The sequence below is a fragment of the Stenella coeruleoalba genome (assembly GCF_951394435.1).
Source record: "Stenella coeruleoalba genome assembly, chromosome: 13".
In the NCBI taxonomy this organism is placed as follows: domain Eukaryota; kingdom Metazoa; phylum Chordata; class Mammalia; order Artiodactyla; family Delphinidae; genus Stenella; species Stenella coeruleoalba.
This window is the reverse complement of record NC_137159.1, coordinates 79453385-79741742: the sequence shown is the minus strand read 5'-3', so window position 1 is coordinate 79741742 and position 288358 is coordinate 79453385. Positions and strand designations below refer to the sequence as shown.

General features: G+C 40.4%; 2 protein-coding genes, 1 long non-coding RNA gene and 1 pseudogene across 8 annotated transcripts; 3 read left to right on the top strand and 1 right to left on the bottom strand.

Annotated features, from left to right (window-relative positions):
- The first annotated feature begins 45376 nt into the window (after positions 1-45376).
- Positions 45377-121966, top strand: LOC307196392. The gene is made up of 3 exons (XR_013831125.1): positions 45377-45614; positions 109422-109878; positions 119993-121966. It is a non-coding gene; the product is annotated as an uncharacterized lncRNA (long non-coding RNA).
- Positions 88610-224702, bottom strand: LOC307196391 (uncharacterized protein; the record flags this gene model as incomplete). Of its 5 annotated transcripts, none has more annotated exons than XM_079941283.1 (5): positions 88610-89926; positions 90073-91402; positions 145708-145811; positions 221852-221952; positions 223116-224702. In XM_079941283.1, the coding sequence occupies one exon, from the start codon at positions 224700-224702 to the stop codon at positions 224085-224087; it is 618 nt and encodes a 205-aa protein (XP_079797409.1). In that variant the 3' UTR covers positions 88610-89926; positions 90073-91402; positions 145708-145811; positions 221852-221952; positions 223116-224084. The 5 variants fall into 5 exon arrangements, with proteins under 5 accessions (XP_079797409.1, XP_079797411.1, XP_079797412.1 ...); XM_079941285.1 differs by having other exon boundaries at positions 89917-90429; positions 90789-91402; XM_079941286.1 differs by having other exon boundaries at positions 89917-90292; positions 91296-91402.
- Positions 185918-186160, top strand: LOC307196252 (cytochrome c oxidase subunit 7B, mitochondrial-like; annotated as a pseudogene). The gene has a single exon. The product of its transcript is annotated as a cytochrome c oxidase subunit 7B, mitochondrial-like (transcript).
- Positions 224618-230621, top strand: LRATD1 (LRAT domain containing 1). The gene is made up of 2 exons (XM_079941281.1): positions 224618-224860; positions 225825-230621. The coding sequence occupies exon 2, from the start codon at positions 225861-225863 to the stop codon at positions 226740-226742; it is 882 nt and encodes a 293-aa protein (XP_079797407.1). The 5' UTR covers positions 224618-224860; positions 225825-225860; the 3' UTR covers positions 226743-230621.
- Positions 230622-288358: the final 57737 nt, after the last annotated feature.

Below are 288358 nucleotides of genomic sequence, written 5' to 3'. Positions count from 1 at the left end.
ACAGGGACTGAAAACCGTTGATCAGTTTTGAATAAGCAAATCTATAGATACAGAATGCAAATTAGTGATTGCCTTGAGAAGGGGTGATTTCAGGGGGAAGATGAAAATGTTATGAAATCAATTTTGGTGGTGGTTGCATCTGAATATATCAATACTAAAAATCCATTGAATTATAAACTTTAAGTAGGTGAATTGTATGGTATGTAAATTATATCTCAATAAAGCTGTTATTAAAAAAGAGAGAACCTCTTTACAACAGACAAATGTCTGAGAAATAGATGTATAAATATAGTAATAAATCAGAATTGAGAAAATGTAACAGTAAAGATATAACCTCAGAAAAACTATTTGAACAATTACCCCATAAGTTTTCCTTTGCAGATAATAAAGATAAACTGTAATGTGCAATGCCACTGCAAAAGAAAAAAAAAACCTAGTATCAAAATTCATTTGCTGAATTTAAGTAAACATTTGGAGTCAAAAGACTAACATATAAACTCCAACTTCCCCATTTGCTAATATACAATTTTAAGTAATTGATTTAAGCTCATTCCGTTGCAAAATTTTCATCTGCAGCTTTATAGGACTGGCACTTAATATATTTATAAGTAAAGGGAAAAAGATTAAGTGCAAGAAAGTATTTTAAAAACTGAAAAATGATTTTCAAATGCCCATGATATCTCTGATGGTTATTTTCAAAGGAATTTTCAATCACAAAATTCTCTAGCATCTTTCTGCAAGAGTGTATCACAAGTTATTTGTTTAAAAATAAAGTTTCAGCTAACATTAGCAAAGAGATTTTTCCTGTGATAGTTTTTACCAGAAACATATGTAACTGTGTATTATTGAGTTCTTAATTATAGATAGCAAAATTCCCTCTATCCATTTCAAATGAAATAACAAAGAGTATTAATCATTACATTTCCAGGAGGGCCAGGGAAGTAGGCTTGTATGCTACATAATCAGCATAATATAGGCAGAAACAATATATTCAGAGAAATGTCAATCGTACCCCAGGACTGTTTAGCAGACACATCATTTTTTTTTTTGACAGTAGAACAAGTCTTTATTTATTTTTATTATTTTTAACATCTTTATTGGAGTATAATTGCTTTACAATGGTGTGTTAGTTTCTGCTTTATAACAAAGTGAATCAGCTATACATATACATATATCTCCATATCTCTTCCCTCTTGCGTCTCCCTCCCACCCCTCTAGGTGGTCACAAAGCACCGAGCTGATCTCCCTGTGCTATGTGGCTGCTTCCCACTAGCTATCTATTTTACATTTGGTAGTGTATATATAAGTCCATGCCACTCTCACTTCATCCCAGCTTACACTTCCCCCTCCCCATGTCCTCAAGTCCATTCTCTATGTCTGTGTCTTTATTCCTGTCCTGCCCCTAGGTTCTTCAGAACCATTTTTTTTTTTTTTAGATTTCATATATATGCAGATACATCATTTTTGCCATAACCTCTTTTTGGCACCAAGGATGCTAGGGCCTGGACCACAGAAGCAGTGGTCAGCTGGAGTAGTGCTGTCATCTTACATGGCTCAATTATTTCTACCTCCATGATTTCTGTAGGTATAGCTCCTTGAGAAAACCACAGTCATAAATATAAGCTTAGCTGCAAGAGAGTCTAGAAAATGTAGATTTTAGCTTTCCAGCATGTCCAGTATAGGCAAGCTATCAAGAAAAAGTTTGGAGTGGGAGCTAATTTATAGTATTTACAAATGAAAAGTGAGCAAATGTGACAATGGCAAACATAGAGACTGGGTTTCCTCTAACCCTTTTGCTCCTTCACCCTCCCGAGACTGAGAGAATAGTTTTAGCATTTTAACTCTGGAAACACAGCTTTCTTTTTTCCCCATGCACTGGCCATTCCTATTTACATTGATTGCATGCCCGGAATAATAGTCATCAACTGAAAGTGAGAACAGTCCACAACTATCTAAGGTTTCAGGTCACCTCTGAGAGAAGCTGTCTGAGGGGAATATGCTGGCAGAATTGTACAATGTGCTCCCTGAATGCCCAAAGCAAAATCTTTATGCATGTGAATTCCAATCAAAGTGTAAGTTATTAAAGAGGAGGAACCAAGTAAATATAAGGTACGACATTAGGGAATGATGAAAAGAGAACAGCTCTTGGCCTGTGCTGAGACTGAGAGACAGTTGGCAAGAAACAAAAGCACGAGAGCTGGGGCTTCCCTGGTGGCGCAGTGGTTGAGAGTTCGCCTGCCGATGCAGAGGACACAGGTTCCTGCCCCGGTCCGGAAAGATCCCACGTGCCGCGAAGTGGCTGGGCCCGTGAGCCATGGCCGCTGAGCCTGCGCATCCGGAGCCTGTGCTCCGCAACGGGAGAGGCCACAACAGTGAGAGGCCCGCATACCGCAAAAAAAAAAGAAAGAAAAAGCACAAGAGCTAGACAGAGCCCTGCCAGTCACTGAGCATGGACTTTGGGCAATCATAGCACTTCAAGGAGCTTTTAGATCCTTATTTACGAAAAAAAGCTCTATCTCTCCTGTCTTAGTCATCTAGATTAAAGGAAAGTAAATGGAAGTGACATTTATTGAGGTCATTTTGTGCAAGGGGCTGAGATAGATGCACAATTATAAGAAAAGAAAATTGGTTCAAAATCCAAATCATTTCAAATAGATCTTACTTCAAAATGAGTTCATAGGGTATTCAAGGAGTCAGAAAGTTATATAAATTAATACAATAGTCATTTTCATAAAAAATTAGAAATAATTTAGAAATTTCTGATTTACATGACATTTATTATGAAATTAACGTAAACATCAATCTATACTAAAATCTCTAGTTGATATAAAATGGGATATCTTCTAGTATATGTTCACCAAAGATTTAGCAAAAAAGTTTATCAATGTTGGCAAATAATAACAACAGCAACAATCAAGTCTCTCCTGATACATTCTAAATTCCTCTTCTTCCACTTTGCAAACCCAAGGAAATTCTTCAAAATATACACCATATTTCTCTTGCCCCATATTGATATATGCCAAAATTCCAATTCATGAGTGTATTCATTCACACATTCATTAGACAAAACTTTATTTTATGACTCCTACGTGCGAGAGACTGGGACAGGCCCTGGTAAAACATCAGTGAACATCAGAGATATGGTCCCTGTTCTAATGGGGTTTATACTGCAGCAGACAGGAGAGGCAGTGGTCAAGTTGTTTTTTTTTTAAACATCTTTATTGGAGTAAAATGCTTTACAATGGTGTGTTAGTTTCTGCTTTGTAACAAAATGAATCAGTTATACATATACATATGTCTCCATATTTCTACCCTCTTGCGTCTCCCCCCCTCCCACCCTCCCTATCCCACCCCTCTAGGTGGTCACAAAGCACCGAGCTGATCTCCCTGTGCTATGCGGCTGCTTCCCACTAGCTATCTATTTTACGTTTGATAGCGTATATATGTCCATGCCTCTCTCTCACTTTGTCACAGCTTACCCTTCCCCCTCCCCATGTCCTCAAGTCCATGCTCTAGTAGATCTGTGTCTTTATTCCCGTCTTGCCCCTAGGGTCTTCATGACCATTTTTTTTTTTTTTTTTTTAGATTCCATATATATGTGTCAGCATACGGTATTTGTTTTTCTCTTTCTGACTTACTTCACTCTGTATGACAGACTCTAGGTCCATCCACCTCACTACAAATAACTCAATTTCATTTCTTTTAATGGCTGAGTAATATTTCATTGTATATATGTGCCACATCTTCTCTATCCATTCATCTGTCGATGGACACTTAGGTTGCTTCCATGTCCTGGCTATTGTAAATAGAGCTGCAATGAACATTGTGGTACATGACTCTGTTTGAATTATGGTTTTCTCAGGGTAGATGCCCAGTAGTGGGATTGCTGGGTCATATGGTAGTTCTATTTGTAGTTTTTTAAGGAGCCTCAAGTTTTAAACAGGCTTATTCTGTCTGCATAACCTCCGAACTACATTTAAAGTCAAGTGGGAGGAGATAGGAATGAACACGATCAATTATGTGATAATTGTTATAAGATGTAATCTTACAACTGTGTAAACAAACTACTATTGGCCAATAAAATGAGGAAAACTAAATTCCAAATAAAGAGACTGGGACAAACTTATGGAAAAGGTGACAGTTTAACTGGCTCTTAAAGAGTAGGTTGAATCTTCATACAGAATTCTAGACACAGAGCGGATTCTTAATAAATACGTATTGGATAAATTAATGAATAATGGGACAGACATTCTAGGAGCAAAACAGTGCAAACACAAAGAGCTGAGATAGGAATATACAGCCTACATTTGAAGTTTTTTTTTTATTTTGTTAAGTGCCCCTCATGATACCCACTGTCAGCCAATATAGGAGAATTTTGAGAAGAAAATAAGACCAAGGCACTATTGGAAAATATACTTGAAGGTAACAAGTAGGCTCTATCTTAACCTGGAGAGATTAGAGAAATATCATTCATAATTGAAGATTACACAAAGAAAAAATATTCTGTTTCCAAAGAGTGTGGAGCAGCTCACCTGTTTTTCACATATATAATTTGAATTAATGGAAAATTAAGTCATTATTTTCACTACCAATGACTTTGAACAAACTCAATATCTAATTTCAGCAGTGTGTGGTAGGTAAAAAAATTGATAGAAACCTCATACTTTCCTATGTTTCCTCGAAAGCAATTCTAAATATATTTAGGAGGAATAAGCATGAGAAAATAATTTATAGTTACCTGCCTATCTCAGCTGTAGTAGGTGTGTCATGTGAGAAAAATATAGAATCAATAAGAAGAGGTCAAATGTAAGGTAAAGAAATCCTGATGCTTATCTTCAAGTACACATCCTTTCACTCTTTCTTTCAAATCATGGTCACTTGGGCCCTTAAAAAAGGAGATCACTAACTTGGAGAGGGAAGAATTTCATGCTGAGATACTAAATCCATTGTGCAAATCCAGATGAAGGACTCCTGTGTGAACTGTATTATCCATGCACCATATGGGAAGGAGAGGCCTGATTTCTTTGTAAAAAGAGATGTCCCTCCTTGGGAGGTAGATGTCTTATGAATTTAGAGACAAGTATCAAAATGTAATGTGTAATTCTATATGGCCTGCAACACTGTCACACTCATTTTCAGGGCAGAAAGGGCCATTCGAATTGGGTCTGGAAAGCAAGCCTCTATGGAGGACATGATGAAAGGTTAATGTTCAAGCTGTCTGCATGGGGTTTAACAGGGTTATCTCTTTGAAGCAAAGCCATGGTCTCACATAACATCGAAGCTCTTTGCAAATGGAGTTTACCATTTTTCCAGAATTGAAGATGAATTATCATTATACCTCTTCTGTTGTTAAAAAGCCAGTGTTAGGGATGATAAAGTTTTTAGAGTCAGTCAGTGCATCAGATAAGATGTAGCCTGCTTTGACCAAGTGATTCCGCTACTTGTAAAAATCTGAAAATGAATAAAAGCTTCATGTTCAAAGGTGTTCATCACAGCCTTTTTGTAATCATGAAATATTTGCTAGCAACCAAAGCCAAAAAATATGAAAATGGTTAATGAAACTATGGCAAAGTTATTGTAGGAAGCTACTGTGTAGCTCATACTTCAGAATTTAGAGAACTGTCCAAGACATTATAGGCCAGGTACCCAGGGAGTAACAAAGATACTGGAGAGCACAAGCTCAAAGAAGGACAAGAGTTCCTTTGGTTAAGGTATTTGGGGCTTCCTACTGGGCCTTGAAAGTTGAGTTCTATTTATCAGTGGTAAAGTTCAGAGGGATGGAAATCTAGCCTATAACAAAATGCACAATGATCTAGAATAGAAGGTGGAAGGAATACTTTCTTCCACAATTCCCTCCTTGAAAATCATTAATTAAAAAAAAAGTGTAAAATAGAAAATGAATCTCCATCTAAAATGAAACTAGGGTGAAATGGTAATCAACTCTTGTTGCCTCATTCAGATATTAAAACAAATAAACTAAAAAAAATTGGGGTAAACACTTACTCAATAAAGTATGCTAAGATCTGAGATGTAATGAGAAATAGGGAAGACCTCTAATTTCATTTGGTTTATTTTGAAACAGTAAGTTCAGAAATTAATAAATGAATTGTAACTGATGTCATAATAGGAATCAGTGTCATAGGAAGACAAAGGAATGGTTGAATTAAGAATGATTGTGGGGAGAGGGCAATATTTTGAATAAACTAATCCAGGAAATACTATCAGAGGAAGTGATATTTAGGCAGGAATTTGAGAATAAGAATGCAGAAGAGTTTTGTGTAATTTACTTCTGACTTTTTGTGTGACTTAAATTCTCAGAATTTCAGAGAGAAAAGATAACTGTCTAAAGCAGTAAACAAATGGGTATGTTGGAGGTATGAAAGAAGGCTAATAAGATTGGAATTAGCAGGAATGAGTTACTGAGGATAAGGTGCAGTCCATGACTTTAAGGAACTCACAATCTGGATTCCCTGTCCCTCCAATGACCGTGAGTAGATAAGAATGGAAGAAAGAGTGCTCATCAAGTACTTCAAATGTTTTCTCATTTCTCACTGTGAACTCTCTGCAGGCAAGGACTGAGTCTTATCCTTATAAATGGCACATTATTGGTACCCAGTGAATAAATAAAAGAATCAGGATTAGATTTTGAAAGGAATTTTAGTATTTGTGTGCTATTTAAAAATAGAATATTTGCTATTTTCTTTGTTTTATTTTTTTTCTAATCTGATTAACTGTGATTTCAAGGAGATGAACTTATATTTGTGGTCTGGAATTGAATATTTTCAAATATGTTGAATCCATGCTATGTGAAAAGTAATGTCCTCTAAACAGAGACCTCAGATATCTTTCCCCCATTAGAAACCATGAGGAAATTGAAGCTTGGGAAATTTAGGTGAATTTCATAAAATCATATGAGGGATTTGCTAAGACTAGAAACCAGTTGTTCTACTGCTGAGCCATTGCCTGTTCTATAACATGACATACTTGTGCTAAGAGATCAGACCATGGCTGAGTTTAAGATGAGGCACTATAGTTCAGATTCAGGTTCCAAAAACAACGGAATCCACTAAGATATCATCAACTAGGATTTAGAAAAAAATGGAGAGTGCTAAAAGTCTGTTTTATTTATGCATACCCTAGGTATGATTTCTCCACCTGACTCCAAATCATTAATGATCAATAGAATGATATCAATGTAGGTAAACAAAGGAATTCCCTACTATGTTAACATCTAGATTATGTCCAGTCCATAAATGCAACAGTTCCATTTACTGTTGACCTATGTTTGTGAGAAAATGTACCCTAACTTATGAAGTATTGACTTAAAAATAAGTTTCAGAAGTAAGATCCAAATATATTAATTTGTTTGACAAAAACTATGTGAAAGTTATCTTGGAAAGATTGGCATCCTGATTATTATTTTTTGACTTGTGCCAGATACTTTATTAAATTTAATTATTAATTTTCATGGTTTTTCTTTAAATTGTTTTGAATTTTCTACAAACACAATCATGTCATCTGTGACTATCAATTGTTCCATTTTTCCCTTTTTCAATCCTTGTAAATTATACTTCCTTTTCTTGACTTATTGCAATGGTTATGACCTTTGGTAGAATGTTGAATAGAAATGGTTATAGAAATCATGATTATCTCTTTGCCAGTCTGTGGAAGAAAGCATTCAACATTTTACCAAGATTATGTCCAGTCCATAAATGCAACAGTTCCATTTTACCAATAAGTCTAATGTTAACTGTACACTTTTTGTAGATAGTCTATTAGAATAAAAATAATCCCTTCTATTCCTAGTTTACTAAGGGTTTTTATCGTGGTGGATGTTGAATTCCATTTAATGCTTTCTCTGTAGCCATTGATTAATCATATGATTTCTCTTTCTTTCTTTTTTTGTTTATATAGTGTATTACATTGATTTCCAAGTTTTAAGCTAACCTTGCATATCTATAATATTGGCTTTGGTGTATTGTTATTGTTGTATACTACTGGATTTTTTTGCTAATGTATAGTGTAGGATTGTTTTACATCTGTTTTTTGTTGTTGTTGTTGTTGTTGTTGTTGTTTGCGGTATGCGGGCCTCTCACTGTTGTGGCCTCTCCCATTGCGGAGCACAGGCTCTGGACGCGCAGGCTCAGCAGCCATGGCTCATGGGCCCAGCCACTCCACGGCACGTGGGATCTTCCTGGACCGGGGCACGAACTCGTGTCCCTTGCATTGGCAGGCAGACTCTCAACCACTGCTCCACCAGGGAAGCCTCCACTCTTCTTTTTATCTCTCTCTGTCTCCTCTCTCTCTGCACTCTTCCTTCTGCTTCCTGATGTTGTTCTGTTACTCCCTCCCTCATTGAGCTATCACCTGAGGATCATGACTGTTGTTTGAATAGGGACAGTAAGGGTTTATAGTACACTTCATCCTCTTAAATGTCTTTTTTCCCTCTCCACATTCAATACCTTTATTAGATCTTATCTGTCTTCTTTTATCTTGTTTTTTATGTGGCATTAAATACTGTTATTATTTCATTAAATGTTGTTGATGTGCCATGTAGTTTAAGTACATTTTCTCATTTAACTTTCATAACATTCCAATATAGTAAGTTTATCTCTATTTTAAAATGAAATACCTTGAGAACAGAGGAGTTAAGAAAAGAACCAAAGATCACACAATTTAGGAAAGGCAAGATCCATGATTTGAACCTAGTCTGTCTGATTGCAAAGACCATCTTTTTCCCCTTCACGATAATGATTCAACCCACGTTGTCATCTTGTGCTTTTAAGAAGCAAATATCCATTGTATGCGTGCTATAGAATAGGTACTGTGCTGTGTGCTAGGTATATACAGATAGACAAAATAGACCTGGTGAGCCTTGTCCTAATGAATTTGCATTATCACGGAAGGACACGGAAAGGGATTTTTAAAAGTAGAGAGGTGTCAGTTGTAATCCATGCAGTGAAGGAAAAGTTCAGGGTGCAGGGAGTGAAATAAAAACGGGAATCTATTTACTGTTGGATAGCCAAAGCGCTTCCCACTGTTCCCATAAGGGGTGACAGTGTTAGAGGAGGCTGAATGAAAGAACACAGAGTAGAATATAGGGAGATTGAGTTGACCACTCCAACATCATTTCTTCTGTGCTAACCACCTTTGCTCTCTACTTGTTCTTAACCTGGCTCCTTTAATATGGCTCTGCTCAGATCCTGTTGATTATTTAAAGACCATGCTAAATTTGCACCTTTGACAGGAGGCATTCCATACCACCCCTAGTTAGAACTACTTCCTCTGCCCTATATTTTGAATCTATTCTGTTTTCCCATTTGAGTATTTATCACAGTTTATCTTGTCTTAAGGTTAATTGTGTGTTTGTTTCCTTCACTAGATTTTAAGTTGTTGAAAACTAGAGACTTAATTACTTTTGCATCTGTTGGAATTTATCATAATATGTAGAACACAGTGACTTTTAAAAATTATCAAAATGGTTCTGAGTAAAGTATTACACATTTTGTAGTTTGGAGGCAGAATTGGAAGAACAGATGTAAGACATACTCTAAATGGCAAAAAAAAAAAAAAAAAAAAGTTGAAATATAAGGTCTTGGTGTACTACTAACGTTCAACGGCTGTTCTCCAACTTGAGTGTGCATCAGAATTACATTGAGGTCTTATTAAAACAGATTTCCTGGCATCCATCCCCTAAATTCTGATTTAGTAGATTTGTGGGTGGAGAATGTGAATTAGTATTTCTAGCAAATTCCCACTTGATGCTGATGGTCCTTGACCCCCAACCACATATGAGAACCACTTCTATAGAAGATCTTCCATCCAGAAGGGCCACATTTTTTCCTTTCAGGAATGACGGAGCTATTTGTAAGCCTTTGGACCATTACATGTACTTGTAAAAACAGTAGTTGAAAGAAAATAAGCAGAAGTTACTTGAAATTCTGCCCCTCTCATTATTCATGGTTTTGGACAAAACTCACTAACCTTTAGAATCCTCTCCTTTTAAAAACTGAATCAGTAAACCTATCTAGTGGGTACATTATGAAGATCTTGGAGACTGAAAATATAAGCTAAATAAATATTACAATATCAGGCATGTTATAAATTCTGAGTAAACTGTAGCATTGCCCAGTGAAATTGGAGCCAAGGCGACCCTATTCAGGAAATCTCTGCTGTTTCCACATTGCATCTCATCTTTTTTTATTTCCATACTGTCTTATTTTCAGTTGTCTCAGCTTCTATCCCAGAATTTTGAATTTCCAATTTTACTCTGTGATTTGTCTTCTTTTTCTTTTCTTTTTTTCCCTTCTTTCTTTAACTCTTTTCTGTTCTCCCTTCCTTTCCTTCTTTCTTTTTTAAAAAATGTCTCACACTCATCATTGGAGTCCGCATTCTTTGAGATCATTACTGGTGAATACTATACAACTAAGTAATTATATAATAATTAATTATAAGTAATTATAAAGTAAATAAGTAATTATATAATAATTAGGAGAAATCCTCATATAGCTTTTCAGAAAAGAACCATATATATTACACATACATATCAATCCAACCATATACAGTTTACCCTTGAGCAACACAGGGGTTAAGGGCACTGACGCTCCACCCACCAAGTATAACTTATAGTTGGCCCTCTGTATCTGCCATTCCACATCCATCGATTCAGCCAACTATAGATCATGTGGCACTGTATTATTTCTTATTGTAAGAAATTTGCCTATAAGTTGACCCACACAATTCAAAGCCCTGTGTTTCAAGGGTCAACCATATCCCAAATCTTAAATCACTCATGATTAAATATTTGTCATTTTCAGTAGGCTTGACATTTTTAGATCATTAAAAGTCTGACTGAGAGGTATCATAATAGCTGCCTATTTCCTTTCTATGTTTCTCAGAACTGTTCCTGTTTCATTTTCTGACTTAAAAGCTTATGAATCTGTCTGATGTCCAATGAGGTATATCTCAAAGGTTTTTTAGATTAGAAGTAGGTGTTTATTCTTTTCAATTCCATGTGATTATTGCATCAGTGAACATGGTGTACATATAAGTAAAGCCCAGAGTGGACATTTTCTAGAGAAAAATTAAAGTTTGTGGTATGAAATATAAAATATGACGCAAATGAACTTAGTTATAAAGCAGAAATAGACTCACAGACATAGAAAACAAACTATGGTTACCAAAAAGGAAAGGGGAGAGAAGGATAAATTAGGAGTTTGGGATTAACAGATACACACTACTATATATAAAATAGATAAACAACAAGGACCCACTATATAGCACAGGGAACTATAATCAATATCTTGTAATAAACTGTAATGGAAAAGAATCTGAAAAAATATATATGTATGTGTATATATATGTATATACATTTATATGAATAACTTTGCTGTACAGTTGAAACTAACACAGCATTGTAAATCAACTATACTTCAATAAAAAAAATAAGTCATTTGAAAAAGAATAGACAATGTATATGTATAACTGAATCACTTTGCTGTACACCTGAAACTAACACAACATTGTTAATCAACTATGCTCCAATATAAAATAAAAATTAATAAAAACTAAAACAGAAGAATATCTTTAAAGTAGCAATAACGAAAATACTAAAACTATGGGATAATAAAGCTTTTTAGACATAGGCAAATGGGCACCTTAAACAATTTGACTGATAGTTTAGGAAAGGTGAATATAAAATAGTTACGCATTCAAAGAAAAACTTATAAAAAGAAAAACAAAATAAAGCAACCTATAAGAAGAAAATCCTTTAAAAACAAAAACTGGTGAACAATTAAAATAATAAAATTGATACAGCAACAGCTCTTTCAAAATTTATTTATTCAGATGATTTTTTCATTTATCCCCTCTATAGAACAAATAAAATAGTTAAAAAAAATAGTAAGTGGTACGAGTGTCCTTGTTTCATAGAATATTAAACCAAAAGAATTCTTAGATGTTGCCTTCTTCAACCCCTAATTTATTTATCTTGGAAGATCAAAGCCTAGATAGAGATTATAAATTATACAAGGTCAAATAAATTTAGGCTTCTATTTTGTTCAGTTGGTCACCAACAGCTTTGAAATATTAACATGTTATGATTTTAACCCTGAAAGTGGGGACTTGATGTTCTGGACACAACATTTGGAAGAACAGCTTGGGTCAAGAGCCAACCCTCGGATCATTCAATTGTGGCTAGCGTAGGGCTTACATTGGATACAATGGAGGAAGGGACAGTTCCCAGAAGATCCATTCTGTCCTTGGAGAAGGGAGAAGGTGTTGGAAAGAGAAAACAATAGATGATCTCTCTGGTTAGTGATAAGCTTTGGCAAATGTGATTTCCTTAGTTGGCACCAGATGGTAGTGATTAAAAGCTTACATTCCTGGGCTTTCCTGGTGGCGCAGTGGTTGAGAGTCCGCCTGCCGATGCAGGGGACACGGGTTCGTACCCCGGTCCGGGAAGATCCCACATGCCATGGAGCGGCTGGGCCCGTGAGCCATGGCCGCTGAGCCTGAGCGTCCGGAGCCTGTGCTCTGCAATGGAAGAGGCCACAACAGTGAGAGGCCCACGAACCGCAAAAAAAAAAAAAAAAAAAAAAAACAGCTTACATTCCTTTAATTACCCTGTGAACTCTTGTAGTGGTAAAACTCAAGTTGTCTATACATTAGTACTCAGCTTGGGCTGTAAGGGTAATAAAATTCAGTGTTCTTTCATTTTAGCAGGACCTCAAAAGATTTTATCCTTTGAACTTAAAGACCAAATAACCCTAGAACTGGTGTTAGGTAAAGGATGATATACATACAACACACATCTATATCTACATCTGTATCATCTATATCTATACTTATCTATGAAATTATGAATAAGACCTTTTAGAGGTAACTGCTTTTATACTCTGTCTCATAAGGGCCCCATAAGCTTTATCTGCATACTTCACTTTGAGGATTTAAAAAACATACCTAGATGTATTGTTTTAATTAAAGAGTTTAGAAAGACAATGAAAGATTTATTTTGAAAATCAGTGTCCAAATTACAGTAGAAATTAAATATAGCTCACTAAGTTATATGTGTGGACATGCACACACAGGTACAAACAGATATAACTATATGCTTGCAATGTTTAATGACCAATTTTTCCTCAATAGATATTGTTTATGTTTACTTCCTTCCTTGTTTGGTTTTGGGTGTTTCTATACCATCTTTCTATTTGTTTCAGATCCCCTTTTGTCCACAATGAACTATTCTTTTCTTCCATAGCTCATGTATTAATTGTAGAGAATGCAAAGTTTCTCTTTTCCTCATTCAAAACCTCTGTCAGCTATATGTGAATACTAAAAGTGGGAATGACCCCTGATCCTGAATAGGATGTGTTGGTGGGCACATGCGCACATGGGAGTATAGCTGAGCTGTCAGGAGGGTGCTGGGAGTAAATGGCTTCCAGGCTCAATGACAGGTCATATTCAGCAGATAAAAAGAGCAAGGAATCGTGCACCAGGTAGCAGAAATAACACACACCAACATCCTGGGTAAGAAGGGGCATGTCCAGTAAGTAGTAGGTGGTCAAACATGTGATTCCAAACATCATGAGATAAATCTTGGTTACGTATAAGTATTTTGGATTCATCTAGATTTGAAGAGTTATCTAAACTAAGGTGAAATGAAGAGGACTTGGAATAGAATTCTGAGAACATAAGAATTTAAAGGATAGTCAAAGAAAGAAAGTAGAAATTCATAAAACTCTGATCTGAGGATGTCTAAGGAAAGATCTATTTCCAGAAGAAGGGAGTCGTCAGCAGGGTCATATTCACCAAGAGGTAAAAGGTCGGGATTGAGAAACTTCCAATTTAGCACAAAAGACCTTGGCTATTTCGTCTCCTCCTGTTTCTCATTCTCCTGGCTTAGCAGGAATATTTAAAAATGGACTGCTCTTGCCATATTGGTTTTATAATCTGATCCTCTGCAAATATAAATTACATTGTCAAGGGAGGCCTTGGAAACTACTTTGTTGGCTATTTTTAATCACACGTACTAATAATTATAGTAATAAGAGAACAAATAGCTTCTACTTAATGAGCATTTACCATGAGGCACATATTGTGCTTAGTGTCTAAAAGAGCATGGTCAGAAATCCTTACAACCATGCTGTGTTTTACAGATCAAGAAACTGTAATGAATTTCTAAAGTTCATGTGATTGTAGATTTAGGGATCTATGATTTGAATTCAGGTCTTTTTGATTCTCAAGGGCTTAGTCCTTGGAGCTTCTCACTTTGTTTTTTTTTCTTTTTTCTTTTTTTATCTACTCTCATTAGTGTTCTTCACCTTTCTCTCTGCTTTCATTACCACCTAAACAACTTCCAGATTTATATCTCTAGCCCAGACTCTTCTCTTGAGCTACCTACATGTTTATTCAGTTGCTCACTTGATGTCTCTAGTTGAATGTCTTAAAGAGATTAAAAATACTTAACATAACTAAAGCTGAACTTCTGACCTTGCTCCCTTTAAATCTACTCACAATCTTCTCCACTTAAGTTATTGGCAACTTCCTTGTTCTATACATCATGATGAAAACCTTGAAGTCAGTTTTACTCCCCTTTCTTTCATACCCAAAATAAAATCCATCAGTAAATTCTTCCCTGAAAACATACTCAGAATTCAACTACCTCTCCCCACCTCCACTGTTCTCATCTAAACCACCACCATCATTTCTTACCTGAAAACATAGTAGAAACATAGTAGTCTCATATTTTCACCCTTTTAGCTCTACACCATGTTCTCAACTCAGTCACCATAGGGTCTTTTTAAAATATATATTTAAGCATGCCATCCCTCTATTCAAAGCCTTCCAGGAGTTTTTGATATCTCTGAGAATAAAAGCCAAAGTCCTTAATATCATCTATAAGGCCTCATATGCTATGTGTCTTCCAACTTCCTTTCTTACCTCATCTTATCTCATGTTACTCTCACCCTGGTTCACTATTTGCTGCCCCAGTGACCTGTTTGCTCTTCTTGGACAACAAGCATGCTTCTACTTCAAGGCCTTTGCACTGGCTGTTCCCTCTGCCTGGAAAGCTCTTCTCACGATATGCATAACTAACTTTCTCAATATCTTTAAGTTTTAGTTTAAGATTCTCCTATCCAGGGAAAGGAGAGCCAAAAACAAAAATATGGAGACTTGAGAATGTGTCTTATGTTCAGATAGTATAATTAAGTTCACAACTTATCCTCCTCCCTCCCCCATAATAAAATATAACTGAACATTTAAGTGATCCTCCACTGACCAATTTTACAAATTTTTAATGATTAACGACAGTCTCAAGTCATTTATAGAATTTTCAAAAGGAAGTTGGACACATACACAGTCTTCACCACAAGCATTACTGTTCTGCATGGTGTCCTCACACTACATAATAACATCATGGTAGTTTCCCTAATCATGAATATCTCTGAGGTCTTAATGAAAGCAAGATCTAATCCCTTCATTATGGTTGCTGTATACAGGATGGCAAGGAAAGCTCAACATTGCTCCTCAAAGAGTGGGAAGCCATAAACTAACATTAAAACCTGTGAATTTCTTGGTCTAGATTCCAGTGGTCTTCCCAAGGGATCTTAGCGTACAGTAATTCATGGTTCACATTGCTCTTTATTTATCTGGGTGAACTACATTTTATATATTTTTAAATGCTGTATCCCCCTGTTTGGAAAGAAGAACACCAAGGCTATTATTTACGTGAAAGAAAACAATCCTTGGATTTCTTGTGGCTTTCCTCATCCCATTAGTCATGCAGAGCAAGTCCATATTGACTGGGGATTGGTGTGAGCAGCCTAAATCTGTTTGAAGCTGTATGGCCTATGTCTCCAAATCCCTAGGCCTCAAGTTGAAAGTTCATTATGCTTTTTCTCCCTTCCCTTACTTTTCTAAACAAAACTTTATTTTTTTTTCTTTCCTGAATTGTTTGTACTCAGACTACTCAATACTTGAAATACTATATAAGGCTGAGCAGATATGATAGCCAAACCGGAAGATGACATTTACTCTGATTTATCTGTCATTTGGAATGTCAACACAGATATTAATTTAAAAGCACCACCACAACCCCACTGCAGGGAAAAAAAAGAAAAAGCCTGTTGAAACTCAAGGACAATAAAGACCAGAAGTAGAGAAGATCTAGCTATGGTGAAGTAGAAATAGAAAGGACTGCCTTTGGAATCAGAAGATGTAGTTGGTCTCTTAGGATTCTTGCCCTTTTCTGAGCACATTGAAAGTCTTCAACCTCAGTTTTCCAAAACAAGAAATATGTCTGATTATCTCTCATCTATTCCTTACACCCATGAAATAAGCTAAAATATTATGAAAGAAACAATGGCCTTTGATGTGATAGTGGGAATTTGATATATTTCAGTTTTACTTTTTAAATGGTCTCATCATAAGATCTCTAGATAGGAAAATGCAAAATCTTTTATAAATTCTCATCTCTCTCTTTGATGAATTTTATCCTTTAGCATATACATTGGGTAGTTAAAATGCCTTTTCATAAATAATTGCTTTTTTATGATGTCCACTGGTCCTACTTCTGTGTAGGCTTCTATATAGTTGTTGTGAAATTGTTTTCCTTCCTAATTTATGCTGTGCTTTAGGCTTGGAAAAAAAGCAGAATTATTTTAATACCAAAAGACCAGTCAGACAGGAGAGAAACCAGATAAAAAGTTAAGAGAATTTTATTTATGAATAGCAACATCTAAAGTAATTGGAAGTAGGTACTATAAAAAGAGTAAGCTTAGTGCTAATGAAGTTAATTTTCACTTGAATATGAAAAATAATGAAGAGTGAGTAGAGTGTGACCTATTAGGCTGTGTATAAGAAGCATTTTTTAATCCACTTTGTTGTATCCTCTGTTCTTAGAATAATGCCTATGACGAAGTAAGTACTCAATAAATATTTGTTGGACAACTTAATAAAAGAAAAACATTTGAAGTGCAAAATTATAAATGCAAAAAATTTTTTTATAATTACAAAAGCAATATTTTCATTATAAAATGTTTGCATGTACAGCAAATATAAGTAAATGAATAAAATTACCATTGGTCTTATGTGTATTTGAATTTTATATCAATAGATTACAGGCTATTATCCATATTATCAATGAGTAATAAACAATTGATCATACACAAAGCCATTACTAATATAGGCTGTAAAATTTCATATGATTATTGTATTATCATGATTATTGCTAATTGTAATGATTGTGTTTTCTTGAAAGTTGAGATTTTGTGTTAAACAAAAATTTGGTCACAATAAAACATGTGCTATATGAATCCATTCACATTCTTTAAATACAGTTAAAAGTTTAGAAACTTCTGGAAGATTTTAATCCAAAAAGTTAATCATAGTTTTCACTGGAGAGAAGAGGGGCATTGGAAAGCAAATAGAATGAAATGATGGTCCACTTTATATTCTCTGGTATAAGATTAACTTTTACACTCTTGCAATTACAGTTCCATATAAAATTTAGGCTTATAAATAAAAATCAAGGGCTGGTCATTTGCAAAGAGTCATTAAACAGACAATTCTTTTGCCTGTCGGATGAAAGGGAAAGAAAGAGGAAAACAGAGTGAAAATTGTTAGTAAGAAATAATGAATGTAATCACAGGAACATAATGTGTTTTACAATTTTGTGATAGAATATTTTGTGCCATGTATGTAAATACTTTTTAAAATCGTAATAAAATGTAATATTGTCATGAAAAATATACATTATAAAATTTAATTCAAGAAGAGGTAAAAAACTAAATAGACCAATAACAATTTAGAAAATGAAAAAATAAAGGTAGGCAAAAACTTGACACACAAAGAAAACTAGGCTCAAATTATTTCACTAGCAATGTTTATCAACTTATTTATTAACAGATAACTTCTAAGTTATTTTCATTGTTAACCAGCATAGGAGACATGAATCTATTTTTCAGTGGAGCTTTTTCATTTATTCTATGAAGCTGGCAAGATTATTATTCTAAAAAATCAAGTCAATCACATATAGAAAAATAAAAGCAAATTTTATTCAAGATAGATATAAAGGTCCAAAAATAGTATCAAGAATTACATATTTAAAGTGTACCATGATTAAGTAGATTTATTCAAGATGATATGAAGTAGGAAAATTGTTGATGTAATTCTCTATTTCAAAAATGGGAAAGCAGTGAATATATGATATATGTAAAACAGGCATTTCATAAAATCCAACACTGATTTAAAAAAAATTTTTTAAACCATTGGCAAACTGAAAATAAGAGAAACTGCCTCACCTGATAAAGAACATCTATTATAAAACTATAGGGATTTATAATTAAGAATAAAATTTGATTGCTATATCTGCTACTAGTTATTCAATATTGCACGAGAGGACCTAATTAACATACAGGTAAGAAAAATAAATAGGAAGTATAAGTAATGGAAAGGATTTGAGACCTTTCAGTGAATTGCAGGCAATGTGATTTTCTACACCAAAAATTCAAAAGAATCAAAACCTTTTAGAACTAATAATCTAGTTTCCTTGTTTGGCAAAATCAAATCAATATAAACAAATCAATATACACAAATCAATAGTCTTCTTTAATACCATAACATCCAATTCAAAAATATAAATGAAAGATGGTTATAGGCATAATAGCAGCAAAAGCTGTAAAATACCTAGGAATAAACCTAATAAGAAATAAAGAAGGGTTTTAAATTACTTATAAATCTTTACCTTAGGTGATCAAAGAACAATATATAAAAGGAGAAACATAATATGCTCCTGGATGAGAATACTCAATATATTAAATGAGTCTTCTTGAAATGATCCTACAAACTCTAATATAATCCCAATTAAAATAAAATGGATTTCTAATAGTTTGATAAGCTGTTTTAAAGATTATCTGAAAAATTAACATATCATAAATGCAAAGAAAATTTTTGAAAAAAATGAAAAGGAATTTGCTTTTCCAATATTTTAAATGCAACAAAAATTTGGCTAATTAAAACTAAATATATATAGGTTCCTTCTTTTATTATATATGTATATACTATTATACACATAAGAATAGACAGATGACAGATAATTATGTATGTAAGATAAAGCTGACATTTCAAATCTGTGGGGGAAGATGACCTGTTTGGTAAATTACTTCTAGATATTTGCTATCATTTAGAAAATCATAAAGATATATCTTTACTTCATACCAAAAGCTAAATAGTATCCAATAGATTGAAGAACTATATGTGAACATAAACAAGTAAACAGATCCCTTGGAATTATAAAAAGAACATATATAATATTAGTTTTATAATTTTGGAATGGAAAAGGTTTTTCTATGTAGGACCTAAGTCCATTATCTCTAAAAGAAAATGCTTATGTGAAGTTATAAAAACATAAAAGCTTTTATACAACAGAGACATTATAATGAAAGTTAAAATACAAATGAAAAACTGAACAAAAATATTTAACAAAGAAATGATTGATATCTGGAATAAAAACTTAAACAAGTTGATGTGTTTATAAAAACTAATAGAAACATGGACAAAAATCATGAACATCAATTCTAAGATAGAAAACTACAAACATGAAAAACAGTCAATTCCTGTGGTAAAAAAAATAAATGTAAGTTAAATAACAGTGAAATATTCATGGGATATCATATTTTGTTCACCTGATTCCTAAGAAAAAAAGCTTAAAAAAATCAAGTTTAGATAAAGGTATGAAAAATGTGACTTATTATCAACTGTTTGTAATAGTTTGAATGAGTGAATTTTATTTGGAAGTTCAGTTGTTATTATGTACAATAATTTAAAATACATATATTTTAAAATATTGTCATATATTTTTGGTTTTTACTGCAGCATCATTTATAATAACAGACATTGGAAACAATCCACTTGTCCTTCAATAGAAGTTGTTTAAATTAATTATAATATATCCTTATTTAGGAAAACTCTGCAAGGATTGAGAAAAAGAAAATAGAACTGTATGTACTGACAGAAAGCCCACCAAATACACTGGTCTGGGAAAATTACTCTGTTTTGAATCCTATTCCTAGTTAACTTTTGTTTTACACGGCATTTTAATTGAGCTTATTGTACTCTTATTACACCCAGTTTGTGATAACATCAATTGGTTTTCATATGTTAGTTGAGGAATTAACTTTTCCTTCACCCTCTTTCATTTTTCACCCATTTTCCACACTTATGCAGAATTTTGTTGATATAACCTGGGATCTGAGAGCCATATTATTAATATTAGGTACCAATACTTTTAAACCATATTTCCAATAATTGTTTATAATTAACTCTGCTCAATCATTTCAATATTATCTTTCCACCAGTCCTTTCTGTTTCTTATCTTTTAACCCCACATTTTCCATTATTTAATTTTTTTATTCAGCATCCAGTTAGCCAACTTCATTTTCATTTAATAGTTTGTGAACTGATTCTTAGAGGTATAATGACTGAGTATTTGCATATCTGTGGCATTTTGTTCTATTTCTTTTTTTGCAATATGGAATTTTTAGTGTACAAACTTTTTTTTCTTAACAAGCTCTGTAGATGTTTTTTCTTTGTTTCATGTTTACGAAGGGAAGTCTGGAGCTAACTTCATTTCTGATATTTTTTCTTTCTTTTGTATTCAGTTGATTTTTAAGTCATCAGAATATTTATTTCTCGATCACTTTTCATTAATTTATTAAACATTTTATATTCATGGAATGAAATATTATATTACTCAGCAATAATAATAATGAACTATTGCCGTACGTACTAACATGGATGGCTGTTATAGGATATAACAGTCATTAATAATAACATTAATAATATTAATATAACATTGTTATATAACATTGTTATATAACAATGTTATACTTAATGTAACATTAAGTAACACAATATAACATTAATATCAAGTGAAAGAAGCCAAATAGGTTTCCATTTAAATAAAATTCAGGAACAGACAAAACTACTTTATGTTGATGATGTTGACTTGAGGGCACCTTCTGGGGAGATGTAACTATTGTATATCTTGATCTGGATGGTATTTACATGGATGTACACGAATGTAGCAAATTATCAGCCTGTACACTTAAGATTTGGGAAAATGACTGTATAAACTACATCTGCTTTTCCAGATGCCTTTTGGATTTTGGAAACAAGGCATAAATTTGGTTGTGATTTGCCCACCAATTTACTGGGGGAACCAAAAGAATGCCAGGTTTTAAGAGCAGCTCATCGGAGGTATTTGCCCTCCAGCTGATTCCAGCTGCAGCAAACCCTCTCAACAACTTTTGCTCTTCTAAACTTACATACCCAATATTTCTCCAAGTGTCAACAGCAGAATAGTATGCTGTATGCATCGTATGACAAGTTTTTGAAGCAAAATTTCCTAGAGTTTTGAAGCAAATGTATGACCTCTTGGACAAGTAACTGTTGTCCTTTTCAAAGTAGTTCTTGGATTCCTATTGGGTTTTGGTAGAGCCTAAATTAGGTTCAGACAAACAATTCCCCACCCCACCCCCTCAGCCTCCCAAACAAATCTGACCTGTTTGTGAAGGGCCCAGGAGCTGAGAATAATTTTTAAAGGATTGAAAAAAATTTTAAAGCAGAATAATATTTTATGATGTGTTTAAATTACATGAAATTCAAATCTCAATGTCTGTAAATAAAGTTTTATTAGAACACAGTCACACTCATTGGTTTACCTATTGTCTGTGGCTGCTTTCACACTGCCACAGCAGATGTGAGTTGAGGCTACAGCTGGTATGGCCCATAAAACCTAAAATATATACTACTGATATGTGGCCCCTTATGAAAGAAGTTTGCCAACCCCTTGACTAAATGCTTGGTTATGGGTCACCAGGTAACTATGCTCACTAGGCACATCTTGGGGGTTATCTGATTCACCTGGGTGTACACTTGAGCATTCCTAGGAGCACTCCATTATCAGTCGGAAGTGTGTTTACAGGACTGGGATCATGCAGTTCTGATTTTGCAAGTAAGTTGCATGAGCTGTTTCACATTTCCAGTGTTGTACTTATCTGCAGAGTGTCTCCCTCCAACTCCCATTTATGGCCTTCTGGCAAGTTAGCCCTAAGTCGTTAATTCAGGACAAAAATAAATCAAGTCTGGTTTACACATGGCTCTGTGGACTGTTACAGCCTTACTCAGGGGAGATAGAGAAGAGTGGAGAGGGAAATGCTCCCCACTGAATAGAACATTTGAAGTATAGCTCAATATTCACATTTCTTTGAGAAGAGATGGATTGAAGTAATAACCTACAGCCATTCCTTGGTAGTGGCTAATCATCTGGCCAGAAGATATGTGGACAAAGCTCTTCCAGTAGGCTTAAAATGTAAGAATATTTATGTCCAATATGATTGCTGATCAAAAACAAAATAAAACAAACCAACTAACAGAAAGAAAAATATTCTGGAAAGGGAATTACTACTCAAATGGAATGGATGTGGGTCAGCCCTGTTCTCTAACCTCCCAACTTGTTTCCCAATAAGTTCAACTAAGTGGCTCTAGCAGCAGGGACTGAGGCTCTTTATGTGTCCACAAGTTTACCTCTTAAAAAATGACCTATCTTTTTCCACTGCCAAGTGCACAATCTTTCATTTCAGCAACCAATCCTGAGCCCAAGGTAGTCTACTATGTTCTTGCAGGACCAGTCAGCTACCTAGCAGTAGATTGATTATATTTGACCCCAGTCATGGAAGAGGTAGTTCTCACTGGAAGAAGCATTTAACTGTCTTTTCATTTGCATTCCCTATCCCTTATATTTCTAACAATACTATAATTCAAGGACCTACTGGATGCCTTTTATACCATCATGGTCTCTCATACATGGTGAATTATACAATATTTATTTTTTTCAATATACTCACTGAATAGTTTAAAAAAAGATATTGAATGAAAGCATTTTATAACCCATCATCCTGAAAGAGCTGGCATTGTATAATAGCAGGATGGGATATTAAAGATCAGTTATGGTGCTAGCTGGAAAAACCCCTTCTTTCCTTCTAGTCACAGTGTTTGTGGTGCTAATTCTCCCATAACTATGAATTATGGGACAGGTGAGTGAGAGGTAGAATTGGGAATGGCATCTGTCATCACTCCTTCTAATTAACTACTTGCATACTTTGTGCTTTTCATCCCTGCTTACACTTGTTTCTACTGGTTTACAGATTTTAGTGCCAAGGGAAGAATGCACACACCAGGGGATCCAATAACAGTTCCATCGGTCCTGATAGACTACGTCAGGCTCCTCTTATCACTAAGAAAGCAAACTAAAACAGGGATTATGATATTGACTAGGGTGATTGAGTCCTGCTCTCCAGGGAAAATGGAGTTGTCGCTAACTCATGGGGGTAACAAAGAGTATGAATGGTATATAGAGAATCCCCTGGAACACAGATCAACTCCTAGTATTACTCGTGTTAAAGTTAACGGTAAACAACTTCAGTCCTATGTGATTAGGACCCCCAAGGATTCAGACTCATTAGGCATAAAGATTTTAGTCACTAAACCACAGGTTTTCTCTGAAGAACCATAGTCCTGGCTGAACTTGAAGAATATAAGGGGAAAGTATATGAAGAGAAATGTCATAAATATCAATTACAATATAGTGGACATTTGCACATTTGAATACTATAGCATTACCTATCTTTCCTTCCTTTATGGGTTAATTACATAGCTATATAATTTAACAAATGTATTCTTTTGCTTTCAACACCTTCCAACTATCTGTTAAAGTATATGACAGTGTTAGTTACAGGATATTATGGTAAAATCCCAAAGAACTACCTATAGGAGAAATAGATATTGCCAGGATGTGCTGAACTTGTAGGTAGGTGGAATAACTGATGATAATTTTGAAATGTCTTGCCTTGTGGAGCAATTTTGTCAGGGGTAAAAGCATTTTTTTTAAATTGCAGATTGGAAGGAAATGTGTGTTTGGACGCTTTTCACTAAAGGAGTGAAGAGTATTGACATTTGTCAATTTAATTGCTCAGCATCAAACATCCTCTCTATCTCAGCTGAAGCTCTAACTAGATGGGAGTCAGAAGCTAAAAGAGGAAACATATTTACTCTCCCTTCCTCCTGACAGGCCATGGGTCCGTCACTAACCTACAGTCAGTCACTTGCTTCCACCCGGGAAGTTGAACCTGGTGAGAATGACAGAGGTGTAGAGACTGTCAGAGGTTCTCTTCAGCAGCTGTGGTGGAGTCAAGAATCCAGCCATGAGCAGGTGAGTGGCGAGGAGCAGCAACGGCATTCCAAAAGATGTTATTTGGGGTATGATCTTAGCTCTGCTTTTCCTCCCTGTTTCATGCTTGAAACTGGCATGCCAGTCTGCTGCTCGGTTTGGTGAGCTACCTAGTTCCTTTTCAATCAATTCCTGTTTTGCTTATATTAGCCACCATATTCTTTCATTTGCCATCAAGATTTCTGCCTCATTCAGTGGATCTGAAGGACAAGAGTCTGACAGTGACGAGCATATAGACAACCAGGGCCGCTCTCAGTAGCTTGCAAAGAGCCTGGGTCTGGAGTTCAAGAGGAGATGGTTTATTCTCAGAACTAAGAACAAAGAACAACTTTATAAACTGAGGATGGGGCCACTGGTTTCTAGGCCAAGGACTTATGCAGCAAGATAGGAAAGGGTAAAACATGAAATGACTAGACTGTATCCAGCATTTTATGTTATACGAAGCATCTTCTCATTGATCACATTTGATCACTCCTTTAATCTAGTGGTTTTCAAAGTACGGTCCCTGGGGATCCATTTTCAATGGGTGTGTAAGATCAAAACTTTTTGTATAACAACACTGAGAAATTATTTGCCTTTTTCTCCATGTTGACATTTACTCGTGGAGCAAAAGCAATTGTGGGTAAAAATATTGTCACCTTAGCAAGAATCAAGGCAGTGACACCAAACTATTCAGTAGTTGTTATAGTGTTCACCACCATGCACTCTCAGGAAAAAAAGAAAATTTGCTTAAGACTGTCTTTGATGAAGCGGTAAAAATAGTGTGTTTATTAAATATCTAACCTTTGAGTATGTAGCTGTTTAATATTCTGTGTGATCAAATGAGAAGTACACTTAAAGCTTGGGTTTCTAAGCTTTCTGCATTAGTATCTCAGTGATTTATTTTATAATAACCCCTAGATCAAAACAGACAAGCAAACAAAAAGAATCTACCAGTTCCATTTTTAAGTAGTTAAGTCCAAACAATTTAGTAGGCATTCGAAAAATTATATACATATAAACAATAATATTGTTATGTCATTTATAGATGACAAATGCTTACCAATGGGATGTGCCTATTGGTCACTGCATCCATTTTTCAAACCTTGGAATCAGATTGGATGCCACTCTCCTTTCGTGTTGCAAGTGCATTTTTCCCCAGTGTCCAACAGATGTTGTGGTGTCTTCCTTGAAAATATAAAATAGCCTTTGGCATTCCTGTGAGTTCTTGGTGGTGCTTTAGGGGTGCTTCAGCATGCAGTTTGGGAAATGTGGGCATAAAAATATTTCCGCTACCTATCAGCGAACAATGGTCAGCTCAAGGAAAAGCACTTGTATAATTGCTTGAACTGCTGGTTAAACTAGACGCTTTTTTCATGGAACACCATTTTTACTTGAAAAAACAACTGAGAGAGAATGGTATTCAGTTCTGAATATTTGGCAGTTGTTTTCTCCAAAACGAATGAAGTGAGCTTGTTACATCAAGGACAACAATTGATTGCATTCTTGGCCAACGATAAAATTCAAGTTTTCAGATAAATATCAGAATTTGTAAAACTTGTATATACCACCATGAGTTTGACAGTTTTTCAATATTAAAAGACTTCTCTAATGAGATCTGTAGTGATATTAATAAATGTGATTTTTAAAGTATTGTGTATTGAAATAGGTCAACATTTTAAAAATCTGCATAACTCAGTGAACTGGTATTTTCCAAACAACCAATGTAACAAAAAGATATGTGAATAAAAAATCCATCCCAGGAGCAAATAGAGAAGTAGATTTTAATTCACCAGATTATAAAAAGTTCATTGACGTGGTTTTAGATTCTAACCTTAAAGAAGCTACTACTTAAAGAAGATAACTAACCTTAAAGAAGCTACTACTTCTTCAGTTTTAGTGTAGTATCAAAGCAGAATGTCCATAATTATCTGAAAAGGTTATTCAGTTAATCCACTCTTTTCCAACTATATGTCTGGAGAGGCCAAGTTTTCTTCGTGTATTTCAACCAAAAAAGAAGAACGAACGTAGAAGCAGATATGAGAATTAGTTGTCTTCTGTTAAACCAGACATTAAAAAGACGTTACAGGGCTTCCCTGGTGGCGCAGTGGTTGAGAGTCCGCCTGCCGATGCAGGGGACACGGGTTCGTGCCCCGTCCGGGAAGATCCCACATGTCACGGAGCGGCTAGGCCCATGAGACATGGCCGCTAAGCCTGCGCGTCCGGAGCCTGAGCTCCGCAACGGAAGAGGCCACAACAGTGAGAGGCCCGCGTACCGCAAAAGAAAAAAAAACAAAAGACGTTACAAAATGTAAAATAATGCCACTTTACTCATTAATTTTTTTTGAAAAATAGTAATTTTCATAAATATTGTTTATGTTAACATGTAATGAAGCTCTTATGTTTAAATGAATTAATATATATTTTTAAATTTCTCTAGTTTTGACTTCTAGCTAAATATTAGTAGGTGAAATTCACATTTAAAGGAAAAAAGAAAAGCTCTTTGTGGTCACCAATAGTTGTTAAGATTTTAAAGGGTTCCTAAGTACAAATATTTGAGAACCACTGCTTTGACCTTTTGGATTAGGCAGAGAAAGGTTCACTACAGATGAGGAAACTATGCTCATCAAGGTTAAAAGAACATGCCCAAGGTCACAGAATGTAAACAGAAGAAGTGTCAGAATCTGGATTTATGTTGTTTCCCTGTGTTTTATGTTTTTTGTATGGTTTAGGAAAAAGTAAAAACTTAATCATACAAAACTAGGACAAGAGTGCACTTAGAGAAACACAGAACAAGGCCAGCATGGATGTAGCAGCAAGAGCTACGTATTACTGAGTCATTGACCTTGAGCTCATAACATCTTATTTATCTAAACATTCTAAAATGGAAGTCAGAAAGCTTGAGTTGTGTGAACATAGTGCTATGGGAGAATAGAGCTAAGCAGGCTTTTCAAGGGTAGGTAAAATCCTTTCAGAACAAGGATATGACCTGGGACTCTGAAATGAGGGTCATACTCTCAGCAGAGAGGCATACCCTCCAAAAACTTATTGGAAATAGCCAAGTGGAGGAAGTATGTACTTGTCTTAAAGGCTGCCCTTTGGCAATATGAATGTTGAAGCCCTAGTCTGTCTTCGTGCTTTCTTAACCCCTGGAAGTCTCTGGGTCATTCCAGCAAGGTCTTGGGCTTGTGTTAAAAGGTGATGAATCATTTCAGGACATCATTCCCAGCTAGAGTGGTCAACTGTGATAGCCTATTGCTTTTTAGGGCTTCCTCACTGTTAGCTGCTAAGTAGTAAAACACCCCTCTTAACATTGTTTTTAAAGTTGTTTTTATTTTTGAGGAGGTGGAAAAAGGAAGAGGTGCAGGAAACATTATCAAGGGAGTTCAAAAGCCTGAGTCCTTTTAGCTTTCAGAATAGAAGACATTTCTCTAGGCTGGTTTCCTATAAAAGAGACCTGTTTTTTTGTTTGTTTGTTTTTAACATCTTTATTGGGGTATAATTGCTTTACAATGGTGTGTTAGTTTCTGCTTTATAACAAAGTGAATCAGTTATACATATACATATGTTCCCATATGTCTTCCCTCCCTCCCACCCTTCTATCCCACCCCTCCAGGCTGTCACAGAGCACCGAGCCAATATCCCTGTGCCATGCAGCTGCTTCCCACTAGCTATCTACCTTACTACGTTTGTTAGTGTGTATATGTCCATGACTCTCTCTCGCCCTGTCACAGCTCACCCTTCCCCCTCCCCATATCCTCAAGTCCGTTCTCCAGTAGGTCTGCATCTTTATTCCTGTCTTACCCCTAGGTTCTTCATGACATTTTTTTTCTTAAATTCCATATATATGTGTTAGCATACGGTATTTGTCTTTTTCTTTCTGACTTACTTCACTCTGTATGACAGACTCTAGGTCTATCCACCTCATTACAAATAGCTCAATTTCGTTTCTTTTAATGGCTGAGTAATATTCCATTGTATATATGTGCCACATCTTCTTTATCCATTCATCCGATGATGGGCACTTAGGTTGTTTCCATCTCTGGGCTATTGTAAATAGAGCTGCAATGAACATTTTGGTACATGACTCTTTTTGAATGTTGGTTTTCTCAGGGTATATGCCCAGTAGTGGGATTGCTGGGTCATATGGTAGTTCTATTTGTAGTTTTTTAAGGAACCTCCATACTGTTCTCCATAGTGGCTGAACCAATTCACATTCCCACCAGCAGTGCAAGAGTGTTCCCTTTTCTCCACACCATCTCCAGCATTTATTGTTTCTAGATTTTTTGATGATGGCCATTCTGACTGGTGTGAGATGGTATCTCATTGTAGTTTTGATTTGCATTTCTCTAATGATTAGTGATGTTGAGCATTCTTTCATGTGTTTGTTGGCAGTCTGTATATCTTCTTTGGAGAAATGTCTATTCAGGTCTTCTGCCCATTTTTGGATTGGGTTTTTTGTTTTTTTGTTATTGAGCTGCATGAGCTGGTTGTAAATTTTGGAGATTAATCCTTTGTCAGTTGCTTCATTTGCAAATATTTTCTCCCATTCTGAGGGTTGTCTTTTGGTCTTGTTTATGGTTTCCTTTGCTGTGCAAAAGCTCTGAAGTTTCATTAGGTCCCATTTGTTTATTTTTGCTTTTATTTCCATTACTCTAGGAGGTGGGTCAGAAAGGATCTTGCTGTGATTTATGTCATAGAGTGTTCTGTCTGTGTTTTCCTCTAAGAGTTTGATAGTTTCTGGCCTTACATTTAGGTGTTTAATCCATTTTGAGCTTATTTTTGTGTATGGTGTTAGGGAGTGATCTAATCTCATACTTTTACATGTACCTGTCCAGTTTTCCCAGCACCACTTATTGAAGAGGCTGTCCTTTCTCCACTGTACGTTCCTGCCACCTTTATCAAAGATAAGGTGTCCATATGTGCGTGGGTTTATCTCTGGGCTTTCTATCCTGTTCCATTGATCTATCTTTCTGTTTTTGTGCAGTACCATACTGTCTTGATTACTGTAGCTGTGTAGTATAGTCTGAAGTCAGGGAGCCTGATTCCTCCAGCTCCATTTTTCGTTCTCAAGATTGCTTTGGCTATTCGGGGTCTTTTATGTTTCCATACAAACTGTGAAATTTTTTGTTCTAGTTCTGTGAAAAATGCCAGTGGTAGTTTGATAGGGATTGCATTGAATCTGTAGATTGCTTTGGGTAGTAGAGTCATTTTCACAATGTTGATTCTTCCAATCCAAGAACATGGTATATCTCTCCATCTATTTGTATCATCTTTAATTTCTTTCATCAGTGTCTTATAATTTTCTGCATACAGGTCTTTTGTCTCCTTAGGTAGGTTTATTCCTAGATATTTTATTCTTTTTGTTGCAATGGTAAATGGGAGTGTTTTCTTGATTTCGCTTTCGGATATTTCATCCTTAATATATAGGAATGCCAGAGATTTCTGTGCATTAATTTTGTATCCTGCTACTTTACCAAATTCATTGATTAGCTCTAGTAGTTTTCTGGTAGCATCTTTAGGATTCTCTATGTATAGTAAAAGAGACCTGTTTTTGTTCTTTGCTGGATGTAACAGGGAAAACTTAGTCCTGAAAGGTTTTCTGGGGCTGTCCTATTATTAAAAAAATCAATAACTACACAAGATAGGGCATTAGGCCATATTATGGGACCTAAATTACCCATACCCTTTAATGTCTATGGAATCACATCTATTACTAGGCTATCGATCTTGGCTTTATTACCTCTTTCACTCCATTATACATAAACATAGCAGCTCTGGGTACATTCAGAAAGATGGGTTTCAAAACAAATGTCAACATTCAGAGAAAATCTGAATAGCCAAGAACATAGGATTTGTATTACTGGGCCCATATTCTAGTGGGGAAAACTAAATTGTGCAGGGATGCCCAAGTTAATGCCATTCATATTTTCAAACAAGGGTTTGCTGCTTTTAGTTATCAGAGAAGACTCTCTGTACATAAACAACTAAACGTTCTAAGAATAACTAAAGATCAAGGTAATGCGAGGCAAAAATTCCCTTTTCTAACAATTCTGCCTCTAGTGATTTCTTACAGAAGTTTACCATGGTCCCTAAAATTTCACCATTGTTCAATGTAGGCTAAAAATGAAAGGTTCCTGTTAAATACCAGCATGTTCCTAGTAAAATGCTTACATGTTAGCTGGGAGAGAGAATATGAAAGCAAGATGAGGGAGGAGGTAGGGAGATTGATGTTGTGGGAAGATAAATCTTACTGTCTATAGGAAGTATTGGGAGTTAGGGAGAGATGGAAACTACATTAATGAACTACTGTATAGTTTCTCCATGGCTATGATTTGAAATCAATTGCGGTGAACATTTGCTCCATGTGGGAAGAAGGCATATTTTTTACGTTTACGTGGGGAAAAAACATATTTATCTCTGTCCAGATGTAGATATGAACAAAGGGAAACTTAAGCAACAGAATTAGCCTTGAGGTTTTTCTATTATTAAAGCTTCTATATAGCCAACATTTGGATCAAAACATACATATCAGTAGAAGAGTCTTTAGCTCCCAACTCTGTGAATGCTGACTAGGGAACACACATCTAGTCAGAGGGGGTTCCTCCTTCTCCAAAGTGTCTGCTGCAAACTATAACTGACTCAAAACATATCTAAAGTATTCAACTGGCCTTGCATCAATGACATCTCTATATTTACTTACTTATTCATTCATTTGTTATTCATTCAACAAATATTTGCCGAGTATACCTACTTAATATCAGGCTCTGATTAGTGAGTAAAGTTTCCACATGGGCATATGGCTGGGAAGGGCCAGATCATAGAGGGCTTTTCAAGCCTGAAGAGCTTGGATGTTAGCCTAGACACAATGGGAAGCCACTGGAGGATGTTAATGAGAAGAATGACATGGTCATATTTTAGTTTTAGGCAGATCGTGGTTACCACATGGAATGAGATTGTGGGGAAAAGCTTGGAAGGAAGGAACATTAAGAGGCTGTTGCCAATATTCCATGTAAGAGGTGATAAGGTTTCTGAAGAGGACAGAAACAGGAGGCATAGAGAGAGGGTCCTGAGCTGAAAAATAGGGTCAATAAGATTTGGTGCTGGATTGCCAATTCAGGACCTGATAACCCTTGGGGGCCATTGCCCTGTTGTACCTATGCTAACAGACTATAGCTGTAATAATGCATCTTACTTAATTCTAGACCAGAGTTTGGCAATCTAAGGTATGTGGTCAAAAATGGAAGTGGGACTTGAAGGACACAGAGCCGTTCCTTACTGCTCCCCACTCTGAGATGCTATGCCTTCCTGTTCACACTCTTGCACACTTCACCTTTCAATAACCATCCACAGCTCAGCAGTTCTTTCCCATTAGCAAGTATGTGGGAGATCAGGTTTCTTTCTTCCTCCCTTTCTCTTTCTCTCTCCCTCCACAGCTTAAAACAGAACAAATAACAGTCAGAGAACATTGACCTCAAGCATAAGAAGCTGTTGAATGTCATTCTAGACTTTATTCTAAAACTCCCAAGGCTACAGGTTATCGGGCAGTAGATAGTCTGGCATCATAAGCATATCACATCCTCTCTAGGATCCCTTCCATTCTAACAACGATTTTAGCCCTTTGTTATCTAAACATCTGGCCTAGTCAAATAATAGGTGCAAGGGATTCTGAGAGATAAAAGATGGTCTTCTGAGATTTTCTGATGTCTTGCATATGATTGGGGTAACTAAAGTGGACATTGCTGCAAGGAACACTAGGATGTCAATTAATAGTGTGATGAAGAATAGGAAGAGGCTGTGTCTGAGTGGGTTGGGCTTTAGAAAACTTGCTTGTGGAATCTACCCTCAAAAGCCAGGTCCTGACAATGTTCTAATACATGTTATCCAGGGGTGAGTTTTTTTAGGTCAGGGTTATTGTCCAAAGAACTCCAACCTATTTTGCGATCAGACCAGCAGAACAGGAAACAGGGCTTACCAGATGTGTGAGGGAGGAGGAGAGTTGTTGTTTCAGGGGATTATATATCAATTTAAAGCATGACATTAGTATACAGGAAGATAGGGGAGGGAACTTTTTTCCCAAGAGGAGGCAGTGGTAGATGCTGGTCTGGTTTCGGGGCTCCAACCAAGCAGACTCTCATCCTAGATGAGAAGTAGGTACAATTCCAGTGGGTTGCACAGGGCCAGGAGGTGCATGGGAAATGTAAGATTCATCCCAAGCCCTCCAGATGTTAGGTTCAGGGCAGCACAGGTAACTCCTAACCCAAATGTTGCTGGAGACTCTTAATGCACACCCTGTTTGGGGCAGAATTAACTAGAGATATTAGCAGGAAAGAGCTTGAAGGTAAAAGGTGCATTGAATTCTCCAACTCTTGAGATACCAATTTTTACTGAAGTCCAAGCTTTATGAGATCTCTGTTCAGCTTTGTTTCTGCTACCTTTTTAAATAGACATATTCTGACTCTGAGGTTAGCAATAAACTAACTCATTCTCATTTTCTTTGTTGTCATGCATGACACATATAAATGCAGATTATCCAACAAAGATGATAGATCGTGCCAACCAGATGTGACTGAATTTTCTACATTTTATGGGGACTAGATTTTATTTATATGACCTTTTGAGGAGGTATGGAGGGACATGGAGGGAATTAAGTATGATCAAAGCCATAGCAGAGACTTTTTCTAAACCCCAAATTGTTTCCAGTTAACCAGTAGCCCTTAAAATAGGTGGCCTATGACCATATATAATTGCTGTTGAGATACGTGTACTGATTTTTTAGTGTACAGCTCAATGAATTTTTATAAATATGAAACTCTCTATATCAAGATAACACACATCTTCATCACCCCAGCAGTGTTCCACAGTCCCCCTCCAAGTTAAGCTCCCCTTAGAGGTAAGGCTTATTCTACCTTCTATTCTTATATACCAGTTTTGCTTATTCTTGAACTTCTTATAAATGGAATAACAGTGTGTAATCTTTTGTGTCTGGCTTCTTTCACTCATTGTGATATCTTTGTGTTTAATCTGTGTTTTTGTGTATATCAGTAGTTCTTTTTTTGTTCATTTTAAATGATTATACCACAATTTATTTATTGTTTTTTATGTTGATGGACATTTGGATTATTTATGATTTTTGGAGAATATGAATAAAGCTACTATAAACATTCTTGTATGTGTCTTTTGGTGGATGTGTGCGCTCATTGATCTTGGGTATATTCCTAAAAATAGAATTGCTATGTCGTAGTAGAGATGGATGTCTATAGCTTTGTTAGATAATGCAAAAGTATTTCCAAAAGGGGTGGACAAATTTACACTCCCATCAGAAATGTGTGCAAGTTCCAAAGCTTTACATCTTTAGTAACATTCAATATTATCAGTCTTTGGTATTTATCCATTCTTGTGGCTGTGTAGTGATATACTATAGTTGTGCTTTTAATTTGCATTTCCCTGATAACTAATGAGCTCTGGCCATTTGGATATTTCTAATTATTCTATAATAATTTGAAGTACTTACTCAAATTATTCTCAATTTAATAAAATTGGACTGTCTTCCTTTTTGTTATTGATTTGTAGGAGTTCTTTATATATTCTGGATATGAGTTTTGTGTTGGATATATATTATGACTCTCTTATCCTTATCAATACAGTGGCTATGTACTTTCTTGATGTATTTTGATAAACAATTTATTTTTTTATTTATTAAATAAATAAATTAAATAAATATAATTTTTTATTTATTTATAAATGAAATAAATAAAAAATATTTTTTATTTATTAATAATAAAATTTTCATTTTATTATTAATGCTTTTTGGGTCCTATTTAAGAAATCTTTGCTTAACGTGGTCTTCTGATAGACGGCTGAATTAAGATACACTTTCTGGATTAGTTCCTTAATCATTTCTTGTCTTTCATGATAATATTTTGAAGAATAGAGGCAAATTGTTTGGTAGACTGTTCCTCCTTTTTGGATTTGTCTGGTATTTCCTTATAATTAGATGGAGGTTATGCATTTTTGGCAAGAATATCCCAGAAGTGATACTGTATCTTTGTGCATCATATCAAGAAGAACATTAATTTTTTTTAATTGAAGTATAATTGATTTACAATATCGTGTTAGTTTCAGGTGTACAGCACAGTGCTTCAGTTTTATATATTTTTATATATTTCTTTTCAGAGTTTTTTCCCTTATAGGTTATTACAAAATATTGAGCACAGTTCCCTGTGCTATACAGTAGATCCTTGTTGGTTATCTATTTTATATATAGTAGTGTGTATATGTTAATCTCAAACTCCTAGTTTATCCTTCCCTCACCCCCTTTTCCCTTTTGGTAACCATAAGTTTGTTTTCTATGTCTGTGAGTCTTTCTGTTTTGTAAATAAGTTCATCTGTATCATTTTTTTAGATTCCACATATGAGCGATATCATATAATATTTGTCTTTCTCTGTCTAACTTACTTCACTTAGTACGATAATCTCAAGGTTCATCCATGTTGCTGCAAATGACAATCTTTCATTCTTTTTTTTATGGCTGAGTAATATTCATTTGTGTATATATACCACGTCTTCTTTATCCATTTATCTGTCAATGGACATTTAGATTTCTTCCATGTCTTGGCTATTGCAAATAGTGCTGCAATGAACATTGGGGTGAATGATCTTTTTGAATTATGGTTTTCTCCAGACATATGCCCAGGAGTGAGATTGCTGGATCACATGGTAGTTCTATTTGTAGTTTTATAAGGAACCTCCATACTGTTCTCCATAGTGGCTGTATCAATTTACATTCCTACCAACAGTGTAGGAGGGTTCCCTTTTCTCCACACCCTCTCTAGCATTTATTGTTTGTAGATTTTTTTGAAGATGGCCATTCTGACTGGTGTGAGGTGATATCTCATTGTAGTTTTGATTTGCATTTCTCTAATAATTAGTGATGTTGAACATCTTTTTATGAGGAGGCACATGATGTCGACTTGCCCCTTTGCTGGTCACTCTCTTGGTCTCCATCACCTCTTTGGCCTGGGTCTCCTCTCCATCCCTGGCTGCCTCTTTGGCCCTGGCCTAGCCAAGCGTAGCAACCCTGACTTCTTGATGGAAAGGGAAGGAATTGGAACCAACTTATAATTCATAAAGAAAATAGAAAGAAAAAAAAGAGGAAGAAATATTTCTATATCATTTGAGCTTAATTTTGTTATTTTTTATATAGCCTCTAACCAAAATAATTTTATGATTGGTTAAATAATCAGCTTTAAGGAGGGATGGGTACTAATCATTGCATTGGATTCGAGATAGAAACATGGAAGAGCTGGCCGAAGATGTGCTCAGCATAAGTAAAGGGGAAGGAGGTAATATTTAGTGACCATCTATTCAAGACCAAGTACTTTTCATAATGTTTTCAGTAATTATCAATCCTGATAAAATGCTCTAAGGTAACTAGCATTATTTTCATTTTAGTGATGAGCAAACCGAGCTCCATTACCTGCTCTTAAGCTCACAGAGCAAATGTGTGTCAAAGCCTGGATTTGAACCTAATTTGTCTGACTTCAAATGTTGGCCTTTTCCCCCTGTTCCTAACACTCTTACTCTAAAGGATTGTGTGTTTAACTGATAAGTATAGATAAAAGTTGAAGCATTAATAATTCTGCTTGTATTGAAGATTGACAGAACCTCAATGTCTAGAGAAGGTCAGAACATAGGAAGGGGTCCTGATAGAAAGAATGTACTGAGCTTTTAAGTTTCTCAGAGGTGTTGGGGGTCACCTTTGAAAAGATTTAGGGACTGCATTTCCTGGCAGGCAGGGAAAGAAGAGTTATTCCTAGCTTTGTTCTGCCAAAGGCAGAATCTTTGCCTGTGGAGATAAGGATTTTTTCCCCTTAACTGTATATTCTTTATAGTAGGCTAGATTTTAATGCTGGAGCAATTTCCGGTATCTGAGAAAGAATTGCTTGCTCTAAGCTAGCTGGATTCTACTACCTGTGGTGTTTTTCCCATTAAAAATTATTTTATATGTAGCCCAATTGCCCTGTTCCCCAAAACTGTCCATAAAATAAGAGTACATATCATATTTAATACCAAAATGATGATAATGTGATAACTCTGGCCTAATTGTCCTTCTTTATACTATCCTTCTTACTCTTTCTAAGGGTTCCCCAGAATTCTAACTCATGTGTGTTCAGAAAGGGGTCTCACGTGTTTTTCTGCTCAGGACTTATTTTCTTCTCACCACTGCCAAATAAAAAACAAATGCAGGCTTAGTAAAAAGAGACTTTATTAGAAAGGATTATTTCAAGGATTACTTCTCTGATTATGTGGTCAGTGTTATATACTATTACAATAAGTAGAGCTCTCTGATCACATGATCAGCAAGGCTTATGATCAAGGTTAGGCAAAAAGAGTTTTTACTTTTATGGGAAATCAACAAGGCTAGATAAAACCAGGTGTGTGGAAGTGGGATGAAAGGGTGGCTCGATCAGATAGCAGACTGTAGAATGTTTTACTCTGAGATCAGCCTGTTCTTGAGGGGGTGGGTTTAAGAACAGGCTGTGTGCTGGCTCAGGACAAGGTCGGAATTCAGGGGCTTGTGGGGAGGAGAGAAACTTAATCAAAATCGGGTTAACAAGCATTTTGTTCTAATTGATGGGGGAGGAAAGCGTCATAGCCAATCATTTATGAGACAAAGAGTGAGAATTGAGAGGTTTGTGTTTGGTCTTGTGATATGTATACAAGCGTCTTATATCTGTGCTTCTTACTGGAGTCATTTGGGGAAGGATGTTTCTTTGCAGTAAGCTGTTTCCCAGAACACAAAAGAATGGGTGGGAGGTTTCTTAGCCAGGGCTGTTTTACAGGACGGTAGTGCTAGCGTAAAATTTAACATTGTCACCACATTTCTGACACAATTGCTGGACATAATTGTCTTCTGTGCATGATGCTGCTGCTGCCACCATTGCTCTAGGCTCCAGAAGGGGACTCTTTCCTTGGCCACACCTTCCCAAGTATAGAGGAGAAGTTCTACTGATTCAACAGAGCACAGCTGAGACCAGGCTTTGGCTTCTAGCAAGAAGGTATTAAAAGATGGGAGAAGAAAGAAGTAAAGCACATCACAGAGAACATAGCAACCATGTCTGGTCATGGTTATTTTTAGGTTTGGTTTCAAGCCCAGGGCACCCTTCAGTTCAAGGTGCAAAAGTGAGTCTTCATTTCCTGTCCCAGGATGAACCTCTGCATGGGATGATACAGTGGGATTATCCACTTAAATAAGGTGCAAATCCAGCCTCACTCAGAGAGTGACCTTACTTTTGGGTGCCAAGTGAAGCTAGTAAGATAATCAAACCAACAAGACCACATTCCATAACGTCCAATATCTGATATCCAGTCACTACTGAGCTCAGTCTTGTTCCTTGCACATCACCCCCTCCAAGACAAGACAGAAAATATGCTGCATATCCTTGCCCTTACAGAGCCCTTTTCATTTTGCCTTGCTTCTCTTGATAACATCTATCCAGAGAAGAACACAGAGAAATTGCTAAGAATAAGCAATTATATATAGACACAGTAATCTAAATTTACCCAGAGGGGGGACAAAAAAACATTTATCTTCAAAGAAACTACAAAGAAACATTTCCTGGAACTTTCTGTCCTCACCTGGCATCTCCCACTGGGGTAACTCCTGTTCATCTTTCAAAGTTCAGCTTAAATATTCCTTTCCTAGGAAAACCTCCCCACTTCCACCTTTAGTGGTCCTCTGCTTATAGATTCTCAAAGCACTTTTCACTTCCTCACTGTCTTTAGGACATTTGTATTTCTAAGTTATTTGTGTAATTTTTGCTTATTTTTTTTTTCTGGCTCCTAATATAGCCTGTGGACACCATTAGGAACATATATGAGCTGTCAACAGTCTAACCTGCCTGGCACAGAGTTACTGTCATTAAATATTTGAGTGAAAATTTCTAGAGAAAAACTCTGATAGAAGATACATCTGATTAATTTAGGGAACAAACAGTGAAATACTGGGTCTGAGACATCAGCATTCAAGTTGAGGCTGACCTCACTAAAAACAGTAGGTGAGACCTGATTTATATTTGCATAAATATGTCTGGCCCAGTGCTGTGTTTTTTGTTTTGATTTTTCTTTTTTTCAGAACAAAGCCACTACCTGCCTTAAAGATAAATTGGAGTCTCCACTCTTGAGTAGAAGAAAAAACATGCAAAAACTTTTGAAATGGCAGTTTTCCCAGCTTCTACACCCATCATGATGTTTAAAATAATAGCTTAGCCTCAGCCAGGGTTTGAGGTTACATATGTTATTTTCAGAACTAATGATGTATAGTGTAATTTCAGCTGTGGAAATGATAACACCTGTATTCATTCCATGATTTACCATTTCCAAAGCAATTTCATGTTGGCTTATTTAATCCTCGTGAGTACTTTTTGAGAAAAAAAAAAAATTACACCCATTTTGCAAGTGAAGAAACTGCAAGCTGTATCAATCACTTGACCGGCCCAAGACCGCACAGCTGAGAACAGTTTGGGGACTGTAGCCCAGGTCTCCTGAATTTAAATCCAATGCACTCACCACGACTCTCCAGCTGCTGAGTCAACAAGGGTGACGTGGCCTATTTCTATCTTAGTTTTAAATAGATTGTCTTTGGCCTCCTTTTCCAGATGAGAGTCAGTTGGGTTTATCTCAAAGCGGATTCTTTTCTTTGGCTGTGAGCCTTCTTTTTCAAAGGATAATCAGGGTTGGAAAAGATCTCAGCAGTTATTCAGTCCAATGCAACATCCCCACCATGTGGCCGCCCAGCCTAAACTTGAATATCTGAACTGACGGAGAACTCACTCTTGTATGTAGATACATTGGCTTAAGATTTATGACAACTACGAAAAGACTACTATAATCCTCCTTGCTTTACAAGAGGAGGAACTGAGGCATACAAAGTGTAAGCAGTTTGCTCAGGGTTACATATCTGTAAATTATAGACTCAAGATTTGACCCTAGAGCCTTCTTGCTAACTAACTTGTTATGCTGCCTCCATACCTAAACAGTATATCCCCATTGCTGCAAATGAGGGCTATAAATCTTCCAAGTATTTTGATGCCAATTTTAATGCACATGGGTACATGTCCACATAGATGAGGATTAAGGAAAGGAACACATTATTTAGAGATTTAGGTTTTGGCTTTGTTGGCAGGACCTGGCTGTTGGCAGGGCAGGATTCAACACATCCAGAGGAAATGTGTTGGCAAAAATGCTTCCTTCTTTAAATGCTCCAGATCAACCCCTGGTGGTTCTAGAAATTATCTTTTCTGGTGTAAGGCAATGATTAAAATCAGGATAGAGATCTGGCTTCATCACAAACCCTATTTAGATTCTAAGGCAGCCCTGCCTTGCCCCCGCCCACCCCAGTTTTCAACGTACCTAACTTTAACTTCGGGTGTGAAGGGGGTGCCTAGTTGTACAAGCTGGAGCAGACAAAGCACACCTTTATGTTTGTCAATATCCGAATTCCTCTTAGTTCGTGAGCCACCTATGTTCTTCTGATACAAAAATTTAAATCTTGCAAATTAAGGTACGTCAGTCATTTTAATTTAAAATCCAACCTCATTTAGGTAACTACTACATTAATTCCATTTCTCCCAGTAGCTCTCCTTTCCTTCCCTTCCCCTGGGGTGGTATCAGGGTGCAGCTGTCTATGTTAGCTACTGGCTCAGGTGGGGCTGGGGTGTGGAGGGAGGTGGGCATAGTGCCTCAGCCCATTGTGTATTCTTATCAGCCACCACTGGGGTGCATTTCATCCTTCCAGGTCTTGGTCACAACCCCATCCCTGCTGGGTCTGTATCATCTGCTTGCCGACTCACCATGGCCTCCAATTGTACACACTGTCTCCTTCTTGTCCCAGCTGGAGGGGTCTTTGTACTTGCTAGCTCTTTCAGACACCTTTGAATGCTCCCCTGTGACAGGGCTGCAGAAGACCCCAAGGAGCTTTCTCTGGGTCTCCTTGGAGCTGCTGCTGCTCCACCCTTTGGCTCCTTGCAAAGCACAGGGATCCCCTAAATATGACACACACCAAGGCAAGGGATATATCTTCTCAGCTTTGAGATCCTCCAAAATTATTTGAGGTTTTCTACCATCCTTTCCTCCCAAAGTTTTGGCCCCGGGAGTAGAACATGAAGTAGTCCCCTTGACCAACCTCACACACACAGACATACTTACATCTCTTCCCTAAGCTTTCCCCATCACCCATGTCTAATGCAGAACTTTATCTTATCATTTCCATGTATAGCTCCTACACAGAACTTAGGTCAGCATTTCGTGTTCACTACCCCATGGTTGATAGCTCAACTCTATATTCTGAGAACTAGAGTTCTTGAAGAGCTAAAATCAACAACAATGACAATGACAAGAGTCCTTTGCAATTTTCAAAGCTGTTAAAATAAGATATTGAATGAGGCTTTTCCTTTTGTCTTGGAATTTTGGTTGAAGCCCAAAACCTGAAAGAGTAAGTACGGTGACATTCTAAATAGAGCACCAAGTTGTTGCCAGTTTGCTCTCCCAGTGCTCCTGAGGATGTTGCCAGAACAGTCTTGCAATCCCCCATCCTCCCATCCCCAAACAACCTGTGCAAATAGGAGACTAGAAATTCCGAGGGAACTGGTTAGAGGACAAGAAAACTTTTCAGTGGTAGTCACACCTGAGACTTTTTCCTTTTCTTGCCCAGGGAAGGGTTCTCCAAGAGAATGATCCAGAGAGTTTTAGGGGGTCAGCAAGAAAGGAACTGGGACCACCCTCCCCAGGTAGATGTTACTGAGCTACAAATTCACACGTCACTGGAGGGCAGCCCATCAGAGTTTAGTGCTCTGAGGTCATTCTTATGGGAGGTGAATACAGATGGCCTGGTGACCATAGAATCGGTTGCCTGCTTCTAGCCCAGAAGCAGCAAGCGGTTGGAGCTACCTGAAAGCATGGCAAGGGAACGGGGAAGCCAAGGGCAGACTACCCTCCCGCTGTTTGGTGCAATGGGATATTTGAGAATGGCCCCCAAAGGATGCTGTGAAAAGCAGCTAGACTTGAACCACCTTTTAGATATCTAATATGGTGTCTTTCAGGGACAAGGGGAAGCCAGCAGCCTGTGGGATGAATTCCCAGGGGCAGAAATTGAGGAGGGAATGATTGACTAATGGTCCAATTGTCAAGGTCAGGAATTTGTGCAGCGATGAGGTTAGATGAGATAGAGTTAGAGGAAGGCAACAGAGCTGATTTCTGGCCACAACTTTCTTCTGTTCCCATACTGCGTGACTGACAAGGACAAGATGTACAGCTGTGTCTCTTCCTCCAAAGCCTGTTTGGAAACCATCCTCATACTGAAGAAGCTTCAGGAAGAGAAGTTACAGCCCCCATCTTCCAGAAGCTCTGTTGGAAAGTTACCTCTGCACCCAAGGACCCAGACAGTAGTCAAGACCTGATGGGCTGCAGCTTCTGAGACCTGGAGTGAGGTGCTGACTGCCGTGCAGATGAGCCAGAAGCCTTCCTGGAGGAGGGGCTGTAGCCAAGAGAAAAAGCAAGGTCGTTCGGTGGAGTGGAAGCAGGCTGGTAACCAAGGGAAACCACCATAAGACTGTGGTTTGCTGCTGATCTTAGAGTTGGAAGCAGCTCATAGAACTTAGCAGAGTGAGTGAATCCTTTCACTCTGCTTACGCCAGCTTCCCTGTATTTGCATCCGGCCAGAAGAGCACAGCATGGATCTCTCTCCTCTGTACCTTACCGTTTTGGGTCTCTGGCAGGTCTAATTCTGGTTTCACATCTCTTCATTTCCTCTCCCAGAACATGGCTTTCACAAAATTGACTTTTGCTGACTAACAATTCTCTAAGGCCTGATTTCACTATCATCTAAATAAGAACACTTGGTCTGATTCATCCTGGGATTCAGGCTTTAAATATGCCTTTAGAAAAACTGACATTTATTCTGAGCTGACGGATGTGGGAATTTGGCCTTTTGCCTTTTTATTCCCGCGATCGGTATTAGCTTCAGTCCCTGATTTACAAATATTTGGGTCCTGTTAGGCAACACAAACATTTCAACAGCAAACGACTTCTGGCCTTGATATTTGGCCCTTCCAACTGGCAGCAACTACTCAGAGGCAGTGCTTTTAAAATGTCATTATATATATATTCCCCCACCCCCCGGAAGACTGATAACACTTCCTGTACCAGGAATTGCTTGTTTCCATGCAGTTTGGAATGTAGGCTGCAGCAGCATTGGAGCGGGATTGCGGCAGGGGTGTATGGGCCTTGGAAGTTGTCTTCACAGTAAAGGTAGCAGAGAGAGATAGGTAATTCCCAGAAGAGATTCATAGGGTGACAGTGGAGGAGGGCGGAGCCGGAGGATTCAAAGAGCTTTCATCAACATTCTGTGAAGACAGACGCTGTTTTGATTTGATAGCGTGTATTCAGTCCTGGAGACTTCAAACCCAGGCTCTCTTTATGAAGAAAGAAGAATAGTTCAAGTTCCAGAGAAGGAGGCAAGGAAGCGCTAAATGCCCCCATCACTAGCCGTCGGATTCATTCCTTAGAGTTGTTCTAAGAAATTGCCACAAACTGGGTGGCTTAAAGCAACAGAAATTGATTCTCTCACAGTTCTGGAGGCTGGAAGACCAAAGTCAAACAGTCAGCAGGGCCTGCTCGCTAGGTGAGTCCGGGTAGAACCCTTCCTTGCCTCTTCCCGGCTTCTGATGGTGGCCAGCCATCCTCAGGGGCCTTGACCTGCAGCTGCATCCCAGCAGTCTCTGCTTCTGTCCTCACAGGATGTTCTCCTTGCGTGTTTGTCTTCTATGGTCTTCCCTCTTCTTATAAGGACAGGGGTCAGATTGGATTAAGGGCCACTCTACTCCAGTATGACCTCATCTTACGAATTACTCCTGCGATGACCTTATTTCCAAATAAGGTTACTCTCTGAGGTTCTGCTGGTTAGAAACCAACATACCATTTAGGGACCCACAGTTCAACCCATCATAGCTACTTGAGAGGTTTGGCTCATAAAAATCAAAGAAACAGGTGGCTGGGCCTTCAGAGATCAGCAAATCAAGCTACCTCCTTCCACCCACCTCTCCTGCAGTGGTCCACCCGCAGACATCTGAGGAGTGTGGGCATTCATCTCAGGCTGGTTGCATCTTCTCCAAGGCACACATGCTTCTGAAGGCCCCCGGTTTTGTTGTTCAAGTTACAGAAGCAACATGGGATAGATGAGTGGTCCTCAGAAACATACTGTGCATAACACAGAGTAGCTCAGAGAGGGTGATGCAAGTTCTGGTTACTGGGGCTCAAGCTCTAGAGATGCTGGAGGTCATTCGCTTCAGTTGCAGGCGTTCAAGGGGCCACATTTTGAGAAACACTTGAACAGAGAAAAGACTGAATAAACTTAATTTGAATTTTGGGTTAAGTCCTAACTGCTATGTGGCTGTAGACAGTAATAAAGCTGTCTAAACTTTGGCTTTTAATTTTTTTTTTCTTTCCTTAATGTGGAAAAGCGACTAACAACACATAATATATGGGAGAATTTTAAGAATTAGAGAGACTTCAGCCTTACAACGTTGTAGGGTAAAAAAGGCTCTTGCCCTTCCTCATTCAGAAGCACCCTCCTTCTTTCTGAAGTCCCTCTGGGAATCCTGGGGCTGTTTCCCATGTGACCAGGTTCTTATGGGGATCTCTGCAGTGCCACCTCCGCTGTGGTACAATGTCAATAGCCTTCCCCATCCGTGTTTGTTGTCAATTGGTTTGGGCAGAAACCCCTATAGATGCCATCAGGCTGGCTGGAGGGACCAGCCTTTGGCCCACCCGGGGATCCTGGTCAAGTGTAAATCCCTGATGACACTTGGGCATCTGTTCTTGACACTGACTCTGCCAGGATGACGCTCCTGGGCTTTGATTGTCACCCCTCAGGGTCTCCTCTCTCCTGCTGTGGCTCCCAGCTCCAGACTTTCCTTGCCAAGTCTAGTTCTGGACTTTGCCCTGGAGCTGCCGTCCACCACTGTTACTTGTTGGAATCTAAGTCTTTGATCCCTGGATGCTTTCAAACTGCTCTTCTAGGTGGACCATCCCCTTTTCACTCCATTGTTCTACCATTTGGGGGCCCGTGAAGAGTTTTGCTTCATCCCTGAGAATTTTAGTTCTCCTTAGTCTCAGAGCAATCATGTTCTTCTCTAGGAGGAGCAGCTGCTGCCCCGGAGCAAGATGAAATCTGTTGTAGAACCAGAAGCATTACTTCCCTTCAGCTCTCAGGTCTGCAGGCTGAGCTTGGCTAATGGGGTCAGGTTATTTCTGCTCCATAGTTCATTTCTTCTCTAAGGCCATGCACATCAGCCCCGTGGTTCAATACCATGACTTTCTTTGAGACTGAAGACATGCACATATATTTCTGCGCCCCAAATGTGATATAGTTCATATTCTTTGCAAATTTCTCTGCTTGTTCAAAACTAGTTGCTGTTGTTTTTTTAATTGGATGCCAGAGTCTGACACCTACTTTAAAATTAGGCAAATTCATGCCTTTCTCTGACCCATCGAGGCATTAATTTCTATGCATCATCTAGTTTAAGAGCTTGACACACAGTAGGTGATAAATACATGTTAGTTTCAATGATTTTATTATATATTAGTTGCCTCACTTTTTAAAGTCGTTCTTATATAAAGCCTACGTTTTATCCCTTAGCCTTCATTCTATTTCCTAGGCTAGACAGAATAGATTCATTCCCTCTTACCAATAAAGTTTCGGTTCTTAAATCTGACTGAATTCTATAACCACATTTGTTATGGAGGAAATCCAGAAATTCACCAGCATTGAATATACTCAATGTTATAGTGACAGATCCTTTCCTCTACTTTCCTTTCTTGCCATGTCAGGTCAAGGTCTCAGACTTTCTTCTTTAAACAGCTACTTGAGCACTACATTGTCTGATTCCCAGGGGAAAGGGGATCTGAGAGACCCTAGGACGGGATCCTGTAGTTCAGTGCTTCTCCAGTTTTACAGTCGTCCAAGTGACCTTGAGGGCATGCCCAGATCTGCTCCCTGAGTTTCAGATTCCGTCCGAGTGAGGCCTAAGAGCATGCATGTCTAGGATATTCCCGGTGGGAGGCTCCTTGAAACCCACGCTATCGCGGGATCTCTCCGGGCCTATCCTATCTTTCACTGGAAGCTCCACCCACCGCCCGGCTACTGACCACGACTCGCAGCTGACGCTGCGTGGATTCTTCCCTCAGTCAGGAGCTGCGCGTTCCCCTGCTGCAACAGTTGAAGGAAAAACGGGAGAACGTTCGTTTTCAAATCTGGCTTTGCTTCTACCAGGTCGAGTGACGCCGGGTAAGTTACTTTCTGGCTTGAATGTACTTAATTCTGGAGGTGGGAGCAGGGAATATCGTTCAGAGTGGTCTGAAGAACCAAAATGGGAGAGCGTGTGTGAAAATGCCTCCCAGGAAGCAGGCTTTCGATAGTGGGTGCTACGTGAGTCAATGATTGATAAATGCCGTTGCCCATGCAAAAGATGGGCCCTGAAATAAGTGCACAGCAATGGAAATAGAAAGGGGAAGGTAGATTTCACTGATACTGTCAGTGAAAATATGTTCATTTCGCTCAAAATATGTGTTAAGTGAATAAGATACATTCAGACCTGGAAAGTACTTAGAAACGTGCCTAAGCACTAATTTCTCCATCTTTTTAATGAAGTCGACTAATGCACAAACGGTTCAAAAGCTTTGTACTCTTGACTTGGTCTAGTCTTCCACATAGCACGCTCCTGCTAAGCAGATTGGAGCAGTAAATGTTCAGGTGCTTTCAATCACAGCTTGTAATTAATTTGCCTAAGAAGAAAAATGTGCTCTGGTCTTGAAAGCTGGGTTATAAATCCTGGAGTGGGCGGGAGGGAAGTTTTTCCATGGAAACTGCGTTTTTAAAAAACAATTCAGTTGAAATGAATCATGTTAGTGATTGTGATTTTGAAAGAGTGAAGAATAAAGGCTGGCATTGACATTGGTTGTAGGAAGATGGCAGAAGGCAAGGGAAGAAACATATGGTTTGGGCTGGGAACAGTCTGGGTTTGATTTCTGATTTTGCTACTGATTGGTTGTGCAAAACTGGGTAAGTGATTTCATTTTCCTGAAACTTGGTTGTCTTATGTAAAGATTGAGATTGTCACTGTTTAAAAATTTTGTATTAAGTGTTTCATATCCACTACAATAATACCTTCCACACGTTGTAGATATTATATATAGGGGATCCAAAGAGCTGATTGGACGGTAAAACCAACTAAAGACATCCAGCTTAAATATTGACTGTAGGAAATTTTAATTTCCCTGATCTCTCAAATTCTGGCAAATTGTAAAGGACCCTATTGCAGTGAATCCATTAAATGAGGTAAAGGGAAAGATACCTCTAGATTGAATATTGGATGCAGGCGCTGCTAGTCTTTAAACAAGGACCCATTATGTTGGCGTGGCTCTAACGTCTTGGTAGATTATGTAAACCCAAACCTAAGCCAGAGTCCATCCTCTCGATCATGATAAAGAAACTTTAAGCCCGAGTCCATCCCCTCGATCATGATAAAGAAACTTAAGAACAAGCAATCACAAATAGCCAACTAGGCTTTCCCAAATAATATGGCTACTTAAACTATAACCAATCAAATCATTTATCTGCTTTGCGTTCATGTCTTCTCCATAAAAACCTTGCCCCTAGCTCCTGCTGATGAAGAACTCCTAACCACTTCTGGTTTGGCATTGCCTGATTTGAATCAATGTATATTCAAATAAACTCTTTTGGTGACGTGCAGTGAAAGGCGTGGGGAGGGCATGAGGATTTTGGTTTATCGCTTTGGCATATTGAAGATATTTGGCGTATCTCCCCAAGACATGATCCCAACATTACATCATATTGTTGGGGAGGAAGAAGTTTTCCTCTCCCCTTCTAGGTTCTTCTGCCTGGCCTGGGTATTAAATTGACATGAGACAGATTAACAGGAGAAAATTGAGCAAAGTTTTAATAACATGTGTACATGGGGGAGACCCAGGAAAACTGAGTAACTTTCCGAAATGTCTGAAACCCTCACCTTAAATAACATCCTCAGCTAAAGACAAAAGAGGGTGTTGGGGGTTATGGTTTGGGAGTTCAAAGGGGAGGAAGGCAGTTGGCATGGAGATGGAGAAGCAAATGTTTGCTTTAAAAAAAAAAAAAAGGCTTCCCTGGTGGCGCAGTGGTTGAGAGTCCGCCTGCCGATGCAGGGGACGCGGTTTCGTGCCCCGGTCCGGGAAGATCCCACATGCCGCGGAGCGGCTGTTCCCGTGGGCCATGGCCGCTGAGCCTGCGCGTCCGGAGCCTGTGCTCCGCAAGGGGAGAGGCCACAGCAGTGAGAGGCCCGCGTACCGCAAAAAAAAAAAGGCTTGAAGACAGTAAGCTTTAAATTTTGTTGGGAGTATTGGGTGATTCTGTGGGAGAAATAAAGGGTGAGGCTGAAAATGTCTTTTGGATTAGATCCTGGGTGTGCATGTGTCTTATGATGAGACACACCTGGGGGCCAGGGAAACATTCTAGGCAGGTATCTGGTTGGTGATTAATGCTTAAGGCCTCCTTCCTTGCCCTGAGGCCAAAGCTGACTCCCGTTCTTAGGCCTCTGACAGCAGAAAGCTCTCTGGCTTTTCCCTCCTCTTCACAGCTGTAACCCTAACTTGTTTGCTAAACTGCACCTTTTAGAATTTCTCTGGTTCCTAAAGTGGTTGGAGGGACGCACCGAAAGAAATCCTGCTACACAGAAGTTTTCTGAAAAGCTGTAGGAAACAGGCTCCTGGGGTACTAACGACAGCAACAACAGTAGGGAATAAATAAAAGGGGGAATTGGAGGATATTCAGGAGAATATCTATCTTCTATCATAACTGTTAGAAAATTGTAACTGGATGTGGGTAGTAAGGAAGATGGACATATATGACTTGTATGCCTGGGTTCAAATGATGACACAAACTAAGGGAATTAATATACCTGGTTTATTTTTCTTAATTGTGATTTATTTTACCAGCTTTCTCAGGGGAATTGTTCTCATCTGTTTTCCCTTAAGTCCCTGAAACCAGTGAATGGGAAAAAAAGAAAATTGCAGCCGCACTTTCCAATGGATCCTGCTATATACAGGGCAGGACCTCTAAACTCTGGCAAAGGTGCCTCCTTTCACTTGGTGCACTTGGGCAGGTGAGGGGAGGATGTCTGGGAAAGTGGGAAGCAGCGGTCTGATTGATTTTGCCTCCCAACGTATCTGGCAGTAGCTCACCATCTGCCACCACGTGGCATGTCACAGCTGCTACTGCCTTATAATTAGGTTTACTCAAGCCTTGGAGGGGGTCCTGCAGTCGAGTGTGACTGCCAAGTGCTTCCTGCCTCAGGCCTCTTTACCTGTGAGGTGGGTGGAACTGCTGTCAGGTGCCCTTACAAACCAGTTGTAAATTACTTTCACTGAGCTAAGGTCAAAGGCATGGGAAGAATAGAAAGTGATAACACTGAGGATTTATGTAGCCCCTCTCCTACAAGTACTTCACATATATGATCTAATTTGCCCTCCTGTGATGCCTGGGGAACGGAGGGCTTGCGGGGGAGGCCGAGATTAGAGGCAGGTGTGAAGGCTTTGGTTAACAGCCTTGAATTCTCAATAAGGCAGCATGGTTTCCTTCTCTCATTTTTCTTTGGGGGTTGTTTTTATTTGCTTGTTTCTGAAGCTGACTGGTTTTTTGTTTCCCTCTTTCGGTTTGATGGTGAGAATGATTCCACATTTGGTGGGGTGCCTTTGATTCCATTCCTTGAGGAAGTAACACACTGATAGGATACCAAATGTCCATTAATGATGAAGTTACCTAAACAAGCAAACTCTGATATGGAGAACTCTAGGATGAGGTTATTTCTGAAAGGAAAATTAAATATTGCAGATAAATAATTACGGCTGGAAGAAGTTCTCAAGATTGATTTTCATGCATTTGCACTCCCCCGCTTGTTATGTGAAGCTCTCCAGTGAATGCAAATTCTATTCCATGCTTCTTCAAAGACATATGGAGGTTTTAAGGGAATCTTTGCTGCTGGTACCCATCTGACTTGTCTAGGGTCACACAGGAAGTTGGTGGTAACTCAGACCGTATCCTAGGTTTCCTGACTTTCTGTAAGACGTTACGGAAAAACGCAGAACTTTTTGGCCAACCCTGTACTTGGGTGTCTTTCTCTGCACTTATGTGTGAGGCTACTTCTGCCTCGCCTGAATCTGGCTTTTGTTGCCATTTCCCAGACAAAGAAAAGGAAGTTGATGATGGTGGAAATAAATACCACCAAGGCAAAGGAGACCCATGAAAGGATTAAAGGAATGACACAGGGGAAGAGATGATACGAATTTAATCTGTTACATGCAGCTTTGGGCAAAGCAGAGAAAGGGAGGGCGACTATCTACAAATCGTACAGCGCTGGAAAGGGAGGGTTTGGGGAGCCCAGACCTGGCAATGGGTAAATGAGTCTAGTCAGGACATGGGCTCTCAGAAACATCACCTGGGAGAGGAGCGGGCTAAAGACAAGGCAAGCATCATACAGCAGCAGTAACCAGGAGTAAGAGAGAGCCCTTAAGGCCGTGGTTAAGGCCACCCTAGAGACTTGATGAGCAACATGTGCGTGATTTCCAATTGCAAAACCCTTGGAACAGAGTTGAGTGGAAGGAACTGCCCCAGGGAAGATCATAAACTACCCATGGTGCCGTGAGGGAAGGTAGTTCTTGTAGCTGTCGGTATCCAGCTGATGGAGGTCAGAGGGCCTTTCCTGTTTTCAGGGCTGCACTAATGGAGCTCACTTGTCTCCCCATTGTAGACAGGTATTCTGGAAGCTTGATCCTGCAGGCAGGTAGAGAGTGTGCTATCAAACAACTGCGTGGAGCCCTAGTATTTTCAGAGACAGGCTTGACATAAAAAGCTGATATATATTATTTGATAAACCTAATCTAGTCTAAATTTCCATCACGTTCTTAAGTCACAACTTCAGAATACAAAATGCGGCATACTGTTTATGCCTAGCAATGGATACGTATGTGACTACCATGGTTCCTCCCTGGGACATCTAAATTTCCTGAAATGGACTTCATTTTAAAGATAAAAATTGTAAAATGTCAGTGAGTTGCATAAAATGCTACAAGCAGAAGAAGTTTGGGGCATCACCTGGAGCAAAGCCATCACGCAGGTAAGGCTCAGAGAGTTCCGTCCTTTACACCAGACTGCGCAGCAAGGGAGGCGAAGCTGAGTTTGGGTAGTATTCTTCTCACCAATTCACGGTGCCTTCTTCTGCTTCACTTGTTCTAGCACGGGCTTCCCTTGTTTGACAGACCCAGGGGAAGTAATAACTAAAACAATGCTGTTTTAGTTAAACACCATAGATTCATATTTTGTCACTATCGTTCTTTTCGTCTCTGTTAGTTCTTAGTGAAAATTGTAATAATTCAGTTTGAAATTGAAACTACCCAATTATACCTACAGTACTGTCGATGTAATTGTTCAATAGTAGTGTGATTACTGGAGGAATATGGAGCTGTTCTTATTAACTGGATGCAAAAGATAGAGTGTGAACACAAAGCATTCCCTGGAGTGAGCTGCATTGATTTGAGAGCTCTGTTGAATGGTACTTCTTTTAGAAATAGCCATGAGAATCGAACAACTGTGTACAAAAAGTAAATGTAACCCTACCTAGTTTTTTGCAATTACACAAAACCTTGATTTTTTTTAAAAAAAAACCCAGATGATTTAAAAACATTTCTAAAGCATAGCTCCAGTGAAACAGTTTAAACTAGTAGTAACCTTTAATGAAATGAATTAAGCTGCAATCTGATGGAGTATAATTCCAGCAGAAATTAAGCTATGGGGATCAAAATGTTTTCTAAAACCAGCTGAACCAGTTTGTTGGTGAGGAGTAAAAGGGTGTTAGAACTTGACCTTATAAAACAAACTTATAAGAAACAAAGCATTTACCAAGTAAAGTTTGTAGCCTGTTGTAAGCACTGTTGGATTTGGGGTGGGACAAGTCACTTCTGAAGTATAGTAGACTTATTGAAGAAAAAAAAGTGAAGAAAAAGAAAAAGCAGACCAGGTAGCTATAATGCATTCCTCAATGAGTCACATGTAAAAAAACAAAACGAAAACCACCAACAGAGAACAGCATGCCTGAAAGTTTTCCTCCTTTAATATTCAGTGTTTAAACTCATGACATATATATTTAACATCTTTATTGGAGTATAATTGCTTTACAATGGTGTGTTAGTTTCTGCTGTATAACAAAGTGAATCAGCTATACGTATACTTATATCCCCATATCCCCTCCCTCTTGTGTCTCCCTCCCTATCCCACCCCTCTAGGTGATGACATGTATTTTTAGGGCTGTTCCAAACAGAGCAAGCAAGGAGGCCTTATTCTTCTTCAGTTTTTTAAGAGGGATTTCTTACTGGTGAACTCATTTTGGACCAACAAGAGCTGGTGATCCTACAGTATGTGGATTTTTTTTTTTTAACTGAAGGCTTTAAGGTCAATTAAAGATTAGTGTGGAAGGAGCTCATGCTCAGAAATGAGCTCTGTTTAGCCTGTTAGCACAGACATATGATATTCCACAATACAGAAGAATGTCTCTGACGTGTCCAAATTAGAGTTTTGGCGAAACATTTAGCTGAGCACAGTTGGTGAGTCTTCCTCTGTTCTGACTTGAATGTTCTTCTGTTGTCATTTGGACTCCATGGTTGACTGGTCTATTTCTGTGTCCCTACATCAGCCCATGTTGGACCTTGTTCATGATATCAGTATGGACTGTAAAAGCTTTTGTCCTTCAACTGCAAAGGCTCAAACTTTATTATTTTTATGTATTCATTTTACTTTTGTTAGCAGAATTTTTTCTGGCAGGTTTATTGAGATATAATTGACGTACAGCACTGTAATGTTTAAGGTGTACCACATACTGATTTGACTTACATACATCATGAAATGATCACAGTAAGTTGAGTGAACATCATCTCATATAGACACAAAATTAAAGAAATAGGGAAAAATAACATTTTTTCCTTGTGATGAGAACCCTTAGGATTTACTCTCTTTAGAAGGTGCATATATAACATAGAGCAATGTTAATTATATTTCACATGTAGTACATTACATCCCTAGTACTTATTTATCTTGTAACTGAAAGTTTGTACCTTTTGACTGCGTTCATCCAAGACTCAAACTTTGAAATAGAGTTTTCCTGTAGCAGCTTACTTATATGTGGAGTCTGAAAAATACAAGCTCATAGAAACATTGTAGAATGGTAGTTGTCAAGGGCTGAGAGGCAGGAAAAATGAGGAAGATGTTGGTAAAAGGTACAAACTCCCAGCTGTAAGACGAATAAGTTCTGGGGAATCTAATGTATAGCATAATGACTATAGTCTATAATACTGTATTATATATTATATACTGAAAATTAGAAAGAAAATTACAGTAGATCTTAAGTGTTCTCACCACACACAAAAAATGGTGATTATGAGAAGTGATAGATGCATTAACTAACTTTATTGTGATAATTTCACAATATATATGTCATATTCTCACATTGTATACCTTAAACTTACACAATGTTATGTCAATTATATCTCAATAAAGCTGGAATAAAAAAGAGACAAAAATAGAGTTTTCTTTAACTGCATATTGACTGCTATAGCTATTTGATTTCATCACCCTTCTTCACATTCTTGCAAATACAGAAAATAACTGGGCGTAGCTCTTTCTCTTTCTGTGGGGATGTTATGTGGTGGCTGTAAAGAGCCAACCTTTCAGTTCCATTTTTTTAAATAAGTTTATTTATTTGTTTTTATTTTTGGCTGTGTTGGGTCTTCGTTGCTGTACATGGGCTTTCTCTAGTTGCTGCGAGCGGGGGCTACTCTTCATTGTGGTGCGCAGGCTTCTCATGTTGGTGGCTTCTCTTGTTGTGGAGGACGGGCTCTAGGTGTGCGGGCTTCAGTAGTTGTGGCACGTGGGCTCAGCAGTTGTGGCACGCGGGCTCAGTAGTTGTGGCACACGGGCTTAGTTGCTCCGCAGCATGTGGGATCTTCCCGGAGCAGGGAACGAACCCGTGTCCCCTGCATTGGCAGGCAGATTCTTAACCACTGCCACCACCAGGGAAGCCCTCAGTTCCATTTTGATGAAAAGAAATTTATAAAACTTCTTGATTTAGGTAGGAGAAAGTGACTTCTTGGCTTCATGTCGATGTTTTATGGCTCATTTCTTTATCCCATAAAAAATTAACAGTGACATTATCTAGTATGTTCCAGGTACTGATAGGTGTTTGATATAGCGAACTGGTCCTGAAATAGCAGAAATTCAATAAACATTTGCTGAGATAATGAATAATAACCACCTCTTTACAACAGTGACAACCATCTGAATGAGTAGCTCTCAGCCTCCTTTTCAGCCTGAGTAGAGAATTAGGAGAAGATAGACAAGTTACTGGAGTTTACAACCATAGAAAATTATAGCAATACAATGAAACTTGGCTGTTTAAAATATCTTTAACCACTTATTTGTGGTTACATTATTTAGAATTCCTAACCACTAGTAATCAGCTCAGCAGACATGGGCCATTCATCAAGATGCCATTTGAAATCTTTGAATGCTTACCTTGAAAGTAATCACAAATACTATGAAACCATCTGTATTTCTACTCCACTTAGTCAAAACCCATGCAGATTACACTTAGGAAGACTCACTTTTTTCTTTTTTTGAACAAATTAGTAGCATAACATTTGCATAGGAGAGTGAAGAGTTAGTAGAAGCTATTTCTAAGCTCCTGTAGTAAACAAAAGTAATAATTACAAGTGAATCTTATTTATTCATTAAAGAATTCCATGAATATTATCAGTTGATAGGTACCTGAATTGATAAATATATATATTCCTTAAATATATATTCCTTTATGTCTTTTTTCTTTTCCAGTAAAAAAAAAAAAGTGAAAGAGAGGATGAGAGAATGAAATTTGAGTGTAGAAGTAATTAATCTGTTCTGAACTTACAATGATAAGTAGGGCTACTTTTGCCCTTCTAGGAAAATGTTTTTAACGTGGAGGAGTTGCAAAGAGATCAGTCTGAATTCTTGAAAAGTAAAAAGCATTTTCATAGCAAAATAGGAAGTGTTTGTTTCTTCAAGTGATTCTCTTTATTGAAAGATGTTCCCACCACCTCATTCTCCTTGCTGGCTCCTTTTTCCCTCCCAAAAAAGCTGTTTCCTAGTGACAGTGGACCCACTGTTGCCTACAGCTATAAAAGCAGCCTCTTATTAGCTAATCAGTTATTAGAATTGATCGATAAATAAGTGTTCTCTATAACCAGGAGGAGGAAATGAGATTCCATAGATTTCTCTCCTTCCTCATTATGTTTGTAAAGTAATTTGGGTTTGACTCCTGCCTGGATATACAGTGTTGCTCATCTTGCATTTTTCTCACCTGACAGCCTTACAAGGACAGAAGCTTCCCATTCTCTCATCATGGTACTGATGCAGAGGATTCTGACTTAAGCTTGGGCTTCTTCTAATGACTGATTACTAGTTTTTCAGTCTCTCTTGCTTTCTCTCTCCTGTTTCAAAGAAGTCTTACTCAAGAAGTTGACCCCCCCCAAGTTGAGCCTTAAATGATGGGTAGGAGATAACCAGGGAAAGGAGTGGGGGAAGCTGGGGGCTGGGCTGCATTATGACTTTTGTGGACCCTAAACGTTTTAGTCTTCTTCCATCAATTTCTCTCTTCTCCCCTCCCTCTTCCCCTCCCCCATCTTCTCTCTGTCTCCGTCTCTCTCTCTCTTTTAATGTGATGGTATAAAGATGAATATAATCCAGACTCATTACATTAACTTTTCTGATATTAAATCATTTTCATGCTCACCTAAATGTATTGCGGACCCTGTGTACCGTGGCCACTGTGTGTAAGGGATAGGTCAGCCCTGAGCGCAAAGAGCCACGAGGGCTTTTTTTTTTTTTTTTTTTTTTGCGGTACGCGGGCCTCTCACCGTTGTGGCTTCTCCCGTTGCGGAGCACAGGCTCCGGACGCACAGGCTCAGCGGCCATGGCTCACGGGCCCAGCAGCTCCACGGCACGTGGGATCTTCCCAGACCGGGGCACGAACCCGTGTCCCCTGCATCGGCAGGCGGACTCTCAACCACTGCGCCACCAGGGAAGACCCTGAATGAACTTTTCATTCTCTTGGCTTCAAGCCTTTCATGGAATGGATGTGACACGTAAATAAACAGTTATCGACATACATGTATAACTAAATGTATAAATTTATATATAGTACAGATGAATAGTGATGACCCTCTCTCTCCCCGCCTTTCCTCTCTCTGCCTCTCTTTCTCAAGAGAGAAATCTTCCTTACATTGGCAGGTTTTGGACAGGCACCAAGCCTACCAAGCCATACTGCGTTGAGAGATCTTCCTTGATCAGCTGTGAAAAGGGCTTTGACCAAGGAAGGGATTCAACCTGGTTTTTGGTATTTAGTTTGGAAACAGGTTCCCATTTTAGCTTAGTGAGTCCAGTGCGGTTGCTCTTAATTAACCAACAGGGAAGAATAGTAACATTTTAACAATTCAGATTGTTACGTATATGCCCTGAGGACTCTGTTTTATCACTGAACTGTTGTTTAAGCTGTCATTACTTTTCTCTCCACTGCTTTTGTCTCTGCATTCCCCCACTTCCCTAATTAGTAACTGCTTGAGTCTGCTGTTTGCACTCAGGAAGGTCAAGGAAACGACAGCTTTTTTCAACAAACAAGAAGGGGGGACATGGAGGGGCTTTTGTACCCAAGAGGGCTCCACAGGGTCCTGCTCAGTTTCGCTCCTTGCTTAACGTCAGAGTTTAATGTCACCAGCCAGGACTAGAAGCTGGTTGCCTTGATCGTCACAGACATGGTTGTGGTTGGGGGCGTGGTTTGCAGTGGGGACAACAGGACCTTCCGAATAGCTGCGCTTCCAAGGCCCAGCCTGGAGTTCACTTCCGGCTTCTCCTTCCCTGTCTCTCCAACTCACAGGACGTTATCAGGAAGTTGAGGAACACGTAAGGCTTGCCCCCATCTGCTTCTGCTTTACCCCATTCACAACTCCAGGTTTTAACCCGCTCCTTCTGCTGGGCTGTCACTCCACATAGCCGGCATCTCCAGCCAGCTCCAGGGCCCCTGCAGTCTCTGACCCTCCCACAGAGATCACCTCGACAGGTTGGGAAAACTGTAACTAAGACTATAGGAAGTAGTCTTAGCACTATTAGGAAACTAGCTTAGCGCTATAGGAAATGATACCCGTTTAAAGCTCCCCAGGGGCTAATTCTCCTTCCCGGGGAAGAAATGGGCTAATGGCATTTTAATGCTTTTTTGTTTTTCAAGAAATAATTTTGCTTCATTTAAACAACAGAGGAACTTGAAAACTTTGTCGGTTTGGTCACAGTGTTTGAAAGGTATATTAGAAACAGTTTTAGCTCTGGGCAGGAAAACATGTTTCGACAGTTCAGAACTGAGTCAGACCTGCATTTGGGTACATAGTGAACCTTTAGTTCAAAAAAATGATTCACTTTTCAGTGGCAAAAAGTAGAAATATTCCAATATTTTTTCCTTCTCATTTTTGCTTTTTTTTTTAAAAAGTTTTTTTTTTTTAAATTCGGCTGTGATTTTTCAATTAATTTATTTTATTTATTTTTGGCTGTGTTATGTCTTCGTTTCTGTGTGAGGGCTTTCTCCAGTTGCGGCAAGCGGGGGTCACTCTTCATCGCAGTGCACAGGCCTCTCACTATCACGGCCTCTCTTGCAGAGCTCAGGCTCCAGACGCACAGGCTCAGCAGTTGTGGCTCACGGGCCTAGTTGCTCCGCGGCATGTGGGATCTCCCCAGACCAGGGATTGAACCTGTGTCCCCTGCATTGGCAGGCAGATTCTCAACCACTGCGCCACCAGGGAAGCCCTCATGTTTGCTTTTATAAAATGAAAAGCTGGAACTTTAGGGACCCATAACAAATAATTAACTTCAGACTATTCAGAAATGTCATATTCCGAATAGATCTAGTGATGTCTTTGAGGGTAAATGTTGAATTTTAATTCATTGGGTGAAAATGAATTCTACTGATTGTTACTCTAAAGAAAATGTGTGCATGTGTAAAGAACATGAGATTTGGAATGGCAAGGCAAGGATTTTGGTCCTGGCTTTGCCACCTACTAGCCGTGTCCCCTCTGGGCAAACTCATTTATACTTTCTGGGTCTTAATAATGTTAATTGGGAACATTAATGTCTATTTCAAAGACTGGTGGAGATTTAATAACAGAATATATGTGGATTATATAAACTGTAGAACATTATAAAAATATTAGTTGATATTTACCTTTGCTCTCCCCAAAGCAGGAACAATTTGTGGTGTAAAAGTCTGTATTCTGAGTTTGACACTTCTCTAATTCTCAGTGAATTGGCTCAAAGGTTATTGAGAAAATAACACATCACCGCTAATTCATTTCCATTCATTAATTATTGAATAAGGCAATTTAATATTTTATGTCAACCTATAGTGTTGTTATAACCATCTGAGGATGATAAACTCAGAGGGTATTAGAACTATGGAGGCTTGCAGATATCTTGTTCAAAGCCCCCCCTTTATGGATGTGTAAATTGAGGCCCAGAGAGGGTAAGCAGTTGCTTGGAGTCACCAGCTTGCTGTTGGCTGAATGAGGGCACCGATGCTGAGGCCCCTGCCCGTCTGCCTCGCAACTCACCAGACCTGTGTCCACGGTGGTTTTAGAAAGGGGAAGAGGACAGCGGAGGCGGGTGTGGGTGTAGGACTGCACTTCCTTAGGGGCTGAATGGGATATCCTACCCTTCTCAGTGTTGCCGAAACCCGGCCTCTGTACATTGGCATCAATTTGAATCTCAGGAGTTTTGGGTGAAGTGGAAAAGAATAGCTTTATTGCAGGGCGCCAAGGAAGGAGGCCAGGGCAGCTGGTGCTTAAAAGACCTGAACTCCCCGAAAGCTTTCAGGGAAAGGTTTATAAAGACAGGGTGAGGGAGGGCAGTTGTGGGGTGTGTGATCAGCTCGTGGACATTCTTCTGATTGGTTGGTGGTGAGGTGATCAGGAGTCAACACTATTAACGTTCTGGTTCCAACTGGTCTGGGGTCTGCGTGCTTGTGGGCAGCACACAGTTCACTTCTCCCACCTCGGGGGTGGGGAGTGGGGGTTCAGCATCTGCAAAACAGCTCAAAGGACATGGCTCAGAATATTATCTGTAGCCCTTGAGGAGGAACTAAAGGTCCTGACTTTGTTTAGTGGCTAAAGTATTATTATTTTGTCTTGCTCGACTGTTTTACTTTCTTTTTGCATTTTCTCATTTCTCTTATTAAGTTTATTCTTTGACTAAAGTTTTTCTGCAGGCAAAAGGCAGGTGGAGGACATGGGTGGGGGTGTTTTCTGGGAAGGCCTCATAGGGTCCTGCTAGGTTACATCAGGTTCCCTGACACTTCCTGCCTACTTGTCTGTGTTTTGTTCTTAAACTCTCTGTAGGAGGTTTTCTGGGATGGAACTTGGTACCATAGAAAGAGAGCTCGCCCCCAACTAGCAGCTGATGCTAGGACAAGCCTTTTAAACTATTTACATGCGCAGAAACCCAGGATCCTCACCTGTGCTTTTCCATAGGCTTAAATGCAATAATTTATATAAAGCATATGGGATAATATCCGATAATGGTTGATTCCAACATTGTTTAGTTGACTGAAGGCTTTCAACTTTCTCTGAGTCTCCTATGGAGAAATGACTTGCCCTTAAAATAAAGGTTTGCTTTTGTAGCTGAAAGTGAAAATGTTAAGTATTCTCAAAGGCAATGGAGAGGGGAAGGACCTTAGTGGTTTCCTTGTTAAATTCTTACCATGGCTGGTCACGTCGATGCTGACAAAGGTCAGACGGACAGGCAGCGGCCCCCGAGCTGTGCTAGGCTGTCTCCCGATCTTGTGGAATCAGGAGGAGCCCCTGACATTCTGCTCCTGATTGAGGGAAATTTTCCATTGGTCTGTGTGGCATTTTAGCAGGCAGGTGAGTTCCTTAAGTGCTTGCTGACAGTCCTTTGATAACAGAGACAAGGTCCTCATTGTATTGTGAAGGTCACTGAAAGAGAATTTCTGAAAGGTGTCCCAAAACATCTTGTTTTTATGGCTAATGGGCCCCATTCAGGGTTTCTTCCAGATGATTGATGGCCTTCAGTAGCTCTGCCTCTCTTCATTCTGATGCTGACAGAGAGGAAGTGTCTTAGAGCCAGATGTGGCCACTAATGCAGTGTGACTTTGTTCTTATTCTTTGAAAGGAGAAAAAATGCTGTGAAAAACAGGCCCAGCATTTGGAGGGTTTGACTCTTAGGTTGGATTCTTGTCAGCTGTGAGATCGTAGTATCGGTCTATTATTTGATATCTTTGAGATTCATTTTTCTTTCCTCTTAACTTGCGGTAATTATACAGTTTGGGGTGATAGCCTCGAGTCGGTCTGGTTCAAGTCCTGCCCACAAGCCATACAGCTGGAGTTTTGAGGCAGGCAACTCAGTTTGATGAGTCATTGTTTATCCATAAAGGTACATCACAGTACTGTTAGGGAGGATCAGATGAGATCATGTAATTAAATGGCATTAAATAGATGCATCAATAAGTGTCAGTTTTTCCCCTCTATTAAATAGTGATATAGCAGATGGTTAAAATAAGTGGTGAGTGACAGCACAGCACACAACAATAAGCAGAGAGTACCATTTTGATAAATTACTATCTTTTCAGAAGACAGGAAAAACAAAGTTTCTATTCTTAGTGTAACCAGCTGCTTTACCAAAGGGTTTCCCTGGAGGTGGTCAACATTTTAGTTTCCTTTCTGTGGCAGCAAAACGCTTTTCTTCTTAGTATGAGCCAGAGTGGAGAGTCACCCTGAAATTCCTGAGGATACTTTCTTAGAATAACAAATCATCTTCGCATTATTGAGTGTAGGCGCCCTGACAAAGTTGGATGGAGAAAAAATATCTTTAATTTTCCAGGAATAGGATTTAATGAGGCTTTTCTTATTTTTTTTTAGAAAATTCATAAAGAAGGTGACCCAGTGTTTTTGGGGAGTTGATAATGGGGTGGGGGAGGCATAGTAAGTCTAGATTCTTTATTTGAGGCTTCTGGGCTGCTTTCCTTCTCAGACGCGTATGCTAAGATTGCTAAGTGCTATCAGCTGAATCCCACGTTCAGAAAAGTGGAGTCATTCTTTCGTCATGAACCTGGGATTCAACAAGCAGAAATATCATTATTAGAGTAGATGAACATCACCAATCAGATTGTGTAGGGTAAACTTCAGTAAAGATACGGTGTGACCGTAGGAATCTATGACAATAACAGACTAGTTGGAGTCCAGTTTATTCCGTGCTTGGCATTAACAGAGGATTCAGCTCTGGGTGAAGCATGAAACTGGGGTTCTTGAATAATTTAAGGGATGGGGTACACATATTAATATTTAGAGTGGAGTACTGGATTTCCTGCTAATAAGGAAATGGGGTTCCAGTGATTTGTAGGGAAAAATAAAAATACCATGACTTCATTTGTATTCTCAGCTTGTGGAGACTATTACATTGGTTATGTTAGGCTCTATTCTTTTATATTTCTGTTTTCAGTGACATGTCTTATTTCCAGTATACTACTTATCCTCCATCCAAACTTTGAAAATTATACATTGCCTTGCAAATGGACCAGGTACCTCATGCTGTGTTAAGAGAGCCTGTCATGCAGAATGTCCCTACAGAGCAGCGGTGGGAGGGCTGTGAGGGAGACAGGTGTTCATTTTGAAGACTGCGCATGTGAGTTACTATCATTAGGAAGAAGGAAAGTGAAAATAAGACGAAACTCCTTTCCGCTGACATTGATCTGACCTTCACTTGGGTGTCCTGAGCACAATTTTCTAAGCAATATGGTGTTTATTATATTAAACAAATTACAAAAATAATACCTTTCACTATAATTGAGACTGATTCTGCTTTCATTCTCTTTGTAATTGTGGTACTTTATTTATATATTTAAAATTATGAAAAAAAAATTAAGTGTACCCTGAAATCAGAGAATACTCAATTTACTTTATTATACTTTGATTAATTCAATTCTGAGTTGCTTTACTAATTATTTGAACTTGTAAGTAGAGAAAAAGTTTCACATTCAGAAAAAATGGATTTTCTCCCAATTTTGGAGTAATTGTTTGCTTGAGTTGGCATGGGGTAAATTGCTGTAAGCCTTTGAAGTAAATCTTCAGAGTGATGAGTAGAGTTTTGCTTGTCAGTTCTCTCCAAAAATTAAATAAATAAATAAAAGTGAAATAAGTAGTTGGAGAATGGACATGAAGTGAAGGAAGATTCTTCCCAATAAAGATGCTTTGGATTTAGGGATTTGGTACATACTGGTCTGGCCATATAACTATTTTGAACTGGAACGTAAACAAGAGTTTTATTTTTTTAACCGTAATTTTGTGTGATTAACTCTTTTTCAAGTCATGACTGAGTTATCTGATGGGGAAGACTTCTTTTTAATCGACTATTTTTTAAAGCAGTTTTAATAAGTTCCCAGCAAAATTGAGTAAAAGGTACAGAGATTTCTCGTATACCTCCTGTCCCTACAAACGCACAGGCTCGCCCATCATCAATATCCCCCATCAGAGTAGTACCTTTGATGAAACTACATGACACATCATAATCAACCAGATTTCCTAGTTTACATCAGGGTTCACTATTGCTTTTGTACATTCTGTGGGTTAGACAAATAATATAACATTTATTCACCATTATAATATCATACAAGGTAATTTCACTGCCCTAAAAGTCCTCAGTGTTCCACCTGTACATTCCTCTCCCCACTCCGCCCCCCTCCAACCTCTGACGATCTCTGATCCTTTTATTGTCTCTGGTTTGTTTTGTTTTCCAGAAGGTCATATAGTTGGAATGATACAGTATCCTTTTCGGATTGGCTTCTTTCACTTAGTAATAAGCATCTAAGTTTCCTCCGTGTTTTTTCATAGCTTGATTGTTCATTTCTTTTGAGTATCAAATAATACTTCATTGTCTGGTGTACCACAGTTTATCCATTAAATGACTGAAAGACACCTTGGTTGCTTCCAAGTTTTGGCAATTATGAATAAAGCTGCTATAAACATTAGTGTGCAGGTTTTTGGTGGACTTAAGTTTTCAATCCATTTGGGTAAATACCAGGGAGACCAATTGTTGGATTGTATGGTAAGAGTATGTTTAGTTTTGTAAAAAAACTGAAAAACTGTCTTCCAAAGTGGCTGTACCATTTTGCATTCCCACCAGCAATGAGAGAGGGTTCCTGCTGCTACAGGTCTTTGCCCACATTTGACATTGTCAGTGTTTCAGATTTTGGCCGTTTTAATAGGTATGTAGTGCTCTCTCATTGTTTTAATTTGCATTTCCCTGATGACAAATGATATGGGGCATCTTTTTATATGCTTATTTGTCATCTGTGTGTCTTTTCTGATGAGGTGTTTGTTAAGATCATTGGACCGTTTTTAATTGGGCTGTTTGCTTTCATATTGTTGAGTTTTAAGAGGTCTTTGTGTAATTTAGACAGCAGTTTTTATCAGATGTCTTTTGGAAATATTTTCTCCCTGTCCTGTGGCTTGTCTTCTCATTCTTTTGACAGTACTTTTGCATTGCAGAAGATTTTAATTTCAGGGAAGTCCATATTATCAATCATTTTCTTCCTGGATTATGCCTTTTGTGTTGTATCTAAAAAGTCATTTTCATATCCAAGGCCATCTAGATTTTCTCTAGTGTTGTATTCTAGGAGTTTTATAGTTTTATGTTTTTTGTTTAGGTCTGTGACCCATTTTGAGTTAATTTTTATGAAGGGTATAAAGTTCTGTCTTTAGATTTTTTTTTTTTTGCACGTGGATATCAACTTGTTCCAGCACCACTTATTGAAAAGATTATCTTGCTGTATTGTATTGCCTCTGCTCCTTTGTCAGAGATCAGCTAACTGTATTTATGTATGTCTATTTCTGAACTCTCTATTCTGTTCCATTAATTTGTCTGTTCTTTCACCAATACCACACTCTTGATTGTTGTAGCTTTGAAATAGGCTTGAAATGGGGTAGTGTCAGTCCTTCAACTTCGTTCTTCAATATTGTGCTGGCTATTCTGTTTTGTTTTTGTTTTTTGGGTGTTTTTTGTGTGTGTGTGCTTACATATAAACTTTAGAGTCAGTTTGTCAATATCCACAAAATAACTTACTGAGTTTTTGACTGGGTTTGTGTTGAGTCTATAGATTAAGTTAGAAAAAAAAAATACTATCTTGAGCATATTGTCTTCCTATCCATGAAAATGGAACATCTCTCCATTCATTCAGTTCTTCTTTGATTCCTTTAATCAGAGACTTGTAGTTTACTTAAAATATTTGTGGTACATATTTTGTTATGTTTGGGTTTACCTAAATATTTCATTTTTTGGTGTGTTAATGTAAATGGTATTGTGTTTTTAATTTCAAATTCCACTTGCTCATTGCTGGTGTATAGGAAAGCAATTAACTTTCGTATATTAACCTTGTATCCTGCAACCTTTTTATAATTGCTTATTTCAGGAGGGTTTTTTTGCTGATTCTTTTGGATTTTCTATATAGAGTCATGCCGTTTGTGAACAAAGACAGTTTTATTTCTTCCTACCCAGTCTGTGTACCTCTCATTTCCTTTCCTTGTCTCATTGTATTAGCTAGGACATTTGGTATAATGTTGAAAAAGAGTGGTGAGAAGAGACATTCTTTCCTTGTTCCTTATCTTAGTGGGAAACCTTCTAGTTTCTCACCATTAAGTGTGATTTAGCTGTAGGTTTTCTATAGATTTTCTTTTCAAGTTGATGATGGGGAGGACTTTTAATGTAATTTTTTAAATATGCTAAGTTAGATAAAGTATTAGTGTTCTATTTTAAATCTATAAAGATTTTTTCTCTTATAATGAAAGAAATAGGTGCTTATTATACCACTTTACAACAATAGAAAGACTTAAAAGGAAAATCCCCATAAATCATACCTAATTTTTGGATCCAGAATGTTTTCGGTTGATGTTCATGTATGCATATCTATTGGATTATCCATTCACCCACTCACCCATCAATTCATCCATCCATCATCTTTAAAGTGTCTGGTTCTCCCTCTCTTCTTTATAAAAGCGTGCCTCTCTTTCATTGGAATAAACTAATGTTATGGTTTTGCTGTCTCTCTCGAGCTCTTTGTATTTGCTTCCATTTTTGGAACAGTTCTTCATTCTCTTTTCAGCTCCATGAGGTGCTACCCTTCCCTTCTGCCAGTTACTGCCTTAAGCTAGTCACCCTGAGCGTGACCTCAATCCCGTGGAGCTATCAGGTTGATGGGATAGAGGAATCTTACTTTCCCTTTCCCCTCCGTCCTTGCAGTCTTCCCCAAGACTGCTAAACTGGACTACAGCTACATATATTATTGATTTTTCTACTCAGGTACTAACATGAAACAAAATTTTTCAGAAAGATTTGTGAATATATTCTTCTGAGGTTTTACATGTCTTTAAATTTTTTTTCCTTAATAATAATAATTTAGTTTACAATAAAATTTTTGACTCACAATCCTCCCCCTTCCCCCAGAATTCAGAGTTGTTTTCAATTTTTTTTTCTGGTTATATCTCCCATAAGTTTTATTTCTCTATCTTTGTTCTTTGAATTTGGGGAGAATTTTGGCTCTCTTTTCATTAATTCAGTATGCAATTCTGTCCATTATGATATTCACTACTTAATTTTTTTAATTTTAATTTTTGATATACTTTTTAATTTCTCCTTTGCCAAAAGAAGCCAGTTTTATTAATACTTTATTAGCACCTCAAATCCATTTGTCTGTGTGTCTGTCTATCTATCTGTCTATCTCCCATTGTGATTTCCCTGTATCTCAAATTCTTGTTTATTAGACAGTATTTACTATGATTTCTCAGTTAGGTAATCTTCTTTAGAGTGGCCAATTTTCTTCATATATCTGGTGGTTTTTGCTTGTCTGCTCACCTTTACAAATAGAAATCTATGTTGATCATGTTGATAGCTTCCATGATTCCCCTCAGTACATACATAAATCGTCATTGAATCCCTCAGCAGGTGTCTCAGGATGGGAGTTCTGTTGTAATGAGGTGAAGTCCTGCACTTTTTAGCACGCAGTCATGAGAAACACAGCAGACTCCTGCAGAAATAGATTTCTTCACACAAACTAAAATAATTTTGTCATGGTGCTGCTTCCTTGGTTTGCTTATTCTGCAGCTATTATGTAGGATCTGCCCAGGCAAGTTATTTGTATATAGTAATGAACTCAGTGAAATTATTCCAGTTTTACTCTTACATGATTAAAAATGAAACCATTTAAAGCTTCATTTTTTTCTTGTTTTTTTTTTTTCCCTAGAACATTCTTAGCTTTATCTCATAGCTTAGATATTCAGTGCTGATACGATCTCTACAATTTGAACTACAGTGATATCATTGACATTATTTACTAGATATCCTGCACTAGATACATGAACTTGCTTGGTTCAAGAGTGGTCAAGAGAAAGCTTTTTAAAAATAATTGGTTGCTTTTTAAAATTTATACTTTTGCTATTTGTGTGGTTATTAAATTGTGCTGAACAAATCTGATCCTTTCTAAACAATTATTGTTCTTTAAAATGCGGTAGGTGAATGATAGTGTTTGAAAAGAGGATGCAGTCTCGATGTAAAGGGTATAGAGTTATATGTGTGTGCACGTGTATAAAAACAAATAGGCATACTTGAGATGGGTATTTTTATTGTTATTCAGATAGTTTATACCAGGGGTTGGCAAAGTACTGCCGCTGGCCAAATGCAGCTGGCAGCTGTGTTATAAATAGTTTCTTAGATCACAGTCATGCCAATTTGTTTACACATTGTCTATGGGTGCCTTCATACAACAGCAGGAGAGCTGAGCAGTTTCAGTAGAGACCATATAGCCACAAAGTCTAAAGTATTTACTATCTGGCCCTTTACAGAAAATATTTTCCAACCTCTACTCTGTATCTATGCATGATTGATCTATTTAATCTGTAAACAATGAAAAAAGTGTTAAATATTCCCATTCATGTTGTATTTTTATCATATTTTTGCTTAATACATTATTACCCTTTATTGCTTAACATACGCAAACATGAAGTCATAATTTCTGATTGTCCCATTAATAATTATAAAGTGGAGATTTATTTTTCATGATTCCTAATATTAGTGTTGAAACTGCTGCTCCTTTTTTCTTTGCATTTGCATGCTATCTTTTTGTTGTTGCTGTAGGTCTTGTTTCCCGCCAAGCTCCAAACATTTTAACATACTTTGTTTAGGTATGTATCTATCACCCGGTGTGGTTAACCAGTTGTGGTTACCTCTCATATGAATATGTGTAATGTTTAGATCAGTTTTCTTCCAGCCTGTAGCTTGTCTTTTCATTCTATTAACAGTGTTTTTTGCAGATCAGATCCAACTTACCATTCTCTTCTTTTACTTATCATGTTTTTGTTGTATCTAGGAAGTCACTGCCAATGCCAAGGTCATCTGGATTTTCTCCTATATTATCTTCTAGGAGTTGTATAGTTTTACATTTTACATGCCAAGTCTGTGATCCATTTTGAGTACATTTTTGTGAAAGATGTAAGATCTGTGTATACATTCACTTTTTTGCATGTGGATGTCCAGTTCCAGTGTCATTTGGAGACTGTCTTTTCTCCACTGAATTGCCTTTGCTCCTCTGTCAAAGGTCGGTTGACTATAGTTGTGAACGTCTATTTCTGGGCTATTTTGTTCCATTTATCTGTTCGTTTATTCTTTCACCAATACCGCACTCTTGATTACTGTAGCTTTATAATAAGGCTATAGTACTTGGGTAGTGTCAGCCCTCCAACTTTGTTCTTCTCCTTCAATCTTGTGTTGGTTAGGCTGGGTCTTCTGCCTCTCCATATAAACTTTAGAGACAGTTTGTCAATATCCACACAGTAACTTACTGGGATTTTGATTGTGTTTGTGTTGAAGTCCTTGCCCCTAGGCAGCAATTAGTACCTTTGCCCTCCTCCCCTACTGCCCTGTATACATCCCCTCATCTGATGTAATTTTCCACTCTTTTCTTCCCTCTCCAAATCTTCCATCGGGCACTCTGCAACTTCTGGACTGTTCTCTGTCAGTGTTCTTATACTCAGAACCTCTTTTTCTGAACATTCCTTCTACTACTTTGACTGAAGTAAACTAAGGCTGCCCATGAGGACATTACTTTCTTTGCGGCTCTTTCAAAATTAAGCGGATTGTGGGATTTTGTGGTCTTGTTCACTTCTCATCTGAGGGCCAGGGGTTTGGTTAGGTGTCCACTTGCTCCTCTTTGCTAGTTTCAGATCATTTACATCCTTCCTTCTCTTGGGGGGTGTGGACATATCTCCTCCTCTTTTGAAGCTCTTATCATCAAGGTAGGACCTCTTCTTTCCCCCTGGTTTCTGTCTTCTATGAAGGAACTTGTCTTGTCTTCATTTCTTTTTACTTCTAGGACCATAGTCTTTCTGTCTCAATTCCTGTTGTCAGGGACCTCGGCATCTACATGAATTAATCATCCAACAGTCTCTCAGTTTATCTCTTCAACTCCAGTAATTTATTTGCACACGAGTCAGAAGTTTTATTCCAGAATTTATCATCATCTAAGACTAGATAACTTCCAAAATTATAACAGTAAACATCTTTTTTTTTTTTTTTTTTTTTTTTTTTTTGTGGTACGCAGGCCTCTCACTGTTGTGGCCTCTCCCGTTGCGGAGCACAGGCTCCAGACGCGCAGGCTCAGTGGCCATGGCTCACGGGCCCAGCCACTCCGCAGCATGTGGGATCCTCCCGGACCGGGGCACGAACCCGCGTCCCCTGCATTGGCAGGCGGACTCTCAACCACTGCGCCACCAGGGAAACCCAACAGTAAACATCCTAATTTCCATCTATAAATTCCTATTATTCTTGCCTTTAAGAACCCCCATTTATCCCTGTGCTTTTTTTTTTTTTTTAACCTCATCAGGGATTCAAGCCCATGACGCCATCACTTTCTCACTGCTGATGAATCTCCCACTTTTCAGCTGTTTGGTCATGAATTGCTTGATTCATTCTCATTATTATTAATCTCTTAAAAATTCTGTCATTTTCTTGGTCTTTATCTTCCTCTCTTTTACTCATCCTAGATGAAAATTTTGATCCATATCTTCGAGATCTGCACCTGAGCAGCTGACTCTGGCTGAGGAAAATCACACACATGTGCTAACAAGTTTTATTTTCCCTACATGATCATTAAGTTGAAAGGAGAGTTGCCTAGGAGTCCTTCTACGTGTCTCTAGTATTTCTTTTTGTCATGGTCCAAAACGACTATCTCAAAGCTAATTCTCTTCTCAAACCATCTCTTCCTCACTCTCAGCTGATGACCTAGCTTCACATTTCAAACCGAAACTTAAAGTCATCAGATGTGAATCGCTTTATCTGTTTTGGTATGGGTGCCCTCTTAATATATACTAGGTGACACCTAGTATTCCTCTCTCAGGTGTAGGTGTCTAGGATCAAAAATTTTAAAACTAAGACATGCCTCCATTCACTACTTCCAAGCTGCTTATGTGTTCCATTAACATTCTTTTTGAAATAAGTTTGTGAGAAAGGGGAAAGGAAGTTGCACTTTCCTTGTACCAATGGTTGCTGCAAATGTTCCAAACTCTCCGTTTAGGAATCTTTTGCCAAAGGAACAGATTTGGACATGGGAGTAATTACAACACAAGAAGCCAAAAAGCACCTGCACGCATGGATAAAACCTGACCCCTGGGGTAGGATGCGGCTTAAGTTCTGCACTATCTTTGTGTGAAGCTTCCTTCTTTACCCACCACAATATACTACACATCAACCCAGTGTCTTTGCAGACTCATATCTCCTACCAAGACTGGCCTTCAGTCATAATGACAGCAGAACTGGGCAACTTCTGGCCTCCAGTGGTGATTAGAAGACACTACTCCAGCTGACTTCCCCAAATCTATCGGGAGAAACAGCCACCCGGACTGGGGAAGACTAATGGTCTTCACACCACCAGTCCTGTATAAACTTGCACCATCGTTTTTTTCTATTTTCAATGGAGAAAACATCTCTCTACCTTTTAATGACTCCACAATACATATATATATAAAACGGAATCACTTTGCTGTACACCTAAAACTAACACAACATTGTAAATCAACTATATTTCAATTAAAAGAAAGAAGTCTTAGCTTCTCTAGTGAATCTTTCCCAATGTCTTAGGAGCATCCTTTAGCCTTTTCTATCTGAAAAACAAAAAGAAAAATTATCCCTTGACTCTGTCTCCCACAGGTTTACTCCATTAACTGTTCCATTTCTTGGTTCTCTGTTAATAAACTTTTCAAGAGCCATTTTCTCCATTTTTCTTCCATTCTTTAGTGGCCACTGAGAGCTCTGTGTGTGTTTTAATTTTGAAGAGTTAAAAAAAAAATTCAGAAGGAAATGCCAATACCCAACAACAAGAATTAATAAAAATATTTTATCATGTAAGCTCCAGTCATACAATGCCTTGGGGGGGGAACTTCCTTTGTTACCAAATTGGATTATTAAGTCTCCCTCTCCAAAGGAAGCTTCTATCTTGATTTGGGTGTACCCTTCCGCACCACTTTTTAGGTATGCTTTTTATCCCCTCTTAACTTGCCTTAATGCTGTCATGTTGTATGTCACTCCACAGTTAATTATTTGATTTAGCACATCCATCGCCTCGTATAATTATTTATTCTTTCGGTGGTGTAAATGCTAAAGTTCTACTCTCTTAGTATGTGAATTTTTCTATGGCGTAAACCAAGGAGCAGGATTGCTATGTAGCAGGATATGTTCATTTCAATGTCACTAGGTTTCTAATTGCTCTCTCAATTCATTTTATAAATTAGTATTCACACTACAGAGAGTACGAAAGCTTTGATTTGCCCTCATCTTGGCTAACACTTTGTAATATCAGACTTACCGAGTTTTGCCAATCATCCGATACCTGTGCATAAGCCTCTCCTTGTTTCACTTTCCTGCGAGGTTACATGTTTTTATATATTTATTGGCTGCGCCTCTGGGATTGTCTGTTCATTCAATTAACTCTTGTTCATTTTTTTCTGTTGAATTATTTTTCTTTTAAATATTGATTTTTATGTTTAATGGAAATATTCTCTCCAAATGTGGCCCTTTTCAAACTTTGTATATGGTATCTTTATATTACAGAAATTTAAAATTCTGATATAATGAGAATTATTGATCTTTTCTGTTTTTTAATCTGTCTTATTTAAGAAATGCTTACATTTTTAGATGTCTTAAAGACATTTCTTCTACATTTTTTAAGTGTATTACAAGTTTTATTTTATTTATTTATTTTCCACAATTTATTTTTTTAATTTTTTCATTTTCTTTTTGGCTATGCCACATGGCTGTAGGATCTTAGTTCCCTGAGCAGGGATTGAACCCGTGACCCCTGCAGTGGAAGTGCAGAGTCCTAACCACTGGACCACCAGGGAATTCCCTACAAGTTTGATTTTATAAATTAGATATTTTATGCACTTGCAATTTATTTTTTGTATGATGTGAAGTATTGCTTTAGATTGTATTTTCCATAAGGAAAGCTAACTGCGTCACTATACCTTTTATTGAAGAGTCCGTCATTGCACAGGATTTGTATGCCATGCACACCAGGTACTGATTTCCGCATGTTCCTGAATGACTTTCTTGTCTCTCTAATTGATTCCCTTTACCTGTCAACTTCTAAGCCTCTGCCTTAACGTTTTAATTACCATAGTTTATAAAGTCTTAAGTCTAATAGGGCAAGCTATCTTGGTTCTTTTTTATTTTTTATAATCATTTTGGAAAATATTAGATAATTGCTTTTTCCAAAAATTTCAGAAGTGGTTTACTTAGTGACATGAAAAATCACGTTGAGATTTTGATTTAAATAGTCTTGAATATATGGATTATTTTGGGGTAGAACTGACCACTTTAGGATAGTGAGATTTCCTATCCATAAACAAATTATACATGCTCGTCTGCTTGTTTAGATAAATCTTTTTTTATCTCCTTCAACAGCATTTTATAACTTTCTTAATGTGGATATTATACATCTCTATTAGGTTTCTTTCCATATGCCTTATAATTTAACTTGCTGTTGCAAATAATATCTTTCTCTATAAAATAAATTGTTGGTGTATAGGATTGACATTTATCTTTGAATATGGATCTTGAATTCAAGTTTTATCAGTTTTTGGATTTTCTATGTAAATTATCAAAATATTCTGCAGTAATTAATATCTTTCTTTTCTGGTTCTGCAGAACTCTTTGTAAGATGGTTATCATGCTTCTACTTAACAGCATGCAATGTTGTTGTTTCATGAAATGTCCAAGTGTGCAGAAGGATGTTTATTTGTGCTGAGTAGCCTGAGGATGGACTCTTAGAATGGGCACGAAGTGTGAAGATATTTGTTTCTTGTCACTGCTTAACCCAGGGCATCTACTGCAAAAGAAGTGGGCAAGGTGACCCTTTGTGTGAATGTTGGTTGCTCTCTTGTCCCAGCCACGTTAGTACTTGCTCACTGGGCCTGGAAGTCAATGATTGTTGGTATTTTCTGTCCCCTTTATGGGGGGAGGGTGAGAGTGTATTTGTTTCTTTGAAGGATAGTTTTATAGGAAAAAGTATAAAATCGTTATGGATATTACATGGAAGTTCAAATATGTGTATAAAGGTATGTATGGAAATTGACTAGACTCCCAGCTTTGCCTCCCATACTCATAATGCTGTAGGAACAGTCTTTAGATATAGACCCTGTCATTCCTATGCAGAACATCTTCCACCAGTGACTTTCCATTGTTGTTCAGTAAATCCAAATGCTTGACCAAGGGACTACAAGGCTCTGCCTGATCTGATCCCCACTACTCTGCTCCGTACCCACCTTAGCACAATGCCTGGTTTACCTTGGGTGTGTTTGTGTGTACACAGTGGTCATGGAGCCGTAGATGGAGGCTGTGCATGAGCTCAACAGCATGCATTTCCCCTCTCCAAGGATGTCACGGCTACTTCCAGTGCTGATGGCCTTACTTTCCAACAGCAGAGACCAATAACGAGCCCGGATAAGCGACACCATTCCCTAGGAGAGCCAGCCAGCCACCTGGCAACAGCTTGATGATAATGGACTTCATCCAGCAGGGAGTGGCTATTATTTTTCATCCCTGGAATAATCATATACTTTGGATATGGAGTTGCCTCCCCTGCCCCACCTGACTGCTATTGGTATGCCAGCCTAACCAACCCTGAACTCACAGAAAGCCTTCTTCTCTGACATGGTATTCCATACAGTATTGCTTGTGACCAAGGTACTCACTTAAAGCATAAAAAAATCTATCGGTGGGCTCTCACAAAATTCTCTGCTTTTTCCATATATCCTACCACCCCAAAATCATCTGGCCTGACACACATGTAATGGACCATTAAATCTACAGTTCCACTGGTAATTGTGACACATTCCCAAGGATGCAGTATATGGTTTGAATCAGCCATCAGTCTATGGCTTTACTTTTCCAACAGCAAGAAACATGGACCTAGGAATGAAGTGGGAGAAGGGGGGGGTGATCCCTTTCTCTATTTGCTGTATTTGTGATACCACTTCTTAACAGTTTTGAACTCTTCTGAAAATGCTTCCAACAAGGAACTAGTTTGGAAGTTGAGATTGCCCCCGGCCATTTTATTTATTTATTTATCTTTTAACTTTTTTTTTTAAACCATCTTTAATGCTCTTTTATTTATATCCTCCCAGTAACTCAAATATATCATGCCACATAGTGTCATACTGAACCATGTGTTTTAAGTTACAATGCTGTCCTGAGCTTCAGAAATGTCCATTTCTTTTTTGCCCCTTGGCAAAATGGGCTTCAAAGCATACAAATTTAGGTGATACTTTATGACAGCATCATTTGAACACAGTACTGGCTACCTGGAAAGAAAACTCTTCAACCTCCTCCCCACGGAGCCTCAGGGATTTGTGAGGGCACCCAATATCAAAACAGAGTCTCTAAGCACTTGGTGGAGGTTTGCTTAGCTGTTCCTTTTCATTAACCCCCTGGCCATTTTAAACTCCAGATGTCAGCAAACCAGTGGATCAAGAACTGGCTGGGAATGATTGATTTTGTTTACCAAGGAAGGATTGATTATTTGTGATCTAATTAGGTTAAGAAGGACTTTGGTTAGAACTGGAGGCTTCCTTGGTGTACCTATTAGTACTCTCATATATAATGATAAAATTAATGAAAAATTACAGATAACCCCAAATCAGGACCATTGTTTCTTATTTTTTGTTTTTCAGGGGTTTTGGGGGATCATTTCTGCTGCCTGGCTTTTTTTTTTTTCCTGAAGTATAGTTGATTTACAACAGAGCATTAATTTCTGCTGTACAGCAAAGTGATTCAGTTATACATACATATATATATATATATATATATATATATATATATGTTCTTAATATTCTTTTTCATTATGGTTTATCATAGGATACTGAATAGAGTTCTCTGTGCTATACAGGAGGACCTTGTTGTTTATCCATTCTATATATACTAGCTTACATCTGCTAACCCCAGCCTCTCACTCCATCCCTCCCTCAACTCCCTCCCCCTTGGCAACCACATATCTGTTCTCTGTGTCTGTGAGTCTGCTTCTGTTTTGTAGATAGGTTCATTTGTGTCACATATTAGATTCCACATATAAGTGATATCATATGGCATTTGTCTTTCTGATTTACTTTACATAGTATCATAATCTCTAGTTGCATCCATGTTGCTGCAAATGGCATTATTTCATTATTTTTCATGGCTGAGTAGTATTCCGTTGCATATATATACCACATCTTCATTATCCCTTCATCTGTTGATGGACACTTATGTTGTTTCCAATGTCTTGGCTATTGTGAATAGTACTGCTGTGAACATAGGGGTGCATGTATCTTTTTGAATTACAGTTTTGTCTGGATATATGCCCAGGATTGGGATCACTGGATCATATGGTAATTTTATTTTAAGTTTTCTGAGGAATCTCCATACTGTTCTCCATAGTGGCTGTACCAACTTGCATTCCCACCCACGGTGTAGGAGTGTTCCCTTTTCTCCATATCCTCTTCAGCATTTGTTATTTGTAGACTTTTTAATGATGGCCATTCTGACTGGTGTGAGGTGGTACCTCATTGTAGTTTTGATTTGCATTTCTCTAATGATTAGAGATGTTGAGCATCTTTTCATGTGCCTATTGGGCATTTGTATTTCTTCTTTGGAGAAATGTCTAGTTAGGTCTTATACCTATTTTAGGGGGGTTGTTTGTTTTTTTGTTGTTGAGGACCATTGTGATTTAAGATCTTTCAGGTAACCAGGTGAGGAGCTAGGTGAGGACAAAGGGTACGTGGAATTGACAGTGAAAGAAAGAAATTACAGACATCAACTAAGATTTCATGACTAGTTACGATGAAGAGAACTGCAGCAACTTTGCATATTTTCTTTCTTGCTCATTGTATAGGTATGTGTAATATATAGCTGTGTATACTCCCTTACATGTAAATATAGACACATTTATAAATATTAATCACTTTCCTCTCTCTTCCTTTCCCCCTGTTGTGTTTTATTAAGATTTTTGGTGATGCAATGTTCATTTCAGCTCTATTTACAATAGCCAGGACATGGAAGCAACCTAAGTGTCCATCGACAGATGAATGGATAAAGAAGATGTGGCACATATATACAGTGGAATATTAGCCATAAAAAGAAACGAAATTGAGTTATTTGTAGTGAGGTGGATGGACCTAGAGTCTGTCATACAGAGTGAAGTAAGTCAGAAAGAGAAAAACAAATACCGTAGGCTAACACATATATATGGAATCTAAAACAAACAAAAAAATGGTTCTGAAGAACCTAGGGGCAGGACAGGAATAAAGATGCAGACGTAGAGAATGGACTTGAGGACATGGGTTTCAGCAAAGCATTTTTAAAGGTAGGGTGAAGGAGGGGCGTCCCAGGGGATGTGATCACCTCGTGTACAATTCTCTGATTGGTTGATGGTGATCAATCCTTAGGCGCCAGAAGGTCTGGGGGCTACTTACGATCATCAAGTAGTTAATTTCTTCCATTTACTCGTGGTTTTGGCATCTGTAAAACTAAGGAAATATGCATCAGATACTATTATCTAGGTACTTCAGAGGGGAGCTAAAGCAAAGGATTGTTCTGGGAAGGCCACACAGGGTCCTGCTTGGATACTGGTTCTTTTTCAACTGGAGAAAAGGATGGTGTAGTGATGTCCTGGAATTTTTCTCATCAGAGTGAAATACAATCAAAACAGTTTGACACTTCAGCAGTAAATGATGTCCAAGTTCCTACGGTTCCCTTCAGGGATATTGCTCAGGGCACTCTGTTTTGGATAAGATACTAAAACATCATTCTTTCAATGGTCTCCAGCTAAACCCCACAAAATCCTGCTTTACTACCTGCCTAAATCTACTAATTTGTATCCAAAGTTCCCTCCATAAATTTAATTAATTCAGCATAGCCATCACGTGGCCCTATGCCAGCAACTGAACTTCTCAGACTCCCCCTTAAGCCTGCACCACCTCCCTCTCTCCAGGACCAAGCTGGGCTTTTGTTTCCTGCTGGGTATTTTAGCTAAAGCCTCCCTGCATGTTTTCTGGGCAGTGAATACAATTCCAGTATAGGCAAGCCAGCTCCTGGTTGAGCAAATATGAGTTGAACAGCATGGGAACAGGCTTTATAATCATTACATTCATTGGTCTGAGCTGAACCTCTTATGGGAAATTGTAATGAGGCTGTCTGAGTCACTGCTACTCTCCAAATAACAGATACATCTTACACATGAAGAGAAGAGAGGTGTTTCCAAAACCACCCCATTGTTTTGGGTATGAGTATGTGTGTTTCAATTCCCAGAATCCGTTTGTATTGACGTAGGTGTCATCCCAGGGAAAGAGCACAAGATTTTAGGCTGGTCATACCTGCTTTCTATCAGGGATCCAACTCCTCCTGGCTGTTTAATGGGAGGCATTTTTTTTACTCCATCTTCTTTGTCATGTGTAAAGTGAGAAAACTTATGCCTATGTTGTAGATTTTAAAGTTAAAATCTACAACAGAGACATATATGTAGACATATAAACTAGTAAGATTACTAGCACTGAATTGGCACTTAGTAGATACTCAAAACATATATTAAGTATCCAGTAAGGAGTAGTGTTCTGCCCCTTCATTCCTGAATTTGAGGAAGCTTTGAATCAGTCCCAGTTATCATGGAGCAGCATTTAAATATGTCTTTGATTGTGTGTGTATTTATGACAGATCCGGCAGTGAGAAATGGAAGGACCCTCACGGATTAGCCAGTCTCACGGTTTAATTTGTTTAATGTACAAAATATTTTCTTTAAATAAAAGCTCATTTGGTATCCCTAATATGAATAGATGAAAGAGGAACTTTGCTAGCTGTAACAGGAGAGAAAGCCTGGAATTCCGTCTCCCCTCAGATTTGAGCCAGAAGGTCTTCAGTGAACTTGACTCCATGAAGTCTAACTTGAAAGCTTCTAACCACACTGTCGATTGTAGACAAAAGACTTTCCCAAGATCACCAGCTAGGATTAGAATCTAGGTGGGCAACTCTGGGCCAAAGTTTTTATGTCCTGCTTATCTATTTCATTCAATGAATAAACATTTATTAAGGACAGACCATCACGTGAGGCACTGTGCCACGTTTTACAATAGTTAAAGGTAATAAAGTCTCAGGCCTGCTCTTGAGCCCATGAACTAAAAGGGAAGTAGTTGACCACACCCTCAAATAAATTCAAGGTGGAATCCAAGACATTCTGATAGAGGGAGCACAAAATACCATGGAGAAGTGAAAAGGGGAGGGATTTGTGATTGCTGACCCATGAAGTTGTGGAGGCCAAGAGTAATTGCTTCTAAAGAGAGCCTTTAAAGAATGGAATAATCACCAGGCAGAAATACAGAGAGAACGTGCCAAGAGAAAGATAGAGGAGGCACAAAGGCATAGAATCAGGAAAGCATCTTCCAGGAATAATGAATGTTTCTAGTTTGCTGGACCATAATTACACAAGGGGAAGTGGCGAGGCCTAAGAATTTTATTTTAATTTTGTTCGATGTTATGTAGGGTCTTGAGTGCCCAGCTAAGAGGCTTGGACTTGATCCTGCAGGCAGTGAAGAGCCGTTGAGAGATTGTGAGGATTTGAAGGAAATATTTGGAGCTGTGTTTCAGGAAGATTGTTCTGATGCTAATTTGGAGGAAAATCTGCATTTAACAACCTAGAAATAATTTTGATGACTCTGTTATTTTCATGCATCTATCCTAAGGAGTTAAATTCTCAGCAGTTCATATTTCCTGTTCTCTCTTCCACCTAATCACTAAGGATGTATTTTTTTTAAAAGTCTGGGGAGAAGAGAAATACACTACAATTTATTGAGTACTTCCTACCTAATAAATATTATTCATTCTTCATATCTGTGATCGCTCAATGTGGGACTTATACCCCTGGTGTTCACACAAGGAAACTAGCAATGAAATACCTTGTCCAAGTCACACAGTTAGTAAGGGATAAAGGTGAGAGCCTGACTCAGGTCTGTAGGCTCTAAAACGTGTGCTTCTGCTCTCTATGAGTCTCTAGAACAGAATTAAGCAATCAGAATCACAGCTGTCTCAAGCAGTGTCTGGAAGCTAAGAGTGACTTAGAGGCAGGGCACAGATTTTCTCTTAATAAGGAAAGTGTTTCTTTAACAGAATTCCCAACAGCGTTAGTCACTGAAGATTCACTCCCTTCAAATCCTGTTGTGAGGCTGCATTAAGACCTGGGAACTTGTGCAAGGCCCTGAGGATAACAAGCAAAATAAATGGAGCTAAAATCAGGGGAGGCTTGGGGAAAAAGACAAAAGAACCTTCTGGGAAATGGCATGCCTGAAGAATAGCACCCTAACCAGTGAATGCTTTGAAAAACCATTTGCTGTTACTTGAGTCTGGGCCACATGGTCTTCTGCTAACACGGTCTGAATGTGTCTGTTCAGGGAAGGGTTCACCCATGTGCAGGGAGGAAGTTCGCTTGGACTTACATCCAGGAAAAGAGAAACATACAAGCTCATGATCCATTGTCACTTCTTCCTCATCTTATTCACCTCTCTTGCAAACAAAATTTCATCTGTATAGATGACTCGAAACACTGAAATGGAAAATTCTTCACCCCGTATAGAATACTCTCACTATATTAGCGTGGGATAGTCATGAGACCAGGAGCTATCTATTTTGATTGCCTGAGTTCAAACATTGATTCTCATACTTACTTGTTAGATGATTTGGGGCTTATTCATAAACTTCGTTAGTCCTCAGTTTCCTCATCTGTGAAATGGAATGCTAAAACTGTTTACCTCGTAGAGTAGGATAAGTTAATACATGTAAAAGCACTTAAAACAATGGCGGGCACCTAGTATGCACTACATAATAAAAGCTTTGCTATTGTTTTAATATTATTATTGCCCCTAATGACGTTATGATAATGATGATATATTCTCTTGCCTAGAACACTACTGTACAAAATAGATACTAAATGATACTTGTTGGGTGAATAAATGGAGTAATGAAAATTCTACCGAAGTAATTTCTACCAGAAATTTAATTATTATCAAAATAATATCAAGCCACAAAGATCTCAGGATTGACTGAGGCAAAGGTAAGTATTCAGTATATTAGGATTCTTGGTACTCAAGAGGACAGGTGATTAGGGATTCATATTCTTTAGACCTTTAAAGTATAGAGGACCTAAATAAAAAGTGATGTTTGGGGTAAACACCGCAAATAATGTTGCATTCTGTACAATACCTGAATATTTCCTATGATGACCCCCAAAATAAAATATATATATATATACCCATATTAAAAAATATATATGATATATATAAATATATATATATAAAAAACACTGATTTAGTAGTTAGTTAGCAACAAAATTCTTTATGGTACAAAATTTTATTTTTTTAATTTTTTTATTGGAGTATAGTTGATTTACGATGTTGTGTTACTTTGTGCTGCTGTACAGCAAAGTGAATCAGTTATACATATACACACATCCACACTTTTTTAGATTCTTTTCCCATATAGCTCATTACAGAGTGTTGAGTAGAGTTCCCTGTACTATACAGTAGATACTTATTAGTTATCTATTTTATATATAGTAGTGTGTATATGTCAATCCCAATCGCCCAATTTATCCCTCCCCCCTGCTTTCCCCCGGTAACCATAAGATTGTTTTCTGCATCTTTAACTCTATTTCTATTTTGTAAATAAGTTCATTTGTACCATTTTTTAGATTCCACATATAAGCAATATCATACGATATTTGTCCTTCTCTGTCTGACTTCCTTCACTCAGTATGACAATCTCTAGGTCCATCCATGTTGCTGCAGATGGTATTATTTTGTTCTTTTTTATGGCTGAGTAATATTCCATTGCATATATGAACCACATCTTGTTTATCCATTCCTATGTTGATGGACATTTAGGTTGCTTCTGTGCCCTGGCTATTGTAAACAGTGCTGCAGTGAATATTGGGGTGCATGTATATTTTGAATTATGGTTTTCTCTGGGTATATGCCCAGGAGTGGGATTGCTGGATCATATGGTAGCTCTCATTTTTAGTGTTTTGAGGAACCTCCATACTGTTCTCCATAGTGGCTGTACCAATTTACATTCCCACCGGCAGTGTAGAAGGGTTCCCTTTTCTCCACACCCTTTCCAGCATTTATTGTTTATAGATTTTTTGATGATGGCCATTCTGACCAGCGTGAGGTGATACCTCATTGTACTTTTGATTTGCATTTCTCTAACAGTTAGCAATGTTGAGCATCTTTTTGGCCATCTGTATGTCTTCTTTGGAGAAATGTCTATTTAGGTCTTCCACCCATTTTTTGATTGGGTTGTTTATTTTTTTATTATTGAGCTGCATGAGCTGTTTGTATATTTTGGAGATCAATCCCTTGTCAGTCACATTGTTTGTAAATATTTTCTCCCATTCTGTGGGTTGTCTTTTCATTTTGTTTATGGTTTCCTTTGCTGTGCAGAAGCTTTTAAGTTTCATTAGGTCCCATTTGCTTATTTTTGTTTTTATTTCCATTACTCTAGGAGGTGGGTCAAAAAAGATCTTGCTACAATTTATGTCAGAGAGAGAATGTTCTGCCTATGTTTTCCTCTAAGAGTTTTATAGTATCTGGCCTTATATTTAGGTCTGTAATCCATTTTGAATTTCATTTTTTTAACATCGTTATTGGAGTATAATTGCTTTACATTGTTGTGTTAGTTTCTGCTGTATAACAAAGTGAATCAGCTATACTTATGCATATATCCCCATATCCCCTCCCTCTTGCGTCTTCCTCCCACCCTCCCTATCCCACCCTTCTAGGTGGTCACAAAGCACTGAGCTGATCTCTCTGTGCTATGAGGCTGCTTCCCACTAGCTATCTATTTTACATTTGGAGATGAATATATGTCAATGCCACTCTCTCACTTTGTCCCAGCTTACCCTTCCCCCTCCCTGTGTCCTCAAGTCCATTCTCTATTTTTGGTGTTAGGGAGTGTTCTAATTTCATTCTTTTACAGGTAGCTATTCAGTTTTCTGAGCACCATTTATTGAATAGACTGTCTTTTCTCAACATTATATTCTTGCCTTCTTTGTCATAGATTAGTTGACCATGGGTACATGGGTTTATCTCTGGACTTTCTATCCTGTTCCATTGATCTATATTTCTGATTTTGTGCCAGTATCATACTGTTTTGAGTACTGTAGCTTTGTAGCAATAGTATAGTCTGAAGTCAGGGACCCTGATTCCTCCAGCTCCATTTTTCTTTCTCAAGATTGCTTTGGCTATTCAGGGACTTTTGTGTTTCCATACAAATTGTAAACATTTTTGTTCTAAATCTGTGAAAAATGCCATTGGTAATTGCATAGGGATTGCATTGAATCTGTAGATTGCTTTGCGTAGTATAGTCATCTTGATAATACTGATTCTTCCAATCCAAGAACATGGTATATCTCTCCATCTGTTTATGTCATCTTTGATTTCTTTCATCAGTATCTTACAGTTTTCTGAGTACAGGTCTCTTGCCTCCTAAGGTAGGTTTATTCCTAGGTATTTTATTGTTTCTGATGTGATGGTAAATGGGATTGTTTCTTTAATTTTTTCTGATCTTTTGTTGTTAGTGTTTAGGAATGCAAGAGATTTCTGTGCATTAATTTTGTATCCTGCAACTTTAACAAATTCATTGATAAGATCTAGTAGTTTTCTGGCAGCATCTTTAGGATTTCCTATGTATAGTATCATGTCATCTGCAAACAGTGACAGCTTTACTTCTTCTTTTCCAATTTGTATTCCTTTTATTTCTTTTTCTTCTCTGATTGCTGTGGCTAGAACTTCCAAAACTGTGTTGAATAACAGTGGCGACAGTGGACATCCTTGTCTTGTTCCTGATCTTAGAGGAAATGCTTTCAGTTTTTCACCATTGAGAATGATGTTTGCTGTGGGTTTGTCATATATGACCTTTATTATGTTGTAGGTTCCCTCTGTGCCCTCTTTCTGGAGAGTTTTGATCATAAGTAGGTGTTGAATTTTGTCAAAAGCTTTTTCTGCATCTATTGAAATGATCATATGGTTTTTATCCTTCAATTTGTTAATATGATTTATCACATTGATTGATTTGCATATATTGAAGAATCCTTGCATCCCTGGGATAAATCCCACTTGATCATGGTATTTGATCCTTTTAATGTGTTGTTGGATTCAGTTTGCTAGTATTTTTGTTGAGGATTTTTGCATCTATGTTCATCAGTGATGTTGGCCTGAAATTTTCTTTTTTTGTGATATCTTTGTCTGGTTTTGGTTATCAAGGTAATGGTGGCCTTGTAGAATGAAACTGGGAGTGTTCCTTCCTCTGCAGTTTTTTGAAAGAGTTTCAGAAGGATAGGTGTTAACCCTTCTTTAAAAGTTTGATGGAATTTGCCCGTGAAGCCATCTGGTTCTGGACTTTCATTTGTTGGAAGTTTTTAAATCACAGTTTCAATTTCAGTAGTTGTGATTGGTCTGTCCGTATTTTCTATTTCTTCCTTGTTCAGTCTTGGAAGTTTGTACCTTTCTAAGGATTTGTTCATTTCTTCTAGGTTGTCCATTTTATTGACATATAGTTACTTGTAGTAGTCTCTTATGATCCTTTGTATTTCTGTGGTATCAGTTTTAACTTCCTTTTCATTTCTAATTTTATTGATATGAGTCCTCTCCCCTTTTTCCTTCATGAGTCTGGCCAAAGGTTTATCAATTTTGTTTATCTTCTCAAAGAACCAGCTTTTAATTTCATTGATCTTTGCTATTGTTTTCTTTGTCTCTATTTCATTGATTTCTGCTCTGATCTTTATGATTTATTTCCTTCTACTAACTTTGGGTTTTGTTTGTTCTTTCACTGTTTGCTTAAGGTGTAAAGCTAGGTTGTTTGAGATTTTTCTTGTTTCCTGAGGTAAGATTGTATTGCTGTAAACTTCCCTCTTAGAACTGCTTTTGCTGCATCCCATAGGTTTTGGATCATTGTGCTTTCATTTTTATTTATCTCTAGGTATTTTTTGATTTCCTCTTTGATTTACTCAGTGATCCATTGGTTGTTTAGTAACATTGTTTAGGCTCCATGTGTTTGTGCTTTTTACATTTTTTTTTCTGTAATTGATTTCTCATCTCAGTTTTGAGGTTGATATGATTTCAATTTCCTTAAATTTACCAAGGCTTGATTTGTGGCCCACAAAGTGATCTATCCTGGAGAATGTTCCATGTGCATTTGATAAGAAAGTGTATTCTGCTGCTTTCAGATGGAATGTCCTAAAAGTATCAATTAAGTTTATTTGGTCTAATGTGTCATTTAAGGCTTGTGTTTCCTTACTGATTTTCTGTCTGGATGATCTGTCCATTGGTGTAAGTGGGGTGTTAAAGTCCCCCAGTATTATTATGTTACTGTTGATTTCCCCTTTTATGGCTGTTAACATTTGCCTTACATATTGAGGTGCTCCTATGTTGGGTGCATATATATTTACAATTGTTATATCTTCTTATTGGATTGATCCCTTGATTATTCTGTAGTGTCCTTCCCTTTCTCTTGTAACAGTCTTTATTTTAAAGTCATTTTGTCTAATATGAGTATTGCTATTCCAGCTTTCTTTTGGTTTTCGTTTGCATGGAATACCTTTTTCCATCCCCTCGCTTTCAGTCTGTATGTGTCCCTAGATCTGAAGCGGGTCTCTTGTAGACAGTGTATATACAGGCCTTGTTTTTGTATCCACTCAGCCAGTGTATGTTTTGGTTGGAGCATTTAATCCATTTACATTTAAGGTAATTATTGATATGTATGTTCCTACTGACATTTTCTTAATTGCTTTGGATTTGTCTTTGTAGGTGTTTTTTCTTCCCTTCCTCTTTTGTTCTCTTCTCTTTTGATTTGAGAAACTATCTTTGGTGTTGTGTTTAACAAAATTCTTAAAAAGCTTTCTTCTTTTGATCCTTTGATCCAGTTATTCCAGTTATGAGAGAAAATACATAGTCACAAAACAAAAAGTTTTATGCACAAAGATGTTCACCATTTTATAATAGCAAAAAAAATCTTCAATTAGTTAAATATCTAAATATAGCAAAATGAATAAACAAATTGGCAAACATTCCATGAAAAGCATATTAGCCAGACTTTTAATTTCATATGCTCAGAATGTTGTTCACTTTACCCGAAGTTCTCTTAGAAGAAGATATTTGTATCAGTATGTCGGAATGATTGGCCATTTGGGGGTGGGGGGTGGATGTGGGGAAAGAATAAGAAAAAAACGCTTATCTAGAACATGTTTTGATTAACCTAGGGTCTATGAACAGATCTAGACAGTCAATGAGCCTTCTGAATTTTATGCAAAATTCTGTTTGTATGGATAGGATCTGTGGTATATAGCAAATTTTATGTGCATGTCCATGACTGCTCCACAAGGTAAGTAAGCACTGGTGTTTGGGAGAACTTTTAAGTCCAGACTGATGTACTGTGAGTAGATTAGCTATAGACCCATGTACCAAGAGATGACAAAATATATCTGATATTAAATCTATAGACATATCACTCAAAGACTCATACGGATGGGCAAACTATTGCCCATGGGCCAAACATGGCCATGTTTTATTTTTGTATGGCCCATAGCTAGAACTTTAAAAAATATTTTTAAAGATTTATCATCAGGGGTTGGGGGGTAGGGATAAGGAAGAAAGGTATGAGACAGAGATCACATGTGGCCTGCAAAACTTAAATATTTATTCTGATCCCTTACAGTTTGCCAACCTCTGTCATTAGAACACTGCCAAGTTGCAGAAGAATTTCAATAGACAGTCTCAAATCTGTCCTTCAGTTTTCCACAGAAAGTGAAATTTGACATAATTTTTCTTAAAATCATTTGAAATAGTTGAGTGATTGGTGAATAGCCTTAAAGACTACTGAATTGAATTCTCTGAAGTTGAATTTTCCCAACATTCAGTTCATTGAATCTTAGATGGGAAAACAAAAGGGAGATAATAAAAGAGTATTCATTCTTTACACAAATAGGAATCTATGTACAACCAAAGTGAGTCTTTGGTGTAGATCTACTAGAACCTTCATTAGGTAAGAATGTTGAAGGCTAGCGATTATGTATATTTGAAAAAGTTAAAATTTTTATTTATATTTAAGTATTGCATAATGCAGACTAATTTAGGACTTAGCAAGGGATTTGAGCCTCATAAAATATCTGGAAGTACTTTGGCATTCTAGTTCCATAGATTGCTATTCGTGCTTCTTTACACTAAAGAGACCTGTCCTGGTTTTTGGGTCAGGGTTTAGTTTGGCTCACATATCTTATTTGATAGGCCTTCACTGATTCATTCAAAGTAATGAGGCTTTCCTGTTTTTGGCTAATGAAAGGCCTTTGCAAAGCGTATGAGTTCTGCTCCACTTGTCAGATGTGACCAGAACATTCCTAACAGTTTCAGGAGGGAAAAGAACATCATTTGATGGTACAATTTGGAGGGTATTTTAGGAGAAGGCAGTCTAGCAGAGCACTGTGGAAATCTTTGAGACTGCCACAAACCAAGGGGTTTTCTGGGGTCTTTGTCGATTTATGGGTGAGCCAGTGTGAAGCAGTGGAAAGATCAGAAGACCCATACTCAGCTCTCTATTTGTGTGAACTTGAGTGAATCACTTTATTTCCTTGGGCCTCAGTTTCCTTAAACATAAATTGAGAGGTGTGTTGGGTGGGGCTAAGTGACTTCACATGATCTCTACCCCTAGGTTCCTTGTTGCATGGTTATGGCACTGTTCTGAGACCATCCTTGGATCTCATAGTAATCCAGGCCCTGAATCCTGTTTTTCTCTGGCTCCAGACCAGGTCTGAGCTCTACCTATTGGTCACTAGGAAGCAAGGATTCCATCTACACATCAGTGCTGTGGTATTTCTTCAACAGTCTGGCCTTCCCCACACCAACCCTAGAGAATGTTGTATATGGCTCTACTCCATGATCTCTCTCCACTTCACTCCACTCCAGCCCACATCCGTTCTCTATTTAGACTTTTCCTGAATTCTACAGATGTGAAACATAGGATTGATCATTCATTTATTCAATCTAATATTTTTAAAATTCCAAATAATCAGAACAATTTAACCAACATTCATTTTTGTCTCAATAGCTATGTACCAGGCTTCTGAAGACTTGAGGTCCATCCTCATGCTGGCCTCAGGAATAACAGAACCCATATCAACTTTTTTTTCTTATTTTTTTAATTGAAGTATAGTTGATTTACAATATTGTGTTTATTTCTGCTGTACAACAAAGTGATTCAATTATACATATGTATATATCCTTTTTTAATATTTTCCATTATGGTTTATCATAGGATATTGAATATAGTTCCCTGTGCTATATAATAGGACCTTGTTGTTTATCCATTCTATATATAATAGCTTACATCTGCTAGCCCCAGCCTCCCACTCCATCCCTCCCCCAGCCCCCTCCCCCTTGGCAACCACAAGTCTGTTCTCTATGTCTGTGACTGTGTTTCTGTTTCATAGATAAGTTCATTTGTGTCATATTTTAGATTCCTCATATAAGTGATATATGGTATTTGTCTTTCTCTTTCTGATTTACTTCATTTAGTATGATAATCTCTAGTTTCATCTGTGTTGATGCAAATGGCATTATTTCATTCTTATGGCTGAGTAGTATTCCATTGTGTAATATACCACATCTTTCTTATCCATTCATCTGTCAGTGGACATTGAGGTCATTTCCATGTCTTGGCTATTGTGAGTAATGCTGGTATGCATGTAGAGGTGCACATATCTCTTTGAGTTAGAGTTTTTGTCTGGATATATGCCCAGGAGTTTTTGTCTGGATATATGCCCTGGATTGTATGGTAATTCTAGTTTTCTGAGGAACCTCCATACTGTTTTCCACAGTGCCTGTACCAACTAACATTCCCACCAACAGTGTAGGAGGGTTCCCTTTCCTCCACACCCTCTCCAGTGTTTGTTATTTGTAGGCTTTTTAATGGCCGCCATTCTGACCGGTGTGAGGTGATACCTCATTGTAGTTTTATGCAGGCCTCTCACTGTTGTGGCCTCTCCCATTGCGGAGCACAGGCTCCAGACGTGCAGGTTCAGCGGCCATGGATCATGGGCCCAGCCGCTCCGTGGCATGTGGGATCTTCCCGGACCGGGGCATGAACCTGTGTCCCCTGCATCGGCACGCGGCCTCTCAACCACTGCGCCACCAGGGAAGCCCCTCATTGTAGTTTTGATTTGCATTTCTCTAACGATTAGAGATGTTGAGCATCTTTTCATGTGCCTATTGGCCATCTGTAGTTCTTCTTTGGAAAAAATGTCTATTTAGGTCTTTTGCCCATTTTTCAATTGGGTTGTTTTTTGTTGTTTAGTTGTATGAACTGTTTGTATATTTTGGAAATTAAGCCCTTGTTGGGTGCATCATTTGCAAATATTTTCTCCCATTCTATAGGTTGTCTTTTTGTTTTGTTTATGGTATGTCCTTTGCTGTGCAAAAGCTTTTAAGTTCATTTAGGTCCCATTTGTTTATTTTTGTTTTTATTTCTATTGCTTTAGGAGACTGACCTAAGAAACCTAAGAAAACATTGGCATGATTTATGACAGAGAATATATTGCCTATGATCTCTTTTAGGAGTTTTATGGTGTCGTGTCTTATGTTTAAGTCTTTAAGCCGTTTTGAGTTTATTCTTGTGTATGGTGAGAAGGGTGTGTTCTAACCTCACCGATTCACACGTGGCTGTCCAACTTTCCCAACACCACTTACTAAAGAGACTTTTTCCCACTGTATATTCTTGCCTCCTTTGTTGAAGATTAATTGACCATAGGTGTGTGGGTTTATTTCTGGGCTCTCTCTTCTGTTCCATTGATCCATATGTCTATTTTGCCGGTTTGATTACTGTAGCGTTGTTGTACTGTCTGAAGCCTGGGAGGGTTATGCCTCCTGCTTTGTTCTTTTTCTTTAGGATTGCTTTCTGGGTCTTTCATGGTTCCATATGCATTTCAGCATTGTTTCTAGTTCTGTGAAAAATGTCATGGGTAATTTGATAGGGATCACATTAAATCTGCAGATTGCTTTGGGTAGTGTGGCCATTCTAACAACATTAATTCTTCCCATCCAAGAGCGTGAGAACCCATCTCAATTTACTGCCCTAGCCAACGAGACACACTGCACCAGGTGGAATTCTCTCACCTCACACTGAATTAGCATTGTATCAAAGTAACTTTACACCAAAATATTGTTTCAAACCTTGGGATTAGTTACTCTACTGCATGACTGTCATCTTAGGTTACTCCACATACTGTTGGTTCTGTACTTCCCTAAACCCCCTTCTTGGGTTCTTTCTGCTGTTTCATTCAAATCTGCAATTTTTTCTGGTGAACATGCTTGCCTACACATGGAAATACTTGGCTGTGCATTTCCTCTGATCTAACCACAACTTGGCTTGGCCCGGAGAATTCCCCTTCCCATGTACCTCTAACAAAGGACCACTAGTCAGTATCCTTCCCTCACCCCGTATTGCTCCAGATCTTTCCATCTTTATGTGAAGCCCTGTCATAATTGGAAATCATACATTTACCTCCACACGGGTCACATGAAATAACAATTGAAGTTTTTTGCTTTTAACTGGAGAGTCACACTGATGATTATCACTGTTTTACCAAAAAGCTCAGATTAACAATTCAATATCTCTTTGTCAACACAAATACAAAGGAATAGAACCATTACAGAAATAATGAAGTTTGCTTGGCCAAACTTCAAAAACAAAGAAATTCTTAAAGGAACAATTTAACAAAAAAGGTTCCTAGTGGTGAAAAGTTGGAAACCAGAAACTTCAATTGTAGCATATTTACTTCTTCCAAGACCCCCTACGCAGAATGCTCGAACATTAGAAGGGCTGCCAGGAAGTTTGGCCAGGAGTCAAGCAGGCAGCCAAGCTGAGATGCTAGGCCGGGAAAGTTATCAATCAGGTCAAACCCACCTGGCTGGTTTATGACTTCTTGGAAACCTCCAAGTTTGATACACACTAGCCCTCAGCCACAACCATCCCACTTTTCCTTGCCTGTAAATTTGAGAGTTAGTTGGTGAAACTGTAACACTTATTTAGAAACTGTAACACTTATTTAAAGTAACTCAGTCACTTTACAGATGAGGAATTTGATGCATGAGGAGGAATGACTTGTTCAATGTCACAGTCAGGAGAGGAACTAAAACTCAAGTCACTTGTTATCTCACTTGTTTCTGTTATGCAACATGACAATGGGGTGAAACAGAAATTTTAAAAATACTGCCAGGGAAGAAACCAAAATGAATTGAATAATTAAAGAATGATAAATAATATAAAATATATATAGATATATATCACATAAAATGCATATTATAGATATATATCACATAAAATGCATATTGATACATAAAATAATATATAAATAACAGTAAATTGACTAAAAACAGATTCATTGCAAAGATAAATAAAATACCTGGGGCTGAGACTATCTAGTAAGAAATGTTGGTTTCCTATTTGTGTTTACTTACTGCGTAAGATGAGCACCTACAAATACTAAGCCTTCACAGCAGGGGACCATCCACATTAAATCCACGTGTCCAATGGTTTAATCATTCTGAATATTTGAATCCACTGATTTTCTTGTGAATATTTTTTGAAATGCCTAGTTGTTTATTGTGCTATAGATGTAGTCAGAGTTCTTAATGTATACTTCAGTTAGGTATATCAAGATGTTAGACGAAGATCCAGAACTTAGGAAAGCATATATATATATTTTTTAAGCAATCATCCTGGTCTCAAACAGCTCTCAGTCAGGTGTGGGAGAGACACTAAACACATCATTCCAGGATAAGGCCATCATTCCTGGGAGGGTGTTGTGTATAGGACATCTGGTTGTGCATGTGAGAACAGATGACATCAAGGTGGAAAAAAAAGAAAAAGGAATTTAATTCCAACCTGCCTTTCAAGGTTCCAAAATGTAAATACTATGAAGTATATCTTTCCCAGAGCACCCGGAAAGGGAGAAAAGGCTCACAGGTGTGTCATATCGTGGGATCACCACGGTGGAATTCAGGAAGGAGAGGACTTCAATTAACGTTCTGGTTCGCTTTCCCAGCCTTTTGGGAAGCGTGGGAGTGATGAGCTGACCGCGTTTGTGTGTCTGTGAGGGGGATACAAGCTCTGTTGTTGGCAGTTGCAACGTGGAGGTTGAATCAGGACATGCAGTAACTTTGTGCTCATGAGCTCCCAGCAGCCTGACAAAGTGGAAAGAACAGGGGATTTAGAGCCAAGAAAAGTTCTACTAAAATAGTAGTCTTTTGACGTGAAGCTCATTATCACACTTGCCCAAGCTTCAGTTTCTTCATCTTTAAAGTAAGGAGAGTCATAGCCACTGTGCAGGATTTCCAGAGGATAAAAACAAACGGGATCATATATGAAAGGCATCTGGCACTTAAGGGAGCTACTCATCATTCTCCTGCCCTCTTCTCTCACTGCTGGGTCCATTAAAGGACCTCCCCAGCCGGACACCCTATTCCCTGTCCCTGTATCACCCAGAACATCCTGTTCACCACAGCCAGTGCCCCTCAGCCCATACTTTCGTACCTGCCACTACTCTGATTTAAAAAAAAAAAGAAAAATGCTGCCTTTACCTGAAGAACCTGGTGTAAACTTTTATGAAAGCACTCAAGGCCTTGCCTAACCTGCCTCTCCAACCCCTTTTCCAACCTCTCCAATTCCTCCCGGACCTACCTGGGGACGGGCATGCAGCAGCCTTGCCACCTAGAATGCCCTTGTTTTTCTCCTCTACGCCTTCAATTCCTACAGATTTCCTTAAAGTTCAGCTTATACACTCACTGCCTTCTCGAACATTCCCAGGTAATTTTGGCCCATAGGCCTAGCACCCTCTTTGGAAATATGGCATGTATTGGCCATGCCATTAATTTAGCAGATTCTCTGTTATAGCCACATAATTCTCAGTTCTTTAATGTGTTAAGCCTTTATGGTAGGTGCCTTAAGTACTTCTGGATTGTTCCACATGTGAGGTCTCTTCTCCCCAATTAGACAAGTTTCTCAAGGGCAGGATAATGCCAGTTATCACATGTTTAATATTATCCACAGGATGTATGAAGTGGCATGGTCTAGAGAGAAGATAAAACAGTATTTTCTTTGAAACAGGAGGCACTTAGGTTTTGAGTACACTGGTTATATTTAATTAAAACGATTGATTAATATAAATAAAAGTATGAATTTTCTCACCTCCAGCTTCTTGGGGATAAAATATATAGGTCAACCCTAAAAGACACAAATCTCTTATCTGCTGGTTCCTTAGTCACCACCTTCCATTCCAGATGAATGTGCATAGCCTGAGATGGAAAGAAAAAAACCCAGGTGGCAAGTAAAGTTCTGACAAGCAGTTGTGCTCACCACCCGTCAGTTCCCAGCACAGCATGAGGTCACCTGAGCAATGGACTTGAAACACAATTGAAACAAACAAGGGTAGATGGTGAATTTCTAGCCTGACTGCTCCTAAACATACTCTTTCTTGGCCTCCCTTTGAAGTTCTGCAAAAATAAGGCTGATGAAGGGATTCTTTCATGTTCCCCAGGCCTCATGAAACCTATCATAACACCTCCCACATTCTGTACCTTTTCAGAATCTGGCTAAGGAAAGCAAACACACACGCATGCCCCCTACAGTCCTCCATCACTGTGTGGGCCTTTCATTTCACAGTCCTCTTGAAAGTGTTATTTGTGAAGCTTAAAATATGTGAGCTTTCAGGGGGAGGAGACAAGTGCTCTGGAGAAAATAACACACCAGGATAAACCACATCACATGGTTTCTTCTGGGACACATTTTGTTCTGGGAAAACGTCCTAATAGACTCTGAGTTAAGTGTTACTGCATATCACAACACTGTGCCTGGGAAAATACAATGATATTTTGTATGATGATATTGTAGTGAAATACTAGTTCTTCAGTACCGTAAGCAGCAGACTGATGTGCAACATCTACTAAACATAGTGAGCACTGACTATCTAATATATCAAACAGCTCTGTGTACAGGATTGGTTTTAGGGAAGGGAGGCAGATTTCATAAAGGAAGGTGTGATACAAATTTTTTAACATCTTTATTGGAGTATAATTGCTTTACAATGGTGTGTTAGTTTCTGCTTTAAAACAAAATGAATCAGCAATGTATATACATATGTTCCCATATCTCCTCCCTCTTGCGTCTCCCTCCCACCCTCCCTATCCCACCCCTCCAGGTGGTCACAAAGCACCAAGCTGATCTCCCTGTGCTATGCGGCTGCTTCCGACTAGCTATCTACCTTACGTTTGGTAGTGTATATATGTCCATGCCTCTCTCTTACCCTTACCCCTCCCCATATCCTCAAGTCCATTCTCTAGTAGGTCTGTGTCTTTATTCCTGTCTTACTCCTAGGTTCTTCATGACATTTTTTTCCTTAAATTCCATATATATGTGTTAGCATATGGTATTTGTCTCTCTCTTTCTGAATTACTTCACTCTGTATGACAGACTCTAGGTCTATCCACCTCATTACAAATAGCTCAATTTCGTTTCTTTTTATGGCTGAGTAATATTCCATCGTATATATGTGCCACATCTTCTTTATCCATTCATCCGATGAGGGACACTTAGGTTGTTTCCATCTCTGGGCTATTGTAAATAGAGCTGCAGTGAACATTTTGGTACATGACTCGTTTTGAATTATGGTTTTCTCAGGATATATGCCCAGTACTGGGATTGCTGGGTCATGTGGTAGTTCTATTTGTAGTTTTTTAAGGAACCTCCATACTGTTCTCCACAGTGGCTGTATCAATTCACATTCCAACAAACAGTGCAAGAGGGTTCCCTTTTCTCCACACCCTCTCCAGCATTTATTGCTTCTAGATTTTTTGATGATGGCCATTCTGACTGGTGTGAGATGATATCTCATTGTAGCTTTGTTTTGCATTTCTCTAATGATTAGTGATGTTGAGCATTCTTTCATGTGTTTCTTGGCAGTCTGTATATCTTCTTTGGAGAAATGTTTATTTAGGTCTTCTGCCCATTTTTGGATTGGGTTGTTTGTTTGTTATTAAGCTGCATGAGCTGCTTGTAAATTTTGGAGATTAATCCTTTGTCAGTTACTTCATTTGCAAATATTTTCTCCCATTCTGAGGGTTGTCCTTTGGTCTTGTTTATGGTTTCCTTTGCTGTGCAAAGGCTTTGAAGTTTCATTAAGTGCCATTTATTTTTGTTTTTATTTCCATTTCTCTAGGAGGTGGGTCAAAAATGATCTTGCTGTGATTTATGTCATAGAGTGTCCTGCCTATGTTTGCCTCTAAGAGTTTGATAGTTTCTGGCCTTACACTTAGGTCTTTAATCCATTTTGAGCTTATTTTTGTGTATGGTGTTAGGGAGTGTTCTAATCTCATACTTTTATATATACCTGTCCAGTTTTCCCAGCACCACTTATTGAAGAGGCTGTCCTTTCTCCACTGTACATTCCTGCCTCCTTTATCAAAGATAAGGTGACCATAGGTGCATGGGTTTATCTCTGGGCTTTCTATCCTGTTCCACTGATCTATATTTCTGTTTTTGTGTCAGTACCATACTGTCTTGATTACTGTAGCTTTGTAGTATAGTCTGAAGTCAGGGAGCCTCATTCCTCCAGCTCCGTTTTTCGTTCTCAAGATTGCTTTGGCTATTCGGGGTCTTTTGTGTTTCCATACAAATTGTGAAATTTTTTGTTCTAGTTCTGTGAAAAATGCCAGTGGTAGTTTGATAGGGATTGCACTGAATCTGTAGATTGCTTTGGGTAGTAGAGTCATTTTCACAATGTTGATTCTTCCAATCCAAGAACATGGTATATCTCTCCATCTATTTGTATCATCTTTAATTTCTTTCATCAGTGTCTGATAATTTTCTGCATACAGGTGTTTGTTTTGTCTCCTTAGGTAGGTTTATTCCTAGATATTTTATTCTTTTTGTTGCAATGGTAAATGGGAGTGTTTTCTTAATTTCACTTTCAGATTTTTCTTCATTAGTGTATAGGAATGCCAGAGATTTCTGTGCATTAATTTTGTATCCTGCTACTTTACCAAATTCATTGATTAGCTCTAGTAGTTTTCTGGTAGAGTCTTTAGGATTCTCTATGTATAGTATCATGTGATCTGCAAACAGTGACAGCTTTACTTCTTCTTTTCTGATTTGGATTCCTTTTATTTCCTTTTCTTCTCTGATTGCTGTGGCTAAAACTTCCAAAACAATGTTGAATAAGAGTGGTGAGAGTGGGCAACCTTCTCTTGTTCCTGATCTTACTGGAAATGCTTTCAGTTTTTCACCATTGAGGACGATGTTGGCTGTGGGTTTGTCATATATGGCCTTTATTACGTTGAGGAAAGTTCCCTCTATGCCCACTTTCTGCAGGGTTTTTATCATAAATGGGTGTTGAATTTTGTCAAAAGCTTTCTCTGCATCTATTGAGATGATCATATGGTTTTTCTCCTTCAGTTTGTTAATATGGTTTATCACGTTCATTGATTTACATATATTGAAGAATCCTTGCATTCCTGGAATTAACCCCACTTGATGATTGTGTATGATCCGTTTAATGTGCTGTTGGATTCTGTTTGCTAGTATTTTGTTGACGAATTTTGCATCTGTTTTCATCAGTGATATTGGCCTGTAGTTTTCTTTGTGACATCTGTTAACCTTATGGGGATTCCCTTGTGTGTTATTTGTTGTTTTTCCCTTGTTGCTTTTAATATGTTTTCTTTGTATTTAATTTTTGAGTTTGTTTAATATGTGTCTTGGCGTATTTCTCCTTGGATTTATCCTGTATGGGACTCTCTGTGCTTCCTGGACTTGATTAACTATTTCCTTTCCCATATTAGGGAAGTTCTCTAATCTCTTCAAATATTTTCTCAGTCCCTTTCTTTTTCTCTTCTTCTTCTGGAACCCCTATAATTCGAATGTTGGTGCATTTAATGTTGTCCCAGAGGTCTCTGAGACTTTCCTCAGTTGTTTTCATTCTTTTTTCCTTATTTTTCATTTCATGTATTGTGTTCATCATTTTTTGTTTCATCTTTAGTTCTTCTAGGTCCTTGTTAAATGTTTCTTGCATTTTGTCTATTCTATTTCCAAGATTTTTACTATCATTATTCTGAATTCTTTTTCAGGTAGACTGCCTATTTCCTCTTCATTTGTTAGGTCTGGTGGGTTTTTATCTTGCTTCTTCATCTGCTGTGTGTTTTTCTGTCTTCTCATTTTGCTTATCTTACTGTGTTTGGGGTCTCCATTTTGCAGGCTGCAGGTTCGTAGTTCCTGTTGGTGTCTGTCCCCAGTGGCTAAGGTTGGTTCAGTGGGTTGTGTATGCTTCCTGGTGGAGGGGACTAGGGCATGTGTTCTGGTGGATGAGGCTGGATCTTGGTGGGCAGGTCCACGTCTGGTGGTGTGTTTTGGGGTGTCTGTGGACTTACTATGATTTTAGGCAGCCTCTCTGCTAATAGGTGGGGTTGTGTTCCTGTCTTGGCATAGGATGTCCAACACTGTAGCTTACTGGTCGTTGAGTGAAGCTGGGTGCTGGTGTTGACAAGGAGATCTCTGGTAGATTTTCGCCATTTGATATTATGTGGAGCTGGGAGGTCTCTTGTGGACCAGTGTCCTGAAGTTGTCTCTCCCACCTCAGAGGCACAGCACTGACTCCTGGCTGCAGCACCAAGAGCCTTTCATCCACATGGCTCAGCATAAAAAGGAGAAAAAGTAGAAAGAATTAGTAGAAGTAGAAATAGAAAGAATTAGTAGAAAGAAAGAAAGGAGGGAGGGATGAAGGAAGGAGGGAAGGAAAGAAAGAAGATAAAGTAAGGTAAAATAAAATATAGTAAGATAAAATTATTAAAATATTATTGAGAAAAAAACGGATGGATAGAACCTTAGGGCAAATAGTGGAAGCAATGCTATACAGACAAAATCTCACAGAGAAGCATACACATACACACTGACAAAAAGAGGAAAAGGGGGAAAAATCATAAATCTTGTTCTCAAAGTCTACCTCCTTAATTGGGGATGATTCGTTGTCTATTCATGTATTCCACAGATGCAGGGTACATCAAGTTGATTGTGGAGCTTTAATCCGCTGCTTCTGAGGCTGCTGGGAGAGATTTCCCTTTTGCTTCTTTGTTTTCACAGCTCCCAGGGCCTCAGCTTTGGATTTGGCCCCGCCTCTGCGTGTAGTTGCTGGCGGGCATCTCTTCTTTGCTCAGACAGGATGGGGTTAAAGGAGCCGCTGATTCAGGGACTCTGGCTGACTCAGGCCAGGGGGAGGGAGGGGTGCGGGGCAAGCCTGTGGCAGCAGAGGCTGGTGTGATGTTGCACCAGCCTGAGGCGCACCATGCATTCTCCTGGGGAAGTTGTCCTTGGATCACGGGACCCTGGCAATGGCGGGCTGCACAGTCTCCCTGGAAGTGGGGTGTGGATAGTGATCTGTGCTCGCACACAGGCTTCTTGGGTGGCAGCCTTAGCATCTCATGCCCACCTCTGGGGTCCGCGGTTAGCCACGGCTCATGCCTGTCTCTGGAGCTCCTTTAAGCAGCGCTCTTAGTCTGTTCTCCTCGTGCACCAGGAAACAAAGAGGGAAGAAAAAGTCTCCTGGCTCTTCAGCAGCTCCAGACCTTTTCCTGGACTCCCTCTCGGCTAGCCGTGGCACACTAACCCCCTGCAGGCTGTGTTCACGCCGCCAACCCCAGTCCTCTCCCTGTGCTCTGACCGACGCCTCAGCTCGCAGCCCCGCCCACCCCGGCGGGTGAGCAGACAAGCCTCTCGGGCTGGTGAGTGCCAGTCGGCACCGATCCTCTGTGGGGGAATCTCTCTGCTTTGCCCTCCACACCCCTGTTGCTGCGCTCTCATCTGCAGGTCCAAAGCTTCCCCCTCCGCCACCTGCAGTCTCTGCCTGCGAAGGGGCTTCTAGTGTGTGGAAACCTTTCCTCCTTCACAGCTCCCTCCCACTGGTGCAGGTCCTGTCCCTATCCTTTTGTCTCTGTTTATTCTTTTTTCTTTTGCCCTACCCAGGTACATGCGGGGGTTTTTGCCTTTTGGGAGGTCTTCTGCCAGTGTTCAGTAGGTTCTCTGTAGGAGTTGTTCCACGTGTAGATGTATTTCTGGTGTATCTGTGGGGAGGAAGGTGATCTCCGTGTCTTACCCTCCGCCATCTTCCCGGAAGGCTCCAACCGAAGTCTTCGTGATAGAAATTTTTGCCAGCTGCTTTTTTATTCCAAAATGAAAAATAGAGGTGCAGCTTGCTGGGGAGACAGTACAATACAGTGTACAAAGCACAGTCTTGGGTCACAAAGACCTAAACCGCTGTAAAGGCACCATGATTTTATGTGTTCTACACCTTTGGGTGAGTCACTTAGTACAACTTCTTTGTAGTTTAGTTTCCTGGTTTTACACATAGGTGTAATAACTCCTTCATATGATTTTTCTCTTTATGGTCAGTATAATAATGTACAGCTTCTGAAATATGCTAAACAATTAATGGTCATTATGGTTCTTGTCATTATCATGATGAAGGATCAAGAGATGTTGTGCAGCATCTGACAGAACTGCTGCCCCAACATCTTTCTCACCAGCATCAAATCATCTACCCTTACACACAAGGGAGAGCAAGACCATGCCAGGCCCCTAGCATTCTCATGACTGCTGAAGGCACTCTGACTTTCCCTGAAGACTTTCCCTGAAGTCTGCTGATAAGAAAAATGTAAAGAATGAGAAACAAACATATAAGCTGTTAGGATTTATGGGCTATGAGCATTCATGATCTCCTCAAGAAAATCCATTTCTTTACTTTATAGGCAGTTTTAACTACCAATACAGTGCCCCAAAACTTTAGAGTCCTATCCATCAGAAATTCAAAATTTTTTTCCTTCAATCTTTGCATATTAATTTTATATTACTGCTGTAACAAATTGCTGACTTAGTGGTAACACAAATTTATCATCAAACAGTTCTGTCAGACATCTGACACGGGTCTCACAAAGTGTTTGTAGGGCTACATTCCTTCCAGAGGTTCTAGGGTTAAATCCATTAAATCCATTTTCTTGCATTTTTAATTCTCTAGAAGTCACCCACCTCCCTTGGCTCATGACTCCCTTCCTCCACCTTCAAAACCAGCAACATTACATCTCTCTGACCCCCTCTTTGCCTCCCTCTTCCTCTCTTATGTTGAGCTCACCTGGATGATCCAGGATAACCACGCTGTTTATCTGCTACCTTAATTTCCCTTTGTCATGTAACTTAACATATTCACAGGTTCTAAGTATTAGGATATGGGCATTTTGGGGCTAGCCATTATTCTGCCTAACTCAGTTTTGCCTTTAGATCTTTTTCCAAGGAAAGAAACAACTGCAAAGAACCAAGAAACATGTAACAAAATAGCAACAACTACATACCTATCAATAATCACTTTAAAAGTAAATGGGCTAAATGCTCCAGTCAAAAGATAGGGTGGCTGAATGGTTAAAAAAAGGACCCATACAAATTCTGTCTACAAGAGCCTCACTTCAGAGCTAAAGATACACACAGATTAAAGGTGAGCGGTAGATTTCCATGCAAATGGAAGTAAAAAGAAAGTTGGGGTAGCAATATTCATATCAGTAGACTTTAAAACCGAGTCTATAACAAAAGACAAAGAAGGGCATTATATATCATTTATCATTACATATAATGATAAAAGAGTCAATCCAAGAAGAGAACATTCTCAAACATATACCCTAATACAGGAGCACCTAAATATATAAAGCAAATATTAACAGACATAAAGGGAGAAATTGTAATACTCCACTTACATCAATGGATAGATCATCCAGACATAAAATCAATAAGGAAACAGTGGCCTTAAATGACACAATAGATATCTATAGAACATCCATCCAAAACCAACAGAATACACATTCTTTTCAAGCACACATGGAACTTTCTCCAAGATAGATCACCATGCTAGGCCACAAAACAGGTCTCAGTAAATTTAAGACTGAAATCATATCAAGCAACTTTACTGACCACAACAGTAAGAAACTAGAAATCAACTCTAGGAAGAAAACTGGAAAAACCACAAACACATGGAGACTAAACACCATGCTACTACAAAAGTAATGGGTCAATGAAGAAATCAAAGACGATATCAAAAAAATACCTTGAGACGAATGAAAATAGAAATACAACTTTCCAAAATCTGTGGGACACAGCAAAAGTATTTCTAAGAAGGAAGTTCATAGCAATACAGGCCTACCTAATGAAGCAAGAGAAGTCTCAAATGAAAAGCCTAACTTTCAACCTAAAGGAATTAGAAAAGAACAGAGGCAAAAATTAGCAGAAGGAAGGAAATAATAAAGATCAGAGCAGAAATAAATAAAATAGAGACCAAAAAACAATAGAAAAGATCAGTGAAACTAAGAGCTGGTTTGTTGAAAAGATAAACAAAATTGATAAATCTTTAGCCAGACTCATCAAGAAAAAAGAGAGAGGGGGTCCAAACAAGTACAATTACAATCAATATGACATAAATACAAACAATGATAAGAGAATACTATGAACAGATATACGTCAACAAATTGGAAAACCTAGACGAAATGGATAAATAACTAGAAATATATAATCATCCAAGACCAAATTAGGAAGAAGTAGTAAATCTGAACAGACTAATCACTAATCAAAAAACTGCCAACAAGCAATAGTTCAGGACCAGACAAGAGGAATTCTACCAAACAGTTAAAGAAGAGTCAATACCTATCCTTCTCAAACTATGTCAAAAAAATGAAGAGGAGGGAACACTTTCAAACTCATTCTACAAGGCCAGCATTACCCCGATACTAAAACCAGACAAAGACACCACAAAAAATGAAAATTACAGGCAAATATCCCCGACGAACCTAGATTCAAAAATCCTCAACAAAATATTAGCAAACTGAATTCAACAATACATTAAAAAGATCATACATTATTATCAAGTGGAATTTATCTCAGGGATGCAAGGATGGGTCAATAGCTACAAATCAATCAACATGCTACACTACATTAACAAAGGATAAAAATTACATGATCATCTCAATAGACGCAGAAAAAGCATCTGACATGATCATCTCAATAGACGCAGAAAAAGCATCTGACAAAATTCAACATCATCTCATGATACAAGTTCTCAACAAAATTAGTAGACAAAGTTAGTAGAGATGGAAAATATCTCCACATAATAAAGGCCATTTATGACACACCCTAGCTAATATTTATTGGAAGTTGTAGCCACAACAGACAACAAAAAAATGATAAAAGGCATCCAAACTGGAAGGGGCTAGAAGTAAAAGTGCCACTATTTGAGGATGATATGATACTATATATAGAAAGAGTCTACCTAAAGACTTCATTAAAAAAACTGTTAGAATAAATGAATTCAGTAAATTTGTAGAATAAAAAGTTAATGTACAGAAATTTGTTGCATTTTTATACACTAAAAATGAACTATCAGAAAGCAAAATCAAGAAAACAGTCCCATTTAAAATCAAATCAGAAAGAATAAAACACTTAGAAATAAACTTAACCAAGGAGGGGAAAAACCTATAGGCTGAAAAATAAGACACTGATGAAAGAAATTGAAGACAGCACAAATAAATGGAAAGATATACCATGCTCATGAATGAAAGATATACCATGCTCATGGATCACATGAATTAATAGTGCTACAATGTCCATACTACCCAAAGCAGTCTACAAATTCCATGTACTCACTATGAAAATACCCTTGGCATTTTTGACAAAACTAGAATAAATAATCCTAAAACTTGTATGTGACCACAATAGACCCCAAATAGCCAAAGAAATCTTGAGAAGACAAAGTTGGAGGTATCACATGTCCTGATTTCAAACTATACTACAAAGCTACGGTAATCAAAACAGTATGGTACTGGCACCAAAAAAGACACATAAATCAATGGAACAGAATAGAGAGCCCAGGAATAAAACCATACAATTAATCTACAACAAAGGAGGCAAGAACATACAATGGGGAAAAGACAGTCTCTTCAATAAGCAGTGTTGGGAAAACTGGGCAGCCATATATAAAAGAAACTAGAGCATTTTCTCACACAACATCCAAGAAGAAACTCAAATGGATTAGACTTAAACATAAGATCTGAAACCATAAAAATTCTAGAGGAAAACACAAGCAATACACTCTTCAAAATCAGTTTTAGCAATATTTTTTGGATCTCTCTCCTCAGGTAAGGGCAGCAAAAGCAAAAATAAACAAATGGGACCTAATAAAACTAAAAAGCTGTTTCACAGTGAAGGAAATCAACAAAACAAAAAGGCAACCCACTGAGTAGTAAGCAAATGATGTGTATGATACCCACTGAGTAGTAAGCAAATGATGTGTATGATAAGAGTTTAATATTCAAGATACATAAGGAAGTCATACAACTTAATATTAAAAAAGCTGATTAAAAAATGGGCAGAGGACCTGAATAGTCATTTTTCCAAAAAGACATGTAGATGGCTAACAGGCACTTGAAAAGATGCTCAACATTATTAATCATCAAGGAAATGCAAATCAAAACCACAGTGATATCACCAACACACTTGTCAGAATGACAGTAGTCAAAAAGACAGAAATAACTGTTGGAGGGAATGTGAAGAAGAGTACCATAGTACACTGTCGATGGGAATGTAAATGGGTGCAGCTGCTATGGAAAACAGTATGGAGGTTCCTCAAAAAATTAAAAATAGAACTACCATGTGATCTAGCAGAAGAAAATGAAAACACTAATTTGTAAAGATATATTCACCCCAGTGCTAATTGCAGCATTATTTATTATACAGTAGCCAAGATACAGAAGCAACCTAAGTGCCCATCAGCAAATGGATGGATAAAGAAGGTGTGAGATACACACACACACTGGAATAGAATGAAATCTTGCCATTTGCAACAAGTATAGACCTGGAGGTTTTTATGCTTAGTGAGAAAAATCAGACAGAAAGACAAACACTGTATGTTTTCACTTATATATGGAATCTAAAAAACAAAATGAATGAACAAATATAACAAAATAGAAGCAAACTTACAGAGAACTAGGGCTTACCAGAAGGGAGAGGGGGGTAGGAAGAGAGGCAAAATATCGATAGATGAAGGGGATTAAGAGGTACAAGCTGCCAGCTATAAAATAAGTCACAGTGATGTGCTGTACAGCACAGGGAATGTAGTCAATATTTTATAATAACTTTGTATGGTTTGTAATCTACAAAAATATTGAATCACTACATTGTATACCTGAAACTAATATTCTAAGTAATATAATGTTGTTCAGTCCAATATACCTCAATTTAAAAAAAGAAAAAGTATGTGTTAAACCATTATATAAATAGTCTCCAATATGTTCGGTCACAGAGCATCTATTGAAGACTAAAGCTTGAACGGATTTGAATTCAAATTTAAAACAACATATTTAAGCCATATCAGGATCAGTGTTTAGCCTCTGATGATGATTGCACTGAAGGACAAAACACTCCTTTGGAATGGTAAGCAGAGGACGTTCAAAGGGAAAAACAGGACCCTTCGCCCAGCAGAGGGGAAGAGGCATACATTTGGGAAGAGACAATGACTGAACAGTGAGGCGGAGGAAGGACAAGCGTACCAAAAAGAAAACGGCACGTGTAAAGGCACAGAGATGTCAATACTAGTGGAACATAAGATGTGAGAAAGAAAATGAAATGGAATACGTAGACAGAGACCAAAACACTTCGGTCTTTGAAGGCCATGCAAAGAGTTGAACCATTCTGAGCAGAGAATTAACATGGGCAGATTTATAGTTAAAAAGAATGTTGGGCAATTGCGATTGAGTGGAATGGGGGCTAGACACCAGACAGAGACTTGTTAGCCTGACGCCAGAGCCTAGAGAAGAAACCTTAAGGCTTGAGCTAAGGTTAATTAGTAGTGATCGAGAGAAGGGACCAAAGTGAGAACCATCCAGGGAATTTTAGAATCTCAGCCCGTCCTGAGACACTTGGGATGCTGTGTTCCCTGGATAAGTGGCAACTTCTCTGAGCAGCTTGATACCTGTGGTGAGGTACACTGAGGTGACCTCAGAGGTCCCCTTTTCTCTAAGACTGTAATTGAATTGCTCTAATGTGCCAAACCTCCTCTGAAGAAGAATAATTTAGAGCCTGTCTTAGCCTTTACAGCTGTCCTCAGCCTTTCTGGAAGATTTTATTTTCCAACTGAAGTCAGTAAGAATTGTTACGGTTTTTACATCCAGACCACGATGGCAACTCTAGGTAATGGTCTCACTGGACTGCACACAATTCATGGTGTTTTTGTCTGTCTGTTTAGGGAGAAAAAACATCATTGGACTTCTGTGTTATAGACACGGGTAGGGAAGGCACACACAGATCAACCTAAGTACATTTTCACATTTCCTTGCTAATGGCTTGACAGTGCTTCAAAGATGGATAAAGAGTTTACTGAAAAGGACAAAGTTTATCCTTCAGCCTAATAATGGTGCAGACCTACCATTTTAGAATTTCTCTGAACGTGCATTCATTTCATCACTATCTCGTTGCACAAGAAGTATTTGCTGAATGACTTCTTCAAGGAGCAAACATGTTTTGGACCCTTCTATGAATCAAACTCTGGGGAGGTAATGACTAGTTACATGGCTACACCATACATGTGACTCAACCTCTGATCTCCAGTTCATCCTCTATAAAACAGGATAATATGAACTAATGTAGCAAACACAATGTCAGGGAGAAATGATTCACCAGAGATACACCTAAAGTTACAACACTGGGCAGGTAAAGTTTGGAAGAGAATGTTTGATTTAAATAGTATTATACAAAGAGGGTCAAGACATCCATTTTCTGCCCAAACAGGAGTTCATTTCTGTGTAAAAGAAGATAAATCCCCCTTCAGGCACAGAACACATAAGCAACAGGTTGGAGCACAGAACATTGAAAGAAGAAACAGGGAGCTGTGGGTTTTGCAAAGGTGTGACCTTATTCCTAAAGTAATAAATAATTAGAGACAAGCATTCACAATTCTTTTTGGAAAGAATAGAAATAATGAGATTATTATATGAGCAATAATAATAATGAGATCATAAATGAGCAACTTGCATTTGTTGAGTGCTTTCTATATGCCAAGCCCCATGTTAAATGCTCCTCCTAGAATGATTTCAATTTTAATCTTCACAATACTTAATTATTACTTGTTCCTTATTTTACCATAAGAAAAACAAAGCCTAGAGAGGTAGCATGCTTGTCCAATGTTGCACAGCTAGTATATTAACATGAGTCAAGTTGGCACTCAGCTATTCAGCCTACCTAGAGTCGTCCAGTGCTCCCCCGATGCTATAATGCAGAACCTCAGCCATCTCCTTGACTAAGCTAAAAAGACAACACATTTTCTTCAAATGATCCATACAAGTGAAAGTAAGTATACACAGGCCAATGTGAAGCAGGGGCAAATATGGAACATACGCAAGAGAGTTGGTAGCATTAGACAATGCCCAAAATGAAGTGAAAAAGCATCTTCTTAGAGTTTCCTTCCACTTCTTACGAAATACTTGAAAAATAACAGAATATTACTTCATAATAGACTTTGTGTATCTGTGTAGTATGTGAATATGCAGCAGGAAAAAAAAAATTTAAGTAGATACATGAAACCAGATCTGATGGTAGAAGCTTCTCCCTTTGACTATTTGGGGGGTTAGCATATGGATAGTAAGGAGAGAAAATGGTCAATTTCTTATCTTTACAATGATGAGGACTTTGAGTGGAAGAAGAAATGATGAAACTTACAGGTTTGCCAGGCTACTAAAAGATGAGTAAAGAGGTAAATGGCCTTTTTCTTTGGAGAGCATGTTCATAAGCCACTTAGAGAAGATAGAAAACTAAATTCTACACGTAAAAAAAAAGTGAGGGGGACTGAGCTACAAGGAGGCTTTTGAAGAGGAGTGGCAAGGCTGAGCATGGCTGGGTCCTGGTGCCTTGAGAAAGGCAGCAAGAGGAAGGATTTCCAAGTGGTGAGATGTCAGAAAGACAGGCATCTCACGTATGATATATTAAAGATAAAATATATGATATAAAGTGAAAGACAACTTTGATTTTTATTCTGTTTCTACACTGTGAACTCTAGCTTATTCCTGTAATAAAATTAATGTATTTAATTTTATGGTATGCTTAATATTTAATTTTGTTTTCACTGCTACAAATTAAAACCCAATCACTGCCCCCCAAGTTTTTAACGAAGTCTATGTTTTACACACAACCATTTCTAAGAGAACTCATAGAGCACAAATTGCATGCCACTCATGGATGGGTAAGGAGAAAGCAAACACAGGACATAAGAGTTTAGTGCAAGCAGAAAATTGGATCAATTTTATCCAAATCTCAAAGGACAGATGACCATAGCTAAGATCGGTCCTCTATATTACATTCACGAAAATAACTGAATTACATGTTGTAATTGTCATAAGCACTCAGCAATCCCTTTGTCATATTCTTAAAATCCTAATTAGAAGGAAACTTCCAGAAATTATTTTACACAGGTATCTAATGTAACTTAGAGCAGTGAATAAGACAAAGACCTTTCAAGTCAGACAGCCCAGGACTGCGAACTAAGCAATTCCATGGACTAGTCCTGTAACCGAGGCAAGTCACGGAACATCTTGAAACTTTCATTTCCTCATCGGTAAAATTAGGTTACCAGTACTTCCCTCCAGGGTTATTTTAGGACTTAGATGACATAAGAATGTAAATTACTTACTTCAGAACCATATATATTGAAGGTACTCACCCTAGAGAAGGGCATGGGGCAAAGTCTGGTACAGAAATTTGAGAAAACCAAATCATCAACCCTCAGAACAAATTATACCCCAGGCCAGCTGGTGTGCCCAAGTAACACTAACATCCAAAAGTGTTCAAAGGACATGTGTGTGAAAGTGTTTTGTCAGCTCTACAATACTTCAATTTTTTTTTATTGGAGTATAGTTTCTTTACAATGTCGTGTTATACGATACTGTAATTTTTAACGTTGCTCTTTTCCCAACAATACAGAGCTATACAGTAAACTCCTTGAGACGAGACCCATATCTGCACTGTTCACCATTCAATAGATAGCCAGAAGTTTTAACTATCCAGGAAGGATTTTTTTTCCTAACTGAATAAAACTAAAAAACCAAAGATCTTAACAATGGTGGCTGAATTTAAACTATCCTCCTGGCACTCTAAAAGACCTGAATGGAAAAAAAAATCATAAAGCATTTAGAGCACCATGAGCCTTACAGAGAAGAAGAAATATGGGAATGGGTTTGCTGGAAGAATTGTCCTTCATTGCTGAGGATGATGAATGAAAAGGCTTCAGGCAGATCAGATAAGCTGAACCAAAGGAAGCAGTGCCAATATGTGAGGGCTCATTAAGGATCCCATGGTCCCCTCAGCACAGCATCATATGTCACAAGGGATGTCACGGGTCATGAAATATAGGCACTTGCAATTCCCCACTGGGATCGTATTTATCTTGAATTATTTACCACCAGATTTCCTAACGGTGGGAACAGGCTAATAAGGTGGTTTTTGTATAGGGCTTGGGGGTCCTCAAACTGTAATTGATCCACCTCTAGGAGATCAAATGGGTCTGACAGAGCCACAGTCCATAAATTACTACAATTAGTGTCTTTATGGCGTCATGCAAGTTTCATGGCATGAGAAACCACATTTCCAGAAAGAACAGTCAGTGGAAAACACTTCGGAATAGATTGCTTCTGATTCCTGTAAGGTGGCATTTCTTTCAGCTACATTAGGTCCAATCATTAGGGTGAATACTATCCACTGGGAAGATGGATGACCGAATTTTAAAGTAGGCAAAAGTGAGATGGCTTTTCATCAAAGATTGCATTCTAGTCCCAGAAACCATACCTAGAGAAAATGGCTGTGGCGGAAATAATTACAATTTGAACGTGTAGACTGAATAATTGGTGACCTTTCAAAGATTCTCCCTGTCACCTTTGGGATGTAGTCCAAACTCCTCAGCAAGCTGGTTCCTGCTTCCTTCTCCAGTCTTATCTTCCCGCCTTAAATATTGCTCTCTGGATCTACTGAACTATTTGCTGTTCCCAAAACACACCATGTTTTATGTTTGGGGGCCATTTTTCTTTCTGTCTCCTGTGCCCGGAAGTCTTTTTCTGCCTGGCACAACTGAGTCCTTAATGATTCAGTTAAAAGGCTGCTTTCTCAGATCCCCTCAGGCATGGTTGCTAACTCCCTCCTTCCTGCCTTCAGCATCTCGTAATTCACCTTTCTTATAATGCCTGGTACCCTGCACTGCCACTGTGAGGTTAAGATCAGGACTACGTCTCATTCTTCCCTTTTTTACCAAAGTCTTCCAGAGGTTCAGGCTCATGGCAATGTGCTTTTTGACTACAGGGGACGTCACAAATCCCAGCAACTCTCAAAATAATATATATCAAATATAACAGATATGAATTCCAGATTGGATGCGAAAATATAGTGTTAATTTTGCCGTAGGACGGACTGACGAAAGATGTCACAGAAATGCTAATCCTGTAGCATTTGAACTGGCCATAGGGTTTGAACTGGCCACTATAATTGAGAAATGTGCAAATGTATGTATTGAACTAGTTGTACATTTGTGGGTAACTTGTTCCTTTTACCTGGAATTTTCTCACATCTACATATCCAAATTTCATTCTTAATTTAAGCTCACTCAGCAGCTCCTCTTTGAGGTTTTTGATGGTAGTTTCTGGAAGACCTTTCCTCACCTTTCTCTGAGTTCCTGTACTTTAGTTAGTAGCTTTTCTCTTGTAGCACTTATAACTATCTCCTTTCATAATGTAATTGTTATTGTAATTTATTATGTAATTTATGTAAATTATTAGAAGTGATATTTCTCACTAAATTAGAACTTACTGAGGGCAGTATTCTGTGTGCTTTGTTCTGGATATCTATTACTGTGTAACAACCCCCCCAAATTGCTTAAAACAACAAAAAGCATTTATCTCTGTGATTGCTGGGGGTCAGGAATTTGGGAATTGCTTAGGTGGGCAGTGTTGGATTGGCATTTCTCATGCAGTCATAGGCATACAGTGGCTGGAGCTAGAACAGTGGAGGGCTAAAACAGCTGAGGGCTAATTGGGCATCTCTTCTCTTCACGTACTCTCAGTTCTCTGTGTGTTTTCTCCACATGAATTAGTTTGGGCTTCCTCACAAGATGGCAGCCTCAGACTTCTTAAATGGCAGGTAGCAAGGCAAGGCAAGTGTCCTGAGACAACCAGAAGCTGTATTGCTTTTATGACCTTAGTCTCAGAAGTCAGGGCTGCTGCATTCTGTTAGTTAATTCAGTCACAAAAGCCTAATTCAAGGGAGGAAGGTACACATTCTACCTCTTGAGGGGGGGAGAGGGAAAGTTCTGGAAGAGCATGTGGGATGGGAAATATTGCTGTGGCTGTGTTTAGAATGTGCAATTTGTATTCTGCATATTTTTTATCCTTATTCCATTGGTTCTAGTTGCCTGGACTTGAGCTCAGTAAATACACATGGATGAATTAATGATTGCTGAGTTCCATTAATCTTGACTGGTACTAATATTTGTACCAGAAGTACTACATACTTCTTTTATCTAATCTCAGCTATCAGTCAGTTGCTTGTCCAGAAGAGGGGGAAAAGTAAAATATGCATGTTTTATTAACCCTAATGATCAGGAAGAGTGGAATATATATCACTCCTCTCAAAAAGCAAATTCAGGTCAGACAAAGAAATGTCAATTTCAATTATTTTAATAGTTTTTTGAGTAGCTATTCAGAAAACGTATCTGGTTATTTTTCCTCTTTCCTAAAAGTATAAATTTTTATTTACAGTTCTCATATCTACCCAGTTGATAGAAGGTTCTATTTCAGTGTTTTATTATTATGTAAGATGGGAATTTCTATAGCCCAAGTATTAATATATGTATGTATGGGTGTGCATTATGTGTGAGTATGTGTGTGTGTGTATGTATATTAGTTGTCAAGGCAAACATTTTGCTCTTTGGCAAGAGTGGAGTTCATTAAGCTCTTTGGCAAGAGTGGAGTTCATTAAGTTCAAGAATGTCCTGCACAGCTATTCTACGTTTTGAAACACATATTTGTGTGGTGTGGTATTTGTAAGTTGTGTGTACAAATATATATTGCAGAAAACCTAAAGTAACAAACTCTCCTATTGTTTGTTTAAAATTTCTCTGCCCAAGACTATTTATTTGAATAACTTATTACCTTTTACTAGAAATTACACAAAAATATTGTCTTTTTTCATCAATTGTCGGTTTCTTGAATGCAGGAATTGTGTCTGACGCTTCACTATGACCTGAGCAGAGTCTCCATGCCTGCTGAGTGACTAGCGGACACTACATGAGTGAAGGAGAGCCCAGCAAAGCCGCACTTGGCACCCAATAAAAGAACAAAGATCGCAAAATCCAGCCACGGGTTCCTGATGAGTTATAATGGCACAAAGCTTTGTTTAACGGTTAGCTTTGGGATGAAAAGGTAAACACGAACACAGTATTATAGTGTATGAATGTGTATTGTAGATTCTTTTTCTGCCATGGACACCTTGGAAAAGTTATATAAAATTTAGGGGAAAAACATTCAGAACCACACAACCTGTTCCAGGAGATTCTAGTTCTTTCTACAAGCAGGTAACGGAGACGCACCCTGCAGGACGGTGCAACTTGATACCACCTTGAGGCTCCAGCTTCGGGCTCTTAAAGTCATCGAGCATTTTTCTACCTCATAAGGTAATTTAAAAAGATGAAAACATATAATATCTATAAGAGCATTTTAAATGTAAATGAGGATAAGCCAAATGTAAAAGACTGTCACAAAATATTCTAATTTATAGTTGTCCTATAGCAGGTTTAGGTACCACCAGCTCACACTCAAGACCCTTCAAAATCAGACCCAAATCTACCCAACTATTTTTGTTTCCACTCTTCCCCAGCTTAGACTTTAACTCCAGTTAAGCAAAATGAGTCATTAACGCCTACATGGACCAAGTCCATATCCAAGTTCTGCCCCTGTACCTCCCCACTTCACTTTCTACTCTCTGATATTTTCTTCCATCTTCCCTGTACTGATAGAAATTTTATCAATGTTAAGTCCCAGCTTCAAGTTCATTTTCTCCCACATATGCTGTTCTTTCATGGATTGTATGGTATAGTATAAATAAATGTTGTGGTATGAATAACTAGGTTACCAGAGTATCTGGGATTTCATTCCATTTGGGCAATTTACTCGTTTAGAGTCCTTGGTCAGAACACTTGGCCTCCCTCATATAAAATGGGGCTAAAGACTATCTCTTACTGAGTCTCATCACCAGACCAGTCAGTGAGTCAGTCAACCTTAGGAGCTACACGAGGAGCTGCAGGACGTAAAAATGAATGTGACAAAGCTACCGTTCTCAGAAAGATCAGTCTCCTAGGAGAGACAGACAATTAAACTAACAGTAGTATCACTGAGTCCCGGGTACACCGTGCTCTGGGAGTACAAAATAGCCTGCAGTTATTTTCAGCAATAGTATTTATCTTAATAATAAGACAGATCCACACACCTGCTAGTAAGGAATGTTCAGATAGACATGGAAAGTCTGAGTTCACTTGCCATAGACTGAATACCTGCAGTAGGAGAAATGCAAACATGCAGGAAAAACTCTTCCACCTCAGTGTAGCAAGTCAGCATGGCCCCACTGGCCCTGCATCATTCCTTGAAGGTGGTGTGCTATGGATTCTGAAGGAAGAGGTGGAGACAGAAGTCAGGTCCACTTCCCATTTGGAGAAAGTGGAGAGACAGCAGAAGCAAGAAGAACTACAGTCCTACAACCTATGGAACAAAAACCACATTCACAGAAAGACAAGATGAAAAGGCAGAGGGCTATGTACCAGGTGAAGGAACAAGATAAAACCCCAGAAAAACAACTAAATGAAGTAGAGATAAGCAACCTTCCAGGAAAAGAATTCAGAAAGATGATAGTGAAGATGATCCAGGACCTCGGAAAAAGAATGGAGGCAAAGATCGAGAAGATGCAGGAAATGTTTAACAAAGACCTAGAAGAATTAAAGAACAAACAAACAGAGATGAACAATACAATAACTGAAATGAAAAATACACTAGAAGGAAACAATAGCAGAATAACCGAGGCAGAAGAACGGATAAGTGACCTGAAAGACAGAATGGTGGGATTCACTGCTGCGGAACAGAATAAAGAAAAAAAGAAAGAAAAGAAATGAAGACAGCCTAAGAGACCCCTGGGACAACATTAAACCTAACAACATTCACATTATGGGGGTCCCAGAAGGAGAAGAGAGAGAAAGGACCCGAGAAAATATTTGAAGAGATTATAGTCGAAAACTTCCCTAACATGGGAAAGGAAATAGCCACCCAAGGCCAGGAAGTGCAGAAAGACCCATACAAGATAAACCCAAGGAGAAACATGCCAAGACACATAGTGATCAAACTGGCAAAAATTAAAGACAAAGAAAAGTTATTGAAAGCAGCCAGGGAAAAATGACAAATAACATACAAGGGAACTCCCATAAGGTTAACAGCTGATTTCTCAGCAGAAACTCTACAAGCCAGAAGGGAGTGGCATGACATATTTAAAGTGATGATAGGGAAGAAACTACACCAAGATTGCTCTACCCAGCAAGAATCTCATTCAGATTTGATGGAGAAATCAAAAGCTTTACAGACAAGCAAAAGCTAAGAGAATTCAGCACCACCAAACCAGCTCTACAACAAATGCTAAAGGAACTTCTCTAAGTGGGAAACACAAGAGAAGAAAAGGACCTACAAAAACAAACCCAAAACAATTAAGAAAATGGTAATAGGAATATACATATCGATAATTACCTTAAACATGAATGGATTAAATGCTCCAAGCACAAGATACAGACTGGCTGAATGGATACAAACACAAGACCCATATATATGCTGTCTACAAGAGACCCACTTCAGACCTAGGGACACACACAGATTGAAAGTGAGGGGATGGAAAGATAGTCCATGCAAATGGAAATCAAAAGAAAGCTGGAGTCGCAATACTCATATCAGATAAAACAGACTTTAAAATAAAGAATGGGGCTTCCCTGATGGCGCAGTAGTTGAGAGTCCGCCTGCCGATGCAGGGGACATGGGTTCATGCCCTGGTCTGGGAAGATCCCGCATGCCGCGGAGCGCCTAGGCCCGTGAGCCATGGCTGCTGAGCCTGCACGTCCGGAGGCTGTGCTCCACAACAGGAGAGGCCACAACAGTGAGAGGCCCACATACCGCAAAAAATAAAGAATGTTACAAGAGACGAGGAAGGACACTACATAACGATCATGGGATCAATCCAAGAAGAAGATATAACAATTATAAACATATATGCTCCCAACATAGGAGCACCTCAATACATAAGGCAACTGCTAGCAGCTATAAAAGAGGAAATAGACAGTAACACAATAATAGTGGGAGACTTTTAACACCGCACTTACACCAATGGACAGATCATCCAAACAGAAAATTACGAAGGAAATACAGCTCTATATGACACAATAGACCAGATAGATTTAATTGATATTTTTAGGACATTCCATCCAAAAACAGCAGATTACACTTTCTTCTCAAGTGCACACAGAACATTCTCCAGGATAGATCACATCTTGGGTCACATATCAAGCCTCAGTAAATTTAAGAAAATTTAAATCATATCAAGCATCTTTTCTGACCACAACACTATGAGATTAGAAATAAATTACAGGGGAAAAAATGGAGAAAACACAAACACACGGAAGCTAAACAATACACTACTAAATAACCAAGAGATCACTGAAGAAATCAAAGAGGAAATCAAAAAATACCTAGAGACAAATGACAATGAAAGCACAACAATCCAAAATCTGTGGGATGCAGCAAAAGCAGTTCTAAGAGGGAAGTTTACAGCAATACAAGCCTACATCAAGAAACAAGAAAAATCTCAAATAAACAATCTAACCTTACACCTAAAGGAACGAGAGAAAGAAGAACAAACAAAACCCAAAGTTAGTAGCAGGAAAGAAATCATAAAGATCAGAGCAGAAAATAATGAAATAGAAACAAAGAAAACAGTAGCAAAGATCAGTAAAACTAAAAGCTGGTTCTTTGAGAAGATAAACAAAATTGATAAACCATTAACCAGACTCATCAAGAAAAAGAGGGAGAGGACTCAAATCAGTCAAATTAGAAATGAAAAAGAAGAAGCTACAACAGACACCGCAGAAATACAAAGCATCCTAAGAGACTACTACAAGCAACTCTATGCCAATAAAATGGACAACCTGGAAGAAATGGACAAATTCTTAGGTATAACCTTCCAAGGCTGAACCAGGAAGAAATAGAAAATATGAACAGACCAATCACAAGTAATGAAATTGAAACTGGATTAAAAATCTTCCAACAAACAGAAGTCCAGGACCCAATGGCTTCACAGGTGAATTCCATCAAACATTTAGAGAAGACCTAACACCCATCCTTCTCAAACTCTTCCAAAAAATTGCAGAGGAAGGAACACTCCCAAACTCATTCTATGAGGCCACCATCACCATGATACCAAAACCAAAGATACTACAAAAAAAATTATAGACCAATATCACTGATGAATATAGATGCAAAAATCCTCAACAAAATACTAGCAAACAGAATCCAACAACACATTAAAAGGATCATACACCATGATCAAGTGGGATTTATCCCAGGGATGCAAGGATTCTTCAATACATGCAAATCAATCAATGTGATACTCCATATTAACAAACTGAAGCACATATATCCAATGCAATATTACTCAGTCATAAAAAGAAATGAAATTGAACTATTTGTAATGAGGTGGATGGACCTAGAGTCTGTCATACAGAGTGAAGTAAGTCAGACAAATACTGTATACTAACACATATATATGGAATTTAAGAAAAAAAATGTCAAGAAGAACCTAGGGGTAAGACAGGAATAAAGACACAGACCTACTAGAGAATGGACTTGAGGATATGGGGAGGGGGAAGGGTAAGCTGTGACGAAGTGAGAGAGTGGCATGGACATATATACACTACCAAATGTAAAATAGATAGCTAGTGGGGAGCAGCCGCATGGCACAGGGAGATCAGCTCGGTGCTTTGTGACCACCTAGAGGGGTGAGATAGGGAGGGTGGGAGGGAGGGAGACGCAAGAGGGAAGAGATATGGGAACATATGTATATGTATAACTGATTCACTTTGTTATAAAGCAGAAACTAACACACCATTGTAAAGCAATTATACTCCAATAAAGATATTAAAAAACCAAAAAAATACTGAAGAATAAAAACCATATCATCATCTCAATAGATGCAGAAAAAGCTTTTGACAAAATTCAACACCCATTTATGATAAAAACTCTCCAGAAAGTGGGCATAGAGGGAATCTACCTCAACATAATAAAGGCCATATATGATAAACCCAGAGCAAACATCATTCTCAATAGAGGAAATGCTTTCAGTTTTTCACCAAGATCAAAAACAAGACAAGGATGTCCACTATTATTCAACATAGTTTTGGAAGTCCTAGCTATAGCAATCAGAGAATAAAAAGAAATAAATGGAATCCAAATTGGAAAAGAAGTAAAATTGTCACTGTTTTCAGATGACATGATACTATACCTATAGAGTCCTAAAGATGCCACTAGAAAACTACTAGAGCTAGTCAATCAATGAATTTGGTAAAGTTGCAGGATACAAAATTAATGGACAGAAATCTCTTGCATTTCTATACACTAATGATGAAAAATCTGGAAGAGAAATTAAAGAAACACTCCCATTTACCATTGCAACAAAAAGAATAAAATACCTAGGAATAAACCTACCTAGGGAGACAAAAGACCTGTATGCAGAAAACTATAAGACACTGATGAAAGAAATTAAAGGTGATACCAACTAATGGAGAGATACACCATGTTGCTGGATTGGAAGAATCAATATGGTGAAAATGACTCTACTACCCAAAGCAATCTACAGATTTAGTCCAATCCCTATCAAATTACCAATGGCATTCTTTTACAGAACTAGAATAAAAAAATCTTAAAATTTGTATGGAGACACAAAAGAACCCGAGTAGCCAAAGGCGTCTTGAGGGGAAAAAACGGAGCTGGAGGAATCAAGACTCCCTGACTTCAGACTATACTACAGAGCTACAGTAATCAAGACAATATGGTACTGGCACAGAAACAGAGATATAGATCAATGGAACAGGATAGAAAGCCCAGAGATAAACCCACACACCTATGGTCAACTAATCTATTACAAAGGAGGTAAGGATATACAATGGAGAAAGGACAGTCTCTTCAATAAGTGGTGCTGGGAAAACTGGACTGCTACGTGTAGAAGAATGAAATTAGAACACTCCCTAACACCATACACAAAAATAACTCAAAATCGATTAGAGACCTAAATGTAAGACCAGACACTATAAAACTCTCAGAGGAAAACATAGGAAAAACACTCTTTGACATAAATCACAGCAAGATCTTTTTTGATCCACCTCCTAGAGTAATGGAAATAAAAATAAGCAAATGGGACCTAACAAAACTTAAAAGCTTTTGGACAGCAAAGGAAACTACAAACAAGATGAAAAGACCACCCTCAGAATGGGAGAAAATATTTGCAAACAAATCAACGGACAAAGGATTAATCTCCAAAATATATAAACAGCTCATGCAGCTCAATATTAAAAAACAAACAACTCAATCCAAAAATGGGCAGAAGACCTAAATAGACATTTCTCCAAAGAAGACATACAGATGGCCAAGAAGCACATGAAAAGCTGCTCAACATCACCAATTATTAGAGAAATGCAAATCAAAACTACACTGAGATATCACCTCACACCAGTTAGAATGGGCATCATCAGAAAATCTACAAACAACAAATGCTGGAGAGGGTGTGGAGAAAAGGGAACCCTCTTGCACTGTTGCTGGGAATGTAAATTGATACAGCCACTATGGAGAACAGTATGGAGGTTCCTCAAAAAACTAAAAATAGAACTATCGTATGACCCAGCAATCCCACTACTGGGCATATACCCAGAGAAAACCATAATTCAAAACGACACATGCGCTCCAATGTTCATTGCAGCACTATTTACAATAGCCAGGACATGGAATCAACCTAAATGCCCACTGACAGACAAATGGATAAAGAAGAAATGGTACATATATACAATGAAATATTACTCAACCATTAAAAGGAATGAAATTGGGTCTCTTGTAGAGATGTGGATGAATCTAGAGACTGTCATACAGAGTGAAGTAAGTCAGAAAGAGAAAAACAAATATCGTATATTAACGCATATATGTGGAACCTAGAAACATGGTACAGATGAACCAGTTTGCAGGGCAGAAATTGAGACACAGTTGTAGAGAACAAGCATATGGACACCAAGGGAGGAAAGTGGCAGGGGGGGCAGGGGGGTGGGGGTGGGAAGAACTGGGAGATTGGGATTGACATGTATACACTGATGTGTATAAAACTGATGACTAATAAGAACCTGATATATAAAAAAATAAAATTAAAAAAAAGAAGCAAGTGGAAGCAGAGTGAGCGATTTACCTTGTTTTAATGCAAGCAGATGGTGAGGTCATGGGAACTTGTTTAAAGCCTTAGTGAACTGTCTCTTCAAATTAAGGACTTTTGAGAATTATTAAAGGTTCTGAGAAACCCCCATTACTCAAAAGATTGTATGTTCTTGCTGAGTGGTCAGGCATCTAACCCCCTGTACGTTCAAACACAAGGAATACATAAGGGCATGGCTGATTGCTTTAATGAAATGCAGGTATCCACAGTTAAGGTAACATACGGTGAGAGAGAGACAACCAGAGATAGCAAGCATTTCCCACTGAGCTGCCCTCCACTTAATGCAATTACAGGCTTTGAAGAATCGCAGAGCTATCTGGTAAAAATAAAGTAACAGTTTCTGGAGAACCTTTCAAATGTGAATGGGTTTGGATCCCGTTTCAAAGTTTCTTGGGCTCCTATTCGGTAGGGCAACATTCTTATATATTGGGATGACTGAGAATCTACCTTAAAAACACAGCTGAGCTTTAAAAGGAGTTAATCTAAAATCACATGTGGCCTGTGCCAATATATATATTTTAATCATATGAGTCATTATTAAACAAACAATTTAATTTTAAAAATAAAGTGAAAAACCATGGTCTTGTCTGGACTAAGAAACCATTATTTACCTAGTTAGGGAAATAGCTTTTTGTTTGTTTGTTTTTTCATTTTTCTTTTTTTAAATTTATTTTATTTTTGGCTGCATTGGATCTTGGTTGCTGCGCACAGGCTTTCTCTAGTTGCGGCGAGCGGGGGCTACTCTTCGTTGCAGTGCGCGGGCGTCTCATTGCGGTGGCTTCTCTTGTTGCGGAGCACGGGCTCTAGGTGCATGGGCTCCAGTAGTTGTGGGGCGTGGGCTTAGTTGCTCTGGGGCATGTGGGATCTTCCCGGACCAGGGCTCAAACCCGTGTCCTCTGCATTGACAGGTGGATTCTTAACCACTTTGCCACCAGGGAAGTCCCAGGGAAATAACTTTAAATTGTGGTTCTTTTTGGTAACCACAAAAAAGATGAGCTATACAAGATATTTACACTAAATCATTGTATTTTTGCAAGTTTAATACCCGACGTTTTTAGATTGGCAATTTGGAGCTAATATAAAAGAGACTGTTAGACCTGAAAAGGCCACTGGCCATGAACTAATTCAAATCCAGTTTGTTACAGATGAGAAAAATGAGGCCAGGTAAAGGAGTGACTCTCTTTAAGTCTTTAAGCTATGCAGCAGTAGCTGATAGAAAATATGCCAGAACTCAGGAACAGGGAATAGATGTAATTTCAAATGCAGGTCTGATATTATCAAGCTCAAATTACAAAATTGTAACCTTCAATTTCCACATAAGATAGGCATTTTCTATGAAGCACATCTTATAATACATAATCCACTGATTTAAACGAGAAAAAAAATACACAGTGACTAAGAAAGGGGAAGAAACCTAAACTCAGCTGGTTTTCTTCACTGAATACAGCAAACCAAAAACTTGTTTAATTTATTCAGAAGCTAAAATAATCCTCTCCATGAAAAATATCAAAATTAAATTCTGGTCTAATCCAAATGATTATTATCACAATCTCACCATCTGGAAACCCACGTTCTCTAAAAAAAATTTATCATGAAATTGAGAGTTCTGTAGAAAACACAGTAGTTACTTTCTTAGTCTGAAAGTTGAGATCAACAGCATAACATTTCATAACATTCTGATGAAGAAATATTCCTCAGTCTTAAAATAAGTGAACTCGTGGCATGAGTTAAAATATGCCAGATTTTATGACTGATCCCTACAAGAAGTTGGCTGTTTTCTCTTCCTCATGAAAGCTTTCTTGAGTAGGACAGAGAACTCCTGAAGGAGGCGGAAAGTATATCCTACCTTAAGAAGGGTCTGTGCCTCAGTTATGGGGAGCTGGACGCATGGGAGGATGGAGCCAGAGGAAGGGCAGCCTTTGGTTGGCACCACGTCCAAAGCCGGGTGTGTAAACCACATGAAGACTTCAAGCGTAAACTCAGATGATGATCAAGGGCAATATTCCATACGAGAACCTAAGTGCCAAAAGGCAACTGGAGGAAATGGGTAGAGTCTCGAGGTGGTGAATTATTTCCTTTTCCTCACAGATCCAGTGGCAGCTGGAGATTCGGATCCGGTGCTTTGCGAGAGGAAGTCAGCTTGAACTCAGAAGGGTGTTTGGGCTCTAATCAAGCAGCACTGGGACCAGAGTCAAACTCATCTCAATCAGGACAAGAGGAGGCTTCCCTTGGGAAAAATAGGGTAGCGCTCAAGGAGAATGACAGGTGCACTAGGGAAAAAAGAGGCTCTACCTGTGTGAAATTTCCAGATTTGTTACAGAAAGCGGGACAGAGAGTAGGATATAAAGAAAGCCAAAGAAAGAACACAAGAAAGTGGATGAAGGAAGGAAAGGAAGATGTTAGGGAGGGGAGAGAACAGATCTTAGAAATTCAAATACTCTCACAGCAGACACTACAAGATTATGAGTCACTCAGTCCTATGGGACTCATAGTTCGCGCCCCAGATGTGAGCCCGGTACAGTGGGGATATGTGGAATTCGTCACGGGAGAGAGGGAGTCCTTGCTCAGCCACTTACTGGATGAATACCATTGAGTGAATCACCTTCTCTATGCATCAGTTTTCTCTACCACAAAATTCAAATAAAAGATGCACTCACAGGCTTACTGTGAACGCTAAGAAATGTACATGAACACATTCTGTAAGCCACACCTTGTTCTGCACGTGACCATTATCATGCTACTTGCAGATCACATAACATTCAGTGATGTTTTCCTTCAGTCTACTTCTTTCTAAAGCACAGTTATTAAGAGTTGATTGTGAATGGACAGCTAAGAACCTGGGGTGAACCCTCACACATCTGAGGCTAGCCATGGGGTTAAATGCTAGCGCAGGTGTGACCTTCAACGTGTCCCGTCCCAAACCTTCCTACCAGGGGTGTCACAAGAGCTAGGGGTGTGTAGAAGACATTCTCAAATCCGTGGTTTTCTTAGTAAAGTGGTAGAAGGAAAGTGACTGATAGTGAATTATAGTAAAACATGCCCTGCCCTTCTACCTTTTCTCTGCTACGTAGTTCAACTTCTAGATTTTGTGTCTCCAAATACCAGCCTTCTTGGTATGTTTATAAATACCAACCAGTAAAAAAAAGTAAAAAATAAAGAATTTCTTTATGTATTTTTATTTTAAACGAACAGTTTAAAAGCTTTTTCATGGATTTAATTTTTTTTTTTTTTCAAAGCAGCTTGGAGATAGAGCTATAACCTAAGAGATTGGTTTTTCCCTCTGTGCTGAGCCTGGAGAGCATAGCATCTGAAATCTGGCCTTCATTCTACAATAAACGGGGAACTGAGTGGGAAGGGGACTTGCCCAGGGACACAGTGATCGACTGTCAGATTGGGACAAGCATTCGAGTCTCCAGTATTCATGGCGCCAGACTTCACCTACTGTGAGCTCCTCTAGGACAGAAGCTGATTCTCCATTTTGGCTGCGTATTAGAACCACCTGGGGACTTTTTAAGATCCCAGGGCCCCAGCTACACCGCGTACCAAGTGAATCAGAATCTCTGGGGGTGGGACCCAGGCGTTACTACTTCTCGTAGCTACTCAGCAGACAAGTTTGAGAACTCATGTTCTAGAGGACAATATTGAGCTCGGTATTCATGTAAATAATAATGGCTCAGTGGATGGAGCACTTTCTCTGTTGAGGCTATCGCGTCAAGCGCTTTCCTGCTTTATTCCATCCAGGTCCTTGCTGCAGCCTTCTCAAGTAAGTTCTGCTATTACTCCCACCTTACAGCAGAGCAACCTGATTCCTATCCAAGGGAGACACCTTGCTCAAAGCCAAGTAGTTCTCAAGAGGCAAAGTCCAAACTGCAACCCGGAGCTCTTACGGACTAGGCTACACTACCTCTCTAACCTGACAGGCAGCCCTTCTTTGGCTGAGAGAGGAGTCACCAAGGTTTGTCCAGTGACTATTTCTTAATCTCTACTCATAACTCGACAAAAAATTCATTATAGATCAAGACAGCTGACCTTAAGGTGTGAATCCGCCATCAGTCACACAAGTAACCTGAACTTATACACGATGCCAGATGTGGGATCCCGTAGAACACTGACTTTTGTGTAGCAGCCCAAAGGGCTATTTTTCAGGAAAATATGGGGCCATAACACATAGTTTTGCTTCAGGGTTGGTTCCACTTGATTCTGTTGACTGACTATCCACATACTAATATTTCACAGGACACGTCCATCCATGTCATCCCAATCTAACTTCTCACAGGAGTACCTGATGTCCAGCCCAGCATTTATCTGTGGTCTCCTCCAAAGTAAAACAAAGAGGATGGAGACAATGTACAGTGAGAAACAGCTCTCTATTATAGTTATTTTAGGATTGATTTTGATAAACAGAAGTCCAAGGACAAGTTCTCAGAGGTCTTGAAATTCCCTAGAAGACTCCTTTAACAATTTAAAATACCATATTCTGAATTATTGGCACAATTGCTTTATTTCTAAATCCTTTCGTATAGTTCCAGTGTCCAAGTTTGCACTTATATTTATAAATGAGTTGTCACCAAACAGGGCTACTTTAACTGTCCCAGGCTAATGAGAAAAGAACAAAGGCAGATTTAGTAGGCAAATGATGAACTCCTGCCATGTGAACTCTAAATGACATCACTGTGAACTGCGGGGATGAAGGTTCTGAAGCAGTGCGAGAAGTGGTGAAAAAACTTGACTTCAGTCCGACAGATTGGGAAAGGCCTACGCAAATTAAAGGAATAGTCCACACTGTAGCCCTAATGCAAGCGGCAGTTTAGTTTCAGCACAATTAATTACTCTTGGTGATTTGAATTACTTTTGCTTTTGTAATTTGGTTTTAGCTTGTTAATTTGTTCTGACTTCAAAGTAGTATGAATTAAAAGCATAAGGAGTTTAGACCTAGTTTTGTGTGTCTGCATATTTAAACAACATGAGGATAAAACAGTCTAGTTCCATATTGCAGGGTCTGTGAAAACATTTACCTTTAAAAGGGTCCACACACAATGGAGTCTGATTCTGACAGCATGAAAGCTTAGCTTTCATGGGTCTGGGTGAGTTCCCCAGAGGTACCACGCACTGCCCGAATCAGCTCGCCGTGGACCAAGGATGGGAAATACATGTAACACTCTGCACAATTTTATTGGCATTTAAGAGATTTTGTTTTAAGCTGCTAATCTAATCTTTCTTTCTCAGACTCATGTTAATGTTCCAGTTAAACAGAAAATCAGAAAATGAAAAAAAAAGATGTTTTTAATAAATTGAATTTCCACTTGGGCTTTATTAAAATCACCGTGGAAATTACCATGGGAAAGTTTGTCTCAGAAAATGATGATATCAATGATCATTTCTATTCTTGTGATAAGAAAGAGGCAATATTAGGTGTGGACAAAATGTAGGCAGAAGAGTAGACAGTGCCACTCACTGGGGAACAGTCCCAGGGCAGGAATGGCCTTGCTCCCCTGTGAATTCCTCGCACCCCAAACAGTCCTAACATGTGATGGGTAAGTGCTTGCTAGGTGATTGCCATGACTTGCTTGGCCTGTTGCCCTCCAGGACTCATAGCTGGAATGTTCCCACAGCCCTGCCCCTATATTTAGGATCCAGTGAAGCAACCTCAAGACAGAAATCCTGCAGCTCAGCATCAAGTCAGCCTAGAGGCACATCCCATCCTCTGCTCCTGGTAACTTGTCTCCCTGATTCTGAGCCTCTAGTTCACGAAAAGGGGCCCTGAACTGGTCTTTCTGTTTCTCTCGAGATTGGCGTTCTTTCCCTGAATTTAGCCCCCCGAGGTCCTCTGGGTGTCAGTCACCTGCCCGCCTCTACCTCTGCCCATTCTGCTGCTAGATGATGCCATCACTCATGCAGGAGGTGGTAGATACAGAGGTTGAGACTGGGCTGAGCAGACACATGCGGGGTGCCTTGTTCAAGAAGGAGATAACAGATGTGCTGCTTTCTACCTGTCTGGACCTGGCCAAGTTATTTACCATCTATGGCTATGAGTTTTCACCTGTAAAATGAGCTTAAAAATAATTTATAAGCCAGTTATGAGGAACAAATGAATTAATTTGTATAAAGCATTTGGAACAATGCCTGAGTCATAGTAAGCACTCAGAAGTGAGGGCTGTACTCCTTTTAGGTCTCTCATATGCCCACACTCATGCCAAATAGCCCTGGTACTGATAACCTACCATCCGGGATGCCTCTCCAGCCACTGAATTCTGGTTTTCTGACCTACTTTCTTCTACTTCCTTTGGTTAACTGCTCCATGCTTCCCTACCTGAGGGCCCCGTACCATCAAGTGCATCTTTAAATAATACCTAGCTACTATTTCATAGTCTTTAAGCCCTACAGGGTCCTAGCTTGGCCTTAACCTCCCCCTGAACAAACTTCATTTTGACACCTGTTCAGGTATAGGCACTAGGGCTTTCCAACAAGAGTTGCATCCTTACCTGGTGCTATAGGCCCAACCCACTGGGTCCTAAATGCATCTATTCCCTCATTGTCCTGTAAGCAATCCCCTAGGAGTAAGGACACAGTGACAGATCTGCACAGACAGATCACAGGTGAAGGTCTGGAGCAAAAGACAAGAGAAAGCTAAGAAAGCTGCCTAAAGACGCTGTCAAAGGAGCAATTCGCCTTTGTCATTTTTCAGAGCTTTGTATTTCACAAAGTACTAGATTCTCTCGTTTTGTCCTCACAGAAACACAGTGAAAGAGCAGAATATTTGGATGACTAACAGTGCTGGGTACAATTTTACCAGATATGGACCCTCTAAAAGTAGCTGATATGCTCCCGAAATGAGGTTCAAGTGTCGTATTAAAAACTGGCTGTCGCTTTTTGCACTTTTGCTCATACCTTTAGCCCGTGGTGCTCTTGCTGGTAACTTTAATCGTCTATAACCTTCTCCACTGATGATTCTTGACTGCTGATTCAGTTCTTGCTTCTCTGACTCTTTCAATTCAACAGCCTCCATCTGGGAACATTCTCAGACTGGACATTGGCTTCCTTAGATCCCCACTTCTACAACCCCTTTGACTTCTCATATCACAAACGCCTCAACTTAAGATTCTCCTCTTGCTCCCACAATGTGAATGTTTTTTACACCTGTGGTGGGTAGACCAAAGGTGAGCCCCAAAGATCACCACACCCTAGCGGTCACGCCTTGTATAAAAACTTCCCTCGAGTGTGGGAGGGACCTGTGATTTGCTTCTAGCCAACAGAATATGGCGAAAGTGAAGGGATTTTGCAGATGTAAAAAAGACCTCAAGTGGGTTGATTTTGAGTTAGCCAAAAGGGAGTATATCCTGGGGTGGCCTGACTTTGGTGAAAGCCCTTACAAGAAGGACGGGGTCCTCCTTAGGGAGAGCTTATCTTTCCTGGCTTGAAGAAGCCCACATGGCAAGGAGCTGTGGGTGGCCTGTAAGCTCTGAGATGGCTGCCTTCAGCCAGCACAAAGCTGGGGCCCTCACTCACAGAGCCACAGGGAATTAATTCTGCCAACAACCTAAAGGAACTTGGAAGAGTATTCTTCTCCAGTTTAGCATTCAGATGAGAACACAGCCCACACCTTGATTGAAGCCCTGTGAGAACCTGAGCCAAGGATTCAGCTAAGTCCTGCCTGATCTCCCAACCCACAATAAAGGCCACAGTCACAGCAGCTGATCAACAACACCACAGTTGTTTAGAAAAACTATAAAATTATACCAAGTTGAAACAACCAGGGTGATAAGCCTTAGGGGGGACAACATAAAAAAAAAAAAACAACCCAAACCAAATGTAGAATGGCCAGTTCAATAAAATCATACTAAATTTAACTTGAGGTTTGGCACATTTACTATTTTGAGTTAGTCCCCAAATTCCTTCTCAAAATGCATGACTATGTGCAGTCTTATTAAAGAAACAAGCTAGAGCATCCCTGCACTGACAAGCAGACAGAATGTAAACCAGTGGGCATGTGAGAATCCAATAGGATGCGTAAGAGTACAAAGGATAAATGGGCACCATCCCACGGTGGTGATCAGGAGAGCCAGGCAGCCCTATACTCCTAAGTGGAGTCAAGAAATGGATGCTTATAGAAAGGCAGAGACAATGGGGAACTGTCACTGAAAAGCCCTCTTTGCCTCTGCACACACTGAAAAACAGATCACAATATCTACAGAGGAAACTACAGAGTTCCTTTCTATTCTTTTGCGAAGATCTCTCATACCATAGAAAAGGGGACTGAAATTAAGCAAACGTATGGTACTTTAATAAATACGGTACATTAGAAACTCTGAGTTTGGGGTCTCTTCATTTTTTATAAGGTTGTAATTGAAAACTTAGTTTAACGACACATTTACTTTAGGGATCCCTATCACTGGTCACTGTGAGGCTCCCCTCTGTGCCTCTAGGACAGATAGTGGGAAGTGGCACGATAGAAAATGAATGCCAGTCAGTGGTGTGTATCTATCACGGAAGGGCCAGGTGTATGCAGTTGCCCACAGACACAGAATTCAATGCTGGGAGGGCTTTTGTGCTCTCTACTCCGATTTTTATATATGGGGCAGGAAAATCTATCTCACTTTCAAAATCAGCATTGACCTTGTTTGTAGAATGTTCTTCCTTCTTATTTGTTTAATCACTGTCATTCTAGATCTATCTTCTGGAATGATTTTGAACTATTCTCATCAGCCTCCACATGGCAGCCCTTCCGGTGTGTAAAGACAGTTGTCATTATCCCTGAGTATTCTCATTTCCTCTTGGGAGCTCAGCGCAATGAACAGCAGAGTAGGAAAGCCATTGCCTGAGATAAGAACCCTGTAGTTAGGCTAATTGTTTCTCAGGTTTCTCCCTCTTCTTCATTCTGAGATTGATCCTGATGACCAATATGTTAATGCTGCTCCTAGTAGATCAGTCAACTCAGGATAACTCAAGAGTGAGACCACGGATACTCAAACTATGCTCTGAAGAAAAGAGGGAGTCATGGGCAGGGTGTCTATTCAGAATTCAAAGGAGAAACTCTGCTTTGATGTGTATACATATTGAGTTTCTATGCAAAGTTTTATTTTAAGAAAGTTCTCCTATTTTTTATTTTATTTTTTATTTTTTTGCGGTACGCGGGCCTCTCACTATTGTGGCCTCTCCCATTGCGGAGCACAGGCTCCGGACGCGCAGGCTCAGCGGCCATAGCTCACGGGCCCAGCCGCTCCGCGGCATGTGGGATCTTCCCGGACCGGGGCACGAACCCGCGTCCCCTGCATCGGCAGGCGGACTCTCAACCACTGTGCCACCAGCGAAGCCCTCTCCTACTTAAAAAAAAAAAAGTTAGAAAACCATCACCCTAGTCCATCTGTAATATGTCTAATTTGAATAACCTTTTTGCAAACTTGACTCAAGACTTTAAGGCCAGGAAATTTTCATACCTGATTAGAATGCAAAGATTTTGATGTGCTGTATATGTACAATGAAAGAGTCACACCAAAAATTGTGACAGAGAAATCTTGAAATTAAAATCATGAACAGAGTTTAAAAAAGAAAAAGATGTAGGTTTGAATATAAACAACCACTCAATAGAATTCCTTTTCACTAAAAACCAGAAGCACATCTGACATTTTATCTGCGATGATTTTATTTACATGATATTCCTGAGAAAGCAAAAATTTAGGGACAAAAAATAGATCGGCAGTACCCCAAGTGAATTTATTGGGGTAATGAAACTGTATGACAATGTGTATGTGTCAAAATGTATAGAACTTTAAGAAAAAAAGGTGAATTTTATTGCAGGTCAATTATATGCAGATGACATAATTTTGTTTGCAGAAAATATGTAATATTGATTTTATAAAAATTAAAACTTTTGTATTGGAAATGACACCATTCCATAAAGTGAAGAAAATATTTGTAAATCATTTGTCTGATAACGGACTGTATCCTGAAATTATGTAAAGGGTACTTACAACTTAATAAGGTTAAAAAGCCAAGAAATAGAGAAAGTACATGTCCAGACATTTCTCCAAAGATACACAAATGGCTAATAAGCACATAGAAAGATGATTACCATCATTAGTATCACAACCACAATGAGACAGCACTTCATGCCCACTAGTATGCCTACATTCAAAAAAAGAGAAAATAACATGTTGACGAGGATACAGAGAAATTGTAACCTTCATAGATTGCTGGTAGGAATATAAAATGGTGTAAATGCTACTTTTAAAAAGTTTGGCAGTTCCTCAAAATGTTAAACATGGAGTTTATATATGACTCAGCAATCCCACTCGAGGTTATATACAGAGAAGCAGAAGTATATGTATATACAAAAACTGTACATGAATTTTTCCTAGTTTTTTGTACTGAGGTAAAATACATAGAACATAAAATTTACTATCTTAACCATTTGTAAGTGTACAGTTCAGTAGTATAAAATACATTCATAATGTTGTGTGACCATCACCACCATCCATTTCCAGAACTCTTTGTAACCTTGTACCACTAGATCTCTGTACCTATTAAATACTACTTCCCCATTTCCTCCTCTCCCTAGCCCCTGGCAACCACCATCCTACTTTTTGTCTCTATGGTTTCGACTCTGGTAAGTATCTCATATAAATGGAATCATACGGTATTTGTCTTTTTGTGACTAATTTCACTTAGCATAATGTCCTTAATGTTTATTCATGTTTTAGCATATGTCAGAAGTTCCTTCTTTTTCAAGGCCAAATAATATTCCATTGTGTGTGTATGCCACGTTTTCCTTATCCGTTCATCCCTCAGTGGGCACTTGGGTTGCTGCTTCCACATTTTAGATATTGTGAATAATTTTGCTAAGAACACGGGTATACAAATATCTCTTCAGAACCCTGCTGTTAATTCTTTGGGGTACATATTCAGAAGTGGAATTACTGGATCGTGTACATGAGTGTTCATGGCAGTGTTATTCATACTAGCCAAAAGTGGGAGCAATCCAAATGTTCATCAACTGATAAATAGATAAATAAAATATGGCATATCCATGCAATGGAATTTTACTCCACACTAAGAAGGAATTACTCATACATGCTACTACATGGAGAAACCTTGAAAACACAGGGCCAAGTTAAATTAGCCAGCCACAAAAGACAACATATTGTATAATTCATTCATATAAAATATTCATAGTTGGCAAACTTAGAGAGACAGAAAGCAGATTAATGCTTGCCAGGGAATGGGGTGGGGAAAAATTAATACGGAGTGATTGCCAGTACAGAGTTTCTTTTTGGAGTGATGAAAATATGCTAAAATTGGATTGTGGTGATGATTGCATGAATCTGTGAATGTACTGATCCTAAAGCCAATTCAACTGCACACTTTAAATGGTGAGTTGTATGGTATGTGACTTATATAATCAATAAAGCTGTGAAGATAATTATACCTCAGCAAACCTGACTCAAAAGAGAAAAAATTTTAAACTTCCAAGGTCCAAAGAGGGCAAAACACACAAGCAGCAAGTTTCTCTTAGAAAGGAATATAAATAACCAATACCATATAAAATGATGCTCAACTTATCAAGAGTCAAACTAATGCAAATAAAACAAAAATGAGATCTATTTTTCCCAATAAGATTCACAAAAATCAGAGATTGGCAATAACCAGTGTTGGTGAAGTTATAATTAATCTTCCCACCCTCAGGACTCATAAACGCTCAGCTGAAACAAATTTTGTAGAAAGAACTTTTGTAATACATTTCCAAGTGAGTCATGTGCATAACTTTTTATCTAATTTTAAGGCCTTAGTAGCACAGGTTTTATAATCAAACATTCAAAACTGTTCCAGCAGTGCTTGGCATGGAAGTGACCTCCCAACAGCGTCTGTCCAGAAGGGACCCTGCTGAGGCAGGGATTGACCTTTGGTTCCAGGCTGTGAGGAAGGTGTGAAGGGTCCTGAGACAGAGGCTGGGACAGACAAGGGGGCTGAGACTTGAGGCACATAGTGGTCCTGGTCAGTTGTATATAATTTGGTACAGATTTTATATATTTCAACAATTACTCTTGTCTTACTGACCAAAAGTTGGCCCTATAAAAATACAAGTGTTGAAAATGCATGCAGTGGACATCATCACAGGATGTTTATAATATCAGAAGAACAGTGCTCATCTTTAGGGGACTGGTTACGAAAATTGTGGTACATCTAGAAAATACGCTAGCCTGTGGCCATTACACATGATTTGAAAATATACACTGTTAACATGCAGAAGTGTCTGCAATACTGAATGAAAAAAATTACTTAATATTGATAGTAAAATTATAAAAATGTGAAAGTATTCATTCACATATGCTTGTGTGCATGAATAAAGAAATATCACCTGGAAGGCACCAGTGACACCTCTTCCATGAAGTATTTGCTAATTAAGTCCCAGTCCTTGCCATCATGTAGCTCGTATCCCAATGTTGTGGGAAGAGGAGGAGGAGGAAGGGTGAGTTTGGGGAAACGGTAAGCAATAATTAAATATGATAAATTCAGAACAATGAAAAGTTCGATGAATAAAACTTACAAAAGTGAGATATGAGAGGAAGGGCTTTGGGTGGACTGGGGTGGGGGGTGATATTTAGCAAGGGTGGTCAGAGGTGACATTTAAACTGAGATCACAGTGATGAGAGCGAGCCAGGTATGTAAAAACTATGGAGGAAAGAGTTCCTGCAGAATGAACAATACACAAAGATCCAGAGACAGAAGTGTGGTTGTTGTGCTCAAGCCACTCAATAAGGCCAGGGGAGTAGGGGGGCAATGAGCCAGGGAGAGCTGGCTGGAAAGGCAGATTGAGACCAGATCACATGGACCCATGTGGGTTTTGTCAGCCACGGCATAGAAACTTGATTATTATTTTAAGTGAGATGGTAATCTATGGCAGAGAAAAAAAATATCATTTACTTTAAAAATGATTACTAGACTGCTGGTCAGTGAATTTACTGCAGAGTAGAAGCTAGGAGGACAGCAGGTGTCATTGCAGTGGCACAGGCAAGGGATGCTGATATGCACAGGGATGGCAGCTGTAGATGTGATCAGGTAGTGAGAAGGGGTCAGATTGGGGGCATTTTAGAAGTAGTGCTCACCAGACAGCTGGTGGATTGGAGGTGGGGATGAAGGAATGAGAAATATCAAGGCTTTCTGCTAGATATTTGACTTGCACAATTGTGAACAATAATGGCACTGACCAGGGGAGGAGCATGTTAGGGTGTTTGGGAGTATCTAAAACTGAGCAGGACCCTGTGGGGCCCTCGTGGGTACAAATCCTTCCCGTGTTCCCCATTTCTTGTTTGCAGGAAATATAGGCTTCATTCAGCTCCCTTAACCTTCCCTGAGTTCCAAAGGGCAGATTCAAACAGTTGCTGATCAGGGAAGGGAGGGGACGAAGAAACAAGGGAGAAGCAGTCAAGAAACAATAGTGCAGCCTTGGGGCAGGGTCCTGGTTCCTCAAAGAATATACAAAACATTATCTTTGAGCTCTTCTACAGAACCAAGGCCGCCACCTCGGCAGAGGATGGCAACTTCAGGCTGAGCACAAGATTCCTGGAGCACCACCCTTTTACCTCACCACCAACCAATCAGAAGAAAGTCACTCACCCTGCAACCCTCACCCCAAATTTTGCCTATAGAACTTCCCCCCTCCCCAAACCACTGGGGAGTTAGAGGTTTTTGAGCATGAGCCACCCGTTCTCCTTGCCTGGCCCTGCAATAAACCTTTCTCTGCTCCAAACTCTGATGTTTCAGTTTGTTTGGCCTCACTGTGCGTCGGGCACATGGACTTGTGTTCGGTAACATTTTCAAGAGTTCTTTTTGGAAACATTAACTTTTGGATACCTATTAATTATCTAAGTGGAGATGCTGAGAAGACTGATATTTGTATCTGGAACTCACAGGGGAGGGGTCAGAATTTGCCATACAAATTTGAATGTCATCAGCAGTAAGGTTGTAGTTAAAGACAGGAGACTGACTAAGGTCACTTAAAGAATGTAGGTAGAAAAGGGAAGATGAATAAGATTGAATTCTGAGCCCCGTAAAGTGAGGAGAGAAGAATCCAGCCAAGTAGATCAGGGATTGGGAAACTTATTTTCATAAAAGGCCAGGCAATAGATACTTCCACCTTTGAAGGCCACACTGTCTTGCCTGTGCCTCCTCAACTCTGCTATTATATCACTGAAGCAGCCACAGACAAAAACAAACAGGCATGGCTGTGTTCCAAGAAAACTTTATTTACAAAAGGAGGCAACAAGCAGAATTTGGCCAGCAGCTGTGATCTGCCACCTCTGGAGTTGATGAGAAGGAATAGAAACAGTGGTTAAAGGAAAACAAGCCAACTGTGGTGTCATAGAAACTTGGAGAAGATGCTTTAAGATGGAAAGAGTAGTCTATCAAGTGAAATGGAGAAAAATGAAGCCTGAGTATAAAAGCTTTCAGCTGCATGGGTCTATGTGGTTTGCTGAATGCACTACTGTTTCCCACGATATCCTGGGGATGCAGCTCCTTCTGCCTGCAGTGTCCTCCACCCCAAATCTCCATTTGATGAATTCCCCTTCATTCTTTTTTATTTTAACTTTTTTTTTAATTGAATGATTCTTTAAATTCTACAGTGCTTTACAATTTTCAGAAGTTTCACACACATGATTTCATATAATAACCCATTTCTTTCATCTTTAAGTCTTCAATAATACCTGACCCCAGAAGCTTCTGTAGTAGACAGAATAACAGCCCCCCCAAAGAGTTCCACATCCTAATCCATGGAACCTGTAAATATCTTACCTGAATTAAGGATCTTGTGATAGAGAGATTATTCTGGACTACCTGGATGGGCCCTGTGTAATCACAGGGGTCCTGGAAGAGGTTGAATTGTGTCCCTCAGAATTCACATGTTGAAATCCTGATCCCAAGGACCACAGCATATAATCTTATTTGGAAATAGGGTGATTGCAGCTGTAAGTGATGAGGTCATACTTGAGTATGATGGCCCCCTAACCCAGTATGACTGGTACCCTTATAAAAGGGGGAAATTTGGACACAAACAAACATATAGAGAGAGAAGGCCATGAGAAGTTGAAGGCAGAGGTCAGAGTCATGATTCTACAAGGCAAGGAATGACAAATATTGCCAACAAATCTGAAGCCAGGTGAGACACCTGGAACAGATTCTCCCTCATAGCCCTTAGGAGAAACCAACACTGCCAACACCTTGACCTTGGACTTCTAGCCTCCAGAATTGGAAGACAATAAATTTCTGTTGCTTGTAGCTTTGTACTTTCTTTCTGCAGCCCTAGCAAATGAATACAGGTTCTTAAGAGACAGAGAGGCAGGGGAGGAGGTAAGAGTGATACAGAGGGAGAAAGACAAGCTGAACTTTGAAGACGGAGGAAAGGGGCCATGAGTCAAGGAAGGAGGACCACCTCTAGACAGTGGATTCTCCCCTGGAGCCTCCAGAAAGCAATGTAGCCCTCCCTGCACCTTAATTTTAGCCCAGTGAGATCTGTGTTGGACTTCTGACTTACAGACCTTCATGATAGTAAATCTGTATGGTTTTAAGTCACTAAGATAGTGGTAATTTGTTACAGCAACTAATACACTTTCCAAGTTTCAAATTCTTCATATACATTCCCTGCACAAACCTAACTCCTGTCACTCTGGCTGGACCAGGAATATCTTAAAGGCAAGTGCCAGATTTTACTCATATTCTGATCCCTAAAACACAATAAATACTCAGTAAATAAATGTAGGTAAATGTATGTTGAATGCATACATCTTTCACCACGTTCTTCACTGCTTTTTTCTGCCTGGCTATAAGCTACTCAAGTTTTAATTTTCTGGCCTTGAAACTCATTTTATTTACATGACTTAATCATCTGTATTACATTTTATTGGACTACTTTAAACTGTCCTAAGTGGTTTTGAAATTCGGAAAAAAAAAAATGACGACTTTGAAAACCCAGGAAGAAACAGGATCCATTAGGAAAGTGTCTTTAGCAGAAGATTGTAATGTGAAGTCACTTGACCTAATTTGCTGCAAATCACTCCTGAATATATTGCAGTAGGCAGATCTGAATGGGCAATTTCACAGGAGAAGCTGAGCTGAGCTGATCCTTATCCGTCTGCAAATCTATTTAGTTTTATAGGTGAAATAATAATAAATTTCATTAAGGTTTATTGAAAACATCTTCTAACGATTATAGATAAGTTTATGAAGTCATTGATTTTTTTTAAATGTTGCAACTGCAAGTCTAGCTATTCATGTACTTGTGCTAAATATTCCTAAGTATGAATGATATTCTACTAAACACTGAGTTAACTATGGATTCTCCAGGATGTCCTTAAGCTTGCAAGCTCAGCAGCAGCCTTGCCACCGAGTTAAAATGTGTTATAACTTATCTCTGCAACAGAAAACTCCCTCATTTCAGAAAATGGAGAGTCAGCTGATAGTTACAATTATGTCCAGTCCAACCAGATAAAAGCTCAATTGTAACAACAAGTGCTGAACATCTCCTTTGTGTGGTTGTAACTCAAACATTTTTCAAAGTTATCACATGTGTTGCATCCTTACACGTTATCTCATTTAATCCTCCCCATTGTATATGACATGGCTATTCTTATCACTAATTTGTAGGTGAGGAAACTAAAGCTAAGCATGTGGAAAAGACTTAACCAAGGTCATGTAGGAAGTTAACAGTAGATCCAAAACCTGTACAGGAACCCCTGACAAGAGTGCCATTTGCCTCTAATTCAGTGGAAGGGCACAGATTCCAAGAGAAAGAGTAAACTCATTCTCCTACTTCAAGGTGATTGCAATCTTTCAAAACCATAGGCTCTTGCTTTTCAGATTTGGAAGGGACATTTGATCCAATATCCCATATCTTGGCAGGTGAGCTGCCTTACCAAAGAGGAGCCTGGCACTTGTCATAGGTCAGTGAATGGTGAACTAGAACCAGAATCCAGGTTTCTGTGACCCCCCTTTGCTTTCCTTAGCAGCATACACAGATGGAAAGGTCTGCAGAGAGTTACAGCAACTATATCACCCAGGGCCAAACTGTGAAGAAATCACAGTATAAAGGTGTGGTTAGAGCAGGCTGGGGTAGGTTCAGGAAGGATTCTTGAAAATACCAGGCTCAGAAGCAAGTGAGCAATCAACCAACCAACCAACCAAATGGAAGTACACCCACAGAAGTAGAAGATGGCATGTGTTTAAGTTATCATATAAAACCATCAATAAATATCATGCAGGGCTAGACATGTAGGTAAACTGGGCCATAGCACAGTGTCATAAGAGGGGAATGGCAGGAATGGGAATACATAAGAATATACTTGTACAAGTGACTCCTTCTGCATGGAGTGTATTTTCCCAACCTTACCCCTTCTGCCTACTACAATATCACTTATCCTTCAAGGCCCAAACCATAGGTCACTTTTTTCATGAGCCTCTATTACCTTCCTTTGGCAGAAGGAAGTTCTTCTCTAAACTCACTTTATTTGCTCCAACAAAAGAGCTTGCCTCTTGGTTTCACTCAACTTTTATCAATGAGTTGGGCAGGTGTTCTCTTTCTGAAAAATTCTTAAGGGCAGAGATTCTGTGTTACATCCTATGATAGAATGCAAGGTCAGAGGAGACAGAATAAGAGATGAGCCTGGAGGTGGTGGAAAGGAGAAGTCTCTGACGATGTGGTGGAGCAGAAGGGGTATTAAAAAGAAAATCTTTGATCAACTGACCAAGCTGAAGAAAGAGGAGAGAATTGAAACTGTAAATAAAAATCTTCCAACCAAAGCCCAAGACCAGATGGCTTCACAGGTGATTTCTATCAAATATTTAGAGAAGAGCTAATACATATCCTTCTCAAACTCTTCCAAAAAATTGCAGAGGGAGGAACACTCCCAAACTCATTCTATGAAGCCATCATTACCCTGATACCAAAGCCACACAAAGATATCACAAGAAAAGGAAATTACAGACCAATATCACTCATGAATATAGACACAAAAATCCTCAACAAAATACTAGCAAACAGAATCCAACAACACATTAAAGAGATCATACACCATGATCAAGTGGGATTTATCCCAGGGATGCAAGGATTCTTCAATATACGCAAAACAATCAATGTGATACACCATATTAACAAATTAAAGAAAAAAACCCGATATGATCATCTCAATAAGGCAGAAAAAGCTTTTGACAGAATTCAACACCCATTTATGATGAAAACTCTCCAGAGGGGCTTCCCTGGTGGCGCAGTGGTTGAGAGTCCACCTGCCAATGCAGGGGACACGGGTTCATGCCCCGGTCCAGGAAGATCCCACATGCCGCAGAGTGGCTAGGCCTGTGAGCCATGGCCACTGGGCCTGCGCTCCTCAACGGGAGAGGCCACAACAGTGAGAGGCCCGCGTACCACAAAAAAAAAAAAAAAAAAAAAAAACCTCTCCAGAAAGTGGGCATAGAGGGAACCTACCTCAACGTAATAAAGGTCATATATGACAAACCCACAGCAAACGTCATTCTCAATGGAGAAAAACTGAAAGCATTTTCTCTAAGACCAGGAACAAGACAAGCATGTCCACTCTCACCACTCTTGAAAATTCAACATAGTTTTGGAAGTCCTAGCCATGGCAATCAGAGAATAAAAAGAAATAAAAGGAATACGAATTGGAAAAGAAGAAGTAAAACTGTCACTGCTTTCAGATGCCATGATACTATACATAGATGATCCTAAAGATGCCACCAGAAAACTACTAGAACTAATCATTGAATTTGGTAAGGTTGCAGAATACAAAATTAATGCACAGAAATCTCTTGCATTCCTACACACTAACACAAAAGATCAGAAAGAGAAATTAAGGAATCAATCCCATTTACCATCACAACAAAAAGAAAAAAATAACTAGGAATAAACCTACCTAAGGAGGCAAAAGACCTGTACTCAGAAAACTATAAAACACTGATGAAAGGAATCAAAGATGACACAAACAGATGGAGAGATATACCATGTTCCTGAACTGGAAGAATCAATATTGTGAAAATGATCATACTACCCAACGCAATCTACAAGTTCAATGCAATCTCTATCAAATTACCAATGGCATTGTTTTACAGAATTAGAACAAAAAAATATGCAATTTTTATGCAAACACAAAAGACCCCAAATAGCCAAAGCAATCTTGAGAAAGAAAAATGGAGCTGGAGGAATCAGGCTCCCTGACTTCAGACTATACTGCAAAGCTACAGTAATCAAGACAATAGGGTACTGGCACAAAAACAGAAATATAGATCAATGGAACAGGATAGAAAGCCCAGAGATAAACCCACGCACCTATGGTCACCTAATCTATGACAAAGGAAGCAAGAATATATAATGGAGACAAGAGAGCCTCTTCAATCAATGGTGCTGGGAAAACTGGACAACTACATGTAAAAGAATGAAATTAGAACACTCCCTAACACCATACACAAAAATAAACTCAAAATGGATTAAAGACCTAAATGTAAGACTGGACACTATAAAACTCTTAGAGGAAAACATAGGAAAAACACTCTTAGACATAAATCATAGCAAGATCTTTTATGGCCCACCTCCTAGAGTAATGAAAATAAAAACAAAAATAAGCGAATGGGACCTAATTAAACTTAAAAGCTTTTGCACAGTAAAGGAAACCATAAACAAGACAAAAAGAAAAACCATAGAATGGGAGAAAATATTTGCAAATGAAGCAATGGACAAAGGATTAACCTTCAAAATATAAAAACAGCTCATGCAGCTCAATATCAAAAAAACAAACAACCCAATCTAAAAATGGATGGAAGATCTAAATAGTCATTTCAGCAAAGAAGTCATAGAGGTGGCCAAGAGGCACATGAAAAGATGCTCTAAAGCACTAATTATTGGAGAAATGCAAATCAAAACTACAATGAGGTATGACCTCACATTGGTCAGAATAGCCATCATCAAAAAATCTCCAAACAATAAATGCTGGTGAGGGTGCAGAGAAATGGGAACCCTCTTGCACTGTTGGTGGGAATGTAAATTGATATAGCCACTGTAGAGAACAATAAGGAGGTTCCTTAAAAAACTAAAAATAGAACTATATATGACCCACAATCCCACTACTGGGCATATATCCTGAGAAAACCATAATTCAAAAAGACACATGTTCCCCAATGTTCATTGCAGCACTATTTACAATAGCCGGGACATGCAAGCAACCTAAATGTCCATCGACAGATGAATGGATAAAGAAGATGTGGTGTATATATATATATATATATATATATATAAAGTGGAATATTATTCAGCCATAAAAAGATGTAATTGGGTCATATTTAGAGATGTGGATGGACCTAGAGTCTGTCATACAGAGTGAAATCAGTCAGAAAGAGAAAAACAATTATTGTATATTAAAGCATATATGTGGAATCTGGAAAAATGGCACAGATGAACCTATCTGCAGGGCAGGAATAGAAAGGCAGCTGTAGAGAATGGGCGTGTGGATACAGTGGGGGGAAGGGGAGGGTGGGATGAACTGGGAGATTAGGCTTGACATAAATACACTACCATGTGTAAAACAGATAGCTAGTGGGAACCTGCTGCATAGCACAGGGAGCTCAGCTCAGTCCTCTGTGATGACCTAGATGGGTGGGATGAGGGTGGAGAGGGAGGTCCAAGAGGGAGGGGATATATGTATACATAGAGCTGATTCAGTTCACTGTACAGCAGAAACTAACACAACATTGTAAAGCAATTTTACTCCAATAAAATTTAAAAAAAATTCTATCCAGAACAAAAAAAAAAAGTTGGAACCAAGTGAGAATCTGAAAAAGAGCAGATCTTGTTTCAGTTGCAGGAAGGCTCAAAGGTTTAACCATCATTTTTTGAGCAGAAGGACAGTCCTAGGAACCTAGAAAGACTGACCTGGAGTGAGCTGTGTGGTTGGTAAGGCCAGATGGCCCAGGATCTGAATATAAAAAATGGACATTTTGGGCTTCCCTGGTGGCACAGTGGTTGAGAGTCCGCCTGCCGATGCAGGGGACACGGGTTCGTGCCCCGGTCTGGGAAGATCCCACATGCCATGGAGTGGCTGGGCCCGTGAGCCATGGCCGGCCGCTGAGCCTGCACGTCCAGAGCCTGTGCTCCGCAACGGGAGAGGCCACAACAGTGAGAGGCCCGCATACAGCAAAAAAAAAAAAAAAAAAAAAAAAAAGGATATTTCGTGGTATTTCTTTGATGTTTCTGAGATACTTAGGTCAGATAGAGTAGGAGCAAGACAGATATTTAAGAGATACATAAGGATCTGTTTGCTCTGAATCCTCAGAGTCGAGCATGTAGAAGGTCTTCAGCATGTGCTCTGGTACGTTCAGTACATGGATATCCTCAGTTCCTTCCTATTCTCTATGCTTCCTTCCATACTCCACCTGTGCTCCCCACAGATGCAGGCACTGCTGTGCATCTTTGCATCCCTGACTGATGCTGCTTCCATTCCAATCATCTAAACACATGCTGAGCTTACTTTTATCCCAACACCTTTGTGGTTCTTGCTCCATTACCTGGAATGCTCCTAGCAGGTATCCACATGGCTTGCTCCTTCACTTCCTTCATGCTTTTCCCTCAAATATCCCTTTATCAGCAAGGTCTTCCCAAATATTAAAATGAAAAAAAGCAAATCATCCCTCTAGCCGCCCTCACCCCCTCCATCCCTCTTACCCTGCTTTACTTTTCAGCATTGTTATTTTCATCATCTGACTTCCTACCTATTTACTTTTAATTTATTTGTCTCCCAGTAGCAAGTAAGTTTCCTGAGGGCAAAGACTTATTCATTTTGTTCTCTGATGCATCCAAATGCCTGTGGCAATGCTTGGGTCGCAGTAGGCACTAAAGGAACATAAGTTGATTGAAGAAACCAGCATGCTATACTACCTCTAGCTAGAAAAAGTCATTGTATAGAAAATTGATGCTGCCTGGCTCCACCTACATCCATTTCCGTAATACCAGCTTGAATCTAGATGAAATTCACTGCCTATTTGAATACAATGCATGTTCAACTGCTGACATTACAACCTTTCAGTCACTCCAAAAGCCCCAATTCTAACTGAATTGTAGATTTTGCCTCTCCTTCTGTATTAAGTCCCAGTCCCGGCATCCACTGCTGCTGAGCCCGCCCACCTTATCACAGAAATGGGGGTCTGATGCTCAATATCTCTTTTCCAAAAGAATTGAAAGAACACAGCAGAAAGCACCAGTTGGAAAGCTCTCACAGCATTCCTGCAACAATTCCAGCTCATTTGAATGGAAGCTGATAAAGATTGACTACCTTTATGTGGTAGCAATTCATCATGCTTAGAGTCTCTTTGTTGAACATCAATCTTACAATTTTACCGGGAGACATAATAGTGTTAATATATTATTCATAAACTAGAGTGAATCCCCACTCACCACCATAACCATTTTGACAATAAATCAGAACATGTAAATGTTTTCTCCTTCTTTGTATTTTTTTTTCTCATTTGGAGACTCAACAAAATACATCTATAAACAGAACAAAGAGCAGCAGAAAGAATTCTCTGAGCAAGAAAAGAAACTCATAAAAAGGAGCCTGGATTAAATGTACAAACACAAGGGAACACTGTTGAACTGAGAAGATTTTTATTTTCAGAGCTGCTAAACCATTTAAAAATCTTTCTTATTGTATCTTTTAGTTATACCAAAAGCTACAGTTATTCTATGCCACTGAGCATTCTGGGTGAATGCTACATACCTCATAACTCTCAAATGGTTAGAAGATATGTCCACTGATTATAAAAAGCAGCCCCAAAAGTGGTATCTTAAAGTAGTTAACATACAGTAGAGAAAAAAAAGATAAACGCTGTAGTTAGCAGAACTGAATTCACAATTTCTCAAATCACTATTAGCAACAATCTTAAATTTACTTTTTCTCATGTGTAACGGGAAAATCATACTCTATTTTATTCCTATATCATAAGATATATAGGAGTTAAATAAAGTGATGCACATGGATATTTTTATGACAAGGTATAGTACAAATATGATCAATCATTAACACATTTTGGTGTTACCTACCAAATTAGTAGAGAAACTCAAATTTCATAATGTATTTTGGGAAAGGCTGGAAGGAAATACAACAAAACAAGAACTGAGAATGTTAAGATGAACCAGGGGAATATGTGGTTGAATCTGGGATGGAGATTTCTAATGAGCATGTTTGGTTTATTTTTGTAACTCTCATTGGAATTTAGCAGCCATCACATAATTCAGATCAATAACGTTCTCAATGCATAGCATTCACGTTCAAGTCAAAATATCAGATTGAAGTAACTTGACACTCCATGTGGGGCTATACTGGTATGCAGCTCAGAAATGACCTGTATGTAAAGACTGCAATGAATGACATCTGGCTTCGGGAACTACCCTCTGTCATTGAATGACGTTGATTTTAAGTACCTTTGGGGTTGATGAGATGATCTTGCCCTTGGTATGTCTTGATAATTCCAAGAGGAATGAAATAAGTACAAATAGGATGACCCCTCTGCTTTGTTTTCTAATTTCGATCAATTCTATGAAATAATTATCTCAGAAAAGATGATGAATCGATGGAAATACAGAAGTAATTAAAGAAACTATTCATACAGTTTCCAAAGTGCTGAAAGAGAGACTTCAGAGAATTAAATTCTCGAATCTGCTACTTACTATTTTTAGGAACTTGGACAAACAATTTAATCTCCCAGAGATGAGGGCTCTTCAGCTGTAAAATGGGCTGGCAAAGTTGAATTTTACTTCACTGTGCTACTTCTAGATGCTATAACATTATACGGAGAGTGTTTTGAACACTGAAGAAGACCATATACTTTGTACTACTAATAACGATCAGTGCTGTTACGAATAAGAAGGAAGGTAGACTTAGTCATTTAAAATCTCTGAGCCTGAGATACACCCTTAGCAAAAGTGAAAAACAATCTGTGCCTGCGTGATTCTCGGGATGGCTGGAAAGCTCAAATGATACCATGTTTTGCAAAGTACTTTGCCAACTATAATGAGTTTGACAGGGTGGTTAATGTGCCAATATCTCCTCAGAGGTACTGTCTTAAGAAGTTGAATTTTTCAGACCTTTTAGAGCCAGAAGTGTCTGACCACAGCTTAGGCTCTCTCCCCTTTCATTACATATTTACTCATCTTCGCTCCGTATAATTAACTGAAAGCAAAACAAGCAGGAGGTAGACCAGAAGGAAATGTTCCTGTTAGATGCACTGAACATTACAATTTGGAGGAGAGGAGAAGGAAATTAACAGACTAGGTGCCAGTTAATTTGCACGAGACCAAAAATAAATATTGGGGCCAGAATTCAAGCCCAAATCTGCCTCCCAAGAATCCATACTTTGGAAAACATTAAGGGTCACCATATCATATCACCTTATTTTGCAGGTCAAGAAAGCAAAGATTAGAGAGAGAAACTGACTTGCCCAAGGTCACACAGCTATGAAAGTCAGAGACTAAAACCCTAATATCCCAACCCCACCTCCAACCTCCAGTCAGTGCTCTGTGCTCAGGGGCTAACTGTGGCTAACGCACTGTTTCAGGCTGAAGGGCACACAACTGGAAACAAAGCAACCCCACTTCCTGCCTTCCAGAGACTCACAATTCAGCAGCCTCCATTTGAAAATATGCTTCATGTGAAACCCAGGATGGTCTCCTCCAACTCTACCTCTTTTTCATATCACTTTTATCCATTTTCTGTGTGTAGGGGTGTGGGGGGTGGTAGTGAAGGTGAGGGAGAGATAACTTAATAAGTCTGAGCTAGAACCTGGTTATTTGTGATTTTTAAAATTCACAACAGGTGATTCTGACACACACCACCAGGGATAATCACCACATGTGATTCTTTTTTACATTTATTCATACTATTCTTTACTTATTTTTTATGAGTTAGTCTTACATCCTTAGAAGACTCTGGACTAGGACTAGACATTATTGTTTTTCAGTAGATCAGAAAAAGTTACACAGTGTTTTTAAGCCATTTGCCAAGAATCACACTGTGAGTTTGTGTCAGAACAGGAGCTAGGGCACCTCCTGAGTCCTGACCAGACCTCATTTCACTCCTTTCCACAGTGCCCTCCATATTTCTTGCCACTCTCTCCTACTCAAGCTCAAGTCTGCCATTGCTCAGAGAAGAATAGACAAGGGGTTAAAACATATATATTTGGTCTTGTATACCCATAATATGCATTGACTTCACCAGTTCAGGGTCAGCCCCTGATTTTTTTTTTTAACCCAGGATGCAAAGAAAGTCAGTCTATCAAGGTGGAACCCACACCATGTCGTTTAATTAATTTACAATGAAAACTACAATTGGCAGGGAGAGCAGCTGTTCTGTGTCTTTTGACAAATACTTTTTATCCCTGTAGAAGAATTACACAGTAAATCAAATTTTAGCCAGGTATTTATTTCTCGTGAAGAGTCAGAGAGAGAGGAAGTAAGTGTCAAAGCTAAGCATCAAATAGCATTAAACTGTGACCACCTGGTACATCTTAGGCTATATTAGAGACATGCCGGACAACATCAACGCTTGACCTGTGTCCTGGGAAGTGCTGGGATAGGCACAGCCAGTGGACAAACTTGCTTGAGGGGGAGAATACTTTCACATTGTATCTCCAGTCTGCTATACAGTAATACTCAGTAAGGGCTGGTTGATTGTTGGAATGAAAACCTATGTCTTAGGCATTGGCCGTCCATGCTTTGAATCCATCTGTACCACTTAATCTACACCACCTTAATCATACACACTGCTCCCCAAAATGCTTCTTCCGCTTTATCTCAGTCAGTCCAGGCTGCTGTGACAAAACACCATGGACTGACTGACTTATACAGAAACTTCTCACAGTTCTGCAGGCTGGAAGTCTGAGATCAGGGTGCTAGCATGACCAGGTCTGGTGAGAGCTCCCTTCTGGGTTTGCAGACGGCCACCTTCTTGCTCTGTCTTCACATGGCAGGGAGTGCGGGGTGGGCAGAGTAAGCTTTCTAATTTCTCTTCTTTGTAAGGGCACTAATGTCTACATGAGGGCTCCACCTTCATGACCTAATTACCCTCATGGGGCGGGGGTCGGGGGGAAAGGTTAGGGTTTCAACACAGGAATGTGGAAGAGACACAAACAGGAAACATGCCTTTCACACCCGCCACCCCCTTCTCCCTTTCTCATCCTCCACTTGACTTCACAATTCCAATCAGGAGCTTTGCTGCCTCCTTAGGCCAACAACTACTTTTGGATTTAATATCTTCATATTGACTATGACATTCCCTCTACAGCAAACCAACAATATTCAGTCTCTGCCTTTGCCTGAGGAGACTGTTTTGGAAAAGCCTCAATGGGAACAAGAAGGCAAACTTGAGGAATCAGGCAGTCTCGCCTTGCAGTAGTTATTTCATAAATGTTAAACAAAAGAATGCCAGAGTGAGTTAATTGTGTTTCGCTTTGGATGAGAAAAGCTGAAATCCTTAAATAAAATAAATCTGGAATTATTTTGTTATAAATAAATATAAATACATATTGTTTATTTATTTATGTAAATTTATGTAAATAACAGACTGCCCTTTATTTCTAGAGATCTGTCTAAATAATGGAAACATGACATGACTATATAATTCACAAGATAATGAGAGATTAGATATAGACACATATACATATATATATTACATTCAAATAAAATAGTTTTGCAAGCTTCTTAGATGTATGAGCATATAAATTAATTACTCAAACATGTCTCATCAAAGCATCTGAAGGATTTATAGTTTCTAAAATACAAAACATCTCAGAAGCACTACTATTGAATTAATGTATTCCTTAAATGATTATTTCCTAGTACAGTACAAGAGATTTGTTAGTATTTTAACATGAAATATAATTTCCAATTAACCTGCATCTCATAGCAGAGGACCTTGACGGGAGTCAATAGGTTGAATAAATGAATGAATAAGTGTATGACGAATATGTTCTTTTTGGCCTTTTAGGCAGACTGTGAAACCATTTAAGTGAAAATAGTCCCTTTTGGGGACTGGAAGGGGCAGATTCCTCTGCACAGGAAGGAAAAGCACCCTGATGAGGCAGACATTGGTCCACATGCAGAAAGTCTGGAAAGAAACACTACTATGAATTTCGCATTTACTGTGTGACAAGTGCATCACACAGCAATGCAATGAGTAGGCAATATGGTCTCCCTTTTATAAACAGGGAAATGGACTTAGAATGATGAAATAAACTACCACTTACATTACAGCAGTGGAATGGATAATCTTGGACTTGAATCAACCCATCTGTCTGATTCCAAGGCTTATGCTTTTCAACACTGTGGTGACTCCTGTTGTCTCTTCTCTGCCTGCCCACCCCCCCCCCCCCCGCCCCGAGGGATTAGGTAGGACAGCAGAGCTTCCTAGACCAAAATGACTGATTTTGCAGGAAGCCTCCCAAAAGCGGAAAGTCAGAGCTCTTTCTCACACTTCTTATCTGGTTAATCCAAGAATGGAGAGACTGAAGTGGTGGATAAGGCTATTGGTTTATACTCACCCCCTGCTAGGCAGTAAGCTGTCAGCATGTATACTGTGATTAGCTGGAGATTATAACTGTATTTAAAAACCTGGGTGTGACCCAGTCAGCCCAGATCAAAGGCAGCCTTTGGGATTTAATGCTGTTCCAAAAAAGTTAAAGGAGTGGCCTCTAATTAAAGAGTGAAACTCTAAGCACCCAAGAAAGAACTAACGAACAACAATAATGAGACGTTTGAAGTTTATACAGCACATTTCATGCCCGATTTCATTTGTCATAAAAGGAGAAATCACCATTTGCGGAGGGATTCCCATATTTCCAGCACCACGAGGGGCATTTCACATGTGCTACCTGACGGATGTGCAGAAAGACTAGGTCAGTGTCAGGATGCCCATCTTACTGACGATGATGCTGAGGGCCAGAGAGTAGAGAGATGTACCTGCGCTTCCTCCCCATTCACTGCCCTCCACTGTGCCAGCTGCCAAGAGCTGGTGACTCTCATCCATCCCTTCCCAACTCGTTTCTCATAATATAACTGAGGGAAAACATGCCAGTTCTCAGAATTGAAAAACTGAGCTTATGTCTCATAAGTCTATTTTGTTTCAATATGATTGGAATTAGCCTAAAACTGAGAAACTACCTACGAACAGTTGGACACATTTCATAGGCAAGATTCCAGTGTGGAAATCAAACATGAATGGCTGTCATGAATTTGGGAAGCTATGTACAAACTGGAAAAAAACTATGTTTCCATTCTAAGAGATCTAGGCTAGATATGAAGTCAGGAGAGAAGAAGGGAGTTAGCTACTCACAATAGATACAATGTATAAAATTAAAAAATCAGGGCTTCCCTGGTGGCACAGTGGTTGAGAATCTACCTGCTAATGCAGGGAACACGGGTTCGAGCCCTGGTCTGGCAGGATCCGACATGACGCGGAGCGACTAGGCCCGTGAGCCACAACTACTGAGGCTGCGCGTCTGGAGCCTGTGCTCCGCAACAAGAGAGGCCACCATAGTGAGAGGCCCACACACCGCGATGAAGAGTGGCCCCCGCTTGCCACAACTAGAGAAAGCCCTCGCACAGAAACAAAGACGCAACACAGCAAAAATAAATAAATTAATTAATTAATAAACTCCTATCCCCAACATCTTCTTAAAAAAAAAAAATCATGCACTTCAAGGCGGCTCTTACCAACAAGTCATGGGGGAGGAGATTATAGACTTGGGTTGATTTTAGGGATGCAAGGAACCATCCCACATTCCCCCAAAATGTCCATCCCCAAATGTAGTCACAAGTGCAAGACATCGCCTTCATGAAGACAGCACACATAGTATTGTAGAAAACAAAACTGACCTTGAGTGATACTGATCAACGTGCAAGTCTGAAATCTCTTACCAGGTGAGTGGACGTCTGTGAATGAAGTAGCCTCCTTCAGCCCTCACTCAACATCTTCCATAGCAACATCTCCACACTGCCTCTTCCATGACGTTGTCGAGACACTGAAAAAAAGAGAATACACAATCGCTAATCATCAAAATGAAGGCAAAATAGGTGAGTGTTCATTTGTACAAGTTGTTTGCCAAGCCCTTCAATAAGCTCCAATTTTTAGAACATTTGAATGTTGATGGTACAAACAAACACAATAGAACAGGGTCAAAAATTAGGAGAAACCTAGAAAAAAAATTTTTTTTTTGAGAAAAGTGTTTCTGGCCTAAGAATAAAGGATTTAAGTTTTCAAATAAGATAAAAAAAAATGAAGAAGGGCTAGGCTGACTTGAGCCGAGGGTACTGTGTTAAATGTGACTAATGAAAGGCAGAATGACTTAGAGTCAGCTCGGGCTCCTTGTCACTGGAACTGTTAAAGAAAACTAGATGTTTACTCATCAGAAATGTTATAAAGGGAGTTCCTGCATTGCGTGAGATGTTCAGGCATAGAACTTAAGTTGTCCTTTCATTTAAGATTTGATGAAAGGCCACAAAGTACAGCAGGATCAATGTCAAAATGTTTTATCAGTGACCCAGATAAATGTTTATTAGGAAAAAAGTCAAGTTCACATTAAGTATACAGATGGATTAATAACATTCTTCATGATACTGAGAAATGGTCCCTTGTAGTATGTGTACAATACAGGAAAAAAGGCAGGGTGTGCAACCACTAACTGGTTGTATGATCTTGGGCAATTAGGCTTTGGTCTCCTCACCTCTAGGAAGGGGGGGTGTTGGATTCTTCAGGATAATCTCTGGCTCTGACAATCTATTAACAGAATTTTATTATTCCACAAGGAATAATAAAAGGAGGGGTAGCCAGAAAACAGAACCCTTCCTTTGAAAGAAGAGTTCTCTATGTATTGAAGGAAGGTAATCCTAAATATGGGGCAACAAAAGGGTTCTCAAATTTCTCTTTGTAAACAACAAAGAACTGGGCATAGGGGGAAAATAAAACTGATCTAAAAAGAGGAAGAAAAGATAATCATGTATAGCTTTGTTGCCACATAGCAAAAGAAGATTATGTTAACTATCATTACTTTTAATGCTATCATCCAAATGACAAGACCCTGCATTATAAAGTGTTTTATAATCATAATCCCCTACAAATACTAGAAGATTCCTTTCTCAACCATTGCCTTTTCATTTAAGACGCTGAGCTCCCCACCTACATCTACCCCAAAGTGTGATTTCTCCTCTCTGTGCTGCTCATTCCTTCCTTCTAAAATGCCCTTCCAAGGACCTTCAAGATGGTGGAAGAGTAAGACAAGGAGATCACCTTCTTCCCCACAAATACATCAGAAATACACCTACACATGGAACAACTCCTACAGAACACCTACTGAACACTGGCAGAAGACCTCAGACTTGCCAAAAGGCAAGTACCTGGGTAGGGAAAAAGAAAAAACAGAGACAAAAGAATAGGGACGGGACCTGCACCACTGGAGGTGGCTGTGAAGGAGGAAAAGTTTCCACACACTAGGAAGCCCCTTCACTGGCAGAGAAGGGGGGTGGCAGCGGAGGAAGCTTCAGAGCCACAGAGGAGAGCACAGCAACAGAGGGCAAAGCGGAGAGATTCCTGCACAGAGGATCGGTACCGGCCAGCACTCACCAGCCCGAGAAGGCTTGTCTGCTCACCTGCCGGGACGGGCGGGGGCTGGGAGCTGAGGCTCGGGCTTAGGAGGTCAAATCCCAAGGATAAGACAGGGGTTGGCTGCATGAACACAGCCTGAAGGGGGCTAGTGCACCACAGCTAGCCAGGAGGGAGTCCAGGAAAGAGTGTGGACCTGCTGAAGAGGCAAGAGACCATTGTTTCGGGCTGCGCAAGGAGAGGGGATTCAGAGCACTGCCTAAACGAGCTCCAGAGACGGGCGCGAGCCGGGGCTATCAGCGTGGACACCAGAGATGGGCATGAAACGCTAAGGCCACTGCTGCAGCCACAAAGAAGCCTGTGTGCATGCACAGGTCACTGTCCACACCACCCCTCCTGGGAGCCTGTGCAGCCCACCACTGCCAGGGTCGTGTGATCCAGGGACAACTCCCCCGGGAGAACACACGGCACACCTGAAGCTGGTGCAACATCATGCTGGCCTCTGCCGCCGCAGGCTCGCCCCGCAACTGTACCCCTCCCTCCCCCCGGCCTGAGTGAGCCAGAGCCCCCTAATCAGCTGCTCCTTTAACCCCATCCTGTCTGAGTGAAGAACAGATGCCCTCAGGTGACCTACACGCAGAGGTGGGGCGAAATCCAAAGCTGAACCCCAGGAACTGTACGAACAAAGAAGAGAAAGGGAAATCTCTTCCAGCAGACTCAGGAGCAGCGGATTCAATCTCCACAATCAACTTGATGTACCCTGCATCTGTGGAACACCAGAATAGACAACAAATCATCCCAAAATTGAGGTGGTGGACTTTGGGAGCAACTATATATTTTTTTCCTTTTCCTCTTTTTGTGAGTGTGTATGTGTATGCTTCTGTGTGTGATTTTGTCTGTATAGCTTTGCTTCCACCATTTGTCCTCGGGTTCTGTCTGTTCATTTGCTTTCTTTTTTCTTTGTTTTTGCTGTTTTTGTTTGTTTTTTCTTTGTAGAGTCTATAGCACTTGTTATCATTGCATTTCCGGATTTGTTTTTTGTGTTTGGTTGCCCTCTTCTTTCTTTGCTTTTTTCTTTTTTTACTACTTTTTTTAATAATTCTTTTATTTTAATAACTTTATTTTCTTTTTTATTTCTCTCTTTCTTTTTTTCTCCCTTTTCTTCTGAGCTGTGAGGCTGACAGGTTCTTGGTGCTCCAGCCAGCTGTCAGGCCTGTGCCTCTGAAGTGGGAGAGCCGAGTTCAGGACCTTGGTCCACTGGAGACCTCCCAGCTCCACGTAATATCAAATGGTGAAGGTTCTCCCAGAGATCTCCATCTCAACACTAAGACCCAGCTCGATTCAACGACCAGCAAGCTACGGTGCTGGACGCCCTATGCCAAACAACTAGCAAGACAGGAACACAACCCCACCCATTAGCAGAGAGGCTGCCTAAAATCATAATAAGCTCACAGACACCCCAAAACACACCACCGGACGTGGACCTGCCCACCAGAAAGACAAGATCCAGCCTCATCCACCAGAACACAGGCACTAGTCCTCTCCACCAGGAAGCCTACACAATCCACTGAACCAACCTTAGCCACTGGGGGCAGACACCAAAAACAACAGGAAACATGAACCTGGAGCCTGTGAAAAGGAGACCCCAAACACAGTAAGTTAAGGAAACTGAAAATAAGAGAAACACACAGCAGATGAAGGAGAAAGGTAAAAACCAACCAGACCAAACAAATGAAGAGGAAATAGGTAGTCTACCTGAAAAAGAATTCAGAGTAATGATAGTAAAGATGATCCAAAATCTTGGAAATAGATTGGAGAAAATACAAGAAACGTTTAACGAGGAACTAGAAGAACTAAAGAGCAAACAAACAGTGATGAACACCACAATAAATGAAATTAAAAATTCTCTAGAAGGAATCAATAGCAGAATAACTGAGGTAGAAGAATGGATAAGTGACCTGGAAGATAAAATAGTGGAAATAACTACCACAGAGCACAATACAGAGAAAAGAATGAAAAGAATTTAGGACAATCTCAGAGACCTCTAGGAAAACATTAAGTGCACCAACATTCAAATTAGTGGGTCCCAGAAGAAAAAGAGAAAAAGGAAGGGACTGAGAAAATATATGAAGAGATGATAGTTGAAAATTTCTCTCTATATGGGAAAGGAAATAGTTAATCAAGTCCAGGAAGCACAGAGGGTCCCATACAGGATAAATCCAAGGAGAAGCATGCCAAGACACATATGAACCAAACTATCAAAAATTAAATACAAAGAAAAAATATTAAAAGAAACAAGGGAAAAACAACAAATAACATACAAGGGAATCCCCATAACGTTAACAGCTGATCTTTCAGCAGAAACTCTGCAAGCCAGAAGGGACTGGCAGGACATATTTAAAGTGATGAAAGGGAAAAACCTACAACCAAGATTACACTACCCAGCAAGGATCTCATTCAGATTCGATGGAGAAATTAAAACATTTACAGACAAGCAAAAGCTAAGAGAATTCAGCACCACAAAACCAGCTTTACAGCAAATGCTAAAGGAATTTATCTAGGCAGGAAACACAAGAGATGGAAAAGACCTACAAAAACAAACCAAAAACAATTAAGAAAATGGTAATAGGAACATACAGATCAATAACTACCTTAAATGTAAATGGATTAAATGCTCCAACCAAAAGACATAAACAGGCTGAATGGATTCAAAACCAAGACCCATATATATGCTATCTACAAGAGACCCACTTCAGATGTGGGACACATACAGACTGAAAGTGAGGGGATAGAAAAAGATATTCCATGCAAATGGAAACCAAAAGAAAGCTGGAGGAGCAAGCTTTATTCTCATATCAGATAAAATAGACTTTAAAATAAAGACTATTACAAGAGACAAAGAAGGACACTACATAATGATCAAGAGATCAATCCAAGGAGAAGATATAACAACTATAAATATTTATGCACCCAACATAGGAGCACCTCAATACATAAGGCAAATACTAACAGCCATGAAAGGGGAAATTGACAGCAACACAATCATAGTAGGGGACTTTAACACCCACTTTCACCAATGGATAGATCATCCAAAATGAAAATAAAAAGGAAACACAAGCTTTAAATGATACATTAAACAAAATGGACTTAATTGATATTTATAGGACATTCCATCCAAAGACAATAGGATACACTTTCTTCTTAAGTGCTCATGGAACATTCTCAAGGATAGATCATATCTTGGGTCACAAATCAAGCCTTGCTGGATTTAAGAAAATTGAAATCATATCAAATATCTTTTCTGACTACAACACTATGAGATTAGATATCAATTACAGGAAAAAATTTGTAAAAAATATAAACACATGGAGGCTAAACAATACACTACTTAATAACCAAGGATCATTGAAGAAATCAAAGAGGTAATAAAAAAATACATAGAAACAAATGACAATGAAAACACAATGACCCAAAACCTATGGGTTGCAGCAAAAGCAGTTCTAAGAGGGAAGTTTATAGCAACAGTCCTACCTCAAGAAACAAGAAACATCTCAAATAAACAACCTAACCTTACACCTAAAGCAATTAGAGAAAGAAGGAAAAAACCCCACAGTTAGCAGAAGGAAACAAATCATAAAGATCAGATCAGAAATAAATGAAAAAGAAATGAAGAAAACAATAGCAAAGATCAATAAAACTAAAAGCTGGTTCTTCGAGAAGATAAACAAAATTGATAAACCATTAGCCAGACTCATCAAGAAAAAAAGGGAGAAGGCTCAAATCAATAGAATTAGAAATGAAAAGGGGGAAGTAACAACTGACACTGCAGAAATACCAAGGATCATGAGAGATTACTACAAGCAACTCTATGCCAATACAATGGACAAGCTGGAAGAAATGGACACACTCTTAGAAAAGCACAACCTGCCAAGACTGAACCAGGAAGAAATAGAAAATATGAACAGACCAATCACAAGCACTGAAATTGAGACTGTGATTAAAAATCTTCCAACAAACAAAAGCCCAGGACCAGATGGCTTCACAGGTGAATTGTATCAAACATTTTGAGAAGAGCTAACACCTATCCTTCTCAAACTCTTCCAAAATATAGCAGAGGGAGGAACACTCCCAAACTCATTCTTCGAGGCCACCATCACCCTGATACCAAAACCAGACAAAGATGTCACAAAGAAAGAAAACTACAGGCCAATATCACTGATGAATGTAGATGTAAAAATCCTCAACAAAATACTAGCAAACAGAATCCAACAGTACATTAAAAAGATCATACACCATGATCAAGTGGGGATTATCCCAGAAATGCAAAGATTCTTCAATATATGCAAATCAATCAATATGATACACCATATTAACAAACTGAAGGACAAAAACCGTATGATCATCTCAATAAGGCAGAAAAAGCTTTCAACAAAATTCAACACCCATTTGTGATAAAAACCCTCCAGAAAGTAGGCACAGAGAGAACTTACCTCAACATAATAAAGGCCATATATGACAAACCCACAGCCAACATCGTCCTCAATGGTGAAAAACTGAAACCATTTCCACTAAGATCAGGAACAAGACAAGGTTGCCCACTCTCACCACTATTATTCAAAGTAGTTTTGGAAGTTTTAGCCACAGAGAAGAAAAAGAAATAAAGGAATCCAAATCAGAAAAGAAGAAGTAAAGCTGTCACTGTTTGCAGATGACATGACACTATACATAGAGAATCCTAACAATGCTACCAGAAAACTAGTAGATGTAATCAATGAATTTGGTAAAGTAGCAGGATACAAAATTAATGCACAGAAATCTCTTGCATTCCTATACACTAATGATGAAAAATCTGAAAGAGAAATCAAGGAACAGTCCCATTTACCATTGCAACAAAAAGAATAAAATACCTAGGAATAAACCTACCTAAGGAGACAAAAGACCTCTATGCAGAAAACCATAAGACACTGATGAAAGAAATTAAAGATGATAAAAACAGATGGAGAGATGTACCATGTTCTTGGATTGGAAGAATCAACATTGTGAAGATGATTATATTACCCAAAGCAATCCATAGATTCAATACAGTTCCTATCAAACTACCACTGGCATTTTTCACAGAACTACAACAAAAAATTTCACAATTTGTATGGAAACACAAAAGACCCCAAATAGCCAAAGCAATCTTGAGAAAGAAAAATGGAGCTGGAGGAATCAGTCTCCTGAACTTCAGCCTATACTACAAAGCTACAATAATCAAGACAGTCTGGTACTGGCACAAAAACAGAAATATAGATCAATGGAACAGGATGGAAAACCCAGAGATAAACCCATGCACACATATGTGGTCACCTTATTTTTGATAAAGGTGGCAAGAATATACAATGGAGAAAAGACAGCCTCTTCCATAAGTGGTTCTGGGAAAAGTGGACAGCTACATGTAAACGAATAAAATTAGAACACTCCCTAACACCATACACAAAAATAAACTCAAAATGGATAAAGACCTAAACTTAAGGCCAGACACTGTAAAACTCTTAGAGGAAAACAGAGGCAGAACACTCTGACATAAATCACAGCAAGATCTTTTTTGACCCACCTCCTAGAGAAATGGAAATAAAAACAGAAATAAATAAATGGGACCTAATGAAACTTCAAAGCTTCTGCACAGCAAAGGAAACCATAAACAAGATGAAAAGACAACCCTCAGAATAGAACATATTTGCAAATGAAGCAACTGACAAAGGATTAATCTCCAAAATTTACAACCAGCTCATGCAGCTCAATATCAAAAAAACAACCCAGTCCAAAAATGGGCAGAAGATCTAAATAGACATTTCTCCAAAGAAGATATACAGATTGCCAACAAACACATGAAAAGATGCTAATCATTCGATCACTAATCATTCGAGAAATGCAAATCAAAACTACAATGAGGTGTCATCTCATACCAGTCAGAATTGCCATCATCAAAAAATCTACAAACAATAAATGCTGGAGAGGATGTGAAGAAAAGTGGACCCTCTTGCACTGTTGGTGGGAATGTAAATTGATACAGCCACTATGGAGAACAGTATGGAGGTTCCTTAAAAAACTAAAAATAGAACTACCATATGAACCAGCAATCCCACTACTGGGCATATATCCTGAGAAAACCATAATTCAAAAAGACACATGTCCCCCAGTGTTCATTGCAGCTCTATTTACGATAGCCAGGACATGGAAGCAACCTAACTGTCCATTGACAGATGACTGGATAAAGAAGATGTGGCACATATATACAATGGAATATTACTCAGCCATAAAAAGAAACGATATTGAGTTATTTGTAGTGAGGTGGATGGACCTAGAGTCTGTCATACAGAGTGAAGTAAGTCAGAAAGAGAAAAATAAGTACCGTATGCTAACATACATATATATGAAATTTTAAAAAAAAGGTTATGAAGAACCTAGAGGCAAGATAAGAATAAAGACATAAAGACACAGACGTAGAGAATGGACTTGAGGACATGGGGAGGGGGAAGGGCAAGCTGGGACGAAGTGAGAGAGTTGCATGGACTTATATATACCACCAAATGTAAAACAGATAGCTAGTGGGAAGCAGCCGCATATCACAGGGAGATCAGCTCTGTGCTTTGTGACCACCTAGAGGGGTGGGATAGGGAGGGTGGGAGGGAGACGCAAGAGGGTGGAGATATCGGGATATATTTATAGCTGATTCACTTTATTATAAAGGAGAAACTAACACACCATTGTACAGCAATTATACTCCAATAAAGATGTTTAAAAATAAAAATAAAATAAAATAACAAAATGCCCTTCCTTAAAAGTCTGAGTCATGATTTGTGTTTTAGCAGGTTTGCCAATGCACTTCTATTCTTCCGTGAGATGGGCACTTTTTTCACTTGTATCCAAAAATCTGGTTTCGTCTTTTCACCTGACCTTTGAGGAAATAGTCAATGATAGTCCCAAGGCCTTATTGTCCAGATCAGGTGATGGCAACTCCAGGAAACGATGATTCCCTCCCCCTTTCCTGAGCCCTTAGCATCAAGAAATCAGGTACCTTCTCCTGGCATGAGTTTACTTTCAGATAGGTAAGCCAGTGCAATGTTTGGACAGGACACTGAGAGTAGCTAAGCAAGCAGTAAAGGTCTATCACTGAATTCGTTAGTGGTGCTAAGGGAGCACCATGGATAGAGAGGGTGAAAAGAAAGAAAGGAAACTCACTTTTGTTGGATACCTACTACATGCCAGGCATTGTGTGAAGCACTTTACAGTTAATAGTCCATATTCTAGTCATCCTGAAGTCATCACCCCATTGAATCAGCAAAACGCAGCAATGACTGTATGTGTACACGGCAACTACTGTATGTGAACCTTAAAGACCATCTGCTGACTCGTCACACTGCCCATTTCAAAAAAGTGACAGCTCACTAATACCGCATAGCTGACAACTGGGTAAAGGAAGACTCAAACTCAAATCTTTTCAACCTCATGTTTTATGTTCTGTTCTTCTATCCTAGCTACCTCCAAATTAGAACAATAAAAGGCAAAATTAATGCTGTGTGGTTGCCCAGTAGAGGATGTAAACAACTTCCCACTCAAAATTAGTTCTGATATTGAGACTGATACTGCTACACATGGACCACAAGGACAAGAAAATACTGACTACTACTCACATAACAGAACTTACTAGGGTGAACAGGAAAGACACCCAAGCTGCTGGGGAATAGCTCGAGTGAAGAAAGGGGCAGGTGGCTAGGGGTTGGGGTGAAGGCCCTTGTGCACATGGCCCAGGGATTGCAGGCGGAGGGTGCACCAGGCTTTCTTATCAGCATGTCCAGAGAGGGGCAAGAGGGAAGGGGAAGGTGCAGAGCCTGAAAGCCAGCAGTGGGCACACATCAAAAATGGAGTGAGACTCTTTCTTTCCTATGGTAAATTAACTCAATGAGTAGGCAATGTACTCAGAGTCAAGATGTGGCAAGATCACCCAGGCGGCAGTATTTGCCCTAGCACATTCTTTCCCTTATGCCCAAGCTGGAGTGACAGGGCAGAGAGGCTGTGTGTGGTGTTATCACTCCACAGAGCAGCACCTGTTTCATTCTTTGGGCCTAATGAATCGACCCAGATGAAAGCCCAACACTCCATTGTAAACAATAATCAGCCCCAATCCATCAGGAACCAAATTATATGTTTGTGTGCACTAAAAAGGCTTAGAGTACCCAACTGTGAGTGGTGGTGTAAAACATTCTCAGCCCAGTACAGAAGGGAACATCCCAAGAACCAGCTTCAAACCGTAACAATGAACTGATGTTTACTGTGGCCTTAATATACGCCAAGTACTTTAGATACGATATTGTCAATCAGCCTCCATAACCAGCACCTGTGGCAGCTGAGCAACTCCACATTTCGTAGTAGAGCGATGCTCAGATGGGCTGCTACAGTGCACAGCTCTAGGGGTGCTGTTTCCACGGTGGGCTGGGTGAAGGGCATCCACTGAGGCTGTGCAGTGAACGGCCCACAGAGCTGCGCCCTGCTCAGAAAAATGAAGTACCGTGCTCTTGATAAATACACTCAGGGAATGGCTGCCCTGTAATTTGAACCCAAGTCTTTCTGACTCCAAAGTCCATAGATTAATTCTTCTGTAAGATATCAGAAATCGATTTTTAAAATAGCTGAAAGGAACTTGGGGTTTGGGGAGGGCATATTTGTTGTAGCTGCTTTTCCCTGGGGTCTGTCTTCAGAGTTTTCAAGAAGAGAATTAGCATTCAGTCCAGGACTCCCAAGCGGGGAGGTCGGCAAACGGTACATACAAGCCTGTGAATTTTAAGGAGGCATCGACTAGGCATTTCAGTGGGGTATTGGCCCTCTGTGTTTGGAATTCCTCAGTTCTGAGTTCAGGAGTCGTTTCTGGTGAGGGATCGAATGGACGATGGGGCTTGGGAAAGATTTAGAAAAGCTTATGAATATTCACTCATTTATGAACACCGATCAGACTTGGAGGAGGGGAGAGCTGGAAAGAGCATTCTAAAGTGTATGTTTGCATCTGTACCCTGCAAGGAAGTAGGAAACGTAATTCAAATGATGCTAGAGACTGGAAGGCCCCCAGGCTTTGTGCAAGAAGGCAGCGCAGCACAGTTTGGGGTGAGCATTGTTCTGCGTGCAATGAGGCACGCCTTGGGAAGAGAGGCTCTGAGACAGCCTTCCCAGGAGCTGACAACTTAGCACAGAGTGACGAGGTGAACTCCAGGAGGGGACATTTGGAAAAGTGGCTTGGGGAGGTGACATTTACACAGAGCCCTCATTCACTATTGGCAGTCCCTGAGGTTACAATGGTAAACAAGTAGGTGAAAGCCCTGCTTCCAGTGAGAAGCCTTGGGGTCCTTACAAGTGGAGAAGCACAGCAGAAGCGAGGGCACAGAGACATGGCAGCATGAGAAGAACTTGCCCGGGCATAGCCGGTTTTGAACACGGAGGAAGACCATGAGTCATGGAAGACACGTGGCCTCCAAAAGCTGGAAGAGGCAAGGAAACAGATTCTCCCCTAAAGCCTCCGTTAGGAGCACAGCCCTACTCGAACCTCAATTTTAGTCTAGTGAGACCCACTTCAGACTTCTGACCCACAGCACTGATAATAAATTTGCATCACTTTAAGCCATTAGCTTTATGGAAATATAGCAGCAATAGAAAACTAATACACATGTACCTAATTCTAGCTGTTCTTACAATTAGTATAGGATAAAGTTCCAAAATAAAGAAGAGGAAGGGGAGAGGGAAGGACACAGAGAAGTTGATTCTTGTTGGGAGTGAGAGATTCCTACTGAGAACTGATGAGACAGTGCAGGGTATGTTTGGGAAGCAGCCAGTGATGGCGTGGACCTTGATTAGGCCATATCTGAAGTTGGCATTATAAAGATGGAAAAGTGAAGGGCCTCTGGTGCCAAGCTATGTGGGTACAACTCTGTATTTGGTGCTGAAGGATATTCTGGGGAATCTGTGCCCATCGCAGTTTCCATTTATCTTTCCACTATCCCACCTTCTTTCCTTTCCCTTCAGAAATTAATCTTTTGAATACTGTTTGCCTTTTCAAAGGAAGCATAGGATTTTGGGATTAACAATACACACACTACTGTATATAGAACAGATCATCAACAAGGGACTACTGTATAGCACAGAGAACTCTACTAAACGTTCTCTAATAGCCTATATGGGAAAAGAATCTGAAAAAGAATGGATATATGTACAACTGAATCACTTTGCTGTATACCTGAAACTAACACAACATTGTAAATCAACTATACTCCTATATATAATAAAAATTAAATTGAAAAAAGATTAAAAAATCTAAAAACAAAATAAAACAAAAAAGAAAGCATAAGAAATCAAATATAATTTCTGAAGAGAGTTTGCTGAGGAAGTTTCGTATCAGGAATGGGGACCCAAAGGTGTATGAGATACTTCTCCAGTTATGTTATAATAGAACAATGGCTTCACTTGTGGGGAAGGTGGACTCGATGAAAAGTGTAGAGGACTAGCTGTAGCTCGCTGGCAGAACTATCATGATTGTGTTAAAAACAAGCTGTATCTCCTTGGGCAAGTCACTTGCCTTGTCCATCTCATTTGTGAAATGGGTCTGCGTTCCTTGCAGATTGCTGAGAAGATCAAAGGAGGTAACGTAAGTGAAAGAACTTTGTAAGCAGAAAAGGACAACACACGTGTCATCGGCCCTTAGTCCCCAAGCTCCTCATATCACCAAGAGGGACCAAGTCGGTCTTCCTGAGCCCTCAGTGCTGTCTGGTTTTGGGTTTGATCATTAACACATACATCATCATCCACCCCTTCGTTTCTCTCTTTTCCTATTCCTAATTTTTTCGACTCCCCTTCTAATCAGCTGAAGCCTTTGACCATTATTTTGCCTTCTCATTAAACAGATCTCTGAAATTTATTTATTTGCAAACTGGTTTTACAACCCACATTGCTCCTGAATAATGTATACACAAGCACGTCAACGAAAGCCTGAGCGGGGATGGTATTCACCTAGAGTCTAGGTAAACAAAGACAAATAAATAAATAAAGACAAATATACTGAGAAGTATAACCAGAGGCAAGACTGTTCTCTGAAAGCAGGAGGTCTTCCTAGAATAAATATTCTTCTTGGATTTGATTCTCTATTTTAAGAAGGGGGAATAGCATCAAAGTGTCAAAAGGTAATTTCATTGGTGACACACTAATAATAATTTCATCATTAATCCAGAGGGTGACTGTTCCTAAAATTACCTATTCCCAGTACATTTCAAGGTTATGATTTTGACTGAGTTCATCTTCCCTTTACATGGCCTCATATCGAGGTTTAAACTGGCTATTTGTAGACGATAAAACTACACATTGCTTCCACCATGATACTGCTTCTGCCACATGTAAATGAGGAGGTTTCCATTCAAACTATGCCTCCTCTCTTTCCCAACCTGGAGCCCTGGGCAGACGGCATGTTGACCCAGTCCCAGCAGGACCAAGCAGGTGGACTGTCAGAGAGGAAAGTGAGAAAGCCAAAGCTTGGCACAGAATCTGCCCACGTGGGTAGGACACACGCCGGGAGATGAACGTGTTGCAAAGATGAATTCTGGAAGCACAGCCAGGCAGGGAAATGGTGGTCTCCAAAGGATATAGGCACATAGGGGAGTTTAACGATGTCACAGCAACTGTACCTGACACTGGACTTCTTATGTGGGTGGAGCTCAGCACTGAGCATACAAAAAGAAGGGGTCTGTCCTAGCACAGCCAGCCAGCCCTTCGTGGTAGTTCTCCCATTTACCTCTATTGTCACCCACTGGGCACATCCTCCTGGCCCCCTTGAGATGCATACTCCCACCCCACTCTCTACCAAAAGTTGCCCTGGGAAGATGAACTGTATCAGTTACACCTCAAATTTAAACAGAATGTGAAATCTCAGAAGATCCTTAGTGATCATGAAGTTTCATATTCTCATTTTACGAGGCTCCAGAGAGCCCGGATGGCCAGTTGCAGAGGGCAAGGACCTTGAAACACAGAGCACAGGACACAGTAGCTGTCACTGAATCAACGCTTGCTGGAGCTTGGTTTCCTAAATTTCATCTCACCATTTGAAAGGTAGGGCTTTGTATGCGTGAGTGGGAAAACCGGGGGACAGGAAGCACAAAGCCTTCCAAGGTCTCCCTAAAACAACCGCCATCACCACCAAAGGCAATTCCCACAGAGTTAAGTCAATCATTCCAAATGGAGTAGGTCACTAGGAAGGTATTCAAAACTGCAACATTAAGCCAGGAAATGGTGTCATTTCTCTATATTCAGAATCTTAGAGGAAATCCTGTGAGGGCTCCTTGGCTACACTGGTATGTGGTTTGCATCCCAGGTCTTTGTTTCATCTGTCATTCAGGATTCAGTCATGGTGGCATGGGCCGAGCTGGTGAGAGCAACAGTCTTGGAGCTCAGGATCTAGTCTTGATAATGAGACATTCGACGTCTCAAGGACAATCTTTTTTCAGGCACTTGCTTCTGCTTCCTCATCCTTTCAGAACAACCTGGCTATCCTCAGTCTCCAGCTTCAGCCCTAATCTGCTTCTATCCCCAGTAAAGCCACAGAATCTGCAGAGGTGAAGTGATGACATGAAGACAAATCAGCCACGTTTACCACTACATCTCAGGCTCTGGCATAGGCTCTTTCTCTGCTAGGAAATCCTTCCCAACACATTCCCCATCCTCTTTGCCACTCTGCCTGGCCCACTTCCACCATGGCTTCCCTGCACTAAAGACCATCCTGCCTTGATTGCCCAGGATGACTTTGGAAGCCTTCCCTTCTGACTTCCACCACAGCATGTGTGGTGTTGCTTCTTTGTACTGGCATTGATCCCTGAATTCCTTTCACACAGGACCCTGGTCTTACTCATCATAGTAAGAAATTGCTATACTAATAATCGTTACTATTATGAAGAAACAAAAAACAGAAGAAGAGCAAAGAGAAGAAATAAATGAAAACATCAATGAGGATGCCACTGGTCCCTAAAAATGGCAGGAACTAGAATGTGGGGAGAAGAGGACTGAAAGAGGGGCCAGCAGACTGTGTCAAAGGCATAACAATGGCACCCAGGCTGGTTCCTTGCCATCCTCATAGTAGATGAGGACTCATGGCTCCTTAAACAGTCTGGTTTCAAGATGTCTGCTCTTTGGAGGAGAAATGATCTTCTGCCTTTGCCTAGGGATAAGTAAGCATGACTTGAAGCTACTGATGTGGACCCAGAGTATAAGGGAGAGTTTAGTTGTCCAGCCTGGAACTGCCCTACCAGCCCATCGCCAAATCCTCTGTACATCTGGGCTGTGGACATGACAAGAATTCTGTCCTCCAACAAGGAGGTGGAAAATATAGGAAAATGGAAGGAAGGTTTCTAAAGCACCTTGGGGTAAGGATCCTTCACCTAGAATACCAGCGGAGGAGGGAATCTGGGCCTGCCTGCTCCTAAACTGTGCCAGAAAAGAGGCCTTATTTCCTCCAGGCCTCCCCTGGAGTCAGCATGAGTCATTTCTTTTTGGAAACTTCCTCTGTCATTTCGACGTGTAAACCCTAACCCCACCTCGCACATCTTACATCTATCACAGGATTACCTCTAAGACAGTTCTCTCTTGAGGTGATTTGGAAATTGTCTTTGCTCTAGAGGCTAATGAGAGATGATTGGGCATGATGAGGACAGGCAGCAGTGAATACTTACACATGTGTTCGTGGTTTCTAAGCACTTTCATATCTTTCAGCTCATTTAAGTTTCACAACAACTGGTGACAACTCTGAAGTCAAACACAGAACTTGTCCAAGATCAAAGAGCTAAGAAGACAAGGAAGCCTGACTCCAAATGCCCAGGTGTCCACTCCCACGTCCTGACATGTTTCTTTGTTTTTGTTTTTCTGACATGTTTTTAACCCCCTCTTAGAAGAGGTCTAAGTTGTATGAGTGACCTGCTCAAAAAGATACGTTCTGGTCCTAAAGTTCAAATGATGGAGACATTGAGGGCTCTGCTCTAAAGTTCTCTTACAGCGTATTCTTTCTCATCTGAAAAGCTGTGAGAACTACTTAAACTAAAATAGCTTTTTCTTTGAAAGCTAATAGTCACGAGCTGCTATAAAAGGAGTTACTGTAATTAACTCCTCACTAACGTACAATTAAGATGCCTGCCCCTCCGTAACCAGCCAACAGCCTGAAATAAATGAGAACATAGCTGATGAGCCTTTCCAAACTACCAGGATTAGGCACCTTTACCTGAGACTTGTCAAAATACAATACTTCCACAACCTGATTCATAGTCTTTTCCAAAAACAAGGGAGAACATCTTGTTTGTATACGTACGTTTATAGCCTGGTTCCCATAGACATGGAAGCAACAGACACCTGTCAAGAATTTCCAGTGAAGCACTTCTGTTACCAAAGACTTCAGAATAACGTAAAGCTCTAGATGGCTGCAGCCCGGGCTTCTCCTCAACCCCATCTAGTCCATGGGGCCCACAGAGGAGTGACCTGCCCAGGGTTAAAAAACAATTTAGTGGTGAAATCAGGATGGGAACGTCAAATTCCATGCTCCGTGTCTCATACTCCTGTGCTCCACTCTGATAACATTCAGATGAACTCTCTGAAATCAGAGCATTTTCAACTGAATATATCTTAAATCAAGAATCTGTAGTTGAACTCTCTGTCTCTCTCGAAATCCTTACTCATGTCATGATTCGCTCTGGAACCCAGGATAATCACAAGGCAGCACAAGAGGGCAGAAGTCTTAAGAGTTTGGGGGGAAAATGATGAACTTCAATTACGTTTTAAAATATGAATGAAATGCAAACGCAAGTCAGCTTCTAAGGTCACAACGTCGGTTAAGCTAGAAGAGATCTCCCCAGGAGTTTACAGATACCAAAATCAACAGGAAACCTCACTGGAAAATGGAACTCAAGAAATTTCCCAATGTTGCTAGAGAAGTGAAGAGGGGAGAGGAAGGGCAGAGCATCAGCGCCAGAGCGACCCCAGCATGGCTGAAATAGAGCCATCCACAGCTTGAGAGAGTCCACTTGACCAGTCATAAAGACCAGAACAGGGATCGCAATGCTGCTTTGTATTAGTTTAGTTCTTTGAACCTTTCTATACACTTACTTATCTCTTTACATCATGTGACTTGTCAGCCCTCAGAGTTAGACAAGGATTCTATGACTGCCCCTGCTGTAAAAGTAAGATTTGAGAAGGCACAGGCTGTGTTGGAAAGAAGTCCGCTGAGAGCCTCCACTACAGACATGATTGCCAAATCATGGGGTTGCATCTGCAGCTCAGGCAAACACTTAACTTCATACCCTTATCTGCAAGGTCCCCACCCCAAGCCTCTGAGTACCTCGTCATGACAGGATTTGGGAGGAAGCAATAGCCACCTTCCAGATAAAGTGAATATGCTTGTAGCTCAAACCTTGAAATGCAAGCATTTCCTAAGACATTGAATAATAAGTTTAAAAAGAACAAATCTGTTTGATATGGAGTGGAGTGTGGCAGGAAGGCTGAACCTGGAGTTATGTGACGCTAGTTTCCACTCCACTCGAGAAGTCCCCGGATGTTTCTGAACCTCAGTTCTCCCACCTGTATTACCTGCACTTTATCACAGGGATGGTTTGAGATTCCGACTGAACATGTTTTGTAAAATATTAGTGCATCATAGAAACACAGGGATTATTTCTGATTTCTTGCTGTTCAATTTTTTCTCACCTTATATGTAACATCTGCAGAAATGGTAGGCATCACAGGAAACATCTGTTCCTGTCATCACCCTCCAAAATCTCTACTTTCTAGAGATCCTGGGAACATTTAGTGTAGGCTAAACGAGTTAATTCCCCCTTAGGTCCAGTTAATTTTGCCAGCTTCAGCTACTATAGCCTGCATTTTACTGTATTGATAACACATTGCTTTATATTATGTAAATGTGCATGCTCTTTGCAAATGGGCAGACATTACAAGGCTAAAAAAAAAAAATCACTGCAGTGGTCCTGCCTCCTGGGAGCACATCATCTCAGGAGTTCAGTGACTGACCTTTTCATCTGTCTAAACAAAAAAAAAGAAAATTATTGACTTTGTTTTTTAAATATTTACTTGCCTCCCTTTCAAGATAAATTACATAAATAAAAATATCAGGTGCTTGTTTTTACAGTGTGGTTTGGAATTTCACCCTCCTCAAGGCTATTTTCCTCCCTGGACTCCAGCTGTTTAAGTTTTTCTGCCATCAGAGAATGAAATTTGTATTTAAGATGCTATCTTCCATAAGCTCAACGCTGAAGAGTGAATCTACTTAAAATTACTATTGAAAGTAATTTCCCCCCCTCATGAATTTCCCACAGTTCTCCTGCTGAGAACGAGGTGGTTTTATTTACCTTCATTTTAAATGCTCTAATAATTTTTAAATAAACTTTCCTTCATATACACTATAGTACCCAGATGGACCTTATCAATAAGCTAGAAATACATGTAACAAGGGTTATTAGTCAACTGAGTCTGTTGTGATCGGATAATTAATAAAGGAAAGGTACTTGACAAGAGACAGATTTTTTAATTTTTAATGCCTTATGAATTAGTGAGTGGAATTTTAATGGGTGATTCAGCTTCCCACTGTTGAATTTGGCACAGAAGAGGGAAAGCAGCTATCCCATGCTTTTTCTTTTTTTTTAATTTTTATTTTATATTAGAGTATAGTTGATTTAAAATTTTCTGTTAGTTTCAGGTATACAGCAAAGTGATTTAGTAATACATATACATATATCTACTCTGTTCCAGATTCTTTTCCCATATAGGTTCTTACAGAATATTGAGTTCCCTGAGCTATACAGTAGGTCCTTGTTGATTATCTATTTTATATATAGTAGTGTGTATGTGTTAATCCCAATCTCCTAATTTATCCTTCCCTCCCCACCGCACCTTTCTCCTTTGGTAACCATAACTTTGTTTTCTAGGCCTGTGAGTCTGTTTCTGTTTTGTAAATAAGTTCATTTGTATCTTTCTTAGATTCCACATATAAGTGATATCATTATAATATTTGTCTTTCTCTTTCTGACTTACTTCACTTAGTATGATAAACTCTAGGTCCATCCATGTTGCTGCAAATGGCATTATTTCATTCTTTTTTATGGCTGAGTAATATTCCATTGTATATAGATCCATGCTTCCTGAGGCAGTACAGGGAACGGAAAGAGACCTGGCCTGGGAATCAGGGGACCCCAGTCTAAACCATGACCTAGAACGAATCATTTAAGACCTCTGGCTGCAGCTTACCCATCTATACTTCAGGAGGCACCAGCAGTGACTAATATCCTTTAGTGTCAAATTGCTTGATATCCCAGACTAATAAAATTCCACACACACCCCCCAAGAAAAGGGGGGAGGAGAAGCCAACATAGGATTGCCAATATTTATTGCCCCAAATAAGGACAAGAAAGTATCTTTTCAATTCTAAAAGCATGGAACAATCAAAATAGTAGAAAAAAATTTTAATAGGATTTATTTTAAAGACTAGGAATTTTTTTTCATGTGTTGAGAATTAATGAAAATTTCCTCATGTGTCAGAACCAAAGCATGAAATTGTACTTGGGAACACCTAGGCTGGAATATCTCCAAACACCATCTGAATGCTGTAATTCTTGGAAATGTCATAATACTAGCAGATCGGAAAGATCCCTTTTTTGCTCTAAAATTCAATGGAATTTCATATGTAAGATGCTGCAAACCCATAGTTTTTCTTTATTGTAGAGTCTTTTAAAAATGTCGTTTCTTAACTGAATGTTCTGTTTACAGAAGGTTAATAACATCAGCTTTAAATGTGAAGGTCAGTTCATATTTCTACCACCTTAGTCAAATGATTAAATCCATGGCAAAGGAACCTAAAAGTCTTCAGTCCATTTGTACTGCCAAGTACTCTTCCCCAAAGTTTTATTTCTTTTTAAAATGTGTTTAACACAACTATAATATCTTTTAGGTTGACTTATTTTAGTTTTTATTTTTAATGTGATATTTGTGTGGAAATACATATCAAACTATGAAATTCCATGTATTTATACTAAAGTCAAACAAAGAAAATTACAAACGTTTTCCTTGTATTAGAGTTCCATACTTTCATGTTGTCCCCTGTAAAATGGGGATAAAAGGACTGCATTCTCCCTGTTGCTTGAGGTGGCCTTGAGGGTCACTTGAGATAATCATCTGAAATACTTCTGTGTTCTAAAGAGTTTTAATTATCTCCATTTTGTAAAAATGGCTTAAAAACCATACGTAATTCTGAACTCACTAGTTAAAAAGATGGCATGGTGCTATGATATAATATTTAATAAATATTAACTAAATAATTTTAAATTATCAAAGGTTTTGGGAAGGGGAAAAATGAGGTTGAGGTCCTTTTACCCTTAACTGTGTCAAAATGACTTTGTTATAAGATGATAATGCCCTGAAAATCTAAGTTTGTAGGAGAATGTAGGATATTTCCAGAACAATTAGCTCGAATGGGGCAAAGTAAAATAGGATATAAATGAACCCCATTGTAGGCAAATGTGATAGAAAATTCATGCTACGTGGATCCCCCAAATTACGACTCTAGTAATCTGAATGCCTGCTTTAAATGAAGATATCCTAGAAAAATTATGGAATCTAATAGGAAAGACTGAAACCGTTTTCATTTTTCTTGGAAACTATAAGAAATCAGAGTGTTTTTTGTTTTACTTCTGAAGAAAATCACCTCAGATCACACAATATAAGTACAGCAGAGCTGGGTAAGAAGCCATCTGGCAATCCCTACTTCAAAATTGGTAGAGAAATACGGTGACGCTTCCTCTGAGCTTCCCTGAAGAGAGTCATAAACGCGTTTTTCATTTCTGTGGCAGATGTTTTTTGATTTTTGTAATGTACCAGGGACTGTACCTCACACAAAGTTTACAGTGGTGAGGATGAAACAGTCCCTGACCTCAGAGAGCAGGCAGATCATTACAGTGAAGTAGGATACTTTCCACGGGAAGGGAAATACAGTGCCCTGTGAACGCACGAGTCAGGAGCCTCCAACCTGATCCAGAGCATCAGGGAAGCCTGTTGGAGGAATTAACCTAAAATTACACTTTTGAAAGTCTTAACTAGGAAAAAGATTGGCGGTGAGGAGTTCCAAGAAGCAGAGAAGAAAATACGCAAAGGCAGAGGGGATCAGGAAGTACAAATGCTAAACACCACTAGGAATGCCCGAAGTAGAGAATGAGAGCAAGGTCAGGGCCATGTAGCAAAGCGCTGCGCGCATCACAAGTAGCAGGCATTAGGACTGCTCTTTAATAAACAAGGTATCCACTACAGCTGCTCTTTATTCTAGGGGAATAAAGCAATTTGCCTCTCGAGCAATTGATTTTTTGTTTAGGAAAACACCATGATGTATCTATTGCTTAAGAAAGACGAGGAACAGGGGTTGTGGCCTGATGTGGGAAGGGAGGATGAGCAGAGAAAGCTGAAGTACCTCTATCAGAGGCTGCACATCCTGCCCAGGGGCAGGACTGGAGGAGGGCAATCAAAACACAGAATAAGGGCTTCCCTGGTGGCGCAGTGGTTGAGAGTCCGCCTGCCGATGCAGGGGATGCGGGTTCATGCCCTGATCCGGGAAGATCCCACGTGCCGCGCAGCGGCTGCGCCCGTGAGCCACGGCCGCTGAGCCTGTGCTCCGCAACTGGAGAGGCCACAACAGTGAGAGGCCCGCGTACCGCAAAACAAAAACAAAAGATGGCGGCAGCAAAATCTGGGGGTGAGGGGTGATCACTGTAGAGGTGTTAAAAAGTGGACAGATAACAGAGAAATACGACCTTATGAGTCTGCATCCATTGAAGAATCAAGAATGACACCCAGTGTGGAGAAAAGAACCCTCCTACATTGTGGGTAGGAATGTAAGTTGGTATAGCCACTATGGAAAACAGTATAGAGGTTCCTCATAAAACTAAAAATAGAGTTGCCATACGATCCAGCAATCCCACTCCTGGGCATAAATGCAGACAAAACTACAATTCAAAAAGATACACGTACCCCCATGTTCATAGGAACACTATTCACAATAGCCAAGAAACAGCCATGGAAACAACCTAAATGTCCATACACAGATGAATGGATAAACAAGATGTGGTACATATATGCAATGGAATACTACTCAGCCATAAAAAAATGAAATAATGCCATTTGCAGCAACAGGGATGGACCCAGAGATTATCATACTAAGCGAAGTAAGTCAGAGAGATAAAGACAAATATCATATGATATCACTTATGTGTGGAATCTAAAATATGACACAAATGAATCTATGAAACAGAAACAGACTCACACACATAGAGAATGGACTTGTGGTTGCCAAGGGGGTGGTTGGGGAGGGGTGGATTTGGAGTGTGGGATGAGCAGATGCAAACTCCTATCTATAGGATGAATAAACAATGGGGTCCTACTGTAGAGCACAGGGAACTATATTCCATATCCTGTGATAAACCATAATGGAAAAGAATATGAACAAGAATGTATATATATGTCTAACTGAATCACTTTGCTGTACAGCAGAAATTAACACAACATTGTAAATCAACTATACTTCAATTTAAAAAAAAGTGACGCCCAGAACTAAATTTAGAGCAGCTGAGTGGGTATCCCTGCCATTCACTGAAACAGGAAAGTGGAGACAGAGCAGGTTTGAAAGTTACTAAGAAAATTACACTTTAGACATGTTGGGTTATGATGCCTGTTAGACATCAGTAAGACATCTAACAAGTGTCTGGCTGGATATATAAATCAGGAGCTCAGAAGATAGGATGGTATTGAAAATAAAGATCACCAGATACGCTTTGTGACCGCCTGGAGGGGTGCAATAGGGAGGGTGGGAGGGAGGGAGACGCAAGAGGGAAGAGCTATGGGAACATATGTATATATATAACTGATTCATTTTGTTGTAAAGCAGAAACTAACACACCATTGTAAAGCAATTATACTCCAATAAAAAAAATTAAAAATAAAATTAAAAAAAAGATCACCAGATAGAAGCCACACACACACAAAACCTAAACTAAAATCAAAAATAAGCCAAAGATATTTATGAGATTACTCCTAAGAGTATGTAGAATATGAAGGGAAAAGGTCCAGAAGATGTAACTTCAGAATTAAAAAAAAAAAAAAATACTGAGAAGGGGGTCAAAGGAAAGAAGGAAACAGGAGTATCAATTCAGGACAAGGGAACTGAGAGTTTCAAAAGGAGTGAGTGGTATTCTCTGCCAAATGCTACTAGACGATCTAATAATAAAAGGTGCCAGAAATACGCATGTCAATTTTACGCTAGAAAGATGACTGATGACTTCAGCAAGAATAATTTCTTTTAGCCTGAGGCTGCAATGCAGGCACGGGTGAGCAAGTGAGTTGAGTGACCCTAGAAAACTCCATCAAGACATTTGGCTTGACGGAGAAGACATTCAAGAACCTTCCTGACCTGTCTGCTATATAGAAGGTATGCTGTATATGGTTTTAATAATGCTTCATGCTGAATCTTTCCCCATCATTTTACCTTCGACTCACCTACCTTGTTTTGTTTTAGTGAGTTTCTTGCAGAGGCATATAGTTGGGTCCTGTCTTTCACCCACTCTACGAATCTTTTAATTGGTGTATTTAGACCACTCATATTTAAATTAATTATTGATAGGTTGGGGGCATAAGCCTGCCCTTATTATTTGTTTTCCGTTTGGTTGTTCTGGTTTTCATTCTTCTGTCCCCCTTTGCTTGCCTTCTTATGGGTTATTTAAATGGTTTTAAAATTTCAGCTTGATTTATCTACCAAGTTTTTCAATGTATCACTTTAAATAGTATTTTAGTGGTTACTCTATGTACTGCAATATACACTCATAACACAGACTCTCCGATATTGACATTTTACCAAGTCAAGTAAAATGTAGAAATCTTAGTTCAGTACAGGTCCCTTTACTCAGTTCACTTTTAATATATGAGTTCATCATTTCCTCTATATACATTGAGCACCACATCAGATAATATAATTTTTGCTTCAACCAAACATAATTTTTAAAAACTCATTCTCAAAAGGAAGCCTACTATATTCATCTCTAGTTTTACATGCTTTATCGTTCTTCCTTTCTTCTCTCTAAGCCAGTCTCCTTCTTTTATTATTTCTTTCCTGTTTAAAAAAGTTCTTTTAGCCATGCTTTGAGGGGTGTTCTGCTAGCAACAAATTCTCTTAGTTTTCCTTCATCATATGTTTTTCCCTTCATTCCTGAAGGATATTTTTGCCACCTATAAAATCCAGAGTTGATAGTTCTTTTCTTTCAGCCTTGGAAATATTTTGTGCTGCTTCTTTCTGGTTTCCATGGTTTCAGATGAGGAAGCCACTGTTGTTTAAATTATTCCTCTATAGGTCGTGCATTGTTTCCCTCTAACCTCCTAACAATGAATTACATCTGCAGTGATCCTATTTCCAAATAAAGTCACAGTCTGAGGTTTGGGTGTTAGGACTTCAACATATGAATTTGGGGAGGAGGTATAATTAAACCCCTAACAACTGCAATGTCAGCTCTTTAAAGATTTCAAGACATTTAAAGGTTTTTTTAGTGTCTTATCCAAGTTTTATCATTATTTCCAGTGGTACCATTTTATTGAGTACCATTTTACTGAAAAGAAACTTTGATTAGTGTTGGTTAACTCATTCATTTAATCATTTATTGAGTTAGCAAACTTGAGCTCCTACACTGTGCTAGGCAGTGGTGATAAGAAGAAAAATTATATATAGATACCAACATTCAAAAGTTTATAGCAACTATGGGGAGGGGAGAATGGCATATACACGTACAGCCATAATGCAAGTTCAAGCAAGATCAGATCCGTAAGAGTGGTGGAATATGCTTCGGTGATTTGTAGGAGGGAGATTATTTCCCTATCAAAATGAATCAAGAGAAGCTTTATGGAGAGAGTAGCATCAGATCACCATCTAGAATGGGTAGGATTTGAACGCATGCAAATAAGAAGAAATGGGGACTCCCCATAGAAGGAAGAGATTGAACAAAGGCAAAGAGACGGGGAAGCGTTTGAAGTACACAAGGAACAGAGGATTTGGTTTACTGCTTTTTTCCATGAATGCTGATTGTGCCACCCACCAAGTTTGAAATTTTTTGCAGAGCAGAGATAAAGTGTTGGTTGATCAGCAAGAATGAGCCAGACTTTAGAATTAACCAGACCTCGGTCTGAATCCTGGCCCTCACACTTGATAGGCCTATGCTCTTTCCCTGAGTCAGCTTCCTTATGACATACCTAACAGGTGACTGTAGAACTATGAGAACTGAATGCAAAATATTCAGCACTCTTCCTGTTATTCCCTCTAGAGTGACAGGCACAAGCATTCATGACCGTGTGTGATTGCGCCATTCCTGCGTTTCCCAGTTCCCTGGTCTATTGGCAAGTGGGGGCTGCTGTCCACCCTTCTTCTCACCTGCCAAGCTTGTGTGCGGGCTAGGGCTGCATCCACCAGAGGAAGGGCTGCCTGCCTCTCCTCAGCAAGGCACCTTCCCCTTGTCGAGCAACGTACCAATCTAGAGGGGGAGCATTTTTCTGATTCACGTAACAGGGGAGTAAAAATGCCCATGGCTCTGGGCATAGGATGGGTACATTGTAAGGCCAAAGAGATCACTGTTTCTGATTGACTTCATAATAAAACTTGTCATGATAAAGGCCAGGGTACCTGAAGACTTTTTCTAAATACCTGTATATTTTGTCAGTCTTTGGTTTTTTTTTTCCTGATTAAGAATATCATGAAATCTTATACAATTTCTTTTTGGTGCAATCATAGAATCTGAGACAAAATACAAGAAGGCAAAGACAACTTTGAAATCAAACCTCAGCATTCTGTAACTGTGACAGGAAAAATGAAGACAACCAGAATAAAAGGTGCACAAATTTAAATGGTGATAAGACACACGATGTAAAGGGAAGTGCAGTCATGACAACCGTCTGATTAGATAACTAATTATCATTTGTAATGGTTATACGGTATAGCTAATCGCAATATAATTAAGAAAGTAGCTGGTCAAAACTGTCCAGTTATACCTGAAATGCTCAAGTGATACAAGTGGGATTGAAATGTTAGTAGCAAGTTTTATTTAAGTGTAGAGCAATTGCCTCCCTGAAGCCTTCCTATCCATAGCTCCAGTCTGCCTCAATCTCTCCCACTTCTGAATCCTCACAACACGGCCACAAAGTGGAGAAGAGTTAAAATGACCAAACTTGACTGGAAACCTACAAGCAGTACAACCACGTGCAAGTTTTTTTTAACCTCTCTCAACATCAATTACGTCTTAGATTGGGCTGCTGTAAAGATTAAGTGAGATAACGTATTCAAGCTACTATACAGGAGTACCTGCCATATGATGATCTCACAATAAATAGCATCTAGTAATATCACCTGATATTCTTTATTAATTTCCCCCACTGCATTACACATCTGAGGCAATCTGAACCGCCTCTAACCCTAAAACCAACAGCTATGCTGAATTCATGGTCAGAATCATGATGACTGGACCCAGTTAATAATAAAACAGGCAAATATTTCAAAGTTATAAGAAAAATGTGAGTCAGGGGTTATAGAGATGATCAAAGACCTGGATTGGAGAAAAGCTGCAAAATCTCATACACAGATATGTCAGCCTCTAGTAATTCACTTGCCGCAATGTATGTAAATTAATGTTTTGAATATAAGCTTCCTTAAGTTACAATGTGCATTTTCCAACAAAGATAAAGTCAAAAATAATTAAAATCTATGGGCAACAATTTTAACATATGCAATATGGTCTACTGTGTATTCATGATTGCCCACAAAGAACTGAAGACAATTGCGAATAATGGTTGTCTTGTATCATTTTCAACAGTAGCAGAGGCATACATGATAAGTTAGAAAAGTGATGAAACATACATCACTGTCTGCCCTGAAGTTTACACTTGTCATTTACCACCTCCCAACAGGACTTAAAGGGCAAATACATCTTTCCATCTGATTTGAAAGCTAATTTATTTTGAATTTATCTGATAATAAAACAAAAGAAATTTCAATTTTCACTGTGAACTAGTAGCTTGGACCTGCAATCTAAGACAACAACTCTTAAGAGAAGCCAGTGTGGATCATGGTGAAGGTATAGGAGTCAGACAGACCTGTGTTACCATCCTGGATCTACTGCGTATTAATTACATAGAGTGGAAATTACAATGCCAGCCTGAGACAAGAGAGGTTACAAGGATTACATGAGATAATGCGTGACTTGCTTAGCTTGGTGTCTAGCATGTGGTAAGCATCCAGTAAGTAGTGAGGACTGTCCTGCTATGAAAATTATCAATCACAGTGACCGCATTCAGATAAGGGGTGCTAAAGACAGGCTTTAACAGCGATATTAACAAACAAAATCCTAAGACAATTGTAAAACTGTGTGTGCCAGGAGGAAGGGCTCTTTTATTCACTGCTTTATCTCCTGAACCAGAACAGTCCCTGACACAGAGCAAGTGTTTAATAAATATCTGTTGGATTAATTAACAAGCTCTAGGAAATTACATTCCAGAGGACCCTCCAGAACGGGCAAGACATCATGGTGTCTGTTTTTCTCCTCTGTCCTCCCAGCATGCCCTCTGCTGAGGAACTGACCAGTTTGGTCAAGGTTGTGAAGCACCAACACTGCAGCATAAAGCTTTTCAAACATGAGAGAGAACTTTCTGTACAGCAAAAGCTCTCCAGTCAAGGGTCTCTTATGTTTCTTAACTCACCTAAACAGAAACAATTTTAGTTCTGTTGGATGGAAAGTGATGTGAGTGCCAAGAGCAATGGACCTGGATATGGGATGCTTGGCCCTTGTCTCAGGCCTGCCATTCACTAGCTGCGTGGCCTTGAGGTCACTGCAATAACCACCCACTTGTGTAAGTCAAGGGCTTATGCGTGTTATAAAAAGTCAGAGATATTCCATAAGAAAGGGAAATAACGTTATGAAACACTCTGTGAATTGGTTTCCTCCATATGCAATAGAAAAACACCCTGATTCAACTACACCACAAGGTTCCTGAAGAGATCAAACAAAAGCCCTTGAAAATAATCACTAGATAAAAATACAGTATTTTTATTTGTCCAGGAAAATACTACTTTTTCCCAGTAATAGCTGCAGCTTATTATAAAGAATTTTTAAAAGGAAGAGATTGAGCAACTAGCAGAGAAGTAAAAAACTGGAAAAAAACAAAACTGGCTATTAGATGACAAAAAGTTTTAAAAACATATTTCATTTTAGAATACCTTCTTAGGAATATCATTTTAAAATTGAGTTGTTGTAGCAGCTAATTTTTTTTGTATTTGGGCCCAAAAATAATATGTAAAAAATAATCTTTCTGTTCATTTTCTAATATATAGTGAAGGAGAAAAATGATGATGGGGAGAGAAGGTCAGTGTATTCTGATTCTGAGCTCTGTCTAGAAAAGGGGGTAAAAGGATAGGCTATTTCTATTAATCTTTTTGTCTCTAAAAACAAAAATAAATGATATATAGAGAGTTCAAAATGTCTTGTGTTATCAGAGGAAACACTAGTTGAAAAATATGCTGCATTCAGAAAGTAACATAAATTCTCAGCACACCAGCCGAGGTGAGCCTCCCTCCTCGATATCTGCCTGCGGAGCACAGAAGGGCTCCTCCCTTCAAGGTTCAGGGGCCGGGGATGCAACCAAAGTGTAACAAATATTCCAGAACACTGAGATTTGCTTTTTCACAGGAGAAGCTGAACACAAATTCTTGGCTGGTGCAGGGAGAATGTACCAGGGAAAGACACCAACGCAGGAAAGTCCTGGGAGTTATTCCGAGAGGCCCAGAACGTCTACACAGAAGTGCAAGGACATGCCCCGAGTGGAAGGGCTGGGCTGTATATAATAAAAGCACACTCACCACAATCCTAAATAGCAATTTTTCCTGGGTAGAAATGGGATACATTTGTGTGTGTGTGTTTGCTTTTCTACGTTTTCCAAATCTATAAGAAACATTTTGGTAATAGGAAAAAAAGCAAATAAAAATGTTATAGTTCAAAAACTTATCCCAATGGGGCTTCCCTGGTGGTGCAGTGGTTAAGAATCTGCCTGCCAACGCAGGGGACACGGGTTCAAGCCCTGGTCCGGGAAGATCCCACATGCTGTGGAGCAACTAAGCCTGTGTGCCACAACTACTGAGCCTGTGCTCTAGAGCCCATGAGCTACAACTACTGAGCCCACGTGCCTAGAGCCCGTGCTCCGCAACAAGAGAAGTCACCGCAATGAGAAGCCTGCGCACCGCAACGAAGAGTAGCCCTCACTCACTGCAACTAGAGAAAGTCCTCACGCAGCAACAAAGACCCAACGCAGCCAAAAATAAATAAATTAATATTAAAAAAATTATCCCAATGAAACTGATGAGACTTTAGTATCTTTTAGGTTTTCTTTTTTCTTTGCTTTTTAGTGTCAATACAGCTTCATACTCCTAGACCATATTCCTAGACTCCAGCTCCCACTGTAGCTCCTTAAAGAATTGATTAGGCTGCCTGGCTGTTTTTCCGGGAAATAGGCAACACTTTGCTATCATCTGCTTCTAATGAAGACGATAATGATGGAGCTCCCAGCCTTGGGGGTTAAGCCTCCATCAAAACGCATATGTGTTTACAGAGCTGTAGCTATTAATTTAGGTCACAGCTTTGGTAAAAAGAGAGCAGTGTTTTAACATCTTTTTGCTTCTGCTTTCAAGGATCTCTATTTCCCACCTAGATGTGCTGTAGGTTCGGAGGTTTGAGGACTCCCCTACCATCCCACTGGGTTTAACCTTTGAATGTAATTTCAAAGAACTGACAGTGGGTGGGGATCAGTGTAACAGCTTTATTGATCTTAGAAATTGTGTAAGAACCACCAGCGTAGGATATCTGAACAGAGTTGGTTTGGAGAATACTACTTGGGTCTGAGGACAAATGGGACTCCCTTGCCCCCTCCCCCTTCATGCTCACAGGACCTGCAGGCAGCCATTATCAGATTTTCCCATTCGGTCACATGCTAAGAAGCTGCACTGGGACAGAGGGTGGATATAGTTTTATTACACCAAGACAGGAAACAGAAAGGAATCATGGATCCACAAGGTGAGCAAAGAGAGAGAGAAGCATGACTCCCAGTAACCAATTTCGTAGAAACCCAAGAAAACTGCTAGAGAGAAAATCTGAAATTGCTCACCACAATATCCCCACTCATGGGGAAGAGAGCAGTCTCTCCTGACATTGGAAGAAAAGGCTGACTGTTCCTCCCCCTTCCCTAACTTTTGTTCTTTCTTAACCCATTGGGTCCAGGGGCCAAGACTCTGGCAGCCAGGTGGGTTGTGTTAGATCATTAGCGCATTGAGGCTTCTGCCGGGGAGCCCAGAACTACAGGTTCCCTCAAGAAGAGTCAGGATAGGACATGAGTTAAATTAGCATCACAGGCGTGCTGCATCTAGGCCATCACTTCTTCACCTATTTCTCATTCCACAGTATATCATCCAAATATTGCATAACAGGATAAATGATAATAACATAAAAATGCCTCAAATTTGAATGTGGATTTCCCCCATTATTACATTCCGACAGAGGAAATAAAATAAAAATCACCTCTGCCTCATAAATTACAGTTTAGAGAACTAAACCCAAAGTTCCTTGCTCCCGTTAGGTAGAATAACACACCCCCACCCCCAACACCAGTAAGATGTCCACGTCCTGATTCCTGTACCTGTGCATATATGTTACCTTATGTGGCAAAGGTTGCAGATAGAATTAAGGTTGCTAATTAGCTTTAAAACAGGGAGACAGTCCCTGGATAATCTGAGTGGATCCAATGTAATCATAAGGGACCATAAATGGGGGAGAGAAAGGTAGTAAGAGGTCAGACCCAGAGAGAAGGCAGCAGGAGAAGGATTCTGCCTAACGTTCCTGGCTTTGAAGATGGAGGAAAGGGGCCTTGAGCCTAGGAATGTGGGCAGCCTCCTGAAGCAGCAAAAGTCAAGGCAACAGACTCTTCTAGAACCTCAAGTAGGCCACACAGGCCTGCCAAGAGCTTCGCTTTAGCCCAGTGAAGTTCATTTATTTAGCTAATGTTTATTTTGAATTTTCAGAACCATAAGATAATACATTTGTGTCATTTCTCATGATAATCTAGAATCCTACTTCCTTATCCTTTTCTCCCTCAGCCAGATGTAACTCACCTGGAGGGAGTTTGGGTTCTCTGGCAGAAGTTGCATCCCAGGCCGCCACCTGCTCAAACGGGTGCTGCTTTTAGCACCTCCACAGGTGAATTAGTGCAGCTCCAAGCTTCTCATGACTGTCGTGTTTCCAGAGTCAGTTAGGACACATGAGAATATCACAGCACCAAATCCGTGCCAACAGAATTTAGACAGCACAACTAACCCTCGCCCAGGTTCCAGAGCAGCTCCCACACAAAGTACTGTGTTTCCAGATCCTAGGAAACAATTTAGAGAGGGAGCCAGGCTCACAGTTTTGTCTCCACCTATGAATGTAACAGAGCCCTAGTGCGCTGAGCAAAGGGGGGAAATATTGGGGGCTTCAGTTCTGCTGGAATGCTGCTCTCTTTCTCCCATGGGTCTCAATCTAAAATCAGGATGAAGAGATCTTCTATGGAGAGGCTAATTGTGACCTTCTGATTTATTGGGAGTAGCGGGTGTGGGGAAATCCATCTATCATACAGCCTCTCCTAGGATTTAAACAGTTACACACAGATGCTCCCTCTTAGGATCTGGCCCTCTGAAATGCCATTTCTGTTCTGAACTGTAGATTCCAGAACCCAACACTGAACTACAGCGCTCAGTGTACAGTCTCTGTACACTAGTGGCATTAGCTCTCAGGAGGTTTCCTCACATTCACAACGTTTAGAACAGGGAGCTCACAGAACCAACCTCACTGCCTTGCTTTCCCTGTGATGTTATCCACCACCAGCAAGATGCCCAGGCATATATATATATATTTTTTTTTTTTTCGGTACGCGGGCCTCTCACTGCTGTGGCCTCTCCCGTTGCGGAGCACAGGCTCCAGACGTGCAGGCTCAGCGGCCATGGCTCACGGGCCCAGCCGCTCCGCGGCATGTGGGATCTTCCCGGACCGGGGCACGGACCCGTGTCGCCTGCATCGGCAGGCGGACTCTCAACCACTGCGCCACCAGGGAAGCCCCAGGCGTATTTTATTGCTGTGTATTTTATTGCTGTGTATGAGTGGCTATTGCTTCTACCTCTTGCACTTGATTTACACAGGCTTAGGAAGCTTCTCTCGAGGGTAGTCCTCCAGTTTTCTACATGTGTCTCAGTTTAAAACTACCTTCAGCAAATTCATGAACTTCCAAAAGCATGTGTGCCTCTGGGGGCCAGTAAGAAGACCCTAGACCATGAGCTTCCCCGGCAAATCTTCCCATCTCTCAACTTTTGAATTTTCCAAGCCCTGACTAACCTGTTCTATTTTCCCAGCACTGAAATTTCTTTCTTTCCTCATTGTTCTGTCACAGAGGGGTAAGTCTCTGGGTACTCCAGTTCCTCTGTTTTTCCTCCCCCTCCTTCTCAGCAGGCCAAGCGAAGTTTAAAACTTTTTAACCTACTTTCTAAGTTGCTTCTCTTTCTTCTCAATCATATGTGGGGCTAACCCTGCGCGCGGGATCACCGTGCTTTCCTTCCTTTCCCTTTGCTCTTGGGCTAAGCACACACACCTTCAGATTCTCTTTCGTTTTGTCCCCAGCCTGAGATAAAAATTCACTCAGTTCCAGGTCGGCCAAAAATAAATGCAACACACCACCCAGGAGATCTAATTTCAATCATGTTGACCTTTACATCTGAAATTTAGGATGTTATCTGTCCTAAATCTCTCTACTCCGTAAACGTCCTAGTTGTGTTCCCCTCATAGTAAGTAGTAAATAGCTGTTCTCATGAGCGGCTGTGTTATTTTTAAAACTCAGTAAATATATTATGCTGATATTCCCTTAATAACCTGCACAAATCTCATTCACCGTCTTCATGCATCTGTCCCGGGTCTTGGCAGGTTCCCATTTGCGCTTACGATTCACTGGCCACGCCTCCCTAACCCCTCACCCCTGCCTGCTGCTAGGAGGAGGTCTCCCAGTAATGCCCCAGTCTTTCTCTGGAGAACATCCTGGCTCGCTCTAAGAATGTACTGCTTGGGCTTCCCTGGTGGCGCAGTGGTTGAGAGTCTGCCTGCCGATGCAGGCGACACGGATTCGAGCCCTGGTCTGGGAAAATCGCACATGCCGCGGAGCGACTAGGCCCGTGAGCCACAACTACTGAGCCTGCGCGTCTGGAGCTCGTGCTCCGCAACAAGAGAGGCCGCGACAGTGAGAGGCCCGCGCACCGCGATGAAGAGTGGCCCCCGCTCGCCGCAACCAGAGAAAGCCCACGCACAGAAAAGACCCAGCACAGACAAAAATAAATAAATAAATTTTTTTTTAAAAAAAGAATGTACTGCTTAATGTGGCTAAATGTGGGGGAGAAATCCAGTCTCCTATTTAGTAACCACTAAATCATCCCCTTCGTTTTCAGCTCTCCCTTTCAAAGCAATTAAACATGGCACACCTCCTTCTCCCATTCATATCCGTGTTCTCTCAGATGTTGAGTTCTCAGTCTTTTGGTTAAGAAAAGTCCTCACTTGGTCCGTTTCAGTGGGCACATCCTCTTTCAGTTTTTCTTTCCCTTTTCTACTGCTCTTCTCTGACTTGACAATAAAAACATGCTTTTTAAAAGACTAATTCTGCTCCAACATAACTGACCGAACTCCATGCCTGAAAACAGTCTGTTTTCACGCTTTTTCCATTTAATAGGCTTTGCTGGCTCAATCCACCAAGATGACATGTTGCCGAAAAAGGAGGAAATCTTCCTTTTTATTTGTTCATTGATTGAAAAATACAACATTTCCCTGCCACTGATCTCAGTATGGGTCTCCGAAACCCATGTTCAGGGCTTATGGAGGAAATATTCTAGAACCAGCTTGGGGCCCTGTGGATAGGACTCCACAGACTCTGGAAGCTGAATGAATTCAAGTGTCCACAGTTCCCTTTTCTTCTGGATGAAATTCAAAACAAAACCAAAACAGAATTTGGGAAAGGTGCTCTAGTACTTTCTGTCAAAGCCCTACTATTAACAATCTAAGGGTCAAAACATCACGCATGAATGTTCTGGATGTACAATTTGGTTGCTTTGGGTAAAGTCCCAGTAATATAATGCCAGCCCGTCGCTGCAATGATGTACACATCCTGCTGCAACTTTCTAGGCCAACACTTGGCATATCAGCTCCCATGAGCAAGGACTCAGATTCTCCAGAAAGTTGCTTTCTTTCTAAGTGGCACAGAGTATGAGGAAATGTTTGATGCTCAAATCCTACTACTTGTTCCTCTTGCTGTCTTCCTGTCTGAAATCTGGTGAATAGGAGTATCAAATGGTAAACAGACTGCAGATTGCTACTTGGGCCTGGGCCCCAACACAGCATCCTGGTCTATCCATACCTAAGTAAAGCAGCTGGACCCACTGACCGGCCACGCTGATGTACACAAGGGGTTTTAGACTGAAAAGCTGGAGCAGGGGCCTAGTCCCAAAATGGGATTAAGACCAGCACAGATGAGTTTAATTCACTGAAAAACAGTGGAGCACCCATTGGAGTCTGCCACCTGGAAGACGCTGGCACAGCAACTGAAAGCAGAGCTCAGGGGCCATGGTTGGGGCCGACAGAATGGTCTGAACCCCCCTCCCCTTGTCCCAGCCCAAGCCCTGGAAGAGCCAGCCTTTCCCCGGAAAGCCTGGGCCTCCCAGTGCATCTTTTCTTGGGCCTCAGGAGCAAAGAGCGGAACGCTTGGGGATGCAGTGCTCCCCCGCCCTCAAGCACAGGCCAGAGCTTGAGGGACCCGTGTTTCCAAGCCCAGGATCTGGCCTAGGAGCTGAGCCTCTAACCCCACAGCCCACAGAGCCCTCCAGCCCTAAGTGGAGCCCACGTCCCCACCACAGAACAAAGGGGCGGCATTCTCCATCTCTGACCCTCTCCTCTCCTATTGCATGAGGTTATTTTATTTAAAACTCAAAGGGGGAAAAAAAAAGCCAGAAACTTTACTTACTGTTTCCTGAGGCTTCCAGGGAAAGAGAGTACTGGCCTAAAGCAGTGGTTCTCCAAGCCTGAGCCTGGTGGAGCAGCATTGATATCACCTGGGAACTTGTCAGAAGCGCAAGCTTATTGGGCCCAGACCCACCAAATCAGAAATGCAGTGGGTGGGGCTTCGGTTTCACATGCCCTCCAGGTGATTCTAATGCACACCCAGCTATAGGACCACTGGACTAAACAAGGGCATAATTACACTAATCAGAGGAGCTACTTCTCCACACGTGGAAAGGGGCAAACATGCAGAGAAAGAAAAAAGCCTACTCCAAGATTTTCTCTTTGTGGAGAGAGAAAGACAAACCTATAGGGGGTGTGGAGAGGAATTGAGACATTTCTTTCCTACCAGATGATTTTTCAGTAAAATAAAAAGATGAGAAATAGTCACTAAGAACCAATTCTGGGTTACCGAAATTGGTCTTCTCATTGCTGTCTATCAGGTTTATTTTTCTAGAAATCAAGCTTAGTATTCTACATTGCTCAAAGCTAGTTCTTAGCTAACTATTCCTACTGAGTAAAGCCTCAGTTATCTAGCATGGAAAACAAAGCCAGTCACAACTTGCCTCAAACCATCTTTCCACCTAATTTAAGCTCATGTTCAGTTCTATGCATCAAACATAGACGCTTAGGTGCTTATGCTTACGAAGTAAGCAACTTTGAATACAAAAGCAGAAGAGTTTCCATCCTCCAGGGTAGTTCCTGTATCAGAAGCCCCCAGGAAGCAAGTTAGCAATGCAAAGGTTCAAATGCATCCCCAGAGAATTGGCTACAGCAGGCCTGGAAGGGGGCCTATATGTATACACTTGTCAAGGGCTTCAGATGAGTCGCCTGAGTCCACGTGAAATCACCTGTTGAGAAATTCTGTTCCACATATTTAATAAACTGTGATCCCTGGCAAGTGCCTAGACTTGAAGCAAGTGCCTATTAATTACTGAGTGGTTAATAGTCATCCTTTCCACATTCAGATATTTCCATTTTATAAAGCCCTCTAAACCTACCTTATTGAACCATCCTAACATCTTACAGCGTGAAAACATTTACTTATTTTGCACATTTAAAACACACAATAAGGCCAAAAAGAATTCACATCATTTCCACTGAGGTGTCTAGTACTTAAATGCCTTCAAACTTGAAAGGCAGGGACACCAGAGGCAGCACAGCACTGCACGTAGGATTCTAGACGCATCAATAGAACTGCTCTCATTAAGGTCTTCACCTGGGCTCCTTTCCCAAGGAGGGCTTCCACATCTAACTTTAGGTGGCTGTTCAGGGTTGCTCTGCCAAAGCGCAGCCGTGATCATTTCTTCTCTTAATTTTGTCATTAACTTATGTTTTCCTTCTCTGCAAAGTCTCAGAACAAACAGATTCTGTTTGCATGAATAATGCACCACGTTCCCAGGTACAAAGAGAAGTGTAAGTCTGCACAGCTGCACAAGGAAACTTAACCAAGATCCATTTCCAAGGCTTTGCCTGCATCAAAGGTCTTAGAGACCATCTGGGAAAATCTTTCTTTTCTTTGGTTAATCCTTTGAAATTCTTTCCCTTCCACTCCCAGAATTTTAAATTCCTTCATCAAACCAAGCACGCACTTTTTAGTAATAGACTAGGAGTCAGAAGCCTGGGTTCTAGTTTTAGATCTGCTACTAGCTGCTGCAGGACTGTGGACAAAACATTTGACCCCACCGAGATTCAGTTTTCCTATCAGCAAAATGGCCCTGATGAGGAGATGAATTAGGTGGTCCCTAAAATTCTTTGGCTCTATGTAGTGGAGAAGGGGTATATGAAATTCTCCATCCAAATCCAGACAGTGTAAAGCATCCTATTTTAATAAGGATGACGGTACTCCCAGATATTTCCCTTCTCTGGCAGTCATTTCAGGCTGAAATATTTGCACATGCAAGATTCTAAGAGTTGAGGAAGAGGAATGTGGTGGACTCAGCTGTTTCATAGCCTGAGGAAAGGTTTTGTTTTTGTTTTTGTTTTTTTGCGGTACGCGGGCCTCTCACTGTCGTGGCCTCTCCCGTTGCAGAGCACAGGCTCCGGACGCGCAGGCTCAGCGGCCATGGCTCACGGGCCCAGCCGCTCCGCGGCATGTGGGATCTTCCCGGACCGGGGCACGAATCCGTGTCCCCTGCATTGGCAGGCGGACTCCCAACCACTGCGCCACCAGGGAAGCCCAGGAAAGGTTTTTAAGAGCTGCCATTTCACATGTTGTGCCGGAGTGGGGTCGTCTGTGCTACTGAGTCCTTACGTTTCTCTCAATCTTATTTCAAGAGAGAATGTTGACGCTTATCCTGAACTGGAAACTCTGTTAGCCTCAGATGCAAATACAGCCATGAATTAAAGCACCCTGGAGGCAGTGGTCGCTGACCAAGTGTGTGACTGTTTGGCTCTCTCTGCTGTTAATGGCAGATTGAAAGACAATGTGTGGAAATGGCTTCATTTTACTTTACCAGGCTAAACTAATGTAGGTAATTAAGATTCACTGCCTGACTAACTTCAAATGGCTATACAGAGAGCAACATAATTCTGTTACTCTCTAAATATCAAGGTTTATCCAATAGTAAAAACGAAATTGTATATAATCGAAGGTCTGGTTATCCGTTCGTGTTTGATCCTTAATGACGCACAACCCTTTAGAATACTCATGCTGTGTCCTCTGTTTATGAAGGGCGGACAAGAGGGTCCCAGAGGTTAATGACTGTGCAGGTCTCCTAGCTAGCTGGTGACCAAGACAGGACTCAAAGAAGAAGCCCTCATGGTAAATTAGTGCTCTTTCAAATTAGTCATTGCAAGGATTCATTTTTGTTCAGAGAAATTCTTTATATTTTATTGTTCGTGGTTCATTGAGCCATCTGGAATCAAGGGCATTTTGGACATTGGGCAGTGCTGGGGGTAGGGATGAAAGGAAAGAAGGGACAGTCCCTTTTCCAATGGACTCAAGTGCCATTTATCTTTCATAATCTACCAACAAGGTAAGCTAAACTCCAGCCCCGTCCCTCATGAAAAGATGACTTCAAAGGTCACACTTTAGAAATAAACTAATTCAGAAAGTGTGTTGCCCAGGGTTTATCAGGCTCTGAACCGTTTCTCACAGAAGCACAAGAAGCTGTGCCACTTCCGGGAGGCTGAGGGAGGCCTGGCTGGTCCCCGAGTGAAGTTCAAGGCTCCGGGGATGCAGAGGAGCCGCCCAGAGGAACCAGGAAGGCCAAGGGCCAAGGTGTCAAGTACAAGCTGTGTCCTAAGCGTGCCCAGCGTCAAGCTGAAGAAATTCACTTCAGCCACCAACCGTGAGTAGTGTGCTCCAGCCAATAAAAGGAAACAGTCCAGGTGCCAGAAGCCAGGCAGATCCTGGGGAATGTGAGAAATGTGAAAAAGACCGAGTTCATCACTGGGCCCAGGTCTGGAATATCCATGGTGTTTTGACAAGCTCCTGGCCCTTGGGGTTTGCCCCAAGAATGAATGAATAGATGGACAGTGGCAGATTATCTGTGGGAATAGTGTTTCTTTTCCTTCTTTTTCAAGAGAGTATGACGAATCATGTCACAATACTGGCAGGAAGGAGTATCTCTGTGGAACCCCTGGGGTAGCCTACTCAGAAGGGCGACCAGTAGGACCATCCTCTTGAGCGAGAAGATCTGATGGGACCCTTTGTGTTTTAAAGTTCTAAAGAGAAAAGCTCATCCTCAGTAAGGGAAAGGAAGGGGTGGATCTGGGTTCCTAAAGTAACGAATGCTTGAACATGTCTTAGTTCCGACACTGGAGGAGGTAGCAATGCTTGAAAACTCACGGTTAACTGGTCGAGCTAAAACTGTCCGTATTCTGACCTGAGAGACCAGCATAGAAGCATTAGCAGTGGACCCAGTCTCTGACCTGGGTCAGCCTTTGGAGCCTTTCCTCCTGGTAGCTCAAGGCTTCTGCTGGAGAGACCTGCTTGCTGCCCGCCTCCTTGCGACCCAGCATTCCTGACGTCCCATGCCAATAAGTGGCAGCATCACCGCTGGCCTGCCTCAGCCCACATCTTTGATGAGTGCCCTTTCAATCAGATGCCCTCTCCCCTAAGCACAACAGTGGGGAGTGGGCAGCCCTAAACTGAAGACTCACTGCAGCAGAAAATGACGACAACGTCCTGGGTCTGCAGCCACTGTGGGAGGGGTACTCGGACCAGTTACTGTGCATGGATGCAACTCACCAAGGGCAACTCCTTCTCAGCCACCAGCGCCTCTTTTGCCAACCGGAAATGAACTGCCCGCTCCTTCCACCCTTGGCTGCAAGACCCAGCACAGGGACGAGGAAGATTCTATAGGGGAGGACTGAATACTTGTCAGGGCTTTTACTCAGTATTGATGGCTGGTGTGATGGGGACAGGGGAGAGAGTGAGCATTTGTATTCTAGAGACAGAACGGTCACAGCAAGCACACTCCATTACCACACTGGGGGCATCCCTGTTTCAGAACGAACCAATTAATTAAAGGATGAATGGATTAATTATGTTTATAGGAGATTTGTCCTGTTTTAAAGGCACCAGAAGGACACACCGGTCTTGACTTTAGCCATTCCTGTTTCTGCAAGAAGTGACTTTGCTGTATACCTGAAACTAACATAACATTGTTAATCAACTATACTGCAATATAAAATAAAAAGTTAAAAAAAAAAAGTGGCTTTGGCACTACCAGCAACTGTCAGTCTTAACAATGACCTCAGAAAATTTTGATCAGATGCAAGTTAATTTGCTCTGAGCCATTCCCTAGGGACACAGAAGGTCAGACCTAGAGCCCATCATCTCGATAAGAGGCTCCTATGAGCTCAGGACTCAATGCTGAAAGCAGAGTTTGGTGACCGTTTGGAAAGGCATCTTGAGTGGAGAGTGTGTCCTGGCTTGGCCATTGGGAGACTCAAGTTCTAAAGCACAGCTCTACTTACAACCTGTGAGAACGCAACAGGAAAGTGGGAAAGATTTGTCTTTTTGTTTTTTAATTCTCAAAGCTTAGCCCCATGTAGGAACTCAATAAAGCAAAGAGCGGGGAAGAGAGAGCCAGGGACAGAGGGAAGAATCTGGCCTCCCTCATGAACTTTCTATGGTGACCCCACAGAGAGAAGTGGGGAAGACGCTTTGTGAACTAAACACTGCTAAGTAAGTTCAAAAGTTTTGTGGGATAAAAGTTAGCCTCTAAATGCCACAATTGGAAGTTTAGCAAAAAGTCTGACAGTCTCGTTTTCAGAACTCTTTGCAAGGGTACTTGATATGAAGGTGCAAAAAACTAGCAGCTGCAGTTGCTGCAGTTCCGTCTTCAGCTCCACGATGTTTCCCCTGGTCAAAAATGCACTAAGTCGCCTCTGAGTTCAAAGCATTCAGCAAACAATGGCAAGGCAGAGCCACCGGAAGCAGGCACCTGAGTTCCATGACAAATATGGTAACGCTGTGTTAGCTAATGAAGCCACCTTCTGTGCTGCCGGATGGGCATAGACAGCAACACAAATTGGAATAGAATGGAACCTGTCCCCTGTTGGTAGAGCTGCCCCAAAGGGATGGAGAGATCAGTAATCATCCCCGCTGGTTTAATACTGAATTGTTTCAAAACCAACTCGTAACTGATGCCAAGTAAAAGCACTGTGTACCCATTACAATATGGCGTGATGGAAGATTTAAAAAATAAAGTTTGACAGTCTCTTCTGGAAGGATCCGCACAGGATTTTCCTGCACGGAACAAGACCCAGTTTACATAGCCCATGTGCTGGGTCACGGCCCCCCTTCTTTGGAACATGAGGGGTTGATTCCCGTGGGTGTCCTGGGGCCAGGCTCTACTGAGAAGTAAACACCTTGGTGGTACCACATGTTCATGTGTCCCCGTTTACACTGTGTCAGGAATAAATGGAGCTGGTGGCACAGGAATGCCATCCAGGATGGGACTGTGACCAGGCGGAAGGGAGGGGGGAGATACGGGCTGGCAGTGGGTTGCGATACCAGGCCAGGGGTACCCACGGCCAACTGCACTCAGGGCTTCAGTGCATCTTTAAAGAGAAACACGTTCTTAACCATTTGTTGGGTTTGGGGCAGTGCAGTTGGGTAGACAACAGAACAGGTTCTACAACCAGACTGCCTAAGTTCCAACCGTGGCTTTGTTTCTTTCTAGCTCTAAACCTGGATGAGTCTCGTAACTTCTCGATGGACTCGGGGATGATGATAGTATCTACCTTGTCAGCTTGTTGAGAAGGCCCTGGGGCTGGTCACAGCCACAGACCAAGTGTTTGGTAATTATTTGCTCTCCTGGAGACTCCTCCCAGGTGTGCCCAGGTCAAACACTTGAATCAAAATCGAATAATTATGGTAAAAGAGGCATTGGTCAAGCGATAGGCATGTTCACAATGTCTCCTTCAGCCACATATATCTCAGTCTTCATCACAACACCACGAGGAAGAAGTATTTTGCTTATCACAGACACGAAAACTGAGGTCATAACTGGTGTTCAAGGTGGCACCGCTGATAAGCACACCACTCTTGGGTCCACCCAGACCTGCTTCTTGGAAAACAGCATAAAGCAAGGGCTGTGTTTGCCAACACAGATCTCATCACCACCAGAAGGATCTGTGCAGACAACATGGTAGTTTCTGAAGGAGACCTGAGTCTGACTTCAGCAGCAGGTAGGAAACAAAATACAGTTGGTCCTCTGCACCCACAGATACTGTGCTACACCATTTTATATAAGGGACCTGGGCATCCACAGATTTGGGGATCCTCGAGGGTTCCTGAAACCAATCCCCCACAGACACTGAGGGGCAACTACGGTCAGTAGCTGCAGATGGAACATTCTCCCATAATACAGAGGCAGGTCACAAGGCATGGAGGCTACAGGCAGCGACCTCTGAGGCAGAGGAATTTAAAATGTTGCTCCTAATCTTCAATGAAAGATAAAAGCTGAAAACTCAAAGATCCCCTGTTTAAAAAAGCCCTTCAGGCTTTGCCCAACTGAATGGGGAAAACATCCCGCTCAAAACCCTAGAAATATCTGGGGATGTCAGATTCTAGCTTTGGTTGAAAACCAGGTAAGGAGGGATCAGGTCTTTGAAGAAGGTCTGCTGAAGTCTCTGAGCTCCAGGCCCACCAGAAGCCATGCCCAGCGAGGCTTCTCTCCCCTGTCCTAGATGAAATCGTCAGAGACGGCCTCTGGAAGCTTGAGGAAAGGGAAGCACCACGTAGCAAGGATTCATCCCTAAACCTAATCTGTACTCCTCAACAACTTCCCTGGAGAAGCTCTCTGCCGTGCCAAAGGGAGAAGATATTTTCATTCCATGTTTTATAGACTTGCTTCCTTGCTGGTGCAGGGAACACCGCTCTCCTGGCTCCTAACTCTGCTGGATAGGTACAGATGATTATATGCTTTAATTTCATTTCTTTGAATAGGAAGAAGATGGTCGCCAGTAATGTATATGAAAGTCTTATAACAAACAAAAGTAAAGGGTTATGCAAAAATGTATAAGGAATGATGGTGATCACAGTTATAAAGATAAATGTTATGCAGCAAAGGGAAGAAAACCTAAATTTTAATGACAGAAGAATAATTAATAAACTGTGGCTTATCTATATGATAGATGTCTAGACGGCCATTAAAAGCCATTTTACAATGAACTTTTTCTGACGAAGGAAACTGTTTATGGACTAAGGCTGTGGGAAAATCACATGCCGCCTGCCTGCAGGTAAGCTACATGGACAGATGGACGTAGAGACAATGAGAAGGAAGGGGAAAGGAAGAAAGTTACAATATATAAACAGGATTTACCTTAGAGTGGGTATACCAGTGATGAGCTTTATTTTCTCTTTTACTTTTATTTCTTTCGTTCTATCCTGCCTTGTTCTGAAAGAAATTTAAAGTTGTTTACAGAAGGGAGAGGGGGAAGATGGCGGAAGAGTAAGACGTGGAGATCAGCTTCCTCCCCACAGATACACCAGAAATACATCTACACGTGGAACAGCTCCTACAGAACACCTACTGAACGCTGGCAGAAGACCTCAGACCTCCCAAAAGGCAAGAACCCCACCACCACCACGTACCTGGGTAGGGCAAAAGAAAAAAGAAACAACACAGACAAAGGACAGGGACGGGACCTGCACCTCTGGGAGCGAGCCGTGAAGGAGGAAAGGTTTCCACACACTAGGAGCCCCTTCGTGGGCGGAGACTGCGGGTGGCGGAGCGGGAAGCTTCGGAGCCACGGAGGAGAGCGCAGCAACAGGGGTGTGGAGGGCAAAGCGGAGAGATTCCCGCACAGAGGATCAGGGCCGACCGGCACTCACCGGCCCGAGAGGCTTGTCTGCTCACCCCGGGGCGGGCAGGGCTGGGAGCTGAGGCTCGGGCTTCGGTCGGAGCGCAGGGAGAGGACTGGGGTTGGCGGCGTGAACACAGCCTGTGGGGGGTTAGTGCACCACGGCTAGCCGGGAGGGAGTCCGAGGAAAAGTCTGGAGCTGCCGAAGAGGCAAGAGACTCTTTCTTGCCCCTTTGTTTCCTGGTGCGCAAGGAGAGGGGATTAAGAGCGTGGCTTAAAGGAGCTCCAGAGACGGGCGTGCGCCGCGGCTTAAAAGCGCGGACCCCAGAGACGGGCATGAGACAATAAGGCTGCTGCTGCCGCCACCAAGAAGCCTGTGGGCAAGCACGGGTCACTCTCCACACCTCCCCTCCCGGGACCCTGTGCAGCCCGCCACTGCCAGGGTCCCGGGATCCAGGGACAACTTCCCCGGCTGAACGCACGGCGCGCCTCAGGCTGATGCAATGTCACGCTGGCCTCTGCCGCCGCAGGCCCGCCCCTCACTCCGTGCCCCTCCCTCCGCCCCCCGGAGTGAGCCAGAGCCCCCGAATCAGCTGCTCCTTTAACCCCATCCTATCTAAGCGAAGAACAAATGCCCTCAGGCGACCTACACGCAGAGGCAGGGCCAAATCCAAAGCTGAGCCCCGGGGAGCTGTGCGAACAAAGGAGAGAAAAGGATATCTCTTCCAGCAGCCTCAGGAGCAGCAGATTAAATCTCCACAGTCAACTTGATGTACCTGCATCTGTGGAATACATGAATAGACAACGAGTCATCCCAAATTGAGGAGGTGGACTTTGAGAGCAAGATATATTATTTTATCCCCTTTTCCTCTTTTTGTGTGTCTATGTGTATGCTTCTCTGTGAGATTTTGTCTGTATAGCTTTGCTTTCACCATTTGTCCTAGGGTTCTGTCCTTCCATTTTTTTTTTATTAAAAAAATTTTTTTTCTTAATAATTATTTTTTAATTTTTATTTTAATAATTTTTATTTTATCTTACTTTATTTTATTTTATCCTCTTTCTTTCTTTCTCGCTTTTCTCCCTTTTATGCTGAGCCATGTGGATGAAAGGCTCTTGGTGCTGCAGCCAGGAGTCAGTGCTGTCCTCTGAGGTGGGAGAGACAACTTCAGGACACTGGTCCACAAGAGACCTCCAGCTCCACGTAATATCAAATGGCGAAAATCTCCCAGAGATCTCCATCTCAACACCAACACCCAGCTTCACTCAACGACCAGCAAGCTACAGTGCTGGACACCCTATGCCAAACAACTAGCAAGACAGGAACACAACCCCACCCATTAGCAGAGAGGCTGCCTAAAATCATAATGAGGCCACAGACACCCTGAAACACACCACCAGACGTGGACCTGCCCACCAGAAAGACAAGATCCAGCCTCATCCACCAGAACACAGGCACTAGTCCCCTCCACCAGGAAGCCTACACAACACACTGAACCAACCTTAGCCACTGGGGACAGACACCAAAAGCAACAGGAACTACGAACCTGCAGCCTGCAAAAAGGAGACCCCAAACACAGTAAGATAAGCAAAATGAGAAGACAGAAAAACACACAGCAGATGAAGAAGCAAGAAAAAAACCCACCAGACCTAACAAATGAAGAGGAAATAGGCAGTCTACCTGAAAAAGAATTCAGAATAATGATAGTAAAGATGATCCAAAATCTTGGAAATAGAATAGACAAAATGCAAGAAACATTTAACAAGGACCTAGAAGAACTAAAGAGGAAACAAGCAATGATGAACAACACAATAAATGAAATTAAAAATACTCTAGAAGTGATCAATAGCAGAATAACTGAGGAAGAAGAATGGATAAGTGACCTGGAAGATAAAATAGTGGAAATAACTACTGCAGAGCAGAATAAAGAAAAAAGAATGAAAAGAACTGAGGACAGTCTCAGAGACCTCTGGGACAACATTAAATGCACCAACATTCGAATTATAGGGGTCCCAGAAGAATAAGAGAAAAAGAAGGGGACTGAGAAAATATTTGAAGAGATTATAGTTGAAAACTTCCCTAATATGGGAAAGGAAATAGTTAGTCAAGTCCAGAAAGCACAGAGAGTCCCATACAGGATAAATCCAAGAAGAAACATGCCAAGACACATATTAGTCAAACTATCAAAAAATTAAAACAAAGAAAACATATTAAAAGCAGCAAGGGAAAAACAACAAATAACACACAAGGGAATCCCCATAAGGTTAACAGCTGATCTTTCAGCAGAAACTCTGCAAGCCAGAAGGGACTGGCAGGACATACTTAAAGTGATGAAGGAGAAGAACCTACAACCAAGATTACTCTACCCAGTAAGGATCTCATTCAGATTTGATGCAGAAATTAAAATCTTTACAGACAAGCAAAAGCTGAGAGAGTTCAGCACCACCAAACCAGCTTTACAACAAATGCTAAAGGAACTTCTCTAGGCAAGAAACACAATAGAAGGAAAAGACCTACAAAAACAAACCCAAAACAATTAAGAAAATGGGAATAGGAACGTACATATCGATAATTACCTTGAATGTAAATGATCAAGTGGGGTTTATTCCAGGAATGCAAGGATTCTTCAATATATGCAAATCAATCAACATGATATACCATATTAACAAATTGAAGGAGAAAAACCATATGATCATCTCAATAGATGCAGAGAAAGCTTTTGACAAAATTCAACACCCATTTACGATAAAAACCTTGCAGAAAGTAGGCATAGAGGGAACTTTCCTCAACATAATAAAGGCCATATATGACAAACCCACAGCCAACATCATCCTCAATGGTGAAAAACTGAAACCATTTCCACCAAGATCAGGAACAAGAGAAGGTTGCCCACTCTCACCACTATTATTCAACATAGTTTTGGAAGTTTTAGCCACAGCAATCAGAGAAGAAAAGGAAATAAAAGGAATCCAAATCAGAAAAGAAGAAGTAGAGATGCCACTGTTTGCAAATGACATGATACTATACATAGAGAATCCTAAAATTCTACCAGAAAGCTACTGGAGCTAATCAATGAATTTGGTAAAGTAGCAGGATACAAAATTAATGCACAGAAATTTCTGGCATTCCTATACACTAATGATGAAAAATCTGCAAGTGAAATTAAGAAAACACTCCCATTTACCATTGCAACAAAAAGAATAAAATATCTAGGAATAAACCTACCTAAGGAGACAAAAGACCTGTATGCAGAAAATTATAAGACACTGATGAAAGAAATTAAAGATGATACAAATAGATGGAGAGATATACTATGTTCTTGGATTGGAAGAATCAACATTGTGAAAATGACACTACCCAAAGCAATCTACAGATTCAATGCAATCCCTATCAAACTACCACTGGCATTTTTCACAGAACTAGAACAAAAAATTTCACAACTTGTATGGAAACACAAAAGACCCCGAATAGCCAAAGCAATCTTGAGAACGAAAAACGGAGCTGGAGGAATCAGGCTCCCTGACTTCAGACTATACTACAAAGTTACAGTAATCAAGACAGTATGGTACTGGCACAGAAACAGAAAGATAGATCAATGGAACAGGATAGAAAGCCCAGAGATAAACCCACGCACATATGGTCACCTTATTTTTGATAAAGGAGGCAGGAATGTACAGCGGGGAAAAGACAGCCTCTTCAATAAGTGGTGCTGGGAAAACTGGACAGGTACATGTAAAAGTATGAGATTAGAACACTCCCTAACACCATACACAAAAATAGGCTCAAAATGGATTAAAGACCTAAATGTAAGGCCGGACACTATCAAACTCTTAGAGGAAAACATAGGCAGAACACTCTATGACATAAATCACAGCAAGATCCTTTTTGACCCATCTCCTAGAGAAATGGAAATAAAAACAAAAATAAACAAATGGGACCTAATGAAACTTCAAAGCTTTTGCACAGCAAAGGAAACCATAAAAAACACCAAAAGACAACCCTCAAAATGGGAGAAAATATTTTCAAATGAAGCAACTGACAAAGGATTAACCTCCAAAATTTACAAGCAGCTCATGCAGCTCAATAACAAAAAAACAAGCAACCCAATCCAAAAATGGGCAGAAGACCTAAATAGACATTTCTCCAAAGAAGACATACAGATGGCCAACAAACACATGAAAGGATGCTCAACATTATTAATCATTAGAGAAATGCAAATCAAAACTACAATGAGATGTCATCTCACACCAGTCAGAATGAACATCATCAAAAAATCTAGAAGCAATAAATGCTGGAGAGGGTGTGGAGAAAAGGGAACCCTCTTGCACTGCTGGTGGGAATGTAAATTGATACAGCCACTATGGAGAACAGTATGGAGGTTCCTTAAGAAACTACAAATAGAACTACCATATGACCCAGCAATCCCACTACTGTGCATATACCCTGAGAAAACCATAATTCAAAAAGAGTCATGTACCAAAATGTTCATTGCAGCTCTATTTACAATAGCCCAGAGATGGAAACAACCTAAGTGTCCCTCATCGGATGAATGGATAAAGAAGATGTGGCACATATATACAATGAAATATTACTCAGCCATAAAAAGAAACGAAATTGAGCTATTTGTAATGAGGTGGATAGATCTAGAGTCTGTCATACAGAGTGAAGTAAGTCAGAAAGATAAAGACAAATACCATATGCTAACATATATATATGGAATTTAAGAAAAAAAAATATCATGAAGAACCTAGGGGTAAGACAGGAATAAAGACACAGACCTACTAGAGAATGGGCTTGAGGATATGGGGAGGGGGAAGGGTGAGCTGTGACAAAGCGAGAGAGAGGCATGGACATATATACACTACCAAACGTAAGGTAGATAGCTAGTGGGAAGCAGCCACATAGCACAGGGAGATCAGCTCGGTGCTTTGTGACCGCCTGAAGGGGTGGGATATGGAGGGTGGGAGGGAGGGAGACGCAAGAGGGAAGATATATGGGAACATATGTATATGTATAACTGATTCACTTTGTTATAAAGCAGAAACTAACACACCATTGTAAAGCAATTATATTCCAATAAAAATGTAAAAAAAAAAAAAAGAACAGGAAAGAAAGTTCTCCCATGTTCTCTGCTCATCGGGACACTGTGGAAGGGGTAAATAGTGGGGCAAAGTTTGTCGCCCTCTGTGACCCAGTGAGTCACCTTCAGGGAATCCAAGCAGACTCTGTGTGAGTTGAAGACACAGTGTCAAAGTAAGCATAACAGCTGCAGTGGAGGGCGGGTTACTAATTCCAGGCTCTGTGCTGACTTCTGCAAACTATCTCATCTAATCCTCACACAGCCCTACACTGTATCATCATCATTCCTCATAGACCTGGAAACAGTTTAGAGAATAACTCAAACTCAATGAGCTGGCACATGGCAGGGCCAGTATTCAGATTCTCCACGCCCAACATGGTTCACCATTCCGCCCTATTGCTTTTCAATCCAGAAAAAAATAAGCAGTGTTCCATACAGGGCAATGGCACAATGCCAAAATGTAGTTCATTGAAAAAAACCCAACAGGGGATCGTTTTTCTCTTTTTTGTATTTCCAAGCTTTGGCCAATGATTAGGTTTACTTTTAAGTTGTCTACCCTTTTGGATTCCCTGCACCACTTCTCAAGCCACTCTGACTTGCACTGTTTCCAACTGACTTTCAGAGTTCTGGAGGCATCCGTTTCTCTCTACCTGATGAAGGACCTTCCTCGGGATGCAGAGAATCACCTTGGTTGTAAATAAGCTCCTCCTCGTGCTGCAGCTTCTACAGTTCCAACGTTAAGCCCATCAACAAACTATTTCTATGAGGTGAATCTTCAAACTGAACTTAAATCAACTGTGAACACATCACTGAGCCCCTCCCGCACAGCCCTTCTTCGCCTCATGTATCTCTGATTCCTCACCCCATCCTTTGGAGGGCATGTTCTATTAGACCCAACAGGTGGAGGAAGTAGGGAGACCCAGGAATTTAAAATGGTATTAAACTGACCAAAACAATATTTACTAGAACTGGTAATGTTGATTGGAAATAAGTGCCCTCCTACATTCACATGTGGAATATAAACAAGAATAACCTTCATTCCCGAGGACAGTTTTATAAAGCATGCCAACAGCGTTGACAGTATACAGAGCCTTCGAACCAGAAATTCCACTTGAGTAGATTATTCTAAGGAGACAAGGATAAATGAAGGCAAAATTTAGCTAGTAGGATGTTTCCTAGCACTGTTTTAATAGGGCAAGCCTGGAAGCCAAATGTCTAAAAATAAGAGTTTGTTTAAATAAATTGGGGTCTACCTTTATAAACAAATAGCCCGCATCCACATAAAAGCGATGTCGTAGAACGAACTATATTGACTTTAAAATTATTTTTGCTTCTGATGTATTTAAAGTGAGGAAAGTGGGTAACAAAACAATTTGTGCCACATGATCTCATTTTTCAAAGAAACACTGTAATATGAACGTGTAAGGAAAAAATCTAGAAAGATATAAATATATACTCGAAAATGTTGATAGTAGTTATTTCTAGAGTTGTTATTACCAGTAGATTTTAATTTCTTCTTTTTGTATATATGTTGTTTAAACTAACCCATAGGGAAGATGAATTACTCTGTAAAAAAATGAAAAGGAATTTAAAAATGAAACAAGCAAAACATACCAAGCCTCCAGTTTTGCATTTCTGTTTATATAGAACAAAAGAGCCAAGATATGGATTAAATAACTCACAAAGCCAGGTCAGAATATTCTTCTGTGTTTGTCTCTGGCATTGCCGTGAACGCAGCTAAAGATGTAACAACCCTTCACATCAGGTGGAGGTTGATGGAAGACACCCATGTAAGCATGGCACTGTCTCCTGAGGGATGCCAACCCAGGGATGTCAATAAAAGTAACCCAGAGCTTTCTCTCTCTAACGCTTTCAAGTTCAAACCAATTTTTATAATATTCATAAGAAATTTCCTTTCACCCAAACCCTCCCCATCTTTGATTTCACAAGCCCACACCTACCCCAATGGACCCAGCAGTGGTTTATTATAGCTTTCACGGAAGCAGAAAGCACTTGGTAATCAAAGATAATTCTGCTCCCACGTGAATAAATGCAGTTCAGACTCGTCTGCCACTAAAAGTCCTCAAAGGAATAGAAGACATCAATGCATATGATTTTAGTTCTAAACTGTTTTTAAAGTATGTTCCAGCACACTTAATAGCAGAGTGAGCTAATGTACACCAGCACTTCTTTTTCTTGAAAGCTGCTTCCATGTGTGACTGAACAGAAAGATGCATCCTGGCCTTTCATCTAAAATAGCATCTGAGAAAGTGACTGTTTTCCTTCACCCCTTTCCTTTTCCCCGGTTTGGGAAAACTTTCATTCTCTAACAAAAACTTATTAAGTTTCTGCTAGAAAACACAGATATGACCATGTTTCATTGCAGTGGCTTTCAAATGGTACCCTGTACAACCTCCCTTGCCTTGTTTTTGCTAGACCAACTGCCAAGCAAATTCTGGGCTTCCAGATAAAATGTCAAGGAGTTTCAAGGCTTAAAAATGTTAGAAGGCCACTCACCAAAGGGTGGTAGGGATACAAGGCCCCTCATGATGTAACCTTAGCTTGCCTCTCTCCATAGTTCCATGAATTACTTGGATGGTTTGCATGTCCAGTGTACACCTTGTTCTTTCATGCCTCAGTGGCTTCCCACACTCTGCCCTCTCTACTGGATCCACCTTCCTATCCTTGACTGCCTAGGAACTGCTGACACACTTGCTCAGACATCCCCTGCTTTATGAAGCATTCAATGAACAAGGTCCTTTCCAACTTTCCCAGCAAGGTCAGCCCCTCCAATGTCAAGGCTACTTCCTGTACCTTAGAGATAATCCCATCATTACATGGGTCACACTCAGCTAGAGTATGTTTTACATGTACATCTTCTTTACCAGAAAGTAAGGGTTTTGAGAGCAATGTCTAGGTCATATCTCTTTTTGATCCCAGAATTAGCATAGCACTCTTCTCAATAACTAAGGGCTCATAAAACTTAGTTGATCTAGACCAAAAGGCTACGTTGGGTCATCAGAGAGAGTGAAGGAAAAGGGAAGTGGGGGGAGGAAGAGAAGATGGAGAAAGTGGAAGATACAGGAGAGGAGGGAGAGAAAAAGGGGAGTATGGGGTGAAATACTCAAGAATGTGATGGTTTTAGAATCTTGAAATCTGGCTTTTTGTGTGGCCAAAATTTTCTTACCGTATTACATTTGTTGTTTAATTGATGTCAAGGGAAGGTGAGCAAATAGGTAGTAATATTAAACTTTGTGTGTTTCCAGGAGAAAGTGCAGTGTTGGGGGATCTGTAGGTGCATATTGGGACAGCAAGACACTCTTAAATGTGTGTTTTAACAACTTATGCTTGAGAAATGATTATTAGACATCAAAATATCTTTCATATATCTTCGTCCACTTTGCCTTTAAAATTCTCCATGACAACATTTCTCTAAGTATGTTCCATGGACTAGGTGGTGGGTGAGAAAAAGATCAAATAATTCCTTGCTTAAAAACACTTTTAGGAAACGTTGAGTTAAATTAAAAATTCTTTGTCTGCAAGACTACCCAGGTCTTTAAAATACTGTTACATATTTTGAATCTCTAAGAGTATTCAGAATTTCTCAAATTCAGTTGACCATAGAATCCCTTTTCGATAGTGCATCCCCTAGGTCTAAAACACACCTTAGAAAATGAAGTCCTACATAGTAAGTAGGGTAGATATCGTTCCTTGCCATTTATAAAGGGCACCAATCCTAAAGAAAGTGATATCCTCAAGAGCATACGGAGAGTAAGAGTGAGGATTTCAAGCCAAGTACCAGAGACATTAGTTCACTGTGATTCCTAATCACTTTGAATATAATGCAATTTAGGTTTTGGGAATGTTTATTTTGGCCTGAATCAAATTTCGTACTTCAGAATTAGGTGTGGAACTTTTAGACCCCCCAGGCTTTATCTATGGAGTCCCACATGCACAGGTAGTCCTGAAACAGGCTTAATATAATGGGAGTTTTAAAGCCAGAGCCCAGGACTTCCCTGGTGGTCCAGTGGTTAAGACTCCGCGCTCCCAGTGCAGGGGGCATGGGTCTGATCCCTAGTCAGGGAACTAAGATCCCACATGTCACATGGCACGGCAAAAGTTAAAAAAAAAAAGCAAAGTCAGAGCCAAGCCCTGAGGCTTGGTCATGAAGCATAGATGGAGAAGCTACAGTGATCTCCCCGCACATACAAGCCACTGTTAAAAAGTACATTTTGATAGATTTTCATGGAAATAAGCGGTAATTTCCTAGTACTTAGACATTAACATAGATAATAGACTAACGAAACAGATCTGAAAGAAGACAGATATTCACACTGCAATTCAAATTAACTTATTTTGTCCATCAATATCACTGGAAATAAAATTTTCTGGTCACAATCGTCCTCTTATCACAATAATGTCATAAAACAGAAGCTACTAGAAGGTATAACCTTCTTTTTAGCCTTACACTAAAACCACTATAGATTTTCACCACCAAATCATTCTAGATTCATAAAATCCATCTTCCACTTCAAGGCACATCCTAAGCATCATCACTGTCAGAATCAGACATTGTTTCAAGAAAAGCATCAGAGCAGAGATCAAGAGACTGGCTCTGCTGTCAACTAGTTTATGACCTTACGCGAGTGAATTGCTCCCCCTAAACTTTGTTGCTATAATCCTATGCCATCTCAGCAGTGGCCCCTAGCCACAGTTGGCAACTCTGCCCCAGAAATGCAGCTAGCCCTCACTGAAGTATGCTGTAAATGTAAAACACATACTCAATTTCAGATACTTAAAATGAGAAAAAGAATATCTCAGTACATTTTATATTGAATTCACATTGAAATGATACTATTCCCAAAGTATTGGGTTGATTAAAATAGATAATTAATTTCACTTATTTCTTTTTACTGTATTATTTTAAGTGTGGCTATTAGAAAATTTAAAATGACCATCGTGACTCGCTTTATATTTATATGGACAGCGTTGATCTGATCTGTCAAATGAGGTCATGGTTTCAGATCACTGCACAGTTACCTTCCAGCCCTGAACTTTTAAGATGGAACATTTGATAGAGAATAGAACCCGGGAAGATGTGAGGCATAAACACTGACTGAAAGAACCAGCAAGACAATGTTCCAGAGGAGACTCTGAGCTTGAAGAATCACAGAGGAAACACTGGGTGTGCCGCCGAAGGGGAATGGGAAGGGGAGAAGCCAACTAGGGGGAGGGGGAAGGGGCCGGGGACTGAAGGGGGACGGGGAGGAGATCAACAGAAGCAGCAAAACTTCTCTCATGATGTTGTCAAGGGTGGATATCGATAGATTCAGCGAGTTTTATTTCTCTTGGTTTGTGCCTTACTTCGTCAAACTGGTGAACACTGGTTGGAAGTTACTGAGAAGGGCATGTCCACCTTCGTGGAAGGATAAGGGGTTAAGGAGGAGGAAGCTGAACAAGAAAGCCTGGCTCAATAACTTGGACCGAGTCCTTCAAACTCCCATCCACTCTCCTCAAACCTCATCCTAAGCCCCTTGGGCAGACTGTCAAGAGGAGGCTTCATGGAGCAAAGACTCACTGAAAAGGATTGTGAAAATAAAGGCATTTTAGCTTGGTGAGGAGTACTCCGATTCAGAAGGAAAATGCTTCCCATGACCTTGTCTTCTGGGGGGAAGAAAAAGGAACCCAGAGTCAGTTTATCAGACTCTAAAAATGAAAATGACCAGAGAGTGAAGCAAGTTTACATGCTTGATAACCACATGATTAGAGAAAAAAACCTTTGCAATCCTGACATAATTTCAGAGAAGTCTGAAGGAGGAAAGCTGGGAAATTTATAGATGGGCATTTTTTTAATTTTTTGCCGTACGCGGGCCTCTCACTGTTGGGGCCTCTCCCGTTGCGGAGCACAGGCTCCGGACGCGCAGGCTCAGCGGTCATGGTTCACGGGCCCAGCCGCTCCGCGGCATGTGGGATCTTCCCAGACCGGGGCACGAACCCGTGTCCCCTGCATCGGCAGGTGGACTCTCAACCACTGCGCCACCAGGGAAGCCCTATAGATGGGCATTCTTGATGTGAGTTCTAGAAAGGTGTCTCTAGTATGGGAATAGGGGAATTCATGTGAACTTGCTAGGGAAAGACAGAATAAGCCCCCATGGGAGTCGTCTTAAGAATACTAATGCCATTTCCCACACTAATTTCCAGCAATTCACTCACCAGCAGTGTAGGGATGCATGACACATTTTAATTTTCAATCTCATGGGTTAAAAAAAATAGTATTTCATTCTTGCTTTCATTTGCATTTTTTCAATTTTCAGATGTCTACTAGCCATCTAAAATTATCATTCTGTGAAATGTCTATTTATGTTCTTTTATCCACATTTCTATTGGACTGTCTTTTCCTACCAATTTATAGGATTTCTAGCACTTCGAGTGCTAGAAATAAAGTGTTGTAAATGTCTTTGCCCAGCCAAAAAAAAAAAAAAAAAGAATACTAATGCCAGAAAAACAACATGAGCACCCATTTGCTGGTGTTTCTCCCAAGGGAAAGGACTCAGGAGCATTTGGGTTGAAACAGTTCTTCTCTATGTGGAAAGTTTAACATACGTCATCTCAGGCTTTCCAACTGCCTTCCACGACTCCCAGAACTCCTAGGAAGTCAAATTATCCCCTCTCTGTTTCTTCTTGAGAACCAGTGAGACTACAACATCCTACCCCAAGTCCCATCACGTTTTTACAGATCAGATTAAGTCAAGCCCAGAGGAGCCATGTGATTCTGGACAGTCTTTGAGTTGGCTGCTGGTAAAGCTTGGCTAGAATCCAAGCCTCGTAAGTTAAATCATTGAATATTGCCTTGGGCTTCCTGAGCAGGGCAGCACAGGATTATAGCACACCATGAAGTAGCGGTATTAATTATCTAGACCGCCTGCACTGCATCCCAACCATTGAAAAGAAACACCCAACAATCTCTTTGACAGATGAACATCTGTGGGTCTGTTGATCACAGATGATGGAGGTCAAAATTTTATTTCTGATGTTCAAAAGCCAGTTAAAAGTTTCCAGAAAAAGATAAAGCATAACATGATGTTTAAAATGAATTACAGTCTTTAAGCATTAAAATATGTATTATTCAATGTTTGTTTCATCTAAGCAGTTAATCACTGAATCAACTTAAACTTGAAGTCTAAGTCAACTTTGGCTTCGCTTCAGATGAATGAAGCTTTGCTCAGTTTTGAGTCCTCGTTAGAATAGCCCCAGAGAGTTTCTGAAGGGAATCCTGCCATGCAGAGCAGAATAAAAGATGATAATGAAGATTTTCTTTACTAGGAATGTACTACTATAGTTTTACTAAGTTAGAGAAGTTCTAGATAATGGATAAACCTGGGGCTGGGAAGAAGCATTACACTCACTGATACGGAATTTTTAAAAGTAAGTGTCATTGTGCAAATTGATTTATTAAGGAAAAATCGTGTGAATCTCAAAAAGAAATCTCATCCCATAAAGGAAGTCAAAGAAAAAACACTTTTGCTCTCATGTAATCCAACCCCTTCATTTTGGGGACGGGCACATTGAGACCCAGGCTGGGACAGAAGAATTTTCCTTCCTCACAAAACGATGCTAGCCGTCTAGAGCGAAGTTGAGCAGTGTTACAGTTAAGCAATGGGTCTTACAGAAATCAGAGAAATAAGAAAGATTGTTTTCCTCCAAGAAGTATTCAGTAGCTTCATTTTTTTCCCTTTTATTTCTTTCGTATGTTTTAAAACTACTGGTGAAACAGGTGGTATTTGGTGTCCAGTCTTTTTTTCTTAAAAAAATGGAGCAGGGAAGAAATTTAAATCCCTTTCTAATGTAGAGATTAATAACAGCTCTGCCACTGGGTCCAAGTTGTTCAATGATATATATAAAAAAAGTTATATGTCAACTGTTGATTTAGAAATACTCAGTTAGCTACATAGTAACTGGTTGTGAAATCTTGACACCTCCACCCAAAATTATTTATTTGTTGGTTGGTTGATTGGTTGGTTCTGCCCAACACAGCCTAGTGATGTTTTGAGGCAAAAATGTTAGATCTCTACCTCCAGCAAATTTGAAAATACATTTTGAGGACTTTTGCTTCTGAGAAAAAGAGAAATCTTCAAGACACCACAATTATTCCACCAAAAACAATCAGAAAAGCAAGATAAATTGAAACAAACAGGTATTTCAAAGAATCAGAGAAGCCATGAGGAATAAGATTAAGACTGTAAAACTCTGGAGGAAGAAGCCCCTTGCAGAGGAGCACTGGGGACGTCCTGCCCTACTGATCACTGGTGAAGGCTGAAAGCTGAGACCCTGGGCTGGGGGCAGGCAGAGGGCCTCTACTGTGAGACAGAAACCAGCGGAGCTGATGTCAGTGCAAAAACCTGCAATGACAATATTGGGCATGGCATGGCCTCAAAGAGTGTGTTTTCACCATTAAAAGATGTACTAGGGCTTCCCTGGTGGCGCAGTGGCTGAGAGTCTGCCTGCCGATGCAGGGGACACGGGTTCGTGCCCCGCTCCGGGAAGATCCCACATGCCACGGAGCGGCTGGGCCCGTGAGCCATGGCCGCTGAGCCTGCGCGTCGGGAGCCTGTGCTCCGCAACGGGAGAGGCCACAGCAGTGAGAGGCCCGCGTACCGCAAAAAAGAAAAAAAAGATGTACTAAATTCCACAGGTACATGGGGTGGGAGACTAAAGGGTTAAATCAAACCTTCTGAAGAGCAGACTGGGATTTTCCACAAGCTCCCAGGAAGAAAACACACCTCACTGGGGAAAGAGCCATGAATGAGAGTTGAAAGCTCTTGAGGAGGTGACTGGTCACTTTTCCAGGGGGCACAGACCTATCAGGGAAGAACCAGAGGCTGAGAATCCAGGCCTGGTCCCTGGTCCCTGTCAAGGGGCTGCTGCTGGGATACGAAGAAACCAAGAGAGCTGAACCTTTATACCCCTTGAACAACAGCTCCCCATTTCCCCCTCCCCAGCACCTGGTAACCACTATTCTACTCTGCTTCTGTGAGTTTGACTATTTCAGATTTGTCACGTAAGTTGATTCAAGCAGATTTGTCCTTCTGTGTCTGGCTTATTTCGTTCAGCATGATGTCCTCCAGTTCCATCCATGTTATTGCAAATGGCAGGATTTCCTTCTTTTTTAAAAAGGCTAAATAACGTTATGCTGTACACCACATTTTTCTTTATCCATTCTTCCATCCATAGACATGTTCTAGGGATCTGCTCTGTAGTATCATGCCTGTAGTTAACAATACTGTGTTGTGCACTAAAAATTTTGTGACAAGGGTAAATCTCATGTTAAGTGTTTGAAAGAGAGAAAAGAAGGAGGGAAGGGGGGAGGGAGGGAGGGAAGAAGGGAAGGAGAGAGAGAGAGAAAGAAAGAAAGGAAAAAAGAAAGAAAGAACGAGAGAGGGAAAGCAAGCAAGCAAACAAGAAAGAAAGGAAGTCTAGCACACGTTAAGCACTAATAAATGCTAACTATAATTCACTTCCCTGTAAAAAAAAAAAAGGAAGAGAGAGAGAGAGAAACAAAGAAAGTCTAGCACATTAAGCACTAATAAATGTTAACTACTATAATTTGCTTCCCTGTTAAAAAAAAAGAGAGAGAGAGAGAAAGAAGAAAAGAAAGAAAGAAAGAAAGAAAGAAAGAAAGAAAGAAAGAAAGAAAGAGAAAAGAAAGAAAGAAAGGAAGAAAGAAAGAAACCAGCAGAGCTTTGCATAGTTGCTTCGGGGACAAGTAACAGAATAAGAGTCTTGAAAACCTAAAAACTGAAACTAGTCTCTGTCTAAGGACGTAGCCTCCTTTAGGGGTAAGCCAAAAACCTCTCACCACGGCCTTTGCTTTTCCAACCCATCTAATCTCTCTGTTTTGTGGGTTCTCTTAGCCTTTCTGTTCATTCTCCCAAAGAAGATGTCCCATCACTTGCAACTCAAGAAATAAATAATAATCAGCCATTTCTTCATCACACTTTTTGAACCTTTCTTTGAAAATTATCTTTCCAGGTTAATAACTGCTGTCCTTATGTGACTTACACATAGGCAAAATGATATATTTTAAAAACGATCTGTGGCCTGATTATCACCAAAGATCAAAGCTGTACTGTGGCAGACACAGGCCATGGAGCTGGAGAAGAAAATCAAGGTGTGTGCTGCAAGAGGGTTAGAAGAAGCAGAAAGGAGAAAAGATGGGTCTGGAGCTGGTGCTCTGAAGGCCTGTGTAGACCTCACTGCATGCCTCACTGATTTGGTACAAAGCTCATACTGTCTCATAATGAGTTCATTTCTCATGTCTCTGTCTTATTCCTCAAACTCCAAGTAAATTGTAAACTTCTCAAAGGCAAGGTCTTAAATATCTCATAGCAGCTAGCCCTGCTGTGAACGCAAGACAAGGTCACAGAAAGAGAAAGGAATAAAGAAGCCGGTAATTGAAGGGAGGAAAAAGAGAGAAGGGGCAGGCCTCAAAATCAGAGTGCTACACAAAGTACATCAAGGCATTCTTTTATCAAGGAGAGTTAGCCAAGGCCCTTTTAAGGTCTGGTGTCCACCTTGCAGACAGCCTTCCAGGGCCCAGGCTGTAGCTCTCCTCTAACAGCCTGCTTAGAAATGAGCTGAAAGGCACTTAATGGAGTTCCATGAGGTTCCCAGGTCTGGACGACCTGCCGTGTTTTGTTTAGGAGCACAAAACTGGACCCCATCTTTGTGGAAAAGCAGTGAGACTCCTGGGAAGACTGCTACACCTCACCAAGAAAAGAACCAGAAAGTACTGCTTTGTTATAAAATAAAAGGCTCTTACTTATTCATATGCATTTGTTCGTTTTCTGTCTCCTTGTGTATTTGTTATATTGTTCCCTAAACTAATTACCTAATTACAGAGAGTGAAAGCATTTAAAGGATTAAAGTGAGATCCCTCGCATGTAATGTGGAGGTAGAGGTGCTTATTAATGGCTCCACTGAAAAATGCTCCAGCCCCTCCCACCCAGCCACTGAGTCATTCATTCATCTGCTTCCTCTACCCAAGTGTTTAACCAGCGTTAATCCTTCTAAGGTACCTGTAAATACCATTGGTCATTTATACTAAGTCCTTTAATTAATCACATTAGTGGTCAGTGGTGACTCTCTTCTTTCCCTCAAGCCATTCGTGCAATTTCCTGGGGAAAGAACCAACTAGAACACACATTTCTACGAATGGCTGCAAGGCACCTTGGAACCAATTATTCCTTCAAAATGGGAGTCACTAACGTTTCAGACTAGAGAAGTCAAAACAGGGCTATTTTTATGTTGACGCATGGACGTGGCTGACATCTGTATTCTGCTCTAGATAGAGAAGGACGACAAGAAGCACACACAAGAAAGAAGCAGCTGCTCAGAAGCATCGCTTCGGCAAGTCAGAGACCCATGGAAATCAGCAAGCTTCTTCTGTACCAGGCCCCGTGGCAGATGCATTAGCGGAGGTAAACCAGGTTATCCTGCAGGAACGAACAACTCCAAAAATTGCATAAAGGTTGCTATCTCATTCGTGCCCATTTTGGGTTAGGTCTGAGTGGCATCCTTGCATTTGCTCAGCAGTGCAGCCGGCTTCAATTGTGTAACTGCATCGTCTCAACGTGAAGCCTCCTGCGTGACAGGGAAAGAGAACTGCGGGCCAGAGAACCGCAAGTAGGCTTGTCACTGTCTCAGCCTGGGGTGACAAATGTCACTTCCAAGACTAACCACACTGTCGCAGCCAAGTGCAAGGAGGCTAAGGCCTACAGTCGTTATGTGTGTTTGGAAGGGAAGGAGAAGCAGGTAATGGTGATACTACTAATGTCCATCAAAGAAGAGTTAAGTCCACCAGTCTTTACATCAACTACTTATTGGTTAAAGGTAATAATACCTCACTCTGATAGGGTCATGTAGTGATACGCCTTATCTCATTTGTTTTAATTCTACCTTGTTTTATATTTATCACAATCTACTGTGTTTTCTTCTGTCATATAACTCAGAGAGCAAACCCTGAATGAATAGGAATTTAGCTCGGAAGTGCTTCAATTCTACCACACACATCTTTCTATTATGTCAGTTCTCACAAGGCTTCTGGGTGCTGTAATTCAGAGATTACAAGGACTTTCTAAAGTGATGTACGCGTAATTTTTCCTAAAAAGGTGTCTGTACTTTTCAGCAGATTCTCAAAGTTTTCCCTCCACGGGTCCATTGACTCCCTGAGGGTTGAGACTGTCACAGTAGCCATTTGATCTTCCAGAGCATTCATGGAGTATGTGGCATGGCCAAGTGGACAAAAGAGATGACTGAGGAAGGAATTTAGGAGGAGAAGTTGGGAAGGAGCAGGGGTCCTCCTAGAGGAAACTGGAAGATGGGTTCAGCAATTGGAGGGATGGGATCTGGCCAAGAGGTCCAGCAGGAAGGCAGTGAGGATGTGGAGAGTGGTAGGGAGGGAGCCCGGAAGCAGTATCCAGGTACAAAAGGAGTGTGGGAGTATCTAGAAGACAAGCATTTGTGTATTTTGCATTTTGCAAAGGGCTAGAAAAAACAACCTGGTCTGCCCTAGATAAGGATGCCCTACCACCAGAGCTGGTACTCCACTGAGCTCCTGGTGAAAAGGCGGCTGGCTGTGCATCCAGGCACATTAGCTGAACTTTCTGGAACAAGGGGTTAGCATATACACCAAAGTTTTTAAAATGAGTCCCATGGGGGCTTCCCTGGTGACACAGTGGTTGAGAGTCCGCCTGCCGATGCAGGGGACGCGGGTTCGTGCCCCGGTCTGGGAAGAGCCCACATGCCGCGGAGCGGCTGGGCCCGTGAGCCATGGCCACTGAGCCTGCGCATCCGGAGCCTGTGCTCCGCAACGGGAGAGGCCACAACAGTGAGAGGCCCGCGTACCGCAAAAAAAAAAAAAAAAAAAAAAAAAAATGAGTCCCATGATTCATTTCGTGAATTGACTTACCTATTAATTTTAAGGAAATCATCCCCTACAGTATCATTGTGTTTTAAAGGTAGTTTTGCTCTTTACTGGGAAGATGAAAGGGTGAAACGCTGACGTAGAAAGAATTAACAATGTACATAGACAATTAAATAACACATTTAAGGAAGAAATTATGTTAAAACAAAGTGCTGGGGCTTCCCTGGTGGTGCAGTGGTTAAGAATCTGCCTGCCAATGCAGGGGACATGGTTTCGAGCCCTGGTCTGGGAAGATCCCACATGCCAGGGCACAACTAAGCCCCTGCGCCACAACTACTGAGCCTGCGCTCTAGAGCCCGTGAACCACAACTACTGAAGCTCACACGCCTAGAGCCCATGCTCCGCAACAAGAGAAGCCACCACGATGAGAAGCCCGCGCACCGCAACGAAGAGTAGCCGCAACCAGAGAAAAGCCCACGTGCAGCAACGAAGACCCAATGTAGCCAAAAATAAATAAATAAAATTTTAAAAAATGCTACCTCATAAAAGATGGAAATCCACAACTAAGTACTAATACAAATTTCAGTGATTTGGGGAGGCTGAAATTATTTTATTTTTTGATTATAAAAACAAGGAGTCGGTTTATTCTGAAATTCCAGGAGGTTTTCTATAAAGTGACAATGTTCAAACATGTTTTAAAGGAGACACGGCATACGTGGACAGGTAAGCACACCTTTTGTCACCTGTGGTAATATTGCCCTGGCAGCTCAGTCTATGCCGCTGGTCCTTCCCTTTCCATGTCCAGGGGAGGGTAAAGTCACTCTGCTTGAAATGCAAAAACTGGATTTGAAACGTCCTCCCCACTCTGCTTTGTCAATTACCATCACACCTGCCCTTCAGAAGCCGGCTTACAAACCCACAGCCCCACAGACTTGCTAACTTGAATCCACTGACTGTACTTTTTTAAAATGATAACTGTCATTTCCAAGGATGTGCTACATGCCTACAAAATACATTTTCAGGCCTGCAGATGAGAAACACATTAAGGAACTGATCTGTTTACATGTCTGCTACCCATGGCAGACGTCTAATCCCTCAAAAGGGCTAAATCCCTTGTCATTTCTTCTTTGGCTTTACACCCAGTGGTGTTGGCCATACAGCAAAGACCTCACTAACATCTGTGAGAGAGAGAGGGAGAATATGCATGAGGCTCAGATAGAAACAAATTTTTCATACTGACGTAAGGATCAGAGATAGAGCTGCAACTCAACATCTGATCACAAAACTGCATATGAAGCCATTTCTTCACCTTGAACTCCTTCAGCCCATGAGGCCTGATTGTGAAAGGAGTGTTTCATTTATGGCTCGTTACAGTCAGCTGGTGACAACAGCGCCAATAAAAACATCTACTAAATGCTTACATTTTGCCAGGTGCTTTCTGTGCTTTGCATGCGCTATCTGATATTTTCACACTTGGAAACTGTGCATAAACATGGACACAGAAAGATGCATAAAACAGCACATGTTTAATGAATAATCAGGACGTGATCTGCCACATAAATGCCATCCAAGCTAAAATCAAAAGAACATAATCAAACCAGAACCAGAGGGGAGTGTGGCCTTCCCTCCCTCCAACCCAGTAGAAGCCACTGTGCTCTCATTAGGATAATAATGGTCTTGCTTTTCTTTCGGTTTTACCTCCTAGGCTCATGCATTATCTTACCTGATTATCAAAGCTCCCCAACTGGTAGGTGTTCAATGACCATCCCTCCTAGGGAGGCGACACTGGAGTACAGAGTTCAGTGCCGTGGCCCTGCCCACACAGGTAAAAGGCAGAGCTGCCTTCCAGGGGCAGGCAGTGGGCCCAGGAGCTTTAGTGAGTGCCCTTCTAGTGCTACAGCAGCGTTGGACTTGACTCTAATTTTTGCCCAGAGCTCTCTGATTCACAGCTGCTAAAGAGCTCATGTTCAAGACTTTGGAGCTGGTGTCACCTGAGTGCACAGCGGGACTCATGATTACATCTGACAACAGGCCTGTGCTCCAATCAAGCACATTTGTCTCAGCTGGGCAGGGCTGGGGGGTGTGGGTGGTGGTAGGGAACCGGAAAAAGTCAGCACCAGGCCACCCCGTGCCCCCTCCCCTGGTAGCAGAGTGAAGTACCGGCTCCAAGCACAATTACATTGGAGGGTCCCTGACTGTCTTATACGTAAATAAACCCTTCATTTAAAAACCTTGCTGAATTAAGAGGTTGGAAAGAACCCAGAAATCATCCTGTCTAACGCCTTAAAATTTGAAAGAGCAAGGAACTCAGGCCCAGAGAGGAAGTGACCTGTTCAAGGTCGCACACAGTGATAAGGAAAAGGGGCTGGTAATAAGGGCAGGTAAGTAACACTCCATTAATTAAGCTCCCAGCAGAGGTGAGGTGCGAATGGTATTTACTTTCCGTTCCGGGCTGGCCAACTGGGTGGGTTCATACTCCATTCTGATGAGGTTCTGGGAAGCAAGCCAGCAAACTCCGGGATGTACATAAAACTAACAGAAATAGTTTCACTGTTTTCCCTAAGCCCAACGTTGAAGCTAGAGTCCAGTGATCTAGTCAAGGGTAGTTGGTCCCTGTCCCCAAACCCACGTGAATGACAGGAGACCAGGAACATGTGTGCTCAGTAATAAGAATCTGTGGGTCGCACTCTACAGTTTATAAAATGCTCTCACACAAGTTATCCCGTGTGATCCTCATAAGAATCACATGGGAAGGGAAGGGGCAAAGCTGGGAAGGGGCAAAGTTGGTCATACTATTCCTATTTTAAAGAAAGAAACTGAGCATTTATCCAAGATCATAGACCTAGTGCAGCCAAGGTGACCAACTCCTATTCCATCACCACACTTGGTGACAGGAGAGAAGAAGAGAGCCTGGGAGATAGAGACAGTGCTTCATCCTTCATGCCATGGTCATGTGACATTGAAAAATATTACAAACAGTATTATTTTTATTAACTCTATGTCTCAAGCATCTCTCAATCATCTTTATATGCCCCGACATCGTAGGATCTCAGACAGATAATTTGATTTAAACATAATGCTACCTATAAAGAAGTTTTAGAATCACCAAAATCAGTAAGATACGCTGCTGTTCTAAAATAATTTATCCTGTCCTTATTTTCCAGTATGGTATCTCTATATATTTGAGTCAGCATGTTTGAGCTACAAGTAACTTTACAAATCACCTGACCCATTTCTCTCATTTTGTGGGTAAAGAAACAGACCAAGACCAAGCCAGTAACCTTCCCCAGTTGACATAACACATCTATGGGAGAGCCAGGACAAACACCCAAATCTCCTGAGCTCCAGTTCCATGTTCCTTCCACCCACCAATCCATCCAAATCCCGTCTTCCTTTGGAGGACCACTCCCTTCCTCATGTATTTCTAAGCCATTCATCCAGAGCATTTTGTCAGGACCTATCAGTACTTATGAATGTGTCTCGTTCATTGTAGCATTATCTCCCTGAGCCACCAACTCCTTCCGTAACCTTCTGCCTGACACGTCCCTTCTCTGAGCCTGAGGTCCTCCCCTATAAATTTCAAATAATCCCTGTGCCTCCCACCTCATATTGTTGTGAACAGTAAACTGACATGCAAGTGAAAGAGGCTAATTATCAGTATTTATTACTGGAGTTGCACTGCATTCTATGCAATCTAAGCAAACCACTGTACCTCTCTGTGCCTCAGTTCTTCTGTCTGGAAAGGGGAGCCACTACCATCCAGGATCTAGCCCGGAGTGATGCTGGAGAGACGTGATTAACGTACCCTTATCTCTTCCAAATAAAATGCATTCTAGTTACCAATGTCCTCATCAATTAATCATCACTCCGTTGATCTACATTAATCATGCTTTTGTTTTTTCAACTAGCATTAACTTGGCACGTACTGTGTGCCCAGCTCAATGAGGAGAGGAAGGGCACAGAAGAAGAAGCAGACCCTCGCACTGCCTTCAACAAGACAAAATGACACAGCCACAAATAAGACAGAATGATTCTAAAAGAGTGCATACCAGCATTTCAGGGAGGGTAAGAAAGCAATGTCTCATTCTTAGATTAGTCCATTAGGAGGAAGGATTTTCCATTGCTTTGGAGCAAAACAAAATAAAAGAGACCATAATAACTGTAAGTAGAATCTTATTCCATGACCCTTCCAAAATCAGCACAAGAGAATTCTCGTCTAGCAGACAGTTTCCTTTCTGGAAGCCTCCCCTGCGTGACCAGCCACAATTAACGGCTCCTTCTCTGAATCCCGTTGTTCAGTCCGTACTTCCTCTGGGCCTTTCACTCCTCATTATCTTTTCGTTGTTTGTAAATCTAGCTTTGCTCACTTACCAGTCCAGAAAGACATTAACTGTGCTTTTCATTTTTCCCTCCCTCCTTTTCCTTGCAACCACACCTATACTTTAAGAGTCATTACATAGGATGGCACTTAGAGATAATTATTGATTTAAATTGGATTGAATGGAGTTGACTACCTGACAAAGGGCAGGTGTGACAATTTTCACGGCCTGGCTCTACTCTCCCCATGCCCTTATAATTCTTCTGTTAGTGATCCATTCAAGCCAGGTCACACAACTGAGCGAAGTCAGGGCAGAAGTTTTACCCCACCCACAGAGCAGCTAGGAAACTGTCAAGAGGCCCCAAACACTGTATTTTAAAAACAATCATCACCACTAAAAACAGATACATACATGCACACTGCATGACAAACAAACACGTACAGATCCTGGTCAAGATGGTAAAGGAAGTACAGCTTAGCTTTAGCACCAGCCCTTCCATGCCCTGCGGTTCCATGTCTGCAGCCATTCAGCCCCTCAGAGCTGCCTCTAAGTCCCCACAGAGTCTCTGAATTCTGGCTCCAGACCCCTCCCTCTCCCATTCAGCACCAAACCTCCACCTAATGCCTGCATCCAAAGGATGCCAGTTTATGGGCCCATGCCAGCCTGGCTTCCTGAAAAGCTACCTAATATCTCACCACCCACCCCCATCCTACCCATTCCGACTCAGCAGGTCTGGAATGGAGCCCAGGAATGTGGGTTTTACATATGTTCTCTGATTGATTTTCATGTGCACTCCTGGTTGACCCTTATAATGGAGTTAGAGCCCATCTAATTCACGTGATAAACAAGTACCATAACACGTGCTAATTCAAAGCCACCCACAGATTTCATGGCTAAGAAAGGACTCAAATCTCCTGATTCCCACTCCAGATTCAGGTCCCTCTTATTAGTACAACAGAGTTGACAAAAGGAAGGAAAACTTGCTAGTCATTCTTCCTGCATTCCAGAAAGAAACTTCAGCAGGAAAAAAAAAAAAAAAAAAAAGAATATTTCAAAGCCTATATTATAAGCATACGCTTTCCATAATCAGAGGAGGGAATTCAGTTTGAACATGCAACTTGTATTTAACAATAAGAAAACATAAACAAAATAGAAAGTGCTATGGTTTCAAATTTTCTATTGAAACCACTCCTGAGAATTACCTGAGAAATTCCACTAGTATTTCAACCTGGGAGAAGACAACTTGAGGGTTTTATAAATAGCTACTGTCATCCAGATGGAATCTCTCCTTTGCTTTTCAGTCATGTGTTATTATTTGTAATATTTCTAAAATGACTTTTAAGATAATAAACTTGAAAAATCAGTCTCATGGAGACACGGGGTTTTGATGACAAAATAAATAGGGCTGGAGGAAATTGTTAGTGTTTCATTTTAATTAAAACATCTCATTTGGATGAAGGTCCTCAAGGGCAGGAGGCAATATATACACATTTCAAATTGGTAGCATTTCACCAAAATAGAGATATTAAGGGAAAATGCAATAAAAGATTATGTTATACACAAGTGGGAAAAGTGGGGCCCAATCTCATCAGTAGCATAGCAACACTTAACAACACTTTGGCCAAGGTCAGCATTCCTGTGTCCCTCAAAAAAAAAAAAAAATAATAATAATACAAGTGCATGCTTATATCTACCAAAGGACTTTAGTAGTCAGAAGCAGATAATTTTCATCACTTCAGTCTCTCTTCATAAATGCAAAGGATAATTCAGTGGAACATTCTACCCAATTAACACTGTTCATTTGCTGACCGAAGGAAACAGATTCAGCTACATAAGATAAGGCAGTAACTGCAAGGAGGTAAGCATTTAAAAAAATAATAAGTGGGGCAAACAAAAGTGTAAACACTTGGTTATCACCTTATCTCTAATCTGAGAAAGTCTTTTTTCATTGTCATCAAATGTTCAATTCCATTCAAAAGATACTTACCAAAGAAAACAAGAAAAGCACAGCATGAGATTTAAAAGGGATCCCTGATTTTGCTCCTACACCACAAGAGGACACCAGACATTAGTGGTCATGTTAGTCAGGATAGACCATGATCTGCTGCATTAACAAAATTAATCCCCAGATCTCCGTAGTTTAGCACAAGAAAGCTTTTGTGTTGTTTTGGGTCATCTATATAAAATGTAACTTAAAGTCAATCCTCTCTCCTATGCAGCTCTCATCCCTGGTTGTTTCCATTTTCACGTCACCACTTTAGAGTTCCTCATTCAAAACGCTCCGACAGAAGAGTCAAAACCCGGAGAGGCACTCTTAGCTGCCTTGGGCTATAGGGGACACAGCCCATCTGCTCACATTCCCATCAGTGAGGACTTGGGCACAGGGGGTGGAATACTAAGTACAAGGAAGCTGGAGATAAAGAATGTCCCTGCATATCCAGGAAGAGAGATGGCAATGAGAACACAGCACTGTATCTGCCACAGAAAACCAATGAAATGTATGGGAAAAGCAGGTGGAACAGACAGCAGCGTCCTTCTGAGCAGCTGGGGAAAGTTCTCCCAGAGAGGTATGATTAGAGTCACCTTAAAGGATGGATTAAGAGGGGAATACAGAGCAGAGGCCAACTGGAAGGAACACTGCAATCAAAGCTCCACAGGCAGGAAGGTGTGGTGTGTGTTTAGAGAACAGTAAGAAAACAAGCCCTGCTGAACAGTTGTGAGTGACTAATGGAAGACAGGTATTTGGAAGCAGCTGGGGGGGGGGGATCATATTTTGGAGAGTTAGGAGCTATAGGAAAAGGAGTAGAAATATTTTTTCATTGAGCAGCATTGTGGTCTGTGAAGCCAGACTGCCCAGGTAACCCCAGGTACAACCCAGGTGTCCAATCCGTAAAGCTGAAGTCATGCAACTCATCCCATTACCCCAATCATCCCACTGGTCACTAATCCCCATTGAGTCTACTTCCTATGGACAGCTCAGAGCCACACATGCCTCTATGTCCCCACTAACTCTGCCTTATTCCAGGCCCTCAGGATTGCTTACCTGGTGCCGTGGACTGAACGTTTGTGCCACCCCAAAATTCGTATGTGGGAACCCCAATCCCCAATGTGATGGCGTCTGGAGATAGAGCCTTGGGGGTGGTGAAGCTTTCATGGTAGCATTAGCGCCCTTAAGAAGAAGAGACAGGAAAGCTCTTTCTTCCTCTCTCACTCTTTTTCACTCTCTCTCTCCCCAACCTGTGACCACGCAGCAAGAAGACACATGTCTGCAAGCCAGGAAGAGATTCTCACCAGTACCTGACCTTGCTGAGCATCCCTGATCTTGGATTTTCGGCCTCCAGAACCATGAGCTATACATGTCTGTTGCCAAAGCCAGTCTATGGTAGTTGTTCTAGAAGCCCGAGCGATCTCTCGCCACATCCCCATCCATCTCCTCCCCACCTCTGGCTTCTTTCTCCTTCCGTATAAATCTGACACTGTGGGCCGGAATGACCTTCCGAAAAACCGTTTCTAAAATGGTAAAACATAAGGGACCCTTCCTGACCTGGCCACGTCTACTTCACATTTTACCAATCCCAAACCACTTCGAGGCTTTCTGGAAATACCACATTTTTCATGACTCTTGAGCCTTTACATATGCTGCTCCCTTTCACAGAAAGGTCTCCACTCTTTCCTGCTTGGAAAAAAATCATATTCATTCTGCAAAGCCTTTCTGTAAGACAACCTCCACCCGATCCCTCCCTTAGTTAATAATTCCCTCCTCTGTGCGTTTACATGCTTTTAAAACATTTTATTGCTTCCATTTGTTTGCATTGGATTATATCCGGCCAACTCTCCACATACAAGAGTTCCACTGAGAACCGAGAATGTGTCCTTTTCACCTTTGAATCCTCAGGCCCAAGCCCTATGCCCGGTTGAGAGTACATGCTCAATACATGCTTTTTCAATCAAACATGAAGTTCACATTATGGACAGTATCTAAGGTATTTTCTGGGTCTAATATTCAGCTGTAACAATATGAGCTCCAGTATAATAATAATCATCATAATAGAATAATACAGAATATTATAAAGGAGGAATATGGAGAAGGAAAATGCTATGAACCCAGTAGGGCAGAATTCTTTAATCACACCTAGTAGTTACTAAGACCTTTTTCTGGGCCAGACAGAATTCTGTGCTAGGTGCTTTTAATGTATTATCTCAGTTAATACTCACCAAAACCCCTTAAAGGAAAAAATACTATTATTCACATTTTAAAGATGAGAAATTGGGGCACATAGGAATTAAGCATCTCACCCAAGGCCATACAGCTAATAATAATTGAGCCAGCATCAGAATCCAGCCACTCTAAAAGAGAACCGCTCCATAAAACCTGCCCTACGATAAGAGGACAAGCTCGGATGTTAGGATCCAAGGCAAAGACACAGAGAGCAATTATGGCAACATTAAAGCAAGAGGGATGATGGAATGGGAGCGGGAGAACACGCGCACTGGAAGCCCCCTGCCCTTGGTAGTTCAGAAATAGGCTGAGTACGTGTTAATAGCAGTGGTATGTTAAGTATATGGTTTTAAATAGAAACCATACTTTATGAACTGTATGCTATGTCTGTGGTCAGATCCAAACTTTTGACAACTGGAAAATAAATAAATACCTCATTACAATCAATGTAATTACTGGGCAAGGAAAACAAAACAAATCAGCATCGGCAGTTAAAACAATGCACCATGACGCCAGAAGGAAAAGTCCTAAAGAACAAGTGAAATGTAAACCTAAGAGGCTACTTCACTCTTGACTGTTCTAAAATAAGTACTTTTCCCCTTTTACTAAATTCTAAAGTGTCTCTAACAATTAGCAATGTACTTATTACAAGTTTACCAGAGATGCCCTGCTCTGTGGTATAGGTTGTAGGGGAATTTAAATGGAAGGGAAAGGAATGGGTAGAGGAAAGAAAGGGAGAAAAAGAGAGAGACAGAGAGAATTCCCAAGAGCTATCACTATCCATTCAATTCTATTCAACACCTGTGCACTGAACTTCCACCCTGCAGAATGGAAAGAACTCGGTGATGGGGATACCGGTGGAAGCATACAGATACAGTTCCTCCTTTTAAAGAGCTCATAGACATAGATAAGTAACTAGGCAGCGTCAATATAATCGGGAAAGACCAGAGTGCACCATGAACAAAACCTAAGGCAGATGTGGTAAGTCAGAGGGGGCCACCAAGGAGGAAGTGAAACCTAAAAACCTTCTTGCCAGGGGGAGATTGGAGGAAAGAATCTTAGCAGAGGGAACAGAAGCAGTAACACAAGAAAGGGCAATGAAGCAGGGGACAAGGTAACAACGAACGGGCTGAATTAGGAGAGCTGAAGCACGATGCAAGAGGGCGGGTAGCAAAAGACGAGGTGGAACGGCAAGCAAGGGTGGGTCTTGAAGCTGCCGCAGGGACTCGGGATGTTTTCCCAATATCGATGTAGAGTTACTGAGGAGTGGAGGGAGAGTCAGGCAAGGGAGGCACCACCAAATGGGCATTTTAGAAATCACTCTGACCTTCTGTAACAGGGAACTGTAACAACCTAAATGGGAAAAGAATCTGAAAAAGAATAGATACGTGTATAATACATGTATCACTGAATCACTTTGCTGAACACCTGAAACTCACACAACATTGTTAATCAACTATACTCCAATATAAAATGAAAATTTTAAAAAGGGGAGATCATTCTGGTTACAGTGTGGGAGATGACTGTGGAGCAATCCTGGGGTCAGAAGAAACAACTCATAGGCTGTGGCAGTGAGTTAGGTGGGAGTTCCTGGTGACTGGAACTAAGGGGGCAGCAGCAGAAATGGACTAAAGAGGAAAGATGAGAGATACTCACTGAGGAGAAACAGCAGGAGGTGGCATGGTCCTCTGTGACCTGAGGATGAGGGAAAGTTGATAGATGATGACCAAGCACTGGCTCGAAAAACTAGGAGGGCAATGGTGCCTGTCCCCAGAAGGAAAGACACAAGGGGAAGCACATGCCTCCAGATAAAAGCTGTGCTCAGTTTGGCATATCCTGCCCTTTTGGTGTCTGTGGGACAGCCACAGGGTCAAGTCTTCTAGGTTGTTGGATATTTGGGTCCGGCGTTCAGGAGAGAGACGGAGCCTGGAGATTTCCATTAGACAGTCAGGACATGGTAAGATATGAAAGTCAAAGCAGCAGACAAGATCACAGGATGAGAACTCATCGGGAAGAGAAGCTGAGAAGAGAATTCTGAAGAAAATCAATATTGAAAGGACACACTGAAAGAAATAAGCCCACAAAACATCGTAGGGGGAACGGCCAGAGAAGCGAAGGGAAACCAGGAGAGCATGTACAGTGGAAGGTGAAAGAAGAACTTATGTCAATATGGAGGAAGCTGTCAGCTGCATCACCCGCTTCTGGGAAGCCAAGTAAGGTAAGAACTCAAAAGTATCCATCAGGTTCAATACCAACGGATCACTGTCTCCCTGGCGAGAGCTGTTCAGTGGAATGATGGGCGCAGAAGACAGCCTGTGGTGGGGTGGGGTAAGGGTGTAAGGACAATTCTTTCAAGATAGGAGTGTATCTCAAGGGAGATGTATAGTCAGGGGATGTTTTGTTTTTTTTGGGGGGGGGGTTTTTTTTTTTTGCGGTATGCGGGCCTCTCACTGTTGTGGCCTCTCCCCTTGCGGAGCACAGGCTCCGGACGCGCAGGCTCAGCGGCCATGGCTCACGGGCCCAGCCGCTTCGCGGCATGTGGGATCCTCCCAGACCGGGGCACGAACCCGTGTCCCCCGCATCGGCAGGTGGACTCTCAACCACTGCGCCACCAGGGAAGCCCAGTCAGGGAATGTTTTTAAGGTGGGAGAGACTTAAACGTGTTTTCATGCAACTGGCAAGGAGCTAATAGAATAAGTAAGATCATAAATGACGGTGAAGTGAAGAGGTAATTGAAAGAGTGAGGCATGAGGGGATGACATTCAGAGCCCGGTGGGATGAACTGGTCTTTGAGAGGAATGGGGCCAGAAAAGGAACAGTAATAGGAGGGGAATTCAGAAGCAATACGAAACGCAAACCCAGGATTTTCATCAATCAGTCAGCAGCCAAACAAGGAATGTACCACCTGGGAGCAGAGAGTTTCCTTGTTCACTCACGTTTCTGCTCTAACCACAGCCTGTTAGCACAGCGAACTGGAGTACAGGAGTTCAAACAACAGAAAAGGGAGAAAAATCCTCAGCTCTGCCCCACGACTACAATATAACTTTTTAAAAAACCACTTGACTTCACACACCTTTGAATGAAAACATATACATTTACCAGCTTAGTATGAGCAGTCTAAAAGGAGGCTCGCTTCTGTCAGAGATGGACCACAGAATGTCTAAAGTACCTAATTCCAAGTATTTATTAAGCACCTAGCTTCAAGGGCTGTCCCAGGAGAATAAGAATAATTTCTTACATTTGAGTAGAGCTTGACCAGTAATTACTCTGCTGCATCTAGAAGGCTTGGCGAGACTGTTTAAAACACAGATCCCTAGAGCCCATCCTGAGATTCTATCACTACATCCGGGAAAGAGCCTGGGAATCTATATTTGTATCAGGGTCCCGGATGATCCCAGAGGAGAATTTGGAAACCCAATGCTGTATGTCCAAGAGGAAACCTTCTTGTACATCATCTAATTTAGAACATGTATCAGGTGTCAGAGTACTCAGGTTGGTGAAAATTGAAACAAAAACAAACACTGCCAGCTCAGTAAATGAAACAGTGACCATTCATTGTTCATGCAGGCACTGAGCCAGGCAAGGTGCATCTAAGGAGTATTCATTAAGCACCAAACGTCATGCTCGGCAAAGGGACTACAGATTTGAACTAGATTTGGGACTTTTTCTCAAATGATTCTTAGTCTGTGAAGGAGGAAAGAGAAGAAAATCTAACCATGATACCAATTTGGTTTTATAAGTGTTTCGACACATCTCGTGACCAATACATACATGAAATTATGGGAGCATAAAAAACGCTCTCAATTAGAATGGTGAGGGGACAGACATATGGGAGGACCTGATGCATGAAGGGATTATAAATTTCAAATCAAAGCTAGATGAAGCAGGTAGGGAAAGACATTTTCAGAAGGCAGAGCTAACAGCATGTGTGTAAAAGTGACCCAGGGCCACCCAGAGCTCCACCATCACTATCATGCAAGAGGCATGCACTCTCCTAAAATCTGGAGGGAACACAGTGGAGAGACTAACAGTGGGCTGAAACATCTTTGTATAATCCATATCCGGCAAAATACTAAACCTTCAAGTGCTGAAGGTTTTTACCTGGGGAACATTCTCAGGTCTTTAATGGCAAAATGATAAGAAGCCACTAAAAATACTTTAATAACAACATCCAGTTATAGGAAGGAACTCAGAAAATGTGGAAGCCAAACTTGGAAGAGGTCACGTAAGAAATGGACAGTCAGAGTGTCAGTGCGTGCAAAGTGGTTAAGGGGAAGCAGGTCACTAGGAATCTCTTTAGTCTTAGCTGCCATTTTTGTGATCCAAAAGAAGGAGAAGGCAGGTAAGATATTTAGAAAGATGGGTAAGTTAGTCACAACAAAACTAATGGAAATTTAGAGAAAAAAAATAGTAGGGAGGCATGGGGTAGTACCTAGAGGGTACTACAGATGCATCCACTGTTGATTTCTTTAAAAACTGAGTGATATGAACCTTCTGTGACCTTGCAGGAATCCCATGAATGGAAAGACATCTTAACAGTGAGAACAGACACTAAGAGAGAAAGGGCAGAGGGAAGGATGGGATGTTTGGTGTTCCAACATAGGTCTAAAATAAAGGAGAGAATACCTATCGGGATAGACTAACTGCTATTACAAATAGCCACAACATTTTTTGGGTGGCTTAACTCACTAAGACTTATTTCTCCCTCACATCACAAGGCAATGCAGACAGTCACTGAGGAACCCGCACTTCCCTCCATCTAGTGGTGCCTCTATCTTTCAGAACCTGGAGTTATACCATGAATCCTCTACATGTGGCCAAATGGGGAAAGAAAGTGCAGAGAAGGTCGTGTTCATGGTTTCAGCTTCTGGAGCCAATGCTGTCAGTGGCTTACTAAACTTCTACCCACATCCCATTGGCCAGACTCCATCACATGGTACCTACCTAAGGGCACATTGTGGGGGGACATGTCATTCAGCTGTGTGCCCAGAAGGAAGGGAAATGGGGTTGGTGGAGCCACTGCACTGCCTCTGCCCCAGATGGGTACAGAGTGTTCTTTAGAAGATATCAGGATGAGTATGCTGACTGCCTAACGCAGTCAAGGACAGGGAAAGGGATGGTTCCCAAAAGGTTAAATGCTAAACTAGGGCATACAATACAATAGGCAGCTGTACTGAACAATACTTGTGTATGTCTGAAATATATTTTGCTTAAAATTGTTGCACTGAAGAGCTGTAGGTTCATATAATAAAACAACAAAATAGAAAATCATAAAGACATTATAACTGAGAGTAATCTAGATTCATTCATTCATTTGTTCTGTACGGATTTAGCAAGTATGTATTGAGTGCATACCATATGCCAGTCACTGTGCTTGTAGTACAAAGATAAAATGAGCAAAATAGACATGATTCCTGACCTCGTTCATCTTACAACCTAGAGGGAATACAGACAACAAAATATGTAACTTCAAGGGAATGGGATTATTTACCCCGTCTCTGATTTTGTTGCAACCACAATAACAAATGACAACTCTCTTAAGTTTACACATGCAAAGAGGAGCAGACGTTTTTAATCTCCCAAGAGGTCACAATCTTCTGAGTCACATAAACTTCCCTGCTCACTAAAGGAACGTTTTCTTCCAGAAATTTCTGTAGGTTTTTGAGGTGTGAAAGAAAGAAAGAAACAAACACGGGCATACAGTTAAAAGCAGAAAAAACATTTTTAGCAAAGTAATGATATAAAGCAGATGGAGAGGATGAACACTCCTTCTGAACCCCTACCTAGAGGTCCGATTTTAAAGGATGACAGTTTGAGCCAAGGACCTGGTCAGTAAAATCTGGGAGAAAGTATTTCATACAGTGCTAAAGAAGGAATCAAGAGGAAAATAAGGAGGATGATACACCAGATGGCAGCAAAAGAAAAGGTAACACACGTATAATTGACTCCTTATCACTCCTCTGCTTACCACTGTCCATATATATTCCTCAAACCATGAAGTAGTCACTTAAAAACAATTCAAAATACTATGGGATACAGGATGTAATCAGCCCCAGGGCTCACACACGGAAATCTATACAGAGTTGCAGACTTTAAATTAGTCTCAGGATAGACAGAGCAATCACCACCTTAAGACAGAAGCAGTGCCACACTCTGGCCAGGGACAGCCTTGGACACTTCATCTAGGGTTAACTTTTGCCTGGGGCAAAGGAAAGGCAGAACTGGACAGTCATCATAACAAGTAGGACATGGGACCCTCTCCTCTCTCCCCTCTTCCGACAACAACAACAACAATAATAATAAGTAGCATTGACTGAAAGCTTACTATGTGCCAAGCATACTTGCCTGCATGAACTCACAACAACGCAATGAGATAGATACTATTTACCCACAACTTACATATGAAGAAACTGACTCCTGGAAAAGTTAAGTGACTTACTCAAAGTTATCCACAGTCAAACTATTGAAGTAGAATTCAAACTACAGTAGTTGGCTTCTTGAGTCTGCTCTTTTGATGACTGTCTTCTGCCTCTGGTGACACTGTATTTCCTCAGTGTGAAAGAAGGCAGGATGGGGTAAGAAATAATAGACAAAACGATTAGCAAAACATATTTTGTAATGCAAATAAAAATTGGGTTTTCTAATGTAGATATCTGATTGGCCTATTTCTTACTTTGTTATCCTTCTAATTGCCAAAATGTCAAAAAGAGTAGATGCATTTTCCTTAGTTTACTTTTAGTTCTTTCTTCCCCATGCCTCAGAGACTTAATGTGTTCTCTGCCTTCTGTTTCAAGGGGACCATGGGGCTGGGGGGGAGAGGGGATTCTCAGGGCATTTATTTTCCCTGGTGATTACTAAAGCAGTAAGCCTTTTATCCTGGCAGGGGGAGGGTTTGGAAAGGAGATTCAAAATATTGCATATTGATATTTCAAACTTTTGGCACTGTATCTCAAAGTCCTGACAACATTTTATGTTAATTATCCTTTGGAATGAAGGGAAGTTAAGCAAAGAAGAGCAGCCTGCTTACTCTGTAGTCTGGAGCAGGGCAGAATAGGACAGGTAGGAGAGAACACAGCATCCCATGCAAATATGTTGTAAATGTTTGTGCACAGGATTTATCTTGGGATGGACAGAGGATAAAAAAATTATTCAGTGTCAAGCCCTGAGCTACTTCCACTGAGCTCCTCTCAGACACCAGTAATGAACTCTTCAGATACTCCTCGCAGAGATCCCTGAAGTCCAGTTTATAACCAGGCCAATAACTCACTTTTGATCTCTGAAGCCACTTGTTCGATTCTCTGGACTTCAGGGCCAAAATGAGTTGTTTATTATTTATAGCAAGTATAAAAAAGGTCATCACAAGCTGTGGTCAGTTCCAAGGATGGCAACTGGTATTCTCATAACTTGCACGTGGGCAATGGAAAAATTTTTTAAAAGATTTATGCACATCAAATATATACAGATGGTCATTTTAAAGCCACTTTTTCCATCAATACTTATTAACCATCTAATCTGATAAATCACTGTATTTGGAGGCTGTGGGGTATACAGAGGCCTTCAGAAAGCAAACATGAACTGGAGACTCTGCAATTTGAGAATACTTAAGCAGAATCATCTATCAAAAAATTTTTTTATAATATGTAACAGTCCTCATGTAACCTGGGGCCGATCAGCTAACTTCTCTGGAACACCAGTTTTCTTACCTTATGCAACACGATTTTATTCATTCAACCAACAGTAGAGCCAGGTTAAAGACTGGTCCTGAAATCCCATAGAGCCTGGATAGATTGCTGGCGCTGGTATTTGGGCCTCAGTTTCTCATTTGTTGCAGTGGGGATGTTAGTGAATCCCCTACAGAGGCAGGGAGATTAAGTCATTTACTTAAACACCAAGACGTAGTGCCTAGCAACTTGTAAGTGGTCAATACTTGTTGACTGTTTTCATTTTCATTACTGCTGATGGAACCCATTCTGTTAAAAAGTACTGTTAAAAAGGTCCAGAATACAAAATTATGTAGAACACAAGTCAATCCCGAAGGCATTCACTTTTTAAAGAGGAAGAAAGTCAACAGAGATGTGTAATAAAATGGGATGAGAGCACTAAGAGTTTGTACCAGCTGCCAAGGGGGCACAAAGAGGAAGCACCCAGTTTTCCCTGGGTAAAGAGAGTAGGCTCCACCGAGAAGCTGCTGGAGCCCAGCCTTGAAAGGAGAACTAGATGTCTAAGAACTCTTCAGGACTTAACGTTATAAGCTTTTTAAACTGTCAATCTAAAATTTCACATGTGTGAAAGTCATCTTTCAGCATCCCATATCCAGAGCACATTCATTAACTTTCCAACCAGGAATGCCATCATTAATTACTGCTGGACACCCTTCTCCCACGAAACCAAACAAAAATCCCTTAGCAATCCCTTAGCAATGGCAGTTCTGGGGTTGGGAAGCAAGATTATGTCCCACTGTCGACATTGGTGATGCGCCCCCTTCACAGACAGACTTGGAGGCCAAACTCAGGCCCAGTCAGGGAGGGGGGTGGTCAAGGCTCCGCCTTTTCATTCGTGTTTGACACCGCGCTCCTTTTAAACCAGGCGCCAGTGCTGGGTCAGCAGCTCCACACAGGTCAAAGGAGATGAACCGAACACCGCAGGCACAATTTCAAAGGGATCGGTGGCCGTCAGGAAAAAGTCTGTGCGCCGAGGACCAGCCCAGGGGCCCTCAGGAACCCAGGCTCAGGGGTCCTCAGCAGGGTCCCCGGGTGCCCGCCTCTGACAACGTCGTTCCCCGCCCCGGGCCGCGCAAAAGGCTCGGGGTGCACTGGGGATTTTTCTCCACCCTCAGACTCAGCTTCGTCGCTTGAGTCTGTTCCCCCGGAACACAGAACGCAGGCTGACGGCGCGCCCAGGCTCGATCGGTAGGCGAAGCTGCTGGATGGAAGCCGGCCGAGCCGCCGTACGGAAGCGCCCCGCCCCTCGCGCGCTCCCGGCCGGCGCTCGCACCTAGCTCCCGGGGGCGGCGCGCGCTCCGGTGTGCGGGGGCAGGGCGGGGCGGGAAGGGGCGTGGCGTGGCGGGGCGCACGCTGGAGACCCGCCCCTGCTCCCCTCCCCCTCCGGCGGAGATTGACGAGCACTGGGCATCGGCCCCAACCAATGAGCGCGTCCGGGGGCGGGCCCTGGAGCCAGCTGCTTTGGCTACTTAGAGTCGTCGGCTGGGCTGTAGGAAACCAGAACGGAGTCGGGACTGCCCAGGTGGAGTAGGCGCCCCAGCCAACGTGGACCGGCAGGCGCACGGGCATCGCGGCGGGGACCGCACCGCACGGATCCGCGCGGGGCAGAGCCGAGCCACAGCCCCACGCGCCGCCCAGGACACGCTCGTCACCACCACCTCCGCAGCACCCATGGGGACCAGGAGACTTTAAAGGAGTTTGGGGTTTCGGGAGCAGGGAAATCACGGGTACGAAGAGGCAGCTTTCTTTGCCTTGGAAACGTGTTTTCTTCGTCCGATTGTTTGGACCCTGTGCCGGGTAGGAGGGAGAGGGGACTTCTGGCTGAAAGTGGGCCTCGCCACACAACCCGCACCCACACCGGCACACACACACCGCACTGGCTTCCCCCATCCTTCCCTTGCCTCTTTGTTAGGTTATTTTAGACAGAGCAGCCTCGCCCTGGCGCAGCCAGATTGGCTCTGCTGGGGAGAAGGCGAGAGAACTAAGGGGCAGAGTGCACCTGCCTGTGTGGGCAAGTGTGCCCGGGTGCGTGGGTGTACGTGCACTGGCGAGCGTGCCAGCGTGGGGTTGGAATAGTGTACGAAGGTGGGGGTCTGAGTGTGTCGTCGCGAAGGTTTGTCATTGTACGTGACATCAGCACACCGGTGTACCAGCCTGTCAGTGTCTGGACTCCAAGTGTGCAAAATTGTGCTGGTGTCAAGTGGGTGCCCGGGAACGTGTCCGATGGTCATTGCGCGAGGCGCTCTCGGGGAGGAGCACGGACCTAGGGTAAAACTGAGAGGTGGGCTGCGGAGGGGGGCGGCTGAAAATGTGAGCGCAGCGCGCTCCAAGCTCTGGAGCCCGAGGCGCTCCCCCTTTCCTCCAACCCACCCCTCCGTCCCTTCCTGGGTGTCCCGACTCCCACGCTGCCACACCCCGCGCTGTCCTTCCCACTGGGACCCCGCACGCCCTCCCGCGCTCCAGCCTCTTCTCTTGTGGGCGTTGGGCCGGGTTCCGGTACAAGGTCCGAGGCTGCGTGGCGGCGTCCGCTCTCGCCCGCCGGACTGCTGGCTCCCGTGCCGGTCCTGGCCCCGGGGAGGCGGTTGACTCCAGTACAGGCGCGCGGGCGGCCAGGTCCCGGGGGCACGGCTCGTCCTGGGGAGGGCAGCGCGACTCTGATCGTGTCTCTGCGTCTCCTCTGTGCTTCCGCAGATCCCCGCTTCTGGCCCCGGCCTCGCCGCGTCATTGATGGGCAACCAACTGGACCGCATCACCCACCTTAGCTACAGCGAGTTGCCCACCGGGGACCCGTCGGGGATCGAGAAGGACGAGCTGCGGGTCGGGGTTGCCTACTTCTTCTCGGATGAGGAGGAGGACCTGGACGAACGAGGCCAGCCCGACAAGTTTGGCGTGAAGGCCTCCCCGGGCCGCGCTCCCTGCCCGGAGAGCCCTAGCCGTCGCCGCCACCACCACCTGCTGCACCAGCTGGTCCTCAACGAAACTCAGTTCTCCGCCTTTCGGGGCCAGGAATGCATCTTTTCCAAAATGAGCGGCGGCCCTCAGGGCGCCGACCTGAGCGTCTACGCGGTCACGGCGCTGCCCGCGCTCTGCGAGCCCGGCGACCTGCTGGAGCTGCTGTGCCTGCAGCCCGCGCCAGAGCCGCCCGCGCCCGCCCCGCACTGGGCCGTCTACGTGGGCGGCGGGCAGATCATCCACCTGCACCAAGGCGAGATCCGCCAGGACAGCCTGTACGAGGCGGGCGCGGCCAACGTGGGCCGGGTGGTGAATAGCTGGTACCGCTACCGCCCGCTGGTGGCCGAGCTGGTGGTGCAGAACGCCTGCGGCCACCTGGGCCTCAAGAGCGAGGAGATCTGCTGGACGAACTCGGAGAGCTTCGCCGCTTGGTGCCGCTTCGGCAAGCGGGAGTTCAAGGCGGGAGGGGAGGTGCCGGCCGGCACGCAGACCCCGCAGCAGCAGTACTATCTCAAGGTGCACCTGGGTGAGAACAAGGTGCACACGGCCAGGTTTCACAGCCTGGAAGACCTCATCCGCGAGAAGCGCCGCATCGACGCCAGCGGCCGCCTGCGTGTGCTCCAGGAGCTCGCCGACCTTGTGGACGACAAGGAGTAGCCTGGGGGAAGCCGCCCGCCCCTCCAGCCTCCCCGCGCCCCGCTCCCTCCCCCGCACGCGGGCTCCCAGGCCGGCGATTCAGCACCCCCCGACCCCCTTGAGTGGCCACCCGCAGCGGCCAGCGCCCGGGCTGCAGCCTCGCATCTTTCTGGCAAGTGGCAGGTAGTCCCAGGAACTGGCCCCGGGACTGAAGGGGCCGCGCCCGCCCGGCTGAGATCCCCAGTGGTGATGATGGTGTTGGGAGACCCAGCGTGCGCTTGCCCCTTGAGTTGTAAGTGGGGAGAGGAGAACGGGCCGAGGGAAGCAAGGACAAGACCTCCCCCCAAGAGTCACTGGTCTAGTGACTAACACCCGACCTACTAGAAAGGGACCATCACCGCCCCAAACGTGCACACACAGACCGGTGGGAGGTGAGAATGGATCCTTTCAGGGCACAGCTCAGCTCTAGTATGGATGTGTCCCCAGACTGCAGGATTTCCAAGAAATCGAGCCTGTCCCTCATGCACTTGTGAATAATTCCACGAGGGAGCAAGCACTTCGGGACTCCGGGTTATCCCGAGGCTGCCCGGGACTTTTTCAGCTCTCCAGTCCCTGGTCTCCTGACATTGTATCCCAGGCTCCGGGCTAAGCAAGACAGTGTTTGTTTTGCTTCCCGTTCTTTCCACCTAGGGAAGCGAACGCCACTCCCCACCGGCATTTGCCTGTCAGTCTCCCTTGCTGGCAGAAGGGATGCCTTCCCGGTCCCCGGAGGATAATGGCGCAGCGAATTTGATGAGGAGAGCCGGCCCCGCCCCCCTGGACAAGAGAAGGCTCACCAGGTGTCCGCGAACTTGAATCTGTGTAAAGAGCGCTTGTTCTCAACCCTAGATGGCTCCCTCCTTGGGCTGCGTTTCAAAAATAACCACAGTTTTAAAGGGGTTGGAGAAGACGGAGGGGAAAGACATGGCAACATTCCAGAAACCAGCATTATTACAGCACCATAGCCAGTGTATTTAGTTTGGCTTTTCCTAACACAGAAATCTCAGAAGGTGGGGAAGTGGAAATAAAGTCTTAAAATCGAGAAAGCAGTTGTCCAAATATGTCAACAAAGCCTATCGTGTTGATGTTTTTTTATTGACCATTTTAGCAACATGCTAATAAAATTTCAAATTGAAATTTTTATTTTCATGGCTTTAATCCATGATAGTTTAAATACTGGGGGCCATTAAGAGTGGATTTAGCTAAGAGCTTAGCTAACATTGCCTTTTCACTCTATTTTTCTCAAACCTTATGAGAATTCTGTTTTTGAATATTGTAGTTAATTTTTTGGCTTTAACGGCAGCCCTAGTAATGGTGGAGTTGTTAATCCATGTGTATATTGTGCTGAATCTCCATCAGTTAAGGGGTTTACTGCTTCGGTGGAAATTGCTAGCAGGTTCCATGATGTTAATTTCTCGATGTTGTATACCACTACCATTCCACATTTGCATTTCTATTTTTCTTCCTCTCTCCCTGATCTTCTTAAAAAACGAATGTAGAATTGGTGGCTTTTTCCCCCTTCTCTTTAGCCAGTCCCACAATTCATTCCTGAAAACCGGAAAGAACTTCTAGGATCAGGTCGATCGTACGGTTTTCAAAAAATTAAGGCTGTTTGAAACCCCTTCCCTGGGTAAGGACTTACCAACTTCTCTCCTGTGCTGCAGCCCCAGCCTGATTAACTGTTACTCGATTCAGTGTGTGTCAGACACACCTCCAGCATCTACGTCCCGTCCCTTCCAGGGGAATTTGTCAAATAATGGTGTTTAGCTAATTGTTGCAAGCAGTCGCCTACTGACAGTTGTGATCTAGTTGGACAGCAAATATTATGGCCAAAGCCAGTTTCTTGGCATTTCAAAAACAATGCAATAAAAACTAGTCGAGGTTAGCTGCGACTGGAAATGCCTTTCTTTTGTTTGTTTTCATGGTAAAATGATTCATCTCTGTTTTGTTTTTTGGTTTTCAGCCTGGATTCATTCCCTGATCTTGACTCAAAAGGTCAGCTCAATGAACTATGAACTAGAGTATTTTTCTTAAGCCTATTGAGTGATTTATTTTTAAAAAAATGTTTAAATGCCTATGCTTTTCTTTCAGCACATACAACAGCAAAACTTTTGTAATAACGAACTTAACATTTGCATGTATGGAGAACTGGAAATCATTTATTTCCCTAACTTATTCCCCTTTCAAATAACAGATGTCGGATCCTAAACCGAAATTCTTTATTGTATCTACACAGCCCACATTCTTTACTGTGTCCTCCTACTGTATCTTGGCTCTCTGCTGTATTAAATACCATCCTAAGCATTTGTTCGAACAGGACTCCTTCTTGACATTTTGTCTTCTACCTGTCACTCAGAGGGTGGGACTTTAGCAAAAGAAATGAACGGTCTCTCACACCTGAGATTTATTTCCTCTGATGGTACATAATCTGATTTTGCTCTTACTAAGAGGGTCACTATAACAGAGGCTTAGCTTGAAACTTGCTGAGACTAGATTAGCAATAAAAATAAGAGTTTGGCAGCCAAAGTAGCACTCATGACTATATTGGTCTATTAAGGATTGGGTTGATGATGATACTTCTACAAATTCACGATAGAAAAACACTAGTTACAAAGGGAACTTGAAAGGTCTGTATATTCCTTATATTACTCTTGAAATTTTTGTTATCTGTTGGTCAATGTTAATAATAACCAGTGGCAGAGTAATTCTAATTGTAGTACAGCATGAAGAGGCTATTATCAAGATATTGTCTAATAGTTTTATGCTGGAAAACATGTCTATTTTTAGGACGTTCTCAATGGGAATGACAGCGAGAAGGTGGAAGGTCTCTGGGAAGATGGTACCAGTAGACTTGAGTTTTATTATGAGCAGATACAATATCTCTGGATGTTATCAGAGTTATAGAAACTAAGCCAAAAGTCTCCTGACGTTTTAATAGAAGTCAGGGATTTAGTCTGGGTTTTCGTTATCCTCAAGAGAACAGAGCTTCATAGTGACTTTCACGGTGTTGAGTGTGGCCTAGCTAGTGGTGGGTCCCGTCAGTGATGTGGTGCAGAAGAAAACTATCCGTAGACCCCCATCCTTTCTCACTTTCAGAAGGTGATTCTGAAAAGCAAACTACTAAAAAAACATGAATATTTTTACTTCAGGGACTGCTTTGCTACACATTTGGTAATTAAGGAGAAAAAAAAAGGAGGTAGAATGGGGAGAAGGGAGGTTAGGCTGACTTTAAACAAAACCAGTCCTGAAACACTGTTATTCTCAAAGTATATAAAAAAAAAATTCTGTAGAAGTTACATGTATTGCATTTCTTTTTTAAAAAATTAAAAGTATATTAATGAGCCAAATAGATATAAAGTTCCTCATTTAAATGCCTGTCATGACTGTATTTTATTAAATGAAGCAATACCATCAAGTCACTGAAAGTTATAAAACACTTGTGCCAGATTAGAACATCAAACGCAGACGCAGCTGTAAGTTCAGTGACGTCACCTGATTTTACTAGACTTTCAGAATTTTGATGTTTATCTTCCTCTTTGTGTCATGTTTCTGTGGTGAATACTTTTGTTTGAATTTTTTTTTTCCAGAAAAGCATGCTATTGGTGTTTACAAAAGAATTACCTGAGTAATCCGTTTATCCTAACCGTTTTCCAACATTACCTTATTGATTACGTTGGGTGTGTGCTTTCAACACCCCTAAGAATTCAGTGTCTTTGGCATCTAATAAATGGAGCAGGGTCAAATTTCAGTGAAATTAATACTAACTGTACAAACATAACAGAGCTACCTGATTTACTTTTATCTACATGTCTATTTTTAAATCATTCTGCTTTCTCATTTTTAGACAAATGAAGAGAATCTAGTTAGGTGGGCCTTTCAGAGATGATTTGCCACGTGCATAAAGGGTCTGCAAGTGAAAAACACAGGCTTCCAGATTTCTGGAAACATTAAGAACTGTGTTTAGAAAATGGTTGTCTGAGATCCAACTCGGTATTTTTGCTGACAATTACTAGCTATTAGCAGAATATATATATGTGTGTGTATGTGTGTTTATATACACACACATTTATAATCCTTATACATGTATATGTATACATACATATAATAATTTACACAGGTCATATATGCAGATGTGCATGTGTACACACATATATAAATACATTTCTACCTATAGCTAATAATTGTGATTTCATTCAGAGATATAGATATATGTACACACATACAGGCAAACTATTTAAAAATAAAATGGAGAGTGACTTGAGATCTACAAAAACAGGAGGAAACATTCGAGGGTGCAAAATAGCTAATGAGTAACTGGGACACCAAGGCAGCTCTGCCTAAAACGAAGCATAAACAAAAAGAAGAAAATGTGGGAGTTGCAGTTAGTTTTAGTCTCACTTTTAGAAGACTACGTTCCTTGTTTCTCTAAAATCGACAAAAGATTCAAAGGAAAGCTGTATAGATTATAAAGTAATTGCAAAAGAAGACACAAGATGAAGTGGAGAGGCTATGAGATGATAAAATAAGCTAATAAGCTTTTCAACAGGGGATACCTGTTCTCCATTCGAACTGAAGACAGAAAGCTAAGATCTTATTTTCCAACCATTTCATAATTTATAAAATCTCTGATTTCATAACTCATAGGTTGTATGTTTACCTCATTTGAACTTGCAATATAAGAGATTTAAGCATTTGAATACGTTAGGGAAAAGGAAAAATAGTCTCCTCTGCCCTTACTGGAGGTGAGTTTTGTGATTACTGCATTCATCGGCAGCACCCAGATGAACAGTTCCCCATACTGTGGGCTTGGCACATAGCAGTTGCTCAATAAATATAAGACTGTGGCATTTCTCTACTTTACCTGGTTTTCAGTGATACTTGATCACTAGGAAGACCAGAAATCCCACCACCTGGCTTGTCTGTAAGGGAAACTTAAATTTCTTTCACAGAAATTGGAGGGGTTTCCCACCTCGGAAGGCTCACAGAAATATAATTTATGAAGCTTAAGGCTGATTTCAGTTAAAGGGTATTCTGCATGCTCTGTTTTCTTCTAGGGAAAACAAAAACAAAAACAAAAACAAAAAAATGACTATCAAAGAATCCAAAGCGAAAATGTTCTCTTATCATTTGCTTGGAAAGGGGAAAGCGAAATAATAATTCTGACAAAAACTTCCACAACTTCATCTCTCATGTACCTCAAGGAGAGATTTTTCTCGCATGAAATCACAAGATCATTCCTTCAGAAGGAAGCTTATTATTGAAGCTCTTGCTAAAAATCTTCTTCAGATGTGCAGGGGGGAACCTACTAAATTGTTACCTTAACTCTCTGGGAAAAATTAGATTTGATGGAATTTGGTCATGGGTAATTTTTCTAAATAAACATTACTCATATATTAACATTTCCAAATAATTGCTATGCCCATTGGCTTTTATAATCCAATTATTTTTTTAATGTGAACGAGTTCTGAGCTTAATTTGGTTCAAAGGGGAGAGGCTTGTAAAATATTAGGTGTGGATAGAGCCAATGACTTAAATTTTAAGCATAAAATAAATGCTTCAGAAGTTAACTTCAGCTATAATACATTCAGTGTTCCAAAAAATAGGAAAGATCATATAAGAGCTTACTGCTCGTATGCTTCCTAAGGAAATTCTTGCCATCAATCTGTGAAATAGACATTAATGTTCTACTCAGGCCACAATGGTAAACTTGAGGGCTTCTTTATTAGAAATATACTGATATTTGCTTTAACAAAGAAGTTATTCTAAAATTCAGTCACTTTTCCCTCCAGCAGTCCCACAAGACGCCAGCTCTTTGCTCAGTGCCAAGCCCATTGTTTTCAGGTATCAGATTCTCCTGGGGAATGAGCAGATCTGGCAGTGATTTTGTAAAGCATCTCCCAACTTCTAATAGTGCTTCTCAGCACAAGTGTTTGCCCAGGGTCTGAGCCAGAGAGAGGCTAACTAAGGTCAAGGATAGGGCTGCCCCATTTTGCAAATAAAAATGCAGGCCACTCGATTACTTCTGAATTTCAGATAAAAAGGGAATAATCATTTTAGTATAAGTATGTTCCATGTACTATTTGGGACTTACTTAGACTAAAACTGATGTGTTTATCTGAAATTCAAACAAAACTTCCTGTCCAATATATTACCTGGCAGCCCTACTCAGGGAAGGCCTCACCATCTCTAAGAAGACAGAGGCCTCTGCATTTTTAGAGCTGACAAACAAAGGACACATCTCCTACCCACATCATGGAAGTCTTATCAGATTGCTCACGTGTCTTTATGGCCAGATTCAGGTCCAGGAACGAGCATATAGTCCAAGAAAAGCCTCAGAAGAAGAGTTCACAGGCTCCCTAGTCATTGAGAGAGTTGGCTGTGCGTATGTGTAGGTGGGGATGGGGGAGTGTTTCCTGTGTCTCTATTCTTATACCCTTTGGATTATATTTATAGGACATGCCACCCTTTATCTTGGGGGGTATGATGAATACTTGCCCGTACAACCAAAAATACTCTACGCCACTGTTTCTTTTGTTTGTTTGGTTTTTTTTTTGTTTTTTTGCGGTATGCGGGCCTCTCGCTGCTGTGGCCTCTCCCGTTGCAGAGCACAGGCTCCGGATGTGCAGGCTCAGCGGCCATGGCCCACGGGCCCAGCCGCTCCGCGGCATGTGGGATCCTCCCGGACCGGGGCACGAACCCGTGTCCCCTGCATCGGCAGGCAGACTCCCAACCACTGTGCCACCAGGGAAGCCCTACGCCACTGTTTTTAATCCCACCTGCTACTTATCCCAATCTGGGTCCTCACCTCGCACCTGGCTATTTCACAGCTTCCTCACCTGTCTCTCTCCCCCTGGCTTCTCTATCCAAACACCTGCAGCCATAGCGCTCTTTCTCAATACAGGCCCATTGCTCACAAGATAAAGGCCAAGGTCCCAGGGGGCAGCAGCCAGGGTGCTCCATGGTCTGACCCCTATGTACACCCAGCTGCATTTCTCTCGACTCACAGGGTTTTACAGAACGTAGAGTGTTCATTCATCCTTTCATGACTTTCTACATTGTTCCCCTTTACCTAATGGCCATTCTTGATTCCTGAATGGAAAACCCTTATTCAACCACCCTTCCTGGCCTATCTCTAAACTACCCCTAGCATGGTTTTAGTAATTTCCTTCTGTGTGTTCCCACTGAATTTGCTTACAGCTCCCCCAGACTTGCCTCGACTATAAATATTGTTTACACCTGTCTCTCCCTGCGCTGAGCTCTGTTAGAAAAGGCCCTGGGACTTACTTATTCTTGCAGCTGCAAAGTCAAGCTCTTGTGTTAGGCGCTCGGTTAGAGTCTGTTGGACGCATGGAAGAAGTAGGGAAGGGAGAAGAGCTGGCTGCTCCGTATGTATGTGAGCATTGGCCCACCAGCTCACTCTGAATGGGCTATAAAGACCTATTAACTTATACGTACTTCGCCCTGAGAACCATGCAGTAGAAAATTCGTTTCTATTTAGAAAATTAGCTGGAATTCTGAGGAGTCTACATTGCATTATATTACCCTACAAATGATGGAAGATTAGCCTTATGTAGTTGAAAAGTTTTCTCTGCCCTGGTTATACCTGTACAAGCATTTCTTAATGAATGAACTTCATGAGTTTCATTATGATGGAAATACAGATTTTTTTCCTCTTGGTAATTTAATTTCTGCCTAGGTGAGACAGCTTTGAGAGTTGCAGATCTAGAAGGCAGCGGAGGAGTGACTTGTAAGATGTGAAGATGAGACAAGGCATTTCCCATATGGGCCACTTCAGTAAATGGGTCCTCGAAAGCCATGTTAAGTCAGTACAGAAAATATCTACTGAAAACCCCAGTCCTGTTCCCTTTTGGGAAGTAAAATCTCTCCCAATCTTAGACTAAGCAAATGTGCCTATAGCATGTGTGGAAGGAAGAAAAGGATCCCCTTGCCTAATATTCCAGCAGAGGGAGCAGAGGAAAACCAGCCCCCTTTGATAGGTGATGTTGGGACCTCCAGGCTGGTTGAACAGCTAGAATAATTTGAAATGATACGAGATGCAACTGAGCACTAAAAATGTAACTCAATTAATGTCTTATAAAATATATATGGTTTTATATATTATATTTTGCCTGGAACTCTTAGGAAGAGCATCCCGTGCTTTTCCAGGGAATTATTATTCTGTTTAGCACCTCTGGACATTTAATATAGTTTAATATGGTTTTGGTGATGGTTATGGTTATCTGTACTTCAGAAAAGCGTTCTAGTTTGAGATTTTAAACCATAATATCCTGTTGAGAAAAGAAGTGTTAAAACTTAAGAATGGAGCACATCTTGAGAATGAAAGATTACTAATTTGGGATTAGAAATACAGGTAAATACGGGTTATGGTAAAACATTGCTTTTGCCCAGAGAGCAATTTCCAGAGGAGAGAGCAGACGAGATTTTTCATTATGCAGCCTCACCATTCTGATTTAAAAAATCAGTGCCCCTCGTGTGCACCTGTTTTATCTGTATATAGTTTTATGACACAGGGTCTACACAAGGCAATGGGAGCAGACGCAGTTATTCCACCCTCTACAGACCAACAAAATAAGTGCTTGACAGCCCAGATACGTTCTGCCTGTGTTATATCCTTAAAGACTTCAAGGACTTTCCATAGCTTACCAGATAAAATCCAGACTTCATGGCATCCTTTGAGCTCTCCTCCATTCTGCCACCTACACCCCAGCCTCTGAAGCTTCATCCTCTGACCCCTTACCATACATTCTCACTATCTGTGCTAAACCACTTACCTCTCTCCAAAAGCCATGTCACTGCATGCCTTTGTTCATGCTGTTTCATTTGTGTGGAACATCCTTCTCCCCTCCTTGACCTTATATAAAAATTCTCCTCACCCTTTAGGACGCAGTTCACATATCAGCTGTTCTATGAAGACTCTCCTTCTCCTGAAACACCCACTACTTTGACAACAGCGGGCCAAATTATTCCTTTCTCACTGAGCTCCTGGGGCTCTTCACCCATCATTTTAACATTCATTCCACCCATTTCATATTCTGATTTTCAGCCCCTAACCTATGTCAAATACAATTTATTTAAGTTAATGGGAACCAGATTACCTTCTGAAATAGTTTTTTATCTTGAGTCAAGGATCTTGATATTTTGATCTTTGGTTCCTTAGTAGCTAATATCTTGGTCATATTAGATGCTCAACCAATGCTGACTTAATCGAATTCAGTTAACTTAATTCAAAGGCAACTGTTCTTCTACAAGAACAGTAAGTGCTATTTTTAAATTAATGTTCTAATGGGAGATCAACTCCCTAAACATTTTTTGGGTCCCTATTAAAGGCAACCCTTGTTTTAGGTCATGTAGATACAAAGCATGGTCTAGACTTCAAGAACTCAATCCGGTAAAGGAGACAGGCACACTACTAGCCATAATCCACTACAACCTGGAATATAGGTCACTGCAAAGATATAATTTTTAAAAAAATACCGTAGAAGGTCAAAGGAAGAAGCATTTGGAAGTAGACATCAACTTCAGGAAATGAAAGTCATTGACTGGAATAGAAGATCCGAATGATGTTTTTAAGATAATTACACAATTTTGTTTAGTCTTTATTAATAGTTGAGAAAATAGACCAATTTTTCATGTTATGTAAATGTAATAGACTATCTTTTGTCATTTTTATGTAAAATGCTATTTTTAGAGTGTCTGGTCCTACAAATTCTACAGAATTGAGATTTAAATATATTGAAGCAACGCCCTTTTGCTGTGGAACTACTGAGACTGACAGGTTATTAGCATTTAATTTACCAGTTAATTCACCTCCCAGCACATCTCGGTAGGCAAGATCTTTGATTGACTGATGGACTGGTTGCCTGAGATTTAGTTCACAGGGTTAGGACAAATTCTCTAATGAGAAGCTGTGCAAATGAGGGGCTTCTTGGAGTGAGGCTGGGCCCAAAGCAGCGATGATCTTAGGCCTCCTGAGAGACGGAGCTCTCACTCGAGGAGAAAGGCCAAGGCCACAGCCAGGAGGACAGGGCCACTGGTCAGTCCTGAGCGACAAGGTGGGCTACAGAGAAAAAACAGCCCAAATGTCAGAAGCCATGAGGACACTGGTCAGATGCAGTGTGCAAAAATGTGTCAAGATGAAGGCCATTTTGCCAAGATAGAATTAATAGTTGAGATGAAACTATTGCTAAGAGGAAACTGACAACTCTAAGAAACGATGCTGGCTCACCATCTGTATAAATATTTCAATTTATAACATATTGTGTTTAATTTTAAAATGACCTTTGGAAAAAAACCAGGAAATCTATTAACTTTGACAATACTCCTTCAATACAAATAATAGAATTTCTTTGAAGAAAAACAAACTTAAGCCTCTTGTCTAAAGAAACCCTACATTTACTCAGGTGTTTCCAATGGCCTTTGGTGAAAAGCAACCGCTTTCTAAATGCTTCTAATAATTTCAGTAAATATCTCTGTGAAATTGAACACATAATACAGGCAAAATGTTCCTTCTTATGTGCAATTCCCATTTGCTTTAAAGGGAGACATCCTAGATTATAAACAAAGATTGAGAAATAGCCAAAATGTCCAAGTATACAAGTACCAGTGACTGGATTGCAATTCTTTAAGTGTCGAATCTCATGCTAATGAATTCCAAAGAAAAACAGCTGACTTTACGCATTTATTTTAATAAGGCTGTGAAAACAGTCCATTTACAGTATAAAAACCCCTTGTCTTTTAAAAATGCCATATGGAATATTTTAATAAATTAAATTTTTGTCTGCCTGTCAAATCTGTCAATTTGACAAGACCCCTCAAGGAGTATTGCTAATGTTATAGTTCTATTCTTCCAATAGGGCTACATTTGGAATTCAATATGGGATACTTAGAGCAAGAATCCTTCCATCAGAGTCATTTTAAGTAACAAATACTAACATAATATCTTAAGTCTTCAACCTTTTAAAGCCAGGGTGATTTTGTTTCTTTTGCAAACTCTTTCTTTACCTACAATAGGGTCCTAAATACTCGATTTGTCTATAATAACGAATCTAAGGAGGCAAATAAGTTGACATCATCAGAAGAATAACTATTGACGTTTGCTCAGAGAAGTGTAGATTACATAGTCCATTGTCATCCTCACAACCAACCTGTGTCAGTCAGGTTTTACTATCCCCTGTGTACAAACAGGGGCGCTGAGGCTTGGTGGGAGCAAACACCCAACTCAACGTTACACATCTTGTATTTAGTAGAACCAGTGCTTTACTTTAGGTGTTCTGATCCAAAGCCACTACATTTTTGTATCTCACAAGATCTTCCTGGAATAATCAAATGTCTCCTTCCACTACGTTCTCATAGGGAAAACACACAATATTTCCAGCTAACATATGGGAGTGTTTAGACTAAACCTCTGGTGGCAGTTGACGAACAAAGATGAACTCTTAGATAACAAGGTCCTACTGGGTAGCACAGAGAACTATATTCAGTATCTTGTAATAAACCATAATGGAAAAGAATATGAAAAACTACGTCTATGTATATAACTGAATCACTTTGCTGTACACCAGAAACTAACACAACATTGTAAATCAACTATACTTCAACAAAAAAAATTTTAAAAGATGAACTCTTCATTTTTCAAAGTAACCTATCTAAGAGAAGTACGTATTAGGGTATTCAAAAATACAAACCTATTCAAACCCTGGACCAGCTGTATAACACGTACACTAACCACCTAGACTTGATATTCTGTCTCCTGGAATGGAATCTCAAATGCATGTCCAAAAGCCAAAATGGAATCAAGCTTCAATATTGTGATTCTTTTGTTTTTCATCCTGAACTTGAGAAAAAGAGATGCACCCACTGGACGATATTCAGGGAGTCTGTATCTATCACCAGGGTCCAAGGCAGTCCTCAGAGGACTGTTCAATAAATACGATGCTGCTTATAATGTTTGGGGGAAATATCTCTCAAAAATAGGTAGAACGCCACCACTAACAAATCGATACATGCCATGTTTCTAATTCCTTCTAAGTCTAAAATTCTGGATTTAAAAAAATGTTTGCATGATTGTAATGAAATCTTTCTGTCAATAGCCTGTAATACACAAATTAATGCTGTTTAGTGGCTGGCTGGCCCTAGCAGCAGTGTAAGGCATGAGTCAGGACCTGCAGAGATCTGGCTGAAGGACATATTTATACATGTAAAGAGGCCTGTTTAACTTAGCTAGGAGAGCGTTACCATGAGACACCGCGGTGAATCGATGGTTATCCATATGGCCAGTCTCATGAAAGAATATCTTATGATTCAACCCATGGCATTTCCATTTCTGAATAGGATTAGTTATTCCTCATGAACCATGAACTCACTAGAGATCGAAAGAGACCAGAACAGATACAATTCAGTAAGTAAACCATCTAGCAGAAGGATGGCATAATGCAAAGAACGCTAGATTTTGAAAACCACGTGGCTATAAATCTGACTCCTTGCTTTCTGGCTGTGTGGTCTCGGACAACTCACTGCCCTGGGCTCCTGTTCCTTCGCCTTTGAAAAGGACATCATGAGCTCTAAATCACAGGGTTAGGATGAAGTTAAATTTTAAAATGGGTGTAAAACTGTCCACCCACAGTGTTTTGCATATAAAAAGCAATCAGTTGAATCTGGTGAATCTCAGTTAAGATATCAACTGAATTTTTTTTTTTTTAACCACTGAGATTACAGGTTTTCTAACTCCTGAATAGGTTTGCCTTGTTTCCACGTAGATAGTAAATCTTTGGAGAGAATGGATCTTGTCTTACTTCTTTTTTATCCCCCTTAGCATAATTTCAAGTATGTAGTAGATGTTCAAAACCTTTTTGATAAAAATCAGAGGGCTACTGAAATTCATCCAAATAGAAGTACTCTGAGGAAGATGAATGGGGATGTTTTTTAAATAGAAATAGTAACTATTCCTATTAAAGGAAGGACAAATACCTCCACCCAATTTTTTATTCAGTGATTATGTCTAAGCTGCATGGAACCCTATAAGGACCACCTGTGGGTGTGTTTCTGTGGTCAGAGAACTTTCCAGGAATTGGTTTCCCATCCTTCATAGAGAACCAGTTCACTCTTATCTGTGTTCCCTGCTGCTAATGGGCACCATGCTTGCAGTTAACTTCTTTACCCTTGAGGTCAGGCAGGATTGCTCCATCCCACTTCCTTTTGGGGGCAGGGTGGGAGGAACGACTTATGACTTGCTGGTGCAGCCCCTAAAACATCCTCTCCCTTTGAATATCCTCAGTGTGAGTTTAAGAGTTGTAAACCAGTTCTCTGCCAACTACAGTAGTGTTTTTCTAGTTTTCACTATAGTGTTCCATTTCTTTTCTATCTCAGCGGCTTCATCAAAGCATCCAGTTTTACCCTCTGTTATTCACTTGAAAGAAACCAGCATCCACTGGCTTCCCCCTAGCCCTGGGGGCTCATAATTTGTTCTGTCTCCTTGTGCTCAGGGAAAGTACTGACAGCTCATAATTGGTCATATTTCTTAGGAAATTTGCATTTAAACTGGGAGCAATGCTTGCTTTTCTTGGTATAATTTGTCTTACATTTTTGAAGGTAATAATTATTCATTAAATTATATTTGAAAAATGCAGGAAGAAAGAGAAAAATTGTCCATAGTCCTACCACCCATATAAAATCACTATCCACCTGTATGTATTTTCCTCTAATAATATTTAGATGCTATTTAATAACATCTCCATTTTAGCTGTATTCATAGAAATACATTTGTATATTATATATTTTACTTGTTAATATGCTATAAGCATCACCAGTATCAATACAAACTCCATGTAAACATCAGTTTAATGGTTGCAAATTATTATATTAAGTGGATATGTCATAGTTTATTTAATCATTATCTTTAAGTTTTGCATTGTTTATACTGTTTAGTATTGAAAACCATGCTGCAGTATCTTTGAGTAGACTTATTTTTCCTATATTTTGAGTTCTTTCCTTAAAATATATTTCTGGATATGGAGCTACTGGGTAAATGGATATGAAAGATTTCAGGATATACACACACACACAAGTTCATGAAACGAGCTAATAAATAAGGATGCTCAGCTGTGGGGGGTGGGTTTGTCATACGTCTATGCTCACGGCACACCATCATCATTGATCTGTGAAAACTTTATTGATTGATTGATTGATTTCCTTTTATTTCTAGTAATCATTCCCTTTACCTCTCTGCTTACCATAGGAGAGCAGTCTCATATGCTTGATGAATATATTCCTTTACTTGTATGTGGTCATGTAAGCATGCATTTTTATTTTGTGTGCACATGTTAAACACACACAAATAATCCTGTGTTATGGGCCTCATATTATTACTAACTTTTTTCATCCAACACTGTTTTTAAGATTTATCCATGTTGTTCTATGTAGGTCTAGCCCATGACTTCTGAGCGCTGCCAGATATTCTGTCCTGTGCGTCCATCCTGCTATACTGTTCTATTCTCTGACCAGTGGACTCCCCTAGCTTGCCTCTACTTCTGTTATTACAACAACAGTGCTGGGGAGAAACTTCCTTGTTCATGCCCTCCACGGATCTGGGTAAGATGTATACCTGGAGAGAGAATGCTGGGTCCCAGGGCAGACATAAATCAAATTGGACTAAGTACTACCTGATTGTTTTCCAGAGTGATTGCTCCAATCTGTACCCTGCACAGCAGAGCACGCAAGTTCCTGTCTCCACAGTTTCCACCAACACTTGGCATTATCCAACTTTCTGATTATCCCACTCTCACAGTGGCAAAGTGATAGCTCAAGGTTTCATTTGCATTTCCCTAAACATCAGTGAGTTTGAGAATCTCTTCGTATGCTTGTTAGTTATTTGTGTTTCTCTAGTCTGATTTGCATATCTATATCTTTGTCCATTTGTCTAATTGGATCCTAGTTTTTTGTCAATGATTTATATATTATAAATATTAATGATATATTTACATTTTTAATAGAATTTTAGATTTTTGTCTCTGAAAATCTTGTGGGTTTCTTTGCTAGTTTGAGTCATAGATCTTTTAGTTTGCTATATATAATGTGAATGTACCTATTTAAAATTGGTGACACAGATGTAGAAAACAAACTTATGGTTACCAGGGGGGAAAGCAGGGTTGGGGGGGAGGGATAAACTAGGAGATTGGGATTGACACATACACACTACTATATATAAAATAGATAACTAATGAGGACCTACTGTATAGCACAGGGAACTCTTCTCAATACTCTGTAATGATCTATATGCGAAAAGAATCTAAAAAAGAGTGGGTATATGTATAACTGATTCACTTTGCCGTACAGCAGAAACTAACACAACATTGTAAATCAACTATACTCCACTAAAATTTTTAAATAAGATAAAATTGGTGACAAATTCTATTTGGATAAATAAATGCTATTAATTTTATGTATCAATCTTATATCCAACAATCTTAAATCTTTCTTTTTACTTCTAAACTTTGTCAACTATAATAACTTTTTAAAAAATAAGATGGTCTATTTTTTCCCCTAGAAATTTATAGCAGCTCTTTACATCTTAGGAAAATCAATCCTTTGCCTATGAACAAAGGACTAATTACACCTTTGGCACTGTGATGAGTTTGCCATACTATTGTGGAATCGAATGTATCGATCTTGTATTTTTTAACTTACTTAGAAAGGTCCTTCTTTTCAAGAAATTCTCTTGTACTTTCTTTCAGTAGGTTTATTTTTTCATTTTTTTAGATTTAAATATTTTATTTATTCACAGTTTATTCTGGTGTGAAGTATGAATCCAAGTTTATTATCATAATGGCGATGCATTGAATAAACCCATCCATCTTTCCCTACTGATTTGAAATGCCCTCTATATCATAGGCTACATTTTTTGTATATATATGTGGGTTTATTTCTTGATTTTTGTATTATTTTCCATTGGTCACTCTGTCTTTTAATGCTTCAGGTCTATGCTATATAAATTATTATAGCTGTGTATTGTGATTTTAATATGCAGTGGGACTGATCCTCTCTCATTACTTCCTTTTCAGAAGTTTCCTCAATACTCTTGCTTATTTCTTTTATTTCATTGCATTCGTTTTACTGCACTGAATAGAACACCCAGCATAAGATTAAATACCAACAATGTTAACAAGAACTTTCACATCATTCCTGATATTAAAACAAGAGCTTCTAAAATTTCAACATTAAATATAGTGTTTGATGTAGGTTTTTTAGTAGAAACTCTTTACTGAGTTAAGGAAGTTCTTATTATTTCTGCTTTCACTATACACAAACCACAAGCTGAAATGAAAAAAATTGACAATACCAAGGGCTGGTAGGGATGTAAAACTCCTGGAACCCTATCAACAAATGTCATCAACACTACTGATGGGCATTTACGATGACACCAGCCCTTTGGACAATTTCCATTTCTACTACATTTAGAAACACTCATACAATATGACCCAGCAATCCCACACAGGACCCTAGAAATGCATACATAGGTGTAACAAAAGAGGTGTGCAAGAATATTAATAGTAGTATTATTAGTAATAGCAAAGAGCTGGGAAAAACTCAAACCTCTATCAGCAGTAGAGTGCATTAATAATGTGTGCTGTGTCCAAATAATGGCCTATTCTACAGCAATAAAAATCAATGAATTACATTTACATGCAATAATATGGATAAATCTCACTAATTTAATGTTGACCAAAAGAGGAAGTTAAAAAACAGGCAAAACTAATCTATAGTGTTACATATAAGGACAGTGGTTACCTTTGTGTGGGAGTAGAATGGCAGGGGCATGAGGAGGACCTCTGAGGTGCTGGTGACATTCTATTTCTTAATCTGGGTGGTAACAATGGGGTTGTGTTTTTCTCTACTTAAATAAATAAGTTCTGATGTTTTTTAACGTCTAAACTTGCAGAATGAATGACTAAATAAATGAAACAATGAGTGACATCCAGTGTAAATTAAACTGGAAAAAAATCCTTGCTTGTACTGGAAATAAGGAGATTTGTTTTATTTTGCTTTGATTTGTTTTTGCCTTGGTTCTGCCTCTAATGAACTATGAGATTTATTTTGCTGCAAGTCATTTCCCCACTTTGAACTTCTGTTTTCAATCTCTAAAAATTGGAGACTAAATTAAACAATCTTTAAATACCCTCCTAGTTCTAAGACGATGTATTTATTATAAGAGCTTCCAGGAAGTCACTTAAATTTCTTCTTTTTGATGAACTTTTATTGAATGTTAGGAAGAGCTGGTTCCTTTTCTTGTTCTTTATACTCAACCAGCAAAACTTCCCAGTTAACCTTTGGCTTTCCTAGTAGCTTCCCATACGATCCTGACACAAACTACCTATGTGAATTAACAGTTATATATGTTTCTCATTCTAAATCACATTCTTTATCTGGTTTATATATTAAACTTTTGAGAGTCTGTTTTGCATAAATCTATGCCCATATATCTCCAAACCTACAAAATTGAGGAACAGTTTCTAGTGATTCCATCTAAATGACCAGCTAGTTGTCTTAAAACCACTGCTCCATCACACACATTGAACCACAAGTGAGATCAATGAGAAGAATTTCAAGTATTCCACAGATGGTTCTTGACTCTAGAAAAAATCCACCCTCTTTTCCTGTGACAAAATCTGATAGTTGTACGCCCATAACCCTTCTCTCTTTCTATAGCAGAAGCAACCCTCATATTTAGCTGTCTACAAGGCTTCCAAGAATAAACACGACATGTCAAAACCTTCCCTGCACCTAGGTGTGTTCATGTGACCAAGTTCTGACAAATGAGAGGAGAGTAGAAATGACATGTTCAACGTCATGCCTGGGCTCTTAAAGGGACCAATGTGTCCTTCCACCTCTATTTTCCCTTTCCTTCTGGCTGGGATGTAGATGAACTAGTGAGCAATGTGGACTTGTTGACAGAGACAACTCTCTTGGAATATTAGAGAATGTTGAGAAAGGAAGCCTGGGGTCCTGAGAGATTCATGATACACAGTTGCCATAGAAGCTTAGACTCTAGAAAAAAGCAAACTAACTCCTATCTTGTGTAAAGCATTGTCACTTTGGACTTCTGTCACAAGATACAGAAACTATATTCTAACTAATGTACTGCTTAAATGTGTTATTGGAATCTTGCACCACGGTTGGAGAGTGTCTGTAATATAGAGGTTGAATGGGGCAACTCTACTATCCTCTTTCCTAAGGTTTTTTAATTTGATGTTAACATTCAAGACAGGACTGCTTTTCTTCTCTTCTGAACTTGGTTCTGCATTTTGCAGGAGTCCCAACATTGAAAGAAAAACAACTCAACATCTGAGTTGCTACCCACGCTGACCTTGAGATGCTGGCCAATCAGCCCAATCTACCATAAACTGGGCTGGTTGGTGGACTGTTTCCATAGGAAATACTTGGGAAAGAAAATGATTTAAAATGCAGGGGTTAATCATCTGAAATCATTAAAATCATCCATTAAGGAAATAAAGAGGGCTGTTCTTTGGACTGGATAGTTAACAAGTCTTGAAATTCTCTCTTGTTGGAGAAACAGAAAGTCTCTCATGGTAAAGAACAGTAAAGAGAAAGGTAGGTAAGAGGCATAAGAGTTAGAGAAGAATAAGAGAATTGTAAAGGGTCAGAGATCCAGAATATATCAGAAACCAAGGCGATGCAATTTACAAATTGATCTACCTTAAACATAAGAAATTCTTTAAGGACAGTAGGTGTCTTTTCTCATACTGATTGTCTGCTGTTACGGCTATGAGAGAAAAGGACAGAAAGATTACCACACTGATGACTTTGTTATTGACTCAACATGGACCATGTGCTGGGTACTCTTGGGGTGCCTGGGTGAGCAGAACAAAGTCTCTGCCCACATAGAGCTCACATGGGGGAGACAAACAATAAGTGGACAAAAAAACACATATAATGCAAAATGCCCATAAGTGCAAGAAATAATAATAGAGTACTAAAAAGGTATAGTGAGTGATGGGGTGGGAAATGTGCTATTTTGAATGAATGGCGGGGTCTGCCTCTCTGACAAATGGATATGTAACCAGAATTTTCAAGAACATAAGGGAGTGACCGAGAGTCATATCTAGAGGAAGACCTTTCCAAGTAGAGAGAACAGCACTTGTAAAGGCCCCAAAGATGGAGAGAACTAGATTCACTCAAGTGCTGATGGTGAACACATCATAGGAACACTGCCACTCTCTTCTCCCCTGCCCAGAAAAGACAGACAATGCAGGTATCAACCGCTGTACTTCTCACTGAGCTAATACAGCCTCAGAATCCTTCTGAGCTCAGTACTCTGATAAACTAGCGATAGATAAGAGTAAGTATGGGGATGAAAGCCATTTGTTACCACTGCCTTAAGAGTCTAGGCTTCTAAATTCTAGCTTATAATCCTATTTTTAAATTGTTTAATTTTCCAGGGTTACTGATGCTATCTCTACTGTGTGTGGTTGGAAGAAGCATAAGAACCAGGAAAATCTCACAGTCAAGATACCTCATTCATTCATTTGTTAAAACATTTACTCTTTGGTGTTGCTATATATCAGGCATTCGACTAAGTCTTAAGGATGTAGTAATAAAGTATTTTCATTCCCTAATAAATGAGAAAGATAGGAAAAATCATTACAATACAGTGAAATAGATACTGTAAGAACTCTGAGAAAAGTATGGCTAATTTGAGAAATAACAGGGCCTCGTTAGGAAAGGCATTGTGGTGTCATAGGAAGGGCAAAGGCTTTAGGAGCAAACAGACTTGTGTTCAGTTCCGATTGTGCCATGATTTTTAGTGAGCTGTGTGACCCTTGTGAAACTTAGCTAACCTCTGGGAACCTCGGATAATGCCTCCTGTTCATCAAGTGACCAGAATACATAAAAGAGATGCCATAAGCAAAGTATGTAGCATGGAGCCTAGAACATAATAGACACTCAATAAATAGCAGTATTTTGTTAAGGAAAATTTGAAATAGGAGGTGACATTTGTGATAACTGTTGAGAGTTCAGCTCAGTTGCATAAAATAAGGAAAAAGAAGCAAGACAGATAGAGTTCTATATGTTTAATCAAATACACATGAAAAAAAGCATAACATCTAAGCACGTTTCATTATTATTATAGGTACCACTAAGACAAAAACAATGTGCAAATTAGTTGTATGATGCCACTGATCACAAAATGTATCCCAATATCACAGATATGGTAATGTGAAAAATGTATACTTTAGAATCAATTAAATGTGGTAATTAAGTTTTAGTATGTTTTATAGCTGGAACATAAGATACAGGAGAGAATGAAAAGAAAAGAAGCAGGATAAGTAAGTAAGAAACAGGTCATGAAGTGTGTTTTTTTTTTTTTTTATCTTTAAATTAAGAAGACAGGAGGCTTCCCTGGTGGTGCAGTGGTTGAGAGTCCGCCTGCCGATGCAGGGGACACGGGTTCGTGCCCCGGTTCGGGAAGATCCCACATGCCACAGAGCGGCTAGGCCCGTGAGCCATGGCCGCTGAGCCTGCGCGTCCGGAGCCTGTGCTCCGCAACGGGAGAGGCCACGGCAGTGAGAGGCCCGCGTACAGCAAAAAAAAAAAAAAAGAAGACAGGAAATTATCCTGTGGGCAAACTAGAACCCTTAAAGATTTAAAGTCAGAAAGAGATGGGAGCAGATTGGAGGAACGGTGGGATGTATTGCATAAATGGCCTGATACCAGTCACATGAATATGTGGCATCCTTTTGACCAGCGATTATCAACGTGGCTGTGCATGACAATCACCTATGAAGATTTTCAAGGAATATGTCCATTTCAGTAATTTGTTAACTTCATTAGCATAAAGTTTGTATATGTATATTCATTGTCTTTGAATATCTGTAGACTCTGTAGTGATGTGCCCCCTTCACTCCTAATAATTTGTGTTTAGTGGGTTTATTATTCTTTTTCTTTGACCCAGGAGTTACTTAGAAGTATGTTCCTTGGTTTGCAAATATTCTCGAGATAGCTTACTGTTTCTAGTTTAATTCCAGTTTGAAAAGAGAATATCTTCTGTATGATTTCAATCCTTTGAAATGTATTGAGACTTAAGTTATGACCAATAGAGTATATCTTGGTGAATGTGTCATGTGCACTTGGAAACAATGTTTATAGCTGACTAATAGTTGACTGCTACCCTAAATGGGAAATTTAGACTCAAGGTACAAGTCCAAGTCCAGCAGTTTAGAATTCACTAGACTGAAGTTTCTTCTTTTGTGGACTGTAACAACTGTTTTAAAAACTGACTATTAAACCATCCTAAAACCTTATAAATGAAAACCAAAGAACTTACTTTGACTCCCTATCTTGACAACATTTATGATTCTTTCCTACTTTTAATCCTTCTGCTTTTGGGTTTTGTACAACTATACCCATAATAGCCACACCATTATTTACTCATGTGGGGCAATCTTTCCTAACTCTAATGAAACTGCAAACTCTTTATTTTATAATATTTATTTTCATATAAAGTGTTCTGAATAGCTGGACTTGGAGATTGTTTCTCATATTTTATTATTTTAAATACCTGCTATTAATTGCTTTGCACATCTTGTTTTTATTATTATTATTATTATTCTTTTACATTATATGTAGTCCTCTAGGAAGGATACTAAAGGATAGAAGGGTTTGGACACATTTTGGATGTTGATCTATTTTGCTCAGAAGTCCTTCAAGAGGCTGTACTCATTACCACAAATTGCCCCAAGAAGTCATTCTCCCTTGCCTTTCTGCCATGGCTTCTGCCATCTCCACTCTCCAGCATTCCCGTTCTCTTCAGTAAACTTTTTGTACTCTCTGGTTGGACTCCTCCTGCTCTACATCAAAAGTCATCTGTAAAACTCTGCAGAACTCTCTGGAGTAATGGTCACCACCTTGCTCCACTCTGATAACACTCTATGCCCATTTCAACTGTAACACTTCCTGCATTTAAGCTTCACCTCTCCCCTCCCCTGACAACATGTTGCGACTGACACTTCGAAGATATTTGGCAACTTTCTGTTGACTGAACGAATATGCCTCTAGCAATAATGAAACTTGCTTCTGCACAGTCTGGCTGGCTGTAATTTATTTTTATCATTTCATTTTCTTGTTTCTTGATGAATAGGGTCTATTTAAGCTTACTCAGTAAAAATCTAGATAAACACAAATATGGACTAGCTACTGTGATATCTGATATACATGAAACCTTTACTAAAGTAAGAGAAAGCTGATTGTGACCAGAGAGATGTCTTCTGGTTTTGGTTTTGTTTTGTTTGTTTTTAGCATTTAAGAAAGTGAGGTAAGTCACCTCTAAGGGATTATTCTCCTATTTTAACTTCTAAAGTGGGCAATCTTCAGATGAATATCCCACAGCTACCTCTCCCCCTACAGGACAGTCAACAGAATACTTCAAAAAGGCTATTAAAGCTGCTGAAGTGACAAAGTAGAGATACCTGTCAGACTGGCTATACTTGCCATTTAATCTAACCCATTCACTAGCTCTTCAAAGTTCATTTTGACTTCTACAGAGAATTAACCATTACAAAATGACCTGCATTAAGTGCAGCTACAGTGAAGAATAAAGGATAAATATAAAAAGTGCCTTTACCACTTTTTTCTCCATTTAAAGACAATTCATATTTTGCTCAAAATTTGGAGAAAAGGAAGATAGGAAGTTTCTAAATTGCTAAAGCGAGAGGGCGAACAGCAGAAGCAAGAAGAACTACAATTCTGCAGCCTGTGGAACAAGAAACACATTCACAGAAAGACAGACAAAATGAAAAGGCAGAGGATTATGTACCAGATGAAGGAACAAGATAATACTAGGAAAAACAACTAAATGAAGTGGAGTTAGGCAACCTTCCAGAAAAAGAATTCAGAATAATGACAGCAAAGATGATCCAGGACCTTGGAAAAGAATGGAGGCAAAGATCGAGAAAATGCAAGAAATGTTTAAAGACCAGAAGAATTAAAGACCAAACAAACAGAAGTGAACAATACAATAACTGACATGAAAAATACACTAGAAGGAATCAATAGCAGAATAACTGAGGCAGAAGAACAGATAAGTGACCTGGAAGACAGAATGGTGGAAATCACTGCTGTGGAAGAGAATAAAGAAAAAAGAATGAAAAGAAATGAGGACAGCCTAAGAGACCTCTGGGACAACTTTAAATGCACCAACATTCACATTAAAGGGGTCCCAGAAGGAGAAGAGAGAGAGAAAGGACCCGAGAAAATATCTGAAGAGATTATAGTGGAAAACTTCCCTAACATGGGAAAGTCCAGGAAGTGCAGGGAGTCCCAGGCAGGACAAACCCAAGGAGAAACATGTCAAGACACATAGTAATCAAACTGACAAAAATTAAAGACAAAGAAAAATTATTAAAAGCAACAAGGGAAAAATGACAAATAACATACAAGGAAACTCCCATAAGGTTAACAACTGATTTCTCAGCAGAAACTCTACAAGCCAGAAGGGAGTGGCACAATATATTTAAAATGATGAAAGGGAAGAACCTAACACCCATCCTTCTCAAACTCTTCCAAAAAAACTGCAGAGGAAGGAACACTCCCAAACTCATTCTACAAGGCCACGATCACCCTGATACCAAAACCAGACAAAGATACTACAAAAAAAGAAAATTACAGACCAATATCACTGATGAATATAGAGGCAAAAATCCTCAATGAAATACTAGCAAACAGAATCCAATAACACATTAAAAGGATCATACATCATGATCAACTGGGATTTATCCCAGGGATGCAAGGATTCTTCAATATATGAAAATCAATCAATGTGATACACCATACTGAAAAATTGAAGAATAAAAACCATATGATCATCTCAATAGAAGCAGAAAAAGCTTTTGACAAAATTCAACACCATTTATGATAAAAACTCTCCAGAAAGTGGGCATAGAGGGAACCTACCGCAACATAATAAAGGCCATATATGAGAAACCCACAGCAAACATCATTCTCAATGGTGAAAAACTGAAAGCATTTCCTCTAAGATCAGAAATAAGACAAGGATGTCCACTCCCGCCACTGTTATTCAACATAGTTTTGGAAGTCCTAACCATGGCAATCAGAGAAGAAAAAATAAATGAAAGGAATACAAATTAGAAAAGAAGAAGTTAAGACTATCACTGTTTTCAGATGACCTGATACTATACATAGATAATCCTAAAGATGCCACCAGAAAACTTCTAGAGCTAATCAATGAATTTGGTAAAGTAGCAGGATACAAAATTAATGCACAGAAATCTCTTGCATTCCTATACACTAGCAATGAAAGATCAGAAAGAGAAATTAAGGAAACAATCCCATTCACCATTGCAACAAAAACAATAAAATACCTAAGAATAAACCTACACAAGGAGGTAAAAGACCTGTACTCAGAAAACTATAGCACTCTGATGAAAGAAATCAAAGATGACACAAAACAGATGGGGAGATATACCATGTTCTTGGATTGGAAGAATCAATATTGTGAAAATGAATATACTACCCAAAGCAATCTACAGATTCAGTGCAATCCCTGTCAAATTGCCCATGGCATTTTTTAAAGAATTAGAACAAAAAAATCTTAAAATTTGTATGGAGACACAGAAGACCCCAAATAGCCAAAGCAATCTTGAGGGAAAAAAAAAAAAAAAAACAGAGCTGGAGGAATCAGACTCCCTGACTTCAGACTATACTAAAATGCTACATTAATCAAGACAATATGGTACTGGCACAAAAACAGAAATATCGATCAATGGAACAGGATAGAAAGCCAAGAGGTAAACCCACACACCTATGGTCAACTAATCTATGACAAAGGAGGCAGGGATATAAAATGGAGAAAAGACAGCCTCTTCAATAAGTGGTGCTGGGAAAACTGGACAGCTACATGTAAAAGAATGAAGTTAAACACTCCCTAACACCATACACAAAAATAAACTCAAAATGGATTAAAGACCTAAATATAAGGCCAGACACTATAAAACTCTTAGAGGAAAACATAGGAAGAACATTCTTTGACATAAATCACAGCAAGGTCTTTTGTGATCCACCTCCTAGAGTAATGGAAATAAAAATAAACAAATGGGACCTAATGAAACTTAAAAGCTTTTGCACAGCAAAGGAACTACAAACAAGAGGAAAAGACAACCCTCAGAATGGGAGAAAATATTTGCAAAGGAATCAATGGACAAAGGGTGAATCTCCAAAATATATAAACAGCTCATGCAGCTCAATATTAAAGAAAACAAACAACCCAATCCAAAAATGGGCAGAAGACCTAAACAGACATTTCTCCAAAGAACATACAGATGGCCAAGAAGCAAGTGAAAAGCTGCTCAACATCACTAATTATTAGAGAAATGCAAATCAAAACTACAGTGAGGTATCGCCTTACACCAGTTAGAATGGGCATCAACAGAAAATCTACAAACAACAAATGCTGGAGAGGGTGTGGAGAAAAGGGAACCCTCTTGCACTGTTGGTGGGAATATAAATTGATACAGCCACTATGGAGAACAGCATGGAGGTTCCTTAAAAAACTAAAAATAGAATTACCATATGACCCAGCAATCCCACTACTGGGCATCTACCCAGAGAAAAACATAATTCAAAAAGACACATGCACCCCATTGTTCATTGCAGCACTGTTGACAATAGCCAGGTTATGGAAGCAAGCTAAATGCCCATTGACAGACGAACGGATAAAGAAGATGTGGTACATATATACAATGGAATATTACTCAGCCATAAAAAGGAACGAAATTGGGTCATTTGTAGAGATATGGATGGACCTAGAGACTGTCATACAGAGTGAAGTAAGTCAGAAAAAGAAAAACAAATATCGTATATTAATGCATATATGTGGAATCTAGAAAAATGGTACTGATGAACTGGTTTGCAAGGCAGAAATAGAGACACTGATGTAGAGAGCAAATATACGGACACGAAGGGGAGAAAGCAGGGGGCAGGGTGGTGGTAGTGGTGGGATAAATTGGGAGACTGGGATTGACATATATACACTAATATGTATAAAATAGATAATAAGAACCTGCTGTATAAAAAACTAAATTAAATTAAAAAAAATAAATTGCTAAAGCAAGAACTCACAAAATCCATTGATTCATAAATGAGAAGGGAGGAATTTTACTTCCCCAGAGCAGGAGGGATCCAAAAGTATTTGAGAGGAATGGTAATCACCTCAAAAGCTTAGAGAGATGCTGCAGAAAACAGAGTAAAAGACACTACATGTTTGAAAGTGGTCAAGAAGAGACAGCACGTAAGTGACTCAATCATATACGACAGTATCAAAATGCAGAAAAAACACCATTTAGCATGTAAGAAGCCTTTTCAATTATGCTTATTCTGGAAGGTATATAGTATTAACTTTAGCTTTTGGAAAAAATTAATCAACTTGGGATCTAGAGTGCAGGCTGTTCAAATATCCCATGCCTAACAGGAGAAGGAGGAGGAAGAGAGAAGGAGAGGAAGTCAGCCAGCTGGATGGGCCAGCCCGTTGCGATGAGGTTGGGCAAATTGGAGGGGACATCATTCCTACACGGAAGGAGATGCTGGGGAACTAGAGCACTGAGGGCTTAGGACTGGGTGAGATGTCAAGTTGAATCTGAAAACCATAGAAGATTGGACAGTTTGGTATAACTGAGGGTCCAAAAGCTTTTGATTCCAAAGTTGGTATTTGGAGCTGGCATTCAGTGGCCATGAAGAGTTGCAGCAGGCCACACTCAGAATAGTCCAGGAATGGATGTAGGCAGTTGCCTGAAACATTTTATTTTCAGGCTGTTTTCTATGTACCAGCCACAGCCTGAAGCATGGTTGAGTGGCCTGCTTTTAAAGCCAGGAGTAGATTGCATAATGCCTTGGTAAATATTACCAAACTGTCTTCCAAAACGATTTTACCAATTTATATTCCCAGTAACAGAGAATGAGATATCCTACCTCCTTGCCAGGATAAGGATAAATCCTTTCTTTTTTTTTTTTTTTTTGGCTTCTTTGCCAATTTGTCAAAGAAGAAAAATGGTTCCTTGCTCTAATTTGCATTTTCAAGTTACCAGTAAATACATGTTTTTTTATATATTGCATTTATTTTGATATAAATTATCTGATGCTGTTTCTTAGATTTATTTTTATTGCTGCTTTAATATTTTTATAATAATTTATATAAACTTTAATATGTTAAGAGTATGACCATTGTCAAATCTCTTGAAATCTTCTTGACCTTCTACGTGTATTTTAATTTTAGTTATGATCTTTAACATATAAACTATGTGGTCAAATCTCTTAAGATTTTCTTCCAGTGTTTCTATATTTACAGTTTTTCATTTTTTCAAGCTGAGGTCACTGAAGAGCTGACATTTATTTTCTAATTGTTTCTTAAATGGCTTGACTTTTTACAAGCAAATCCTTAATTATCTGGGTTTTATTTTGACATAAGGCAATGATCTGAACTGGTCAGACATAGAGCTAGTTTAGCTGGTTTAGGTAGAGAGGGATTTACTAAGGAGTTTAAGGTAATTTACTGAATTACCAGGAGGTAAGGTAAGGTAAGGTAATTTACTAAATTACTGAATTACCAGGAGGGCTGGTTGCCAAACAGTTGACAGAAACCCAGACAGACAAAAAGAAAACAACAAAACCTCCCAGTCACATCATGGGAGCATTCTAGGGGAATCCATTACTGCTGGATGCTGGGGACTGGAGAGATGTCCACAACCACCACCCCAGAGTAATCAAGTGTCTCTGCCACAAGAACAAGCTTCCTGGGCACTGTTGCCACTTCATGGTGCCCACTTCTGCCTTCCCAGTGATACATAATTATAGCTCCTGGATAGAACTTTTGTCCAATGCTGAATGCTAGCTGCATGGGAGTCTGAGAAGCAGAACAATAATAGCTAATGTTATGCAAAGCTCATTGACTGCCTGACATTGTTCTCAGTGCTTTTACAGATATTAACTATTTTTTACAAGATCCTATTGTGTCCCCATTTTCCATATGAGGAAACTGAGACACAGAAAGTAATTGCTCCATACCAAACAGCTAATGGATGGCAGAGCTGGATTTGAACCCAGACTGTCTGGCTCCGGAATCTGTGCTCTTAGGAGCATTCCTGTTAACATTAGGAGCAAATCAATTACTATATTATATAGCCTGTGATTTTAGGCTTCCCAGCCTCTATGGTACAAGAAGTCAAGCTAGAAAGAGGGGGGAGTGGGTGCTGAATGAGCCCATTTGCACAGTTCTGCACAGAAACTGGTCTAATTTTTCCAAAGGCTACTCAACTCTTAGTGCCATTTATTGAATAATCTTGCTTTTCTTATTGACTTATGCTAGTGCCCTGGTGCGTTGAGTAAGCACTCAATGAAATTTGTTGAATAAATATTTTATTATTTATTTTTTTATTTTTTTCTGCGGTACGCAGGCCTCTCACTGCTGTGGCCTTTCCCGTTGCGGAGCGCAGGCTCCGGACGCGCAGGCCCACCGGCCATGGCTCACGGGCCCAGCCGCTCCACAGCATGTGGGATCTTCCCGGACCGGGGCACGAACCCGTGTCCCCTGCATCGGCAGGTGGACTCCCAACCACTGCGCCACCAGGGAAGCCCTGAATAAATATTTTAGAGTTTACTTTTGGACTATCTATTTTCGTCCTTTGTCAATGTTGGCATTTAGCGTGATATTTTCAGTTGCCATTCAAGATGTACTCTCTGGATTTCTGGATCTATGCAGTCTGTCCCAATCTGACCATCCCCTGTCTGCTGACCTCTATGGACTGCATCAACAGGCTTCATTTATATAACATTTGACATGACATAAAAAAATGAAGAGAACATTAGTGGTTGTCATGGTCTGGGAATCAAGGGGCAGGAGAAAAGGGGTCGTGATTATGTTCAGGCAACACAGGGGATCCTCGTGTTTTGCATCTTGACTTTGGTGGCAGATTCATGATCCTATACATGATAAAATCAAATAGAAGTGAATAACATATACATAAATAAGTACAAGTAAAACTGGGGACATCTAAATACTATTGGTGAATTGTATCCATGCCAATTTCCTTGTTATGATGTTTTACTATAATTTTTCAAGATGTTACCATTGAGGAAACAAAAGAGTACACACAATCTCTCTGTCAAATTTAGTACTAGTGCCTATGAATCTACAACTATTCAAAAAAAAATCTTTAAGTTTAATTTAAAAAAAAAAAGAATCCTGAAAACTGCACCTGAAAATTTTCAAAAAAGAAAGATTAACAGGAAAAAAACCCCAAAAATGGCTCCTTTACACCCTGGCTTCCAGTTGGGAGATATCACAGGAGACAGAGGAAGGAGGGTTGAGGTTGGAATATTTCTTGTCTTGGCCTCTTCCTGGTCACGTGGCCTTGGGTTGGCCTCTCCCTCTGCTGAAGGACTTGCCCTTGTCAGTGTCCACTTCCCACTGTGCTGCTCTCATTGGTTTTGTAACTACTCTCCCCTCCACTCAAGCCTAAGGGCTCTCGAATGTTGCTGGCTTGGATACGGCATAAGCCCTTTTCAGTTTCTCTAAAATCTGCTCACATGTTTGTCGTAGTCCCTTTTTTAAACTCTTCTCCAATTAGCCAGTCTGTGTGTGGCATCTGTTTGAATGAGTTAAGAGCAGCATGCTGTTTTAATCATTATCATTTTAAAATATTTTTTAACAGCTGGTAGGAAAAACATTCAAGATTTCCCTCAACCTCAAAATTTCCTTTGCTATTTACTCATTATTCCAGATGAGATCCACTTCGAATTAAAAACCTCATCATTTGAACAGGTTCTCTTGGATATCCTAGATAATTCATGACCTTTGGTTTACTGTATGAGCAATCATACCATTTTCTACCACTGATCCTTTTACTTCTCCTTTCTAATCACTGAAATTTTATATCTGTTGCATATATTACTGAATTGTCTAAAGTTTCTTGAAAGGGTGTGATAATGAGCTTTTTAAAAAATCTTGTTCCTAATTTTAATGGGAATGTGTGTAATGATTCAACATTAGTATTCAGTTAGTTCTTGATTTTAGATATTCTTTATAATGTTTAGGAAGTGTCTCTATATTCCCAGTTCACTACACATCATTGTGTGTTGTTTTCCTTTTCTCATTAATCTGAAATGGGTGGGTGATGAATTTCATTAAATGACTTCTCAGCACTTTTTTCAGTTGATTAAAAATGTTCCTTCTCTAATATATCAACAAGATGTATTAAAATAATACAACTAATTTTATAACAGTGTTTTGTTCCAAGAATAAAACCAATGCAGTCATGGTATACTAATCTTTAAATACCATTCTAGATTTCAATTTCTTGGCATTTTATAAAGGCTTTTTTTCCCGTCTATTTTCAAAATTGCAGGTGAGATTCTGGTTTCCTTTTCTGTGTTAACAATGTCAGGTTTTGGTGAAATAAATCTGTGAATATTTCCAGCTTTTCTCTGCTTTGGAACACTTTCAACAGCATAGAAAGTATTACATGAAAATATAAGATATGTAAAACTGTCCAAGCCTGGGATCATGTAAGAGGCATAATTTTTCTACTAATTTTTTTCAATTCCACGGTTTATTCAGGCTTTTCATTCTTCTTGAATCATTTTAAGTCATATATGTTTTCACAGAAAATTAGGGGTTTTTTGAGATAATCAAACATTTTAGCATAGAAATTTCCATGACTTATTCTTAGTCTAAAATTTTTTTAAATCATATTTTGAATTTATCAATTCTACCCTCGTTTTTATAAATTCATCACCTCCTGATTATGTTCCCATTTCCCCCTGTGGTTCCTTTAATATTGTTGCTGTTCTTGCACTTACTAAAGTTCCCTAAATTTCATGCTTAATTAACTCAATTCAGTTGGATCTTTTAAATAATGAAATTGTCAATATTATTCATTTCACTATGTACAGCTTTGGTCCCATTCTTTACCTTTTCTTATGTGTTTTCTTTATTCTATGAAGTTTCTGATAAGCATAATATAGTATTTATTCCCCTTTAAACAGGAATTATTTAGATAGTGCTTTTAAATAGTCTTCTATTAATATTTCATTGCTTTTCGTATTGTTGTACTTCTCGGCTATTATTAACCCCTAGTGTTGCATATACTATTGGAATAACAGATAATAACCTGCACAGTTTCTTCTTAGCAAAGTTTAAGAACAATTTAGTTAGGACTTGCTGAAGTACACCAATTGCCATTACTGTTATCACCCCTAAACCTTGAGGCTGGACCTTTAACATCTTGAGGGAAAAAAAATTTAAGACACAGGCCATTAGCAAGCATATTTGTTCTCCATACTCTGGAAGGGAGACAAAGGCTCAATCTAAGACTGACTTGCCCACCCTAGAATCCCATCCTCCTCCATCCCTCACATCCACACGGTAAGCCCCACGTGCTGCGGCAGACTGGAGCTGGGTGGTGACGCTTGTGGCATCTGAGTGTTGGGAAAGGCCGTTTCATAGGCGTAGCCTTTTGACCCTCACTTAGACACAGAATGGACCTTGGGCTGGAAAACTTCCTTACCTCCCGCAAGATGAAGAGCTCACGCAGCCTGTGTCACACTTATCACCTTGTGCGGGAATATCCTTCCCTGTCGCAGGCTCAGTGAGTGTCCCTTTGTTCTACTTAGGAGTGTGCCTATGATACCACCTATTTGTAGAATCTAAAACATACAACAAACGAATGAATATAACAAACAAGAAGCAGACTCACAGATATAGAGAACAAACTAGTGGTTACCAGTGGGGAGAGTCGTAGGGGGAGGGGCAATATACGCGTAGCGGATTAAGAAATACAAACTATCAGGTATAAAATAAGCCACGAGGATATATTGTACAACATGGACAACATAGCCAATATTTTATAGTAACTGTAAATGAAGTATAACCTTTAAAAATTATGAATCCCTTTATTGTACACCTGTAATCTCTATAATATTACATATCAACTATACTTCAATTTAAAAACAAAAGAGGGCTTCCCTGGTGGCGCAGTGGTCGAGAGTCCGCCTGCCGATGGAGGGGACGCGGGTTCGTGCCCCGGTCCGGGAGGATCCCGCATGCCGTGGAGCGGCTGGGCCCGTGAGCCATGGCCCCTGAACCTGCACATCCGGAGCCTGTGCTCCGCAACGGGAGAGGCCACAGCAGTGAGAGGCCCGCGTACCGCAAAAAATAAATAAATAAATAAAAAAGAGTGTGCCTCAGTGGTTCTCATCACGCCCTTAGCTTTCAGTACCTCATACTCCAGGGGTGGGGCGAGTTCTTCTACTGTGGCACAAGAAGCGTGCGTTCAAGTCAATCTCCCTGTGGTGGCTGCCTGGAGGGACCCGCTGGCCATGGAAGACTGACATCCAGTACCGAAGCTGATCCTGCTCTGTCTCTTCTCTGTGTGAGTCAAGATTGGTCCATCCAACGCTTGACTGTGTTGTGTTCTCCTTGGAGAGACTGGCACCAGGAAGCAGTGGGCAGAAGCATCGGGTGGCTGGCACAGTGATGATCTTTGCTAGCCTCCGTGTGTGAGAGGCCTCCCCAGGCATTGAGAACCAACACCCAGGTTTCTGCTCAATACAGAGAATGGCAGAGGACTGAGTTTCCACGTCGTACCCCTTTTCCTGAGAGGACCCTCCCACCCCTAAGGGAGTTAGTAGGAGAGCTTTGCCGCTGCCATTCTGCCCAGGTCATGAGGACCTCTCAGAGGTGTCAATTAGATCAATTTGAATAACAGATGCAAACCATGTCACGTTACCAGTTCAGTACTATGCAGATCTGGAAAGCTATTATCTAAAACTGAATTTGGTAAATTATAACAAAATAATAATATTCTATCTTTGTGAAAATTCTATATACTTTTTCCAAGTGCTTTTTAATACTTTTAATAAGAACAATGATCACTTCTTACAATGGTATACTTTTCTGGGGTTTTCCAGAGTATATGTGTATCTATTATTTCACGCAACCATTTCAAAACCATTGTGATATGTAAGGATTTGCATCATTTGACAGATAAAGTATTAAGCCTCAGAAAACAAGTGACACGTTAAGGGCAGAGTTGGAAAATCCTGTGCCTAAGATCAGAAGGATAACAGAAACAGCACAAGAGGATGAGACTGGCCTCAAGCTTTTGTAATCATTCTTTTGTAAGGGTCTAGGGCCCATTCCCCACCCCAGATCCACCCGGGGTTGGTTGACTTATGCATCCTATGGACAGTCTAGCCACAGCCATTCCACATTTTACTTTTCACAGCACTCCCGGACATTTCGCTGTATCCACTGTTATTTCCTATCTCCTCAGCTGGAGGGGGAGCTTCATTGATGTGTCTGTTCTCCCTCTGTCTCTAGACCAGGGTCTCCTTGGAGAATGAGCTTTGTGGTTGTATAGAACGATTCACAGAGAAGAACAGAGCTAGAAAAGGAAGGATTGATGGAATGCCTGGTCAGCTAGGTGCAGAGCATTAGAAAGTTTTGCAAAGCAATTCCTTAGGCAAACATAGGCCAAAGAAATATGGAGGACATTTCAGTCATTTCTGTGTAAGAAACAAGCCCCAGATCTTGGAGGCATACAACAAGCTTATTTTTCTCTCATAGTTACAGGTGAGTGGTCCTGCTGATCCCAGCTGGCTTTGCTTCTCATCCTCAGGTCAGGTGGGGCTGACCTTGGCTAGACTTGCCCAGGCAGCTGAGCTTTAAGTTTTGGGTCTAGTTGGTACAGATCTTCAGATCTGCTCCAACTGTCTCATTCTTGGATGCAGGCTGAAGCGATGTAGCTGCCTGGTGTGAAGTGGGGAGAGGGATCTTAAGGCGATGATGGAGAGGCAAGAGGGCAAGGCCCCCTGCACAAGCATATTGCAAGTCCTGGCTTCTATCACGTCTACTAAAAGGCCGTTGGGGAAAGCAAAGCGCGTGCCTTGGCTTTAGCCAGGGGAAATACGCTGTCTTTTGTTAGGGGAATGGCCAAATTATACAGGAATGGGTGAAGAACTCAGTAATTCCGTCTACAGCAGAAAGATGTGAGGCTCAAAACAAAAAACAGACTCCAGTGACATGTACAGCATACAGATAGACACCATGTAAAGTGATCGACTTAATCATAATGAGATGAAGCAAAGGGGAAGCTTGCAGAGAGGATCCTGGGAGGAGGAGAGAATAAGCCATCACTCTCCGTATAAATAACAAGCACTTAAACTGAATTTGGAACCCAGCGAGGATAATCTATGCTTGTGCTCTAAGTCCTAGCAATCCTGAACTACTCACAATACCCCAAGTGCCCAGTGCTCCCACATGACAATTTCAAGCAGGCTACTATGTCCTAGAATATCTTCTTCCCATTCAATCCGTATGTTTTCCTTTAATTAATGCCTCCTTTATCTTCAGTACTCAGGTCACATGTCTTCCTACTGGAAGCCTTCTCCAGCTTTTTAAATCACTCTAGATACCCCATTTACTATGCTCCAATGGCATCCTGTACAAATCCTAGGACCACCACCCTCTATCCTAATTCTCTACATAATCAAGACCATGGCTTTCTTGAGGGTAGGGACCAGGTCTCAATTTTCTCTCCAACCCTGTGAACAAATACTTATTAGCCAAATAAATGAAAAGCTGAAAGGGCTTCAGAACCTAGTGAGAAACATATATAGGAGTCAGGATCAAAATGTCAGCTTGTTTGCAGGTGAAATTGGACCAGCGAAGTTGGAGTTGGCTGGGACTGGAGGCCAAAATGTGCTTTCTATTCTGTTCTCTCTGCCAACTCCTTCCCTAACGCTACAGTTGCAGTGGAATTTACTTGCTCGGTCACAGTTCCAGGAGGCTCTAGGGCTTCCCGGGCCAGGGGCAGAGCCTGCCCCGGTGACGTATCATCACATGGAAGAGGAGTTGCAGACATACATGTCCTGCAATCAGGAGAGAGCAGAGGGGGGCTGTGTGTCTTCAGGACCAACTCCTAGGTGGTATCAATCATGTAGATCTCTTCTCCTCTGGGGAGGAGAGACTAAAGTGGAGAAACTCATAGGCATTTTCTCCTCAAGCCTTCCAAAAGTGAGGGATCTTTTATCATGAGCCAGCAGGGTGCCACAGGAGAGAAAAAGAGCAAGTGAGTATTATTTCCTAATTATCCACCCCCTCATCACCACTCGAATCAGCGCCTACCTCAGCAATTTCTGAGTGTCCCAGAAAAGGGCATAAGATTTCATGAGAGACTTCCAGAATGGTGAGTTGAATCGGGGAACCCGTGGTGATGGGAAAGGAGAACATAAAATAATTTGTGAAGGCTCCTCACAAGAATTCCCTCAGCAGGGGGTAAGGTCCTCCCTCACCCTGGCCCTAACCTATCCCTGCCTGCTACCAAGTATCTTAGCAATGTTTCAACAGCGCAAAGGTAATATCCGAACATGAAAGAAAATAAGCAAATTGTGAAATATTTATTCTATGACAAGTACATATTATTCATCAAGATTAAAACGAGAACCAATCAGCACAACCTCCTGGGAAGTTCTAACTTACTCATCTTGGCCAATTCCTTTCAATTCACCTACATTGGTGTGACATGGTGAAAGCGTATGAGGAGATAGGGCCTAGGGGTTCTGAGTTTGGGTTTTACATGTGATAGAACCTTCTGACACCACATACTTGGAATGAAATATATTCACTGGAAGTGTAGTAACGTAGAAAGAGCACCAAAAAAGGTGTTAGGAAGTGTGGGCTCTAGTACCACTTGTATAGCCTACTAGTTGTGTGACCTTGAGAAAGACGTTCAGTTTCCCTTTGTATCCAAGTTATCTCATCTGCAAAATGATGGACTGGGAGATGTCCAAAATTTACTAATTTTAACATTTGATATTACTTTCAAGGCTATCGAAAGTCAATAAAATATAAAAATGACAATCATTTGATATACATAGAGTACTCTGCTAGGAGATTTACAAAATTTCGTTTAATCCCCCCAACAGCACAATGGGGTAGGAATAATTATCTCTATTTTACAGATGAGGAAACCTGAGATCTGATGGGTCAGGTGCTTTGCCCATGGTAACTGGGAGAGCTAGGATTGAAACCCACAGCATACTCCAAAGCTCACTCTTCTTTTTACCATGCACTCCTTCAAAAAGAGCATTTGCAAAACCTGTCAAATTTCCAAAACGTATTCCATGTACTTGACCTCAATTCCTGTGATCCTTGTGAGCACCTGTTTTGAGTCCCATTTTTCAGCTGAGCAAACTGTTGCTCCCAGAAGCTGAGTTGCCCAAGGTCATAAAGGTTGTTAGAATCAGAGCTGGAAATACTCCCCCGTGGGCTGAGCAGTCTAAGGCTGTTCATTTTCCCTGAGGCAGACCACACTTGGCCACTTCTCCCAGAGCCTGGTGTTCCTCAAAGAAACCCCAATCACTGGGGCAGGCATTCTGTAGCTCCTTCTCACTCAGGCAGACAATTCCATTCATTTCCTGGGGTGGAGATTTCTGAAATAATTCTTTTTCTTTGACACAGTCGTATCTTCATGAGGCAGTATTTACTGCCTCTTTGATTAACTCCATTAGCTATTCAGACCCAGCTGCCCTTCAAAAAAAAAACAACATGCCTCCAAAAGCCACACATTTGGCAGCTAAATGATTCTGGGCCAAAGCAGACCGATCTAAGCCATCTGACAAATTGTGACGGATGTGAGCAAAGCACAGGATATCAGAGTTGGAAGGGGCCCTTGAAGTCATGAAAACTACAATACAAATCTCTCATAATATGGATGGGGACACTAAACCTCAGTATCAAGAAGGGCCAGCCCAATGTCAAGCACCGCCAGAGCCAAGGTCAGAGCGACCTTCTGACTCAGAATTTAATGCCTTTCCAGTTGAATACTGGGGATCTCAATCTCACAAGATGAAATTCCATTATGATGTGGGCTGGGAACTGGAAAAAGAATCATCAGCCCTACTCCTCACTTCCATATAGGGATATGCAAATTTCAAAGCTCTTTCATGGACCTTATCTAATTTCATTTTCACAACAATGCCATGGAGCTGTTTTTGTTTCGCTGCAGCAATAAAAATGCTGAAATCAAAGAGGCTTGTAACAACAAACATTTATTTCTTGCTCATATACGTGTCCAAGCACGGGTTGGCTGTCACTCTGCTCCACAATATTTCCTCTCCAGGATTCAGGCTCACAGAGTAGCCCTCTCTGTGCCGTTGCTGTGTCTCCCAAAAGATACTGAAGTCCTAAACCATCAGTACTTATTAATGTGACCTTATTTGGAAACAGAATCTTTGAAATTGATCAAGTTAAGATGAGGCCACTAGAATGGGCCCTAATCCAATATGACTGGTGTCCTTACAAAAGGGGGACATTTGTACACTGAGACAGAGCCTCACACAGGGATAACACCATGTGAACATAAAAGTAGAGATCAAGGTGATACGTCTGCAAGCCAAGGAATGCCGAAGATTGCCAGCAAGCTACCAAAAGCCAGGGGAGAGGCATGGAACGGATTCTCACACACCTACAAAGAAACCATGCGGACACCTTGATCTCAGACTTCCAGCCTCCAGACTGCGGGACAAAGACATTCCTATTGTTTAAACCACACAGTTCGTTGTACTTTGTTAATGCAGCCTAGCAAACGAATACACTGGTCTTGCTGCAGAGAGGAAAGAGATGATGGCAATGCACAAGCTACCTCCCAAAGCATCTGCTCACATCCCCTTTGATATCACACAACTAAGCCTGACGTCAATGGGTGGGAAGGATAATCCCCATACAAGGAGTGTCCCCTTAGGGAGAGGCACCCCAGGGAGCAGCAGGGAATATTTTGAACAATAATACAAGCCACCACTGCACTCTCATCGCTTTAGACAGATAGGCAGTGAGGTTCCTTGAATGGAGGCCCAAACATAGCAACGGAAGCATCCAGGCCAAGTGAATGGTGGGGCCAGCATGTGACCCCAAGTTTTCTGCCCCAAATCCTAGGCCATGTCTACTGCACCCCCAAGGAACCCTAAGACTAACCAAGCCAGCTTGCCTATATTGACCTCTATCCTGGAAGTGCTAGGTTGGGTCTCCTTCCTCCTTCATACTATCTGTCATTTGGTTGAGGACCATAGGATTATCTCCAGAAATAATTTGATTCACACCAGAGTCCAGCACCAGCTCTTTCTTTTGAGCTCGATTAAAGCCCCTCATTAGAAAAACACATGATCTCATTTCCTGTGCAAACACATGGGTGAAATCAGGGCATTGATTTAATTGTGGTCTTATTAAATAGTTTTGTATAGATTTGCCTGGGAAGAGAAATCTTTGACAATCTTACCATGAGCCTGTAAACACTGCCAGCTCAGCCCTTCCTGTTCACAGTGTTTTGAGAACCTGGGGTTAATCAGGCTGGTGAGGTCAGGCCCAGCCCACTGTAGTGCATGTGGCTGTGCCTGCAGCAGAGAGGTCTAGGAGGTTGGGGCAGGAATGGGCCTTGTCCGCAGGGTGACCAGTTGTCCCAGTTTGCCTGGGACCAAGGGATTTCCCAGGACATGGGACTTAGGACTGGAAACCAGGATGGTTAGTGACTCCACACCTTAGTCCCCTCAGTGAAACCAAATCCAGAATTTTACAGATGGGAACCCAAGACTACAGAGGAAAAGACGTGGAGTCAGAGATTGGGATGGGAAGGGGACACTGATGTCACGTATTCTAATGTTGGGGAGACTGACCATTCTGGTTTGCCCAAGACTGGGGGGGATGGCTTCCAGGAAGTAGGACTTTCAGTTTTAAAACTGGATCAGTCCTGAGAAAACTGAGAGAAGTCAGTCCCACTACCTAATAATGGCTTATTTTACAGAGAAACTGAGATCCAGAGAAAAGTGAGTTGTCCAAGGTCATGCAGAAGCTGATGGGAAACAGGGAGAAGAAGGAGGTTTCCTAACTCCCATTCTGGGAGTATAACACTCCCAATCTGCAAAATAATGCAGATTTTTATCTGTCATTAAGTGTCTATTCATTCATATTATTAGAGCAGGCTTTCAAATTTAGTTTGAACTTCTTGAAAAGCCTGCAAAATGCACCACAGAATGGGAGAGTGACTCAAAGAAGGTTCTTTGTCTAAAAGCAGCTTGCTGAGAGCAGAGGAGTGCAGCCTTGCTCTGGGCCTCAGGGTCTCTCTTTTCTAGAATTTCCACCTCGATACAGTGTCCTTGAAACATTGGTCACAAACAGAGAAGCCAAGCCCCTCCCCTCTTCTCCCATAACTGAAATCACTCACCCTCTTCAATGGCACAATTTTACCAAACAGACAGGATGCTGACAGCTCCAGCTCTGCACACTGGCCTCTATGTCAGTGGGTATGTTCTCCATATCTGACCCAAATGCTATGCCACATCTGGAAGTTGACCTCAATTCCAAGACCCCAGTCCCTGAAGCTCAATCTGTGCACTGCCTAGATTCCTGTGAGAAGACCCTTATTTTGTAGTGGAAATAGTATATGTTTTGGAGCTAGCAAGAGCTGGGTTTGAATCCCACCTCTTCTATATAATGGCCATGTGGCTTTGATAATACTACTAAATCTCTGTGGGCTTCAGTTTTATTATGTAAAACATTATTCTAAAGATTGAAAAAAAATCATGTAAAGTGCCTGATACAGTACCGGACGTACAGTAGTTATGCAATAAATGGCAGGTTGGTTTATTTTTCAATGATGTACTGTAATAAGTAGTTCTCAGATTTCAGAGTCATACCCGGGTTTAAATTCTAGACCTGTTACTTATTACCATTATGACCAGGAGTAATGTACTTAAAATGTCTGGGATTCTTAGCATTTTTGAAATGAAGATTATAGATCGCAGCCCTCACTTTGCAAGGCCATTGTATATGAATTACTACAAAATGGGTACCAACAATGTAACTATCATTAAAAATATGTTATCAAGATGTTGTTAGGTGAGAACATAAACTCTCTTATTCTGCCTTTTACCTTCTTTCCTCTCCAAGAAGTTTCCAAAGAAAAAGTACACACTGAAAACAGTAAATGCCAAATAAACACCATTTGAGGTTCCCACCATCCCAAATTCCCTAGGCAGAACCATGGAGAGTTCCTCTGGTCTCACTCAGAAAGAATAAACCTTTTTCATTTTTCTTTTTCCTCTAAGAACTGGAGAAGAGGATTCTTCTGAGATCTCCCATATATCTTTTTTTTTTTGGTATAAATTTATATTTCTTCTAGTTTTTTTTATTCACGGTTATGTATCGGTTCAGATTGGTTCAGCTGCATTTAACAAGAAAATCTTATGAAACACTGATTAAACAAGATGGAAATCTCTAAAATAAGTCGAGATGCAGGCAATTCAAGGCTGTGTGCCAGTCTCAGAAACTCTGAATCTTTCTAGGCTGCCATCTTCAGCACATGGCTTTCCATCCTCAAGAATTTCCCATGGTAAGAAAGTAGCGTTGAAGCTCCAGCTACCACATCTGGATTTCATGCCGGAAGAATGAAAAGAGGGTAGGGCCAAAAGGGCCACTCAACTATCACCAGGCATATAACATCACCTTTCTCTAGATACAAAGAAAGCCAGGAAATGAAGTCCTTTCTTCTGGGTCTCGATTTCTCAACTTCTAAATGAAACATTAGAGTATATGACGTCTATGTCCTCTTCTAGTTCATAATATCTGAGCTCAAAAGACCATTTCCTGGCTTTCTCTGTAGCTAGAGAAATGTATCTGTATGTAAGTGGCACATAAAGGCACATATGTGAGGCAATAGAAGGGTGAAACTTTTGGAAAAGCCTTTAAAGGGGTTGACTTCAGATGGGAGACCTTCAGTTGAATACATTGTTGCTCTGTGTAATATGAGGGTCCTATTGGGAAGAAAGAAGGGGCAATAGATATTGGATAAGCAACTCATGGTTTCTGCCATATAATTCTGCTATAATAACATAATTGTTATTTAATAATGAGTTACTTTCAACAGGTAAATCTACCTCAACCCCTACCTCTTGTTGCTTCTAGAATACCATACTAGCTTCCTACTATTACCAAAACTGGTCACAGCATTCTCATCCTTTGGTATGAAACCTCCACAGAATCAGTTGAATTTGATCACTTGAATTCTCCTCTGAGCTCTGACTATGTAAAATTATATTCAGTTGGTGTAGCACATTCCCTAGGTTGTCTACTTTTTCACAGATGTGACACTCTACGAGTTTATAGTTCACAGAGTACATAATTGTTTCCATTTGTTCTACAAAATTATCTTACAGTGTTCACTTTGATGCATTCTAGAGATGGAAAGCTCCTAAACAAAATCTTCCCCATCCCAAAATAATACATTCCCAGTAGATACGCAATCACCCAGCACAGTCTGAACCGGGTCTGGTCGGTTGCTTCATTAAATTTTCTGCACTATTCGACATTATTCTACCGATACTTTAAAACATACCAATTTTTAACACTGAATATATAACATTTTCTTTTCTAAAAAAAAATGATTTATTTTTGAAGTACAATAATGTAAATAATCTATAAAATAAAATACTTACTAATAGCCTATTACACATATAAAACTTTAGAGACACGGGCTTTCCTGGTGGCGTAGTGGTTGAGAGTCTGCCTGCCGATGCAGGGGACACGGGTTCGTGCCCCAGTCCGGTAATATCCCACATGCCGCGGAGCGGCTGGGCCCATGAGCCACGGCCGCTGAGCCTGCGCGTCCGGAGCCCGTGCTCCGCAATGGGAGAGGCCACAACAGTGAGAGGCCCGCGTACCGCAAAAAAAAAAAAAAAAACTTTAGAGACAGGAGAAGAGTAATGTAACATCTGCAAATAATATTGCCCAATAACCATGACATGGTTTTTATGAGATTGGTGGTATACCTTTTATACTCCTCTTATCCTCCAAATTTTAAATATGAAACAACCGAGACCTGAACAATCAAGAGACTTCTCCAAAGACTGTGATTCTCCACCTCTTCTCTTTGTAGAACATCTGAAATTTTTTAGTTCATTCAGTTTGGGGCTTTTTCTGTATTTGTTGCTGTTATAATGTGAAATCAGGCACTTTCGACAATCCCTGTTTATAAAAAATGACTCACAGTTTTCAGCAAAAATGCCAAGTCCAACTGTGTACAGCACAGTATTGGGAAGGGAAAGTTAAATTTATCCTCTAAATGAGGAAATGCAGCAAAAACAGAAACTGTCCTCCAGGAGCATCCTGGGTGGTCTATGCTTAGTCACGAAGGGAGCCAAAACCAAAACCAAACAAACAAAAAACCCCACAACAAACGCAAAGGACTTTCAAAGGTGAAATATATGCTAAAAGTGAACTGAAGATATTTAAGTTATTTACAAAAGGAAATAAGACCCCTTTGTAATGGGACACAGGAGAGAATGTATCATAGATTCCATTTTATGGATGAGGAAACCTAAGCCAACAAAGGATATCCAGAGAAAGACTGGCTACAAGCGACCCAGGTTGGTGGTTCTGGTTTTTCTAACCTCTACTGTACCATCCTGTCTATAAAAAAAACTCCACCTTACATTTTTACTTTTACATTTTTATAAAAAACACTGATCAGCTCCCAAAGCTTTTTCACACATTATCTCACCAAATCCAACTGATTGAGCATTTTTTTTTTCTTCTTGATGGACTAAAGCTAAACTTGTCTTTTGGACTCATTGATTTTCTCCATAAAGAAGCATAGGGAGAAGGCGGATGCATAAGGCGAAGTCTATTTTCGTAAAACACACACAAGTAGCCAAATAATCAGACGCACAAGGAAAATGATGTGGTAGAAAGGGTGGTAGAATGCCACCCTAAGATGATGTGGTAGAAAGGGTGGTAGAATGCCACCCTAAGATGATGTGGTAGAAAGGGTGGTAGAATGCCACCCTAAGATGATGTGGTAGAAAGCCAACATTACTTGTTGGCTTGGACCAGTCAGACCCTCCGAAGTCTTTTCAAAACTATAATGTAGTGATTGATGTGGAAAAGTTTTTAGAGCATACGCACGTATCAGGGGTTATAACCATCAAAGACAGTGTCCACACCTGGGAGGGCTTGAAATCTTGGACTTTTTTCATCCATCCATTTTGGAGGTGACAGAACCGATACTCAGAGAGATTACTAAAGAACTTGTCCAAGGCTGGTAACTGGAAGAGGTGGAAGTTGAATCCAGGTTAGTGCAATGCCAATTTTCTTGCTCATCTCTGCAGTTCACTGGACACTGGGGCGAGGAATTATATTTGTGGCCCTAACTAGCTGCTGGTACCTTTTCTCCTACACTCTACTTATTACAGGATTTGGAGCTAGGGTTAAGTGTTCCCCAGGTTCCCCATTAACATTTCCTGATTTGGTTCTTTCATCTCGCCTAAAAACCCTCAGTATTTTGATGCAAATGATTTCACCTACTGTACTTCCCTGAGAGCTCACCCTTGACCTCTACCTCACTCCCTTTCATCCATTGAAGACCTCTAGGTCATTCTACCTCTCCACTTCTATTCCTATCTTCACTCATGGTGATTTCAAAATATGGGCAGGCAATCAAACCAACACACTGGTCTCAATTTCTTACCTCCAAAACTCCGTTTCTACTTCATTTATCACTCACTCTCATTGTTACACCCTTAGATTTTGTCATTGTTGATAACATACTTCTTCCAAAATTTCTATTTTAAGTCTCCCAATCTCTGTTTACATGTTTCCCCACCACCACACACAATACCTCCTTCAGTAGCCTGACTCCAAAACCTCCCTGAGGCCAGCAAAATCTCAAAGCAATTGACCTTCTCACCTCTTCACTATCTTTCTATAACCCATCTCCTTATGTGCCCTCACTTCTGGCTTTAATCGCTGATCCATCATTATATAGTTCTCTCACAACAGCTCTCAACCCTCTTAGACCTCCCTCTAGACTTGACAACGTGACGACACTGGTTAAACCCAACTCTCCGTCTACTTTATACTCGCATTCAAACAGCTAAAGGGAAAAAACCCCACATTCATGCTGCTGAATCTCAATTTAAACTCATGATCACAAACTTCAAGTAGGCCTTAACTGCCACCCCAAACGCAAATACATTTCACTGGCTCTCTCATTCTCCAAGGTCACTCTTTCCTACCTTATCCTCCTTCAAATCTCAAAACTCGATTCCTTTCTTTCTCTCAGCTGCTGGCATTTACATCTTATTTCACTAACCAACTAGAACCACCACAAGAAGTGTCTCTGTTCTCCACCATGAACCTACAAACCTACCCACTACCTGCACCTAATGATGATTTCACAGAATTTTAACAGCTGGTACAGCATGAGTGTTGATCCGTCTGGATAGACGGCAGCTTAACTTGAACCATCACAACAGTGCATAGCACTGAAATTGCAGCCCAGTCTATGGCCATACACCCTCCCTTCATTCCTGTGACAGTGGACATGCTGTCCATTCACCTGCCTTCTCTTAGGGACTTGATCATATCCCTTTTCATCAACTCAAGGATATTACTTCCGCAGTTCTCATGCTTCTCTTTTACGTCATCGTATTTTTCTGTCTTGGTTAGTTTACCTTCATGTACATACAAGCATCCTATAAGATCTTCTATCATAAAAATAAAACCTCATTCCATCTACCTCCTGATTTTTCTGCTCCCCTTTGCAGTAGTTGTCTATTCTGACTATCCTCAGCTTTTTTCCTCCATTTTCCCTTGACACAATTCCTATCAGATTTCCATACCCATCACTCCACTGAGACAGCCATTGCCATCATTTCCCTACTGCTAAACTCAATGGTCGATTCTTAACCACATTTGACATGTAAGATTTTGTCTTCCTTTTCAAGATATGTCTTCATTGAGTTTCAGGACAAATTCTTTTCTCGTCTATTTCTACCTAGTTGTCCCACTTGCTGCTGAATCTTATTATCCTGCTCTCTAAATGTTGAAGTGTTAGGGTTTATTTCTCTTGCTCTTCTGTTTTCAACCTATCCACGTTCCTCTGCGGACCTCATCCAGAATCATAGCTTTAAATGCTATTTCCCCATATGCTGGCAACTCCCAATTTTATATCTGCAATGAGATTTCTCTTCTGAACTCCAGACTCCCATATCAAACAACTGTCTCCATCTGCTCATCTAATTGTAATCCTAAAACCACTGTGTTGAGCAAAATTGAATCATTCGACGTACCCTCCAAACCTGCTCCTCCCCTAACATTTCCCAGTTAAGGTAAACAATATTCCCATTCCCCTACTGCTCAGCCTGAATCTTTATTCTTTTGCTTTCACTCTCCACATCTAATTCATCAACAAATCCCAGAGGAGCTACCTTTAAAATACATCCCAATTCGACTACTTCTCACTCTTCTATAAAACTCTATATAACTATACTCCTAGTTCAGGGAACTACCATCTTCTACCTGGAATCCTGCAATAGACTCTTAACTGGTCTCCCTTTCACAGCCTTGCTCCCAACACTCTATTATCAACCTAGCAGTCATGTTATTTTATGCTCTTTTTAAATCACAAATCCGATTGGGTTTCTTTTCTGCTCAGAACCCTCCAACTTTTCTCATCACACCCAGTATAAAATTCAAAGTCCTTACCTTCATGTCCTGGCCACTGGCTACCTCTCCCAGCTCTAGAAGGCCAGACTTTGCCTTCAAAGGGTGCACAGGCTGCCGCTTAATTTGTTCAGTTCTTTGGAAGCTCCCCACCCCCCAACCTATGGGCAATGCTAGTCATTTCTTTCTCTGCAGTTCTATATATAACAGACACAACCTTGCTGTCCCAGAGAAGTGTGCAAATTATAATCACCTCTCTAGTATTTTTCCCATAAGCCACCCAAGTCTCTTCCTCCAGAAAAGTCCATTGTCCTCCACGTGAGGTTTTCACAGCCTCCCCTACTCTCCTTACCCTGTCCCTACCCATAAACTGCCCAAGAACTCTAGGATTTACTCAGTCTAGAGGGAGAAGGGGATGGAATAGCTTCTTCTCTCTCATTGGACCCTGGACTTATTAAGAAATCTTTTTTTTTCCCCCCAGACTAGCTCTCCTTACCAGCAAGGGAGATGGTTTTTACTAAGCTTCTTAAAAACAAATAAAAATCACAGGTTTTTCTTACCCCTATACCAAGGCAGTTTTTGATTATTTATCTTAATGAAGAGTATAACTCAGTGGGACAAAAAAAAAGAAAATCAGTTTCTCTAGGTAAGATTTTATTGTTGCACATAGCGCATATATTCAGTATGTTTGTTTACAAGACTGCACCATCCTGGAGAAGAGAACCGTTTCTTATCACAAAATCTTACTTATTATTCAGATGCAGAATGCACATAGTAAGTGTTAGAATCAGCAGGATTGAGTATTCATTTGAAACAGACAGATTCATAAGCAGGTGTATCCAAAACGCCTCAATAGGCACTGATGGGCATGACTCTGTTTTGCTTTAGAAAATGTAACTGGTTGATTGACCACAGAGTTCTGTGTTTATTTCGCTTGTCTCCCACTTCTCCTTTAAAATGTATTTAACAGGGCTTCCCCGGTGGCGCAGTGGTCGAGAGTCCGCCTGCCGATGCAGGGGACATAGGTTCGTGCCCCGGTCCGGGAAGATCCCACATGCTGCGGAGCGGCTGGGCCCGTGAGCCATGGCCGCTGAGCCTGCGCGTCCGGAGCCTGTGCTCCGCAACGGGAGAGGCCACAACAGTGAGAGGCCCGCGTACCAAAAAAAAAAAAAAAAAAAAATGTATTTAACAGCATTCATCTTTCTCTGATTACTAGAAGGAAATTGCGCAGATTCCATGTCTTTTCTGGCTCACTCATAGGTGACAGATTTTCTCACTTTAAATCACAAACCCAGCTTCATACAGAAGTTAGAATGTACCCAGTTCAAGTTATTAAGCAAAGGTTGGAGTTTCCTTCCTCCTCCCCCTGGCTAAGTCCTATGGCCGTCTCCCTTTAAGGAAGGAAGTGTGATGGGGTCAGCTCTTTCTCCATTCATCCTGTTCTCTACGAGCTAACTACACTCTCCAACTTGCCTGGGTGAAAGCTGGTAGAGAGAGAAGAAACAGGTGATAGGAAAAGTACTTGACAGATGATTTCTTCCCTTCTGGTCTGGCTGAGAGTCAAGATCACTCTTCCTTTATAATGGGTAATCCCATGATAGAGAACTCTGTCCAAATCATTCTTTGACCTGGACAGAGCAAGTCCATTTTTAGCTCCCCAGATTCTGGCATTTACCTCTTGCTGGAAACACTCTGGTCCTCTGGGGTGGTTTACTGGACAGGAACCAAAAGCACACACACTGGCCTTCTCTCTCATGTCACCATATCTGATTCATAGGTAACCTGCCCGCGTCGATTGCTCTGACACTCCGGAGTACAAGACAGCCTTCATTATCCTACTGCCCAAAGCCACTTGAACTTTCTCAACAGCAGGAAATTCTTTAAAACTCTCCAAGTGGTCCATTGGTTGCATCTCCACACCCCTATACACACACACACATACACACACAGGGCTGGTTGTGAAGAAGATTTCTTCCTTTCCCTTCCCCCTGGGTATGGAGAGGGTAGAGACACAGCACAGCAACTTCTCTTTCTCAAGAAAATGTATCTTCATTCTTTCATCACTGTAAATCCCCTCTTGTTTGATTTGGGACATGCCAAGTAATTCATGACTGTCTGTTGGACACTGTGAATTTTAGCTTGTTGGGCGCTGGGTTTTGAATGTTACATGACTTAGGATAAGACTGATCCTTTCAAGACTTGTTTGTAAGTTTGTTAGGGTGTGTCTAGAGCAGTTTCTAGTCTAAAACTAAGTAACTCAGGCTGTACTAAGTACTAAGGCTATGTCCTTCTGAGGACTTTACCCACTTCTCTGTTTTATGAGGTCTCTTCCCATAAGCTGGTGGGAATGCAAATTATTCCCAGCCCTTTGTGAGCTCTGGGCATGGCTCAGCCTCATGGCGTTTTACACCATGAATGGGTACATCAGTACTCACACAGAGACCTCAGGGGATGCCTCTGCAGAGCTCTTCCGTCTCTGTCTTACCAATTCAGGGAAATTCGGGACCCTGTTTAGGCTTCTCTTCCCGAGGCTGGGATCTGGAAACTGCCTCCACAGAAGATCACGTGGCCCACTCGACTTGCTTCCCTTCTGTCAGAGATCACATAGTCTTGCATGGCCTGTTGCCCAATGTCTTAAAGCAACTGTTTCATATATTTTGACCAGTTCCTAGTTGTCTGCAGTGGGAGAGCAATTCCCAGGCTTTACTCCCCCATGGGCGGGACTGGAAGCCATTCCAGCTTCTTTTCAAATGTCGTCTCATGTAGCTGCAGGTAACTGATGAAGCCAGGAGCCCATGAACAAGTTCTCAACCATTTCTTTTATAAACTCTGCAGATGATGACTTGGCTTTGGTCTTCTGGGTATTATTTTATCTTGTTGTCTCTAGGGAAATTTTAATTTTAATCTCCTCTTATAAAAGCTCTGAAGTCAGAAGTATGGAGAAATTACATTTATTTACCTAATAGATCTGGAGTTAAATTTGCTTTTACTATATACTTGCTTTACAATCAGAGCACACACACTGCTCTGTGTCTCAGATTCACCATAAGAAAATGTGAATAATAATTCTTGCCCCACCCATCTCTTAGGAATTAGGTATAGATCAAATGAAGGAATAAGTGGCATAGTGCTTTGCAAAGGGTAATGCTTTAAACTGAGGAAAGGAGGAAGGGAATGTAACCATCTCTATACCCCTCCCTCCAAATATCAGTAACCATACAGTAATGACCATTCATTGTTAAATGTAGACTATAGAAATACCTCCTTAGGAAGGGGTAGTGTTACCCCCACTTTTGCTTTATTATTCCTGATGCAACAGTTGAGGATGTGAAAGTTCAAACAACTTGCTCTATTTCACAGAGCTCCTAAGGAGTAGAGCTGGAATCTGAACCTTCTATCATGCTTCTTAGTTTTAAAACTTATCTTTCTTGAACATAAAATGCTTCCTTTCCTTTGCCTTCAAACAACGTCCTTTTTAGTCTTTTATGGACCAACTGGCAGGCCTGCCATTGAATGTGTGCTGTATATCTGTAAGAATGCTTAGAAATACATTGCTGTTTATTCTGTGCATCACGTTTAACATGGCTATTGTCAGAATTTTGTCTTCATCCCCCAGAAATATGAGTTTATAGATTACAGCTGTGCCAACGCACAATTCTTATTAGATTTCTTAGCAGGGAACCTTGAAACATTTTTGCTTATCTTAAGTCACAAGACCTCTGCAAACCTTTTTCTTGCATGGAAACTATCAACCCCGTGGCTGACCTCCCACCAGCTAGTCCAACTCATACCCTGTGTTTGCAAATCTTTCCTGTGCTACAGTAGTGAGGTTAGTGAGAAAAGTTGAAAACTAAGTAAAATGAGGACTGGACAGATTCAGGAAACTTAAAACAAGACCTAAGGTTGGCTATTAATTCTGTCATCAAATATGTGAAGAGTTGTCACAGGGAAGAGGAATCAGTTGTCTCGTAGGAATACAACATGTAGAAAAGGGACCTCTGGTGGAATTGAAGGAATGTACATTTTGACTTGATAAAAGGAAGACCATTCTAAGGAGTAGATCAAGAATAGAATGAACTACTTGAGAAAGTCACAGGTTCTTTCTTACTGGAGAAAGAATTGAGGGGAGGAGGGTTGATGACCACTTTGTGGAAGTTTGAGTACAAGGAGGGGTCCTTCACTTGGGACCTACAGAAACCTCAGGTGGTCCAGAATGGGGTCCAAAAGTCTGATGAATTCCTTAAAATTGTGATATGAATGCAAATATCAATGTCTTAGGGGAGAGGGCTTATAGCTGTCTTTAGATAGTCAAAAATCTCCAAGATTAAAGACCAGACAATAAGTCTATGAAACACAGAGCTATCACATTCTACATTATTTCTCAGATGAGATTCCTATTTTGGAAGACAGATTAGATTGTTTGAGCTCTGATATCCTTCATACCTTTAACATTCTGTTTTCAAATTAAGTGCAAAAGGGACTAAACCAATGTTTAGGAAATATAAGCTATAGTTCAGATCAATGGCAAAAATGACAGTAAAAGGAAAAATTTAAATTATGCCTTGGCCACTTGCTAGATCCATTTACGATGCATCAAGGTGTTTTCTTCTCAGATAGAAGAACAAAATTAAAGTCTGCTTCTGACCATTATCCAAAACATCCCATCACTCAAGAATCCGATTTTGAAAAAGTCAGCTAGAGGAACAATACTTAGAACTGAAGGAGCCAACTAACAAGAGTCCCAATTAATATTTCCCATGTGGAAGATTAGGGACTTTTGTGGAGGAACAGGGACTTTGGAATACAGCCAAATATTTAGAAAACACAAACGTCAAATTAAAAGCATCTGAGAAAAAAAGAACAAATTTCAATTAAAAATCTAAAACCTGAGGCACACAAACTGTTCCCACTGTTGGAGCACTTCCGAGCTCTTGCCAAATCAGATCTTTCAATGTCCCTTCCTACCCATCACCCATCTCTTCTCACCCCAGCCCTCCTCTCCCCATCCCTTTCTTTGCCAAAAAACAGTTTCCTCGGGGATTTTGATGTGACTGCAAGCGCACCTGCTGGTCCTACCTACAGAATCAGGACCTTTAAGCCCATTCACAGAATTTACATGACAGAAACGGAAGTAGAGTTCCAGAGCTTTCAGCTTGTGCAGCATAAGATTTAAAAATATGCCTCATTTTAAAAAAAAGAAAAACATTTACATTTAGAAAAAAAACTTCACTTCTATTCACCCAGGAGGATGAGTCACTTCCCTAAGCTGTTAATTTTTTTTAAGCTTTTGAATCTCAGTCACAATAAGAACGCTCTATCACAAGCTGTCTTAAGTACCTTGATTTTGCCCAAAATATCTAGGAGTCTCACAGCAATATATAATATAAAAAAGGAAATACTGAATAATCAAATTTTAAAAACTGTTTCACCCAGTTTTCCTTTAACAAGATAAATACAGAAATTTTTAAACTAAATTCTATATGAGATTTGGAAATTGAGATTTCAGAATCAGGATCTGGAATTTGAGGTCTCAAGTTACTGGACATATCCTGGCTACACCTAGAAAAAAGTAGGTGGAATTGAATAGAAGTAAAGAAAAATAAGTTTAAAAGATAGAAAGTTTCTCCCTTAGTCAACTTAAATTACTTAATAACTGAACAATATTTTTATGAAATTAAGATGTGGAAAATCACCCAACAATAGTTAAATGGACACTTCAGTCATAGAACAGAAACTGAAATAACGGAATGAACTTTGGCATGTAGCAGTTCTATCTTATTATGAATATAGGGATAATACATGCCTAGTTTGTTCGGATCTCATATCCTGAACTGATGTGTAAAAAGACAGACGTAAGGGTTGAGGTATCAAGACTCCAAAGAGGCAAGAATAAAATTATGTACCCAAGAGAAAAACACAAAGAACCAGCTTTCCTATCAGCTTTTACTTCTAGGAAGGAAAGTTAAATATTAAGAAAAAGTGGTAAGTTTGGTAAACACTAGGCACCTTTTTAGGGGGCTGCATTGGGTCTTCATTGCTGCGCACGGGCTTTCTCTAGTTGTGGCGAGCGGGGGCTATTCTTCATTGCTGCACGCGGGCTTCTCATTGCGGTGGCTTCTCTTGTTGCAGGGCACGGGCTCTAGGCACGCGGGCTTCAGTAGTTGTGGCTCGCAGGCTCTAGAGCTCAGGTTCAGTAGTTGTGGCGCACGGGCTTAATTGCTCCACGGCATGTGGGATCTTTCCGGACCAGGGATCGAACCCGTGTCCCCTGTGTTGGCAGGCGGATTCTTTTTTTTTTTTTTTTTTTGCGGTACGCGGGCCTCTCACTGCTGTGGCCTCTCCCACTACGGAGCACAGGCTCCGGATGCGCAGGCTCAGCGGCCATGGCTCACGGGCCCAGCCGCTCCGTGGCATGTGGGATCTTCCCGGACCAGGGCATGAACCCGTGTCCCCTGCATTGGCAGGCGGACTCTCAACCACTGCGCCACCAGGGAAGCCCCTGCAGGTGGATTCTTAACCACTGCACCACCAAGGAAGTCCGGTAAACACTAGCCAACTTGAGGACACATCCTTAAGAAGACTCCACTGTCAGGAAAGAGACTGCCCAGAAGACATCTTTCTTTAAGGTTGACCCAGTCTGCTGACAACCTTCTGGATTCCTAGGGATTTATATTAAGATTCCAGATTCTCCGTTAATAATATCCAGACACCACAACCCCAACCACCATGGTTAAAACTTCACCAAAGGAAATAAAGCTGGCTTAGTTCTGAATTTGTTTTTAATTTGAAAGATTCCCCCTAAAATTTTTACTAAGAAAAGATAATTTATTTCTTTGTAGAAAACAACTTAATTTGACTAAAGTAATAAAGATAATTATTACTCTTATGTTATCGCTTTGCCCGTCTGTTTACTACCAGTTTAATGAGAGACTAGAGGTTCTTGACAAGAGATGATGCATATGTTTAAATATCTCCGATAAGTTTCTTCTGGTGATGACTGGAAACTTCTAGAAATAAGGAAAAAAATATCCTTCAATACACTTCAGGGAGGAAATAGAGCATACAAATAAATTCACTGGTAAAAGATCACATGGAACTTTTCAAGGAATTGGCAGTTTACGAGATGTGGGGCCTTGTGATTCCTTCGATGAAGCATACACGAGTTTCTTCTTCATGTGGCCAAAGGCAAAGGGTGCTGTATTCACTTTAGAAGCATGGATGGGGGGACAGGGCAGTTTCCTCAATGAGTGTCAGCAGGTATCGTCTTCTAAGCAGCAGAGGTAGTGCTTAGTGAAGACTTGGGTGCTGAAGGGCAAGATTTTCCTGATTCCACCTCACCTTTTCTGCACTGGAGACCCGATTTCATCTTTGACAATGTAACTCCAGAGTGGCTTCCCACGAAGTCTTCCCTGTTGTCCATCTCCACGTCCTCCCTCAACCCCATCACTCCTTGGTGGTATATTTGTACTCTATGTGCACTCGGTCAGTGGTCTCCTCACACAGCATCATAATTGTGTGCCTGTCTCACTCCTCCATGAAATCTCCTTCATTCATTCTACAAACATTTATTAAAAACCTGCTGCTCCAGTCTCGCACAGTGAACTCCTTGAGAACAGATGCTCTATGTTATTCATCTCTGTCTCTTCAAAATTGACAGCAGTCCCCAGCTCCTCATAGATGTTCAGTAAATATTTGCTGAGTTGACTTTCCTATGCCATCTCTCTCTGCTCTTATGATGACTTCCACCGGATCTACAGTGGAATAATTTATGGGTAGATATCTGTTTGGTTGTTAAACTTCCATAAATGTAAATCACTGAGAAAGGAGGGAGTCTGAGCTTATTATTTTTCTTATTAGCATAAATTTAACCATTTTTCTGCAGATATCTTACTAAAAAACATTCACTGTGGCACAGATGGGTAACCTCCCATCGTATTCAGCTTTTCACCCATATTTGTGAAGACGAAGAATTTATAATCTGAACAATTAATTTCTCTTTATGCAATCAATTTGGACTTTCAGAAAGAGAGGGAGGACATTGACAAAGAGGGCCAAGATTTGGAGACCCATATCCACTGCAGTTCTTCATTGATTCTTGAGTCCCAACAGCCTAAGGAAAGCCATCTCTCTGGGGAGTGTTGCTACAGGTAATTTTTCTCTCAAAGAGTATTCCCTTTCCTTAGGCCACATGAATATGGAGTTCACTTCTGTAGAGGTAAGAGCATTCTTGCTCTCTCTACTGATCAGAATGTGTGTGTGTGTTTGTACTTCTACTTTGTTTTTTTTCCTTTTGTACATCTACTTTGAATATGTTTAGAGACAGTCCACATTACTTTCTACCACCACCTCCTTAACAAGAACAATACACATTTGATAATTATATTTATGACAGTAATTTGAAAGAATTTTCTATGTACTTTATGAAGGTCTCTTTTTAAAAACTTAACATAGCTTATAATTTTGAACAGAAATCTGATTCTGTTCATAATGGGCAATTTCTTTATCTCTTCCAAGGTCAGTACCTGAAATTAGAGTTCTAATGTTGTTAGACATTTTCTGGCTGCACCTAGAAGAGAGTTGATAGAATCAGATAGAAGTAAAGAAAATACGAATTAGTCATTTTGTAAGTAGACAGGAAAGTAGATGAGAACTAAGGACCAAGTCAGGGGTCTAGACATTAACTGTTGGGTGACCTTGAGTAAATTCTTTCCTCTCTCTTCAGTTGTCTTTACATTCACCCCCTGAGCTGAACTGATGATTTTGGAGCACCCATCCCCATTAAAACTGATATCACAGCTTGTTTCCAATCCCTAGGTCACTAGGTTCTCAGTCCCAGCCTGACCCTCTTTCATTCTTTACCAAAAAAAGCCTCTGATTTTATAATGAACCAGTCAAGATTCTTTATGTTTTTAACGTGATCACTTCCATATCTCAACCTCTCAATTTAAAGAAGTGATTTTCATGTTAAAATTACATCATAATGGTTTTGTTTCTTTTACAGAGATGGGCATTCACAAGGGATCCTAGTGCATGGGGGTGGGGTGGGAGGGAGGACAGGCGGGAAAGGCAGCTGGGAAGGAGGCAGGGCTTAGATCCGTGTGAGGTACCATGTTTCGGGGAATACATCTGATCTTGAAAGTGAAATGAAAACTTGGAACTTTGTAAGTCGAGAGGATCGTGGGACGGGGAGAAGGAGGTGGTAGGGGGTCCCCTCTGCAGGCAAGCGGGGCTCCAGCCACCAGCTTGGGGATCTGATGCCGGAACCCAGAAACAGCCTGGCCACCCTCATGGGGACCGGGATGCAGAGCTACTGCCCAAGCCTCAGGCCTCCAAAGCCAAGTGCTCAAAGTCTCAAGCTCAACTCCTAGACTCTGAGAATATCCCAGAGGCCTGAGGTCAGCAAGGTGCTCCCATGCATCTGCACCAGCTGGCGATCACAGAGGTTTGACGTTGAACCCACTCATGCTTTGGCTATTTGAATATTATCTACCAGTCAGCTTGACCCACACATTGCTAGGCCCTTGAGTGCATATCTGTGAGCCGGGATGAAGGGCCAACTAGGATTAGAAAGGCTCTGGAAGCATGTGATCTTGGCTTTGAAGAATGGAAACTAATTTTTTGGTAGGGAGAGGAGAAAAAGAACTTTCCAGGCAAACCCAAAATGCATATGTGGTGACTGAGACTGTAGGACAGGAGACAAGTTAGAAAAAGAATACATTTTGCTACAGAACAGTAAAAAATGTGGCCTAGGAGTCACAGAGTGAGGAAACTTGAACTTTCAGCTATACAGCCTGTGTTTCATGTTAGAAGCAACAGGGAACCACTGAACGTTTGTGAAGAGCCTGGTGTATTAGTTTCCTATAGCTGCTGTAACAAGTTAGCACTAAGTGAGTGGCTTAAACAGTACATCTTGATTATTCATCACATTACAGCTCCAGAGACCAGAAGTCTCAGTAAATCAAGGTGTTGGCAGGGCTGCCGTTCTGTCAACATTCTGCCAACGTTCTGCCAACATTCCTTCCAGAATTTCTAGAGAAGCAGTTCCCTTACTTTTTCCAGCTTCTAGAGGCTGCCTGCTTTCCTTGACTCACACTCCCTTCCACCTTCAAAGTCAGCAATCATAACACTCTGATGTCTGCTTCTTTCCTCATATTTCCTTCTGTAAGTGACCCTCCTGACTCCCTCTCTTCCCATATTATTGTGATTATAATGGGCCCACCCAGATTATCCTGGATAATCTCCACATCTCAGAATCCTTAACTTAATCCCATCTGCAAAGTCCCTTTTGCTATGTGAGGTAATAGTCACAGCTTCCAGGAACATTATTTTGCCTGTGACAACCTATTACACTCAGCCAATTAAACAGAGCTACAATGACAATAGAAAACATTTGTTCAATTGTATTATGTACAAGGCATTATTCGAAGTACTTCACATATGTTAGTTCATATAATCCTCACAGCAAACTGTTGAGAAATCTGAGACACAGAGAAGTTAAGTAGCTAGGCCAAGAACCTAGGGGCAGGACAGGAATAAAGACGCAGACGTAGAGAATGGACTTCAGGACACGGGGAGGGGGAAGGGTAAACTGGGACGAAGTGAGAGAGTGGCATGGACATACAGACACTACCAAATGTGAAATAGCTAGCTAGTGGGAAGCAGCCGCATGGCACAGGGAGATCAGCTCGGTGCTTTGTGACCACCTAGAGGGGTGGGATAGGGAGGGTGGGAGGGAGATGCAAGAGGGAGGAGATATGGGGATATGTGTATATGTATAACTGATTCACTGTTATAAAGCAGAAACTAACACACCATTGTAAAGCAATTATACTCCAATAAAGATGTTAAAAAAAAAAGTAGCTAGGCCAAGGTCACACAGCTGGGAAGGAGTAGGGCAGGGATATGAACTCAGGCCATCTGGTTCCAGAAGCCACAACTGTAACCACGCCCACCACAGGGTCACTGCGGAAGCAATAGGGAAGATACCTGGTGAATTGTTTGCAGAAGACTCTATGCTCCAATATTATTTCTTTTCCTGTTATATGTTTGTGATATTGTGATTTAGAACAAGAAATGTGTATTTGGTCTTTGTCTCTGTTTCTGGCACAGAGCTCCTAAAACTCTAGAAATTTCCTAAGTGATAAGAGGGATAAAGGTGTCTTGATATTCTTAACAAATCCCTTTTACCCACACCTGAGTTTATGTTAATGAGGTGATTTCTGGACTACATCTAAGGATGGCTGGTTGCCAGGGGAACCGAGCATGTGATTGGAGGGTTGGAACTTTCAGTACCACACCTGACCTCCAGGGAGGAAGTTGAGTTTAATCACCAGTGGCCAATGATTTAATCAACATGCCTATGTAATGAAGCCTCCATAAAAACCCAAAAACAATGGGGTTCTGCGAGCTTCTGGGTTGGTGGAGACTTGGGAAACTCCTCACCCCTTCCCACATACCTTGCCTTATGCATCTCTTCCATCTGTCTGTTCCTGAGTTATATCCTTTAAAATAAACAGGTAGTCTAGGACGCAGAATGTTTCTCTGGGTGTGGGGAACTGCTTGAGTAAAGTAATCAAACCTGAAAAGGGTGTCTGGGAATCTCTGATTTATAGCCAGTCCCTTTGCTATTGGCGCCTTAAGGGGCAGGGGACTGGGGAGGCAGTCTTGTGAGACTGAACCTTTAACCTGTAAGATCTGAAGCTGCCTCCAGGGAGATAGTGTCAGAATTAAATTAACTGCTTCCTGGTGTAGGGAAAAACCCACACTTGGAATTCATGTTATCAGAATCGTAATATTTAAACCTCTGCTTTTGTTAGTAGCAAGAAATTATGCCAACAGAATGTAAAGAGTGACAATACCCTGGAATGAGCACACCCTTTCAGGAGTGTTTGCTCACATTAGTGTCCTCGACACACGATAATGCTATTATGGAACAATAAGATAATGCCTGTCTCACAGCCTATTAGGATCTGAAGCTCTGGTCTAATAACTGTTTAAATACTCAAGTTGTGATATAGCTTAAGAATCTACTCGAAGGAAAATGGGACTTAACTGCGTTCTCTTTTGCTTCCCCCGAAATCAGAGAATGGAAGAAGGGTCTTGATAGTTTCCTCTGAAAACCTGATTTCCTTATATTTAGGGATGGTTTTGACATAAATTGACTTCCTACAGTTGCTAACGTTTGCTAAATACAGTGGATTCTGGAAGAAAATGAAAAAGCAGAGAAAGTAGCCCAGAAGAAAATTCACAATGAGCTGCTGATAAAATACACAGGGTGTTTCTGAGAGAATCTTTACAGTTGGTGGAATTAAATTACTGCTCTGGGTATCTATTTTTTAAGGAAAATGTGTATTTGCCTAATCCAATTTCAGCATAATTCATATCCCTGTAACACTCTGAGAACACTGGCATATGGTTACTTGAGATATAAATTGGGAGTATGATTAAAAATCACTGGCGTTTCGATTTCAATTATATTTCACAAAATAGATTCCAGGGGAAAATTGCACAGGCAAGACCAAAATCCACTGCAAGACAGGACTGGAGAAAAATCTCCTACACACACATGCACACACACACACACACCACAGCCCTCTGCAGATCTGACCAGGCACCATATTCCCCAGGTGAACTTCCAAAACTCCAACACTGCTGGCCTCTCGGTAGCCAGCCAGCTCTGCTTGGTTTGACTTGACACCAGAGTTCAAAGGTTCGTGGAAGCCATCTGTGATGCCTGAACCAAAGAATAGTCCAGTCTTCTAGCAGAACTGGGATCAAATCACATTCACCACTGTTTGACCTTGGGCAATTTTTATCTTTCTTGAAAATTACCTTGAAGAATAATTTTGAAGGCTGAGAAAATGATCTAAATTTCTGGACACGTAGTAGGTGCAAAACATAATGAACTGAAGTCAGAACTTTGCTTCGAACTGAGATCAGGCGCCTTGTTTAAGTCATCTTTGTATCCTTAGAGCCTGGCAGGATTTCTGGCACATACTAAATGCTCCACATATTTGCAGAATTGAAAATAAAGATTCAGGCTTTCCATTTTTCTACTCCTAACCCGTCTTTTAACTCTTCATGGGGGTATTGTTCCCAAGTGATAGAAAAGGGGAAAGGTGAAAAGGGATCATTTTCATGAAAGTAAGACTTTAAGAGGCAAGATTAAGGAGGGAAAAATAAATTCTTCCCTCCTTAATCTTGACAGATGGGAATTTCAAGTTCCTCATTTTGTTTTAAGGAGCTAATAAGGAGTTCATAAATCTCAATTACTTCTGTAAGTTAAAAGCAGCCGCAGGTCTGCTAAGCATGCTTCCCACCTGATCAGCCGTAGTACCTTTATTAAAACGCTGGAGGGGGAGAAGGGCCCAGTAATATTTCAACCTTGAGCTGACATTACAGTAGTGAAATTCCCTTCTCATCCTGATCAAAATGAAGTAGGAGCACAAATCAGGCCGGATCACCTGCAAGGTGCCGTGTCACACATTAAATTACATATTGCCAGCAACTCTAGAATTGGCCTCAGTTGAGTTCCTAGACTGAGTCAGTCTCCATGTATAATCAATGAAGAGACCAATTAATGAATATTAATGCCCTTAAAACTCATTGCCTTTTCCCTCCCAGCTACCTACTCTCTTTAAATATATATATATATATGTATATAATATTATACTCAGTTTTCCAGATTGAAAAAAATAGTAGAACCCTTCTCTCCACGCCTTGTGCTAGTTTGCTATGGATGCCATAACACATTGACTGAGGTGCTTCAATGCTTAAGCAACAAAACTTTATTTTCTCACATTTCTGGAGGCCAGAAGTTTGGTGTAACGTTCTTCAGAAGACTATAATAGAATCTAGGGTTTCACAACCTAAAAATAACAATGATTTGGATATAATCCAAAATACCTGACAGACAAAGAAACAGGAAAATAAGATCCATTCTCTAGAGTAGGGATTAGAAAACCATGGTCTGTGAGCCAAATCTAGCTCTTGGCCTGTGTTTGAATGGCCTGGTAGCCAAGAATGGTTTTAACCAAAAGAAGGGAAAGGAAAAAAGAAAATGTATGACAGAGACTGTATCAGGCCCATAGACCGGTAACCCTTTTCTATCTAGCCTTTTCCAAAAAAAAGAGTGCTAATCCCTGCTGCAGAGGAAAGACTCAATGAAGATTAACCCACAAATGACTCATTTATGAAAGAATAATGTCCCTATGAACCGGGCTCTGCTTGCTTCTCAATCCCATGTCAAGCCTCTCTCCCACCCTTACTCTGCTCTGGTCACGCTAGCCTCTCTTTTGTCCCTGGAATATGCCCAACTCTTTCTGGTCCCAGACCTTTGCACATGCTGTTCTTTCTGCCTTGCAGACAACGTCCCACCTCAACCCTTCACGCAACCAGCTTCTCTCATCCTTCAGCAAAAGCGTCACCTCTCAGGGATAACGCCCCATCTTTCCTGACCCTATTCTAAATTCCAGCCTTTGGTTCTTTACTTTAGACTACTTACCACCACTCAGTTCATTTTAAGTGTGATCACTTTTAGGATGTGTCTTTCTTCTAGAGGTAAGAGATCATATCTGTCATATTCACTTCTGCATCACCAGCGAACAGCATAGTGCTTGGCACTTACTAATTACTCAATAAATATTTTTTGGATGATGGCTGAGCAGTGAGTAACATGGCCTCTAACATTCCACATGCCTCCCCGATCTACCACTTCAGCCACTTAGGAGGAAGCAAAAGGTCAATAGTCCTCAGGTATCTACCGCTTTTCGAAAGTTCACTTTACGGCGCTTTGTTCTTACAAGAGACCTACATTAGTACCTGTTTCGCTAACCAGAAGAAATCAGAAGAGGATTTTCACTTTTACAAAAGGAGAAAAGCAAAAACAGCATGCAGTGTTGGTTTTTGCAGCAAGTAGAGGCAGAGTGTGTCCAAGCAGGGAGACGGACATCGCCAAGCTCCTTCCCCAGGAACTACACACGGCATCTCAGCATCAAGCTGCCATGGCTTTGAAATGTGTCTGTGAGCATCCTTATCAGGATTTATTTGGTGCATTCCTTAGCAAGATGTGTCCTAAGGTAATTGCTTCTTCACTTTATATCATTTTGGCTTACGAAGGTTTTAGGAATGTTGTTCTTTTAGAGAGCAGGGCAAACCTGTATTTGGACTTATAACTGGGTTAAGAGCACGTGCTTTGAGTCAGATAAATGAGAGTTTGAATTCTGGAACTAGCTGTGGGCTCTTGTGCACATTTCTAAATTTTCCTAACCCTGCCGTTTCTTACCTAAAGTATCTCTGGTTAAAAAGAAATGTGAGTAGAGCCAACCTCATTTCATAACGTTTTATGAGACTGAAAGGCAATAATGCATATGGCGTGCCTGGTACACAGTAGTAGTATTTTTGGTTAATATCATGATCTCATTTATTTGGAGTATCTTCACTAGTTGCTAATGAAGTTAACCTCATGTTAATGAAGCACTTGTTCAACTCCAAGTGGTGAGCCAGGATGCATCCTCCAAAGCCTTGAATTAATGATGTTTTATTTAAACTAATTAAATTCCTACAGAGAAGTTCAACAGTACAAGTTCCAACAATTGGAAGTTGGTTTGACATTTTAAGATCTGTGACACCATTGCTTTCACCCTGTGTTCAATTACATGGAGAAACGTGCCGTATCTAGCTGCAAGGTAATTTAGAGTAATACAGTTGTATCCCTTGTTCCCATGTGATCACCTTCAGTGAAACAGTCGGTAGAAATTATTCCGTATTCCCTAAAAGATCTTTGTAAAGAAACGTGCCTGTTTGGAGGAAGAGGGAGACTTCCTTGGGAATTAAAACGTGTGTCTGTTGACATTCAAAACAGAAGAGATATAAATTTGATAGATTAGTAAAATCATGATTCCACCCTAGGTTATTTGCTAGTGCTACATTAGTATTCATGACTAGCCCAGAGATGAGATTTGTATTGATCAGCCTTTTCAGAGCAGTCAAAAGAAGTAGCTTTCCAGGG

Excerpts from the sequence above, each read along its gene's own strand:
- LRATD1 (XM_079941281.1), top strand. The coding sequence starts at position 225,861 with ATGGGCAACCAACTGGACCGCATCACCCACCTTAGCTACAGCGAGTTG.